Genomic DNA, 288,358 nt, shown 5'->3' with positions numbered 1-288,358 from the left:
GTATGCGCCCACTGCACCCTCACTGAGGAATTTATAAAGTGCAACCCCATTCTTTCTGTCATAAATGCCTGCTACAGCTGATGTCCAAGGAAAAGAAGGACACCGGGACAACTGAGGAATATATCCTAATTCTCTTCTGATTTGGTAAAGTCTAGGCAATGTTGACTGGGCATGCTCCATCTCAGCTACCATAGATAGATTTCAGCAAACACTGTAAAATCTGTATCTAGCAGAGGCCTCTTCAGCACTGGAAGCCTGAATCAATCATTCGGGTTCCCTTTCTATTTTAGGCAATGATCTCAACCTTTTAATGAAGTGATAAATATGACAATCCATTATAAATATAAAATATAGTAAGAATACAGACACGCTAATGCACACAATTAAAATTTGTTTGTTTTCTTTACAAGAAAAAAAGCATGGCTATAAAGCTAAAAGGTCAACTTCTTTTTATTCACAGCACCTGATACAACGTAAACTTTTCTTGCTTCAAGTATATCCTTGAGGAAGCTGCCAGAGCCTGTTACTTGTCAGATTAAGAGTGAAGCAAAGGAAATTATTACAGTTTCTCATTCTCTTTCTCTGCCATTTATCTATGGAGATTTTAAAAACTTCTTTCTTTCATGCCCTAACACAAAATGTCAGCTAAGTATAAAAGATGTCAATTTGGTACAGGCCTTACTTCATATTTATTAAATTAATGGAGCTATTTCACTAACACATGTTGTTAAATCAGGGTATCAACTAAGAACCTAAAAAAATTATGAATCCTAAAATTCAAGCTTATGTTACAATAATTACCATACATTTCTTATCACACTCTCAAGTTCACATTTCTATCGTGATAACAGCTACTTTATGCTAGTCTACTATTTATTTGAAACATCAGGTGAGATTAAAGCTCATTATAAAGTAAAATATAATCACATAGATAAGGCAAAAGTCAATCTGAGATAAAATTTACCTTTTTATTCTAGTATTTTAGGGATGTTTTGTATTTCATTAACAATTTGGTGTTAAATTTGCTCTGCTGAATAACACCATCATGTAATTCTAGCACAATTCTAGCACAAATTACCAAGTCTTAAGGGGGAAGAGGAGGTGGCATGTTTTCAAGCACTGTAAGATCAAAACAAATAATGAAGGTTTACACTTCATCAGTATTGACTTTCTGATGAAGAATACTATTCATTCATATGTGAATTTACATACACAAAATTCACGTTTTTACTCTAGACTAGAAAATGACTGGCCTTATATAATAACGAATCAGTAATCAGCTTGAGTGATTGATAGGAAATACACTCAAAGTTTCATGCAACTTTAATTTTATACTTTGGACTGTTGTGCAAAATGTCTGATAAGGAAATATGTAATATGCTTGACAAATGGATTAAAGTCAAGAAGATAAAACTTTTACTGAACAGGTTTAAATTAACAGTCCATAATGCTTTGAGAAAAATATTCAGACAGCAGTTGTTTTTTTGAAGATGCTTCACAAAGTCTGACCAATTATGAAAATGTGAATCACAGCAAAATAAAATATGAGAAAAGGAATCTAAAGATAGAGTTTAAAGGAAAAGAAAGATTTTTAAAGTACACTGGAAATAAGAAATATATCCATTACTACATTTGAGTGCACCCTTACCAAGTTTGCAGATGACACCAAGCTGAGTTGCAGTTGATACAAAAGGAGGGAAGGGATGCCATCCAGAGAGACCTTGACAGGATCAGGAGTGGGACCATATGAACCTCATGAAGTTCCACAAGGCCAAGTGCAACGTCCTGCACATGGGTTGGGGCAATCCCTGATGTCAATACAAACTAGGGGTTGAACTGATTCAGAGTGGCCCTGAGGAGAAGGACTTGGGGATACTGGTGGATGAAAAATTGGACATGAGCTGGCAATGTGTGTTTGCAGCCCAGAAAGCCAACCATATCCTGGGATGCATCAAAAGAAGCGTGACCAGCAGGTTGAGAGGGGTGATTCCCCCCCTCTACTCCACTCTCATGAGACCCCACCTGGAGTACTGCATTCAGCTCTGGGGCCCCCAACATAAGAAGGACATGGACCTGTTGGAGTGAGTCCAGAGGAGGGCCACGAAGACGATCAGAGGGCTGGAGCACCTCTCCTATGAGGACAGGCTGAGAGAGTTGGGGTTGTTCAGCCTGGAGAAGAAAAGGCTCCAAGGAGACCTTATATATATATGCCTTTCAACATATAAGGGGGCTTATAAGAAAGATGGAAAGACATTTTTTATCAAGGCCTGTAGTGACAAGACAAGCGGCAATGGTTTTAAACTGAAAGAGCATAGATTTAGATTGGACATAAGGAAAAATTTTTTAGTGATGTCAGTGGTGAGACACTGGAGCAGGTTGCCCAGAGAAGCTGTGGATGACCCATCATCAGAAATGTTAAAGGTCAGGTTGGACAGGACTTTAAGCAACAAGATATAGTGAAAGATGTTCCAACCCCCCGTGGCAGGGGGGTTGGACTAGAGGATCTTTGAAGGTCCCTTCCAACCCAAACCATTCCATGATTCTGATTTTCCATGGAGATAATAAAATAGTAAATAATATCACAGAAAGAATATTCAGATTCAACAGATACTAAGCAAGAAAATTGTTAAACACATACATTACGAATAGCCACTTTTTAATCAGCTGTTTTGTGTTATTTGCCTTAATGTTCTTCATAATTGTTCAAGGAGATGTCTGGACAGTACTAAAAATATGTTTTATTAAACCAATGTATTCTTGGAAAGCTAAAAAAAAAAAAGCCAACAAAATACCATCATCTCTGATGTTAAGGAAGAAACTGCTAATAGAAGAAGGTGAACAGGATGGCCTATGTAGGAAAGGACCAGTTATTGTTCTGCCAAGCCTAGCAACTTGATGGAAATCAGATTTAGAATCCAGCTGAAGGACAAAGATATCTCTAATGCCAGTCAGCATGATTTTACAGAAGAACGAACTTGTCAAGCAAAACTGATTTCATTCTTAAGTGCAGTTACAAGGTTGGTTCATAAATGTAGTTTTATGGAACATAATAGACTTTTAGAAAGTATTTGACTTCCTATATGCTATCCTGCTTTAAAAAACTAGCAGAATATTTACAGTATTGGTAAACACAATTTTATTAAAACATGGATTACATACATATTAAAAACTGTCACACTTCAAAAACTATTTGCAATGCTAAATTGAAAGGGAATAGAGAATTTTGTGGTAGAGCACAATATGGATTATATTTATCCAAATTCTATACAACATTTTCAGCAATTATTTTGAAATAAATCACTCCCAACTACATAACTAGGAAACACAAAGATGACTGGAATGATAATGATGAGGCCATGCACTCACACTTCCATGCACAATTGATTACTACTCACAAAGAATCTCAGTTCTCAGGCCCAAACAAATCTCACCAGTGCCATTTATCCATAGTATAAATTCAGTTCCATCTCAGAAGGTGGCAACAGGCTTCCCAAACTAGGAAGACCAGATTTAGGGACAGAATAAGAGTTGTCTTGCACCACTACAGGCAACACAGGTAAGATATTGAGGCAGATATTCACATCTAGGTTTTTTTCCTGGGTTACCTCTCTAGGCCCCACTTCTGTTCTCTAGAAAAGGTCTATGTATCATCTAAAGGCTTCCTTTTTCTGGGAAAAAAAAACCCTCAGAAACACAAGTCTTTTGCTAATCATGTCCCTGATCACAATTTTCTTTTAAAAAATACCAGTTGTGATTCCATTCAACTCAGTATAAAAAAAAGGGAGGGATGTGAAGCAGGTGGGAAGAGTTTGCAACATCTCTGGGACCATTGCCTGTACCTTCTTTCCTTAACTATTCATATTCTCCTCTTTTAATGGAGGAAAGAGAGGTTTAAAAAAATCAGTCCTTCCAGAAGGTAGTCAGATTGACTTTTACAGTCTCTGCACGCTCATTTATCGTCATTCTGTAAATGCAAGAAGCAAGACTATAGATACAAACCTTGCATAATCTTAGAATACTGAGTATATTCAGATTTTTTAAAATAGTTGTTTATAAGCCAGTCAAAAAACATGTTTACTTGAAATACAAGGCAACATATACTGGCAAACATCTCTGGCACTTTTCCTGGGACACACAAATCTAAAGTACATGGAAAAGATATTTGGACAATCCAATTTTTATGCCATCAGAACTTATCCTGAAGGAATTTCTAAACCAGAGTTTAAAGCAGTTTTGAAGGCTGTAATATTGAAAGAAACAGTGATTGTTATCCAATTAAAGACAGGAAAATAAGGCTAAGACTAACTTAGGGTAAACTTAATTCTGATTAGTATTGAAAAGGCAGGAAAAAACATTTTCAGCAAAAGATTCAGTAATATTTAGTTTTCAGAACTTTGCAGGCTGCTAGGCAAAAGAAGAGGGAGAGTTTAAAAAAAGAACAGGAAACTGATTCGTTTGATAAAGACTATCTTCATGTTGTAGGAAGTTGGACCGTAATATTTGAATTCCCCAATAATGCAATATGTGATCATTTAGGTCCTGCTGTGAGTGTTTTGAAATGTTACCCTTGGCAACACTACTAAAAAGGTCACTTCTATTTCTGGTTTGTTGTGGATCTATGCACTGCAGGTATATTCATCGTGACAGTAAGTATCTTGGTAGTAATCTTTCTATGGGTTCTGATTTTCTTAACCTTTAATGGAACATGACTGCAGATTGAGACCAATGATTTGTCCTTGACAGTTTTTGCTAACTTAATCAAAATAACTAAGAGGAATCTGGACTTCTGTATCAATAACATCATGTCCAAGCAAGGTGCCATGAAGTCCTCCCATCCACTAGGACACAACCCATAAAATAATTAGGTAATAGCATAGTGGCAAAGCTAAGAGGAGGAAGGTCAGATCCTGAAGAACGGTTTCAATGAATTTGCTGATTTACTTCATCTCAGGATATTTACACTAATCAGGACCAAATTAGTCCTTAGTGAATCTTGATGGTCCTCAGTCTTGTCGTTGACTATTATATTGCTAAATGAGATCTTCATCCATACAGCAACCAGTAAGTTCATAGCAAGCCAAATTTTATAACTGATTATGTCTGTAGGCTATGCTCAGAGATATCTTGAGGCTTATCTGCCTTTGAGAAAGAACACAGATTTTTGAAAGGAAAAAGCTTTTGAAGGCCTATGTTCTGCAGATCAAAGGGGCTTGTGGTTCAGTTGTTCGCAGTGAATATAGAGTTCTTTAATTACAACTGCTAGTTAATTGTGGTATTTTGTATGAACTTTTCCCATTTCACCTGCAATAAATATCTTCTTTTAGTCTTAAAAAACAATTATGCAAAGTGAATCTATATTTTTGTTAATGGTAATTGGAATACTGCGCAAGAAATCTGACTGTTAGAGACTACTGTCCTATGTCTTGACAATTTAGTTGTTAAAATTTGTTTCTTCGAGGGTATCAGAGTCTGCTGAACAGAGAAAACGGTTCAGGTCAGTCACTACTTCAACAGAGCTTTCAAAACTTGTAAACTGATAAGGACTTGGGGGTCTCTACAAGAATCTCTGATGAGAGCTGTCTTGCCTTGTCATGAAGACTTCTACTGTAACATCAGGCTTGTCTTCTTGACATCCAATATGGAACAATTAGAAAGACGAAACAGAGTACAGAATCTTTTCAAAACTCTTACAGCATGGGTAGATTTGAGGAGCCTACATAGAAGAAGCCGGTTTGCAACACATCAAGTTATGGCTCTTCACACCACAACTGTCCTACATTTTCATAAGCAGGAATGCACACAGATTATTATTACTCTTTCCATATTTAAATACAATATCCACTTCTACTTCTTTAGATATATACAATTAAGTCTTCAAGATAGTTACACACATTAGATGCTGCATATGTCAGATTTTATGAAGTAAATTTCAGCTAGCTATTTCAGCAAGCAATTAAAGTATTTAATATTATGCACAAGATAATTAGGGAAATCAACTACTAATGGATTAAAAAGGTAAACATCCTAAGTCAACACCACTCAGAATGTATATACTTTATTCTTGGTGCATTTTTTTAGCACTGCTAATACACAGTCAAATTAATCATGTCAGTAGATGCCCCCAGATCAGAAGTGATTAACCCATCTAATTGCTGTGGACTGCAAAGTTTTTCAGGAAAGATATAATTTATTATAAAATAGATGGAGGGCTCTCTTTCTCACAAGGTTCTCTTCTTTTATTTCTTTTTGTTTGTGTGCACATGCAAATGCTACATACTTAGTCTTTTTGAGTCATATTTCTCGTTAAAAATTGTTACATCGGTAGTTCTTATTTTCATGCTTCATGCGATCAGGTCACTATACTAAAATAAAAAACAGGGATATGAGTGAAATGGGTATTTTTCAAAATAACTTAAACCAAGAGAAATCATTAAAAGTTTATTGTAAAATAAATAAAATGTTAAAACTAGCTATCCACCTTTTTATGATCTTACCTACTTTGAAGTGCTTTTATAAGTGCTCTCTTTATTGATTTATTTGTCCCCAAGAAGAGACCAATAAAACTACCTGGCTGGTCTGAACATTTTAGCACCACAAAATATAAACCTATGTATCTCATAAGGACTCAGGCTTTTAAAATGTTGACATTTTTATTTGTTTCACCATTGGGGTTGTCTAATCTGAGACATGAACAAGCAAAATGGAAAATACTTGAGAAACAGAGTTTCTATAAATGGTGGTAGCCAAGAGGAAAAAGCCTTTACTGAACTACCGTTTTACATTATTTCCAAACTGTCGGGGTATGACTTTGCTCCCACTCAAACATAAAGAAGTGGTAAATCCAATGAAATTAATGAATTTAAGATGTACACTTCCATTTTTTTGCCTCAGTCTTCACTGGCGAGTGCTCCAGCCACACTGCCCAAGTCACAGAAGGCAAAGGCAGGGACTGGGAGAATGAAGAACTGCCCACTGTAGGAGAAGATCAGGTTCAAGACCATCTAATGAAGCTGAAGGTGCACAAGTCCATGGGACCTGATGAGATGTATCTGCGAGTCCTGTGGGAACTGGCGGATGAAGTGGCTAAAAAACTCTCCATCATACTTGAGAAGCTGTGGCAGTCCAGGGAAGTTCCCACTGACTGGAAAAGGGGAAACCTAACCCCCATTTTTAAAAAGTCATAAAAGGAAGAGCCGGGGATCTACAGGCCAGTCAGTCTCACCTCTGTGCCCGGCAAGATCATGGAGTGGATCCTCCTGGAAACTATGCTAGGGCACATGGAAAATAAGGAGGTGATTCATGACAGCCAATATGGCTTCACTAATGGCAAATTGTGCTTACCAAATCTGGTGGCCTTTTACGACAGGGTTACAGTGTTGGTGGATAAGGGAAGAGCAACTGATGTCATTTACATGGACTTGTACAAAGCATTTGACACTGTCCCGCACAACATCCTTGTCTCTAAATTGGAGAGACATGGATTTGACAGATGGACCACTCAGTGGATAAAGAACTGGCTGGATGGTCACACTCAAAAGAATTGCGGTCAACAGCTCAACATCCAAGTGGACACCAGTGATGAGTGGTGTTCCTCAGGGGTCGGTACTGGGACTGGTGCCATTTAACATCTTTGTTGGTGACATGGACAGTGGGATTGAGTGCACCCTCAGCAGGTTTGCCAACAACACCAAGCTGTGTGGTGCGGTCAACACGCTGGAGGGAAGGGATGCCATCCAGAGGGACCTGGACAGGCTTGAGAGGTGGGCCCGTGCGAACTTCATGAAGTTCAACAAGGCCAAGTGCAAGGTCCTGCACATGGGTCGGGGCAACCCCAAGCACAAATACAGGCTGGGTGATGAGTGGATTGAGAGCAGCCCTGTGGAGAAGGACTTGGGGGCGTTGGTTAACAACAAGCTCAGCATGACCTGGCAATGTGTGTTTGCAGCCCCGAAATCCAACCGTATCCTGGGTTGCATCAAAAGAAGTGTGACCAGCAGGATGAGGGAGGTGATTCTGCCCCTCTACTCCACTCTCATGAGACCCCACCTGGAGCACTACATTCAGCTCTGGGGGCCCCAACATAAGAAGGCCATGGACCTGTTGGAGTGAGTCCAGAGGAGGGCCACAAAGATGATCAGAGGGATGGAACAGCTCTCCTGTGAAGACAGGCTGAGAGAGTTGGGGTTGTCCAGCCTGGAGAAGAGAAGGCTCCAAGGAGACCTTATTGCAGCCTTCCAGCACCTAAAGGGGGCCTACAAGAAAGCTGGAGAGGGACTTTTTACAAGGGCATGTAGTGATAGAACAAGGGGTAATGTCTTTAAACTGAAAGAGGGTAGATTTAGATTAGCTGTAAGGAAGAAGTTCCTCACTGTGAGGGCGGTGAGACACTGGCACAGGTTGCTCAGAGAGGCTGTGGATGCCCCATCCCTGGCAGTGTTCAGGGCCAGGTTGGATGGGGCTTGGAGCAACCTGGTCTGGTGGAAGGTGTCCCTGCCCATGGCAGGGGGGTTGGAACTGGGTGATCTTTAAGGTCCCTTCCAACCCAAACCGTTCTATGATTCCATGATTTTAGGCCCCCTTTTTCTGGAGCTCCATCCAGGACCTTTCTGAGGTTCCCAATGCAATGTGTGGAATTAGAGAAACAAGTCTGTTAAGGGAAGAATTGTTAACTCTGTGCTAGACCAGATAATATCTACATGAGCTTGCTGGCACAAACATCTCATTATAACTCATATGCTCAAGAGAGGCCTGCCCCAGGTTACAGTGCTTACCATACAGATCCAGCATGTGAAATGGGACATTAAAGTTGGACAAATTGTTATATATTATATTTCATTCTGATTACTCAAAACCTTTCTGTTGATCTTCTTTCATCTGCATTTCATTTAAACATACTCAACTTTTTTTTCTCATAGAGCTTTTCAACAAATGCATAAATATGACATCATTAGGCACTAGAAGAGGTGCAACTTATATCAGAATGGAAGTTAAAGTCTTTATAACTCACTGTATTTGACAAGTTATTTGTTCTTTTAATCCTTCTTAAATATGCTGGCTGAAAAATATTAATTAGAAAGAGTATCCAAATATTCAGTTTAGTCAACAGTGAAAAAGTATCGTAGAATTATTAACATCTGCTTTATTATCAAACTGTGTCAGAATATAGACCCTCTCTACAGCACAGTTTGGAAATAATTTGTTTAAAAATTTTCCAGGCCTCAAGGATGAAACTTAGTATGGAATAGTAGATAATTTTAAAACATTCACTATAAACAAACTACTAGCTAATGCAACAATTTCATTTTTCCAAAAACTGCAAATTCAAGGTATCTGGCATCTAAAGTATTTATTTATATAGAACATCTTCACTTTTCTATCAATTCCTGCCTTTACAGCCTTTCCCTGTTAAATGAGATAATCATGCCAGATAACACTGGTAAGAGAAATGCCTGAGTTGGTGTGTTGGCTCAGGTGATTCAATGACCACAATCAGCCATACAAAAAATGCCGTGTTACAAAAAATAATGGACTTGTAAAGGTAATTATTTAACTAGCCACATATGAGAGTGTCCTGGTTTTGGCTGGGATAGAGTTAAATTTTTTTAGTAGCTGGTACAGTGTGTTTTTGGATTTAGTGTGAGAATAATGTTGATAACATGCTGATGTTCTAGTTGTTGCTAAGTAGCTCTTATCCTAAGTTAAGGATTTTTCAGTCACCCATGCTCTGCCAGCAAGCAGGTGTACAAGAAGCTGGGAGGGACCACAGCCAGGACAGCTGACCCAAACTGGCCAACGGTGTTTTCCATACCGTGTGACGTCACATCTAGTATAGGAACTGGGGGCAGTGGGGGTGGGGGATCGCTGCTCCAGGACTAGCTGGGTGTCGATCAGCGGGTGGTGAGTAATTGCCCTGCGCATCATTTGTACATTCCAATCCTTTTATTATTACTGTTGTCATTTTATTAGTGTTATCATTATTAGATTCTTCTTTTCTGTTCTACTAAACCCTTCTTATCTCAACCCATGAGTTTTACTGTTTTACGTCTTTTCCCAATTTTCTCCCCCATCCCACTGGGGGTTGGGGGGGGGGGAGCGGTGAGTAAGCGGCTGCGTGGTGCTTAGTTGCTGGCTGGGGTTAAACCACACCATCAGTATATAAACTGGGGGCAGCTGGCTGGGAGGTGTGGATCACTGCTCGGGCATCAGTCAGTGGGTGGTGAGCAAATGCATTGTGCATCACTTATATTTTCTTGGGGTTTATTTCTCTTGCACTTTTTTTTTTCTTTATTTTTAAACTGTTCTTATCTCAACCCACATGTTTTACTTCTTTTTTTCAATTCTCGTCCCCATCCCACTGGGAGGGAGGAGGAGTGAGCAAGCGGCTGTGTGGTGCTTAGTTGCTGGCTGGGGTTAAACCATGACAGAGGGCTATCAGATATAGACTGGCATTCATTCCCCCCAGTTGCTATGTAACAGAGTAGAAAAACAGAACCGTTACTTATTTCTGCAATTAATTTTTTTTTCTCACTGTAGTAGGAATTCCAGCAATAAGGAATTCTGAGAATGTATGGGACAAGTCTGAAGCAAAGAAGTCATGACTCCACTACTCAGTGGATAACAGCATGAAACGTAGAGCAGCTGAGCTAGACAACAAACAGGTACCTAGCTGGCACCAGGGCTGGGGAGCTGAGAAGGCAGTGCAGCTGCACTGGGCACTGATTTTGAAGATCAGTTCAGGACTTTAAGACATAAAATACAAATAAAATTACAAGATAGTAAAGAGTAGAAAAATAAGAAAAGAAAAAAATCATCATGATCTTTCAAAAATAATTCAAAATATAGTAGTGCATTTCTTCTCTGGACATACTGTGGTGGGAATCCTAATGACACTTTAAGTTTTGCCTGTAGGAGTTCTATCTTATGACAGGGCTGAACAGATCTTAAGGTAAAGTTAAAAATAATGCATTGGCCATCCAAATTGGTGTTGTGCTACAGGCCATATGTAAAAAAAAAAAAAAAAAAAAAAAGAAGAAGTTACAGGAATACAAGAAGGTATCCCTTAAAAATAATGCATACCAAGCAACCTACTCTTCTTGGCAAGCATTGCTGACTGGAATGCCAGGGCTCCAAATAGCTCTTTATTAAGATGTAACAAACTGTGAAAGTAGATTTCTGGAACAGCAACCATAACTGCAACAATACAATGCTGCTGCTAAAAGATCTGGATGAATGCAATTTTAAATCACTGTAATAAGCACCTGTCAATGGCCAGGAGAAGACAAAAAGCAATTTAAGAATAAAAACAGAGTCATAAAATATTCAAGGAGGCCAAAGGATTAGCACTCAAAGCAAGTAGCAATAATTATGTCTTCTAAAGCAGAAAAATTTGCTGATAGACCAAACGTCAATTAACAGCAATTGCTCTGGGCCAGGTTTTAAACACACTACATGAAAATGGTAATTATACAATGTTATACAGTAAGACACAACACAAGTTGAGATCAAAGGTTAATTCTACAATTGCCTGCAAACTTCAACTGACAAAATTCCCAAGAACATTAAGGCCAGCAATGAAGGACTTTTGTCAAGATAGATAAATATAAAGAGAAGGAAAAATGGGCACACATTTTCAAAATCAAAATTGTAGATTGCTAATGAAATTGTGGCTAGCACCAGGCTTACAGCTGGAAGAGCATTCTTTCCACACATTCACCCAAAAATAATCAGGAATCTCAAGAAAAGCGATATTGCTCTAGACACTCAAAGGAAACTTAAATCTGCTCCTCAGAACATCTGGAGGTGATGTTAATTAATGTGTAATATGATTAAAAATCTAACTCAAGAAAAATAAATTTTCTACTATAAGAGCTGATATAAAGCAAAAGCAATTTTCAAAGAAACTAAAGCATAATTCAGAGAGCTACAGCATTTGGATTCAAAAAAATGACCATTAACATAATATGGATTATTTTCTGCATAACATTATCATAGATTGCAACAATTGTAATAGTGTTCCCAACAAGAAGATCTAAAACTTGCATAAATAAGACAAGAGAAAAACTTGTCAAGCATCTTTTTTTTTTTCTTTTTACCTGGATTTTGAGAAATATAGGGAAATGAAAAACCTATAAAACCACTGTGATATAAGGATTCATCAATAAACAAGTTTAAGTCAAGGCTCAAAAACTCTTTTCACCAAAACTTTGAAAAGCTTTCTTCAACTCAGATAAAAAAGAATAAAGAGAACAGCAACTGCATAACTCTTAACAAGTGTTGGAAAGACCACAGTCACAAGAAAAAATGAAAATCATAAATGAATTACACAAGCATGACACTAGAATACCAGCATAATACAAAGTGACAGCATAGTTTCAAACCTAACACAAAGGATATTTGCAGATGAAAACAGGGTCACTGCATATGTAAGCATGACAAAACCCCTCTTAAAAAACATATTTTTCAATAAATTATGAAGGAAAAAGTTTGACTCAGTAATCAATAAAATACCATTTAAAAAAATAAATAAAAACAAACCAAACAGTAATAACTTAATAAACATTAGCAATGAGTTTGACTGATGAAGTGTACTGATGTTTTATCTTATTGAAATAACAAAGAGGTCAGGTTGAAGCTGCAGGAGCTGAAGTAGCAGGCAGTGTTCCTACCCAGAAGACCGTACGCTTACCAGATATCAGTCCTAAGCACAATTACCAAAGAGTGAAGCAAATTGCAAAAAACTCTTACCATAAATTTACTAGATTTTGAAAATGTGTGCCATTGCCTTCATTGTATTTCACTGCAGAACACAGTGACATATAATAATATGCCAATAAATAATTAACATCATTAGACTTTAAATCTTACACCCAGTTAAGATCGCACACTAGAACTAAGTCCAGGCTTAAGCAAATCTTTCAACATAATGTCAAGTGGTGTCAAGAACACATCTTTCTTGCTTGGCATTGCCACTCAGTTTTAAGAAAAATCCTACTTAGACACAACAGCAGCATTGTGTTGCTCCACAGGAGGAGCATGGAAGATGTAATTGTGGCTAATAAAATAGCTCCTGGAAGTAACAGCTTAACCAACAAGCAAGCAAGGAACAAAAATAGCAGATCATCCCAAAACAAAATTAAAACACATAAATAAAATGAGAACTTCTTCAAATCAAAATTCAACATAACCTTAGAAGACAAGGAACGTGAAAATTAAGCGAATTTACCTATTTTGGCTGTAACATGCAAGCACATGGGGACATCAACAAGGAAATTACATTAAATCTGCAGGATGGAATCTTAACAGGAGTTTTGCTTAAAAAAGTCTTCAACTTAAAGACCAAATTCCATATCATTAATTCAAATTTTATTTTTGCTCTTAGCATATAAATTTGAAAGCTGAAAAACTTTCAGAAGAATAGACAGGTGCCTAAAAGCCTCTGAAAGAAAACATCTGAGAAAATTTGTAGATATAAATCTAACAAGCGCAGAATTTTCCCCCACACCTCCACCTCATTCTAAAATTCAAAGAAGACATAAACATGGGAAGGTTGGCAGCAGGTAAAGCCAAATCACATTCTGTGACAGGTGCTGGGTAATACTAAAGTGCTGGAAATTTTAGGCAGAGTGACTTTAACAGCACAACCAACCACAAAGGTCGTCCAAGGACATTGAGTTTTCCTTGTGCCCATGTTACTTCTGGTGTTCTGGGACGAATTGTTTGTATGTTATTCTGAAGTAGTTAATGAAATACACAGATTTTTCTCTTTGCAGTTTATTAAATTCACCACGACTTTAACCTTTTCAGCATTGCTAATCCAGTATTTAATCTGATGCAATTTATTTATTAGCTAGCATGAGTTTGTTACACTGGTATTCTGCTGTTAACAAGGAGGCTGTACCTAAAGCTCCATTTGAAAATGGTTCAGAAGGGTTACTAATCATGAGCAACACTATTTTATGGACAGGTATAACACTGATATTTGGAGGTTTAAAGGCAGCTGTTAAACAGATGGCCTCACCAACATCATAGCGCCATGAATTAAAACAATCATTATGTATCTATCTATCGGTATTTATATGCTATTTATAAATAGAATCTTAAACCCGGAATATACTCTAAAGCATTTTACCTTTGGAAATGTCATCAAATAACTACCATTTCTACTTCTAGCTTCTATCACATAAATAGTAAACAAGGTCAGAAATGTTAAACTAGTCTTTCCTACATACACACCTGAAGCTATCCTGGCCACAGTATTTATATAACCTAACAAACAATTCCAGAATACAAAATTAGCCAGGTAAAACTGTATTTGGAGATTTTCCTCATGAAATTTCTCACACATCCAGTTTTGTTTGTGATAATTTTGACAGAAACATACATTTTCTTGTTCTGCATAAAAAGATTTAAAAGTCCAGATACCAAGATGTTAATGTTAAAGTTTAAAATAGGCTTTTAATGTAATATATCTATATTGCATATATATAAAAAAATCTCATTGGTTCATATTGTAGGCAGTATGTATTACCCACATCAAACTTTACAAAATATGTTGGAGACAAAGAGTGCCTCCTGAGGCTGCCAGCTGCTTACAGAGTATAGAAGACCAAAGTTTCCCTTTATGTCCTCCTTGGCCATAATAAATGGGAGATAATTTGTTCAGGAGGGAATCTCTATGACTAATATGCTTTAATCCTGTACAATTGGGAAGGAAGAGTGGATACAGAAGGCAGAAGGCTCTGTTTATCTCCTTCCCCTTCTGTATCTATTAAGACCCCAAGCTCTGTCATTGTGTCAACACCGCCTTGATTTCTAAATAGCTTGTGAACTCCACAGAAAGCTTCAACATCATACTCCTGCAGTGACAGGTAACGTGGAAAGAGATCCATTCACTCTGACTTGGAGGTTTAAATCTCAGCTAGTTGCTGCAGTCTCCTTCTGTGGGCCACAGAAAGAAATAGGCTCTTCCAGAGGGGGATTCACAACATAAGACACCTCTCTCCGGTCTCGACAGACGCTCTCTGGACGCACCTATTAGTTTCCACTGACTGCAAAGGCAACTAGGGTGACACACTCAGATTTAAACAACATCTTTCACATATTTAAAGCTGGCTGAGGTGAATCTCTACAGTGCTAGCACCGAAGCCTTCTAAGAATCATGATTACAACTGGCTGGTTGAATGGCGTTTTGATGCTGTCTCTCAACACAAATAGAGAAATTCAGATCAAGTCCAACTGAAGATGAACGATTTTTTTTTCTAAATGTAAGTAAAGAGAAAAAAAATACTTCTGGTCGTACAAATCTGAAGTTTAAATATATTGTGTGAGCTTACACTATTTTCATTCCTTTATTTCATATTTGATCTTGAACATGTTATCAATTCCTTTTCCCATAAAGCCAAGTATGAGCATAGAAGACTACTATATTCTAATATATTCTGTTCTTCACAGGCGTTTAGTCTGTTTTCAACCACATTTAGACTCATGCATGCTAAAAAGTATTCAGAAAAATCACTAGTATCAATTATGAAAGGCTTACTATTTCTGTCTTCTACCCAGGAAAAAGCTCTATAAGGCATGCATAGTTTCATTTTGGTGTGTTTTCTCATACTGCAGTGTAGCCTTATTACAATACAATTTAACAATTTGCTATGGGAAAAAAATGAAGAACTATCCAGTCCTATTTTGAGTATATAGAGTTTTCAGAAAGATCATTTATTGATCAGTGCTTAAATACATTATTAAAACTACTACAGAAATGCAAAGGAAAAACAATTTGCTTATGTGCTATATACAGAACAATGGGAAGAGAAATGAAAAAAATGTTCACTATGTCCACATCAAATACAGAGAAGTGTTTGGACTAGTTACCAGTGGTCTTCTTGTTCTCGTCGTTGCGTTTTTGGAGCACAATACAGAGCTCTACACAGAATACATAACAAGTTAATGTAATTTACTTGCAGTGGGTAGTGTGGAAAACAACAAAGCATTAATGCCCCCCACAGACCTCTTGCTTCTGCATGAGTGAAATGATGGAGAGAGGGAACATGATATGAATTAGTTCTATACAATGAAGAACAACATCTTGTGCATACAACAAATTTTAGATGAGAATTCACAGAACAGAACTAAGGGGGAACCTCACAGTACTAGACGGCCTGGTGAGAGGGTCTCATTGTAAGATAAACTGATTTTAGATAGATAGATATACACACTGGTCTGTGTTTTTATTAGAGAAGAAACAACTAATGAAATGTACTTTGCATAATTAAAGTGCATCTTCACAGTGGTCAGCCCACACTCTTTCTGAAATGGGAAGTGTTCATTGCACTATTACTTTTGCATTCTACTCCTTATTTCCTAAATATTCCATTAACTCTCCATTATATGTTCATATCCACTGTTTTTCATGAATTACTGTAATTTTACTTCCAATGTTTTGTTATCAGAGGTCAAAGAAGGAGCCTCCATTGCTGCAATTTTAAAATCCATGTAAAAAATGTAAATGCAATAATCAGCTCTAACTACATTTCATTCACCTCATTTTAGTTGCTTTCTCTGCCTGGTTCTTTCTCTTTTGCTTTTGAAATGTAAAATGCAGTAGTTGCATTCATGTCACAGGAGTTATACCAAAGTTGGTCAAACATAATGTGTTTTACCAGCTCTGTGATACCAATTTATTAGCAGTCTTTAACTTTACAAATCACCTTGTATTTGAATAAATGATTTAAGAACACTTACGGTTTATTTACCTAACAAATTGCTTGTGGACTCAACAAGGAATTCAAGCAGCTTCCCTGGGGTTTCCCATTTACAACCTGATTTATCCTATTATCCCTGAAACGGAGGAAAATAAAAGCCTCTTGAAGTTCAGAGGTATCAACACATCCTTACTCACTTTTAAAATATAACTTACTTAGTAAAACATCATTACGGAGTGGTGTAGTGGTCCTGACTGCTTGACCATTGCACGTGGCACGACCAGCACACCCCTCCGGCCTGTGCTGCCCAAATTTTGGCTGCAGGACAAACACAACCGGCTGATTTTAACAGAGGAGCCTGCAGGCAGCTCCCACTCGCTACCGGCAATTACACCGCCTGCCTGGCCTTGCTTTCATCTAACTGTGCAGCAACGAGTTCTCACGCGAACATCCCTCCTGCCTGACAGTAGAAATGACAAATAGAGCTGCTTCCTTGTAAGGAAACAAGAAGTAGCTCAAAGGACCAAAAGGGGATAACCTCTTCCATGGATGGGGTCTGCACGGCGTGCTGAGTGGGGGCCAGAGGCCCATTTGATGCTACACCACTTGGGGTTTCAAGCCTCTAAAGGGACATAAGATTACTTATACTATTCTCTTCTTGTAGTGTTAACTGTAATAAATAGCTTTTTAAATACCTTACAGAGCCTTTCTCCAGGGATCATAATGGACCAGCAAGCACCTCCAGGTAGAAAACAATTTCTGTCTTTTATCTTGTCTTTAATATATACTTCCTCATTTCCATGAAATGTATTTTGCTGATGCAAAGGTTAAAAATTCATACAGATGCCTCATTATCTAATTAAATGTCCATTGTGAAATTTCACCTTGAACTAAATAAAAAATGCATTAAACTGGGAATATTGGTAATTATTTCAAGACCAAAATTGAACACTTTTTTTCTTGTCTGTACTTGAAGAACTAAATAAAGAAGCATGCAATAGCAAGACTCAGAACCAATAGAAATGAAGGTGACGTATGTGGTCCTCCTAGAATTCCCGGTTTAATCCCAAGTTTATTTAAATTTATGCACTGAAATACAAGTCTTTAAAATTAATCTTTACTTCAAATGAAAATGGCATAATGTTCGGGTAAAGGGCAAAGTATATCCTTCCTGAACTTTGTGATGTGCAAGTCCTTGAGAGGTGAAAGCCTCTAAACCTACATCCACAAATTTCAAATCTACATCCATAAAATCGAAGAATTGTATGTTTCATCTTCAAAGGACTTGATTAGCATAAATTAGTCCCCAGATGACTGCAGCGAATTATAGGTGGAAAAAACCTATTGTTTCCCAGTTCTACAGTGAGCAAGGGAGAAACAATAAGATGACTCAAAAAGTTTCTGTTGACAATTTTATTTTATTTTTTACCTTTAAAGTGTTGGTACACTAACATTAGGAGACAATGCAAGTGGTCCACAGAAATGCTTCTGAACTTAGTTTTGGTAGAGGCAGTGTGTCCTTTTAGTAACCTGCTGTAGAGGAATGGATAACCTGGAGATCTACTTTGGTTTTCTTTTGCTGTTTGCATAGTGTGTAGAGTATCCCTTAGCAGAAGAAAGACTTGCCATTAGTTTTACAATTCAAGCAGGGGATATATTTCTAATGAAAGAATACCTTTGCAAACTGAAGATTATGAAGGGGAGAGTGGGACAATGCAAAGACATTCATTTTATCATTTTAAAATCTCCCGCTGTCTCCCTTTTCTAATCTACTACGGAAGACTTCTAGCTGAGGCTGGATGTACTTTCGGTGCAAAGAACCATGCAGAGGGAAGCAGAGAAAAGTTCATCTTTTCTGTTAAAATGAGTAATACAATTGTAACTAGTGGCTTATACTGGCTCAGCGCCCAGCATGATTAATGATGCTTTCAAACTGGTTTTAGAGGAGCACTTAAACTTGCCCTTATGAATCTCATGTCTGTCAGTTTTCCAGTGCTTTGCCTGTTTATTTGACTGCCCTGTTGCTCAGAGCAAAACAGCAGGCTAGGACTGAGGAATTTTCAATTTATAAACTTATATCTGTTAGATGGAAAAATTTCTACCAAAACTCATGTGAGAAGGGAAAAATATGAACTTTGTTCTATGAAATTAGTGTCACTAGAGTTAAAAAAAGTTTTATTGGGTATCTGATTATTAGATGCATTGATTGACATGTCCATGGTCCATACACAGGGTCTGTGATGGGTTGACCCTGGCTGGACGCCAGGTGCCCACCAAAGCCATTCTATCACTCCCCCATCCTCAGCTGGACAGGGGAGAGAAAATATAACAAAGAACTTGTGGGTCGAGATAAGGACAGGAGACATCACTCACCAATTACCGTCATGGGCAAAACAGACTCAGCTTGGGGAAAATTAATTCAATTTATTACAAATCAGCCAGACTAAGGTAATGAGAAATAAAACGAAATCTCAGAACACCTTCCCTCCACCCCTCCCTTCTTCCCGGGCACAACTTCACTCCCGGATTTCTCCACCAAGCCCCCCCAGCGGCAGAGGGGGATGGGGATGGGGTTTACGGTCATTTCATCACACATTATTTCTGCCGCTTCATCCTCCTCAGGGGGAGGGCTCATCACACTCTTCCCCTGCTCCAGCGTGGGGTCCCACCCATGCGAGACAGTCCTCCATGAACTCCTCCAACATGGGCCATTCCCACGGGCTGCAGTTCTTCACGAACTGCTCCAGCGTGGGTCCTTTCCACTGTGTGCAGTCCTTCAGGAGCACACTGCTCCAGCGTGGGTCCCCCGTGGGGCCACAGGTCCTGCCAGGAGCCTGGTCCAGCGCGGGCTTCCCACGGGGTCCCAGCCTCCTTCGGGCACCCCCCTGCTCCGGCGTGGGGTCCTCTCTCCCCGGGCTGCAGGTGGAGATCTGCTCCCCCGTGGAGCTCCCTGGGCTGCAGGGGGACAGCCTGCCTCACCAGGGTCTTCATCCCCACGGGCTGCAGGGGAATCTCTGCTCCGGCGCCTGGAGCATCTCCTCCCCTCCTGCTGCACTGACCTGGGGGGCTGCGGGGCTGGTGCTCTCACATCTTCTCGCTCCTCTCTCCAGTGGCTGTTTCTGTCCGTCCCAACTTTTTTCCCTTCTTAAAAACATTATCACAGAGGCGTTACCACTATCACTGATTGGCTCGGCCTTGGCCAGCAGCGCATCCGTCTCAGAGCCGGCTGGTATGGGCTCTCTCGAACACAGGGGAAGCTTCCAGCAGCTTCTTACAGAAGCCACCCCTGTAAACCCCCACCCCCCCGCCCCGCTACCAAAACCTTGCCACACAAAACCAAGTGAAACTTCCTCCTTGCTTCCCTCATGTACAGGAGGAATTGGAGATTGTGGAAAGGGGGGTAAGCCAGGAGTTAAGTCAGTGTATGTGCTTACGTTTCTCCCTCAATTGGTCCAAACTTTTAAAAAACAGACTGTAGTACTTGGTTTCATTCAAGTTCTTCTGTAACTGATACAATGCACTGTATTGACAGTCCCTACAATACTTACCATTTGAATTCACACAAATTATTTGAAATTATTAATTCTGCATATTAAGAGGAGGCAGATAAAAGCACACCATTGCTTTTAATTTACTTCTTTTAAAAGATAATTTGCCCTGTACCTAGGAGGACATTACCACCAGAGGAACTTTGGCTGAGTAAGCAATCATCTTTCACTTCTATCCATCCTCTCTCATAATACTGAGCACTGATTAACAGCTAGATACCCCAGAGTGCAAACCATTCTTTCTCTAAGTTTTTTTAGTCTCAGTGTATTGAAAATGCTCCCAAATCTGTTTGAAATGCACAAATTTGATTTTAAATTAAGAAGCAAGCTTGTTCTTGGACTGTATTTCCATAATTCGTAATCACCATAATAGCAACTTTCCTACCAGTTCTTTCAATTATATAGGAGAGAGACTTGATACATTCTTAATTATATCAAAGATTGAGACACAAAGATCATCAGTACAGCATGTTACACAACAAGTATCTTTCAATGATAAGGAAAAAAAAAAATAAAATCATTGCAATTATAGTTCTTCATAAAATCTTCCTTACTTTAGTTTGTTGAAATCATTTTCTAGCATTTACTGGACATCTCCACTTTTTGTTCTTACAAAATATTTCAAAATTTTCACTTCCAACTGAAAATTTTGATGTTTGTAAGACCCAGGTACATTGTTGAAAAAAGAGTTATTCCTGAAAATCTTCAACTAGCTTAGAGGCAATACGAGTACCATTCAGAAATGACATCGTTCAGGTTGAACAACTTGTTTCAGTGTTCCCGCTAAACTATCAAAGCAGAAGATATATATGCTGGCAGAGAAAATTCCTCACTTATTAAAAGCTAATTAGCAAATAGCTAATCCCTAATACTTAATCCTTTCATTTGCTCTCGTTCTACTGGGATATATCTGAAGTTTTTATATTGAAAAAAAAAAATCTTGTTTCACTGATTTATTTTGTATTCTGAAGTTTTTGAAAGCAATAACTTGCTGTTTCTGGAGGGAGGGAAAGAAAAAAAAAAGAAAAAGAGATGGTCTTCTCTAACTGACAGGGGAATATCCACTAATCTACCGACAGATTCATGGCAGATATTCCAGCATCAAAGAGAGCAAAACATCAACACTTGTCTCCCCAAACACTAAGAAAGAGAGTGGAACTAGAGAATCTTAGGCCAGCATTAAGCTCAGCCTTTTCTTAGCAAGTCGTTAAATAAAAATGAGGGCATAAATCAAGAAAACAAATAAAATCTTGACTTCACGGGAAAAAAAGAATGAAAAAGTTAATTTTGAAGACAAACTCAGTACTGATGATGGACCTGGGAAAAAAAAAAAAAAAAGTCAGAGAACTTTCAAATGTAAGGGCTTTCTTCAGGCATAAGAACTGAGAGGAAAAGTGCAGAAACAAACAAAAAGCAAAACAACATATCAAAGTATTGATCACTTGTACTTTCACTGAAAGGACAGAATTATTTCTCCTCAAACATCTTGGTTTGGGAGGAAAGTGTTCATTTTCTTTGCAACATGCAGGATCTTGAAAAAAAAGCACTATTTCTGAAAATGAGAATTTTGCAAGATGAATCCAAGAATACATTGTCTAAAAGAGGCAATGTCCATAAATTCACTACAAGCTGCACAGCTTATAAATCAAGTTGAAAATTAGCTGATTAGGTCTCCAAACTTGCAAAAGACAGACACAATAGAAGAACTATCTATTGCTTTTAGACCTCCACGGGAGATGTATATCCAAGGGAAGAACTAATTCTGATGAAAAAAGAGAAAACACTACCACGAACTTTTTATTAAATGTGCCACTTAAGGATGAGGCAGGATTCCGATGTATAAAGCAAAAGTATATAGATTATATGAAAAAAACCCAACAAACAAACAGAAAGGAAGACCATTCAAAAAAGAAATCAGTTGCCAGTAATAGATGAAAACCATCCAAGGAAAAAAAGAGGGCTTGCCTTTCCAGAGACAAACACTACTTCTGAAATAACAAGGAGGATTTCCTAACTTTACAGTTCTTGGGTTTTAAAGTTCAAATATGCAAAGAAAGTTGTTGAAAATATTAACAGATCTTTTTAAAAAAGGACAGAAGCTTGCAAAACAAGTCCATGCAGCAGACACTAATATGAGAGCTTTCACTTAAAGACAACCCATATAGAGAGTTTAAAAGGACAACAGCTATGGGCTGGAACTTTTCCTGTACTGCACAAGAGGCTGTTGCTATCACAGGGATTTTATGCATGAGAGTAAAGCATGTCTCCACAGTAAGGTATCTCCTGATGACATATCAACAGGGTAGTATTTTAGCAAAATCTGTTATTAAAATACAGAAGAGGTCCCAAAGTCGTCTAAGTATGGGGAAAGCATGCACAAGCACAGGGTAGTTCCTCTGTCGCTTTACCTGGATTGCTCATGCTGCAGGGAGTCATGGTAATGAAGATGAAGGGAGAATCTCCCTCTATTCCCCACAGCAAATCCAATCCTGCAGGACATCTGTTTTCTAGAATAGCCTCATTATTCATCTTCATTAAAATGCAGGTTACCAAAAGTAGAATTTATTTGATGAACTCGGGCTGTGAACAGTCTTGAATAAATACAAAAAAGAGAAAAGCAATATGAGATTCTTCTGCTTATATTTCAGGAATAAGAAGCCAATGGCAGTATCACTGAGAAAACTTAGAAACCACACTACAAAAGTAACAAAACTTCCTAGAGGTTGTTATTCCACATCTGGCACGACCTAAGACTAAAGATAAATTGGCAAACCGAAATAGACTGGGTAAGTGGATAGTGAGGTGGACTGAAAACTGGCTGAACTGCTGGACTCACAGGGTTATGACCAGCAGGGTGAAGTCCAGCTGGAGGCCAGTCAGTACTGGTGTGGCCCAGGGGTCAATACTGGGGCCAGTACTGTCTAACGTCTTCATCAGTGACCTGGACAATGAGACAGAATGCAGCCTCAGCATATTTGCAGATGATACAAAACTGGGAGGAGGGATTGATAGACCAGATGGGTGTGCTGCCATTCAGAGGGACCGCAAAAAGCTGGAGAAACGTGCTGAAAGAAAACTCAGTGAAGTTCAACATAGGGAAATGCCAAGTCCTCCCCTGGGGAGGAATAACCCCAGGCACCAGGGCTGACCAGCTGGAATGGAGCTTGGAAGAAAAAGACCTGGGGGTCCTGTAGGTGCCAAATTGACCGTGAGCCAGCAACGTGCCCTCATGGCAAAGGCACCACCAGCCTCCTGGGCTGCATTATGAAGAGCATTGCAGCAGGTCGAGGGTGGTGATCCTTCCCCACTGCTCAGCACTGGTGAGGCCACACCTGGAGTGTTATGTCCAGTTCTGGGCTCCCCAGCACAAGGGAGACATGGACATGCTGGAGAGAGCCTAGCAAAGGGCCACAAAGGTGATGAAGGGCTTGGAGCACCTGTCATACAAGGAGAGGCTGAGAGAGCTGGGACTGTTCAGCCTGGAGGAGAGAAGGCTCAAGGGAATCTTCTCAGTGTGTATAAATACCTGATTGGGGGAGAGTAAAGACGACAGATCCAAACTGTTCCCACTAGTGTTCTACGACAGCCTGTAATTATGTGGTGCTCTGATAACGGCATAGTCATGTCAGATTTGTTGTCTCAAAGGACAGTCCTTATTAATTTTAAAAAGTCACAAGCGGTGGAAATGAGTTTCTTTGCTTTTTGCCTTGTGACAGAAGCAAAGAAGCTATTTGTGCTATTAAATAAACTGTATAACAATGACAGCACAAATTTCATCTTAATCTCTCTCAGCAAAGCATTAGCAACTAAGAAACAAAAGAATAGTGGTATGTAATATATAGGACATGTTTCCATCAGGTTCATTATTGGAATCACTGTTGTAAAATATCCTTCCATAAGAGAAGTGGTGTCATGCTACATTGAGTATTTTCTTATTTTGCATACATTAAAGTAGATAAATTGGAGGAAATGTTTCATAGAAAGAAGATCAGCATACATTGTCTGCTGTACGTTTTCCTAATTTTCCATATTTCCACATGTATTGCTGACTTACAGCTATGCAAACACCAGCAAATTTTCCAAAACATTATTAACTTATCAGTCATTTTTTTCTGCATTAAAATAGGAAATTTAATAACAGGAGAAAGGCTTCGTACTCCATTTTCTATGGCTTCTAAACAGCTTCTGCCTAAATGGCAAAACAAACATTCTTCAAAGGAGAAATGTAGGAAAAAAATGATTAATAAAAAACTCAGATCCAGCATTGATCCCTATACCAAAGATTTCTGGAGCCCTTGATAAGGAAGGCTCCAAAACATTCTCCATTTCAAGTGAAAACAGTAATTTAACTGAACTTGGATAAAATACATATATATGAGAAGAGCTATGAAAAAAGTAATTTTACCACCATTAATGTAGGAGACAAAATGGTAAAATCAATTCTTTTCCACTAGGAAAAAAAGTCATTCTCAGTCTTATCATTATTTATGTGATGCATATGCTTCTGTCAGTGAAACCAGGAAATATTATCTTCATTAGAAATAGTATTTTGGAGGATAAAATAGTGGCACCTTCTTAGAACAACAGACATTGAAGAAGGATGACACAGCTCTTTATTAACATTTAGAAGGAATTTCAGTATTCCACTTCCTTTTAAGAAGATGCAAGTTATACTGCGTTTATGGCAAGGTTTTGGTAGCAGGGGAGCTGCAGATCTGGCTTCTCTGAGAAGACACCAGGAGCTGCCCACATGTCCAACAGAGCCAGTTCCAGCCAGCTCCAGGATGGTCTCGCCACTGCCTAAAGCTGAGCCCATCAGTGATGTTGGTGGTACCTCTGTGATAACATATTGAAGAAAGGGTGAAAAATGCCGTGCAACAGCTGGGATAAAGAGGAGTGAGAAGATGTGAGAGCACCAGCCCTGCAGCCCCCCAGGTCAGTGCAGAAGGAGGGGAGGAGATGCTCCAGGCACCGGAGCAGAGATTCCCCTGCAGCCCGTGGGGATGAAGACCCTGGTGAGGCAGGCTGTCCCCCTGCAGCCCAGGGAGCTCCACGGGGGAGCAGATCTCCACCTGCAGCCTATCGAGGACCTCACACCAGAGCAAGTGGAGATGCCCTGAAGGAAGATGCAGCCCGTGGACAGCCCATACGAGAGCAGGCTCCTGGCAGGAGCTGCAGCCTGTGGAATGGAGCCCACGCAGGAGCAAGTTTTCTGGCAGGACCTGTGGCCTGTGGGGGACCCACGCTGGAGCAGTCCACTCCTGAAGGACTGCACTCCATACAAGGGTCCCATGCTAGATCGGTTCTTGAAGAACTGCAGCCCATGCGAAGGACCCATGCTGGAGAAGTTAATGAAGGACTATATCCCATGGAACTGAGCCCACGCTGGAGCAGGGGAAGACTACGAGGAGGAAGGAGTGGCAGAGATGAAGTGTTATGGACTGAGCACAACCCTCATTCCCCATCCCCATGAGCTGCTCAGGAGGGAAGAGGTGGAAGAATCAGAAATGAAGTCAAGTTGAAGCTGGGAAGAAGGGACTCGTGAGGGGATGGTGGTTTTAGCTTTGTCTTTGTTTCTCACTAACCTACTTTATTTTTAATGGGCAATAAATTAAGTTAATTTCCCCTGATTTGAGTCTGTTTTACCTGTGGTGGTAATCAGTGAGCAATCTCCCTGTCTTTATCCTGACCTGTATGCTTTTCTCTCTCTTATTCTCCCCCTATCCACCTGAGGAGGGGAGTGATAGAGCGGCTTGGTAGGCACCAGGCAGCTAGCCAAGGTCAACCCACCTCACAGGGTATAAAATTTCCAAGTCTTATATGTAATCAGCAAGATGATATTAGATCTGATGACTAAAGCAGGAATGAGCAGCAAAGCAAAGGGTTTGCATTTCTATTCACACTTTTTAAAGATGAACGACAGATCTCCTGGCAGCCACTGTGATTTTCCTGCAAGTATCACAATATTAGATGTTTTCTAAATCTTGGTTATCAAGCTGAAAAGCACATTCTATATTCAGACTGGCTATAGGGGTTTTTTTAATTATTACTTAGAAGAGAACTGAATTCACTATCTTCCTGTCAAAACCCCAAATAATACTTATCAGTCCTTCCATGTGGAAGGACTTCTTAGTTTGCCAGTTCTTATTTTCTTATCAGAAGAAAAATATGGTCTTTATGATTTATATGGTAGACTGATGGACTAGTGTAAAAATTCTAATAGGAGACAAAAAAAACCCTTAAGCATTTAGAAACTGTTCCTGTCACATAAATTTGACGTGCACCTTTGCAACTTTCTTTTCTGCAGGTCATTCTGTTTCCAGCCACAAAATACCACTCGACACTTCAGGCACAGATGGTAGCAGAAAGAGAAACCAGAGACAGCAACATCTTCATTGCCTTACAAACATACCTCTGCCCTATATAACATGGATAGCTGATGGTACCAGTCAATAAATGAAGAGACAGCTTTACAAAATTGAATGCCACACACTCTTTACAGAGGGTACAGGTAGGTTCCTCCTCCTCCATTTTTCTCTCTATTTTGATAAACCAGAAAGATCAGGGACAACAGTGGCATGAGGAAAAGATTATGTGCAGGAAGGGCATTTGGGGAGAAAAGGGAGCATAGGGTATGATAGGGTGGAGCAGAAGAGGACATCAGCACAGAGACCAAACACGAGGAAAAGTTCTTGCGATAACTTTTGAAACAAAAAGATTTAACCATTAAGGTTTTGTAATCGAGATGTAAAGTTCAACCTTGAGGCTATTTGATCCCTTGAATGGCAAAATCCCCATTGTTATGATGGTATGCTAGGCCATTCAGAAACATATACAGGCAGCTTTCATTGAGAAAAGGACTGGACATGTTGTACAGGTCACTATTTTCCAGTGCTTGCCAAAAAATGAGGACTGTCAATTGTTCAAACATTGAGCAGACAAAAAGCAGGCTACTTTCAGCACCTATATCATCAGATAAAATAATCCTGCTGGCCAGAGGCAAAATGAAAACTTTGAAACTCCCTATTAGATTAAAAAAGGAAATATATATGCCCCTCTGTTCTTATTGCACACATCCAGTAAGAACTATGTATTGCCTAGCACATAACATTTACAAGATGGTGATCATATATTTCCTGAAATCTCAGTGCTATAAGACAGCTTCCTTGAATTATCAGAGACACCTTTTCCCTTGTAATAAGTAATTATTATAGCTTAACTCTTTTTTCCCACCCCCAAAATAAAGACATGAGTCTGTGACCTAATTAAAGTAGAACTAATTCGACTCAGGACCATAACAGCAAGAAAATGCACTAGAAGATGTTATCTGCAAATTTTTTGAGAGAGAAATACAATGAGGAGAGCTAAGGCAGCTACCAGTACAAACAAGGAAGCATTCTGAAATGAATAAACCCTTGATATTGCACATTAATAAGTAGAGTAATGGACCTGTGGCATGAGACCTGGGAACATAATGGAGTTGGGCAAGCCGTTAAGAAGTGGAGTTATGGTGTCCAAAAACTTGTGAAGATTCAGAAAATAACATAACAGAATGTGAGTATTTGCTCTGCAGGAATAGAAAGACCACTTCCCTGACAGCATTCAAGCAGTCTCTTAACATTTATAAAACTACAGAATGGTGGAATAGACAATGAAAACATCTTGAAAGCATGGCTTACTGAGGCAGTATGCAGAAGAGCATGTATGGCCTCATTCTTCATAAATGGGTAAGCTAAGTCACAGTAGTATTTGGGGCAGATTTTAGCAGATGAGGAGCTGACTCAAAGATCTCCCTTGTACAATACCAAGAATGAATCAGAAGCAGCTGAAAGATGCAGGCACCAATTTCATGAACGTTGAGTCTCACCAGCGTTCAGCTGTCGAGAGAGATTTCATCTCCTTCCTCGCCTGCTTTATAAAAACAATTTTTTTTCTTTTATTGTTCTAACATGAAGTAGCATATTGTAGCAAGCAAGATATCAAATGCTATTGTGTAACATGGTAGATTAGACAACCATATTTTTAAAGACAGATTTCAAAACTTAGGAAAAGGCAAGGATTTTGGACAGAAAGCTCTGCTACTTCCACAAAAGACCTAGCATATCAGCAGGTCTGGCCTGCTTAACGAGTATAACTCAGACTGTACTCTTTGTTCAGTTGTGCTGTTATTTCTCAATTAAGCTCCAGCACTTTACTGTGATTACGTTATGTGAAATAGCTTGAAGTTTTTAGATGGCAGTATCAAGATGTATTGCACAACTGAAGTTACACTAACGAAGTGTAATAATTCACTAAAATAAATTCTAACTTAATGTAGTTAAAATGCCTTTACTACTAATCAGTGTTTACCTGGACAAAAAAGAGTTTCTGACCCTAACATGGGTCAGAAGTCAGGAGTTAAAATTCTAAGAGTAGGTTATGTTACTGCATGCATGCATAGGGAAAACATGCATGTAATACATCTATGATTTCTAGCATATTTCCTATAAATCGTGAAGAATTAATAGCTCCAAAACATAGATTATCTATTTTCATGTATCCAAATGCCAAAGTCTGCATTGCTTTTTTCCCCATGAGAAAACTCCGTATTTAGACTCCAGAGGGAGAGGGGGAAAAAAAGGTTCCAAGTAAATATACAATAGTCCAGGACTTGTATCTGAAGATATTTGAGACGAGTTACTTGATTATAAAGGATGATAGTACAAATACCAACATTTCTTACAGAATCAGAATGTTGTTAAGAAGTTCAAGCAGATTTCACACACCAACTTACACAGATATACCAAAAAAAGTTCCAATGTTGATTAACACATTACAGAAATATAACACAGTAACATGTGGAGGCTTGTGTCCAATACTGACAGCACTGGACAAGGTTATCACAAACTGTGATCAGTGACAAGCTGACAGTATTAGATTACCAGTTCAATCACATCATAAGGACTTACAGTCGATGAAAATCTTTTTATAGCTGTCTACTCAAAGATAAACTCCGAGAAGGATAACTCCTAATTTACTTGCTTTCGTAAGTCTGAATTCTTTCTGATCTGTACCAGGCCAACATTTTAATGATGACTGGAAAAAATCCCAGTGTCTGGTTCTGACAAATACAAGAGTAGTGCAGCTACTATTGGCCTATGGAATGACAGAGTAACACAAACAATCTTTAAGTACATTATAAAGTGGGATATTTAAATAGACCAGCATGTTACGCGTTAAAAACTCTAGCCCTTATTTGTTATGGAAATATGTTTTACTTGTATTAACAATAATCAAATATTAAAGGAAGAATCTTAATGAGGTCTGTGATGCAAATGATGCATAGATAATCATGAGATTTCTGGAAAAGGGTGGAACATGTGCCTAAAGATTAGAGCATGTGACTAGAGAACTGCATTTGTTACCTTGTAAAAATAGCCTTGTTAATTTATACAAACATTTTAGAACTGCTTGCTGGTTATCTGTGCACTTACAGCCAGGGATAGACCAGATGGGTGCAAGCAAGGAGACAGCAATGATTTCATCTAACCCTACATCAGAAGCCTACAGTTGAAGCAGCATGACACATATCATTTTTATTTATTGCTGACAAAAAATTTAAGGCTTTGTAACACACATGGAGTGGGATGCCAGAAGGTGACAGGGACCCAAATAATGACTACTAGTCAGCTTCAGGTATAAGGATAGTCAAAAAGATTGTCCTACGACTATATAGCTCAAGAGGCTGTTGACGGCTTACGGGGACTGTCTAAGTTCAAAACCAATAAATAGTAAAAACAACAGTCCTACCAAGAGGCATCCCAAGACATCCAGGACTGTACAAAAAGCTGGAACAGCTACGTGTAGGTGACAGGCCACTAGCCAGCACTTGGGCACATGGATAGTTTGGAGTGAGCAGCCTGTTCCCCCACGTCCATGGCACCAGTCACCACTGGAACACAGGGGCAAGGACCTGTTATACCCAAACTGCTTAAATAAATTTTAGATTTTATGTCACTGAATGGTGTGGTCCTTCTGATTGATCCACTGTAAATTCACCCAAGATGGTTCTCTCTTTGGTCTCCAGACCACTGTATCCATCATTGCTCAAGTTTCCCTCTGAGAAGGAAGATTTTTATCGTCAATAAATTGAAAAATGCTGCTAAGCACTACTCAATTCATGGCCTTGGCTAGAGAATGATATTAAAGATGCACTATTCCTCCAGTTGGAGTTGTACTTTTCTTCTCCTTGTGCTTCTTTTCAGATTTTGGGAGGTTTGGTAAGGAGCCTTGCTTTGATTACCTGCATGGGAGAAGATGGGTAACTGTTGTAAGTGGGAGGTTAAAACATTAATACATATAACACAAATCTATACATCTAAAACGTCTAGAATATGTTAAGTAATTTCTTACTAGCATGGCCGTATAAATATACTGACAATCTTCTTTTTCTGGAACAATAATGGCATCCTGTGGATAGTAAATTAATTTTTATCTGTGAATATTTTATGAGAGAAGTCTAGACTATATTCGCTACCTATTCACAAAGTTTAAGAAACACAAACAACAAAAAAATTTGAGCCTGGCACACATCATTCGAGATTAAATTTTTACCGGCTTTCATTTTACTCACACACAGTTCTAAAATCAACCTAAAGGGTAATATGGTTTTGGAGACAATATAACAGTATTATCTCACAGATAATTAAAGTATCTTTTAAGCATAAATCATCCACATATTCAGATTTATGCCAAGGCAGATAAAATTAATAATTCAAATGCCCGCACTTTAGGATTTTGGAAGGATCTTTTGTGAAAGTTTACAAAACAGGCTCGAATTCTCTGTCTTAGTGTGGGAGTCAATGTGAGTAAAATAGGATACAGCATTATGAACATTGATGGAAACAGCATTCCAAATAGTTGTCTCTCTCTGCGTCCACACAAGCTACTGCAAGGATGCAGTTCCATGTTTAAAAGAAATACTTTGACTGACTGAAAAGACATAGAATACTGGTATTTTCACTTGTTCCTTCTGATTTTCTCTCTCCACATATACAAAGATTAGTCACCATTGCTGCCATATATGTCTGACAAAGCATAGTACTTTCTGTAGTGAAGAGTTAAGTGCCTCTGCCCAGCCATTTTTTCACCACTCTGAAAATTCCATGTTAGTATTCCTCTCTTCCCAACTTCACAAAGTAGTATTTCAGCACTCCTGAAGTTCTAACCCTATTGATTTCCTTCAAATTGAACCGTAAGAGAAGTACATATTCTTTCAAGAAAATACAAAGTGCAGTAGCCAATCAATAGTTTTGGATCCTAAAAGCTCTGGAGGTTCAGACAAGGCCAGTGTTTACACCTGAGTACAGAAACTTGTGCTATTGGTTGTCCACAGTAACAGAACTATAACTCAAGTCTCTTATGTTCCAGTGTTTATAGATGCTGTCAAATTTAAATGACAGCATTTATCCCTCAAAAAATGCCTAAACCACACAATAACTGTATTAGGAGCACACAATGGAGTGCCTGAGACTGGAATAAATCACTAGAATTGGTATGCTGGAAATGAGACTTAACGGGTGGACAGCTTAGTGTGAGAATGGAATACTACCCGATACAGCTATCTATTAGTTCTTTTAGATCCATAATTTCCACCATGTCATTAAGGGGCCTAAAAGATGTGGGTTCTGTCATCATGACCACTGTGTCACCATCCTCAATGATGAGTACCTTTGTGCCAAAAACAAACCCCAGAACAAAACACCAAGAGAGTTACTTGACACTGCCACAGTCAGAAGTTGAAACTAAATTGGTGCTACGCTGCAGTTCAAAGACCGCTTACAGTTCTACAGACATCAGTGAGGCTTACAAAACTGACATATAAAAAAGTCAGATGAAGTCATCACACAAACACACTTCCATGAATCAGAAATGTATCTAAAGGGAATATTTTAAAAATCTGATGATACCACAAATATTTCAGACTGCAGTACTGCTAAGTAGTGTCTATGCTTTCCCAGAGCCATGGTTGCCAGTATGAACAACAGAAATGGGAAATTTCCAAATAGGCTGTTCATCTGTTTAATTTTTTTGAATAATTTTGTTTTGTCCTAAAAGAAGCAGGATTTTACTCTAATAGTAAGAATTACCAAAGTATCTGTAGCCTGTGCCAATATTCTCTTTAACAAGGAAGGTTATAACCTTGTTCTGACTATCTATAAGACTATCAAAGAAAAAGATTCATGTATATATGTGTTCATATATTTTAAAAAGAAGGGCTTTGAGAAAATAAAAGCTGTAATATTTTACACTTCAAATATATCAATAACTTTCCATGTTTAAGACTTAAAAAAAGTTCAGAAAAATTTTAACATGACGTCTTTTCACACTACTAAGCCCTATATGATCACTGTATGCATACTCCAGAACCACACTTAACTGTCTATTGTATAGTGACATGATTGCATTAACATCTTTAACTCTCTGGGCCCATTACTTCATCAGTACAACACAAAGCAATTTAGATCTCCCCCTTCTACTTATACATTATAATCAGATTTGGAAAGGGGAGGCAACTCTGACAGATCAGCGAACACCAGTGGTGAAACTCTTTACTCTCCCCTAGTTTTGTTACATGTTTGGCTTCTCCTTCCTCCACAATTTTAGAATATCAATATGTTAGAACTTGCCTTTTTTTCCCAGCACACATACTAGCTTCAGCAACATAATGTTGTTTGTGTCCTGGGGGGGGGGGAGAGGGGGGGATTATGTCAACCAAAAGTTTTTTAATTCCAGTACAAGAAAATATATTTTTTCTTTAGAAACATCTTTAAGTATAACTAGCACTAGTTAATTTTTTCTCTTGTAAATTATTCCATATTACACAGTTGTAAAGTTTAATAAGGAATTCCTTCAAAATCCAGAAACTGTGCTGGGTGATGCAACTCATTATGAGATCAGTTTTCCCAACCTTAACTACTTTTGCTTTGCTGACTGCCTGCTGACTGTGACCAGTAGAGGGCATTTTAGGACCGAGTTATGTGACTACAAAATGAAAAGACTACCCTTTCTATCACAAACAATAGTTCGCTCACGTTGGAGGAGTGTATGTCTAAGAAAATAAATATTTGAGTATAGATTGTAGTGTTTTCAACAAATATCACATCCATAGTATTTAAATAAAATGTCATATTCAACACTTATTTTAAGAGCTATGTTTTCAAACTTGTTTATTGTGCATACACTGAGCTACTGTAAAAATTAGGTTTAGACAGTTAAATGCAAAAAAGCACATTAAAACTTTATATAGAATACACTTAAAAAGCAGGGGGCGAAATCTGCACAGAAGACAATGGCTGAAAGATTTGATTTGAAGAAGCAAAATGCATATTTCAGCAATATTAACCATTTATTTACATATTCTTTACTTAAATTGTGAGATTACATATCATGTCAAAACCGGTTTTACAAACTAGCTGATTAAAACTACAAAATAAGTTTATATTTTCTTAAATGATACAGTTCTTCAGTAAAACCTTGTGAGTTTCAGATGTGGTTCTTCAAAAATCACCTGAAAACCTGACCTGAATAAACATGATAATGTTTAATTCTCCAGTTCCTGCAAGTTAGCACAAATGGGAACAAGTGCTAAAAGTGCAGCCTTACTGGACGGTTTTAAAAAGGTGTACACCCAGATCTGCTTGCCTAACTACATGCCCAATTACACCAGCTGGGCTTTTCAAACGTGGATATTCAGTTACATGCCTTGATTTCAGCTTATAGTTCTACTGATGGTGCTTGTGCAACTTTATACAGTCTGTTTGGAGTCTCAAGCTACAGACTCAGCAGAGTCAGCCACAACTGTGCCCTAATTAACTGCTTCCTCAGGTTACAGAGTTTTAGTTTGTGAGGGTGAATGAATGACAGAGCTTCCACTGCAGTTTCCACAGGCTCAGGCTGAGGACAGAGGAGGGACTTCGCCAGTAAAGCGATATATATGCTCTCAGTGTACAAGGGTGTTGTCTACCAGGCCCTGGGACAAGGTTTAGTCATGGAAGAAGGTATTAATCGTATCCCTTCTTCAGCTGTCTAAGACATAGAAGTTGTAATATGGCCTACTTCTCTGTGGCTGTCATCTCCCACTGCATGACAAACCACCCTGTCTGAAGCACGTATTCAGGATCATTCGCAGTTTAAGCAATGGTACTAAACACTAATTCCCACACGCAAGTATTATTTTGGGGAAGAACAGAATTCAAGTTGCAAACATTCCTACTCCAATAAAACTGTTGGGTTCCCCCTCCCCCCCATCTACTTTTTGGAAGAGAAACAACAAAATATCTCAAGTTTTCATCATACTAGTAATCTAAACAACCATTCAGCATCAGATGCACAGCACCCCTCCAGGGAGATAAAAGGCTCTGGAACCATAACAACTGTATGCTGGCCACAGTCCTTGGTTGCACTGCTGGCTGGCAATTATTTGGTGGGGTGAAAGTAGCTATATTAAAAAAAAAAAAAAAAAAAAAAAAAAAAAAAGGAAAGTTTGTGACCTTGCTGAGTTTTCTGCAGAAAAGCACAGTTTTCCAATGTACATATTTCCATACAGTTTACCACCAAGAACCCGAAAAACCTGTTCTCATGTAAATCTGTCATGAAATAATACTACTTTTGGCACGGCACACTCCCGGGGGAAATTCCCAGTCAAATGAGCAGAGTGATACTGATCTAATGAAAACTATAAAAAATGACAGAGAAAAAAAAAAAAAAAAACAACAACAGAAAAAAGTCAGATGGCTACTCAAAGGTATGCATGCTTGACTTTGGGGGAGAGGTGAAAAGAGGGGGGGAAATAACACACACACACACACACCCCCCAACCAAACAATCAGGCTTTTCTCCCAGAGTGATCCGACTACATGAGGAACCTGCTTAAGGTCACCTCCAAACTCCACCTAAATATTTGCCAACATTTTCAAAGCTATGCCTACACAGTGCCCTTAAATCACCAGCACAGGAAACTCTATATGGATTTTCAGTCACTTCAAGTGACAAGAGACCATGAAGTTCAAAGCACTGGATGAAATACTGGTTTTCTCAAGCTAAACCCTAGAAAAGTGATTGTGGTGGGAGAAAGATCTCTCGGGCGTGAACTCACCTCACATCCAATGCAGCTTAACTCCGGGCGCCAGCAAGAGGGACTGTCCCCCTCTCCTGCCCGCACTGGCTGTGCTTCCTTCACATCTGGTCTGCAGACCGCGATGCCGGAGGGCGAGCGGCAGCCACCCCTCGCTGGCAGGGAGCCGCAAGAACGGGCTGCCTCATGAAGGAGGATAAGCAGAAGCCAAGGGTGACCATAGTACAGGCGGTGTCCTTACCAGCCAGGGCACAGTCCTGCAGCACCTGCATAGCCGTCCCGCACGCCGCATGGTCCATCCAGACAGCCCAGTCAGAAGCAGCAGAGACAGCACCAGAGTAGAGGCAAGACTAAAAGGTAGGTCTGCAGCCCATCCAGAAGACAGCACTGGAGACAATCAACTTCAAATATAAGTCTTAATCCACCCAGGAGACAAGGCCACTACCTACAACACAACTCAGAGAAGAACTGGCTCCCCAGGCATAAGCTTAAGATAAGCTCCTAGACCAATGGGCTGCAACTATGGGTGAAGGTCCCAGGTGAGGCTGGTCAGGGCAGTTAAGGCATGTTAGTTCGCTCAAGGAATAATCAAGTACCAAAGAAGGCTGTACAATCACTAGGATCACTTGCAATTATAAGGACAGGTTACTTGGCTCTAGTCTCTTCGGCGTATGCGCCAAATACACTTTTGATTTATAAATTAAAATACCATTTAAATTAAACGATGACCTTATCCTAGCCTCCTATTGCTGAAAACAGTAGCTAATATTGATACCCTGACTCCCTCCCATTCAGGTTTTAAGCAATGATACATTAGGGAAATAATGGCAATATGCACTGATTTACGTCCTCTTATCTGCTGGCAGATCTTGCCAACTGGAATTGTGCATTGGGGTCTCACATCAGTGGTTGGAAAACATGATGAGGCATTTACAGCTGTCCTTCACCCCATGGTTAGTAAAAGAATAACAGAGACTTGCTTTATTAAACCTGAAGAATATGAGACCGCTTGAGAGGACCTAAGTAATTGCCATAAAGGAAGTAGTTCAAACAAATGCAGGCAGAGGACTTTATAGAATAAAGCTTTTCTGGGAGGGTGCCTCTGTGTCAAGGGGAAGACAAGTTCTTCTAATTTGAGAAGGGAACAAACAACAGATGACTGGACTACAGTTAAGGTTTTTGGATATAAGTAAAATTTTTGAGGAAGACAGGCTAAAGGTAGAAGAATAGAGGGGTTTGGAAATTCATAGGCAGGCTAATGGGCTTACACTGCATTTTGCTGGTTCTTAATTTTCAGCCAAACTTCAGGAGGGAGACTAGGAACAATGAATCTCCAAGAAAAAAATGAGTCAAAGACAATTTCCAGAGGGATGAAGTAGGAGATCTAAAGAGTGCAAGGCCTGTCATGGACACAACTTTAACTTCACCTTCAAAGGACTTTGCTCTTGAAATGGCAGCCAGTGTTCTAGGTTCAATGTCTAACGCACTCCGTGTAATGGATAGGGCGTGCATAGGTTTTTGAAAGGCATTCACAGCAATCGGTATACTGCGTATGGCAGTGACTAAGCTAAGGATAGATACAAGAATTTGACTCAAGATCTCATTGCTTTTCCTCCAGCATTTTGCCATAGAGAGCAAGAACGACTGAGACTTGAGAATAAAGCAAGCAGGCACTTTGTGTCCCTGCTGGAGACTGGCACCTACCCAGCTCCTGAGTCTTCAACCACCAGATAGGCATCAGCAGTGTTGTAATTCTCTTTTCAAGTTGTGGAAACAGAGAGGTGCTGAGGTCACCGAGTCCTGCCAAATCACCTGATGCAACTCAGAATGCAACTGAGTTGTTAATATTGTTGATGTAAATGTTTTAATGTCAGGATGTACCAGTTCTGCCAGCAGGCATCTGCCTTCCTTGGTAATTTGGATCCTCACAAGTGCCTAGTCCTGGATAGACATTTTATCCAAACCTGCACAGGAATACAGGGACAGCACAGGTATCTACCCACAAAGCATGTCCTCAAGGAAATAAGACCATAATTTCCTGCCAGAAATCCAGCACAGCCTCCAGCTGGATGATACCACTTCCTTCACCTACCTCTGGATAGAAAAGATCAAGCTACTCCCATTTAGTTCACATCTGCATTTTGTTCCAAATAGCTCACTCCTCTAACAACGGGCCAACTTTCTTCACGGACTAGTTACTGGTGTCTGCGGTCCTCCTGGCAGTCAGGGTCATCCTTCCCGGCTTTGTAATTACAGACTGTTGGAGGACTTGGGCTTCATAGCAGCCTTCAGGGTGCTTTGGTGTGAGAGGAGAGGTATGTCTTCCCATCAGCTCAAAGGTCAGGGGATGTATGGAAGGTGGCAACCAGGCTCTTGCTTTAACTGTATGTAAGGAGGGGAAGCAGCCACTAGGGACATGTGGCAAGCAAAATCCGAGCTGGAGGTCTTAGATTCAGCAAGGCACAGGGCTGCCCAACTCTGCAAGGAGTGTTGGGAGATGTGGGATGAACGCTGGGCCTTACAGGGCTGCCAGGGCACTTTCGTGCAGTTGTGCCTCCAAATCCTTTGGGACCTGGACTGCAGAACATACTTAATTTCAAGGTAAAAATGTATCTAATAAAACAAAACACAATACAAAGGGAAAACTTAAAATCACGCAAGATGCCAAAAAACTCTATGTGAAGGCTGTGTCCCCTAAGAGGGTGCATTCAGATTAAACAATAAGATCCTATTTCTCAGGAATGACTAATAAAGGTTTCTTACCATAAGGCTCATAATTCTAACACTCAGCAGAGAATGCAGTCACCGTCTACTTCAAGGGGAAGTTCAAACCATCTTACTTTGATCGACCAACATTTCTCTCTACCATGCCAAGGAGGCAGAGAAACAAAGCAAATGAGGAATCTCCACTTGTTGCTTGTTGTGAGGAAATACATAAATTGGAAATAAAAACTGGAAAGTCTGAAGATATTGCAGTAATAGAGGCCGCAAAAAACACAAGCTAAAAAGTCTTGTGTTTCTTAAATGAGTCAGACTTCTTGGCAGCCTCCCATGTAAGTGGTGAGCCCAAGACTGTTTACCTCATAAGATAGCAAGCAGATAAGACTGCGTAGGTGGTGATTAAAGATATAAAATGCCCAACATGAGGTGGCAGCAAGGGACAGTCAAAAGCAGCCAGTCTCAGTGTAATGAAAATATAAGGCAAATAGCCCATGCAGACACTGAGTACACAGAGGTTCAAGGACTGAGAGGGTCACCAAGCTGGCAGTAGTACTTCAGGTCTGTATGAATACAAAGAACTCCAGGTGGGCTCTGTTTCTCTGTGTGTAGGAATACTTCTTTATATTAAACTTAGCATTGGGATACTAAAGAAAACAGAAAATGTTAAGCATGTAAACCAAACGCAGCAAAATCATGCCAGCACAGCAGCAATTTTATATACAATTACTGTAGCATATTACAGGTTTGGTAGCTGAATCAGCAGAGCTTTCAAAATGGAAACCCATGAAATGTAAATCTGCGTAAAGCTTATTTGCTATCCCACATCGCTGATTTTCTAGAGCTACAAAAATCAGTTAGTGAAGACCTCTGAAAGGCATCCTGTTAGACATAGGGTTTTGGTTTATGGTATGCTTTAATTTTATGGTTCTAACTTTTTGGTTTTCCATGGTAAAGATCACAAGAGCAGTACACTAAGAAAACTTCTTTCTTTGTTGTGGTGCTCCCTTTTTCCTGAATCATCTGATAATTTTCAGAAAAAGGGAAAAACATGTAATTTTCTGGTAGGTGGTGTACACCTCCATGGAAAAATCACATTGTTTATTAATATCCCAAGAAGGTGTGACATTCACTATATTAATGTAGCTCTTTTTGCAGGTAATATTACAAAAACATTTACAAATATCCATTAAAAAAAAACCTATAAATACTGTAATTTCTTCTTATAAAGACCAGAGAATGCTTACCAATAGACAGAGAAAAATTTTTTCCTCAGTGTAAACTATTACTTGTTCAGAAACTTTATCTGAATAAGCCAGAGAATACATGTTCAAACTAATTAACATTAAATTGCCAGTTTTTCATTAAAAAAAAATAAAAATAAGTCAATCAGAAACTAGAGATTCCAGCCCGAAATAAATTAAAACCAAACAAACAAAAAAACCCCCGAAGCACCAGAAAAACAAAACCCACACCTGAATCTAGCTATAGCTAAGCAGCTTCAGATGTTACGGGTTTGCATTCATACCAAAAGAAATAATATATCATTGCAGCTGATACATGTAAGGCTCAAACGAGCAAGGTTCCTTAATACAGCAGTAGAAGCAGTCGTGTTCTTAGTTAATCTTGCCCAAGGGTCATTTTTTATATTTCCTTGAGTCAAAAAATAATGATTTTCTTTCCAATTAGTGTGCACTGTTGTCTATATTCACCAGCTACCGTTTTTCTGCTGGTGATCACTGGTTTGATACATGCTGGCCAAGCTGATTCACCTTCAGAACTATCTCATTTAATTTAAGGAAGTGAGAAAATGCCAACAGCTGTAAGAAAGCGATTACCTGAAACACTGAATCTAATTTAACAGAATTGTTCCCCTTCCCCCCATCCCCGAATTTCACAGGTAACTGTCAAAATAGCAATGGCACTAAAACTAGTTTCAGGCACAGCAATTCTTTATAGTTATGCCTAATTGTTATGGCAAAAGAAGAAGCAAACTCCCCAGAGTTATAAAAATTACGTGATTCTTCAAGAGCAGCCTACAGTTTTTAGTAAAGCATTATTTTTTACATAACAGAAGCCAAAAGCAGCTTGACTTTGCTGTTCCATGTAATCTATCCTTTTTTCTACATAGCATATATTTGTCATCCTTTCCATGTTTTTTTTTTAAAAAAAACCCAACAACAAGCAATATAGTCTCTGACCTAAATTACATGGGTTTAGAACACATTAAATGAATTACAAACATTAAAACCATAAAGACTTTTTAAGTAAGCTTTCTTAAAACTGCCTGAAAAATTAGGGCAAACGATTGTGTGTGTTGTCACTACAATGAAAGGAGAGCTCACTACCCTAGCTTAATTTCCAGAAACTGCAAGTAGCAGGATAAAAATTGAGGTACCTATACATGCCATTTTAGGAAACCTAACCCAAAAGGTTAGATGATCCTCAATGCAGGAAGCACTTACATTTTGCCAGTGAAGTTCTCTATGGTCCTAAACCAGAAGACGCCCAACCCAGTATTTTGATGTACAAGTCCTATAACGCAGTCTTCAAAACTCTTGCCTAAAACACTGCCTAAGTTTCTTTCAGTAATATTTTCTGCATCTCTCTGGTTTGGTTTCTGCACATCCCCAGGCTGCCAGCTGGCATGGCATAGCAGGCCTATAGTTGCTTCTGTGCTAGCCCTGACAGAAATAATCAGTCATGTGTTTTTTAACAACACAGGTCGATGGTTCAGCGAGGCTAATGCATTAGAGTGGTCCGACTTTATTCGATTTCCCCCCATTTCCTGGCACTGGTAACATTTTTGTGGGGTTACTTCTGCGCTAGTGTGTCTCCCCTGATCCCCTGGGGTCAGACAAAGGTGAGGGCAAAGGAAAGGGCAGAATCATGCCGCCATGGGCAGGGAAGAGTGCTGAACTGCCCCTTGCCACGGAGCTAGCTGCGTTCAGCTTAGCTGCCACATTGACTGTGCTTGTGTATTGCACTGTAGACTTGCATAACAGATACAGACCAAACCAAGTGCTGTATCAACACAGTAAAACTAGTCTTTTCATAAGAGAAAATAAGAAAAGATTAATTTTTTTTTTTTTTTTTTTTTTTTTTGCATTTCTTAGGCAATGTCAGTTCAAACTGACAGAGTATTTTCTGAAAAGTAAGGGTATCCAGACTTCCGAGCCCTCCTCAACTTAAAAGAGCTTTAAACTTTTAACCCCCTCTCTCCCTAACGCTACTCTCTCATCTTCCTGAAGCTGTGTTACAACCCCACAGCGCGCACAGACATCCCGCACAAGGGGATTTGATTTTAACCTGTGCTCCATCGTGTTCTGTACATTGCTTTCAGGGCCACTGCAGCAATTTTTTTCTTGTATTTAACACAATGCATGAAGCATCCTGAAAAGCAGTCTGTAAAATTTATACAGGATGAATACTTCAATCGCTCTGCTGCTCGCTTTACCACAGGGAAGTCTGTTTTTTCTTCAGTATGAAAGCTTTAGAAAAGTGGGATGGGGACGTTTGTGTCCACTTACTACTCTTCAGATTTTTTATAGAAAATGCTAACCTGAACACAAGAAGGCATTTCTGAATTTTAAATGCTAGCTGCAGTTTGAATCAGCACAAAATTTATCCTTCATGGGATGAACACTAGCATGATTAAACCAATTCCAGGACAATGTGTTGCTTTGTAAATACACGATAAAGAAGATGAGTTAGATCCAGGGTTGTTGTTTGTTTGTATTCTTGTAGCGCTTACAACCATTCTCTTGTAATAAGCATCCCACACACATTCGCAAAAAGGAGATGATCCTTGACTGAAACAGTTTATAGCTGATGTTAAATTGGAGAAGTGAGAGAATAAAGAGATTATAAGCAAGTGACATAAACAGATATGGAAACAGAAGTCTATGTTGTTTAGTGTGCCTAAGGAGAGTCAAAGATCTACTCTGAACTAAAAGCAGATACCATCTTTCCAAATATTCTAGATCTGAACTAAAATACTGTTAAGGCATAAATCCACATGGTAAAAAAAAAAAAAAAAAAATTAAAAAAAAAAATCAACCAAAGCTAAAGATCCAGTTGTGAAATGAAATTAATAGTATAGAAGGCAGTGATGTATGAAGAAGTGGGATGAGAAAGGTAATAGCTAGAAAGCAAGAGATCTGCAGGTGTGTGAAGATACTGCTAACTCAGCATTCTGCTCCCCCACACTTAAGGCCTCCAATCCAGAGAGTGAATCCTAAGAAAACCTATGATATGATAGAGATCACACCTCAGGCAAAGATGTTTATGTATAATGAAAACAGCTGTTTGTGGGAGGGGAGGAAAAATATCCAACATGAAGTAACTTACCTTTCATGACTTTCCTGTTAAAGAGATAGATGATGTGACCTACTTCTGTCTACAAAGTTGCCCATCACATAGCACCAGAGACCAAGTCCAGGGCACTGCCTCACTGTTAGAACCCCCAGGCAGGCCTTCTCTTTGGACTAAGTGAGGAAGACAGCCTCTTAGCAGAAGGACTGCAGATTGGCATGTTTCCTTTTGATTTTTGGATGAGAAATACTGTTTCTCTGGCATATGTCCATCTCTGGTTGTGTTTGGACTCTGTCCTGTCTCTCTGTCTCAGCAATCTGAAGCCATAAGGCTACCCTTTCTTTTGAGAAGGCCTAAATTATGTGGTTGGAAGATTCTGCTACTGCCTGGAGGATGATGTTTCATCATGGGCATTGCTATTCCACTCAGACCTCAAACTGGTTTTCCATGTTTCTGTTATCACAATACTGTATGATTATGGTTCTTTTCGTCTGCTTTATGCAATCACGTTTTTCATAAAATAGAACCTGTTCTCCATTAAAAGGGAATTACATCAGTTTATTTAAGCAGATGAGTGAGAATTGTACAATTTATCCCTAATACTAATCTCTTAACACAGAATCATGTCCACACAATCCCTAACTCTACTAATCCCTAACTCTAGCTTCATCATGATCGTGAAGCTGTACCTCTAAACCTGCACTCAAAAGTTGTGAGTTAGCTCCATGCTCTGCCACAGGCTTCCAACGAGACCTTGAACAAGTCATTTAAGTCACTTGCCTCAGCTCTCTTTCAGAATGGTACCTTACTTTCTCACAGCACTGGTAAGGCAAATCTGTGTCTGTGTAGGCTGACTACCTACTACAGTCACTCTGCTTTTTTCTAATATCCTGTATGACAGATGTTATCAAAGCACAGCAGTCCGTCTTTCAAAATAAAGCCTCTAAAACTGTGTGATCCTCATAAAAGACATCTGAACTTATTACACAGTAGCTTCTAAGAGATTTCCAGACATGAGCCTAGGATAAAAGAGCCATTAAAAATATTTGTGTTGCGTAAGTCAAAGACACACTAGTAATTACACTAAAGGCTTGCAAGTGTACAGAATAAAAAATTAAATTATTAAAACTACTGAAAAACTTTACTGCTAGATACATGCACAATAGGGAAGAGTTCAGTTACATATGTGATGGTAGCTTTATAATTTCACAACCTTTCAAATACATAGATAATGGTAATGCTTCAAAATGTTTTCTTGAAAAGAAAGACATAATTTGCTATTGTGAAACTCCCTGGCTGCATGACATCCTACCACTCTTCTCATGAGCCATGAACACAACTCAAAGCTCAGCAGGATTTCTTCCAAATCAGGGTTCCCTCTCCCTTGCACCACATTGAGATGCAAAAAACGACTGAGAAAAACTGAACCGCATTTTTTCCAAGCACACTTAGTGAGACGTCTCTTTGAAGTGGCAACGGTGTAGGAAGAGGAAACATACTCGTTTGTTCTAGATTCATAAGGTTAACCACTCCGAGAAATCAGTGAAAACCTCTCTCTGCCACAGCAACCAACTGCCCTTACAGAGTTTCGGGCCACAGAAAATTTTTCATCTACAGCAACTTAAACACTCAGATGAAAGAGTTTGAGGTATTTTCTCAACAGAAACTGAAATGCTTGAAAGAAATATTGAAAAAATCTTACTATGTGGAGAAAATACACTTTTTCTTCCAGTAACCCAGTCACTTCAGCAAAAAAGGCCAAACCAAGTGATCTCTGGACAAAACCAGGTAATTCAATGAGTATTTGGGGTTAGAATGACAAGACCAAAGTAATAGATGTTTACAAAGCTAAAACGATTAGATTCAAAGCCCACTGAAAACAGTCAGAACTTCCCTTGATTTCAACAGGTTTTCAATTAGGCCCAATTAAGCTTACCCTTTGAAAAGACAAATAAAAATGTGGATGACCAAGACCTCACAGCATTGTAACGCAAATCTTAGGATTTCAATTATGTTTTCAGTTCTCATGGAATCTGATAAATTCCCCATGGCTAGGAGCTATCAGTAAGAGAGAAAACGGGACAATTCAGAAAGATGATGTAATCTAGAGATATCATAGCCTGAAAAACAGGGGATAGATAGGCAGAACTTTGAGAGATTTTCTACTTTACACACAACTGATATTACTTAGGAACAAGGATGGACTAGACAATTTTCTATGAAAAAAATGCAAGTGCTTTATTATTTATAGCTTTTAAGAATAAATGAGACTATTCCAACATTTAAGTATCCTTATAACTAGCCATTTTTCCTGGTCTAACCTGAATCTCTCATGCTGCAATTTAAACCAATTACCTTTTGTCTATCTAAACTGAACATGTAAAACAGATACTCCCTCTTCTTTGAAGTAGTCTTGTATCACCCCTCAGCATTCTCTCTGTATACAATGCAGGCTGCCTTCTTTCAACATTTCCCCTTGTTTCCTAGATCTCTGATCATTATCACTGCTCCCTGCTTATCCCTCTCCACCTAGTCCACATCCTTCTTGAAACACCATACCTGTAAAGAGGACAAAGTAGTCCAGCCCGGAGCTTATTGTTATAATGGAGCTGGTACAAAACGTGCCTTTTTGTAATGATATAACATTGTTAACTCAATTTCACCTTGTGAATCTGCTATAACCTCAAGATTTATGTAAAACTTCTATTTAAACAATTGGTCCTTATCCTGTATTTGCATATAAGTGTGGAACATTGCACTTACATTTATTGAATGAATAACTTTTTTCAGGCCTTTTTTTTTACTCAGGCCACTTCTTCACTGGAACTACAGACCAGTTCTCAATACACCTGCAGAACTTTGCACCTTGGTTTCATCCACAAATTTAATAGAAATATTTTTTGCTCAATAGGTTACTGAAAAAGTGGATTATTTTTGTAAACTGGATGGTAAACCTGTTAAGTCCTTTGAACATATAAAGAACAAATTTTATTTTAAAGAGTAGCTTATTCCTTCACAGCAGAATTTCTTTTAAATACGGTTCTGACTCCTGGGAAATAATACAGAACTATCTTTAGGGGTGACCATTAAAGGACAAATGTTATCATTCTAATGAAACAAAGATTGCAAAAGTAGTTGAATAGGGCAAGAGTCTTCAGAAAAGCAGATTTCAGCAAACAGGGAGATGGTAAGTAAAGTCATTTTCTGGAAGAATTTGAAGAAGAATGGAGTACAGGTAGGATTACTGAAAGATTATTTTGTAAACCCAACTATTCCACAGCAAAAGACAGATAGTAGGAGTAGAAGAGACCATTATGGCTGTATTGAGAGCTCTTCAATAACTTCAAACATTGAAGAATGAATCATACAAAAACTGAAAGCCAGGATGAACATAAAAGACCAAGGACATATTGATAAAAGCTAAGTTGTGAGGGCATGTAAAGTGGCATGAAGGATTGTATGAAAAAGTTTTAGAAGAAGAAGACAAAGGGAATAGTGATGACATTACTGAGAAACAGAAGATGCTGAGAAAGTGAAAATACCTAGAAGACGGAATACTAAACCACTGGCATGGATTTGTCAAACATGGAAAATATTCAGCTTGTTTAGTTTCTTCTTTCAACAGAGTAAGCGGACTACTAAGTAAAAAGGTGCAATAAACTTTGACAGTAGCTTAGTTTTAAAATGGTGGCCTGCACTGGCATCCTAAAGCACAAGGCTAATGAGTCTTAGCATAAAAAGGGTATACAAGCAGCTGGAAAAAATTCACTTTCAAACAAGTAGTTTTCAGTAGCTCCCTGTCACGCTGCGAGAACATTGCACAACTCCCAAAGAGATCTTTCCAAATTCCAATTTTCATTTATCAAAACCAGTCATGATGAGATGGAAAGTACTGTTGGTGAAAGGATTAGAATTTAAAATTATTTTGACAAATCAGTAAGATAACTAGCTTCATCTTACTGGGTTTGGACCAAATAAAAGAGCAAAATAATTTGCAACTGTGAGAAAATACAATACAGAATACACAAGACACAGAATGAGAAATATTTAGCTAGATGGTGGGAACAGAAATGGGCTAGGGTTACAGTGATTTATACAGTGATGTTCTTCCAAAGAGCCATCTCCTTCCAGGATGCAATAATGGGAAAGATAACTAATCCTACAAATTCAGCTTTGGTGAGTCCTCACGGGAAATTCTGTGTCCTGTTTAGGAACCGCACGTGTAGCAAGAAACTAGAGTGAATTCTGATTTTTTTTCTAAAAAGAGCAAGCATTTTTAAAAAGAAAATTAGTTGGTTTTTTAAAAAGAACAAAAAACAGTGAGTTTGTTTGGTCTAGAAAAGAAGATACAGAAGGCATGGTAAAAATGTCAGGAAAAAAAGACCGTAATCAATTGTTCTTCATGTCCAAGGGAGAAGAAAAACACAAAATACAACTGACAGCAAAGATTATGGTTGAAGAAGCATTTGAGCAGGGTGGTGAAACACCAGAAGATACTATCTGAAGGAACTAAGACAATATCCTTATTGAGAACATTAATAGGCAGTTGAGCTCTTTCTCAGGGATGGTTTAGGTACACTTGTTTGAGCCTTGGAGAGGAAATTCATACTGCATGCTCCCTTTGATCCTTTCTAGCCTCAAATTTCTGTATTTTCACAGGAAGACATACTGAATTAAAAATGTGGGGAAGAGGAGGAAAAGGGAGAGTCATTACAATAAACAAATTACACAATATTCCTTTTCCAATACTAGGAGGGGAGAGCAACAAAATACATAATCTTTATCAACATCTAATTTAATTTTAGAATTCCAGATTAGAAGCATCTGCTCTCCAAGGTAGCTGTCTTCAGCCAGTATCATTTGCATAATTACAATGCTAGACAAGGACCACATGCAAGTGACTCTACATTGAATAGCAAATAGACAAGCAGCAACTTCAGCTGCAGCTTAATTTCCCATGGCTCTGAGCAACATCAGATAGTTTTGTGGGCCATGTGTACAATAGGTAGAGGACATTTAAACAGGTATCTTCTCTCCCTCTTCTCCCAAATATGGGTTTATTATTGAGTAATGCTCCATTTTAAGTTACTGATATGAAAAATGAAATCTGGATTGGCTTACATAATAGCAAACTTAATTTCAATGCTTCCAAACTATTTTCCATTCTGAGTCGTTATTAGTTCCATGAAGAATTACCCAGGTTAGCTACAATAGCCTAATTTAATAGTTTTTTAGAAGTGCAACTTGTTTATTTTTAAATATATTTGTAATGTATCTGACATGACTATCAATACATTTCTGGTTATACAGTCTATGAAACTGCTACTAAGAAAAAGCAGTTACAACAAAAAATGTGTACTTTTTTTTTTTTTTTTTAAAAGAAATGCAAAACCAACAGGACTTTAACTCAAACAAAACCAGTTACCATGTAGATTATAGTACAAGGAAACATAGCTATTCCACTATCTACAGGAGGGCTACCCTGTTGTTCCCTTAATGTAATGAAAACATTATGAATTAAACAAAAAATGAAACACTGATGAGAAGAGGACAGAGTTCAAAGAAAGTCCACATTTCCCTTGTTCACGTGAAGATCTATTGTGCATTGATAGATAGAGCCATGAAAAACAGACTCCACTTATTATTTGATTTGGTTTTATACTAAACCAAGAAGCACTTTCCTACTTTTGGCAGTAAACACTTCAATATCTTGGAAATTATAATGTAACTCGCATATTTCAGAGGAAGAAGGGAAAAACACACGTCATAGCAGTTATCAATTATACAGTAAATGGAAAAAATGCTAAAAACAGAGTTCCCATATAAAGGAAGAATAAGAGTATGTTTAGCTAAAATATTCTTGGGGAGTTTAAAGTTGCACTATATATCTTTTATACATTTTGAGATCTACTGAAATAGTTATCCCTAATTTATTCTGGTATGATCATTTTGCTGTAAATCCTCAAGGGGACACTGTTATTCTGCAATAGGTATTTTAGTAAACTTCCAAGTGTAGCCAAGCTTATGGAAGTAACTTGCTTCTGGCCCATTAATCTGTCTCATTGTCCCTACCTGTAAGAAGAAAAATATATTTCACTGCATGAATTTTGTTCTAAACCCAATCCTAGACACCCAAAGTCATAGCCTGTGTCTTTCACCCTAGGACTGGTACTCAATGGCTTTCACATAAATTGCTTGACTAGTTTTTAGAAAAGAATGCGACTAGAACACATCCTTGTAGGCTTTAATCACTAGGCACAGAAATTATGTTGCCCTTAGATGCCATAAAGAATACCTTTTTCCTGGATTCAAGCAGAACTCATAAACTCAAAACTACTTAGCCCTATCAAGACCTATGCGCTTCCACACGTGCAAAAAAGCAGAGCTTTAGGTAACAGAGAGAGTTACAAAGGTATTCAGGTAAACAAATTATTGATTTAGTTTCTGGTTTACCTACCTCCATAAACACATATGGAGATCAATGAAAAAAATACTTAAAGATTTACTTCAAAATGGCATTTGTTAGGTATTCTCTTGAATTGCATTACTTTCTAAGTAAACTTTTCTGTAATTAAAGTTAGTTTTTAGGGGAGAGATCACTTTGGTAAACCAGTAGTTCATGTGTCATCCAACACTTCTATCACAGTGTTTAACTTGGCCAAGTCCAGATTTATCTTTTGGAACTGAATCCAGCCTTTTACTTGGCAAAATGCTTTCACTGCTTTATGACTGCCAAGAGCCTTGTAAGACTTGCCCTTTGGACGGGCATATCAACTGTGTTCTGTCCGCACAGGGAAGTATTAGCAATAGGCCTGCCCTGCTTGTTACAAGTGCCCACCGTCAAGAGTTGTTACTGGAGTCAGCTCGTTTCTCACACTTGCTCTGCTAGGGTGGACCTAGCAGATCTCAATGCTCCCAGAAAAAAAATAGATTACGCTGTATCATAAAAAGACTCCCTCATCTTTTTTTTTTTTTTTTTTCCAGTTATCTGCTCAGCCAATCTAAATGGAAATTACATACTAGAGAGTACTGAATGCTAAAGACCTAAATCTTCCAGTGAATGGAAACTAATGTGAAACATCCAAGAGCTGTTGGTCCTACTGACTTTTGTGTCATACCTTACTGACAGACATGGCAAGAATAAACTAGTCTGTTATTCCACTGAGTTAAACAGGATGCAAGCTACAATTACTACTTCAAATTTACAAATAGTGAGGTATGAAGGTTAGTCAGAAATTAATAAAGACCTTCCCCTTAAATATCTTACATACCTGCAAAGCATACTATAAAACTACTAGCTGGAGAAAATGATGCCATCTCACCGCCCTGTATTCGTAGATCTGGTTCTGCTTCTGAGAACCAAGAAGTCTAGCAAAGGCTTTTATGCATGATCCTCTACCAGTTGCCATCTCCTGATGTCTGTTACCACTACACAGTATGGCTGCAATTGCCAGCTATCTAGTTTCCATACAGTGGGGGGACACATGATAAAGAAGACAGCAGACATGTCTGTCCACTTTTCCTCTCTTGCTCAGCTTTCTGCTGCATCCCTTCTACCATAATCTTCCAAAGTGACCGAGCTTCCTTCAGATACCTTCTGTTATTCCTGGCTCTCAACGTCTATACAGTCTGCAGTAATCAGAGAAATCCACTTTGACCCAAACATTGTATAAAGATGTTAGCACAGGGCTGAGCAGAATATGCCCTGGCTTTTAGCTCATCTAGCACCACATAATCACCCAGTTCTTATCTGGTGCAAACTTGCAGCCAGCCCACTAAGGGCAGGACCAAAATTTGCTTACACCTGCCTATAGCCTCTTTCTTCTTTCATGTTCAAAGTGGTACAAGTGACAAGGCTAGTAAGGATGGCAACCACTTCTGGAAACAGATTCCGGATGTGAAAGAAGAATTTTGGATACCAGTGTTAAAACTGAGTTTCTTGCTTTTCACCTTGATGATGATTTTTAGAGCTCCATTGTTTACTTACTTATATTCAATAAACTACAGTAAATAAAGTATCTAAGTTACTTGCAGCATAATACAGGCAAGAGGCTATAACAGAATCCCAGCAAAGAATACATGAATCAAATTTCAGTTAAGATGTTACATCTACTACCTCTCAGATGCTTTGTTTCCAGCGTGAAAACTAAAGCATGGGGCTACTTCTCAGTAGTATACAGACACAGAGAGTGATCCAAAGAGTTTTCATGCGGAGTGGAGCTCCCTAAAGCTGTCAAGAAATGTGAGGCAAGGCACTGCCTGAAGGTTCACCCCTCTAGAGACAGACACTGTGAATCAAGACTGCAGGTACCTAACATCTAGCTTTCCCACTTTGTAGGCAAATGCTTTAGCTACTAAGATATACAAATGAAACTGGCAGTCCTCCTTACCTTGCTGAGATTTTTAAGATGCCACATCCACCGCTTCATGTAGAATGCTGAGCAGCCTTCATCTGCTCAGTCACTTGTACTGTATCAATCCCATCTGGGATTTGGGAGCTCCTCGTCTAAGTGTCTGTAACTCACATGGTTTTTAGGCACCTACTTCTTCAGGTAAATGGTATTTTGAGAATACCAGCAGGGAGAACCACAGCCAGTAAGGGAATATTCAGGTTCAGCAGAGAAGTACTCAGGAGGCTTAAGCAAACACAGCATAAGAGTTACTAAATATGATTTTTAATTTCAGCTTTGAACTTCCCTGTTTGGAGCTTCTCCAAACCACTTGGGGGTAGCTCAAATATTTAAAAGACTACAGTTCTTTTCAAGAAATATTATTGATCTGTAGTTATCAATTACAATCTGAAAAACTGATAGGAATGCACATGTGAGTAGACCTTTGTGCGCAGAGACCAATACCTCAGGATAACATGATCTGTACATACTAAATTACATGGTTTGGCTTCTAAACTATGATTTTGGCTAGCTATACTCCTCCTCTGACAATGTTAATTTGCAGTAAAAAAAGCCCAAAGCAATAAACCAAACAGAACCCATTGGCAGCTCTATCATTTCACAATCAGTTAACAACACAGAGATTGTATTCCAGACAGAGACAGTAGTATCATTTTCAGTTTATACATACAAGGAATTATGAAACTTAGACTTACTTCCCTGGTTCTTTTTTTTTTTTTTTTTTTTTTTTAATTTATCACTGCTTAGCATCTAGAATCTTAATTTAATAAGGAGAAACTGAAAACTTTTAATAGCATTTATCCTAGCAAGCTACTGGGAATCTTGACAATTCCCATGAAGAAACCAATGGGAAACTTAGATAATACAAGATATTTAGAGAAGCTAAAATGAATTAAAATACTCTATAAATAATTGCTTGAGTGGGGTTTTCTATGCAGTTAATATTGCCTATGTTATATAGGTACAGAGGTAATCTTGTACCCTTGAGCAGTTCAAGTGGACTTACAAGCATTAATGTGCTTGCATTCTTTTGTCTATAATCGCACACTCTCTCAAGGGAAAGCAGCAGTTTTCAGAAGACACAGCAATGCCACACAGCTCTATAAGTAATTTTCCCATAGTTGTGTACATTGAGGCAGAAGAAACAACAAGGGAAGTTGGCAGAGTCTCTGTTCTAAAATATTTCCCTCTAGATAAAGAGACACTCACGGTCCTTGTCTGCATTAACTGCTAAATTAACAGCATCTAACAGAGCTAGGTAGAGGCATAATGTTGAAGACTGACTGTGTAGCCATTTCCTCACTGTCCAGGTAGGGGACATACACTGCAGTAAGCATTACCAATACACACCTCTCCTTTCCTCTTCCAGGCAACCTAGCTAATAGGACCATGATAAGAATGTGCCCCAGGCATCCTCTAGAGTCAGAGTAGGGCCATTGATTGGGAATTATAGTTCAGTGTTTACATTCAGGATGAAAGAGAAATCTACAGTAATTGATCTGACCTCCCTAACATGTAAGGTTTTAGGATAAGCTTAGAATAACAAACGTAGAAGTGGCTGAAACAGGACAAAGCTCCCCAGGGTTCAGAAGAAAAAGTATCTCACTTTTCATTCATCTATTCACAGCTAGTGATAACATCAGGCTAACTCATTTACTACAGCCTTCTATTTAAGGGACTGGTGCTTCTACATACTTAGGTGTCTAAATGAGTTTTCATTCTGTATAGTTCCCCCATTTGTAGCGTACTATTAGTTTTCAAGACACTTTTTGGTACGTCTAGGCTTCTCCCCAGTTTCTCCCATCTTTTGAAGTCCTGAAACCTAGTGTTGCTACTAGGGCTCTGTACTAGAATCTTCTCTGGGAAAGAAGAGGAGGAAGAAGAAAAGACAAATACGGCTTATTCCTTCTCACTATAAAGCTTGGATCTTTTACACTTCCCAAATATACCTTCAAATACCTTGTTTTCTTTAGAAAGCAACAAATTACAGAGTTGCACCTAACTCCAACACAAAACACATGCTAAGACTTACCTTCTCATCAAGATTTTTTTTTTTTGTTAGTTAACCTCTCTGCAGGTGTGCCGAATCACTCATTTACCAGCTCCTCCTTCAGATGCAGCCATAAATACTCATTAAGCTCACAGGTTAGCTACAAACCTTTTCTCTACCAGTGAAAAAATAATGCAGGGTTGGGTGTACAGCTGACCACATATTGTTTTATGAAACAAAGATCATTCATAACAGATCTATTGCCTTAAAAATAAAAGCTTTTTCTGAAAAAACCGAGAACGGTAGTACCTGTGAACTAGTAGGATTTTTGCATGATATTTGATACACTGTATGCTGGGAAATACTCAGTTCAGCTAAGAAGGATGTGAGTTATTCTGAGAAATACACGGCACCAGTTAAATGGATAATGGTAAGTTACTTGGAGGGGGGATGTCAGGCTGGACGGAAGTTCTTAGTAAATGTTGCTGAGTACACTATTAGTATTGGTCTCATTAATATTTCCATTCATGATCCTGATACCAAAAGCAGCAATGTGGTTATGGAACTTCTGAAGAGGAGAACATTGCATAGTAAGAAATGATTCATCTTGATTACCAGAACAATTGCTCTGAACTAAAATGCTAAGTACACGTTTTTGGGACCAATGAATATTTCTGCTCTAACTTTGGAGTCTTCTGGTTGAATATAGAGGAAAAGAAACATGTAAGCGACTTAGTGAAGCAACAGAAATAATTTCACCATGAAATAGACAAATGCAATCTTCATGAGAGGTGTTTAGTGCAGTAGCCTAGTCATTAACATGGCTGAACAAGATCTTGTGTATAATTTCAGTAAACCATGATCAAGTAAGATGAAATCCAACTTAGAGATCTAGACAAGAACCATGAGAATAAGGAAGGAAATTAATATTTTATGACAGAAAGCTTTGGTTTATTTAGCTGTCATACAGAAGGCTTAGAGATGACACTATTGCATTCTAGAACTACATCAAAGTATAAACATGACAGAAGACAAAGAATCTTTTCAGCTACAGATGATGCTGAAGGAAGAACAAGTACACCTAAAATGACTCTGTGAATATATGTAGGCTGAAAAATAGGTTTTTAATAATCAGAAAATTTTTACTGGGAACATCCTTCCAGTAGTTCAACTGGATTCTAAATGAAGCTTATTAGTTTACAAGTGAGATTACATGCTACTGCCTGAAAAAGCAAGGAAATAAACTAGTTAACCCAACAGTCTTTTCCAGGCCTATTCTTCCTATTATCAGAAAATAAATTTGTCTCGGGCAACATGTTGATAAGCAGTTTTGTGATCACTGTGAATTAAAAGTCTTCAGTGGGTCCCTGAATATCAACATTGACAGCTAGCTCAGAGATTGTCCTGTGGGCAGGAACTCTCATCCTTGTAAAACCAGACAATTATTATTTTTTTCACTTCAACAAATTCCACAGGCCGCATGGTTAGAAATTGCAGCCCCTCTTCTGCATTTCTGACACTCACAAATATCTATTGTGAATACGAATAAGCAAGTTTTGACGAAGAGTTAGTAAGTGTGAAGAGCACAAATTGCATCGGGGAAGTACAACGTACAGCAGCTTTGAGCTTCCCCCACTTTCGCATTAAACTGTGTAAATAGGGAGACTGTGAATGATCTGGTAGGAGTGTGTGCACGGCTAACAGAGAAGCATGGTGGTCTTCTTGAAAGCTATTTTTGGCATGCAGTGGGCTGTCCTGAAATACAATTATTTTATGGCCAGTCTCGATGGTTGTTTCCCGTGGAGTTACTGCTGACTTGAAGGTGTGTTTACAGACAGCTCTCCTCAAACCCAGTACGTACATTTGTATACATACTTGCACACTGACACGGTATGTCTGGAGAAACCACTCCAGATAAACATACAGGAATCTTCCAAAGTGCTTGTGTTTACTGAGATGAGCCCACTCAACGTCCTTGGGAAAACACAACTTTGCCGCAGTAACCGGGCTTGCAGCTTCTTGACGCTCCTCGTTAGGACGGACTTGGGCCAGCCGTATCCCCTCACAGCAACCAGCTGCCACGGCAGAACACCGACCTTCCCCTCTCTTCTATTTCCTCGGCCTTCACCTCCCTCTCTCCTGCTCCCTGACGCTTCGCTGCTCTCTCCTCTCGCTATCCACCTCCCTCGGAGCACTGCCCTGGCACAGGCCCGCGCACGCAGCCAGGCAGGCCGACCCGGGCCACGCCGGGCTGCCACGGCAGATCCCCTGGCAGAGCAGGCGTGCTGGGGCCGGCTGCCCGAGGCCCAAGCACCCGCTGTTCCTCCAGCTGAGGCAGGAGACGCTTGGCTGGCAGCTGGCAAAGGCGGGCTGCTCTCCTCCGCACCAGCCTCCGACACGAACCCGCCTCCTGCCGGCGCCCCCAAGCCTGCCTCCCCCTTCCCTGCCTTCCCCTGGGCCTCCCACAGCCCCAGGCCATGGAGGAGGCGAGCGCTGCCCCTCACAGGGGCCGTGCGGGCCCGCCGCCGCGCCCCGAGCCGGGGCCGAGGCGAGGCCGGGGCCCGGGGCCGGGGCCGACCCGTCCGCGCCGCCGCTGGAGGGCAGAGCACGGCGGGGGCGGCGGCGAGCGAGCGAGGGGCGGGCGCTGCCGGGGCCGCGTCCCCGGCGTGTGAGCATGCCGCGCCGGGAGGAGGGCTTCCTCGGCCGGGCCGGGGGAGGTTCAGTCAGAAGTTAGGGCCGGGGAGAGAGGAAGAGGAGCGCTGCCGGAAGCGGCGGAGCGGCGGCGGCGCTGGGAGCCCGCGGTGCCCCCGCGGGCAGCATGTAGCTGGCTGACAGCGACCGGAGCGCGCCGCCTCCGCCGCCAACGGCCGTCTGCCTCGCCGCCGGCGCGGCGGGCGCTGAGGGGGCCGGCGCGGCGGGTCGGGAGCCCCTCCGGGGGGGGCGGCGGCAGCCCGCGCCTCGGCTCGCCTCTCCTCGTCCCCTCTCCGCCGCTTTCCCGCCTGCCCTCGGCGCCGTCTACTCGGCGCGGCCCTCCCTCAGCCGCCCGCCCCTTCGCTGCTCGGCCGGGGGGCTGCGGCCGCTGCCATGGGGCTGCCCACGCTGGAGTTCAGCGACTCCTACTTGGACAGCCCGGATTTCAGGGAGCGCCTGAAGTGTCACGAGATCGAGCTGGAGAGGACGAACAAGTTCATCAAGGAGCTGATCAAGGACGGCAGCCTCCTCATCGGGGCCCTGCGAAGTGAGTCGGGCGGCGGGGCCGGGGCGCGGGGGTGCCGGGGGCGGCGGGCAGGAGAAGGGGCTTCTTTTGTTTGAATGGGCGCCGGGAGCGGGCTCCCCTGCCGGCAGCCGCTGAGAAGCGCCTCGTCAACTTTCTCCCCCGCTCCCTCCCCGCCGCTTGCGCTTCGCCTCCCCTCGCCTGCGGCGGGGCTGGGTGGGTTTCCCGGGGGAGCGGGGGCGGCGCGGGGCCCTGCCCCGGCCCGCCGGCCCGGCCGCGCCCTCCCCCTCCCCGGCGGGGAGAGCGGGCAGCGCGGGGGGAGCGGGCCGGCCGGGGGGTGGGGGGGGCGGGGGGTCCCGCCGGGGAGCGGGCGAGAGCCCGGCGTCGGGCTTGGGGGCTGGAAGCTGGAAGCCGCGGCGTAGGTCGCTGGACGGGCCGGACCAGGCGCGTAGTGCTGCCGGGGGGAGGGGGGGAGGGGCGGGGGTCTCGTTCTGGGTCGCTGGCGGCTAATTGGGCATCTTTAGGTGAGGGAGGCGTCCGTGATAAACGGGCAAAGCAAGACGCTGAAGTGAATTTACGTGAAGAGAGTCCGTATCTCCTCATCTGCCCCCCTCTCCCCTGGCGTCTTCATGCGTTAGATTAAATTCTATGTATTCTGAAAGGTTCTGAAAGAAGAGATAAGGGCGAGCAGCCCCGTGCTTTTAGAGCTCCGTGGGTTGAGGCACTGACGGCTTCCCGGGGCGTGAAAACGGCCCTCACGCTTGGAAGAGCCTGAGGTGAAAACTAGGAATTGCCACGAGCGTTACTAGGCTCGGCTTGCCCTCCTCCCCTGTAACTCCTTGCCACCTACTTCTTGTCTTTAAGTCACTTTGCATCTCTCTTGCCTGTTGCCCAGAGCTTTCCTTCAGGTGGAGCAGAGAAGTAACTTAGAGCTTCTCGTGCGGCAACATGAGATGTTCAAGGAAAAGAATCACTTTAATCCTTAAAAATATCTGCCACATTGACACGGTCTGCTAGTTTTTGTGGGGTGAAGGGTAGCAGTATTGCGTTTTATGTGGATAGGGAACAGGTGTTACTGTGAGCTCCTTAGCTCATAAGAAACCTCGCTGATGCTAACCTGGAGTCTGCACCCAAAGTTTGTCTCTTTACCTGGGATAGGAGGTCAAACTGTGAAGATTTTCTTTGGCCAACAGTAGGACTGAATGTTAATTGTACTTGTTCATGCATCGACTGTACATAGATCATTTACAGCATTGCATTTACATAAAGCAGCTGCTGTCTTTTTGAGACCTTTTTCATATAAGTGCTTCTATTTCTGGACACAGCTCTGTTTTAGTGAGTAGCTGGATACAAACCTAGCATCTTACATGAATTTGTATTAAATTCAAAAATTCCTGTATCCATGCCCACAGAGTGTGAGATGATAGAATACATAGAAAATGTGCATATATGTGTACATATGTAGCTAAAACCTCAATGGTCCATTTTTGTTTTTTAGTTGTACTTTAAGTCCTTCTCTTTGCTAAAAAGCTTTCTCCGTAAAACAGTAAGTTTGAGCTTGTTTTAAGTAGTAAATATCTAAGTTGTTATTAAACTTAACTATTACAAACCTGGTCCTATAAGATGGGGTGCACAAATAGCAGTGACAGGTTAGGATACCACATGGGTTCTTTTTTGACCTGGACTAGCACTGGAAATTGACTGCTTCTTTTCCAGATCAAATATGAACAAATACAGCTTCTTAAGTTGTCAAAGACAGACTGCTGTGGAACGAATATCACTCTTGACAAGTAATTTAGACCTTGATTCTGAAGTGAGTAGTCCCACTACTTTTGTGAAGAATACTTGTGAGTCCTTGCTAGACTTAGACCCTATATCTACATGTTTAATAATTCTCTCCCTCTTCAAGGATAAGCAGTATTTCTATCTCAAGTAATGAGTACTTAACTTGCAAGTCGTCCTGACTTTTAAAACTTTTTAGTTCAAGTGTTGTGTTTGACACAATGTTTATTGTATCCCAGGCGCAACTTTAAAATGCTTTGTGCTATAGTGTCCTTTAGCCTTAGGCAGATAAGGTCTGGTCTGGTGTAGTAAGAAATGCTTCTCCTTTTGTTCATTTCAAATCCCTTAGTTTTGTGACCATGCCTTCCAGAGCATACTGCCTTAGTTCCTGTGTTAGGACAACTGGGGAATTGTCTGGATTTTTCTCAACAAAATAGAAATCCTGGCTTTATATTGTACAGACTCTGGTGTAGATCCTACTAGGACAGTGTACCTGTTACGGCAAATAGCAGTATTGTATGTTTCCTGGAGTAGAGAACTTTTGACCCATTAAAGCATACTAGCTACTGCTACTCAGCTTTAAAATCAGTGGAGTGTAAAATACTTGTGCAAGGCTTTTTTTTTTTTATATGCTTTTTTTTTAATTGTCTTTGAAAATCTAATCAAACAGTGTAGTAAATAGTTGATTTCAGTGATGAACTCTTATGATTTGATCTTTGAATATTTAATAACCTACAAGCCCTGGAGAACAAAGGCATTATTTACCATGTTTTATCTCTTTAGGTGATCTAGGATTTTTCATTTACATATCAGTTTGGAAGATCAGTTCAGTGGGGGGAAAAATCCAAAGTGCTGCAGAGCTTCTGTGGAAATGAGTTTTGGAACTGGTCCTTCCTGACCATGTTTAGAGAAGAGAACGTGAAGCTGGCTTAATCCAGTTAGAAAATACTATAAACTTTTAAAGTTGCCTAAATGTAAGATTTATGAAACTACAGTATGTGCACTATTTTTCAGGTGGAATTAAACTTCTATATCACAAAAGTTACAAACTACTAATTTGTGCAGAATCCAGTATCTAAGAAGTTACTGTAAAAATGCAATGTTTATAATTATGTGGCAGGAGATTCCACATACATTGAAGGTAGAACAAATATGTTTAATGTAGTGTGCAGACATTTTGCACTTTAATTGGAGTGGTCCCAAGATAAGGTCAGACTTCATTTTAATGTGGTTTTGGTACATTCATACTGAAGAGTGCTGTTTTCCAAAGTAGTATGCAGAGCTGTTACACTGTGCTCCATGAAGCCGCAGTTGACTATTGTGAATGCAGTGAGAGCTGATAATGCTAGGATTGATATCTAATCCTCAGCAGCATTTTCCTAGAGGTTTTATTTTGCACTATTTCCTTCTCTTTCTAAAAATGTAAGACTCTGGAAGTATCCCAGAAGAGCATAGGTTATATGATCCTCTTTAGTTTGGTGTTAGCATCACATTTGTATGGCCATCGTACCTACTTCAGTCTTGTCCTACAATTAGTATTTGTGGTGAGAGACTACATTTTCTTTTTCAAATCAACTGAGTTACTAAATACATTACTGTCTCTTGAAAGGCTTATTTTATGCATATAATAGGTGTTCTTATTACATTAAAAAGTTATCCTTTGACAGAGATTTCACTCTCTGTGTAGGCACAATTAAGTAGGAACATTTAGTTTTCTTTGCACCTGGAGTAGGGTTTCTTTGATGTTAAGTTATGAATTAAGGGGGGAAAAAAAGTTTTTAGAAAAAAATCTACTGCTACAACTGGCCTTCTTGATTATTAAGTGATTGTTGATTTCATAATAGGTCTTTCAGATGCATGTTTAAAAGGCATATGCTTAAATGCTTCACATAGTGGTGTCCGCCTGTAGCTGGACTCCTGAAGCAGAATTGAAATTTTTCCTTCTCATTGATTCCAGCTTGTTTTCAGTTAAAACATCGAGTCTATTTTTCCTGTACTTTTTGCTAGTAGTGTTGTATTGGGTTTGCATGGCAAGGTTTTGGTAGCAGGGGGGCTACAAGGGTGGCTTCTGTGAGAAGCTGCTGGAAGTTTCCCCCATGTCCCACAGAGCCAATGCCAGCCAGCTTCAAGACGGACCCGCCACTGGGCAAGGCTGAGCCCATCAGCAATGGTGGTAGTGCTTCTGGGAGAACAGAGTTAAGAAGGGAAAAACTGCACAATTGCAGCTGGGAGAGAAGCATGAGAACATGTGAGAGCGACAACCCTGCAGCCCCTCAGGTCAGTGCAGAAGGAGGGGAGGAGATGCTCCAGGCGCCGGCGCAGAGATTCCCTTGCAATCTGTGGGGAAGACCCTGGTGAGGCAGGCTGTCCCCCTGCAGCCCAGGGAGGTCCACGGGGGAGCAGATCTCCACCTGCAGCCCGGGGAGGACCCCACGCCGGAGCAGGTGGGTTCCCGAAGGAGGCTGGGACCCCATGGGAAGCCCGTGCTGGAGCAGGCTCCTGGCAGGACCCATGGAGAAAGGAGCCCATGCTGGTGCAGGTTTGCTGGCAGGACTTGTGACCCTGCAGGGGACCCATGCTGGAGCAGTCTGTGCCTGAAGGACTGCAGCCTTTGGAAGGGACCCATGCTGGAGTAGTTCCTGAAGAATTGTAGCCCACAGGAAAGGCTCAGATTGGAGAAGTTTGTGGAGGACTGTCTCCCATGGGAGGGACCCCACGCTGGAGCAGGGGAAGAGTGTGAGGAGGAAGGAGTGGCAGAGACAACATGTGATGAACTGACCACAACCCCCATGCTTCATCCCCCTGTACCACTCGGAGGGGGAACATGCAGAGAAAATTGGGAGTGACATTGTGCCCAGGAAGAAGGGAGGGGTGAGGGGAAGGTGTTTTAAGGTTTAGTTTTATTTCTCATTATCCTACTCTGACTTGATTGGTAATAAATTAGACTGATTTCCCCAAGTTGAGTCTGTGTTGCCTATGATGGTAATTGGTGAGTGATCTCTCCCAGTCCTTATCTTGACCCATGAGCCTTTTGTTTTATTTTCTCTCCCCTGTCCAGCTGAGGAGGGGAGGTGATAGAGCGGCTTTGGTGGGCACCTGGTATCCTGCCAGGGTCAACCCACTGCAAGTCTACTTTGTGATTTCTTTGTAGTTGCCTTGTGAAAAAGCAACCTAGTCTAGGGCGTTGCCATATAGATTATATAGGAAATTTCATTATAGAAATACTTGTATGCTTTTAATTTCCACAATAGGTCTACTGTTCTGGCAAAGTTAATGTATATTGTATTAAACAATCCAAAAAAGTAATATGCATTTTATACAGGTGACCTCATGGCCTATTGCTGTGCAGAAGCCTTCAGTTTTTCCCTCTAATTTTTGAGGCCTTCTCTCCATCTTAAGTCCTATTTTAGGAACAAGTTCACGTATTCAAAGATGAGAACTACATAAGTTTTGGGTTAAACGGTTGACAGTTCAGTGGATATGCAGCTGTTTCAAGTAATGCTGTACCTCTTAAAGTGTTTTAATATGATGCAAACAGTAATGCAGAGCTGTGGTGTAATATAAACAAGATTTAACAGATATCTTTAGGAATTTCTAACTTAGCAATCATTAGTAGTTTTATTTTACTACTTAACACATGGAGAAACAGAGAAACAGGCGCAAGATGGAAATCCCATCTTTTTTAGCGGGGTGTGAGGGGGTATTTTTAACCAGGGTTTTATAGAAATTTCACACAGAAAAGACTGTCTTGAAACTGTTTTGACATACAGTTTTTCAGGGGTGATTTTCTTCTCTCATAAAGCTAATTATAAAAATACAGTGATGAACCTGTCTTATGCATGGAAATTTTGGGTGTTAGCTGGCTGGAAAAAAATAAGGACAAAATTACAGCATAAGAACCTATGATCTTGTTATCTCTCTTGGGAATTTTTTTTTCATGTAAAAAAAAAAAAACCCTTTGTATCTTTCCGGAGAGATGCATTTTCCCAGATATCTTCGCCTCACATATTTTCATGAGATTATATCTTTACAATGTCTTTTCCAGATTCTAACTGGAGCAGGACTGAGTTCATTGAATAATAACGACTGAAGTTAGATAGCAATCATTCTCTTTTATTAATTTAGATTTTAAGTAAACTAAGTTACTCTTCATATTCCCTATGTGATACTATGGTGGCGAACATAGAATTATAAAAGTAGAGCTTACTAGTAAGAATTTCAGAAATAACTCACATTGCCTTTGAAAATGGATTGCTTTTAGTTGTTTTAGTCATATAATACAAAAGTGCATAACTTGCCTTTTGTGTTAGGGTTGGGTGAGAGGCAGGGCATTACAACAGGTTACACTTTAGTCTCTAAATACATGATTCACTTACCAATTGAAAAAAGTTTCCCACTAAAAGGAAGTTTAAACTCAGTAACTGGCATTAATATTTTGAAGTCATCTGCTTCCTCGCTGTTCTGTTACTTCTGATCAGCAACTTCTGCTGATGTCTGAGTTACCTATGGATTATGGATGCAACTTTCAAGAACAATTCCAACGGTGTTCAGCCTTTCATGCAGAGATACCAACGATAAGCTGGTTCATGGCCAGAGAAGGAGCTTAATTGCTTCCTCTAGTGATTACAGCAGCTGCAGTCTCTATCATGTTACCTTTAGCCAAATATATGGAGAAAACAAATGCTACTGTGTAACAGACTTACAGAGCACAGTATTTTCTGTCTCTCACATGTTCTTTAATTTTAAACCAAGACTCTCTGCAAGTGAATTCCCATGCTGTCAGTAATGACTACTGTGTCAATAAAGTCCTTGAATGACTCAGCATGTGTGTTCTTGTGCCTTAATATTGAAATAGGTATTCTTTAGAGAAATTTTGTAATTGGATTATGTCAGGTTACCAAAGGAGTGGGTTTGAGTTTCAAATGCCATATGAAATTATGTCTCTGCTTTAAGAAAATGTTGTGGATTTTTTAAAATTAGGATTTTCAGACTTTTAAACTGATTTCTGAAAAGGTCAAACTTAATCTGTTTCTTAATGGGCCAGTTGGCTTGTTGTCTACTACATGCTTCATTTGCTATGAATAAGATAAATGAATTCTATTAATAAGAGACCAGCTGCTTCATGAATATTGTCTTTACTACAATGGAAAATATGATGCTGTGGTCACTGAACTTGTACAGATCTCTTGGGTTTTCATGGGCAGAAGTGCTACAGCAATTTGCAGTTTCCTGTAATAGTAAATAACTTCATATTCATCCTCTGTGAAAAATACAGAGGACAATACAGTCCTTCTTTCTACTGAATGATATGTAAAACAGTGTTATGTCTTTGCCTTTCTATTTTTTCCTATAGTCTCAAAACTGTAATTATAAATAAATTTAGAATATAGGAGAATTGGGCATAATGGATTTTCTTTGTTAAATCCAATATCCTGCTAGTGTTATGTCGTGTAATCCCTACTTGTCAAACTCCATTTTAAAAAGTTTTTATCCTTATTGTTTCTGCTAGAAGGTTGTTCTAGAACCTTGTTAATCTGAGGGTTGAGTAACTCATTAAAAATAAATTTAATCTGGAAATTCAAACTTGTTTATGCTCATTTTCCTTTCACTCAACATTTCTGCACTGTTGTTTACTTGGATTTGCTTTGGGAATAATCACATCCTTTTGCTACATTGAACAATCTGTTCTCATCTTCTCTCCTAAGAGGTTCTCTGGTTTCTTGGTCATTTTAGTAGCTCTTTTCTAAGCCTTTTTGAATTTGCTTTTAAGTGTTCAGGAGATTAGAAGTAAAAGTAGGGGAAACAAAAGTAGTATAATAATGTTTACAGGTTTGATCTTTGCTTATTGTATTCTGTGAGAACATCAATCATTAAATGAAATCAATGTTTATGGTTGTCTTTTGACTATGTGGTGCTACAGATTCCTCAAGTGTATGATAAAAGGTGAAAAAGCCTTGGGATCTTACAAGCAGTAGTAATGAAGTAAATATTAAACTGAAGAAAAATAGCTTGACCTTCTTCCATATTAATATGAGATTGAAGTATTGTTGGGCAGTAATCTAACCTCCCACTGGCACCCTGTGAAGTGCAAATAACTTTCATTAGAAAGATAATATATTTCACAGCACGTTATGAACTCTGGTCTGTGTTACATGATAGTTTTTCAGATCAATTGGAAGTTATCAACTTAAATTGCTTCCCTGTCCTGAATTATGCAAACTTGTATTTCACAGGATACCGAAAGCTTAAACAACATGTTGTTGTCATGCTGATGTTTTGCTTAGTATAATTCAGGCATGGGAAAATAGTATGGAATTTCTGTATGTCTTCAGAAGTCTTATCTCCTTTTAGCTTAATATTCAAAGCAGGATTCAAGGTGCTGCAATGCCTAGGTCATATAGTTGGTTTTACTACTGATGTTACTTGATATTTTGTAGGTTGCTTAAAGAAGAGAGGTTTGCATGTCAGCTGTGCATTGTACTGTCTCTTTGGAAAGGTACCCTTGTTCACTGAAAGATATCATGTAAATGAAAGTAGGTATCACCAATAAGATTATTTTTCTTTAAAGAGCCTTTGAGTCAAATAAACATAATGAAAAATAAAACAGGTAACAATAAGAAGAATCAGTTTGTGATTTTTGCCGAGAAAGGTTGGACCAGATGATCCTTGAGGTCCCTTCCAACCCGCTATTCTATGATTTGATCCTGTAGAATTACAAGGACAAATAAACCTCTTATTTTAATTATTCTTCGCCTTTTGTGCTTTTGGAAAATCTTTCTTATTTCGGTTTCCTGTAGGTAAGGACACCTCAAACATACTTTTTTCTCCCCCCCTTGCCTCTTCTTTTCCCTCCTTTTCATAGATGAAAGTTCAGTGTTTTGTGTCAGTAATCCTCTCTGCTCTGTGGTAGCAGCCAAGCTCTCCCAAAGTCAGGGTGGAAATGTTAAATCAGATTGATATTATTACAGGACTGACCTTGAGACCAAACAATGACATTCGTCTTTTTGGGTGTTCACAGCAAAGACTTTTGCTAGTTGCTTCTTATCTATGTAACTTCTGTATAAGTTCTCATCTTCTCCACCGTAATTATTAAACTGCCATTGTAGCTCGGTATCGTGTGCTTTACTGGTGACTAATTGATTAGATTTATTGTAGTTTTGTGGTGGTTTTGTTTGGGTTTTTTAAAATAAATAAATCTCTCACCTTGTGTAAAAGAGGTATCCACTGATCTGATGCAGTTTACACTTGATAAGTCTGTGTTGTCTTTACCCTGTTTTCTATCTATTTCTAAGCTTTTAACTGTTCTTTCCTTCAAATAGTGTTCTAAATAATTGTGTGATTTTTAAGGTCAACCTAATGGAGCGTTTGTGTTGGATTATTATCTTTGTCTCTTAAATACAGGCATATATTTGCCATGTTATTAGATCAGACACCTTGATTTGATCAATTTAAAAATCTTGGGTACCAAGTCTTGTGTTTTCATATGTTTGAGTGTCAGTGTTAAATTGTATCTGTCCTAGCCCCTGTTTGAGTTTATGGAACTCTTATTTGTGTAATAGTGTGATAATTTGCATTTTTAATGTACTCACTCATATGAATTTCTCCTGCTGTTTTCCCACTAGTAACATTGTTGAAAATTGAGGTTGAATATTAATTTTAGTTTGGATCATACTTTAATCTTTAGGCTGTGCCTGTTTCTGTGTCATCTTTACTGTGCATTAGCCTTCCTTGCTCTTTGTTCCATCTTTGGCTCTTAGAGATTAAAAAGCCATTTGTCCTTATTTTCTAAATTCTACTTCGGTTTGTCTTTCAACTTCACAAAATGATAGTTTTCTAAGTATTAATATGTTTGTGAAAATATTCTGAACTATGCTGAAACTACCCAGTATCTGGTAAGAGTGCCTAGGCTTTACCTGCAGCTGTAGGAGTGTCATAGCACCACACTGGTAGCTGACTTATCTCTTGTGCTGTTGGAGTTCTAGTAGTTTCTGGAACCAAACCTGGTTATCTTAACTTCTTAAAATACATCAATATGTAGGTATAGTTGAATACTGATTCCACCCCCGATCACCTCCCGCCCAGTCCACAATCCTCTGTTTGCATCTCTGTATCATTTCTTCGGTTCTCCCTGATTTAATTGTGTTTTATGCAGTTGTTCTTCTTGCAACTAACTTGGAAATTCAAGGTAACTCTTGTTGTACCTTTGCAATTTCTCCATATACAGTCACATCTAAATTCAGGTGCCCTTAATTACTTAGATCTTGCTTTTCTGAAATGTGGAACTCTTGTTATAGGCTTCTTTCTTTCTCTTGTTCATCTGTTTAATTTTAAACTGAATGGGCATATGATTACTTAGGTTATTTTGTCAGACAGGTTTTTGTCAAGTTACATATTCATGAAACCACCGTCTAGGCCAGTCCCTTACTAAACAAACCCATGTAGGAAGGCAGGCTCATGGTGTATCAGGTGAATTGGGATGTGAATTTGCTTTTTTCTCCACCTCTACTTCAGAACTGTGGTCCTAGGTGTTGTCTACTGGGTGTCACGGTAATTGTGCAGTAATTTCAAATTTCTTGTGTCTTCCATTCTAGCACCTCTGTCTCTGCCCTCTCCAGTGAAGAGTGGTTCAGCTGTCCAGTAGTTCTCCCAGAATTTCTGACCAAAGAAGGTTACTGGAAAGCATCTGTCTGAAGCCCGATTTTGCTCTGCAGTTTTAAGCCAGCTCTACTGCTAAACAAACAGAAAACCTCCAGAGCCTGCGCCTTGCTTTTTTGCCCGCTTTCAGACCTTTTTTCCACTCCTTTCTGTCCTGTAAGTGGTATTAGCACTGCTATTTGCTCAGCTGTGTGCTCTACTGAATCAGGGAGCTAAACTAACTGCTAATCTTTGGTGAATAATTTTCCACGTGTCGCAGTTTCCTGATTTGGTTTGTTGTGCAGCTGTGGAAGTGCTTATCCTGGCAGAGCACAGGGAAACCTGGGAATGGAAGCAATTGTGGAAGTTGGTGGGTAGAAAGAAGAATAGGGACAGGACTTTAAATTATTGTTTGATGTCAGTGACAGGTTAATTGCACATCAGACTATAGCCAAAGTTAATGTACAAGTTTCCAATTACAGTTAAGTCACATTTGCCTTGTCTTCTGTAATAATCTTCTTCTTTGGGAACCACAGAGGAGTGACTTCTGAGCTGTGCTTTTGTGGTGGGTTGACCCTGGCTGTCTGCCAGGTGCCCACCCAGCCGCTCTCTCACTGCACCTCCTCAGCAGAACAGGGGAGAAAATAAGATTAAAAGCTTGTGAGTTGAAATAAAGACAGGGAAATCACTTCCCAATTACTGTCACAAGCAAAACAGACTAGACTTGGTGAAATTAATTTAATTTATTGCCAATTAATAACACAGTAGAATAATAAGAAGTAAAAACACAACTAAAACCACCTTCCTCCGCCCCCCCTCCCCCCCTTTCTTCCCAGGCTCAGCTTCACTCCTAACTCTTCTACCTTCTCCCCCTGAGCAGTGCAGCAGGGTGGGGAGTGGGGGTTGTTGGTCAGTCCATAACACTTAATCTCTGCTGCTCCTTCTTCTTCGTGCTCTTCCACTGCTCCAGTGTGGGGTCCCTCCCACAGGCTACGATCCTTCACTAAATGATCCAGCATGGGTCACTTCCACAGGGTACAGTCCTTCTGGAATAGACTGCTCCGCTGTGGGTTCCCCACACGCCACAGCTCCTGCCAGAAAACCTGCTTCTGCGTGTGCTTCTCTCCATAGGCTGCAGCTCCCGCCAGAAGCCTGCTCCTGCATGGACTCTCCACAGGCTGCAGCTTCCTACAGGACACATCCACATGCTGCGGTGTGGGGTCTTCCATGATCTGCAGTGTGGATATCTGCTCTAGCATAGTCCTCCACAGACTGCAGGTGAACAACCTGCTTCCCAATGTTCTTCTCCACAGGCTGCAGGGGAATCTATTTCAGCATCTGGACCACCTCCTCCCCTCCTCCTTCTCGGACCTTGGTGTCTGCAGGGCTCTTTCCTTCCTATATTCTCACCCCTCTCTCCTAGCTGCTGCATAGTGTTTTTTAACCTTTCTTAAATATGTTATCACAGAGAAGCCACCAGTTTCAATGATGGGATCAGCTTTGGGCAGTGACAGGTCTGAATTGGAGCCAGATGGAACTGTCTGTGTCCGACATGGGGTCAGCTCCTGGTGTCTTCTCACAGAAGACACCCTTACAGCCCTCCTCCCTGGTACCAAAACCTTGCCATGTAAACCCAATGCAGCTCTTCTCCAGGTACTTCCAGTACTTCTGTCTTTGGAAGACACCTTTTGGGTCCTCTTCTAACAGACAGCTGCCATCCAGGCATTTGATGACTGTTTGAGAATTTTTTTGTTGTTGATGGAAGATGGAATTTATGAAAGGAAAGGAACAGGGGAATGAATTATTTAAAAACTGCTAAGCCTTGCAACTCTTTTATAATAAATCTTACATGAGGTGGGCACTCAGGTGACTTGTTTACTATTCTATTAAGGATATAATTTTTTATGATGACCTTGTTCTGCTTTCTGCAAAAATACCAGGGCAAAAACTTGGTTGCAAGTCCTCCTGCATGCCTCCTGCAACTTATAAGTCATTTTAGCCTCTACACCTCTACAATATACATAGATTTAAAATAACAGTTTATACAAATAGTACATCCCAAGGAAGCCAAGTTCTTGCATTCTTCCTCCCTCCACTCCCCTTCATCATTTGTAAACAAAAGGTTAGAGGCAAATAAGGTAGGACAGAAAAGGGTGAGAAGATGCAAGGAATGGACTTGAAGTGAAATGTAAACTTCCTGAATGGTGCAGTTGCAACGTTCCTAAGGCCTTGATTGCACCAGTAATCTAGGAAGGCTTTTGAACACTAACATGCACCACCACAACATTGTAAATCTGTCTGTTTATTTAAATATCACCTGCATTTTCAAGAACTGATCCACACATGTTTACATTGACATTTGGCCACCTCTTGAAATGAATCAAACTATTAAAGAAGAAAAAAAAAAAGTTAAAATTCATCGTTATCCCTTCTTGTGCACTTTGAGTTAGCAATCAAAGAACTGAGTTGACTCAAAAAGAAAATGTCTTTATTATGAAACCCTACTCGATGTATTGCTTCTTTTACCAAGAATTTGTGCTCTTTTTGCATAGCAGTGAGAGAGGGGCAAGGGTGAGGACTTGGAGAGGAAGAATGAAGACTATTTTTATATTTGATAATTTTCAAAGCAGTAAGCTTTGAAAAAGATTGCTCCAAGCCAATAATTGTTCCCTTGAACCTTTTCATGTCTAGCACCCACTACTCTTTTAAAACAAGCTGTACACTGATACTTGAAGAAAAAATTGAGTTACCCTTCCTTGCCCCTCTTGTGAATTACTAGTTAGCCTACATACACGAGGAAGTTAGAGAGCTATGGAACTTACCTTCTGGGAAACTTTGAAATAAGTAAGACTTGATCTTTACTGTAGGTGAGGTAAAATCTCCTTATTCTGGGGCAAAGCAGAAATTGTGAGAATATTTGAGAGACTGCTACAGCTAAAAGCAACGTGGGTATGTAAAAATACATGCCTTCATTCATAAAGTATTGTAAAATATTTTACCTTCTAATATAAGCTGTACTAACTTGCATACCTCTTAGAGGTCTTTAGAGTCTGTTTTAGTATAGACAAAGAAAAATGATCTAATGGCTCCTTAGTAAAAATTATAGTTAGCTTATAATAAAGATTTTAGTTTGCTCTGTTTACCCAGAGATGCTTTTGTGAATCTTGTCTGGTGGTGTGTGTTATTCACATAAAAGGCTTATTCACAATTGTCAATCAATGCCTTCAAGAGTTGGGGATTGGCATTTCGCAGTATCTTATGGGTTGGATTCTCCATCTGAGTTGTGCTTTAAGGAGCCAGACAGTGGAGACCAGGCAGAGGTCCAATAGTTCAAAACAGACCTGAGGAAAAGAATTACTACCTTTCATTGGTAACAAGTCCAGATAAACAGGAGTCGTTTTAAGCCACAACAAAGTATGTGGGGTTAAAATAATCTTTAGGAGTAATGATTTTTGATTAACCACATGCACATACTTCTACTGAAATGTAACATGGATAGTACTACTTTTCCTGCTCCCCCCTCCCCTCCCCCTCAGTTTCAGCATATTATTGTCCGAGCCTGCTGGTAAAACTAAGAGAAAATAGTGTAATTTTGTAAGCATCCTGAATGCCTGAAGAGGTGGTTTTTGACTCGTAAATCTCCATCCAGGAATTACTAACTGGGTATATTGTACAGATTGGATATTAGGATATGTTACCTTAATTTCATGATTTTTTTGATGTAATTCAGTACAACTCAAGTAGCAAGGAAATGAATGTACTTGAGCTTCTCAGTGTAGTTTCTCTTTGACAACTGCCAGTGCTTTGCTCTAGTCTTTAGAGGGAATTCTCTTGCTGCTGCTTTTTGTTTTTAAAAAATACAGTGAGGCTTCTGTGTTGGAAAACTTGCTTTTCTTTTTTGAGAGTTGAAAATGAAATTGTTAGAATCACAGCAAACATCACTCTCTGTTGCCCTTGCATAACCAGTTTGGGGACATTTTCAACAAGTCAAGAAATAGCGAATGTGGCGTGTCTACAGGCCAGTTAACACTGACTGTGAAAAGTAGTTGGTTGGTGGAGGAGGAAGATGAGTACACTTAATAAGATGAACATGGGCTTCCAGACTGACAAATGCCAGAAATGTATGATCTCTGCAAGCGTAAGTTGAAGGGATTTATGGATATTGGCTGTATTTGTTGCATTTATGGGTGTTGAGTGTGGTCCTGCTGCTTGTTTTCAGGAGAATGCTGAAAGATTGTGAAGGATCAGAGAAGACCCTTTGAACATCTGAAGAGCATATGAAAATTGTTCAAGCCCCTTGGAAACCACAAAAACCATAAAGCATTTTGCAATTTTTTGCAATTGCTTAATCTGAAAGGAAAGTTAAAGATTTATTTATATCACAGAAAAGACTCTTGATGGAAAGTTTCTTTATCTAATAGACCAAGGCATATGAAGATCCAAGTGGTGGCAGAAGCTATACAAATTAAGATTAGAAATGTGCAACTGTTAAGTTAGTAAGATATTTCCTGAAGACTGTGATGGACTTTCCTTTGTGGAAACTCTTAAATTGTTTGGATTCTACCTCCCCCCAGGATGAAGTCTCATTCACTTATACCTGTCAGACTTGAGTATTAAGTCCTGAAACTCCCATTCAGCACTAGCTGGGCTTGTTGATCACATCGGTTCCTTCTCACCTTAAAAAGAAATGTTTGCAGTCTACTTTCATGTCTTCAGGTTTACGTTCCGTGAATGTACATGTCTATGTGGAACTTTGAAATCTAGAAAGAATACATCCTTGAGACATTCTATAGTTTAATATTTTGCCATGTTTTAAAATGCTTTCAAGTGAGGCCTCAGAGTGTTCTTCTGGTACTCTCCTTACTTTGGTGTCATCATTGTGATTTGAAATGGAGGTGTTCTGTTGTAATAACCAATCTTGGGTGGGTGTTTTTGTGTGTGGGGTTTTTTTTGTTTGTTTTGGTGGTGTTTGGGGTTTGTGTTTTTTTTGTTGTTGTTTGGTTTTTTTTTTGTTTTGTTTTTCTTCTTTTCCCCTCATTAGTTTTGAATATTAGACTGAATGGCTTATTTTAGTGTTTATACATGCATGTGCAAATACACATTGAAACAAAACCAAATAGTTGAAGATGGTAATACTACCTTCATTTCCATATATACAGAGACTAAATAAATACATTCAGTTCAAGTTGCTATGCTACAGGTATGTAAAGATAGCAAAACTAACATTTTTGAAAGATTCTTAATGTTAGGGAAGTGGGGTTATAAGCTTAGCTTTGTTAGAGTGTTGAGATATAGATTGTCTGAAGTACTTCAAACACCTTAAAAGTCTCATAGTTCTTGTACATACATTGTTTTGTAATATACTACCATTACTGGTTGAATCAGAAAGTAGACAGAGACACTGATTTGAAAACACAGAAGTGTGTCTACAAGCAAATTCTTGTAGGTGTAAATGTAAGGCTTGGCAATAGATTTAATGAAGTTTCCTCACAAATACAGTCGGTATGGTTGTCTTTTTGCTGTGTGAGCATAGAGCTGCGTTTTCATGCTGTTTGGGAGCTTAAGGTCAAATGAGAAATCCAAAATATTTCATTTTATGAAGAGGGGTGTAGGCACAGCAGTACACTTCCTGTTTGCATAGCCAAATCTTCTTTGTATGCTGAGAGATTTCCAGATAGACTCATGCAGGATTTTTGAGTTTGCACTCTCAGCTGTAACTTCTGTTGCTTAGTTCATTGAAGATGCCATCACCTGCACCCTAGCCAGTATGACACAACTCAATTTCCTGTGGAGAAAGGAACTGAGATGATGTTCATCTAAGTCTTACCACCTTTTATTAGGTGGCAGGATTTAAGATGAAAATGTTAAGGCCATGTTTAAGTCACTTGTTTAGCATTTCCTTGTTCACATTTCATTTGGAAGTGAAAAAATACAAGTTTTCTAACAGGTACAATTTCCTCGTTCTTTTTCCTCCATACTCCAAGAGGCAAATTGGTCTCTGGTCTAAGTAAATTTAACCCCCAAATTCACAGGGTCCACTCACTTCCTTTGGTTCCATACAAACTGAAGAACGTCTTTATATTCTTGTACAATATTGATAACTGTACATAATAATACTTTTTCTGTTTAGTGCCTTCTCTATGAAGTTGAAATACAGCAGGTTAAAAGTGTGGTTATTCTTATTTCATTTATGTTGCCACAGCACAGCAATGATGTAATTCTTTGTTTTGTTGATTCAGTTCTTTTGTCTCTTAATGCAACATATCCCAAATCTCCCCCGGGAGTGGCAATCATCTTAAATTTACAAAAATAACGTTGCAAATCACGTCTTTTTTTTTTTTTTTCCATCAGCTTTCTAACGGTTTCCAAATAAATTGTCAGTAAAATATGCATTATGCTAACTGTCACAGTTCCTTTTGTCATTGGCACTCCAGAGCCTCTTTCATTTGTCTTCTGTGAGAAGCTACAGTTTTCAATACACCTTGAGACTTTAAGACTATTTTACAATAAAAACTAACTTTCATGCCTACTTTTGTTACTTGTCTTGAGGAGTCGTTATGAAGCACTAAGTCCTGTGTCGCTGGATTAAGCATCAATCTTGCAATGTTTTCTTGAACGTTTAATGTACCCAAAGGAATTTCATGATATTTTGACAAACACTTGTCTTGTCCCTTTGTAAATTAAAACAGCACTTAAACAACAATATATTCGTACAAACGGAAGGAAATACAAGACAGCAGTGTTACTCTTACTAGTGAACACTAGTGGGTTGGGGGGTGATGTTTTAGTGGCTTGATTTTTTTGTTTGTTTTTTTATTTTTTAAACATATTAAGTGATTCAAATCTCAATTTTGTGTTTTCTTTTTTTTTTTCTTTCTTTTTCCCTTTGTGGAGTATGCGGGAGGGGCTGAGCGCAGTGAATAGGGACAGGGACTATGAGGTTCTGTACCAGTAGGAGTTGGAGTTTCTGCGTATGAAATCCCAAGTCTGGATTCTTGGCAGGTGTAAAAATTAGACCAGTTGAATGCCCAGTTCTTGCTTTCCTCTTGTCTCTTTTGTCCCACAGTAAAATAAGGCTTGTGGTTTTGGGGGATTTATCTTTTTTAAGTTCTGTCCATCTTTGTATAGATAGTAATTTTGTATGCCCTGTCTTTTAATGTATATATGCAGGTATTGAGTAATTTAAGCAGCAGTTAAGTATTATGTGGAATTTAACTTCTATCTCAGTTTCTATATATGGCTTTAGTTTAAAATAAAGAAACATTATCTATAAATGTGTTAAATACTGTTTTTAAAAAGTTGTTTGAATTTGTTTTATTTGGGTACTTAAAAAAAGAGGCATTTTTTAGTCTATGAGGGGGATCTTAAAACAGATGATAAGTACTTTTTTTAATAAAATAGCAAAGGAGGAGTTCAGCATTTTTTTTTCTGAGGCCAGATAGATTATTCAGATAATACTTATTAGTGCAGTAAAGCTTGTCATACTGCTGTATGTCATACTATCCAGTAGAAACCTTGTCATACAGTTTTGTTAAACTTCATTAGAAGTATGTTGGCTCTTTAAGTATGAAGTCTGATACTCCATTAACTCCTTATTCATTCCAATGTAAGGATTGTGTATGTGCCTCTCCAGAAATTTAGGAGGAGGGATTTATGGTGTTTTTACTATTTGAGAGATCCAGAGCTACTATGTGGAATTTGGTCTCTCCAAAAGCTGGTTTCTGCTTCTAAAAGGATGTCAAGTATACAGAAAGTTGTTTGTTTGTTTGTTTGTTTTTAAATAAACAAACAAAAAACCTTGAAGTGATAAGACACAACAGCTTTTCCACTTCTGCAAAACCTGTTTGCTTCCCCATGGAACAAATTATTGCAGTCAGTAATTAAGTCCTATTATTACTGAAATACAAGTTTCAGATTTAGTGAGGCTACTTTAGAGATGTGTCAGCATCTCTGCAGTCTCAGCAGAGCCGTGCACCATGCCTCCAGAATAAAACTGCCCAGTTGGTGACCCACGCAAAAGTACTTAGCTTCTGAAGTATGTCACACTAGGAGAACCTCTAAGTTGCAGTAGCCTTCTGCTAAAGTTCCTCCAAGTGTCCTCACATAACCCCTTTTCAGAAATGGCTTTGTCTAACCTGGGTGTAAATCCAGGTGTCCTGTTAGGCTCCACAGCAGTCTGTGACAGCAAGCAGGGAGTTTCATGATGTAAGTGTGCACTGCAGGGGCAAAAGTTCTTTCTTTGTCGTATGCCTGCTGCTTGGTTATTTTATGTGATGATGGCAGGTTTTGTTCTACAAGAAATAGTAACTTTTGCCTATACGCATCACCTGTCCTGTTCATGTGGGTTTGGATTTTTTTTTTTTTTCAGTGACCTTTCTTTTCTTTCCTCTTTCTTACAGGTTTTGTTCCCCAGCTACTCTGAAAAGTTCTAGTCTAGTTAGTTTCTGCTTTTAAATAATCAAATCTGTCCCTCTGCTTGTCCTTTGTCAGCTGCCTTTGTGTCTTCTTCATGGTAACTGCCTTTTCTGAGATGGATTGCAAGAAACTTCATGGAATATTCAAGGAGTGAATGCATGAAATAATGATATTTTCTGCTTTGTGCTTTCTTTCTCTAATAAACCTTAATATTTTTGACTGTTGCTGATCATTGAGCTCACATTGTAGAAGAACTGTCTACAGTGATTCCAAGATCTTTCCAGAGTATTAAAGCTAATGTAAATCCTATCACTATGTGGATGTAATTATTTTTTTATGTGCATTAGTGTGTGCTTCCTAAATTTCTTTTTTTTTTTTTTCTATCTTCTTACCTCCCTGACATTTAAGGTTGTGATATCCTTCTGCTGCTTTTCAAGAAAGGAAAAAATGAAAGCTGATTATAAACATCTATATCAGCAGCAAAATATGTTACTCGGTGTTAACACCCTTTTTCCAATCTGATCTCCAGATTTTTTGATGGCTCTGATAAATAGCAAGGCTCCTTTGAGATCCAGAAAAGAATTATTTGGCAGGAAAGAGAAATATCAATAGTGATAATACAGAAAATCTACTAAAGTTTGATTCCGTTATAAGAAACTGCAACCAAGTTAAGTACTTGTCTCTGCCTTCATGCACTGGCTGTTGCAAAACCAGTTTGGTAGGTCTATTCTGTGAGATTCCAGATCATTGATTATTTTACTGGCTTAAAGCCCACATTCTCTTGTGTTTCTTTCAGATGAATACTCTCACTGAGCGAGAGTATGCACTGTGCTGAGTTGAAGCTTTAAGAGGAAAGTCTTTGCTGCTACCCTCCCCACAGCTCTACTACTGCCCTACCTTGATCCTTAAATGAAAAGATTTGTTTGGATTGTAAAATATTATGAGGATTATGTAGGTTGCTAATGAAATTTTCAGGAGTATGGAGGAACAAGAGCTAAAAGTTCTTGAATTCTCACTGGAATGTGATTTTCAGAAATATGTGTCTCTTCACTCAGAAAGCTGTTGTGCAAGCAGTCCTTGGTATTTTTTTTTTTTTAAATCCAGGTGAGTTATGTTCATGTCAGGGAATAGTCTTCATTAATGGCTTAGTCATTTGACTGGTTCTGATATTGTTGGATTGTTTTGTTTTGGGTTTTTTTTGTCAATGAATAGAAACCCTGACAATACCAATTCCCATTTTTGAAGTATTTTAGAGGAAGTTGTGTGGGATCTTTTTGGAGCTGTTGTCAGCCCATCTCTTCTGCTGAATGGGCGTGTGAGAGAGCTCAAGGCAAGCCACCTTTCTCTTGTCATTATGTAGTATTGGTCAAAATGCTGTATTGAAACAAATATTTAACCCTCAAAACTGGTTTTGAGGCCCTTGGCTTTTGGACTCTCTCTTTTTCCTCCATTACACCCTCCCCAGAAAAATAATAACCCATAGATAGACTGCATCTTCCTCCCCACCCCTTCTCCCCCAAGTAGCTTTATAAAGCTTGAGAGTGTCTTGGTAGCCATTTGTAAGTATTTGAAAGGATAACATGAAGGGAGAAGTGATTTTGGAGTTGTTAGTCTGTGCTGTCTGAGGGAATCTTCCTATTTACAATTCACAATTCTGATGAATTTTTTTATTAAACTGAATGCTGCAGAAGGGGCAATCTACTCTCTCTAAATTATGCATTGAAATGAGGGCAATAAAAATGGTTACTGTGAATAGCCATTGTCCAAACAGGTAGTTTTTTTGGAAAGTAAGATGACCATAGCGTTGAAAACTAGTTTTGTCCCCTTGGTGCATTGGAGAGGTTTTTTACTAAAACAATGTTTCCCAGAAGTTGCAGAGAGACACTCAATGTTAGTGCTAGGGTTTGAAAATGGAGAAGTATTTGAAAAGCTGGTGTGGGAGGCGTTCAAGACAAAAGGAGAATCCTTGGGACTTCTAAACTAAGCAGACGACTTCAACTGTGTTCAGTCTTCAGGGTTCCAGACAAAGGGGAGAAGGAAAAACCATCTTGGATACTAGAGGTGGCCCAAATTCTGACAGTTTAGGAAATACTAATCATGACAGTGCAATGTGCACTGTTAGTAAATATCCATATTTCTTCTGTGCTTTCATCAAAAGGTTAGACTGGTTTTTTTCCCTCTCTTCCTGCTTCAGAATTCATTCTCGGGACTTGTTCTCCTTTTCAAGATACAGTCCTGAGGAAGAATTATATAAATTATGCCTTGCAGGGAAAAATCTGTTTTAGTAATTCCATACTTAAAAAGTATGTCAGACATCCTCCATACGCTTGGGAGTGAACACCCAGGAGAAGATGATGAATGATATCTAGTAAAATATTTCCCTATTATGGCCTTTAGGTGTACCATTAGGAATTTTTTTGAAAAAGTCAGAATCTTGTACTATTAGAAACTTAATAGCTCTACTCTTGTGTTTATCTTTTAAAATAAAAAATTCTGTAGCAAAAAGAGTGATCCTAGAACATTATGAAAACATGTTCTGCAAACAATGGAAGTATTTATCAAAGTTGATTTTCAACATAAATACAAGATTATATTATAAAAATGTTCTGTCACTTGTGCATACAGATTCCTGCAATGCTTAATTAAATGATCAAATGCTGCTTTTTAAAGGCCAGGTAATAAATAATTTTTCTGTCTATCTCTTTTTAATGCAGACTATATACTGTGTCTCTAGTATCTCTGAGTTTCTTACAACAATCTTTATTCTATGCGTTATTTCCAGTTAATGCTAGATCTATCATTCTGTTACTGTACAGTTCTTATTGATATAAAAAAGTGTATCTTGTATTTTTCAGGTTATCTTTTGTTACCTTGAATGTGGTCTGTGTTGCATAGCCTTCTGCATTTAATTTTAAAAAAACTTCTGTCAAAATAACTTTTATCAGGAAGAGTTCTACCAGACCCTGCTGCAGTCATGCAGACGATAGTGATAAGGAGATATTCAGGTAGCTGTACTGTTTTAGGCTACTGCAGTAAATGTACTCTTTAATTAATTTGTCTTGCAATAATCATTTACACATACACTTGAAAGTTATCAGAGCTTCAACCTGTAAGTCTTAAGCCAAAATTCTCTCAAGCCCTTCTGCTTTGCTTATCTGTTGGGAGATGATGAAAACCTGAGTCTGACTATTATTCGCGCCCAGAAACATGTTCTGGTTTTCTTCATTCAGTAGTACAAAAACATGAATTTTAACATCATTTTATTAAGTATATTTTGGGAAGCTATATACCAATTAGTAAAGTTAGCAGCTGCATAATCAACCACTGGAAAATTCCATTCAAGAAGACTTCTTAAGCTGAAAACTTTACCAAATTTTGCTGCTAAGGCAGACCTTTTGAGGGTTATTATTGGATTTTATTTTTCTGTGAGGGAAGAGAAATTTCATTTTTCATGTTAGAAATAGGAGGAGGAAGGAATGGGGGGGGGGGGGTGGGGGAAGGCGGCAACCTGAGTGTTATTACTGAGAAACTGGCACTGTAAGTCCTAGTTTTAGTTTGACTTAGTTGGTGTTCTTTTTCTTAGTAACTGTGTATGTATCTTGGTGGCCTCCAAAACCAATAGGAAAATAATGCTCAATGAGGCTATTTATGTCAAACTTCATATTAGTTCTCTCATCCATATTATTTATGATTACTGCTTCCCACACTAATTTTGAGCACAGTCTTTACCCAGTTTGTAATTAATATTCTTTTTTTATTTTCTCTTCAAGCCCTTAAGAAGAAGACAGTAGAACACAGAAAATTAATTTATATATTTAGCTTCAGAGTATGCTATCAAAGTTAAACTTATTAGCTCTTTGGCTGCTAACTAATAAGCGTGACAAGCGCGCATTGAGGTAGCTCCAATTGTATCAGTGTTCTGGGTTCTTGTCTGTGCAGGGTGGATCCTAGGAGTATTGTTTTGTATTGAAAGGTGCTTGTAAAAGGGTTTAGCAGATGTGTCTTTGTGAATAATTGGCTTGATAAGAAATGTTATGATACATTGTATGTTTAGGGAGCCAGCGAACCACAGTCCTTAATGGGTGAGCTATTACAACAGTCAGCAGGAGTCATTATGGTCTCCCCCCTTGACAATGTGTAGATTGGAGGTTCTTAATTCAGAAACAGTTAACAAAACAGAATTGACTCCTTTGGAGAAACTATGTATTGCCCTGCACGTTAGACCCAAAGATATCTGTAAAGCCATCTGCTTATTGGATGCTGCATTTTTAAATAAAAGAATTAAAAATAATTTTAAAAATAACCTATTTAGTGCTATGTTTTTCTCCTCTTGCAGCTGATATTTTAATGTGCTGTGTTTGTTTATGTCAAGGAAGCTAACATGAGGAAGAAGCTGTTTTACTTGGGTACTCATACAGTCTCTTGAGTAATTCAAAGATCATGGGCTGTTCATTGATTCATATTCACTTACGTGTTCAACTGGAGATAGAACAGGATTACAATCACTACACATGGAGCTCCGAAAGGACCATCCATTGCAGTTAAACATTTTACATGCTCACGAAAACAACAAAAAAATTATATTTGGAAGCAACATCCAAAATCCAGACTGCCATGTTTGTGCTCTGTTTGGTTCATATTGCTCATCATAAACAGCAAATGTTGCCTAGACTAACTGAAACTTTTTTCCCAACAGAGAATTCCAGTTCTGTTTTTTAAAAGAATTGATGATTTCAGAATTGCATCCAGTTACAGAACTTGTTTGGTTTTAATCTTGCTAAGATTTCCCATGTTTTTATGAAAAGTATAACTCCATGGAAATGTTCCCACTTGTATTAAGTGGAGGATAGAGAAGCCAATACATTAAGTGCTGCAGGACTTTTGAAATGGAATCTACAACTCCTTTAAGCTGCTTTTCATTGAGAAAGGGAGAGGAGGGTGTGCTGGAATGGAAATCCGGTCAGCCAACAAACTGTGAGCCATGCAAAGCTTGTGCTCCAAGTGCAACTTCTTATGGCATGCTGGAGGGAAAATGATGTTATGGTGATGTCAGGGACTTTCTGCAGATAAAAATACAGTCCTAGAGTTAAACACCAAATTTTGCTTTATGAATACCTTAATAAGAAATAACTGGTTCAGGCTTAGAGCATTTCTATTTTTTTTTCTTCATCCTCCCAGTGAATTACTGACTTTTCCACTGTGTATGGAAACAAGATGGGTGGATATTTTCCAAAAGCATTGTTATCAGCTATTCCAGTGTCATTTTGTATCTTTCAAGAAGGAATTTTTCCCATTTCTCTTGGAGAAAACCTGTCCAGGCTGCTTGTAGAGCTTGTATGCAGGCAAAGAAGCTCTTTATTTTGTGTCTCTCTTCAATATTCCCCTGAATTATTTCTTGGGATTGAGATGGGATGAGATTAGATTGAAATCTTAGTAGGAATTAATTTTAGTGGGAATTAATGTGATTTTTGCAAAAGAGAAATAAAATTCTGCAGCACCTGAAAACTAATGGAAACATTTCACATGCAAACCCCCCATATTAAAGTTATTCAAATGTAAACTGTTCCAATTATAAAACATCAGAGTTTAATTAAGCAAACCTTAATTGTTCTGTCCTGTTTTTGTTTCAGTCTTTTGTTTTTTTTTTTAAAGATGCTTGAACTAAAGTTTAGCAAGTGACTGTTAAGTAAGCAACCATGTTTGTGTGTGCTGTGTTCCTCATTTTTGTGGAGACTGACTTGAAACAGATATAGAGCACTAACTGCTGCAGCTGAAGAACTGGGCGTTCTGTAGGGGCTGCATTAAATGGATCGAAACAAGGTTGTGTTGCTTTTTTTTCTTTTTATTGAAATTAGGGTTTTCTTCTCTCCTTTTAATATAAAACTTTATTTTTTGAAATTATGCCCCCTTGCAAGAAAAAAGTTGCAGCTTTTGTGGGGACAGGGAAGTGTGAGGAGCTGCATTCTTTACAGCTCTGGTTAGCATCTCCTGGTCTGAAGGAATAGCATCTGAAATAATGGGCATGAAGCAGGGAACCACAAGGGTCTGCCTAATCACCAGTTCGGTGTGTGGCCTTAGGCAGTCTTGCTTTCAGCATCTCCGTCTGTCAATTAGCGTAATGGTGCTGCATATGACATAGAAATATCCTTTTACTGTCTTTCTAGACTTGGCTTGCATGAAGGCTGAGATAATTCTGTGTTCATTGCAAGACTTGGATGATATGCAGTAAGCAACAGTGGGAGGAGAAGAGGAGAGAGCAATACTGAACTCTGAGGAGAAAAACAAGTATTGAATAGTCATCCCCATAGTGACCACCCTCATGCTAAGAACTAAGTTAGGAAAAGTTTTGAAGGAAGAGGGTGAAGATAATACATGTGTGCAAGCACAGAGTGTGAAAAGAGTAAAGCTGTTTAATCAGTCTGTCTTGAAGCCATTTGGGCTTGGTAGCCCAAATCAGCTTTTGTCAGCTATTTATTTATTAATGCAGTTATTTTTACCATTAAAAGTTATGCTTAGTGTACCTCATAGCACAAATCACCGAACAAGTACTTGCTGGAAGAATTACAGCCTTGTAATATGACTAAAGGCATAGTGATCCACCTCCTCTGGCTCTGGAGCAGTTAAAGATGATACAGCTACCATCTACCCATCATCACTCATCGCCTGGAGAACATGTCCCATGGTTCAGCCAGCAAGATAGACCATCTGCACGATCTTTAGTTTTGCAGAATTAACTCAGCTCCTCCTCCTTTGTAGTTGCCTGTTGCTAAAATAGATGACCCTAGATAGGTGGCTACAGAGCACTTACCCGTGGTGGTGTATTGGCTCATCCTTGAAAGTGATAACCTTCTACTAGCAGATGGTGGTGATCAGCTAACCGTGTCTTGAGTCATTCAAGATATTGCAAAACATACGTGTCCAAACCTTTGTGCAAAGAGCATAAAAACGACTGCTGGGTCAGACCTGAGGTTTTTCTGATGTTATAGCCTGTCCCTAGATACAAGTGAGTGATGTCCTGTGAGCTGTGTTTTTCTCTCTCGTGCAGCACTGACTGCCTAGGGTAGAGAATAAGAATGTAGTGATGCTTCCGCTGCCTCCAGCAGTTTGGGGCTTGAAGATTTCCTGAGCAAGGGGTTATGTCTTTAATAGCTCTCAGTGGACTTTTCTCCTGTGAACTTGTCTAGTCCTTTCTTGAACCCACATAAATTTTTAATATCCACAGTATCCGGTGGCAGGGAGCTTCATGATTTAACTATGCATTTTAAGAAAAAACATCTTTCTTTGTTTTGAGCTTGCTTCTTGCTGTGTTAGATAGCCTTTTGTTTTCACTTTGAAAGAGACAGCCACCATTTCTGTACTGCTTGTGATTTTGTAGAACTCTTGGGCTCCCCAGTTGTCTTTTTCAGGCTGATGACTGTGTGTTACTTTAAACAAGATATTTTTACCGTTTTCTTAGCAGTTACCTTTGCCTCATTTCCCTGTACCTTACCCAGGTAAGACAAAATCTGAACATAATGTTTAAATACAGGTCTCTCATGGGTTGGTGGAATGGTGTTAATGATGTTTATGTTCCTTTTTCCCCAATTTCAAATAATTACTAATATTTAATTTGTTTCTTGACAGGGCCTGAGTGTAGAGTAATAAAACAACCCAGTTATTTTTCATCTGTTTTAATGACAAGGTCTCATTCATGAGTGATAATAGTTAGTTCAGAACTCATTATACATGCCATAATATAAACACTACTAGTACTAATGGATGGTAAGATTATTAATTAAAGGATATCACTCTGCCGGGAAGATAACAAGAGGATGTTGTCATATGTTCCTAAATCTTTTTGTGACAGGAAAGTAGAACAAAGTGCCAGAGACTTAAAAGTTGAAAAAAACCAGTAGATGAAATATGTAGAAGCCTATTTGGTCCTTCTTAGAAGGCATTTTACTTAAGAAAAACTAGGCAGACTTCAGCAGAAGATCATTAAAGTTCCTTATTTTTGTCTGAGAAGTTAATTAAGAGTCCAATGAAATGAATGTGAGGGATGTTTCTCTCTTTCCAGTAAAATATGAACAGCCTGTTCTTTGAAATAGTTTTATACATATAGAGAAACTTCATATGATTACTGTTTTTTACAGGCTGTATTTCTTTCCCTCTCTGGCTGAATGTAATAAACCTGGAAAGTATGTAGGATACAAAAACTGTCTCAGAACTGTTAAGTAAATAGTCACATGCAAATTGGAGTTAACTCCAAACTCCTTGGGAATGCTTGTTTCCTGAGCTGTACAAACAGGAGCTCACCTGGTAAAACAGATTTGTAGTTGTGCATTTCATTATTTAATGAAGCATATTTTGTTTGGCTGGTTTTTTTCTCCCATTATTAAAATGTAGGTATTTTGGTAACAGATTTTTGAGTTTGGGATACTGCAAATGATTTAATTTAAACCCTCAAAAATGTATGTATCTTTAAGGCTTTTAAGTGCTTTCATGGCTCTCATTTCTGCATTTTCTGAATTCTTTTCATATTTTAAAGGTAGAAGAGGGTTTAACTAGCATAATAAGCTTGTTTGCTATATGAAACTGATGTGTTTGGCATCCATTCTCCCTAAGTAGTGAGAAGCAGCTATGTGGTGAATTGGTCTATGGTAGACTGAGTGCAAGAAACTCCTTTAGGCCAAATTTGGTAAAGACATTTAGTGCCATTTCACGTCACTGGACAGAATCCTGCTCAATCTGGGGTCTCAGTTCTGTCCTCTGTGTCTGGAAATGCATATCTGACTCTAAACAAATGTTACTTACATCTGTTTGTGTGTGTGTGTGTCTGTGTTAGGAAAAAAACCCCACACAACCCTGTTATGTGCAATACCGAAGTTCATGTGACTGTGATACTAGTTTCTGATCAAAGGAATCTAATCAAGTGTTGTATTCCTGAGCTCTAAGAGCCTGGAAAAATTTCATATAGAAAGTGTTTCATTTCCTTTAAAGCAAAGTGGTAGTATTTTTTTTTTTAATGAGCTAAATATACACATTTTAATTTTTTTCCCTCTCCTCCTCCTTCTGTTCTTACAAAACATTTTACTTTGTTGCCCAAGTGAAGAAAACTTTGCCAGGAAGAAGGGTGAGCAAAGCTTCTGTTTCCCATGACCCTCAACTCTAATGTTGTTCCAAGAGCTCACTACTTACAAATGCTTTGATAACTGCTTTCATTCCTTTCATCCCTCCCCCGCTGTCCAGCACAGGCCAATGTGACCGATCCTCCTTTGAGCAGCTCTCTTCGCAGAATAGGGGAATCTACTTAATGTAAAAATCATGGCACATAAAAGCATTTAAAGATATATTGCAGAAATTTTTACAGCTAAAGATCTGCATAATAATTGTGGCAATGATCTATTCTTCGTTTTCCTGGAAGTGGTTTCTTAATAGCTCCCTATTCATACCAGAACTGACTAACCCTATTTTTTACTTTTTTTTCCCTGAATATGTATTTGGGTAGGGGCAGTAGTGGGGAAATGGCATCTCATTCTGCACATACGCATATGCAGCACAGAACTGGCAGAATTAATCTTGTCCAAATAGTCAGAACTGTGGCTCCTTAATGAATGCATTGCAACATAGGCTTGAATTATATTGTGAAATTATACTATTATATATTGCTTTGTGTTTCACTGTCTGTAAGTAGGCACATGCATTTTTACAATTTCTCTGGATGCATTGTAAGATTAAGAACAGACAGAGAGAACTGTATTTTAAAATACCACTAAAAGACTGTCCGATGCACCAATACCTTCTGTTGCACTAGAAATCTGGGAATTCCCATGTTTTTTCTGGCAATTCTTTGGTTGCCAGACAGGAAGCCACTCTCTGCTTTTTCAACCTCTGGCAGCATCTGCTATTAGTTTCTCTGTCCTTTTTTTGTGGTGCTTCTCTGCCTGCTCACTGCTTGCTCTCTGGGATGTGCCAGGAGGAGTGAGAAATGATGCAGCAAGCCTGATAAACCTCTTTCAATGAAAGAGACTGGGCTGTGGACCCAGCTCCTTGGAAAAGGCTGACACTGTTCTGGGAAATAAACATCCATAGGTGGGGGAAGAATGTGGAAGATCATGAAAGAGCATTTAAAACCCCCAGAAGGAGCAAAAGAAATTATGTTGAGGGTCAAAGCAAATTTGCAAGGAAGAAAGTTTAGGAACGTAGGATGGATAATGGAGTGGCAGAAAGCTATGCAGAAGTTAAAGTAAAATGATACAGAAGAAGAAGATATAGACAAACTAACAAAAAAAAAAAAGTGTGGGGGAGAAAAGTTAAAATTCTAGCTTTTTCCAGTCCTTTAGGATTTCTACGTAGTCTTACGCTAAGGCTGCTGCTTTAAGTTGGTTTTCATTCAAATGACTGTTGAAACAAACCCGAAAATAATAGTATTTGAAAAAGGGAGGAAAACTGGCATGTATGTAGTGTTTAATGTTGGCCAAACAGTTCCACGTGGCTGTGTGTGCTTGAATTGTATACCTTGGTGTGCCATCTACATTAGTACTACAGGCACCTGAAAGAGGTTGTACTAACATCTGAGATTTTAGAGCAGCCTTGAGTTAAAACCAACTTGAGATGTTGCACAAGGCTCTCACTAGTATTAATGTTAATATCTTTTTGTAGTGTGAGACTTACTGTGTGACAAAGACTACATGAACAAAACATTCATCATGTGGCTCAGCTACAACATCTTGTGTGCCACCATGACCCAGACTCTTTTGGTGTACATAGTAAGCTGGAGACCAGCAAACTGCATCTCTCTGGAAAGTGTAGTAAAATGTACTGAAAGGCAGTAGGATTAGGAAAAGAATGGGGTATACAGCCCTCAACTGAAGTTGAATGTCAGATAAATCTTAAAACAAGAAAAGATGAGAAGGGTAAGGAGTGATTGTTTACTGTATGTTTTACCAGATATAATCTTAGCTGCTTCTCAGGGATGTTTCATGTGCTTTATTGAGTGGTTAAAAAGTTAGGCTAAAGAGTTGAGATCTTCCTGATACATAACTGTGGAATAGTTTTATCAATGGACACAAAGAAAATATTGGAAGAGTGTGGATGAGTGAGTACTGAGTTTCAATTATTTGAGAATGGAAAAAAGCAGGGAAATGTGCTTGTTCTCAAAGATTTATTCTTTTCTAGCAGAGAAGAAATATTGGAATATTCCAGTATTGGAAATATTGGAATCCTTACTGTGGATCTTAGCCAAAAAGCTTACTGAATGAAAATAAGCATATTTGCAAAACTGGCATTGTGTATAGAAATGTTTTGGTTGAGTGTAATTTAGAAAAATATAATAATATGCTAGAAATAGTACTTAGTTATACCCTTCAGTCAATCTTTATAATTTCAAAAGTGAAAGGAAACTAAATGCTTCCTGAAAATTTTAGCCATATTTGTGGAAAATATTCAAAGAACTGCAGTTGGTAGCATTTTCTGTTCTGCTTTTAACCGTGTGATTACTCACTTGTAAAGGTTTTATTGTTGCATTAATTGTGTCACTATGGTTTGGTGATTGGAAGGCTTAGACCCTAGTAATTCCATGCATACTCAGTTTGTTTTCTGATCAAATGCAGCAGTATTGTTGAGCAGTCTTATAAACTAAAATATTGAGAAATAAAGGATTTTGTAGCAATGAGGTAATGAGAAATAAAATACAAGAATGTGGGAGTATTGAAACAAGATAAAATGACACCACTTAATATGGCAAAGAACTATGAAGTTATATATGTGCCTTAACTTCAGAGAAGGAGATGTTCAGTACGTACTGTATGGTGTCCTCCACATTGATGGTTATAGGGCATACATTTTTAGTTGCATTTTCATTCTTTCATGTATTATAACTATGCAAAGTCAAAGCGAGTTAGTCATTGTATAGACTTTACAGCTTTTGCATACTAAACTAAAATTTACTTCCTTCTGTTCTTCTAACTATGTGAATAAGATTAGGTTTCCACATCTACAGATGGAGTAAGTTGGGGTAAGGAGAGGAATACTGAAAAGAGGGATGGAGTATTACCAACATTGTCTTTCGACTGTACAACATTGGGTTCAACATTTATGTTTCTGGGAAGCTCAAGTATGATTTTATCAAGTAAGCATGCAAATATGGCCTAAAAAAATCCCCCTCTCATTAAACATAAATGTTCTGTTCTTGGGGTGTCGTCTTCAAGAATGTGTTGGATTTAGTGCTTAACCATAAATACTAAGATCCAAAGTACTGTACAAGTTTCTAACATAAGGAAGTTGGGACTTAAGGTGTTGCTATGAATAGCTATGAAGTTTGTAGAAGATACGGAATTTTCAGCAGCTCTTGCATCATAATGTGAAGAAAGTGGGGATTTTGTTGCATTTGATCAAGGGGATTTCTCAGTGCTTACTAGAATGAGAAAGTAAGTTGTGTGCTTTTCTCACAGAAATATTCATGAGTAAGAAAAAGACACTGAAAAATTTCAAACTGCTATAGTGCCTTATTTAACCCCAGAGGAATGCAGCAATGCATGGGCTACATGTTGACATATTCTGCTGATGTCCTTTCCCTGGACATTATGAGAAAGAAATTATCTTCCCTACAATGAAGAGAAAAACACTGAACCTTAGGTGGAAAAGTAATGTGGGATTGTTGGGGTAAGGAGTTGTTTAATTTAGTTGCTTATTATTGTTCCATGAATATCAAACTGGCAAAGAATATACACCAATGAAGCTAGCAAATAAAGGGGATAAAGAGTTCATTGATAGCAACAATGAAAGACTGTGTCAATACAGAGCAATGGCCCTTGTGCTGCAAAATCTTTGGCACTGGGCACTGGATTCTGTATTCCCTTGTGGTCTTTTCTTGTGGCTTCTTTAGAAGGCATTATGGGAAGTGGCCAGCATTAGCGGCATCTGCCCCTGCAGATAGCCTCTCCTCTGTGCCAGCTTGTCCTGTGTTTTGCCAAATTAAATTCTTCTGCAGAAATTCGGAAAAAATGTGATAACTCATAAGAGGAGAGAGTTTTGTTTTTTCTTTCTTTTTCTGTCTTCTGTTTTTTTCCTATGACAATCAGAAAAGTTAATTTGATCCACAAATTAATTCAGCCAAGAAATAAATAACAAGTGTGTGTGTATGCAAATAATTTCATCAAATAGGCTTCTAAAAATAGAAGTGCCATGGACGATATTCCATGCAATGGTTTAGGCTGTGAACCATGTGTGGTAGGAAAGAGTCTAGTATTGAAAGCTACTTGAAACTGAAGATGGCAGAAGCTGTATCAGCTGATTATACAACTTTGTGTGTGTGTTTAAAAGGCATGTTAACATACATTTTAAATTGCTGTCTGACTACAGGTGATATGGGCATGTGTTATGGTGGTGATCTTTTTATTAAGCTAGGGTTACCTGTTCTGGCAGCAAACCCCAGAATTCTTTTCATGTACAGTTGAGGGAATTAACTGCAGTACGGAGATATGTGCCAACAGCCCCATCCATGCTCAGCATTGCTGCTTTGGGCTAATTTGTAAGTCCTTTACAGGTCCCTTGTTTATGCTGACCTGATATCACATACGTTATGAAATTGTAAGATTTTCAGTATGTGACAGTTACCTACGGCTGTTGATTTTCATTTATTTTTCATTTTAAAGCAGTGGTGAGCGATGAAGAGTGGAAAGAGGTGAAAATTGTGAAGAAAATGCATTTTGGTGCTGTTTCCTGAATTAAGACCAACAACTGTGAAGCTGGGGTTTTTAATGAGAAAGCCCTTACGCCAGGAAGAAATTTGAAATATAGTAGTGATATACACAATCTTGTATGATCACTGCTTTCAACTGTTTAATCATTCATACTGCCTAAATATAATTGTACTGCCAGCTGCTGTGTTTACGGTCTATGATGTGGAAAAAGATGTCCCACTGTGACATGTTCTAGTTACAATCAAATTGACTGTAGCAAACACAGAAGCTGTTGAAGTTCAGTGCTTCTCAGTGGGGTATTCTTGTTCCTCCAGCTTATTTCTGGCTGTTGATATAGCTTGCCTCCATGAAGCTCATTCTTGTAGAAAATAACAAAACCAAGGCAGTTCCTGGTTCATCTTCACAGTAAAGCAGTGTGTCATGAAGTATTTAAGGAGATGTGTATCTCGCACGTATTTTTCTGGATAAATAATGTTTAATAGATTTGTATTTGTAATACTTAAAGGCCTTTTTTCACTTGTATGAATTTTTAAATGTTTCCTTGCTTCTGTCATTTGGTGCAGTAAGAATGCTGCAAATCACACTTATAGCTGCCGTTTCACAATAAAAATGTCTCCGTTTATAAAACTACTTTTTCAGGTGTTTAGATAACTTAGCCAGAAAAATTGTTTATAGGATGAGAGTTGCTTATGAAATAAATCAAGAAAATAAATTTATTTGCAAAGCAATTAAAAAAAAAAACCACCACCAACCCACAACAGTGACTCATCTTCAGGTATGGAGGAGTAGAAGTCAATGGACTAGGTAAATGGTTCTCTGCATTTTAGCATTCCCTTTTTGTCAAGTACTCTAGCAATATTGTTCAGTTTCTGCTGTGTTTTATTCAGATATTACAGCTCCTTAATGCTCGGTTTTGTTGAGTAGCTTTGGTTTTAATAAACTTATATGTCATTGTGCGACCAAATGAGATAGCTCATCAAGGATCGCACTGCAACTCATCTAGTCATATCTGGTAGTGGAATCAAACAGCCCAAAGGCTTGAAACATTGAACGTGACTGTATGTCATCTCCTTTCCAGTCTTCAACTATCCTGAAATTCAGTTGAGTGAAGAATTGCCTCTAATATCCTGCCAGCTCCGCCATTGCCCCTTTGCCGTCTTTGAAGCCATACGGTAATAACTAGCTTTGTGTCAGATCACCAGATATGTTGCTGTTATTATTTTAGCCACAGCGCCTGTTGTTTGAAGTCCCATTTACTGCATTCCAGCTGGCGCTCAGGAGTTCATTTAGGCATGTTTAATCTTCTCACTAGGTTTCAACTGCTGATTTTCTTTATTAACCTAGTGAATGATACCAAACTTTTCCAGGATGATTGACATCAGTCAGGAAGAGTGTTGGTTATTGGATCTCCATTTGCTAATGAAGTAATCTTTGTAAGTAAACAAGTGGAAAGACTTTAGCTTTGATGTATTTGCTGAGATCAGTTTTTTGCAGGCTGTTACTAGGGTAGGGATATAGGTGCTTTGTAAATGCATAAAGTTTCTGCTTTTGGAGCTTGTTTGACTGCTGTCAAAAGCTAGGGCTTTCTTCTGTTCTTCTAGCCATCAGATTGGCAAAACCAAACAACCTTCCCACCCCAACCAAAAAAATTCTTTGTGCTTACCAACTTGTAGCAATCTTGTCAAGTTTCCTTATCTGTATTATCTGTAGAACTTGATCCTTGTTGTGAAGGGCTGTGCCAAAACTAATAGACTCGTTCTTTCATCCTTCAGGTAATTGCATCCATCATTTCATCACTTTGTTGCAATGTATTGTTCTCCCTTCCTCCTCAAGGCTCTATATAAGAACTTATTTTATGATCCATTTAACAAATCTAGGACAAGAAAGTTGAAGAACAATTCTAGTAATACAAAGGGACTGCATCATAGTTTTATCATCGTATATCCAGCACATAAGGCCTTATCTGAAGCCTAAAATAAGTTAATATATTACAGTTCAAATTAAATCCTCCTTTCTGGCAATTTGAAACAAAGTGAATCTTAAATAAACCTGACTTGTAGGATAACACAGAGGGTTTTTTCCATATTTTTATTGAGTAAGTATGTGTTAAGTAGATTGATCAAAAATACAGAACTTCAGGAAAACGTACAAAAGAAAATGTTTCCTGATTCCTCTGTGACTTTCCTGAATGGATGATGGCTTTTATTATTCTTTCATTAACATTATGATACTGATGGTTGGTATTATATGTATCCATATTTAATACTGGTGTTATTACTTTCTTGTAGTTAAGCTGCAATTATCCTTTTATTGTTTCTGGTCACATTGTAGCATGCTTCTTTTAGTACTTCCTCTGCCAGAGCTCCACAAAAAAAAATCTTGCTGGCCAGTTGAGTTACTTCAGCCCTTACTAAAACAGGCAACTCTGTCTCCGTTATCTCCTTCCACTGACCATAAATAGCATGTAGGTGGCTTCTCTTGACTACACACCTCACTGCAAGACCAAACTGAATCCTCCTTCAGAATTGGGGAAAACAGGGAACAAACAGTGCAGGTTAGTACTGTCGGAAAATAAATGTTAAAAGAATTGATGGTTAGAAATTCAGTCCTGTGGGAACTGAGGGATAACAGGGTGCATTTTCACTCTTTCACTGGCACTCAGAGAGATTACTCTATTTAAGTGCCTTCAGAAGAGCAGGGGCAACAACATTTATGGTATCATTGAGACTTTTGAGCAGCCATTCTTCCCTGGGTGATAGACTTGTGCTGTCAGTCAATAAAGCTGGTAAGGTTTTTATAGTAACTTAGGAGATCAGTTGACTCTGCTCGAAAGAGAATTTCTGTCCTGGGCTAAGTAAAATATTCTAGTTCATGTGGACTCCACGAAAAGAGTGGGCTATGACTATCTAGATGTACATGTTAGAAGCTGGGTAAGAACAAGTCTTTTAATGCCATATAGCTTGCAGGTGATTGGTGTGGTGATTTACCTTCCTACATCTGGAAGGAGCAGGATGTATTGAGGGCTCTCAGTGACATTAAGACTCTGGGATATACAGTGATAAATGACATCTTGTAAAGCTGGACAAGGTCTCTGCTCCATCTCTCTGCTCTTTTCTGTTTGTTTTTTGTTGTTGTTGTTGTTTTTTTCCAGACAAGATAAGATGGTAGCCTCATCTTCATTTGCCTCTTCTTGATTCAAGAGGCAGTTGTTCTTAAATCTGATTTAATTCAGTTTTAAATCTTCATGTCTCTTAAAAGAGCCCTGCTTATTGCACAGCTGGTCCTTTCTGTGACTAGGTGAATTTTGTAATCGAGTAAAGTGATGATGTTCCTAAGAAAAAAATTGATAAATACAACTAATTGCATCGCTTGGTCCAATGTTGGTGGTTCAACTGCAATATTGAGCTTTGAGTTCTTACAGAGTAACTCTTATTACAATCTCTAGGAAGCTCTCCAAGTAAGCTCGAATTCTGTAGAGTAATATTTTTTTTTATATTTTCAGGTAAAATTAACTTTGTACAGAACCTGTAAATTAGTGTCACAGGAAATATCTGACCCTGGAACTTCCATTTTATTCCTTGCTACATGAATAGCTTTAACCTTAATACGGTATCTTTTAGTACTTTCAAGCTATTAGAATAGGTCTCATATAGAGGCAGAAATCTCCAAATGGTATCATTCTGGATGATTTTATCAAGTTATCTAATGAGCTGTGTAATTCTTATTACATTCTTCAGACCTACTGTTGCAGAGTTAGGTTAAACACATCGCCTTCAGGTTCAAAACATGTAAGCATTAACACTGTCTTGATTTGCTGACACAGTGAAAGAGAGATCGGCATCTATGTATGACTAATCCAGGATATAAAATGGAGACTCCACCTTGGATATTTTTATCATTTGTTTTCCTTTCCCTTGACATTTGTTCCACTGAGCCCTGGATGTGTGGAAGTGTGATAGGGCAGAGTCCATGCTCCCTCATTTCCTTTTGTGTTCACATAGATGCTGGTCATCGTGGGCAGCTATTAGATTGTCCAGAGGAAGTAAATCTGCATTCCTAATAGTGATAGTTAATTTTTACATTTCAGTGTACTTGCAATATAGAATCCTTTTCATTCAATCACCTTAAGACCATATTATTCCTTTTGGCATCAGTTGGTATGCAGCAATTTCATAGAAAGGTTTAGGACTCAGTGTAGTAACTTGGTGGAAGAGCCAACAATGGAACTGTTTCTTCTCTTTAAACTCAAAGCATCCTGCTGTGAACAAATTCAGGTTTAGGTCTTTCTAACGGCTGTAGAACAATCAGTTACTTGAATATCAAAGATGCTTTATTTGCATAAAACGGAGTGCTTCAGCTTATAAAGATCTATTTTGTTTTCATTTATACAAACAGTAGGAAATACTTTGTGTTTAGCATCTAATTTTTTAATACATTTAATAGTATAACCGTTGTGTACAGCACAGTAGGAAATGTTTAGCAAGAATGCAATAATTCTGGGGAGCATTCTTTCCTGTTCTCCATGTTTTTTATCAAAAAGATACAGACTTTGTTTATTTACCCAATTCTTTGCACTCTAGTTATTTATCAGATAAACATATGGAATTCCTTACTAATACAATAAAAAAATCTGTTCATGTCTATATTGTCTAAAGACTTATTGTTCTTTTGTTGGACTTATGTACTCTATAGCTGCATCTAAAAATGTGAAAGCAGCAGGCACTGAGAAAATAGAGGGGTAGAGCAAAATCCTGGTAGGGATTCTGTTGCTTGATAGTCGTTTCCTTTAATTAAAAACAATCCAAATTTCAGTCATGTTACTGTGTGGATTCTTATTTGGAGGTGTTTGAAAGATTTTCAACCCTTATTTCATTTAGGATAGTGGAATGTTCTTACTGTTGGAGATTGTTCAAATTTAAATGACACTTTTATCTTTTTGTGTGTGTGTGTGTCTTGGTTTAGGACATTAGGCCAATTTGTGTATTTATATGCTAGGTTTTATTCCTGCCAGGAAAAAGGTAAGCCTTCTAATTTTGTGCCCAGCATTGGGTAAATTAGTCTTTATGGCTTTACAATAACAGAGGGTTAAGAAAATCACAGAATCACAAAATGGCTGAGGTTAGAAGGGACCACTGGAGGTCATCTGATCCAACTCCCCTGCTCAAGCAGGGCTACCTAGAGCCAGTTGCCCAGGACCATGTCCAGATGGCTTTTGAACATCCCCAAGGATGGAGACACATACATGATGCTTCTGAAACAGAATTTATGACTTGGCTTTTGTCAATAACTTATCCTTACCGTGACTTTTGATTAGATGTAGCAGATACCAGAACCTTAACTGCCCATTTTCTTTGCTTTAAAAAACATACCAGAGATACATCCTGTAGGACACAGAGAATTGTTGCTGGTGTTCTGGGCTCATCTGGACTGGTAGAGTTTTTAAGTCTTGACTTAAAGACCGAGTTCATTCGGTATCACATTCATCTCTGCATTTGCCACTAGTACCTAAAAAAGAAAAGAATGGATTTACGTGGTTACATTGCTATTTTGTATTTACGATTTTGTTGTTGTTGGAGTGTGTACAATTCTAATGAAATTTTATGCTATGAAGTTTGGATTGCTTTGACATTTCTTTGGTCTGAAGGTCCAGTCTGTGTAGTTCAGTGAAAATAGTGCTCATAATCCTATTGATGAGGTTGATTGGCAAGCATTAATGGTTTAATTTTTTCCCTTTGATTTCTTTTTACAAATCTTTTACATAACACTATATAAGTTTTGGTGTATTAGAGTAGTTAAAATGTAATTCTTTTGATAAAGTTTATGAAAGAAATTGTCATAAGCTTTGTTTTAATCTGCAAACTAATCTTGCAGTATTTTAAACAAGTGATCTACTTGCATATGCAATTTACCACTAGACATTTATTTCTTAAACTAATTCCTTATTTTTCAAGAAGTATAACAGTTCTTCAGTTGTTAACATAATGCCTGTATTAACGTTTGAAATCTGGTATCAGTGTGTTTCGGAGGTTTCTGGAATGTCTCAGGTACTTTGATTTTGAAATGGTGTTGGGGTTTTTTGGATGAAGTTACTGTCCAAAAAAGATACTAGAAAGGGAACTTTGAAAACAGAAAAAATGTTTGATGCAGAAATGCTCCAGTGAAGTTGTAGTGGAGTAATTCTCTTTTTTTTTTTTTTTTTTCCCCCTTTTTCTTGAATTTTAGATTTATCCATAGCAGTGCAAAAATTTTCACAGTCTTTACAAGATTTCCAGTTTGAGTGTATTGGAGATGCTGAAACTGATGATGAAATTAATATTGGTAAGTACGTTCTGTGCTCTGGTTGCAGAAACATTTTATATTGTTTCTTATATATTTAATATGATATAACAAATATAGTGGGACAGTTCATAGTTTTGTTTTTATTTTAATGGAGCATGTAACAAGAATAGAAAAATGTCAGTAAGTAGAAATCATGCAAGACTAAAAATACATGTCAAAAAACTATGTCTTCGTAACAGCTTTGTTCATTGTAGACGAAAGTATTCGGCAGTACTTTGTCAGCTGTGAATCTTCTAAATTCTGCTGCTATTTTTAGTTTGTAGCCAGTTTTCACTGGGATACTAAAAGGTACACAAGTTTCCTGTGAAATAACATAGGTCTCCAAAAACCACTTAAGTGCCTTGTAAGACACAGGAAGTATTTAAGGGTCTAAAAACAGGAATATGTTCTTTACAACTTGTGCATTCCTAAGTATATAGCTGTCTGAACTTTTGCCAGTAAAATTTACTAGCTGCTTAATGTTCTGCCTCAGCACACACCCAGAACTTCTGCATTTGCAAAACTGAACAGCTCAGTTTGTCTTGAATGTAAGCCTCTTTAACATCATCAAAATATTCTTCCCGCAGCAGACTAATCCTGGAAACATTTCCAAGATTCAGAAATTCAGCCACTCTTTACTGCAAGGCATTGCTGCAGTTGCAGTGATGCATTTGGGCAGTAGTGCAGCAGCTGGAGTGCTCTAGCTCCTATTGGTGAGAAACTTGGATTATATTCCATCTTCAGAATGGCTAAATTCAGTGTCATGAGTCTTACATGCCACATGGCCCCTGTGTCTCTCCCAAAACATCTGAGAGGAAGGAAGATGGTGGTTAAAGTATAGTTGCTTCTAAAAATAAATAATTTGGCAGTACAAGAGGGAACGTAGGACTTGTCAGTATTTTTTAAAAAAGATCTATGTAGTGCACTGAGGAAACTCAGATTTAGTTTTTTCCAAACATATCTCTTACTAAAACCTATTTTCAATTCTCCTGTCACTTCAATATTTCCCTTTTCCTGACTGAGTTACTAATCATTGGACAAAAGGTCTGAGCTGCTTGCTCTCACTGGCAAGGTTTGCCTCATCCTCACCCTACAACACTGTGATAGATAGGAGACTGCCGACAAAGATGGCTGGTATTTGGTCACTGTCTTCCACTAACCTTTGGCAGGGGAGGTTTAATTTTACTGACATATCGTAGGGGAGTGAAGACACTGAGCTGCTTTATGTCTGAGTGAGACATAAAACTGCATACACTCTTCAGGTGTATCAAGCTTGGAAAGAGACAAAAAATGAATGGTGTGTATGCATTCTTTGGCATTCTACATATTATTTCTTGGCTGTTAAAGTCAGCTTGTACATATTTTATGTATTTAAAGTAAATCTACAGGATCTCAGTTGTATGTCTTAGATTTGGTCAATAACTTTTTTTAAAGACATAAGGTTTTGCATTTAAAAAGAGGTGACTGAGGACAAACACAGCTTCATTTTTCTGGTAACCTAAATATAGCAAAGAAAAGACATTTTATTGTTTGGACATTAAACAGGCATTTAAAACTATTTAGGAAAAAAACATAGTTCATGAAGCTTGACAGCTGATTTATTTCACTTGGAGCTTCAAAGAAGGGATTTCTAGCTTCTAAAGCACCCATTGCCTGATGGATTGTCATGTACATCAAAGCAGCTTATAAGAGTAAAAGGTAAACTGACAGGAATCAAATTCAAGTCTAACAGAGCTTGAATGATACTGTGTGCTTTTATAAGGAGGCTCAATTTTTGATCTCCCTAAAGCAGTGACCTAGAATTTATCCATATCTTTAACATGCCCCAACTAGCTAGATGTTTGCTTATCATCAAAGACGGCTTTGTATAGATGAATCCTGCTCTCTGTGCCTCCTTCTGCCTTCACCTCTTTTTTTTTTTTTAAGAATATCTACAACTATGCAGGCCACTGGGAAGTTTTACTTCAGTCTGCAGTGATACTCTGACTTGATAAGTTTTGTACAAAACCACCGTATACAAAGGGGCTTAATACAGGGACTACGTTCTGAAGATTTTAAGATACATTTCTCTTTCAATTAGGACTGGAAATTCACCCTAATCCACCCTAGCATTTGAAATTCACCCTCTGAATAAGGCATCTTCTGTCAGGATGTGATTATTTCTCTTATAAAAAAAAAAGTTTCAACTTTTTTCAAAATTGAAATATAAGTGATTTTTTTTTTTCTCTTTTTTTTTTTTTTTTCTCCTTCCTTACCAGTAATGAGTATTTGGAACTGAGTTGATAGCTCCATGAACTTTTTTTTTTTTTTTTTGGCGGCAATACTAGAGTTGAAGGTCTCTGTTTAGTAATTAAGAATTTTTTTTTCAACCTGAGCTCTAATAACAGCATTCAGTTTTACTTGCATTTCCCGTAACTGTGCCTTTTTAGATGCTTGCTTTATACAGCTTATCTATTCCAATAAGCTCATTACACAAAATACATGAGAAGTTGTTTCAGTTAAGCTCCATGACACACTCAATATTAACAGAATTATGACGGTGTTCTTCATATTTATTTTAATCCATCTATTGTTTAATCCAGTGATTTATTTAGGTTTTTTGTTTGCTTTTATTACCTCTCTTTCATTTCTAATTTTTTTGATTTCTTACTTCTTATTTAAAAATGTTTAATTCTTCCATAGAAGTGGTGGTGGTGTTTGACAAAAAATCTACATGTCTCTTTGTAGCTGTATAATGCATTTTAGGTAATCTTTCCATGTTGTTGCAAGTTACCCAGATTTATCTACGTAGCCACTTTCAGGTATAACATGCCCGGTTTAGAGTCAGACATCTTGTGCGTGGGTTGTAAGCTATTCCCCTGACTTTCTTAAATAAGCAGAGTGGCTTGTTCCTCAAACCATCTACAAATTCATATTTTTTTTTTAAACTGTGAACATCAAAGGATTCATGCTACAAAAAGCTTTTTCAGATTTTCAGATATTTGCCAGAAAATTGGGTTTGGGAAACAGTGCTCCCCAGCTTTACTAGCTTTTCTCATTAAAAAATAAACAGCTAGCAACAATTGCCAGTGTTGTCTCTTCCTCTGTTTTGAAGTGCATGTGGCAGCATGTGATCTGCAGCAACACAAGGGCCATAATATTTCATAAGGACCATACTAATTGATAATACAACATGGATATTAGCTCCTCTTCTGTTTGTGTTATCTGGATTGTGGCTGATACAGATGAAAATAATAAACATTATTATTTAACGCAATGGAATTCTGTCTCGTTTTTTTAACCAGTTCTTGTCTATTTTGTATTATGGCTAATTATAGATCAGTGAGATTTAATATCAGCAGTGTAAGACCATGTTCTTCAGAATTAAAAGAAACCAAGACTAATAAATACATTCTGATATTCTGGCATTTTACTTTAGTATCTGTTTTTTATTAGTGTGTGCTATTTAGGAAAAAGCACTGGAAGGCGTATGTATTTCACTCTGTCACTGCTGGTTTTGAATTTTTTTTTGCCCTGAAGAGAATTATATTATGACATGTGTCAGGTAACATCAAATGCTTGATTTAGGAATGTAATAGGATTATGATGGTCTATGAAATCATTATTAATTGAGCCATAAGGAATAGGTCAAAAGTTCTAAAATGTGGTAGTATCTTTCCTTGTGGGAACTGAATTCTGATCTTGCTGCTAGCAGTTGTGGCTCATGTGATCTTTGCTGACTCACACCTCAGGTCATTCATGGGATTATTAAAATTGCTAGCAACTAACCATCTACAGAACTGTTAACTCATACCAGGCAGTTATGTTGTATACAGCAGTTAGTTTCAAGTTGAACTTTGAAAAAAAGAACTAAAATGTAGTGGGGAGAAAAAACTTAAAAAAAACCCCCAAAACAACTTGAATAGTAGTTGTTTGTTAGAGTCCACTGTTGTGTTCTTAAGGCTCTCTTGTTTGAGTTGAGCAACAATGCTAGAAGGTCAGTCGTCTTTTTTGCTTGTACTGGGCATCCACATGCACAATGCTTTTGAGTTAGCAGCTGCTCTGCCCTCTTGGAGAGCCTGTCAGAGGACAAGCATCCTGTCATTGAAAGCAGCAAATAGATCTGTCTTGGGAAATTTGTGTATAAAACTACACAAATAAGAGAAAAAATCAGGAAGTTTCCCTCCCCCCATCTCTTACAAAGATGTAAAAAGTTAATTGGCATTAAGAGGTGCCAAATTCCATTTTTTAAATGGTACAAACTGTGCATGCAATGTTCTATTAAAATGAAAAGAAAAAAAAAAAAGAGGAGAATTTGTAGGAGCTTTATGCGTACCTAAAGTGTGTGGAGGCAAATCTTGACAAATCAATCTGTGGACATTGCAGTCTCCAAGTTAGGAGACTCTCTTTGGGAGCCACTTGGAGGGTAATGAGGAACCTTCAGAAGGTAGCTGTCAGGCTAATCACGATTTCAAGCCACTGTATCTCTATTGTTTGTGGTGTGCAATGGCTTCTTGAATTTGCCTGGCTGTTTTGGAATTATTTAATAAGTGCCATTGAGCCACCCACAGTCTGAATCACTTGGATATGTTACAGGTCATCTCCTTTATCACTTGAGGTTACCTCTGATGTTCAAGAAAGTTCTTTTTAGGGTTAATATTCTACCTAGTTTACTCTGAATTCCCATTCGTAACCAGGTTTCTGAGTGGAATTACTAAGTAAGTCTAAAATGAATCCCAGCAGTTCAGGTCTACTACTGCCTTATCCAAACCAAGGAAAGAGGAGGATCTTGGCACCACCTTGAAGGTAGAGTTCTGGGGTGGATTTTTTTAACATAGGCATCATCCCAGTAAGTTTTGTAGCGCTTGAGTTTGTTGACCTTGTGGAGCACATTAGAGACAAGCATATTTACAAAAGCCGTTTTTTTTTAGATGGGTGGGGAAGGTTTGAGTCCTGAATTAGTATAGAAAGCTATTTGCAAGTGAGAGTGAATTTGCATAGAAAGATTGTATGCTGTTTTTCTACAGTAATTACCTGCCTAGATTTGCCAGCTCTTTTTCCTCCAGTTGGAAGAATGATATTTAAGATTAACTTTTTAGGTGACCTTCAAAGCAACTTTGCATAAGCTACTTGTAAGATCTAAATCACAGGGCAGTGTTCTTTGGTACTCCTGTTGGACTATTTTTATCTACAGAAGTTAAACAGTAACAAATTATGGGAGGAACTCAGCACAATCAGGGTGTGAAATGCCTGAACTATTTGTTTAAAATCTGTTAAATCTCTTCCTACCATTATTTTTTTTTATTAATCCCATGTTGCATATTTAAACAAATGCCACCTGTTTCCGGAATGCTATTGTTTCTTGACTCCAAGAAATGAGTGATTTTATGCTAGTGCTAGGATCCATAGAGGCTTCAAAACAGCATCTGCACCAGAAAGAGTAGGTTGACATGCTGTTGGTCAAGCCCAGAGCTCTTGTCCTTGCTGTGGAAGGTCAAATGAGGCTGACAAAGCAGGAAATAAAATAATGTTGCAATAAGCCTTGATCTGTGCAGGAGGAAAAGGTACAATATCAACAACACAGGCCTTGTTTTTTCTTCTTCACCAAGACACATATCAGAAGGTTGTTAGAATTGGCATGCTCCATTCCCTGTTACCTTAAGGAGCATATTCAAATTAAAAAAATTAGAACGGGGTGGCTGATGCAGTTGCTGCCCTTCCTGTCTGTCTTACCCTTCTGTGGTGGGAGTAGCTGGATGTGAAGTAGATGTCCTGAGTCACTGCAGTTTACAGTGCTAAGGGAGTCTAAAATTCATGCTAGTTCATTTTATTATGTTGGACTGCAAACTGTGGTGTCTCAGACTGCCACTTGCCTTGGAGCTTATGCTGTTTACAGAAGGAGCTTGAGGCAGGCAATGTACACCAATAGCTTTGGTTGTCCTGGTGCATTCTGCTAAGGAGATTAAATGAGTCAACATTTGATCTGAACAGCTGAGAGGACAAGTAGACAAGTCCATGCCACTCGCAGATCAAGATGAAGTATATGTCGTGTCCCTCATTAATAGTTTGATCTTCTGGACTCTCATAGATGCATTCTACTTTATTGTCCCCATTCCATGCCTTCAACATACCTCTTCCTCCCTCCTTCATCAGTTAGTGTTGTTATTTCTAGAGTTGGGCATCCCAATGGAAGTATGAATGCCTGTGGGAAGATGGTGTGAGCACAAGAGAATTGCCTTACAGAGTTGGTTTGAAAATAACTGGTATGTACTGTTGCTGTATATAATAAACTTCTAGAAAAAGGCATAACACTTTAGAGTTGTCAAGCTAGTATAGCTCTTGAGCAACGGGCACTTGGTTTCAAAAACAGGTAGTGGTTTGATCAACTCATCTTTGAGATGCTCATCTTCAGGTTTGAGCAAATAAGATGAAGGATTTGTCATTTCTGAAATCAAAATCCTTAGTAGAGATTAGAGTTTTAAACACAGGAAATCCTTGATCTCTTTGTAGGCCTAAATTCAACAAAGCAATTATGGCAAGCCTAACATTTGTTGAAGTATTTGGTGATATTTTTCCTAATTAGTGTTTCATCATTAAGTAATAAGTGCACTAAATTTTACAAATCAGAAAAACAGTATTAATGATTCTCAGCTGCATTCTGAATACATTGCTTTTCCTTTTACTTCCCCTATTTCAGCACCCACAAAGAGCCACACACAAATAAGGTTTGTACAGCTGGAAAGATTGAAATACCAGGTTTTTTTCCCTTCATTTAAAGTGCGGATGTGCCTCTGAAGAATTGGGGATTGGCAAGCATGAAATGTAGTCATAATTACTTCTAACTCCTTTGTTTATGGAATGCTAGGATTCAGTATTACTTTCGCAGCTTAATATGTCGCCCAGTGGTATTTCCCACGTTGTCTTGTTATTCAGCTGCTCAAAAAACTTGAGCATGAAGTACCAATTGTTTTCTTAGAATGAAAGATTTGTATTCATAGTCAATTTATACCGCAATTCTTTCTAGTGGGATGGGGGGGAGGAGGAGGGGCAAAAGAAAGGAGAGGATTGAAAGAATCTCTGATTTAACCAGAATCCACCTTTCATCTTATCTATTTCTGACTATTCTGGGGTTTTTAAAGCTGTTCTTCCTCTGACAGGCTGTGGATATCAGTCAACTCTGGAGAAGTCTGATCTGTTCAAGTCAAAGGTTAATGGTTAATTTAAAGGTTAAGGTAAAGATTAATTGGATTAAATGGACTTTTATAGTACAGGAAGTTATGCTGTTAGTTTCAATGGACACCAATTCAAGCTGCTAGGGTTTCAAAGTAGGTCTCCAGAAGAACTTTAAGATCACTTCATACCTGTTGGAAAAAAGACAATGTATTGAATATTGTTCCTCACACCCTGCTGAGCTATGCAGCTATGGAGCTCTGCCCCAGGACTGCTGTGCATGTGGGTGCATCAGGTGGAAACAGAATCTGATTTCTCTTTGGCAGATACAATAATCTTAAGCCCTATTTTGTAGCAGTATAGAGATGCAGTATTTCTTAATGACCACTTGTGTAAAACTGTTATCTCTTTATTCTGTGAGAACATGGTGAAAATACAAGATTTGTTGTGGCTAGTCCCAAAAGCCTCCAGTTCTTTGCAGAAGTGTAGAAGAAAGGGGAGAGACAAGAAAAGTGATTTACTAATTTGTGGAAGGGTTTTGATATAGTGCCCTGTGAGAGCAAGTGGCTGCCTGGGAGATCCATTCAGTCCCATGTTCCTAAGAAAATGGAAGAAATTGCTTAGATGATTTAAAATGTTTCTGCTGTCACTTCAGAATGCCACATGTGGGGAGAGGTGCTATAGACTAATAGAGTCTAGAGTGGGCTTATTCTACCACAGCTCTGATACTGTTGTATTGAAAAATTGTTGTGTTCAAGAATTCGTGCTGCAGAAAGATATATTTCCAAATTGAATGATGTATTTTCAAAATATTTGCTGTTTTTATAATTGGTGTAGACCACTAACACAGGGTAGATAAATTGCAGCTGTTTTTTAAATAAAGTGTTAAAAGTGTGGTGGTGGTATTTGAGTAATTGTTTGGTGTGGATTTGTTTTGGTTTTGTTTTTACTCACATACTGTGGGATAGACAGACATTATAAACTTTAAAAAAATCTTTCAGGTCTCTGGGAAATGTTTTGCCCTTGTTTGATCCAGTTAGAATTTTTTACTTGTATTTGCTTAGTAAGGTTCTTCATGAATAGGGCATGGCAATTTACTGATATTAAGTCAAGTAATTGGATTTATTTAAATTGTGTAACATTGCATGTCTTAAGGTTATCTCTCCAAGTATTGTATTTGACAAGGGCTGACGGTGGATCTGGAAATTCTAGATAACCTGACTTTCTTGCAAGTCGTCTTAGTTTGTGTATAAACATGCAGCTTTTTTTGTAGACTTTTGTTGAAAAGGAGTGGAGTGGAAAGTGTAAATGTCTTGGCTCAAAGCATTGTTTTAACTTTTGTACAAGGCTTATATTTGTTTGAATATTTGTGACACAATAGCTACTTTTTATAGCAAAGAATTTTTGAGTATGATACTGTTTGTAACTGGATTTAGACAGTTATGCTGACAAAGGTTTGTTTCAATAAAATTTTGTAATAGGGAAAAGGATTTCTACTTCTAATAGCAGCCCTACGTTTTATGCTTTACATATGTCGAGGAAAAAACTTCATAAAATACTTTGCTATATTTGCTCATTAAGTTTTGCAAGAGGAAATACTTTTGAGTTAAAATTCCAGTTGCCTAATATGGTATATACATATTATATTGTACTTGCAAACACATCTTGCAAAGCTTTGGACTTTGATTAAGCTTAGATCTTGATTTGTTGCCTTATACAGTTCGCTTATTAGTCTGCACTTTTGAGGCACACATGTATTGTGCTCAGACAGGAGGTTCCATTCTTAACGTGGAGCTTGCTGGCCTCTTGTGCTGGTTTGTCTTGCCTTTATAGTGTGACAGAGCCCAGAAGACTGATCAGAGGAAAAGCTTGTGCCTGGTATATGGCCAGCAATGGAAGGGTTTTAAAGCATCTGTTCATGGGGAACACTCCCTAAAAACATACAGGGATTGAATGCCATAAACCAGGGGAGGTCAAGCAGGGAGACTGTTACTGACTCTGTGGTAGTTTCATTGCTGGTTTTGTCTTCATGGGGAATTTGGAGCACTTATTACCATTTCTCTGTCCTAATACTGCAAAGAACCAATATGCTCCACATTATGATGTAGAGGACAAAATAATACCACACTTACTCTGAGTTTACAGTGCTTTAACTCAAATGAAGTAGAGAAGAGCCTTGGGGTTTGTTTGTTTGTTTACTTTTAGTTACATGGATTTCACTACCTGTGCTCTGATAAAGTTCTCTGCTTGCTAGTATATAGTGGAAGATGTGATCATATTTGGAGAACAATATGTAGTCCTTGAAGCATAAATTTGGGTATAAAAGTCTTATTTTTGTCATTTTTCTTGCTTCCTCATTTGTGTAATTTCTTTCCAGAAGTTTTGAACCAGGCATTTTTCATCTCTGTCTCTCTTTGTCTCTTATCATACTTTTCCTTCCTGATGTATAATGGATTTGTTTGGCAAATTAGGATTTATTTTTGTAAGGTAGTGCACTTATTTTCAAGAACTGAAAAAATTTGGCAAAATACCTTTCCTCACAGTTCAGGGTGGGAATTGCTACAGGAAACAAAATTAACCCTGTAAGTTGTGTTCCCTGGGAGGATCTACCTCTCGCAGCAGTAGTTATTTTTCTTATGGACATGTCTGTGCTAAGTCAGGATAAACCATCCTTGAAATTGGATGGATTTTTTTAAATTTTATTTTATTTTTAGTTCATTAGAGTTGAAAGTTCAAAGTCTGGGTTAGGTAGAAATTGCTTCAAAATCTGAAAGATCTTGGTGCTAATTGATAAAAAAACATTGGATTAAGCCCTTGAAGAGTTTACTTACCAGATTAATTATGGATCAAATAGGAAGAATGTTCGTTTATTGAGTCTGAAATTGCTTCACTTTGTCTGCTCTAAGTATGCCTTGATTCTGGCACAAGAGCAGTACAGACCAGGCAGAGTTGCCTCTACCTTTGTGTACCTTCCCATGATGGAATTCTTCAAGGAAATTTGTGGTTATTGGGGCTGTGAATTTAAACCACTGTCTGCTGGCAGAATTTGCTGTCAATTTGAGGGTGTCTGTTGGGGTGCTTCCATGTAATATTAAAACCTGTACACTTGAACCTTTGCTTCAGCCCATGTCATTTACTACCAGAAGTACATTTCATTGTATTATAGGAAGGTACAAATAACTTTTTTCCCCTGTTCTTATGGAGGTTGTGGTAAAGGTAAACACAGACTAAAGGAATGCATGAGGTCCTTATTACAGATCCATAAAATCTGATACCCAGATTAGGGAAGTAAGAGAAACCAAATGGAGGATAAGCCAGCTCATCCAATATTAATTTTTCAAATTTAAATGAGACTGAAACCCCATGAAGAAATGAACCATTATCTTGCTATTCTAGCTTCTTTTTCTGCAATGGAATCTTCTAACATAATTTATCTTTTCACACCAATACTTAGCTTAAAGTTAAAGCACATCAGATGTGCTGTTAGCTTACAAACTGGAATTTGCATAAATACCTAAGTGGTATTACCTTAAACCTAAGCAAAAGAAAGCAGTTACTCTGTTTCCTCTAATATCTTGGGAATGAAACCCAGAAGAGAAAAAAATTGGTAAGAAAAACAGTGGTTTCAAATCCTTCACTCCTCTCCCCTTCTTTTGTCTTCTTTTCTGCTTTCCCAGTAAATATTACTTATGGTATTGAGCTCAGTCTTCCAAACTCAAGTTTCTCCAAAAATGTTGCCAGTTGGAAAGTGAGAGAAGCCAACCTAAGGTAGCAATGACAGAGGAAATGGCAGCAGCCAACAAAAAATGAAAACCTGAGCAATAATTGGGAAGATTAGCAGATGTGTACTTGTCCAAATATAGCTTTTCTGAAAATCTGGAAAAAAAGAAGAAAAAAACCCAGAACAACCAAAAAAACCCCTGTTTTTTGTAGGAATATGTTGCAGTTATACTACTATTTTTTTAACTATATTGCAGTGGTACTCAAGCCCAGTCAACATTGGTTATGAAATATTTATAAATTGCACAAATTATTCTTTATTTCAGTTTGCACAGTAAGGTGTTGATCCTGCAGCTTGTGCCCTTTGGGCTAAACTGTAATTCTATTTAAAGCTGTAGATAATTGTACACTTTTAATGTTTTATAGGCTTTATTCAGTAGAAAAACAAAAGAAGGAAAAAGAATTGTTAACAAATCAGTCCAGGTTGTGACAGTGGTAAAAGAAATCTGTGTAGTATAAGATAAGGTTATATCTAAATTCATAGGCAACATATTGAAAGACAAAGAGAATGGGAGGCTTTGGGAGCCTTATTTCAAGACACTCCTTCTTTGGATTTACATTTTGGTGTGTTGAAAACTTGCCATAGTGGCAACATTTTGAGACATCCAGTTTAGTTACCTTCAGATATACACTACAGATCCTATGTGGCTTTTATGACATCCACAATTCTTGTTAGGTAGAAAGTACTGAGAAGGCAAGTTACTGGCTCTTTATTCCAGATACTTGTGGTAGCCTGTCAGTGTTAATCTGAAATCTGTGATTTTTCTGTCTGATCAGGAAACCATCTGTTGCCCCTCTTGTCCTACTTCCCCTTCCCCCGCCCCCCGTACTTTTTCAGTATGGCTTGAAGCCACGGAAAGAAGGATGGAAATTTTATTTGATGTTATGGCTTTTTGAGAAACTGTTTGAAATAGCATTTGTGGCTGCAAATAATGCTAGTTGTTAAAAGCTCTGGAAATAGGTCTGTGAATTAGTCACTATTTAATAATATGTTTACTTTCATTTTAGAATTGGAAAAGAAAGTCTCTTCTCCCAGCCCTCCCAGCACTTATGGGTCTTAACATTTATTCTGCTTTGTCACTGAAGTCTAGTAAACGGGTGTTAATCCTTAGAAAATTTCCTTATGGGTCTTAGGTCCATCTTCAATTCTGATTCGGTAATGTATTACTTACTGGGAAAAACTCCTCTGGAGGCTTTAGTTTAAGTTCATGCTCAGTCATGAATTCAGAGCCTGCTATAGCTCGTCTATGCTAGATATGACCAGTTCTGGAGAGAGGATGTACTTGACTGACCTTTCTGCCAAAGTGTGTCGGGAGCAATGTACAGCACAGTCCTGGCATTTCCCCAGTCAGATCAGGAAGATATAAGGAAATCTCCAACAGGCTTGCATGTTTTTGCCTCTTATACAGCAAGATGTCGTAATAACAAATGACATATTTCTGTATGTATATTTTTTCCATGCTGGCATTCACGTATCTGAAGATAGTGGTGATAGCTGCTTAGACTACTATAAAATGTTGTTTAGTGTACTTTACAGTATTTAAAAATCACCTGTGCACTGTTTAAGACTGCATGCATAAGTATAAGTTCAACCAACAGTCCATTTCACAGAAAAGAACATTTTTAAAAATTCTGTTTTCCATGGTAACTTTCCATTCTGTCTTGGGTTGAACATTACCTTCCAAACTTGGCTTTGTGTCTTTGGATTCAGCATTGGTCATATAAAACTACTTCTAGGTTTCATACATGTTGCTTTCCTTTTCTCATGAAACATAGATGGCATCATACCTATTGTATGTAACATTTAGTAGTGCAGTATAACACTGTACTCTTTAGTATTAAGCTAGTTACTGATAGAGTAGCTTCAATACTGTCCATAGGCATGCTATTTGAAGGTGAATCATTCTCTACACAAGTATATAACAAAAACTTCATAAAGTTTATTAAGTACATGGGTTTTTTTCCTATGAACCGCTGGGTTGATTTTAATGCAGTAAATCAGAATTCTGGAGCATAAATGAGGCGTATTTTTAATAATACATTCAATAAATCCAGAGAAATTAATTTTTATCCTTTTCCATTTCTCCCTCATTCACTTAGTCCTGCACTAAGTTTCAGTTCCCTTTTGATTATGCAAGTATAGTTGTTTATGGAGCTGTACCGTATGTTTGAAATGATAGGGATAAAACCCCAAACGAAACCCATCTTTTGGAAAAAAGGACATTGTTGGAGCTACACCATTAAGGTTTAAGGTGTTGGTACTGTTAGTTTGCTTCCTTATGAAGCAAACTAAAAGGCTTTTCATTTGCAAATAAAGAGGCTGGTGCTTTTTGAAAATAATTAAAACCACCTTCGTATGTATTATAAGTTAGGTTACGTACTGTACTTTATATTATTGGTGTGTTTTCAGAATTTACTTCTTATCAGCACATTCCCATGACATTTCCTCTTGCAAAATACATAACTCTTCCTCCCCCCACCCTTGTTTGTATTTATAAATTTAACTTTAATTCTTCTGTGTCTGTTCCGATTAAAAAGAAGGGGAGAAAAAAAATAAAAATGTTGCAGCATTAGTAAGAAAAGATTGCGAGGCCTGCTTGTAATTCCCGAGCTTCCTGACGGACAGCAGTGGGCCACATCTGACACAAGTGGTTCTGATTTTTAAATCTCCTGGCTTTTAACTACGCAAAAGCACCTCAGATTATTACTGTCGAAATATTTGTTTGCTTCCTGTTGAGAGCTGGGAATGCAGAATTAGGTGCCTGTACCCTGTGCCTCGGGTTCCCGCTGAAATCCTGCGCGGGGGCCCGGCTGTGGAGGGGAATGGGCCCCTGCCCAGCTCCGGGGGCTGTCGGGCAGCGAGTCCCCGCGGTGAGCTCTGACGGCCCGCGGTGGTCCCCGTGCTGGGTATCCCTCCGTCTGCCCAGCCCAGTCCCCAGGCGAGGCGAAGCTGTCACCTGTCTGCAACCGGAGGGGGGCTGTGGGAGAAGAGGGGAGGACGAAGGGAAAAGGGCAGGCTGGAAAAAGAGGAGCGAGGGCTGCCTTGCCTTCCCTGTTTACCACCTCCTCTGCAGCTTCCAGCACAGATGAAGTTCTCCGGGGACAGACCCTGGCTTTTAATGAGGTCAGACTGAGTGGGAGTTGTATGGGAAGAAGGGTGTAATAACATGAAAAGTTCAGAAGCGCTGCAGTACTTATTGGTATTGTAGGAGAGCTGGCGGTGGTAAAGCCTTTTTTGGCGTTACGTGGTGCCATTGCAAGGGCAGAAGAACCAGTGGGGTCACCAGAGACATCCACGTTGCTGAGCTCTGCGTACTGGGCGTGCATCCTTCATTGTGGTCTGAATTGCACGATGGACTTGTTGTTCTCCCTGTGCACCTCCCGAGCTGGGAAAGGATGCTCCGTGGCTTTGTGGGCATTGACCGGTGCAAAAAGGATGGATGTGGGTGTTGGGCAGTGAACAGTGGAGGAGTAGTCGGTATTGATGCAAAGGTGTCTTCAGTGAAGGTTCCTCTAGGATCAGGGGAATGGTTTGTCTTAGTCCTGCTGAAGAATGTAGGTTCTGTGTTCTTAGTAAAACTTTGACCTTTATAATCCCCGCAAAGGTGAAGCAACGGGGAAGAAAAGATGGAGACAGCATCTCAATCTTTAGCTGAGGCGCACTGTATAGGTGACATATTAGTACCTTTATATTAGTGTTAAAGACTGAGGAAAATCTTGATTTGCACACTTGCAGAACACATTTTCATAGTTGTTTTTCTGTCTGCCCTGTCTGTATTTAAATTCTAAGCAAAAGTTTCGACTTTGAAACTAAAAACACCTTCCAGTTCTGCCTTGAAATTAGGAAGATGAATCAAAAGTTTCTCTTACGGGGTTGGTCTTTTTTCCTTCCTCCTCACACTTTCCAGTCATCCTTCTGCCCAGTTTCTGCTTCCTGTTCTTCTTCCTTTAGTATCTTTTTGCTCCTAAAATGCTGAATATTGCCTGACCAGAGAGGATATTTTTTTTTCTTCATAACTGTATTGCTTTTACTTGCTTGTCCCCCACCCTTTCTATTTGATTTAGATAAAGTCCTGCCCATACTTTGGGACTGGGAACTGGAAGTATTTGTGCTTGGCTGCTGAAAGGTGTAAAATGTTAACTTTCTCATTGCAGATGATGAAGAAAATAAAATTCATGAGCCTTTGTTTTATTAACAGGGTTTTAATGATGTGATCAGAAACTTAAGTGAAGAGTACCGTAAGGCTTGATGTGGTTAGGGAAAACTTAAATTTCAGTAGGTTCTGGATCTGCTGGCCTCACAAAGATACAGTGCTGGGTATGATAATTTCTCTTTGAAATAGTTCTGTCATTGTGAGTGGCTCCACAATAAAAAAGTGAAAAAAGGAGGGGGAATGGAGTTTCAGTGTGTGACTGCAGTAACACATCATCTTGCGGTTAAAAATGACCAATTATTTCACTGAAATAATCTGGAAACAATTTCTCTTGCTGGCTTTACTAGAAAGTCAGCTGTTTTTCTGAAGTGCATCCTAATTCCCTGAATAGGTAATAAAATTCAAACAATATGTTTATCTAGTTTATTTCAAAAGGTTAATTTTTTTTTAATGGTGGGTAAAAAAATCACTCTGCCACATGTGCAAGGGATTAACTAGTTCTGTCCTGCTTTCTACAGGCAGGGGTAGTTTCTTGTTAAATTTGGGGCAATATCAGTGTGAAAATAATAAATAGTTTGGCCATGTGTGTCTGGCTCATTGTTTATTTAGTTTTTAGGGTTTTGTAATGAGTACATAGATATTTTTGAATGTAACACTCAACAGATTTCTTATTAGGTAACTTAACCAGTCAGTTCATCATCTATTTCTTTACCTGGTTTTGGCAGATGGGTTATTATGAGCTGACTAAGAGATTAAGTTAATTCAGTGGATAGCAAACTAAGTTCTTGATATAAAGATGTAATTCTGATAAAGGCTGAGCTGGTAAGTAATTGAAAGGCTCAACTGGTAAGCCTGAGTCAAGGAGTTCAGGAGTTTGCACAGGAGGCCTAGAATTTCTTTTACTTAAAAGGTGGCAAAATTTTCTGGCGTTTGTGTTCTCAGGGCAAATTATTAGAGGAAAAGGCTCAAGACCCAGCGAGATGGACATTTAATTTACCATGTGTATTTGGACTAAACAAAGAACTCATGGCTAATAACAGGGAAAAAAGAATTTGTCAGCAAAGAATGACTTAGAGGGCAAGATATGCAGGTATAGCATTATTGCTGCAAAGAACAGACTATATAAGGTCTTGCAGAAGAAATTGGAACAAACAGCGAAGTGTTCTTCAGCTGTAAAAGTTAAAAGACAGCAAGAAGAATGCAAGGGTGATCTCTGCAAGGTCCAGATGGGATAAGGGATCAAAATTATTTGGGTGTGGTCCAAAAACTAAGTAGCAATTCGTGAATGCTGACAAGGCAGTTAAGGCAAGCTAGATACTGGTTCCCTCTTAGAAGGTACTGAAACACAGCAGATTATCTAGAAAATATTCTTATTTCTTTAAATCTTTCAGGGAGGTTGAGAGGGGATGAAGCCATATTATTGGAGACTAACATATTTTGTAAGAAGTTGGAAAAATAGCTAAGAGGACAAGAGTTCTGTTAGCATACCCTCAGCAGTGTATGTTGGTTAACTGTGAAGGCTTTTCCAAGCCTATTCTTTTCAGAAATTCTACAAGTTTTCTTTCTTCTTTAAAAGATTTAGATTGTCTCAAGTTTTTTTTGTGAGAACCTGTAGGATTTATGAATCTGCATTCTGAGATCAGAGCTTTAAACCATGAAATTTAGCATCCTGTCATTGGCATCAATTACTGCTAGATGCATCAGGAGAAAGTAAAAAGAGCTACTTAGCTCTCTTCACATGATTCTTCTCTGCCTTTTTGTCTGTGGAACTGTGATGCTGAATTCTGAATAACCCATATGCCCTTGGGAAAGTAATACAAATGGAAAGATAGATTTTTCCAGAGAGGTTTGCACCACTTGCTTACATGAGAATGAAGCCTTAAGAGTTTTTGGAACGTTTTCCCCTTTCTTCCCCTCTTTTATGGGTTAATACTTTTATTATGTTTCTGTTGACATCTGCTATAGCCCTTCGACTTATATTTGAAGGCAGTTTTGAGCAAAGACTCTCACAGTTGCAATACAATTCAGAGCTTGGTTATAAATCAGTCACCTGTTGTCGTCACGTGAGAGCTTGTCCTTGTAAAACATAAAGCCAAAGAGCTGCTAAACCTAAACAGTTGACATAAATAATGCAATTCTTCTAAAATGTTGACTTTCAAATTTTTACCTGAATATTTTTCATAGTTCTTGTAAATATTTGTTGCTGCACTTTAATAGGAGAAACACAACATTTTTCTTTGCAGTTTCTTTCTGCTTCTAGTGTGCTAAAGTAAATTTTGTGGCTGGTTGTAGAAGTTTTTGTTTTGAGACTGTTCTTTGCACGTTTCAGGAAAATCAGTTTGCCATATTCCATTTTAAAATTTGTTTTTTAAATACCCATGACTCTTAAGACTTGGGTTCTTTTCCTTTGGTTTTTTTTTTACCTGCTCTTGACCTGCTGCTCGCTTCAGTCTGTGCCTTATTTAATGACTACTGATTTCAGTGAAGTACTATATAAGAACAGTATCTGATCACCACAGCTTCAATCCAGATAATGGACTCATCTGGTTTGAAAATGTAATTTTGACCAGGATGTTCTTTTTCTTTGTTTTCTTTTCAGCCCAGTCACTGAAAGAGTTTGCTCGTCTCCTGATTGCTGTTGAAGAGGAGAGGAGACGACTGGTAAGTTTGTTGGCAATAATATGTTGCAGTGGGCCTCTTTTTAGATAAAATAGTACACTTTTTTCTCTTTCTCCTGAAGTGCTATTTTAATTTTTTTAACTCGTGTAATAGATGTTAAGTATTTCATAAGAATCACTTGAAATTCTGCAAAGGCAGAAATGTGCTAGCACAGACTGCAGCAATTTTTAATGGAGTGTTCAGTCAAATACTTTTGTATTGATTTAAAAACTGTTTTCTCACAATTTCTTCCCTTCTCACTCCCCACCCCAAAATAACCTTTGAATGCTGCTGTACCTTTCCTTCCCCCCATTTTCTGATTAGTCACAAGGCACAGCAATAAAGTAAACTGTAAACAAAGAGCTTATAGTGGAAATGTAGATTGGTATTTATATTTAATGAAATACTTTGAGCATTGTCCAGTGAATATATACTAGTAATCCAAGAATATGATAAATAATTGGTAAGAAGAGAAACCAGATTCATCACCCCTGATAAACTCTTGCAGAATACATTATTGATCAGACTTGTCAGATTTGTCCTTTGTTATGGTATCCTTATTCCCTTTGTTTCCATACTGATGAATCTACGCTATGCTTTCATTTATATTTCTATTCAGATGTTGCTTTCTTACAGAAGTTTAAGTGTGTTCTTGTACAAGTATTTTTTAAAAAATTCCACATAAGCAATGAAACTACTTTTTTTTCTTCCTTGGAAGTCAATTATGGATAAAGTAGTGAGGAAAGGATTAACCTCAGTAGGGGGATTTTTAAATATTGTGAAAGTTTAACTAGCTCAAATCCATCCAACGACTATGTTTGTCCTGGTTTTCCTTCTTCTTATGAGTACTTAGGGAGGTGAGGAAAAGGATTTTCTGACTCAGATTAGAGCAAATTTATTAATCCAAGAAGAGGCTTACCTAAAGTTCATTTATTCCTAGGAGTAAGTAACCATAGAATTGGTCTCCCACTATATCTGTTTACATAAATATTTTAAAGTGGCAAAATCATAAACACTTATATGGTATAGTTGCACAGTTAATATCAACTAAACCTATAAAATTGCAAAATTTTTGCTTCATGCTGAAAATTTTTTCCAGGGTAGACGGAATAGTGAGGTGACTGTTCAGTACTTACCACCTTAAAAGCTGTTTACCAGAATACTTGTTAATTACTTAGTTAATGTTTCAAATTAATAGCTCGCCAGTTTGGGTTAAAGATTATTTTAAGCTAACTATTAGAAAAAGGAAAAGCAATGAATAGGTGAAGGATTTTTTTTTTTTCCAAACTGGTTAGTCTTTCATGATATGTATATGTAATTTACCTTTATTTTATCTTTCTTTATTTTTCTTTTTTCTTCTTGGAGTGGTCACTCCTTTTTCACTTTTAGAAGTTTCTGGCCTTTCTATAGTTTAGAATTTGATCTTTTCATGTAACGTTTTACTTTGTATCTTGTAGGAAGGCCATTGGAGTAAGAGGGGGGAAAAAACCCCATTAATTTCATTAAGTGAAAAAAGACCAGTCAGATAGAAAGATGCTTTTTGTTCTATTTCAGTATGACTTCAGTGGGAATGCACAGATTGTATAGCTGAGCTGTTGGATCCCAATGCAGGGTCAGAGACTTGGGTGAGGTTTCAGTCTTACAGAAAAATATTTTACAAATCGCTGTAAGTTTAGTAGAATGCAATCATCAAAACATAGTACACAAAGTGGCAAATAGTAGTCATGTGTGGAGAAGCTGCTCTTGATGGGAAATCATTTGCATCCAGCTTTTTGCTGTGTTTGAAATAGACCCATTCTGTTTGTTCTTCAAACTGAATGCTCATCCTGAGAGCATCGAGGACACACAGTTATCATGGTATTGATACCACAATAAGAAAATTCAGCAAATTTGGAATTTCTCTGCTTTTAAAAAGTTTTATCTGCCTGTTGGTGGAATTTATTTAGTTATTATTGGAATTAAACTAATGAAGTATCACCTTTGTCAAAGATGCTTGGTTTTTATTTTCCAGTTCTCTTACTGCAGATTTCTGCATGCCATCATATAATCCAGAGGTCCCTGTGAGGATCAGTGTGCCATGCTATATGCTGAATAGATTGCTAGTAATAAGAGTTTTCTGCCTGACAAACTTGTGATTTAACTGTGAAATCTTCAAACCATTGTCTGCATGCACTTTGATTCCTCTGCTGGAAGCACTTCAAGCCAGCCAATTTACAAATTAGTGATGATTTTAGAAAAAGTTCTCTGCTGACTGGAAAACTTGAGACAGGGCATGCAGGTCTTCAAGAATTTGATTTCCTTTAGCTCTGCATAAAAAGAGAAAACTTGCATAAGTTTTGGGGTTGGTTTTTTTTTTGTTTTTGTTGTTTTTTTTTTTTTAAAAAAGCTTCTTGTTCTTGACATTTTTTAGAAGGCTTGGAGAAAAATAGCTAGTCATCATTGAGACTATGGATACACTTCATCATACCATTTACAACTTCCTTTTAATTCTTGAAGTGTGCGACAGCAAAAGACAATATTATATCAGCAAATGCTGGATGTACAGGAATATGGAATGACAGATGCTAATTTTACTTACCAGCTAATGATCTTATTTCCCTGCCTTGAATTTTGTATTATTAATTTATGAGCATGCGTATGAGTGCATGAATTGGATTTGAATATGGAAAGTATTTATTCATATCACCAATTTATTTCTTATCTGATGCCTATTAAATTCTTTGTATGTAAAATTATTTATTTGTTTTGGTGAATGCAGAGAGTGTTGGAGTGCTTGTCAACTGAATGTATAATTTAAGTGTTTCCAATGGTCAAGGAAATAGTTTGAGAGATGCTTAGTAAGTTTTCTGTCCTTGCATAAAGAACCAAAAGGAACTTGGTTTCATTTTCTTTAGAAGAAGCTAATGAAAGAAGATATGAACAGTATTACTGGGAAAAACACTGACGTATAAGGTTAAATAGAACTGTGTATCACATAAATAAAAACTCTGTTGTCTAAAGCTTTGCAGCTATTGTTATTGGCAGCAGTAATAATATGATGATTATTGTAAGTCAATTTTTTTAATCGTTGTCTTTTATTTCCTGATGCTAAAAAATTAACTAGTAGTCTTAGAAAAAATAGAGGTCATGCACCAAACATTTCCCCTTAAAAAGCAAATAAAGGAAAAAGTAACTCGTAAGACACCTTTTTTATGATATACAGCCTTATGTTTGATATCTGTCATTTCATGGTGGTGTTAATTTAATGGTGCTCTTGGTAAATGGTGCATTAAAAAAACCCCAACCAAACAGCTCTGACTCTTGGGTTTTACAAGTAGCATAAATAGGATAAAAAGTCAGATTAATCCCCACTGCCTTTCCAATGACTTCAGCAACAAGCCACCAGGGAATGTAAAATAATAACCTCTATTTCCCAGTGATTATTAGGGAACAATAGAAATGCTTTAATTTAATTTCATGTGGATATTTGGATCTATATCATGGGAATTTACTTAAAATAATTTCCTTCCGCTCTTGCTGAATTTACATTGTTTCTGTTAAATAAGTGATACACTTTAGAGATTCATGCATTATTTATGTTTCCTACTCATTTGATATTGTTAGTAAACGTTGTAACAAACAGAAATGGGAGTGGTATAAAATACTAATTCCTTTTCCTTTCATAGGATTATGCTGTGTTGACATAAGAATAGATGAGTTGATTCATGCTACTGATTTCCTCTTCCTTGAGATCCCCTATCAATTTGAAGCATTGAATGTGTTCTTTTGAGTGTTATATGATTTTGAATGTAAATCCCTGATTATTTTTGAACGTTTACTATATCCCGAACTGAAATGGGCCTCTTAACTGTTACATTCCTTGCATCATTAGTCAGTGAGATGTGTATGCTTACTCTGAATTCCTGACCAATATTAAATACTTCAGGGGACACTACAAAAATTCTGAAGTGGATAGTTGTGTACTATGCTCAATGAATATTTTTCTTTCTGACGTCTGTCTCTTTGTATCTCATAATCCTCATGCTTCAGAGAGTATTTTATTGTGAACTTTTTTGTATTAACTGGATGTTCTTATTGTGGATCTGTATTTGTCCTCACACAAGGGGTCTGATGCTATCTGCCTCCAGGGAAAGCATCAAAATATTCAGTTTCAAAAGCTGCACTTGAAGAAAAATAAGTGAATTGTTAAAAGCAGCTATCCATGGAATGGTACATAAAATCAGATACTGAAGGACACAGCATGTTGTTCAGCAGAATTAACCTTTTCCCTATAATTTGGAGTGGGTTACAGGTTCCATCAGAAGAATAAGCAGTCTTCTATCCATAGGTGCTGCTTATTACTCAGTTTATAAAGGGGAGAAATCATAAAATCACGTATACTAGCACCATGAGACTGCAGAACATACATCTAGTATTTTTTTTTCACGTGGGCTCTCTCTTAAAATGACAAAAAATAGTGTATGATAGTGTTTTGATATACTTGGTAACTGTTTTCAGGGCTGCTAGCAAGGAGACTGTCGGAAAGCTATTGCTACAAAGGAACACCACCACAAATACGAGGGTTTCTTCTCTATGCCATTAGGACTGGAGTTTTGTTTGTGTTTTTTTGTTTGTTTGTGTCCGTGTCGTGTCCCCCCCACCACCACCACCATTTTTGCCATTTTAAATTAATAAAAAAACACCTCAAAGCTGGTTTTGGGAGGTGTGTGGTTTTTTTCCTCACGCTTAAGACGGCCTGTACATATCCAATTTGAGCAATTAAGGTAACATGTACTGTGTTGCTAACCTAACTTCTTTGGAAAGACTTTGTGAATTTGTGCATCAGACTAGTAATTTGGAAATACCCATTTGCTCAGTAACTGAGCTTTCTAATGAACAAGAGCAGTAAATCAGCACAGAATTATTTTATTTTGTTATAAAAATTATTTTTACATTTATTTATTTATGATTTTCTTCCTCCTACCCCAGGTATAGTAGGCTACAAATTTGATGTTAATTGTAGCAGAAATCCAGGTCTTTGGTAAATGGAATTCTGCAAGATGGGAAAATACTTATTTGAACGGTTTTGAGGTTTTGGGGGGGGTTGGGGGTTTTTTTGGTTGTTTTTTTTTTGTTTTGTTTTGTTTTTTTAAGACCATCAGCTTACTGTCTACTGTCAGTCAAGCTAACTTTTAGAAATCATTGGGAAAATTATTGAAGATAAATCACATGCCTTCATAAACCTTTCTGGTGTAACCCCATTTTGAATACTTGCTATATGCATTTCTGGTCAGAAAGCATTATGTAGACTAGAAAAGGTACAGAAATAGGCAACAAGGAAGGCTAGACACCTGGAAACTCAGGATGAGAAGACAAGGAGGACTCTGAGTAGCTTTAGTTCAAATAAATTAGATCAATGTTATTTGGAGGCCTGGGATTCATTAATTGCAATGACATATCTCAGTACCCTTTAAAGTTTTTAGCAGATCAGGCCTACTAATCCTGAGCAACGGGTTAACACTTCAGCTCTTGAAATGAGATTTTTCTTTGTTATTTTTAAATGCTGATACAATTGTCAGTCTTACTTCCTAAGAACTAACCAGAACAAACATTTCAAGTCTTACTTCAAATATAACTAAACATTTCTGTCACTATAACCCTGATTGCTACCCAGTTCCCCCATTGCCTTTTATCAGAGACTCTTCCGCTCCACTTCCTGATCTGAGCCATTTGCAAATATTGTGAGAAATGAGTGAAAAAGACGGAAGAAAAACACCTTATCCTTTGTTCTCCTGTTATGAGTGCGTCACTAGGGAATTTATTCTGTATGCTGAGTAGAGGTATCAGTGTCAAATCTTTATGTCCCCAACAGCATAATTTTTTCTTGCCTGGAAGTGGACAGGAAAGGTCTGCAGAGTAGGGCAATGCATCAGCAGATTATGTCCTAGTTTTCTTTTACCTTCTAGGCAGGAGAAGTTGGGATCTAAAGGACTGGTTTGGGGAACCATCTACTTCTAAGAGCTCAAAAGGGTAGTTGCTTTGCTAGAAGAAAACCAAATCTGCATCATTTAAGGACAGCTGTGTCTCAGAGTGCAGAGAGTGTTGGTTGCTGCTTCATCCCTTTTTAGTGTAAGTTGCTCCTGGAAGTCTTTGGACAAGCCATGGATACTTCCTAGTATTGGAGAGTTTAGTAGAGTATCTTCGGCCTCACTGTCTTCCTGCTTCCTTTTCATCCTTCTGGAATTTGTCTCAGCTCCCGAACTGTGAGAAGAGTAAGTTTTGTCTATACAGGTGAAATTTGCCTAACATGGTTGCATGTATGCTGTAGCCATCTACACTTTTCGAGTCTAGACTCACATTATGGAGTCTGTGTGGAGAAATTGGAACTTTTCAGATACTGTCAACCTTAAGTAGATGCTTGAAATGTAATTTACTGACAGTGTGTGCATGTTTCTTTTCGGGATGTGTGTGAACTTTCACCTTCTAGATGGTTAATTTGTGTGAATATTCAGTTTTTGTGGTAGATGCTAACTTCTTCCATTCATTTCAGTTTATGGAATAATTTTTCCTTACATTTTTCATTTATCTCTTCTGGAGAAAAATACGGTTTGTCATGACCTTACATAATATAATATGAATTCTCATTTTTAAAATATGTAATACTTATTTTGTTGAGGCTTTTGCCTGTTAGCCTTGGAAATTATTGCAGAAGAGAGATGATCTGGTCAGTAGCAGTGTATGGTTTTGTGCTGTGTTTTAGCTCTGGAATGGTTGGAGGAACTCTGCTACAGAAAATTTTAACTAATAAGTGGTTTTCACAACAACCTTTCTGCCCCAATTCTGAGTCAGCTTTGTGTCCCAACTACTGTCAACGTAAAAATTGTGAGGTAACTCAAGTGGAGTTCACTGACACCTAGAAGAATGTTTTTGGATTCATATTAATCACATATTTGTAGAGTATTTCTTGGACCCTTTAAGAAAATGTCCTGTCTTCCCTGTTGTGTTGGTACGAGTGTTTGTGTGACTGTGTAGTGAACATAACTGAAGAAGTGATCCAGCTGGAAAAATAATTCCTTTGGCCCTGACTTTCTATCAGCTCCTTCCCCTCATTTCAGTGCATGCAAGGAAAATGATGACTTTCTGGGCCAGAATTACTATCAAGAAGATAGTAAGTTCTTTGGTATAATTGCTATCAAAAATATATTAAAACTATACCTTCACTTGCTACAGGTGTTATCTGTGGCCACTATAACTGATGAATTAAATCAAGAAGTGATAGGGATATTTCTCTTATGCAGGCTTCTTAGAGAGCAGATGTGCAACATGATCCTTTGGTGTGTTCTTGTTGAGGGAGAACTCGCAATGCAGCTTTCCCCCTTGCTGTGTCTTGGGCTAGAAGGAATCCTGTTTGCTATCTTTCTCTGCACCACTCAAGTACAAAAATATACGTGTTCAGTTAAGTTTCTTAACATTTGTACTCAATTAGAAAAAAAAAACCCAGAGTAATAAAAGTAAACAGCTCACGTTCTGTTATCATTAATGTACTTTAACATCTAACATCTGTATGTATGGATGGATGTTTCTGAACTTTCCCCAAATAAAAAATACATAGTAGGCCAGAAAATTTGGAGATAAAATTATGGGTGCTCTTAGTACAGAGCATTAGCTGGCTCTTTCAGGTGACACTGTATCAGCTTTCATAATTTTCTCAAATAATAATGTCTAGGAATGCATATGGACCTCTTAGTGTTACTTTTCAGTTTTACGCTTGGTACGTTCTTATTTGTTTAAAGTATAGTTCTAATTTCTCTAATAATTTTCATTCTTTAAAATCACTTGTTCCATTCTTTCTGTGGAATCGAAGAAGAAAACCAAAGTTATCTTGTGAGATTTGATTACGATAACTTTTAAAAGATCAAACTGATCTCACTAGAAACTAGTTGCAAGTAGTCCCTCTCATATCCATGTTACCGCCCACCTGTTGACATCTGGGATTGAAAAATACAGGTCCCTGTTTTCTTTCAACTTTGCAGAAAGTAGTTCTGGAATAATTTTGCTATGAAAGAGTAATGCCATGAATACAGAATTTGCTCAGAGTTTTATGAGGATGGTGAAGTCAACAGAGAACCCACTGTTCATGTTTTGCACTATATTTCTTAGCAGCTTTCTCTTCTTTTTTATTTTTCCTTTGAAAATGTGAACTGTTTCCTATTGATACAAATGTCCACAGTGAAGAACTGTAGCATATGCAAAGCCTTTTTGCACCCAGTCCTGCTCAGCTTCGTCCTAGATAATTTTGTTGTCTCATGAACCCGACCAATTGAGGAAGAAAGCAATCTATTTTTAGAGACAGTTTTTGCTATTTTCCAAGATAGTTGTCATAGAGTTGAATTGTGACATAGTTATTTTCTTGTAGTAACCATTTTTTATCAGAGGTGTGCAAGTGTAGGTCTGTCACATTGATCTCTGCTGTTTTGTGTTGGCTGGTTAGCTGGCATCAAACAGGGAGTGCTTGTCTGTCTCGATGGGGCCAAGAGACTGTGAGTAGGACCTGGGATGATTGTTCAAGACGAAAGGCAAGTGGAGACAAGGGGCTTCACTAGCTCTGGTCCTTGTTTACAATACTTCTTAACATTCACGTACCTGTAACTTCTTATACAAACACTATACAAAGCCTTATTAAGAAGGCTTTGATAGTTAGTGTCCTTATGGTATTTGCTTTTCAGTTTTCTGTAGAGAATGGCAACGAAGATGTTTTTGGGGTTGTGTGGCAGGGTTTTGGTAGCAGAGGAGGTGCTACAGGGGTGGCTCCTGTGGGAAGCTGCTAGAAGCTTTCCCAGCTCTGAGTCAGACCTGCCGCTGGCCAAGGCTGAGCCCATCAGCAATGGTGGTAGTGCCTCTGGGATAAAATATTTAAGAAGGGAAGCCTGCAGTGGAGGAGGGGAGTAGAATGGGAGAGGAACCCCTCTGTGGGTACCGAGGTCAGGGAGGAGGAGCGGGGGAGGACGGGATGCCCCCCCGGCCCATGGGGAGACCAGGCAGCAGGCCGTGTCCCCCCAGACCAGGGAGGGAGGGCAGCCCCCGGGGGAGCAGAGGCCCACCTGCAGCCCGGGGAGAGAGGAGCAGGGGGGTGGATGCCCCCCAAGATGGCCGGGACTCCAGGGGGAAGCCCGCGCTGGAGCAGGCTGTGCCTGAAGGACTGCAGCCCGTGGGAAGGACCTATGCCAGAGAAGTTTGTGAAGAACTACAGCCTGTGGGAAGGACCCACGTTGGAAATGTTCATGGAGGACCATCTCCTGTGGGAGGGACCCCACACTGGAGCAGGGGAGGAGTGAGGAGTCCTCCCCCTGAGGAGGATGAAGCGGCAGGGACAACGTGTGGTGAACTGACCCCAACCCCCATTCCCCTGCACTGTTCAGTGGGTAGGTAGAGAATTCGGAAGCAAAGCTGTGCCTGGGAAGAAGGGAGGGGTGGGGAGAAGGTGTTTTTAAGAATCAGTTTTACTTCCCATTATCCTTGTTTTGATTTCATTCATAGTAAATTAAACTGATCCCCAGCCCCCACCCCCCCAAGTCGAGTCTGTTTTGCCCATGACCATAAGTGGTGAGTGATCCCTCCCTGTCCTTGTCTCAACCCATAAGCCTTTCATTATGTTTTCTTCTCCCCATCCCACCAGAGGGGAGGAGTGAGCGAACAGCCTCATGGTGCTTTGTTGCTTGCTGGTCTTAAACCGCAACAGAAGAAAATCCATTTATTTTTAAATTGCAGTGTGTGTTGCAGTACTACTACACTGTAGATTAATGTAATTAATTCAGTTAATGAGTACAGTTTCTCCTGCTTTCTATATTTGGCGTACTTGTATTTTTATTTACCTCCCTATGGATATCTGACTAGGAAGGTGCTAGCATGATTGCTCCTTATTACAATACAAAATTATTACAGGGAGTCTTTAATCTTTGGTCTATGAAGCATTTTATTAAAAGATTTAACAGCTTGCTGTAAACAGTCCCATGATTTTCACAGTGTCCTGGTGAGCTGGCTTGGTGCCTTAGTAACATTCTTTGCAGTTCTTAATTGACTAATCAGCAGTGACTGCAATAAGCATAGGAAGTGATGATTGAAAACTAGTCAGTAAAACAGTAATGCATGGCCAAATTTCTGAAAATTTCTGGTTTACTTTGCAGCATTTTTCAGTTAGGAGAGAACATTCACAAAGTGAGATTCCTTGCCATTCCCAATTTTGAAAAGTATCATCAAGAGACAGAGAGATTAAATCCTCCTTTCAGTAAAAGTGCAAAATGGGGGCTTAGTTGGAAAGCCACTTGCTACTTCTCATTTTATAAATCTAACTTGTTCTTGATTTCATATACTCATTCCATGTTCCTTGTGTTTTCAATGCATGTAATCTTCCATTACAGGACAGCACCTTCTGAAAGTGTTTTGAGAGGTATTCACTGAGTAGCGTGGCTGGAAGGAGTTTATTTTAATGTCGTTTTAGTCTTCACAGAAATGCAGGTAGTTGCTATTTCAGCTTGTAGACACTTTGGCTTTCAACGCAATCACTAACTGAGTGTCTTCTCAGATGACTCTTGACAGAGAAAAGAGAAAGATATTTGTACTTATAAATTAGTATTTTAAAGGAACCTGAGTTTTTCTGGATCAGGCAACCTTGTAACCTTAAAGTTTTATGCATCTATTTTGTAACTCCAGAGGGAGGGAATGGAGTTTCTTGTTGCAGAGGGTATGTGCTGTACCCATTACTAGCTGGCAATAATGTCAGAACATGCTGTTACCTGACAATCTACCAATTTCTTAATTTTCTTTAATGGATTCTGAATTTATCTGCACTTCTCACAGTAGTATGAGAAAAGATGCTTCATTCCTACAAATGACTTATTTTCAAATTTTTCTTCATTTAGTCTGATCTCTGGAATAGTTTGAAACCCCTATATTTGTTGTTCTTATTCAGTGTCCTGGAAAATGTGATTAAAAATGGATAACAACACATGCATTTTATGTACCAAAGGATACGTAGAAAAAATGATGCCTTTATTTAAAACAAACACCCACCAACAAAAAAATTCTCCCAACTTTTCACAAGAAAGCAAGATATGCTCCCTTGGGGAACCTGTGTAATCTGCATGGGTCCATAGCTGTGTTATACACAGAGATGTTTTATTTGAAGTGTTCTTATTAGGATGTTGTCTTAAGGTTTGCAGAACACTTACATTGCTTTTATTATTCTTTTCAAATGTCTGTAGAAGCTCCAATTACTGTTACTTTGACAAACTTTCTTCAATACATCTCCCCTAGCAAGTACTTTTACTTTGAACTAAGATTGAAACAGATTAACAGTTTTGTCTAGTGTTTTGGCAGCAGTGCCAGTTTATTATATACACACTTCAGCAAACTGACCTGGCTAAAAGCAAAACAAAACAGACAGGATTTTTTTACTGGTTAGTTTTCAACCATGTTGCATTGCCACAGTCTGTTTCAGCATCACAACAGAGAGCAAAGGAGGAAGTCAAAGAGAGTATGAAGAAGCAATGCAAGATCAGCAAACTCTGCGTAAGCTAACATAATCACCAAAATAAATACCTGCGAATCTAGCTCTCGGTGCAATGTTTGCTACAGCCCTGCTGTTACAACTGGCTGTGGTCAAGGAAAGAGGTTATTTTTCTTGTGGTAAAAGCAAGTTATAGCCGAAATCTGGAAGCCATGTCACATGGTCCTGCAGAAAGTTTTGAATGATGGGTCCATGGATTCTGGTAGCCTTAAAGATTAAAACACTGTGAGAACTGCTTCTTTGGATACCTGTCCTTTAGTAAAGACTACCATTAAAGAAAGCATGCTAGACACTTCTCTCCCCCTAAGCTGGCTCTTACACTATGTTGAGATCTTTTTACAAGCTAAATAGCTTTCTAAATTGATCTATTTTGTTAGTCATATTTGCATGGCAGGAGAAAAAAGACTAAGAAACCTGTGTCTGATACTACTTCTAGGCCTTTTGCTGTAAATGCCTTGTCATGACACGTGCCATCCTGTGTCCCGCATTCCTTTCTTAGTTTTCTGTGCTGTTCCCAGTATGTTCATTTTGAACTTTCACCACTGGCAGTTGGTGGTGGTGAACCTTCTAAATTATAATTCTTCAGCATTTGAGGCTTAAATAACCTCTGAATGTTTTTCTGTGTGTCAGCTATCAGTAAAGCTTTGCATGTATGCGGCTATAAAATTGTATTTCAAAATATGAAATACATTAAAATTTTTCTGTATCTTCATATATTGTATTTTCATACTAGTTTTTTTACTGTTATGCGTGTTTTTTAAAGGAACATCATAACCTTTTCCTGTGGTTGTAAGGAATTAGCCTGAACAGCTACATTGCACGTTTCTAATTTACTCTTTAAATTTCGGCTGGGATATCGGAGCACTGTACACACAAAGAGTTAATGCTGTCAATAGCATGGACATATTGAAAAATTTTCTGTGTGTCCTATACCTATAAAAGTTCATTTATCTCTGAATAGTTAAAATCTATGGCTAACGTACCTTTCTTCAGAAAATGTCTTAAATTTTCATACACGTGCTTTTGTTTCCTGAAAGGATACATACTTCCAATCTCGGGAGTTAACAGTTCCTGGGCATAGTACCATTACAAACAGCTCAGCTGACTTTGGCTTTATGCCTGGACATGTTCATTCATGAAATAGTTGTTAAAACAAAATACAACTTCCAATTGCATTCATCTCTTTGAATAGCTAGTTTCCTCAGCACCACCTTTTTTTTGTTTTATTTTTTATTTTTTAACAATTATTTTGGGGGATTGGTTTTGTTGATACTGGAAAGATAATGAATAGCGGGTTGTTTGGATACTGCCATGGCTCTTGTATCAAGAACCAGATGTGGCACAGAAGCAAAGGATTTAACTATCAGACTGCCTTTCTCAGTGTTTTATTTCACAGCAGCTGCACAATATAATGCAAAGTGATTCCTAATAGTAATAGATAGTAGAGGTTAGTAGCTATTAACCCCACTTTTGCAGTTACTGGAATTGACCCATGGAGACCTGCAGCGTCTCTGAAGATGGAAATTCATTTTCATACTAGAAGGTAGCACAGGTTGGTCACAAATAATGACAGCAAGGTCAGCTGTACCACCAGCACAAACCTACCTGGCTGCTTAATCAATCTCAGCTTCACTAAGAGCAGCAGGCAGGTATTATGTGACTGCTAATAAACTGGTGCATACATAGTTGCTTAGTCCCCATAGCCACCACTTAGCTACTGATAAAGCGTTTTTACCTCCCACAGAAGTGATCGCATGGACTGCTACAAAAGTAAGTAGGTAGATCAATAGTTAAGATCGGACAAGAGCAAATGGCCTCAAGTTGTGCCAGGGGAGGTTTAGATTTGATATTAGAAAAAATTTCTTCACTGAAAGGGTTGTCAGGCATTGGAACAGGCTGCCCAGGAAGTGGTTGAGTCACCATCCCTGGAGGTGTTCAAAAAATGCATAGACGTGGCACTTCAGGACGTGGTTTAGTGGGCATGGTGGTGTTGAGTTGACGGTTGGACTCAGCGATCTTAAAGGTCTTTTTCCAACCTAAATGATTCTACGACTCTATCACTTCCAGTCTGGATTGTTCACCTTGCCTGTCAAGCTATCACGCTTTAATTTGAAACGGGGCTCAATGAATGGGAGTTGCAAAATAAATAAGAGGCAAAGGGGGGAAAATGATGAGGTAGTTGATGAGTTGATAGGTCTGCATAGCTTCGTGTTGTGCTCAGTTGTGTATGAGCCTTTCTTTGTAACATTCTAAAGCTTTTTACCTCACCACGTTCGGGAATCAATTTTGTAACCAGCACAGATTTCACATAAAGCACTGGTTATTTATTCAAACCATCTCTAAAGACGGAAGCCGCTTCTAACGTCTGAGCTCTGGACTGCTGTGGATTGGCATGTGTTTACCAAATATATATTCAGGTGCACCCATTTTGTATTTTAAGCAATACTAGTAGTAACTTTCTGTGTGATCCTGGTGAGACTTCCATTAAGGGAGACCTGCTAGTATGAAATGATTTTCATGGGCCTACATCAGATATTCATTTCCAAGGTGCTTGTTCCCAAAATGACAAACCAAGAATATACTTGTTATGAGAATGACTATCATGAAAGGGAACAGAGTTTCCAGATCTCTTTTTCTTTCTTTTTTTTTTTTTTTTTTTTTAATTTAAATAATTAAGGGTATTGTTGTCATGTCTTTAACATGGTAGCAAAAGTTACATTTGCAGTCCAGCTGGTAGAAGAAAATTTTAGTAAAGATTAGCCTAGCACAGTATTCTAAAAATGGCAAAAGCTGTTAGGGACCATCAATCCCAGGAATATAGTGTCTGTGCTGTGATAATGTAATTGTGCTATCTGCTGTAATTTGGAAGGTCCAATTTCCAAATCAGCTCATAAAACTGGTGGGGATAGTAGCTCCTAAAATCTAATACTGTTTTCCCTACTGTAATTATTAAATGGGTTTGCTGGGTGTACATATACTAGTAATGAAGTTTTAGTAGTTGATAACATTTATATTCAACAACAGTCATGACAAATGGCTGTGCATTTACACTGACTGTAATTTACACAAGCTATTAGTAGTATGTCAAAAGTATTTTCATAAAATGCAAGTAGTTTGTACATCCTTTACAAGCCTTTTCAGTGTTCTGATAAGCCAAACAAATCACAGTAGGTGAAATATATTAATACTTTAATGTTGGTAGCAGTTTAAAAGCAAAAAACATCTTTCTAAATTTTGACTCATAGATTCATAAAAACCCAAGATTTTTTTTTATATGTGTATAAAACATTAACAGAGTTTGAATAATTGTTCAAAAGATTGTAGATTCCTAAGCATATGTATAGATAATGTAAATATAACTTACCTGCTTCTGTGTTTGTGTATTTTTCCTCATGCTATTACTTAGGCATTTTCAGAACCTGCTGAGTTTAAAAGTAGTGAGCTGATGAAACGATGAGCTCAGGATCTGATACAGCTTTTTTCAGATGGTCTCATTTGCATTTTTTCTGCTTGAGTTCCTGAAAAGAGGAAATCTTAACTTATCCATTTGTACGTTATTAGCAGAACTGTTGTTTCTTGGTGTGGGAAGTGTGTATGCTCCTTACATCATCTAGTTAAGAAGAGGCAATCATCTGACAGGAAGAAATTGGGAGACAATTTAGGCTGAATGTCAGGAAAACTTCCTCACAATGGGCTACATTGTGAAATACTTTGCCAAGGAAAATAGAAGTGTCTAAGACACAAACTGAGATTGAGCCAAGTGTTGGAAAATGTAATATAGATTACTCAGGGACTGTGCATCCTTCTTAGCCTGAACCATGGTTAATCAGATTGTTGTTAACTATTGTTTAGCAACTTATTTCAAAGATGCCCATCATGATAATCGGTAAGAATACAGTGTGTTTCTCAAGAAGACTTCCACTCTCTCTTTTTGGAGGTAGGGATTATGGGGAGAAGGAGAAACAGCTGGAACTTGGACAACCTCTAACGAATATCTGCTTTTCCAGTTGAATTTAAGAGTAACTTCATTAGCCATGACGTTTTCCCAAGACCATTTTGTGTGAGGCTCTACATAGATTGATTTTAGTATTTAGGAGCACAAATTTCTATGGAGAGTTCTGTAGCTGGCCGTTTTTTTGTTTGTTTCTTTCTTTCTTTCTTTAAAGAAAATAAAAAAAAGGAACCACTCTATCAAATATAACCATTTCTGGCAATTTGGAAAATTTAAAACAAAATCCTATCTCTAGTAAACATTTCTGCCAACATCTTGGCTTCTTTTTTGGGTTATCCATTTGCTTTTTTTTATCCCTCACGGTTAAACAAAAACCCCTAAATGAAAGATTATTTCAGTTAAAATTTTGGTGTGTTTGTTCTTGCTTTGGACTCAGAAGTTGCTGATGACATTTGGGCACTCAAGCTCTTGATCTCTTTTAGAAGTCTGTCACTAAAGAACAGCTTGTCTATCTGCCTTAATGTCTCCAGCTTCTGTCTAGGAAGAAGGCACCCACACTCTGGCTTTCTGTTCTTTTTGAGGAAAGCATATTTAAAGTTAGTTTCAGGAATTCTGACAAATGAAGCTTTTTAAAATAAGTGCTGTGTTGAGTCTGACAGCTCAACATCCCTTAAGGGATAATGTTTGCTAATTAAAAAACATTGGTTTTACTTTTCATAGTAAGACAGAAAGTTCTTACTTTGATTAGTTAAGTGTTTATTTATTCTTTTATTGATTTCCAACTTTCCCTTTACATTGTGATGGACCTCACAAGGAGGCCTCTTCAGGGTGCATTCACTCCACTCTGGAGAAGTTTTGTTGACATCTGCACAGTGAGGGAAACAGGCCTGGCCGCAAAATTTACAGATCAGGATTTGGAAAAGCAGAGACACAAAGTAATAAACATACGGAACTGATTTGGGGTGACTCTTAAGTAGGTCTAACAGCCAGGGTGAATGTGTCTGGGAAGGTTTAAAATAGAGACTCTGTAAAGTAAATATTATTGCTTATTTTCTAAGATTTATCTTAATCAGATAATTTCTGTAACTGTTAATGTGTTGAATTTTAAAAGAAATAAAAAGAAAAAAGCCACACAAACTCTCCACCAAAACAGAGATTCCTTCACTTCTTAAATTAAAGATTCCCCCCCACCACCCCAGTACAAGAAGGTTTGGTTTTGGTGTGGTTACTTTTTCTTCATGGGAGAAAAATACTTTTCTTGTGATAAATGTTTAAGAAGTGAAAGATACTTGTAACATAGTAAAATATCTACACTTACCAGAGTATTCAATAGAACAATTTACCATTAAAAATGTTGTGAAGCTTAGGTATACTTGAATTCCAGATCTATTTTTTCTTAATTAGTTCTGTGCTCCAATTATGCTGTTTCCTGTGTTTATGTAGCCAATTCCCCCTTGATAATATGTAATGTAAACATTCAAGCTGAGGATTTTTTTTTTGTTTGTTTGGAAAGACATAAAGGGAGGAAAAACCAGAAAAGTTTTCTTCTTCTGGCTATCTGAAATGACATTCTCAAGTACTCTTTTTCTTTCATTATGATTTGAACTCCCAGCCTAGTCAAGAGACATGCACTGTTTGTATTAATGCTAGTGATAAAAAGATAAATGCCCAAACTTGTAAGTACACAACTGAACTGTTTTTCCTTCATTGTGGTTTTGCTTGTGATTACTTTATCTTTTATGGTTTTCACTGAGTTACAGTCCATGGAGTAAGCCATAAAAAGAAATGGCATCTCTTACCAGATGATTACCTACCTACCATGACCATAGCCATTGCTGATTTATGTCTGTCTTCTAAATATTTTCAGGGGTTTGCTAAAGAAAAAAGAAAAAAAAAAGCGAACTGAGTTTTTGGGGGTTTGTTTGTGTGTGTGTGTGTGTGTTTGTTTGTTTTTAACACAAGGTAGTTAATTTTCCTCAGGTGATATAAACAGTGCCCATATAGTGTAGATGGAATACACGCAGCAAAGGATTTCTCTAGTTAGACGTGTCCAAAGTGCTGTGTTCAAGTTGTCTTCTGTCATTCACCTCTGGATACAGGATAGTTACTTTTGAACAACACAATTTGGTGACAGACAGAAAATGATAATTTTGGTGAGAAACAGAAAACCAGTAAGAGGAAAAGGATGTAGCTCTTTTAGTTATGAAACCTACCAGCTTCAGTCATCTTTGCAATTCTTCATAGATCAGAAAAAGTTAAATGCATTAACACTTTATAAAATGGTCCCATCTTTGTAGAAAATAATTCTGCTGACACAACTAAGCAGCAAGACTCAGAGACAGGACAGACTAAGAGAGAAAGGGGGCAGAAGGGAGACACAGAGTTTTCAGCTCATGTTGTAAGTAACAGTAGCAACAAAACCCCTACTGAGCTCTTGCTCACTGAAGGGAAAACAGGAATACAGGATACAGAGAAATCAGAAGTTCTGTGGAGTGTGTCCTTGTGCAATGAAGAAGAAGGCGGCATGCATGGTCTTTGTTATTTGAAAGGATTTTTAGGGAAAACACTTAGCATATCCTGAAAAAAGGTGAATGAAAGCACAGGAGAATCAAAAATGGAGCCTCAGATGTGTGCACCAGCCTTGTCCCAGTATATTATCCTCTAGGGGGCTTTTATGGTCAATTACATAAGTCAGTTGGGTTTTTCCCCTTCCCTTTTTAACTTATTTGCTATTTGCTTCTGTTAATCTATTTAAAACTCCTATAAGGTTAAGGTGTGAATATTTTTCACACAAATGAAACGTGTTTGGAGGGTAACCTTACCTAACCTTGAATTTTACTTTACAATGATCAATGCATGTAGTGTTCAGGCGTTCATAAGCAACCAGGTTCTCTGTAGTGTCCACTTACTGCTCCTGCTCTGTCAGTGAAGTCTCTGGGTGTAAGCAAGCTCAGCACCACAGAGTCCTTCGCTGCCTGTTCAGGAAAATGTGTTCGGTAATGGTTAACATTGCATTACAGTAAGTCAATTAAAACCCCCAAATCAAGGAAGTAAGGGAAGAAGAACCAGTTCATGCCTTTTGGCTTCTGATTTCTGAGCACACTGAAGATAAGACACTTCAGTGCTTCACAAGACTTCTATTATCAGTATCTAGAACAGGAATTTTCTTAAACATGTTCACGTGAGAGTTTTCTAGTGGATCAACACATTTTAGAGTCTGACTGTAAATATATTTTACCTTCCTGTTGGCCAAGAACTGTTTTCAAGTGGTCTCTTCCTTCTGTGACTTATATGTAACAATATCAGAGTCCCTCCTTCCCATGAATCAGAGACAGATTTAAACATCTTGCCCTTCAGATTCCTGACATTAACTCTTTGTAGCTGAGCTGAAGGAGTGATCGCGAGTCCCTCTGTAGGCACTCCCCAGCCACATTTCGTATTTTCATAATGAGTTCACACGTCCTAAGTTCGGTATTATTTTTGAATGTTAGGAATCTTGAGTTCTGCTTTTTGCCTTTAGCACACAACAGTAGCTACGTTAGTTACAAGAAGGGTAGCCCGTGCTGTATGAGCCGTCTGGCTGTTAAAGATTACTGACTCATAGAGACAGGTTTGTAGCTTGTCCTGGTTGTTTAAAACTCAATTCTTAGAGCTGTGCTATAACGAAAATTTTCTAAAATGAGTCTAGGCACCCTATTTTAGATGTACAGCTGTGGCCTGAGAACCTGAATTAAAGATGGCTTAATAAAGGTACTGTTACAGGAACTTACTTTACAATTCTGTTGCTCCATAAGTTGCTTGAAGTAGATATGACATGCTTAATTTTCAGACTGGTTCAGTGGTGCTGTCAGTAGTAAAACATAAATATTTTATGCTGTCCCTAATGTAGTAGTCCTCTGAATACCAGCAGGGAGATTTCTGAGCAACCCTGAATAACTCTTAGACTCTTTCCTGCTCGTAACCACTCAAGAATCACGAACACCTTAAATTTTGCTCAAAAGCTGACAGGGAGCACTTAAAAAAGGTTTGAGCATTAATACTCATTGCATAATTCTATCAGCCTTCACATAGCATCTCCCAGAGCACGTTACAGAGCCTAGCTAGGAGTTGAGAAGGTGTGAATAGCCACTGAGAGCTCCACAATTGGTAGAGAAGGCTGGTATCCTAAGCTTTTGTATCAGTGTGTGGATGCTACAAGTTTATTCCTCTGTTGCTGTTTAAGAACCCAGGAGCAGCAGCTGACACAGTAGGACCAGCAGGCTAGGACTGGCTTGCACAGACACTGTTAGTAATTCAGCAAAGTGCTTTTCCTTGCACGTACTCCAGCAATGCAAAGTTCAAGGAGCACTTCCACCCTCCAAACTTTTATTGCTAATGAGAGCCCTTTATTCAAATCTGTTTCTTGGCAAGGCATACCGTGAGAGGAATGAAGTCAATTTTGTTAAAAGTTACAGTGGGAGGGCAGTAACAGCATTGTTAAAAGCTACGTCTGGACAATTCCCTTGATACCATTCTTTGCATCCTAATTTCCCCATGAAGCCTAATTAACAACATGCTAGTGTTTACATCTTTATTCAGTACTTGTAATACTTGGGATGGTGTTTGACATTTGGAATAGAGACTTGACACATGAGAAGAGCTGTGCAATTTTTTTTTATTTATTACTTTATTCAGGCTACCAAGGGGGAAGGGGAGAAATAAATGAAGATGCAGGAAAGAAGTTAAATTTTAAAATTAATCATTTTTGTATGCTACTAATTTTTGAATTTTTTTCCCCTACCACTTCAACTCCGTTATAAAACATAACCTATCTGAATTTGTTTGGGCCCCTTTTGTACACAGATGTTTCTTCTGGAAAGTATCTAATGTTTTAACAAACACAGGACTCCTTTGCCAGTTTGTATGCTGTGAGTGGGAGAGGAGAGAGAAGTTATGTGCTCACTCTGCAAACACTTTCAAGTCTAAGATCTGATTTCCTTCAGTTTAATACATGTAACTAGTGTGTGTTTATTAATGGTCATAAAACTAGCCATGCCCTTTAATAACTCAGCTGGATTTTTTTGTCTTAATAACAACCTCTGGCATTCAGTTTCTTGAGACCGTTATGCATTACTAACACAATCTCATTTTTATATCTTAGAATTCTTATCAGCTGTTGTTTTTCATTTATCCACTTCATTTCCTTGTTTATCTTGTAGGATGTATTGTGTTGCCTTTCTTGAAGGCTGTTTTCGTTTGTATTTGTATTATTTGTAGATGATAATAGCTGAAAGTATACATTTTGTTATGTAAACTCTTGTTTTAAAAGATATTTTAAGTGTAAATTTTTGGTATAATAATTTTACTAAAAAGTAAATATCTTTTAAAAGTCCATAGTAAGGACTTAAAGACTTTTATAAAGGTTAGCATCACGTGGTTTTCCTATTGTAATCTGAGTTTATAAAATGCTATTGAATATGATAGTAGCAGGAAAAGATATGGTTTGCCCTTATTTGGGTCAAATATTTGAAGTATTTAAGCTGTCTCTTCATGCAACTATCTAAAAAGAAAATTAAATCTAGCAGTCTTTTGAGATTTGCAGTAAAGAACTATGAGAAAATAAGAGAATATCTGACTTCATAGATATATGCATTTATACATATACATGTACATATGTATGGAACATGACTATTTTCAGTAATCCATTTTCTTAAGGCTTTGTTTTGTGCATCTTGAGGATGTAAACCAGAATTAACATAAGGTGTTTGTAGCAATTTCAGTTCAGCAGTTCGCAATGCTTGAAAGGCATATAATACTCCTCCGAGAACAAATCTGCTTTCTGTATGCAAATGGCATTGTATTATATGGTGTAAATAATTTTAAGGCTGTCCATAAAATCCTTTAGACATCTCATTGCCACTACATGTTATCAGAAGCAGTTTTTTCACTGGGTATGTGGCAGGTTTGTAGCCTCTGTCTTTACTGCTAGTTGGAGTGATTGATAATATGTGTCTGCTGTACTTTCTCAACTCAGCAGGACAGTTTGAGCATCAGCTATTAAAATGTCTTTAACAGTAAATTTGGTTTGTCAAACCAGACCATTTAGTAGAAGGTGATTATAATAAATGCAATTCTGTTCCACGTACAAACAGTGGGAATTGAGTAGCTGCTTCTTGGTGCTGTTTAAAGTTGTGCTTGAAGTATTAGTGATCTGACAATGCCCAAGAATCTTGTGTTTATGACCAAAACAGATTAGCATACAAACATTAAAACTCAACTACTGTAAAATAACAACAATTCTGGGATTTTAAATGTAATGATATTTTCTCTTTAAATATTTATAAGGCCACAAAGACATTTTAAGCTTACTGCAAATTCTCAAATGTGGAATTTAAAACAGATGGAATGAATATTTAGCTTTTCCCTCCAGAGACATCACAGGCAACAAATGCATTGAGTGAACAAGATAGTTAAAGGGAAATAGCATTAAAAAGAAGTATAAAATGAATATGTAGATAATATACTTTATCTGGGTATGCCAAACACCATTTTTCCATCTTTAAAAACTAATATATGGAAATTTTGTGGCTAACTTTACTCTCTTTTGCCTGCAATGATAAATTCAGCCAGAAATAATCTCCCTCATTATTGAGATGCTCATGAAACTTGCTGCCATAACTTCATGATACAAGTATTCTCATCTAAATGCCTTTTTTTCCTTCTCTATGTGTCTTGTCACTCACTGAGCAATGCCTAAAATCAGAGTCCAATCTTGTAGTCGTTAAGTATTGTCTGTTATACTTGCGGTTCATGAAGAGACAAACAACTTATTAAGAAAAATGGTCATAAGATGCTTGAAGTAATTTGTAAGACCTGTTACTTCCTATATAGTTCTGTTAAATATTTGTTCTGTTGGGAACTTGTCCTGTGCTTCTATAGGACCTCGCCATTAGGTAACATAATGATGTTCAGATGTCTCTGGAGCAGCGTTAAATGAATAGGGTCAGATGGTGGGAGCCTCTGATTTCTGAAGATCTCTTTTCTGTTGGTTTCCACACTCAGCTTCAGTGAGCTCCCTGGATGAGCCCTGTCTCTGTCAGACACCAGTTAGCTGCCATGTTCCAGAGTCAACTGGTGAATCTGGTGTCTTAATACCCATTAATGACAGAAAGCATGAGTAGTAGAGGCAGCATGCTGCCATGGGACTCCATGACATAAGGCAGAATGCTTATTTCTGAGACTGAATGAAGTCCCATCTTCAAGACAAGTGATACGCAATGGCAAGTTTGGATTTTAGCAGGCAAAACAGCCTAGATCGGACAAGCAGTTTTGAATGTACCTGCTTCAGCAGTCCACGTGTATATTGGTTGGTGATAACTGTAATAACTATGCTATAAATTAATTAAATAGGAAATCAAGAGGTATAAAAATATTATTTCATTTTGTGCATAAGAATAAGCCATATTCTGCATTACCTAATATAATAAAATTTACCTTATGTGTTCCCTATTTAGCCACTTTAGAGTTAAAATGTATTTGATGATTTTTTTCTTTTAAATTCTGAAGCAAGTAATTTGTTACACTGTTTCATTGGTTGCAGTACTTTGGTAATTCTTCATGATTTTGGGAGTATGACTGCATTTGTGGTTCAGGTGTTTGGTTACATATTAGGAGTGCTGTATACCTTTGTGAGTGTAATTTTGGACTGTGAAGTTAGCTTAACAGTAACCTGTAGTGAATCTTGTAATGTCTATAATGTTTATGCTGTCTCTGTTGAATCTAGCTGCCTTCTGCTGAGTGAGAAGTTTTGGGTTATCCCATAAAATGTTAAATGGGTTTGCAATATCCCTGAGTGAGAGCAGACTTCAGGCCCAGTGGCCCAGACATTCATTTGCTTTCTTTGGAAACATCTAAATAATATCGTATTTAGGCTTTATACATCTACTCAGAACTATCTTCACGGAAGCAGAATAGCAAACTTGAGTTTGACTGCAGAGAACCTGGCCATTTCATGATGTGATGCATCTTGTCTGAAAGGTGTCCGAATGGATCACAGGAATCGTGTGCTTATTTCTCCCCAATGATCGGGAAAGGTAGCTTATGTGGCTGTATCATGTGCAGAGACTGTAGATATCTACTAGTCTTCTCAAAAAAAAAAGTGAAAAAAACTATGAAAATGTGCAGGGTCTCTTTATATTGAAGAGCAGTATCATTACCCTGATGCGTGTGTAAGATGTGTTGTCTTGCAACATGCACAATAATAGAAATTTCTGCAATAGTTTGCTTGAACTGAAGCGTTTAGCAGAACTGAACCTCTGATTAAAAAAATAGCTTTTAAATCTTGATTTTCCCTTCTCCTTCAGTCTCTGGTTCAACAGCACACACCTCTTGGAATTTTCGCTTTTGTCTCTTTCCTTTTAAATTCCTGCAGTGTCACCACGGTTAAGCATCGAGTCACAGGAAGGGCAGCAGGTCAGATTCAATGCTTGGCTAATTGTTGTGGGATTTGAATATATCTGGCAAGTAAACTGTAGAGTTGGAGGTCTCCTGCTTGCATGGAATTCACAGTGTTCTGAAGGAGGAAAGCTGCATGGGCTGAGGGGAGGAATGAAGGCTGGCTGAGCGCAGGAGTGGCGAGCCAGTGCCGCCACCGAAGGAGTCCTGCATGGGTGGCATTAAGGCAAAACTGACTGTGGAGGTGGAGAGCTCTGATAGTGTTAGCATCACTCTCTCCTGCAGTCCCCACCTTAAGTTTTTCTGTGCCAGAAAGATTTGAGCTTTGCAGGAGAATCTGGTTTTGGTCAGGATATGGGATTGTCGAAATTCCATCAAAAGTATCCTAAACTGTCTCAGACCTTACAGTCTCACCAACAATCTCCTTTTCGAGATCAAGTTTAGTTCTCCATAAATGAGGTTGTGTGCTCTCTAGTAGCACTTGGCTCTGTCTCAGCATCACTCAAAAAACTGGGTACGCCACCAGTTTCTTTTCAGATGAACCTTAAAGAATATCACTTACCAGATGAAGGGGAAGTTCAGGATCTCCTTCTGGTTCATACAGAAGTGGATACAGCATCTGTACTTGTCTCTAACTTTGTCAATTTTTCATAGCCTGGAAATAGAAAGAGGCACTGATGGGAGCAGGAGGGGAGTTGCTATCCAAACATTAAAGTACTATGGCATCATTAGAGGACACAGAGATAAAAAGACAGACCATTCTTTCTGTAGGACATTTGTCTCTGAAATATGGATGCTTCCAACGAAACCCCTATCTTAATCTCTCTGAAAATCAGTATTTCTGGAATAGTAAACACTTCCGAAAGTGAAAAAACTAGGACAGAATCTGATCGTAAATACTTGGAAAGATAAAGCTTTCAAATCTACTTTATCCACTCATCCATAATTAGATGTTCTGAGGGAAAAATGTATCAGAAAGCCTTTATTTACCAAGACCCCTACCAATTAATTGCAAAGTCAAGATACACAAAACCTGAAATTATGATTGCAATGTTAAGTTTAAAATATTATGTGTACATACCATTTTTTTTCTGTGTTTATATACACCTCATATCAATCTGTACTTTTTAGAATAAAGATGTTTAGGTTTAAAAAGTTGATGGTAGAATCTGAAGCAGGAATATTCACAAAGACTGATTTTATCCAAGGGTAGCTGATTTTTCTTCTGCTTGCTCTGTAATCAGTAGGAAAGAAAAACTCCTTGAAGAGACCTAAAATCTGAAGTTCAGTTCCTCCTCTATATTATTCGTCAGAGGAGTGCTTCTTCCTCTAATGTTTCATGAGGACTCTGTAAGGAGACTGGTCTTTCTGTGCTGAAGGCAGCCTTTGTGCATATTCTCCTGTGTCATTTTTTGACTATTTCAGGAAACAGTCATTGCAGGTATGACACTATAATAATTTATTTTTAAATATAAGCTATGCAATATAGAAAATTAAAAAATAACATTCACTTGAAGAGAACTTAGAGAAAAATAATTTATTCAGCCATATATTACTACTCCCAACCTTGATTGACATGTGATTTATAAGCATCCCCTTGTGACAATGTATTAAGACCACTTGATACAACACTAGGGTTTTGCTAAGAAGTTGAATATTGCATTACCCTTTGTACATGGAAGTGTCCAACCTATGTTTTTACTAGTCCGTAGTTAAAACTTTGTAATCTCCTGAACCTGCTTTAACATCATCTGAATTTCAACCCTGCTTGAAATAACTGGCACTGGTAGAGATATTTTCAGAAAACTAACACAGGCTTGGATATTGGTTGATGTCATCTTTTTTTGTATATGTGAGAGGGATTAAGATAAACTTCAAGTATATTAATTTTTTTTTCTAAATGTGTTATTTGTCTGCGTAGAGCTTTCTCTACAAAGCTGTAAAAATATTTGTCCTACTAAGGTCAGGTAGTTACAGGCACTGAAATTCACATTTTTAACTTTATGTAATTTTTACACTTTTTAACTTTTAAAATAGGAACTGAGGACTTAAATCCATGACTAATGTTTTATCATTACATGTTTATATTCTTTGTAGCATGTAAACCTGATACATAACTATCTTACATAAATGTCTGGTTGAATGTATTTGGTCTCTGCTGTTGTATTGCAAGTTGTATTGATTAGGAGCTGTTGATACAGGCCACAGACTGTGTTTTTCTGACAGATCAGATGTTAGGAATTAGGTGAAGGATTTAAAATTAAATTATTTCTTTTTGTCTAGCAGACCAGTATGTTTCTACATTAGAAATGCATTACTATGAATATATTAGCTATGATATTTGTTGCCTTCTTTGAATGAATTTAATTGGTATTTTCTAGAAATCTTATACCAACATGAAGCAAATTAGTGTTTGTCAGCATTCAGAATTCATGAGTCATTCAGTATTTCAGGGAAACGAGTTTTATTTCCCATAGGCAGGTGTGATAATTCCGTGTTGCAGGGAAAAGTACTTGCAACAGATATGGAACAAAAAATGTCTTTCTTAGATACAATATATAAACCAAAAGTTTTTCATAGTTAAAGCATTTTACTAAAATGCAGATAAACTTGATTATATTCCTAATTCTGTCACTGCAAAAGTGCCTCACTTGATGATGTTGCCGTCATCTTCTGGCAATTGGGAATGCTGTTAACTTAATTCTGTCTGTGACTTACCTAGTTCTTAGCCCTACAAATAAAAATATAAAGCTCAAAAGGTGTTAACTGTTCTTGTTACTGCAATTCAACATTGTAGATTGCCAGGTGAAGCTCAAAGCTTTTAAAGTGCTTCAGGGCTTAAAATTTATGTGTCTATATTGTTAGTATTTAATAATGAATAAGCAGCTGCATCAATGTTTTAGTTAAATTTCTGTTTATATCCCCTGGTCTTACCTAAGTAAAATAAGTTGCAGAAGAATGATGCATGTACAGTCTGCATATCACACACTATCCCAAATTCAGGGTTAGAAAACTAATTAGAAAACTGATTCAAAAAATTAACATTGACTTAAATTTAAGAAAATCTAAAAATGGAAATGTTCAGATATGTTTGCAAAAATTTTATTCTTCCATTTCTAACACAGTGTAATAATTACAAATCTCATAAGGTTACGTTAGTTGATGCTGAATTTTTTTCTTCATTCTACTGATGAATGAAACTTTTAGTAAAAAAGAAAAGTTTAAAAATTGCTAGTCAAAAATGTCTCCCAATTATAGATGTGGAGTTTCTGTGACGTGCAAAACCCACAGTTTAATCTCATTATTGGTACATTAATTCAATTTCACAACTAACTTCCGGAAGGAAGGAGGGTGGGTTGGAAAGTTAGAAGATCATGAATCAGAAAAGACAATTTAAGGTGCTTTACCACGTTGGCTCAAAGGCTGTCACAGCGTATTGAATTGTTGCAGTTATGCAAACAGAGAATGACCTCATATCTTGTCAAAGCTGACTTAGAAAAAGTATTTTCAATTTTTAAATGTTTCTTTTTCAAGTATTTTTTACAAATTCCATGTGATTTTGGTGATACTTATTTTAATGGTATTTTTTTCAATAATGCTAAATAGAGTTATACATACCAAAGTTAAAAAGCTGATTAAGTTCTTTAGAAAAATGTGTTTCTTTTTTACTAGATCTAATATAGCTCTCTCAATTGTCAAAGTAATATGTTCCGATTATGTCTGCCTAATACTTGTGTAGCATCTTAATTAAAAAAAGACTGATGAGCTTGACACTAAGTTAAAACTGCGTGATTTTTTTATTTTTATTTTTTTTCTTCATTCTCTTTGTGGAGGAGGACCAGTGCTTTTGCCAAACAAGAGGAACAATCACATTATTTGATTGACTGCCACATATTAGCCATGCTGGGAGCTGGAACTGTGTAGCATTCAATAACTATTGGATCAAAAAAGTATAACTTCTGTAAAGGTGTGACTAATCTGAATAAGATTTTAAAGATAAGATCTGTATTTTAAAAACAGCATGGATTTCTGAAGTTGCTATTTACAGAAACTGTTACAGTCTTTTTGATATTGTTTGCCTGTTCCAAGTGTCTATGATTTCAACCTAGCACAATAACTGAGTAGGAGAGGGATTATCGTCTTGGCAGGAAGAAATGTACTCTATTAGGACCACACAGTGAAAATTTCAGATTACCTAAAGCAATCGGATTTCTACAGAAATGGTTGTGGGAGGATTAGATTCCTACTTTGGGGGGGAGGGGGGAGCTGTATGCCAATTTGTAACCATTAACAAGGACACTGTAATTGCGGTGATAGGAAGCAGCAATGAAAGGAAAGGAATAAATGCATATGTGAGGCAAAAATTCGTATTTCTCTCTAATTTTCAGTTTCCAAAAGCTAGGCAGAACCTGGCTGAAATCGACAGGAGTCTTTTCACAGCAGAGCATTCTGTGTCTTTTAATACTGGCTGTTGAAATGTGTCTGCCGGGATTCCCTCTGGTACTTTGCTGGCGTGTTCTCCCTCCCCAAAGCCAATACCAATTACTTGCCTAGCTCCTAATTTTGCTGGGAGGTGAATTGCCACATCGGGGCTCTTGTCAGTAGAAGATTTCAGTCCAGGGATGAGCTTGCAGCATGTTCCGTTGTTGTGGCTCAGCAGATCTATTCAGAGGCACAGACCCTGTCTAGATGAAGTACGTGACATCTCTTAATTAGCCTTCAGATACACGCTGTCCATTCCTAGTTGCATATGTAACGGTGGGAGTGAATAACATTGTGCTTCAGCCCAGCAAAGCCACTCGCTTCCCATATCCATATGACTCCTCTCAGTGCCATATGCTTCCTATGAATATGTTCGTACACAGTGTTTGAAGCAGGGTTCTTTTTTTCCAAGATATTTCGTTTGCTTCGCAGCAATGGAGTGAGACGGGTGGCTAGCTGAGTTTCAGTCACTTTAAGGCTGTCAAGGGCAATATATGAAGTGAGGTCTCCTGGTGTGGCGTGGAGGCTGCCTAAACATGATAGCGTTGAGTGAAGGGAAAAGCCATATTTAGCTCCGCGTGGAGTTAGTTTCACTGACAACAGCTAGTAACAGAACTAGCAACGACTGCTGGTATCAGTAGTAACTACTTCAATAATATGAAAGTCTCTTTTAATTGAACTGTGAGGTATTTAGAATACTGATGCTGTATATAGCAATGAATCTAAAAGGCAGAGATAAAACTTACTTTTGTACATGAAATAGAAAGAAAAGATGCATCCACGCTTCTGTACCAGTGACTCCAGCAAGCCTTTGTGATTTCTGTATGTGCCAAAAGCCGTGTACCTGCTCTGGGAGCTATGAAAACTTCCACCTGCTGCTTCCAGGTGTACGCACTGCAATTCTGCCTGACTGTGGGCAAGTCATTTCACAGTTTTGCAGCCCTGTTAATTTTAATCTGTCTTACTTGGTGATCCTTGGGATAGAGATTATCTTTTGTTAAGTGCATGCACTTTGCCTTGTAGAAAGTGTTGAGCCTTAGTTAGATTGCTAGATGTTGCCTAAAAATCTATATATTTTGGGGGAAATGTCCACCTGGAGAATAACACAGCTTTGTAATCTGTTCAGTCGAACTGATGGAGGATGTTGAATGCAGTGAAAGCTCAGTGAACGCAGTGAAAAAGCTCCTCCTCATCATCTCTGCCTGATTTTTATTTTTAAATGTAACACATTTTGATCACTGCATGATTGAGCATGCCAAGTGTTGCCTTTGCTGTCTTGGACTTTGTTACATTAGAATGTCAAAGAGAGTCTCAACTTTTCCTGAAACTTTGCCCTACTGAGAGATGTGGCGATTCTGTGGTCTTTGGAATTGTAATGTTAGGTTTGGGAGGAAAGAAAATGTGTTTGTGTTTCAATGGGTTTATTCTATATATTTATTATTACTGCCTTTTGGGAAGTTTTCGTGCTCAACTGACAATGTAACTTATCAATTATTGTTATGGAAGAGTCACAAGAGCTGTATTCATTCTCATTTGGCTTAGGTATATGTTAGCTTTGCCCAGACCTCCAAACCTGCCAAAGCCCAAATGCGGAATGTGATGAGTATGGTAAAGCTGGACTGGTGAGGAGAAAAAAAAAACTATTCATGCAGAAAAGAAAAACTAGAATTTTGCCTGTATAATAGAATATTGTAATGTGTTTTATTTTGCTTTCTTTCTGATGTGTTGGCAGTTTTTATTTGGTTATTCTGCCTGTCTCTAAAAGCCACGTGGTGAAATCATGCTGCCTTTTTTTGTTGAGTGGCACGATGGCATGGCTGGCATTTTTATGTGTGCATGTGTGTTTCCAGCCCAAATGACTAGGGACCACTTCAGGTTGTGTCTGCAGGGAATGGTCTTCAAAGAGGGGTTCCCAGGACTGGTTTTACACTACATATACAGAGGCCACGAGGGGAAAACTGATTCATTAGGAACACTGGTTTAGGTTAAAGTGATAAAAATAGCTCCAGGAAATCTTAAATTAGTTTAAAAACTAGACAAGTGAAGGAATCCAATCTAGATTTGTATTTTGTAAATTGTCCACTTTTCTGTCTAGAGTTCTCTGCCCTACTCTCCTCTGTTCCGTATAACTAGGTATATAATCCAAAGAGATAGGTGAAAAGATTCAGCTGTCAAAGGTTGATATTCTGTAAACACAGGCTTTTTTAGGCAGTGCTGTCAGTACTACTGTTTTTCGTCTCTGTTCTGCCAAAACATGTTCCTGGAAGTTTTTGTTTTCAATTCTGGTTTTAGGAAAGATGGAAGAAATGGAGTAAAATACCAGAAAACTTTTCTATATATTGCAGATAAACCTACTACATCATTTGTTACTATTGCTTTAGTTATTCATGGAAGTGTTCCATAATAGTCTAGTGAACATGTGTGTTGTATGTTTTATGTAAAGAAGACATAATTATTTGACTCCCATATGCTCTTACCAGAATGTTACAGACATGAATTTTTCAGTCTTGTACACTGACAGAGTTACAATGACTAATTTCTGCAAACACTCTGTATTAAAAAGATATGCTGTATGTTTAACTTTGCAGATCCAGAATGCTAATGATGTGCTAATAGCACCACTGGAGAAGTTTCGTAAAGAGCAAATAGGAGCAGCAAAAGTAAGTAGCTGTGGAAACAGTTCTTTTTCATTTCATGTTTATTTGAGTCTATCAGTGTATTTTGAAGGCTGGACTGAAAACAGGCATTTTGTATTCAAACATACTTGATGCCATCCTCGTTAATGTGTTAGTAAATTATTATTATTTGCTTCAAAGAAGGAGATGATTTAGAAATGGAGTTTAAAGACTGATTATATGCATAGGGCACAGCTCTTGCTACTGTTGCACATTCTTACCATCTGGTGTTGTGTTCGTCTTCTGATGTCTGCATTTACGTTACGTTGTGTCTTGGGTTAACCCAGAACCACACAGAGGGTTCAAACAGCTGCTGTGGGTGCAATGGCCCTCAAGTGGCTATTGTATAAAGAGCGAAAGAAGTCAGTGTGCTTTAGGCATACTCTGTCTCCATCTCTTCTTTCCCTCTCCGCTTTACGTGGCTGATGCAATGCAGTGATTCATACTCATTTTGCCAGATTATTCATCTTCATATTGCCCAGAGATTTTCCCATGGTGGAAGTGCTCCAGTTGGTGATTTAAGCCAGTTCTTCGGTGTTAAGTGTTACATCTGTGTTAGAGGAACAGTACGGGTTGTCTATAGCAGGGTTCAGTAGTCAGCCCAGGAAATCGGATATATTGGGGAAAAAGATGTTGGAATGAACTGTTAGTCTAGAAGAGCTATTTTCAGTCTGATCTTGGAGTCTTAAGTGGTTATCAGTGACTGCTTTGATCACAATCTCAGAGAGATGCATAAAGGCTGTGGTAGTCAATTAGAAGTATGGTTAGCAACAGTTCTTCTGTCTACATAAATATGATAATTCTGAAGCATTTTGCATCTTGTATTAGCGCTCATAAAATTTTCTGGGAAATTTTCCAATTGTAAGGTTAAACGGGTACATGAAACATCTCTCTTTGATGTTGTAGCTGAGGTTGCGCTTGTGCTCAACCAACCTCAGAACAGAGCCATTGGAAAGAGAGACTGAAGTTTTATGCTTTTTATAGTGCTGTTGTGAATGTGTAGCAAACAGATGAGACTGCTTCCGCACAGGAACTGAGTAAATGTTTGAGAAGAATTTTTGCTGTGAACTTGAGGTTAGATTTTTCTGAAGTTGATGTTCTTTACCCTCTTACTTGATATGTTTTTGTGTACAACTGCATTCTTCTCTTGTCCCACCCCTATGCTGCTGTGAGATGCAGGGCTGGGAGTTTATTTACCGTGCTACACAAATCGGAATTTAATCCCAGCACAAAATTATTTTTAGTTTTCAATAGGTTTTAGTTGCATTGTTCAGGTTTTTGTCTTACCATTTCATTTCATATTGCTATTGTTTAAGGGATGTCATTCTTCTCTGCAGAGGGCCCTGTCTGACAGCCTAACCTGCTGTACCATTGACTGTCCTGGTGGGTGGTATCAGAGAGATGATCCACAAGCGGTTCACAGAGCTCTCTGCAGAACTGTATAAGACACTCATGTCTCCTTTGAATATATCACTCAGTATGACTCCTTTGGTTTTTTGACTCAGCAAGTATTTAACATTAAATAAAGGGCACTGTAGGACAGGTTGAGTCCTCTCTGTTCAGTATATCGTAACAGCTGGTTTCTTTTCCGTATCCCTTCCAGATAAAATATGTATAATCTTATATAATTTGTGGTAACTGATCATTTTGACTTGTCTGTGGTCACACAACAGTGTACTAACTGAGTTCAGGAGAGAGCCTGTCTCAGCTAACTCTTATTCCAGTGTCTAATGCACTTATTATGCAACACTATGTGTGTTTTGGGCAGTCCAGGGTACTGACTTGACATATTGATACCATATAGAGAGTTCTCCCAGCTCATTGTTTTATTAAATGTCAAATAAACTTGTCTTTTCTTGCACTCCTCATGGAGTTCAACTGTCAAGCTCAAAAATGAGAGATTCAGACCTCCTGCGTAACCCAGATTGTGAAACATTCGCTCTGAATTGATTTTTATCAGCAGAAGCAACTACAGTTTGCCTTTAACTAGATGGGATCAACATAAAGAAGTGAGAGATTAATTACATTTAATACTGTTTTTCTAGTAATTACAAAACAGCAACGTGATCTAGGAATTATAAGACCAGTATGAAATAGAGTAGAAATTTGGGCTTTCTGAAACTCATTGTTAGTAAAGTAGAGAGCATGGTCAGATCGTTTACCTCCACTTCTGTTCACTGGTCTCAGTCCTTGAGCATTTATGAACTCTTACAAATATGGGATGAGTTGAGCTTCTAGTTATTTATCTGCCGTTAATGAAGGTTTTCACAAAGATTATTAGATAGTTGTGTTATCAATATACATAAAAGGAAATTATATTAGGTACTACTGTCGGATTTTGGTGATGGGAAGATTATGAGAGAGAGTGCTTAAAAACATTTACTGGGCTTTTTTTTTTTCTTTTCTAAAACACCAGATAAAATTCACCTGGAGGTAAAAACAAGCAATGCGCCCCACTGCACCACTACACACACGCAGGGGGAAAAAAAAAACCACACAACAAAAAACCAAAACCAAAACAACAGAAAATGTTATAAATTAATGATAGTTTTCACTATGGCAATCACCATTTTATTTTAATAATAAGTAACTCTGCAAGACTTTTACTACCATGATGAATTATGTAGGACTATCCTATTGTGTTTCATACAGAGAATGAGAATATTTTATTCTTCCTTCAAAACTATATCAAGTTTAAGCAAAAAATATGATCACAGAAATCAAAGAGAATATGGAGGATAAAATATATCCCGTTGATGTTACAAAGCTGTGTTTCAAATACGAGGACAGCATAAACCCAGAGTGCAGAGTGCAAGTGTTTTTGGAACGTCACAAGAATAACGTTAAAGACCAACTCTTCACATGCACTTCAAAAACCTGAAGGTACCCAACAAATTTGAGAAACATTCCTCATAAAACATTAGTGTTTGTAATCAAACCAGCAATACACAAATCTACATCACTTGCTCTTCTCAATTTATACTACTCACTCTTCTGTTTTTATTGCACATATTTCAGTTCTTCCTTTTCTGTACACACTCAGTTTAAATAAAGTTGAGTTCTCTCCAGAGACTACACAAACCCAGCTTTGCATTGGATAGCTTGTTGATTTACTCCATCTGAGTTTAAAAAAAATGACCTCTGCAATTATTGTAGAAACGCGAGCAAAAGCTGGGTGAGGTAACTGGGAAAAGATTTCAGGCACGAAGCATTTTGCCTTATTTGGTAAATGTGGTTTGCAAGTCCCCAGCTGGTAACTTTGGTGAGATCATTATGTGATGTGTTATGTACAATAAGGCCAAACTTTCATGTTTCTTTTTATCCATTGAGTACAGTGTTTAGCAATATTTGTTCCAATGTTCGTTGACATTTAGTACAACTTAAATCAGATCAAAGACAACAGAAGCAATTTTGTTTTTAAGACTTAAAAGGAGAGTTTTGTTTCCTCCTTACGATTCCATCTGTTTGTTTCATAAAATTATTTATTTTGGCCAGGAGGATTATTTTTTATTATTATTTACTCTCATTCATTCATTCGAAGCTGTGAATTCCTTTCTACTTGGGAAACAAAACCTTGTTCACTGCTGGGATTAATTTTCCTGCTTCTATGTTCACATCTATACTCACATGATGTAGGCATGCAGGAGCTGGCACGTTCTCTCTGTGTTATTTGGGTTGTCTGGAAGTTGAGGAGCATAAAACAAGCCCCAGAACCCACCATTTTTTAAAGGCTGTCAGGAAGGTGTCAAAGCAGAGTTTTAGACAGGTATCTAAGATCAGTTTGAAATGCCAGTACACCCATTTTGTGAACTGCTTTCCTTGGTATCTAATCAAATTATAGCACTTGTCCTTTAACTGAGAAAAATGAGTGACCTTGCTCTAGTAGGTATGGTGGAAGGTGTTTCATTATAAGCAGCATCTGTTACTCAAGGTTTGGTACTTGTGTCCACTTGTTTTGGGAAATTTTAATGTCAGTCTGAACCATAGAGGAGAGGGGGACAGGGGAAGGAAGCAGAAATAGAGGCCAGGCCAGCTTAATTGTTGGCTAAATGTTTTGATTTAAAATGCAACACAGTTTTCCTAAAAATGGTTGCTACCAGAGTTACCTGATATCTTTTTTCATAAGATAACTTAATCTGTAGGCAAGGAAATGCAGCGGATCAAACCTATTTCTATTTCAGCAAGGCCTTTAAAGCACTCTACATGGGGCATTAAATTTAATTTAGGTGGGGGTTAGTATAAGAAACACTAACTGTCTAAGGAACTGACTAATGGGGAAGGGGCAATGAGTTTTGTCTGTGGGAGAGACTGTCTGGTTAGAGAGATGTTGCTAATTAGAAGATCCCAAGGGGCAATTTGAGATCGGTCTGTTGTTTTATTTTCGGTAATGGCCAGGTAAAAAAACCTGGTGGTGCTGGCACAGCTTGGAGTTGCTGTAGGTTGGGGGTATTGCCAAGACAGGAGGAGGACTGGAGAATAGGGAAGAAAGTGTAAGATGAAATGGCTGGGTGTGGGGAACTGAGGCTGCTCAGTGGTCATGACACAGCTGCAAACCAAAAAATCTGCTGTACTGATAAAAAGCTCAAGTGGCAATCTTTAAATATTATAGGCTTTTTAGGGATCTATCACTGGTAGACAGAGAAATACGAATTTTCTTTAGGTTTTCTTACATAAATCCTCGAGTTCTGGATTAAGTTTGTGAACAGTGAAACAGTTGTAAATTGCATTTTTAAATACTTTAATTCCAAAGTGTTGGTCCTAGATCATTTTTATCTGATAAATAATTCAGAATATGTTTTCTACTTTGATATCTTATTTAAGCTAGTATTGACAGATGCAAGAACTAAGAAATTAGGAGACAAAGCTTTAAAAAAATACTGGTTTTACAATGGTAAATTTTATTTGTGACAGTTATAAGAAAAGTTGAAAATTTGAAAACTTCTTCAGATTAAATATTGTTAAAAATATTTGTTATGTCATCTTGATTTTTGCTGTTTCCCTTTGGATATCAGTGTCTGTGTATAGAGTCTTCTGTGAATTGACACAGATCCTAAAATTGGGAGTAGCTGGATTGTTGCTCTCTACTTTTCCCTTTGTAATTTGCATTCAATGAAAATGTATAGTATAAAAATGATTTTAAAAATAGATCAAATGTATTTTCACTTTAAAATATAGTTATTCAAATAAAATTATGAAAATAGGAAGCTGTGAAAGACGTGCATCAATTTGGTAATCTCTATTTTTAAATATTTAAAATATTAAATACTAATTTAATGTACTTGAATATAATATATAATTTAAATTATATAATATAATAGAATTTAAATATTAAAGGGGTTTTGGGGGGGTTGTTTGTTTTCTAAGTAGAAAATAATTGTGGTACCTATAGTATGGCTAGCCACTGCTTCTTTTACACTTCTGTATGTGAAATATTTGGGAAGTTTCAAAAACAGTGCTGAAGAGCCCAGCGTGCACACACTTCATCTTTTCAGGCAGTCTTGTTTTCTTTAGAAAGCCAAACCATTAAGCCGGGAGATATCTCTGGCTGAGCACCTGGACCCAGAGGTTTTTTGAAGCAGCTAATCTACTTGGGACAGCTCTTATCACTCTGCAAATGCAGCAAAATTATTTTCTCATTACACTTTACTTCAATAACTGTTCAGTTCAAAGTTGAGAAACTTTTAGGAAGTTAACAGAAAACAAAAAGACAACAATCCTAAAAGCATGTTTCACTTCTAGTCTATTCCTTTAAAAAACAAGAGCAAAACCTCAAATCTCATGACTGAAAGATTATGGACACGGTGATTAAAAACTGTCGGTTCAATCTATTAACTGCAGGTGTTTGTTAGTAAACCAGTTAATATTATGTGCAAAGTCTGTTTTGATAAATTCTGTTAAATGCATTCTTTCTGTTAAAAGTTAGTATGATTAACTGGCTGACTGACTAAAACCAGTTTCTGAAGCTGTGTTTTTTCTGCACTCTAATAAAATTCTAATTTGTATCCAAAAGAAAACAGATATAAATTAAGGGTAAGTCTTCTACAGTAAATAGGAAATGTAATTTACTGTGTTCTGCCATAACATTTAAGAATTAAGGCTCAGAATAAATGTGTTAATTGGTGGAATTGCTTAAGTGAGTATGCAGTGTATTTTGGTTGGCAAAAAAACCCATTTATTTTTTTAAAAATTTAATCTATGGTTAGTAAAACAAAAAAATAAAAACTTAGGTGGCAAGTAGCAGCCCTTCTACTGGAAACTAAAAAAAAAAGGACATAAAAATGCAAGAAAAAGTTCACTTTTTCTAATTAAATTAAGGTTTTTTTCTTGCTAGCCCGCTGTAATCTGTGTCACAGGAAGGGTTCAGGAAGGTTGCATCCTGACCCCGCACAGCTGCTAGAATCCTGCTGGACTCCTGAGCCATGATTAAAAGTATAAGCAAGGACATTCACCTCCAAACTTAATTTCCAGTTCACAGGGGAACTGAACTTCTCTTTGAGTGCTTTGAGGCACAGAGGATTTGGGAAATAATCTCAATTGAAAAAAAAAAAAAAAAAAAAAGTGCTTTTCTCAGTCTCAGTAGGATACAGTAGCTCTACTCATCCATTATGTCCTTTCTAGCCTTGCTCTCAGCCACAGCATGGAGAGGACTATGTTCCACACCTGAAAAACAGGTCTCAAGGTTGTTGATGAGACTCTTCAAGAATCTCAAGAAGGATTTCAGAGAAATATAGGAAGTGGCCAATTGCCTGTGGAACAGAGCAAGACCGGAGTTGGAGAAAGCAGAGAGTTCAGTGTTCTGCTGTCCCCCCATGCTCAAAATAAGACTCCACCCTGAATTTTGGCATCCTTTATCAAACCAAATTCATCATGTTTTCAGAAAGGCAGCTGCATTCTTTTACCCTACAGGGATTACTTCAGAGTTGTGCTCATGGATGTTGCATAGTGCCACAGCTGTACCAAACAATTAACACTTAAATCATGAGGCTTTTTACATGACTATAAGTTAATCTTATTCTGTTGTGTGTTGGGGTTTTCTTCAGCAGTCTGGGGAAAACGAAAATCTCTTTCTCCATTGCTTCCTTTTCTTCAGTTGTGTATTTCAGATAACAGCATAAAAATAAATCTATTATGTTTGGACATTAGTCAAGATGATGTTGAGTCTATGGGTCTTTATTCCACACCTATGGCAGAGTTGCATTTTCTGTTCTAAATAGAAAATAATTTGATTGGGACACTTGGCTGTATTGCCATAGGTTTCCTTTTGTCCAGTATCATCTTGTATTTATGCAGCAGGTTCTGCAGGAGCCTGGGAATACACAAACTTGCACTCTCCTCTTACCATTGTAGCAATTTTGCTTTTGGCAAAGCGAGAATAAAATAGCTCTATTCCAAAGAGTAGCAGGTGATAGTAGCTGGAAAGTATCACTTCTGTACTCTAGCAAAAGATGGGCATCATTACTTGAAACTTTAATGTGTCTTGGTGTGGGTACAGGAGCACCAAGAGCTCCATCTTTCTGCCAAATGAACCCGCTTCAATTTTTTCAGGATCTTTCAGGCTACAGTAGCCACCACAGAACCGTTTGTTCCTGTGGAGCTTGCCAAGAAGGGGTGGTCTCAGCTGGTTGTTTTGATGAGAAGATCATGCCTCCCTAAGAAGTAAACCGAGAGCCCTGGTTGAGCTTAACACCACCACTGGGGAGGCATGACACTTCACCCCAAAGTGAGATAGTTTGTGTTCCCTTATCAGTGTTGTAAGAGGGACTCTGAAAACAGATGCTTTCAAAACAGAACAAAATCACTTCTGACATTAACCCCCGACTGTTTCTTTTTTTTTCTATCTGTAAACAGTACAGCTTCCAGTTGTGTGTATTAATCTAAAAACTTTCTCAGAGCACGCCTCCAGTTCTTCCTCAGATCAGCATTGCGGTCCCCTTGCGATGACGTGGAGGGTAGCGTGGGACCGTGAGCTGTGCTGAACGTGCTGCTGGCACGCTGAAATCAGCGATGTCGGCTGATTGGTTGGCATAGATGGGAGAGAGATTCCCAAAGAGCGTTTTTAAAAAGAAATTACTACTTAAGAAAGAGATATTTTTATCTTATGCTTTTAAAATAAAACAGTGAGTATGTGACGTTATAAGTTAGTCTGTCGGAATTGCTTCATTTGAATGGCATTATGTTCTTTGCAGCTTTTTTTGCATTTTCTTTGCTTTAAATACACAAAGGAAGGAAGATAGTTGCTAACTTCGCAGACGAAATGGCCTCTTCATACACATTTTAGTTTACTGGCGTATCGGGACATTCCTGAAATACACTTCATTTCTGAGGGAATCTAGCACAGGAAGGGAGGCACGGACAACGTGAAATGGCAGTGTGTCTCCATGGGGAGGAAGGAAAGCCGGTGCTGATGGGAGGAACGCGGGTGAGGAGAGCAGCAATATCGGGTGTGGGATGCCAACAAAGCATCTGTTCAGGGAATGGGTGATGGCCACTGAGGTTGATGGAGGAACAAAGAGAAGCAGCGATGGCAGGGAAGGGACAGTGGTGGAGACCAAGGGAAGTTGTTGACTAGTGCAGTGCGGTTTTAAAATTTGGGTGATCTTTTTGTAGTTGAGAATTTTACTGCTCTGACTGTTACGATGAAAGCAAGCCTTACTGTGAAGTGCAGAGCATGCTACAGAAGCTGTTGTGCCTGTATCAGCCTTGCACTGTGCTTACACTCCACATAGCTGGGTACTGTATCTTTAGCATTTCTGTACACTTATGTTAGTAACTGCAGAGCCAAGTCTATCTTCTCTGTCCTAAGTATGAAAACTAAACAGTCAAGAAAAACAAACTTTTCTCACTGTTGGCGCAGCATTGGATAACAGGTTGGTATGACTACTGAACTTGAAAGGCCAACGTCTAGCCATCTAAACATGGGTAAAGCTGAGAGATTTGCCCCTGCTTAGTCCAGATGCTGATGTGGAAGATCAGGCAAAAATTGGAGCTGCCTGTTCCTCATGAGTAAGACCGGTCCACTTCAGTATGATCCATTGTAAATGTTGCTTTTCTTCTGTCCATGCAGTCCACGTTGTGGCACTGTTTGCATCAAAGAGTCAACTACAACCCACCAGACCTATGCAATGGTGTTATGTTTGTCTTTTCTTGTAAACCTTCTTTTCTTTCTGTTTGCCCCACTTTGTCATCTGAACTGAGCTGTATTTGGCACATATGGAAGTGAAGCAGAAACCATAAAAGCCACTGTAATTTTCTTCTTTTTTTCTTAATGAAATTTAGGAAGCTCTGTAAGCTCGTACAAGAACTAGATAATGAGAAAAAAAAATACAACTACTTTCTACTCACGTAGAGAGGGTCTCCTCTCTGGTCTGATTTTGTAAGCGTTAATGTTAACAGGTTTCCATGGATGGTGTTGCCATCTCAGTGACCTAAGTGTTTTGAATATTCTAAATCATGACATGTGTGATTTATAGCCTGATTGACTTTTATTATTGAAAAATAGCATGCCCCAAATCTGAGTTGGCTTCTTTCCTTTTATCATGTAAGTGATCACTTAGTATTGGGTTGTGTCCTCTGTCGTCATTTACTTTCTACTCAGCCTATATAACTAGATTGATTTCTAACAAATATCTGCATTTCTTATGACATTCTGTATGACTTTTGATGAAGTATACAGAGTTAATTCAGGCTTCTTTCTGAATTCCTAAAAACCATAGGTAACTTTCTTTTTTAAATCATTTAAAGTCACAGGCTTTTGTACAGGAACAGGAGACCCTCTTGCTGTTATGATAAAACATTTGCAACTTTAGAAAACTATCCTAAACCTGCTTCAGAGAAGAGTTTAAAAAGTCAGGCCCTGCTTTTCTAGGGATCTTCTTCATATAATTTAAGCAGTAACGTGCTAATATCCCAAGTAAGATATTCCAGCAAAAATACTTCATATTTAGTAGACAGTTAAAAACAATAAAACTAGATTACGTGAGAAGACTTACCAGTCCTGCTGTTTGGGCAGGGATTTAACAGATTCCCAGACATCTAGCAGCTACTCCTGGAATCGACAAATGCCAAATAAACTCGAGACAGCTCTGCAGCTGAATAACAGGGAGTCTAATGTGTCCTGCTTTGTGACCTGCCAGTATTGGCAGATTTGCATGTCTTTCACAGCAGTGCTAGGAACTTTAATATTCTTTTCTATTTCAAGAGAGAATTTTTTTGGAGAGAAACAAATGACATCCTACAAACACATTTGTTCATTTAATAGTAACTACTTCTTAATTTGAACAGAATTTTAGATCTCATAGAAATAGTGAAACTTTTATGTTTTTTTTTTTTGGTCTCCACTGCTAAGTATCTTCTGTCTGCACACAGCTGATGGAATTATATAGGGAAGTATTAGGAAATGGCTATAGGATTCTCATCTTCCAGGAAACACTTTTAAAAGTACCTGATATTTGAATCTCTCAAGGCATTACAGAGGGAAAAGAAAATTTTCTTCAGAAGTTTATGAATCTGAAATTAAATTATGTCTTGCAGGGTTATTCAGTATTTTACACAGATGTGAACTCCATCCTAAACTTAAATTAGTTTGGACTTGTTTAAAGTATGTTTTAGTTTTATGCATGTCTTTCTTGATTTTAATTGAGGTTATTTTTTAAACTGCCAGTTTTTAATATCTGTCTTCATAGCTGTAATGCTGCTAAACACTCTTGTATTCCTGGTTTATTGCCTTGTTATACTTCACAGTTGCAATATGTTCTTTTTATTATAATTATTTCTTTCTTACACCATATTCTTTTCTGGATGTTCATGGTTTGCATATGGTTGTTCTTTTTTAGTAAAGAATTTATTTAAAGATTTATAGTTGTTAGGACATTTAATTTTCTACATGATGTATTCAGCTTCAATTTGGAAGTGTTTTCATTAGCAGTTATGAGTAACATAAGTCATAATTTATGACTGGTTTAACCCTATTTTATATTAAGCAGCAATCATTTCTTTATAAACTATGATATATCTTTGTTCCACTTCATATTATTTGCCAACAGTACATAAACGATGCCCTTTAACCTCCTAGCTTTCTCACAGATTTGGAGTAAACCTATATAGCCTCAGAATACATTAAATTCTGAATGGGAGGAGGAAGGAAGGAGGTTTATATCCACTTTTCACTTTTTCTTTTGGAAAATCTCTTTTGGCCTTATCTTGAACTGTGAGCATTCACATAACAAATCAAAATCTCTACCGAAAAGAAATCCCCCCATCCAGACATCTATCAAAATGCAGTCTGTGGTCTAAAATGCCTATGATAATTTCAATTTTATTAAAACCAAACAAAAACCACCACCCCCAGAACCCACCAACCATCTCCATGAGAATTCTAAGCAAAACCTCAGGCAAAATAAAATGGAAGGTGAATTTATTTCTTTTCCCCTCAGAAGAAAAGTTGTGAGACTCTAAGATCTCACATTTTTTCTAGGAAATCCATAGGATATGAGCTCAAATCAATCTTTGCAAGACTAAGTTTAGATTACGTTTTAGTCTACAGTTCTACTTTACCTTGTCCTACAACTCCAAACAAAATTCCAGTAACTTTGTAGAAACACATTTTGAATTTTTGTTTGGAAGGTAATGAAAAAGGTAGCTTTGAAAAATATATTTGAAGTCTATATTTCCAGCCATGAATCATCTGCAGTGTGTTGTTATATCAACATTTTTGCAGTTGTTGTCAAAGAGAAAGAAAGGGGGGTGTGGTTTTATTGATCTCAGCAGAGTTCACCATTGCCTTTAGTTTCTTCCACTGACAAATGCGTCTGACTTGATCTATATTCGAGTCTTACTATTGCATTTCTATGCCAGTTTCTACAGTTTCTGCATCTCAGCTTGAGTTGGTGAGAAAAATATGTATTAATTTTGGGTGGGGGAAAAAAAGAAATCATCACAGCCATGTTTCACAATGTTCACTTGTTTCCTAATTAAGTAAGGGATTCTCATTGAAATTTTTTCTCCACAGAGTTTCTTTGCAATGTTTTCTATTTTCATTTCCTTTCTTGATCCTTTTAAAATCACCTCTTACAAAACATGTTTATTTTATGATTGTGCAAGGATATTGTTAGTGAAAATGAATCTGAAATAAATGTGCAGGGTTTTTTTTGTTTTAAAGATTAACATGTTGCAGTTCAAATATGATTTCTGGGACAAAGAGTAAAAATATTCTATTTAGGAACAGATGTACAATTTAGCTAAGATATGCTGATAGATAAGTATAGGACCAAAAGTCATTGCAACTACAAAAAAATGGAAAGAAATGAGAAAGGATGCCAAAGGCTCTTTTTGAAAAATAAAGAATAATAATTTGTATAATAATTCTGAAGATACATATAACAACTTTGATGTAAAATACTGCACAGAAAGTAGTGGCAAACTTAGACCATTAAAAAAAAGAATCTGATTTCTTGGCATTCCCACTAGAAAAGAGAAGTCAGCTTCAAAATGTAAGTCTTTCTCCTTTACATCCAAAAATACAACTAGTGGTTAAAAATTGTGGGAATCATGCCAGCAATTTGTTGCATGCATATGATTAGTTACAGCATGAAATCAAAATCTTTCTGAACCGGAAAAAAACTACCTGACTCAATTGAGTTGCCATTTTAATAATTGATGTCTGATCTTTTCACAGCCTTAGATATCTGTAAAACAAGAGCGATAGGAGAACAACTTTTGAGTTAAACTTCTAACTGGCATGTCTATAGTGGTATCTAGAGCAAAATTTATTTCTGAAAAGATAATTTTCTCTATTTGGAGATTATCTAATCAGTTTTGAAATAAAACTATAGTGGAAAACTAAGCAGAGAGAACAAAACCAGGAATTAAACCTGGATCCAGTATTACCTGACTTGACTCTGTCAAGCAGGTACTGGAAGTTAGTAAGACTCCATTAAATGCTAGAAGCTGAACGTTTGGTTAAGGGCTTTCCTAATGGGGTTGCCTGAAGTTTGAAGCATTTAAAACTGTAAATATTTTTAAATTGATTTAAGGCTTAGTGACCTGATGCACCTGAGAACAGTTAAACAACGATAGAGAGACATTTACAATGTTTAGACTCTGCAAAACTTGGTCTATACAAAAGTTATTGATGACTTATACATCGGTGTAAAATAAGTCGGGGATTAGTATTTTGTAATTTCTTTTTTTTCTGTGTTTATGTTTTTTATTGCACCCGCTTAATTTTCTCACATTTCTTATATGTTCTAGCTGATATTTTGACAGAAATTATTGGTACGTTTCCAGGACAAAGAGAAAGGATGAGGATTACTTGCAGGAAGGATGAGAAGGAAAGAAAGGTAGCTGGAGGCTGAAGGGAGTGAGAGACCTAGTGCAGAGGTCAGCAATAGCATCTTCCTACTGGCCACGTACCTTCTGCTTTGCGTCATGGCTGGTGCTATCTGTTCTGGTAACAGTATAGCACGAGCTTTCTTACCCAACCGCATCTCTTTTCTCCTTGGGGTTTGATCCAATGTGGAATCTAGAGGCAGAAGCAATCCTGTCTCCTAAGCTTTGAGGAGATAGTTTCACATGGAAACTTTGTAAAACCTCCTGGCGTGTGGAAAAACAGCATTCTCAGTCTCATGGGTACAGATTACTGGGACCAGGATTCAGATGATTAATTTGGGCAGCAGCTGTGTATAGGAGAGGGCTTTGAGGGTTGCAGAAGAAAAAGCTAAAGCTGGAATGAGGTAAGTCTGTGACTCCACTTCGGATGTGCCTGTGTGCTGTGAGTCACTGGCTGAGTGTGCGAGGTGAGAGTTATCTTGGCATAAACTGAAGTGTCTCTTCTCTTCCAGAAAATGAATCACCTGCTTCTGAGTGTATCTCTTTTTGTTAATTTTTATGAAGTAAACAGTTTTCAGAGGCTTCAGTACATTCAAATATGTGGTTTTTACTGGCACAGCAGAGGACCTTTCAAGTGAAGGGAACTCACTCACCTGTTGGGGCCAGTATTTTTTAGACTTTTCCCAGAAACATGTCTGAGTGATCAGTACAGTGCCAGAAACGCTGTCCTGCTGGCACTGCAGCTTTATTCCCAGAAGTATTACTGAGTAGAGACACTGATGCAGTCAAAACTGCCAAGTGATCTTTATCCTCAGTCTACTTCTGTTTATTCTCCTTACTTTGTCTGCTCTTACCTTTGAAGTGAGAAATTTTTTTGTGTTAAAATCTGGAAAAAAAGGAAGGCGTTAATAGGATATGCTGACCCTGGAAACGCTGCGCTTGGGCCAGAGGTTGTCCTGGTATTACGGAAGCTCCAATTTGTTAGTTTTCTCTTTAACTTAACTGGTGTAAGGTGGTGGTTGAGAGGGTCTGTTACAGCAGAGGGGTGCAGTCCAGGAGGGGGCCAGCAGTACTGGCAGAAGGCCAAAAGAGCCTTCGGATTCTGCTTGTCCTCGCAGACGGTGCCATGGAGTTCTTCGTGAAGCTTCACATATATCACAAATCTGTTAGGGAAGGAATTGGTGCTGACCCGGCTGGGCTGGGTGATTCGCAGTCTGGCACAGGTAGTCCCGCGGGAGCTCTGCCCGAGGCTCCGCATCTCATTCCTTCGGTCCGGCCTCTGAGGCAGCAAAGGCAAGCCCAGCGTCGAGCCAGATGTGCAGCATATGTCATCGGCACCCAGGCCTCGTTGTCAAAGGCCATGGCAAGTTACCCCCTGAAGCAGATGGTCTCCTGGACAGGGTAACCACCATTGAACTCCAGCAGCTTGTGACCGAAGGCTTCAATATTGTGATCAGGCAGACTCCTCTCCCAACTTTCAGTGGCGTGGGAAAAAAAAATATTTAAAAGTAATTCTCTTTGCATTTTTCATTGCATCAGCTGAGTTTGCCCTTGACTTGGGGATTTTCTCAAGATGGTGACTTTGCCACCTGTGTCACTTGGATTTGAAAATAATCTAATTCATTTTTTTATTCCAGCACCTTAACATCATTGTCTCGGAAAGCAAGACAGTATGCAACTAACTGCACCTTTTATTCAAAAGATACCTATCTGCGGTGTGTGATCAACTGAGCTGATTTTCTGTTTGTGACCGAAGGAGATGTGCAGATACTCAGGTTGCTCTTGCTTGATCACAAAGACCTGGCACTTGAGTATTCCCCAATGAAACTGTGGCTGTGGAACCAACCTGTGATTTCCGTCCCACAAAAGCTGAATTCTTGGCTAATCAGTCATTTGGCCAGTCCTGCCTTCTGCCTTCTCTCTTTCTTTTAAGAATGTGTTTGGGAAAGATTTTGGAAGATAATTCATATAGCTTCTTTTCTCTTGCTAGGCAAAATATAAGCTTTTCTTTTTTTTCTTTTTTTTTTTTTTTCCCTTTTTGCCTTTTTTTCCTCATATCTTTATAGCTGCAATTAAATATAGAAGGCATTGGGAATTTTTATGTATTGTTAATTAATATTTTGTTGGGTCAAGTGCCTTCTTTTCCTTATGATGTCTTTTGAAGATATTTCTATTGTGAGTTAATGAGAGCATTAAATTGTGCATATTTTTCTTAATAAATATATTTGAACTTTTTGCAGGATATAAAATATATGATGTGTTTTATAATCTAGTATAATTACCATTCTGAACTTTAGTCATTGGAGCTAATCAGTAAGTGGTTTGTTGTTACAGCTGGTTGATAAGTTTTCATTCATGGTGTTAAATTCTTCCTTCTATTTCTTATTTTTCTGACTGACCTGACTTTCCTATGATATGCCAAAGCAAAACAGGGCGGCGCTACAATGCAGGCTAGTTATTTGGGTTTGTATATAACAATTTCTATGGAGAAAGGCGTCAGGAAAAGAATCACTACAGTTCTGAAGATGACCTGATGTTACTGCATTATGTCCAGTAATTAGTTTTTCCACCTTTAATAGCTTTTGCACATGTGTAAGTAGGGCTGGTCATCTTGAGTTTTCTTTGTTTTCTCAACATATTCAACTTGTTAATAATTAGGATTATTAATTAATTAAGTTCTATATTATTTTATAATTAAAATTATATTTTTATCTTTAATAATACTGTGATGGGGTATTTACTCTAATTCATTTTCGCATTTCCAGGAATTTCGCACTTCTTGAAAGACGGAAAAGCTTTTGAGAAAGCTGTCTTTTTCTTAAGTTTCAGATTTAAATTTCAAAATAGCCAATTTAAAAAATTTTGAAGTATAAATTCTAAATTAGATTACAGAAAATAAGATGTTTCTTAATTTACTCATAGCAGTAGCTTTCTTTTGTATTATCATGTATTAAAGTAGTCTTACAGTAGAAATGTGAGGATTGTCTGCACATGATGGGAAAAACTTAAGAGGAGTGGGAAAGGAAAAAGCCAGGATAACTCTTTTAAATGAGAAAAGCTTAAATATTCAGACACATCAGAACATTATTGGAAACAGACTTTTGGACCAATTTCTTTTTGCAACCACGTATGTTCTTTTCCATCATCCTCATATTTTACGAGTGTGGGTGGAAAATAAGCATATTAGTCTTAAATGCAAAAGATAGGCCTATATCATCATCGTGTTTGTTATACTCACCTACCTCTTCCACAATGTTTTTATTCAGCAAAGACAGTGTGACAGGTAGGTACATTTATAAAATTTAGGGAAAATTATTTTGCATTAAATGTCTGCTTAGCAAGATACCGCCTACGTAAAACCTCATGTATATTTATTATGGGAAACTATACGAGTCTGTTGTATAGGTTTGTTATCTATAGGAAAAATCCTGCTTAATATTGTGTTTAATAATTGAATCAGTCCTCCTAGTATCTTCAGGCCCAATTTAGGATTAAACCCTAAAAACATCAGAACCAACAAAAATGGCTTTATAACCAGGCATATTTTGGCACCTATACTTTCTTCTAATTTAAGGTAGCTGTGATATTTAGTCAAATACTTTACTTGCCAATGTTTTGTTTTTCAGGATGGGAAGAAGAAGTTTGACAAGGAAAGTGAGAAATACTATTCCATCCTAGAGAAGCACTTAAATTTATCAGCAAAAAAGAAAGAATCTCATTTGCAAGATGTAAGCACTAAACATGCTCTTACCCACTTTCACATTTGCATATGGATCATGATAACAAACTGGTTCTTTTCAAGACATGCTGTATTTTCTAATGTGAAATTTTGGTGATTTCTTATAGTCACGCTTGTTGTGAGTATAAATTCCTGAGTGGGATTAATATGACCCTAATAAGAGTTAAATATTTTAACAAGGCAATGTTCTACATGTCCAACTTTGTGTACTTCAAGTACAGCTAATGTTTATTGGTTGCAACAACAGAATTATGTTACTACAATAAAAATGTGACTTTTATAAGGTGTATGTGGAATATTTGAAAGTCAAATAATTAATTGCTTTTTTTTGCTATGGTAATTTATTACTCAATGAAATTACACTTCTGTTTCACATAAATTATAATCTGAGAGACTGAACTGAGATCACTTTAATGATGTTTTTTTATGCTTCTTTTTTCTTCTTTTTCACCTTATTCTGAGATTGCAGCATCATGCCCTGAAATTGCATCCACAACTTAAGCTTTGAAGAGGCTGTATGGCTAATTCTTTTCTGGTAAAAAAACACCACCAAACCATGAAGACTTCTAGTTTAGCAGGAGGATTCCAGGGCTTTTCAGTATGCTGGTAGAAATAATTATCATTTTTCTTTGAGGCAAATTACAGTAAAACCAGCAATTTGATATCAATGACACTTTGGGATTTGTGCCAAAAGCAGTTAAAAATTGTTTTGATGGGATTACTCTTGTCATGGTGACTGATAAATCATGGGGATTTGTTTGCAGATGGAGTTTTCACAGAAGATGTGACCATCGCTGAGCCACAAATTGTAGGATATTTTTTTTTCATGTTTACCAATAATACTATGATTCGAGTTATATGAGGCTCAGCAATTCAAAATTTTTAATAATGTTTATACTGCTGAATTGCCATTGCTGTCTATATAATAATCAGTCTAGGCAAGATATTAGTTATGTAGGATTGGTTAATTTTTCCACTTGTATGTCAGTTTTTTATGTACAGCTTTCACTTCTAAATATTCCTGTGTATTGACGAAGAAGCAGTTCTGTTAGAGAGTAAGCACCAGCTGAGAAAAAAAAAATTAATTTCTTACCAAAATGTGGAAAAGTGAACTTAAGCACCAATTTACTCTAGAATAGAAATAAAATAAAATAAATAAAATAAAATATTTTACTCTTGAGACATAAGAATAATTACAGTCTAAAAACAGCAACTGAAGTGAAAAGTAACAACTGTGAATCTAATAAACTGCGGTAGAATAACAAAGGATTTGGCTCAGGTCTATAACTAATGGAAAACCAGAATAAATTTTTCCACTGTGTCCTTAAGTGACATCTCTGGATTTAAAAATCTTGTAACTGAGGCTGAGTTTTTTTGCTTTTCTGGATGCCCCGCTTGTAAAGCATCTGCGGCGTAACTTGTCATTTCTGTCTTCCCCAGTTTTACACAGCTACGGGTGTGCTGAATCAGCAACATAGACCCACCACAAGTAGAAGGTACAACAGCAAATCAGTACCAAAAATGTTAATCGGGGAGACTTGTGGCCGGTATCTGAGTGGTAAATAAAAGGAGGCCAAGCACCAATTCCTGGCCCGAAATCCAAGCGGTAGCTGTCGACTCCCATGCAGAGTGGTTTGGGTGAGCCCCGTTTATAGCCCCTGCGTCCAGAACAGAGTGTGCTGGAGCAGCCCGCAGCGGAGCCAGGGCACGGGCAGAGAACCGAGCGGTGCTGGCAGCTGGGGCTTTAGTGCTCGGTGCAAGTGAAGGGAGGTCACTCCCTCGGGCTGGCATCATGCGTTTAGTGAGATGGGAATACTGGTTTTTGGCGGCTGCTGTCACACTGAAAAAGACTTCCTCCTTTGAACTGTTGAGGTTTCATCACATTGTATGAGTTAAAGAGTACCGGGATGGGCAAGGAGTAGTTCTCATACTGTTTTGGGCTGTTTTACATATCTCACTTGAGTGCAATTGAGAGCACCGTAATTAGGCATCTAAAGTTTGATGGTCTGAACATATTCTATAGAGAGTGGTTTGCATATATTCATCTACTTGAAATGTGTTGGTATTTTAAGAGCCTGCCAGACTGCTTATGCTGTTTACATAGATGACTATACTTTTTTTTCCTTTAGCATCAAAAAAGAAACTTCATAATACTGTTTTCACTGCCTACAGAAGTCCACAGTGGAACAGATAATAGTCAGAATTGAGAGATGTGAAGAAGTTAATAAACTCCTGATTTTATTTCTCTGAAATCTGTTCCAGAATCAGGCATAAATATAGAGCAAAGGCTTCAATCCCCAAGCTTATGTGAAGTTCTGGTGTACGTTTTAGTGTTATCCTACATCAATGAAAATAGTACTCACTATAACTAGATATCATACAAGTAGAGACTCAAAATCATATCCATCACATCTCTTTAGTTTTTACGTGCAGTTTGAAGTCATAGAAAAACGTTTGAAAATCCTTTCAGCTTTTGAAACTTTAAAATCACTTTCAAAGTGGTTCTTACAAATCTGGATCCTCAGTGTTCACGCAAATTCATAAGCTTCTACAGAAGATATATTTTGGAAATTCTGATTTAGTCCCTGTATACTAGTGGTGATTATGGCCTTAATTTAGGAACCCATCCGTATTTGAGATGGCACTTGGTTGTTCTACGTATCAGTACAACTACAGTCTGCTTAAATACTGTTCGGAATAGAGATGGATTTAATTGGGTGTTTAAATACTTCTTCTGAGTTGAAACCTGAAAGAGTTAATTTCTAAAACTAAATTCTATTATTTGCTTACAGTTAAATATGAGAGCCGAGGTCTATCTCAAGTGCTTATTGACAGCACTTCTGTGAGCAAGGGTTTGCTGGATCATATCCCACAGTGGTGGCACCTGGTTCTGTTCAGCTGTGTAGCATTGCCTTTGTGATATATTTTTTGTGAAATAAAGCTATTAACAGAGTATCAGAGAAAACAGTAGCCAAATGCACTATATGAATGGCACATGGCAGAGTTAATTCTGTGGTAAAGCACTTGATTGTTGGAATTTTGAGTGCTTGATTTCTGCTTCATAGTGTTAGATTGCATACTTAATTTCCTGATTAGTTTTTTATAGGCATGGGAAGGAAATGCTAGTACTGATTCATTTGAAACGTATCATTGAGGCCTATGCTTTGAAGTAGTGTTAGAGCACTGTGCTAGGGAAGTGGATCAATATTGTTAAGAGTCTGTGCAGCTAAATCACAACAGTAGCGTGTGCTTGGCTGAAAAAAAGCAATGTTAATTATATATGGTGCTATTGATGACCAAGTCCTGCCCGAAGGAAAACACTGACTTTTTTCATTTTTACTCTTAAAAGTACTAAACCTCTTTTATGATGTATTTGCTGGTTTAATGTTTGCTTGTCAAGGGAAGACAAGGTCTAGCTTTCCCAGTTTTCCCATATTTGTTATTTTTAATGCCAGAATTGAACTAGAGAATATACAGTAGTATACTGCTATATTTTAACTGGCATACATCAAAAATAGCTGAACTGGTTTTATTCATATTACTGATAAAATTTCTTTTTGGCCTAAGATGAAAACCTAACTAATGCAGCCCAAAATGGATTTGCTTGAGAAGATTATTTGTTACAAAGAAGGATAGATTAAAATGGAATCTGCATCTCTTCTTTAAGCATTATCCACATACTATGCTGCTTGTCTGTTAGGTCCCTCTCCCATGGCTTGTTTAAATTGAGGATAAAAGCCTATTACTCTTTATCAGCTGATAAGAGTTAATTCTTTAGCTGTTTAGGCTGAAGACACTGTTTTGGTACTGGATCTTCATGTCGGGTGGTATTATTCAGGCACTTCTGACAAGTATTGCCTTGTAGCTCTGGCATTTGAAAATAAAAATGTGAAAATAATTTATTTATGAGGTTAAGGACTTAAATATGTTTATATTCCAAGTGCATGTGACTCATACTATGAAATAATAAGTTGCAAGATGTCATTGTTAAAGACAGCCTATTTAAGAAAGAAAATACCTTCTTGGGAAGGTATTTGAAGCTGAGAAACAGATAAGATTTCAGTGCATGTGTTACTGAAACATTTCAATAGAAATAACTATTTTTTTGTCTCTCCTTAATTCCTATCCTACTCACTTCTATTTGTTTTTCTAAACTTGCCATACACCAGAACAGAGTTCCTCCTGCCACCTTTCTTTGTTTCCCTCCAGGCTCTCTTGAAAACTAGAATATTAAAGTGCAAAAAGGAAGAGGAAACCAAAAAGGAGTGGGGAAAAGTCACAAAGCTAAAATATGTAACATTAGCTTCTTAAACTTGCATTTAGCTATTTTAAGTTGGTATTTTAATTTTCAGGAAGAAGACTGAACACCATGAAGCTTGTATAGTAATCTTATGGAAGATCTGTTTGTTAATGACAAAATCTGCTTTTAAAGCAATCACGAGATCAAATTAATGGTGTCTATATTTCATTTTGTCTTCTAGGCAGATACACAGATTGACAGAGAACATCAAAACTTTTATGAAGCATCATTAGAATATGTTTTTAAAATTCAAGAAGTACAAGAGAAAAAGAAATTTGAATTTGTAGAACCTGTAAGTTTTATGTTTTATTTTCTGTAGAATGCATGCATTTAAAGCTGAAAATTGAATTTAAAATATCTATTTTTTTTGCTCCCTTTTTAAATTGTGATTGCAGGTTGTTTGTATATAGACAGACATTAAGATCTTGGCTTTGGTACTTCCCATGTTTATTAAAGGATTATGTAAGAGTATCATATCTACTGTGAAGTGAAATGTCTGATGACTTGAAGAGCGCATAACATTTTAATTGGGACAACATGTAATGTTGTGTCTGTGTAACACATAATGGATGTTTCCTAATACCATGGTTTCACGGCTGAAATTTTGAGCCGGTTTTTGGATTTAAATATTCCATGTAGGCAGTGTTTCTGAGTTATACATGAAATAAAGTGACAGATCAGTTTTACTGTAGGATAGGCAAGTTTATTTTTTTTTGTTCTGGAGTCATTTGTCTTTAGTTTACTTTGCATGTAAAAGAAAGCATACGTTGACACTCCATAAAAAGAATACAAAGTTGTGTTGCAAAGTCAATGTTTAGATCTGGGATCTTCTCCTGGACTGTGTTTTCACACCCCACCCACAGCTATCTTCTGGGTCAGTCAATACCAAAAGCTGCTTGAATAGAATGTGCTAGCATATTTCTGTGGGATATTAGTAGTATTACTACTGTTCATGTCATACAGGACTAGCTTGCCGATTGCCTTAGTTAGAACCTGTAGCCCTTGACAGAGAACTTCCAATGTCACTGTCCCTTTCCATTAAGCCTACTGAGCACAGCAGAGCATCCATGGTGAAAGAGGAACATGACAAGTATAACTTTTTCTCTCTCTCCACACCATCTTCCAGCTTCCTTGTAACTAACTGAAGAAGCACTCTTGACTGTGAAACAGGTTGAATTACATTTCTAACACCCAATGTCACCAAGAAGAGCTTCTCAGATGCCTCCTTTCCATGAGATGAGAATGTATTGTATAGTGAATGTTTGACATTGATACAAACTAACGAACCTGGATTCAGCAAGCAGTACTTACAGAAATCCTATCTTTATGGCATACAGCTGCCAAATCTTAGACACGAAAACTTTGCTCGGATTCCTAAATAAGAACGTTTTTCTACCTGCCACAGATTAATCCTGAGTGTGTCTCTCTGTCTACTTCTGCAAAACTCTCACATCCTGGAAAAATCTAGCAATCTTGACCTAGCTCTGACCCTGGTATAGGAGACTTTATGCTCTTTTAAAGTAATAGAAACTTTTTGTATTGGGAAGACTCTGTACATCGGGAAATATTATTGTGCAATTGCGTATAGTTAAATTAGGGCATATTTCATCCTATGTGCTAGACAGAGAGGAAAAATAAATTTGATTTTATATATATTAGCTGGAGATGCTGAGCCTTATCCTTTTGACCAGGAGCTGCCCCACACTATGTCAGCCATCACAGCAGCAGGTATGAATTACCAAAATGAAAGAGCAATTTATCAATTCATCAGTGCTGATACTGAGCAAACAAGTAGGGAAGGTTACTGGTGAACTCAGTCTTGTGGACCTGGGTATTTCTGTCACCAGGTGTATGCATCCAGTAGGTAAAATTTACTTTTGAGTGAATCAGTTGCCATCCTGTTAGCCCGGTATGTGGATTGTTGCACACAGGTTATGACTTGATGTACCAGAGGACGGTACGGGAAACACTGTGGTGACTGAGTAATGATAGCCCTTGCAGGCAGTGTCTTCTGACTCCAGGTGTGAAATTTTTATAATCGGTCTGAATATAAATGGACCTTAAATTATAACATCAGTTATAAAATTTTGAACCTTGAAAATTCTTAGGTTTTGTTTCTAGTCTGTTGCAAACAACATGCTGGAACAAAAAAATTTACTAAAACCCATAAGGCAAAGTATGCCAAGTAAATTATAATACACATCAGCAATACCATGAGACAAATTAAAAACAAAGGTCTTCAAAATAGGCTTTCTAAAAATGCATAGTTTATGTAAGTGATGTTGGAAGTATGAGCATGTGCTCCTAGATGCAAGTAGATAAGGACAAAGCCTAACACTTTAAAATCATATATCAAAAGAATTGCCATATTATTCATTTTCATCTGTATGCTCTCCAGATGTTCGGATGCTAGAAGATGCCTGGTGGTGTGTCTATATAGACATTCCTCCTCAGGACCTCAGCTGGTTGCAGGGCATTCTAGTGCATGTGCTGCTTATGTCTCTGATTTATCAGCTCAGTGTCACATCTCCATCTAATTCTCTGTCTGACGTGTTACTAATAGACCCTTTGAAGGAGAGTTTAACAAAATAAAAGAAGCTGTTAGTGCAGTGAAGGAGGAAATTGTGATGCCCGTGTGGAAGAAGGGTAAGTTCATGACATGGGAATAGAACTTCAAAAGCAAATGATCTGCTGGAGCTCCTTCCAAGATCGTCAGTTTGTCTATGCCAAAAGATAAGGATGGTCTGGGAAACAGTGGGAGAAGTAGCCTAGCAAAAATTGCTAGGTACATTACACCTAGGACAGTAGGACAGTGGGAGTTGGTAAGGGTGGAGTATGTTCCTTCCTGGAGGAGAGTGGAGAGAGATTTTACAGTACAAAATGCTAACGACTCATACTCTGAACAGAGGATTATAATATTTAGAGTAGACTTTTGCAGCTGTTCCTCAGGCCCTGGATTTCTCTGCTGTTCTCTGCATCTTGTTTGCAGGAGTCGCTAATGTGTACTAATGTGAGTGACTGACAGCTGCCTATTTGTGATCCTCCTAGATCTTGATTTTTTCCAAGGGAAAAAAAAAATCCTAAAGCTTTTCATACAGGTCATGAATTTAAACTTTTTCAAGGACAAAGTAGTGTTAAAATTTACTTTACAGCAAGTTAAACAACAAAGCAAAGTAAGTGACAATAATCTCTCGTCCTAGTTTTGCCCTTGTGGGCCCAGAGAAGCTAGTCCAAAGCAACGCTGCTTTCTGAGGATGTTACACTTGTTAAGAGAAATACACACGCTTTCCTAGAGCTCCACTTTGTCCCTCAGCGATGCTAGGACTTCCTTGGCCTGTAGAAATCAGGGCACAGAGTTCATAAGCAGTAAACTATGTGAAAAGTGAGGGGTGGTCCATTAAATGTCACAAAATCCCAGAAGTGTTTATTTAAAGAAAAACAAACAAACAACAAACTCTGCCTGTAATTGCGTGCAGTTCCATGAGACTTCACTGTGGACATTAAATTCAATTTCCTTTTTCTTGGATTTTCTACATTATTAACTACATTCACTTTACTCTGATGAATAAGTGCTATCTACTTTTAAATAAAATGAAACCAGGGAGACAGGGACTTCTGGCTGATGTGCTGCAGGCCAAAGGTTAAATTCCTCCCCTATCCAAAACCTAAGTACAGTCGTCTTCCTGTGAGAATGAAATGACCAGGCAGTCTTAAGGTCACCAGCTCTACATAAAAGTAAATAAAGTCTCAAGAAGTAGTTGGATTTTGTTTCAGGTTCTGTGTTGAAATCCTCGTGGTGCTGGGGTAGTGAGTAGCATTGTATTACGGAGTTCAGACCTTGCTCTTTATTGATGTGACTGATTAGATACTCAGAGTGAGGTAACTGTAAGGGAATCGCTGAAAGGAAAAATTGTTGATATGAACACATCAGGCATTGTATATGATGTTTGGTGAAACAAATCACCTTTTCTTCACATGTGAAGACTACCTTGAAATACATTCTGAAAATCTTTTTTGAAAGAAAAAAGGGCTGTTTTTCTTTTCTTTATTATTTAAGATAAATCTCTTTAAAATTATGAGCCTGCCTTTAGCAGTAGTGCCACTTCTAACACCAGCAACAAGAAAACCCCACTGTGAGCATAAGCCTAGGGCAAAAGTCCTTGGCTTTTAGATCTCTTCCATGCAATGCTATGGTTATATCTGTCCTGATGGAAGTGGTTATGAAGATGCCTTAACAGCACAGGCCCATTGGGTACAGGACATTTTCTGATCCCTGTTCTTCCACCACTAGTGACATGTACTTAGAAGCAAATACCATCCTCAGTGTCAGTTGTTTCAAACAACTTGAGTAAGCTGGTCTAGGACTTGCATAAAATAAGCATATTTTTACTTTTCTTTCATTCTTCTTTTTCTAAGTGCTCAGAGTATTTGACCAAGAGAACCCCAAGGCCAGATCCTCTGCAACGCATAACTGCCAGAATACCTGAGGAGTACTTTAAAATGCTTTCAGATTTTTCTCAGCGTTTTTGTGCTGCTATTTTTTTGCTTTCTGATAAATTCAGCTTTGCTGCCACCTTGTGTTAAACGTTTTCCTCCTCAGTATTTCTTTGTGAACTCTGTAAAAGCGTTTTTGTATGGTGGAAAAGGGTTTTCTTCAATTATTGAAGCTGAAATTTAAACAGTTTGTAGTACATTCTCCTGAAGTGCCCTTTAAACTGGTCTTTAAAATTCAGGCATAAGCTGACATACTGAAACTTTCTCCCACTATTTCTTTTATAGTAATTTTGATGTGCTCTAACATTCTGGTCTGGCTGCAGTTTTGCTGAGTGCTCATATTACTCCTGCAGTGCTTCTTTAGCTGAAAAGGGTGGCTTTAGCAGTAGGCTCCTACTTACAGGTTAAATTAATCCACATCCTTTTGACTGAAACAAGTCATAGTAAGCACAGAAGTAGTTATGCTGCTGTATCTGAAGGAGCTGTAGTTGGGGATGCTGATGAGTAACTGGATCTAGACTGTGGGCATGGGCTTTGCACAGCTGGAGCCAGAGCAGAGCCTTAGTTATAATTTACTTACTTATTTTGCACTTTATTCATAAAAAAGGAAGATTAGTTTTCTTTCTTTTCTTTTATGTAATTCTTTCTAGAATTACATTATAAACCTTAAAATTATAGAACTCTTTCTAACTATTTACGTAACGAGCTTTTTAAGATAAATTGCTGTATTTGGACCTTCCTCAGAACCACTTGAATAACCAGTAAAAGACTTTCAGGGCCAGGTCCTTAGTTGAGATAATGATTTCAGCTGAACAGATGATCATGTAAAGCTGAGACAGTTTACACAAGCTGTGGAGCCCTTCACTTGAATGTGTGTTGCCTTCATTGTTTGTTTTGGTGGTGGAATGTGGTTCAGGAATTCACACCCATTGTAGAGGCCCCACAAAAAGTGGCTTTTATTCCCAAGGATCTTCCCACTTACTGGACAGCCATGGACTTTCACCACCTCTGCCTGAGGCCAGGGCTTCATCTGATCCTGCAATATCAGTAAAAACCAAGGGTGAAGTCCTTCTCCCAGCCATGCCTTCACACTTCTATTTGTGCCAGCACTGATGGTCTATTAACCTCGAACTGCTTAACTTACTAATGCAGGAAAACAGCAGGCTTCCCGAGCAGAGATGCTCATTGAAGGGCTCAGTGATGCCAGAGCTGGCACCAGGATGTGCAGGATGCTTGACAAAGCTGAATGGGGAAAGAGAGGAGGAACGGGAAGGGGAGAGCATGACTTCGGTCTGGTAGCAGCAAGTCATCATGTTAAGCTCCTCTGCCCAGCATGCTGTGTCCTTGATGTCTCATCTGTCAAGCTGTGGAATTTTGCTCGTTAAAGAGTGTAGAATGTCTTGCGATGCCGGAATGGATGGGGTTCTAAAATTGAAAAATATTATTTTAGCTATTTCCCTGAAATATATGTGTTACCTTAGTACAGCAGTCTTTTAGTGAGCAAAAGGAAAGAGGGAGGCAGAACAATTTAACTACATTTCTTCAAGTAGGGCTGAGCGTAAATTTAAAGAAAATATAAACACAGTAAAAGCTACATTTTTAAGCTGTTTCACTTACAATAATCTATGGTACTGGTAACACAAAGAAAAGTGCATTAAATATGAATCATGGCATTTTTGTTGACTGAGTCTAGGCTACTTCAATAGTCGATGGAGAGAGATAAATGTTTCCATTGGATCATTCATCCCATCCTGAGAGAGGTGTCTGAAAAAGGAAAAAGAATTATGCTCTTGAATACCTGTGGTTTTTTACTGAGTTAGGAGGCAGTCTGGACAAGCCAGTTACTTTGCCTAGATGATTACCTTTTCAATGGCTGTATTGTACTAAGATAAATCTGTCCTGTTGTTATAGCTTTTGTTATTGTACATCCAAGTTAATATCTCTTTTTTGTGTGTGTTTTCTTTACTTGCTGTTTGGTAAGCTGTTATATATAAAAAGAAAACAGTCCATAATAAAAAAAAAATAAATGCTTGTTATTTAATAGCATGTAAGATGACTTATGACAATGTCAAAACATTATTTAAATTTAGAACAGAGTAAGTTAGAAGGCTTTAAAAACTAATAGGTGGTAGGAATGCATTAATTCAACAGCTAAAATCTAGTTGCACTTTTTACTACTTAAATAATATTTTAAAGCAAACTTTAAAAAGAATTTTCAAGTGGATATGTACAGACTTCAACTGTTCTGTTGGAGTCAGTCACAGACATACCAGATAGAGTTTGCGTTTTGTTCAGAGCAGGAAGAAATAGTCTGGATTTCTTACGTTGTATTAAGCTGTCCAAAACATACTTTCAAGAGCCTCATTTGTGGAAAATAGGTCATAGCACAGCCCAAGCAATTACTATTAAGAAAGTGAAAAAATATTATGAAGAAAAAAACCCTTAAACTCTGAAAGTATGAACTTGGAAAATGTACACCATCAAAGACTCCAGCTGAAATACTGGATAAAATGACTAGGACAGTGAATTAAATTATTATGGGAACAACTTCATGACACAAAAGCCTAACACCTCTCTTTCTTAAGGTTTGACCATGATTCCTTGCTCAGCAAAGCTTTGCTATTGCAAGTAATGAAAGCTTAGAGTGTTCCAGGAGCTAAGACACAAAATGTTTTTTGCTGATGGTTTGCCGTATTTTGCTGCTGAAAACTAATAGAAAATCAACTGTCCTTAGTTTTTGCTTCCTAATATTCACCTGAATAGAAAAAGTGTGTAGTTGTTGCTAAGAACTACTTTTTCACTCTCTCAGGCAATACCTATTCCTTATAAGTTAGTGTATGTTCTGTTATCACTGTGTTATATAACATTAAAAGCGCATGTTAAAAATATATAATGCTTCTCAATTTTACCTTTTCAGCTCTTGGCCTTTCTTCAAGGATTATTTACATTTTACCATGAAGGATATGAACTGGCTCAGGAGTTTGCACCATACAAGCAGCAACTGCAGTTCAATTTGCAGAACGTAAGGATGATTTGTATTTACAACATTTTGTTTGCTAATTTAATTTCAGGATATTAAAGTAGACTCATAGCACTTTATTGGAACTCTAAATCTTGCAATGTTTTAGTAAGCTGAAATCAAATTAATATGTGAATAGGTAAAAGTTATTTTTTGTAAAGTTAATGTACATAAGATTCCTGTCAACAAATAACTTCGGAAAAATTTATCTTCAGATAGTTAATTTGTGATTTCCAGGTCAAAATTTTGGAGGCGAGAACCAGAAAAGCAGGACAACAGTAAAGTTTTGATTAGAAAACACAGTAGTCCAGATAGGTTTAAACATGTGCAAATGCTTTTTTGAGAGTGGGGCCTGTCTTCTGGAATAAGTGGATGCCCCAAAAATGCTCCAACTGGTAAAGAATGATGCAGTTTGTTTCTTTAAAATCACAGATTGCCACAAAAAGCTTTTGCTGCTGTCTGCTAGCTTTCCACTGTATATCAAGCATACTTGGGAAGCCATTCTGTGGCTGTTCTCTGGAGCATCAGAGAACTGGTGGAGCCTTCCTCCATGGTGAGCAGCTGTCACGAGTGTTAAGTTCCACCAGAAAAAAGGATCTGTTATTTTTGTAAAGAGTTACTCTCAATTGAGAAGGTGGATCTTTTGCTGTAGATTGGTCTGAATTTGGTAGTAAGAGCCATACATGACTGTGCCCAAAAATTCCATAGCTTTCAGAAATAACAAAAATGCATTTGAGCAACATACTTTTCCACTCATCATAACTGCTGTACACAAGTGTATATTTACTTCACTGTGTAACTCAGATGTTACGCTTCCAAGGACATACAAGTAACTAGATACAAAACATCTTTATGCCTGATTTGCATTAGAACCACTATCATTTGCTTTTAAGGCAAAAAGTGAAGTTCAGCATGTTAATATTGGGCCAGCCTTACATTTTTCATGACAAGTAAAGTCAAAGTACAGAACAAATTAAAAAAAAAAAAAAAAAGTGAAGGAATTCTATCATTCCATCATTTGCTCCAAATGCTGTATCTTTGGGGTGATTCCATTTCTTTTCCATTTCATTCTTTCAAGAAAAGATACTAGCCCAACAGAAATTTTTGTAGCTCCATTAGAGTCAAAGAAGCTACAACAATTTAGAAGATCTGATATCAGGTTTTTGGGGATAGTGCCTTGGCCACTGAACTTAGGGAATATGAAACAGGTCTGGGAGTACAAGAACACCTTTCTGTGCTCAATTGCTATTCCCTGTGGGTTATTGGAAAATAAACCACTGACATTATCCCTGTAGCATCTTGCTATTAGAGAGGGATATGTTGTCTCAAAGTTGGAAGATGGCATTGCCTTAACACTGTTAATGTAGATCTGCATTCTTAGGAGTACTGCAGTCTTCCAGGTTTTGCTGCAATTAAACATGTGTAGCACACCTCCATAGCCCTCTCCCCTTTTACGTCTGTTGTTCTTATATAGGTAGAGATCCCATTTAAAAGGCTGCTTGGGGAAATAAGGGAAAACCCTCTAGATGATTAACCTTTTGCTTTTGGATCGAAATGCAAATGTTCTCTGTCTGTAGAGCATCTCAGGCACCTGTCTATTCAAATTATGTATTTGCTACTCTTAGTTTGCTACTAAGACTCTTTCAGATAAAGGCACAAGGGGTCAGTGTTGTTGCACAGCACAGTTTCAGTGAAAGGGTAAAAAATGCGCTTCAGTCCAGAGATTTATTTACTTTAATATGGCAAGTTCTGAGAGGAGCATGAGCCCACAGCATAGACCAAAACTGGCATTGTAAGTCAGAATATGTTGGTATCTTCTATGCGCATTTCTATAGAAACAGAATTACTAAAGGTTTTTTTCAATTTCAATGTTAATTAAGAAATAGTTAAACATAATCTCTTCTTAAATATTATATCAGTACAACCTGAAGTTGTAAATAGACTGCAGAGGCAGAGGAAGAAGTAAAGTTAGGCAGAAGGAACAATGTATTATGATATTATTTTTTAATTACTATATCTATACACCAGAGAAACCTATACATGAAGATATAGTGGGATGCAGCACATCATTCACTGCTGTTACACAGAAGTTCAAATTCTGGCTCCAAATCTAGCCCCACAGCTTCCTTTTGCCAGCTGGGCTGTCTGCTGGCTTGTCACTCAGAGCATCCCTGAACCTCAGATTGAAGTGAAATAATTTATGTAGGGAAAGACAAACTGAGGACAGTGTTCACAGAAAATTTTGTTTAGCCTGTCTATTGTAGCTGTCAAAAGTACTCCTCTCTAATGCATTGTGTGTTAAGGTCTTGGAGAATAGTTGATCTGAACTGCTGCTTCTATTCTTAAAATTGTCCTAGAGGTTAGAGCAGGAGCAGTAACAGCTGTAGGAGTAGCAGAGTAGAGGCAGACCAACAGCTCTTAATGGGTCACCTTGTCCTAACACGACCTGTTGCACTTTCACTGTTTCAGCTGGCCAGTGCCGTACTTGGTATGTCCATTTGGCTTTGTTTTCTATAATTTGATTTGAAGTCCTGGCTGCTTAAAAGTAGTAATTAAAAACTTAATAGACAGAGATAAGCTCTGAAAATGGGTACATTCCTCCCTTGAATGGCATGTTGCTCTTGAAGGTCTCACAATGAACTCTGTTAAGTTTGGTCTGAACTGATACTTCACCCTAAGGATATAATCTGAAAAGTTCAAAGAATTTTACCTCCCTCTCTAATAATAATGTTTGTCTTCAAGAAGAAGATTTAATATGTCTATTATTATACTACCATGTAACTCCATGAATGGCCCACAAAAAGGGGAAAGTATTCACCAGTGTATAAAGTCCTCAGAGTATCTTTCTGACTAGTCAGGATTAGAGTCCATAAGATGACTTTGCAGAAACATTACAAAAATCTTTATTCTTTTCTATTACCTATAGGAGCAAAGTGTTCAACATCTGGTATATTAGTAGCAACCTATCAAACCCCTTGCACCTCATAGTAATTCTCCTCTACTATACTGTGCTTGGTGTATGGAGGGAAACTCTGGTCTCACTGAATTCAATAGGAGAAAATGTCCATTTACATGCATACAGATGTTAGCAAATAAGCAAATATGAATAACCCACCTTTGTACCTAATTGTTCACTTGGTGAGATACCTGGCTACACACATGATATTTAGGACAGACACAGTACTTCCATGCTTTTGGCAGAGTTCTGCCAGTTGTGACCTGTTTCTCACCTAGTATATTTATGCTATACTTAACTGTGGCGTTTGCATAGTCCTATCAAAAAATGTTCATGACAGTGCCAGTAACCTGACTATTCTGAGTATCAGCAGCTGCGGTATTACTGCAGATTCAGATACGCAGAGAACATTTGTCTCTTCCACATGTGGAGAGACCACAGCTGTCTGGAGACATTAGCCTGGCATTAACCCAAAGTAGTGTTTTCTGCACTGTACTTGAAGTGGTTCAGTGGGACTTACTGCTTCAGGTTTGGGGCTATGCTATCAGCAGCTTCTAGTTTCTCACAGAGAGAAAGCCTGCATCTGTCTGCAAAATACTGGGTAAGTGTACCTAAAGATATGAATGACCTCCTTTCTGAGGTTAGTGACCTGCAGAAAGAGGAATGTTACTGTTCTCAACTATGTTTCCTTTACAGTTGTGTGCTTAAGTTGAATTTTTTGTTACTATGTTATTCCTAGGCTTCTAGAGCAATTAAGACTATTATTCTTTATTGCCTTTTTTTTATTATTTTCTTTTTTTTGTCTCTGGCAAATGCTTCTGTTGGTCTCCAGTACAGTCTCCTCGGCATTATTGGTAATTAGTTCTTCGTTGTTGTTTTACTACATGCGTGAGATAACGTGGGTTTTTGTTTGTTTCCTTTTCCGGGTATTAGACCCGGAATAATTTCGAAAGCACTAGGCAGGAAGTGGAGAGGCTCATGCAAAGAATGAAATCAGCCAACCAGGATTACAGACCACCAAGTCAATGGACAATGGAAGGCTATCTCTACGTGCAGGAGAAACGTGAGTAAAACAGATGTACCTTTTAATTCGATTTGAAAGGCACAGCAACAAATGCAAGGATAAGAAAATGGTTTAGTTAGCAGGACAGCAAAACAGCTCTGTGTTCGAATGTCTGCAGACTTCTGCTATGGTTGCTTTCCAAATGATTGAGAGGTTCAAAAGAAAAATAAGTGTTTGACTTTTCAAAAAGCACTTAGAGTAGCTATGGTCAGATGGAATCATGATCAAAACACTTACAAGCAACTCAAGTCCTGCCCCCTGGGTCCTTGTGGGTAGGTCCTTGCTATTGGCCACCCCAGTGGCTGACTGGTAGCAAACTCTGCTCTGGCTGGCTGCCCTGTGCCTTGCTGCAGAAGCTGCAAGCTCCCAGCACTCTGCTTTGGCTCTACCTGCCAAACCCTGCTGTCTCCTGTACTTTCTCTGCCTGAACAGGGCCCATAGTTCACCCAGCAGGAGCAACTTCCACCTTGTTATCAGGGATCTCCACCGATCCAGCCACCTTAAGAGTAAATGAACATGCACATAATGGGAAACAAAAGTGTAAATACAGTCTGTCAGCTTCAACATTCCTGCAAATCTATACATATGTTTTATTCACTTCATGAGTATCCTGGTTTCAGCTGGGATAGAGTTAACTGTCTTCCTAGTAGCTGGTACAGTGCTATGTTTTGAGTTCAGTATGCGAAGAATGTTGATAACACTGATGTTTTCAGTTGTTGCTCAGTAGTGTTTAGACTAAAGTCAAAGATATTTCAGCTTCTCATGGCCAGCCAGGGCACAAGAAGTTGGCACAGGACACAACCAGGGCACCTGACCCAAACTGGCCAAAGGTGTATTCCATACCATGGGACGTCCCATCTAGTTTAGGAACTGGGAAGTGGGGGGGGGGGGGGCAGGGAATCACTGCTCGGGGACTGGTGGGGTGTCGGTCGGCGGGTGGTGAGCTATTGCCCTGTGCATCATTTGTACATTCCAATCCTTTTATTACTACCGTTGTCATTTTATTAGTGTTATCATTATCATTATTAGTTTCTTCTTTTCTGTTCTATTAAACCGTTCTTATCTCAACCCAGGAGTTTTACTTTTTTTTTCCCGATTTTTCTCCCCCATCCCACTGGATGGGGGGAGTGAGTGAGCGGCTGCGTGGTGCTTAGTTGCTGGCTGGGGTTAAACCACGACAATAAGACATGAGAATGAAGTGATGAACTAAATGAAGAAATAGATCTAAAGTTGTTTTAAGTGTCTGAAACTACTTGGAAGAGCCTAGCAATACATCATGTTACGAATGAAAACGGAACCAGGAAATATGTGAAAAGTCAAATGAGGGAATTCAAAACTATACGTCACCTGAAGTATCAGCTGCCACTGGTTTACATTCTAACCAGTATAGAAAACGAAGCCAAACTAGCTGTGCTAGGCAGGATCACGCAAAATCCTCAGTAAAATAGTTTTCGTTGCATGGGGTACCCAGATTTATAGATTTATTTATTCATTTTTCTATTTGCTGTGGAATCAGCCTGACACTAGAAAAGTATATAGCAGTGTTTTGGGATAGTGTGTATATGCTTGTACAAGTTTGAAGTTTGTGCAAAAATTATTAAATACAACTTTGTACCTGATTTCTCAATATAAAAATAAATAGAAGGCATCTGGATATAGAATTCCCATGTCAGACTTCAGCTGACTTGACCTCAGTTTTGAGGAGAAGTTCTTTACTGCTCCCCTTTTAGATGATACCTGAAGAGACTACATGGAGTTACAGATAATTGATTTTCCAAATAACATCATTAAATTAATCTTTATTCCACATGTGAGCTAAAAGAAAGAAAACTCAGTGCTTATCATAGTTAACCTCAACCACTTTTACTATCAGTAGCACTGAAAGTTTTAAGAAGACTCTCCATGTTTTAATTGAGTAATTAATGATAAAAGAGACCTGTGTTGAGTGGAAATTACACTGAGCCCTGCTAATGGGGGAGGGAGAAAAGGAGTGAAGCATTGGGCACATGCTGTGCTTCATTAAATAGTGAGAGGCCAACTTGACATCCTCTTACAGAAAAGAAATTTGTTCATTAGTTTATTCTGGAGTAAGAGTAATAAGGTCTGTAATCTCTGTGCCAGTGGCTGTTCCTTGTCATGCGGGTTTACTTTCCTACAACCATCATCCCATAGGCTCTTGTCAAATTATGTGCAACTGGGTTAAATGTTTGCTAGTCTTGAGAGTAAATCCTGTATATATTTATTACTGATATGCATGGTGGTAAATATGTTTTGGTTTCGGGGTTTTTTTAAATGGCAGTAGACCATAAATTGTTTTCATTCAGATGGATGGTCATGAGTAACAGACTTAAAGTTGCAATGTAGGTGTCTGGCTACAATTTTTTAATGAGAAACAGGTGACTTCTAAACTCCTCTAAAACTGCTTTGAGAGTGCTCATCTGTATATATGCCAAAAGAGTTAATGAAATGACATCAGAGGAAAAATTGATTTAGATAATTATAGATTTTGTTTTGCTAAGTGAAAACAAGTTAAAATATAGGAACAGAAAAGCTAACTTCTGAGGGTGGGTAACCAGTTGACTTTTCAATTCATGACGTTGCTTTCCTGCAAAATGCAAGCAATGGGAGAACTTCTTCCGAATCGGCATAACAGACTGTGTAAATTTCCACATCTACAGTTCTGGATTGCCAGACATCCGACTGACATGACTGATGCAATCTCTTGTATATATACCACCTTTGTGGCAGGCTACATTTAGAAGGCAAAGCCACTGTATCTATAGCAAAACTACTAGGTTTCTTTTTAACACCTTCCATTTTTATTTAACTGTTTACATTTAAAAAACCAACCCAAACACAAAACCCTTAAAATACTTCTTTTTTTTTAAACTCAGAGCTCTTTCATTCTAAAAAGAATTAAAAGGTCTGGGTACACTGTACTTCGAAAAAATCAGTATCATATTTTTCCCATGAGTAACTGCCATTGAAATGAATTGGAAAATCACATGTGAGTTGAAAGTATCATCTAGTCATTTCCTATTCTGAATTTACACAGTAGTTACAATATCACATTATGTCTGTATAGATAGATAGATGTATTTGGCACCTACATTTGTGATGGCTCTGCAGAGAGTTTGAATGCCAGACTCTGAAGCATAATGCTGTCCGAGAGGAAAGGAATGCTTTTCCTTCTTGGTACCTCTTCACACAGCCATTGGTCTCTGCAGCTGAGTACCCAGAAGCTGTGTCACTGCTAGTAAAATAAATGGGGCTCTACTCTGCCACTGAGACAAGCTTGCACAGAATATCCCACCCTCTGTGCTAAATTTCCTATCCTAAAAAATTAAAAAGGTTGTTCCAAGTTACCTATTGACTATGTGTTACCTAGTCATTGTGAATGCTGCCAGCACTGCCTATTAACCAGTGCAGTTATAGCCATAATGTTGTGGCCCAAGGGGGAGCAGTCACACTGCAAAAAACCTGAATTATCCTTTCCTCTGCAGTGCACCACCCATCTTAGCTGTACTTGTAGGACGTGGAGAGAATCAGGGAAATGGTGGGAGGATTTACTCCATGCCTGCCCTCACAGCAAAGAACACATTATAAGTGTCTGTATCCAAGCTAGGCTAGCAGATGAAGTTTAAAATACCATTGAGCTTAAGCTCAAGGGGGTTTTGTGTTTAGAATCACTAAACGTTCACAGCAATGCCTGAGCAAAGCTCTGGGTAATCCAGGAGTGAGAACATCTTCTGCATCAGAGATCCTATACTTTGCACTAGGATTAAGGAGTAGTGTGGTGTGACCTCTCCGGGATAGGGCATACATCCACTTACTTGGGGATTGCTGTAGATTTCATGTATGGCTATCTAAATCAAAGGCTAGTGAATCCCTAAGGATATTATGTTTTGGTATTGTGAGTGTGTGCACTTGTCAGTTTGTGGACACAGTCAGTGGTGTGCCACTGTTACAGCTACCTCTTCCCCAGCAGGACCCATTCCAAGGCATAAAAGGCCAATGTTTCCTGCTGAAGGTGCCAGCCAGCATTTTATCCCCCATCTCTACACCACTACTGTTTTAGAGTGCACTGTTCCTTTCCTTTCATGTAGTGAAATCACCCGTAAGTGTTCAACTACGTAAGATTTAAATCTATCTCTAAGCCTATGCCATTTTACCCACTCCCTTAAGGTAACAGACAGAAGAATAGCCTTTCTATGATACTACCAACAGCATTTGTTACCTTTGACAAGAACTCTGAGAGTAAAGGGAAATGCACTCTGACTTCATGACTTTGTCCAATTTTCTGGATCTAATACCAGACTTCAAGGTTTCCCTCAGAGAAAGGATGTAATACTGAATCCTTGTGCTTCACTTGGGTTGATAAAATCTTCACCTGTATTTCCTAGGCAGAAAAATCCTCTGGATCTTGTCTGTCTCCTGCCTGTTTACCCTAGTAAAATGCTGTTACCCATCCAGTGGCCAAAGAAAATCAGTCTGCTGGAACTTTGTTGGGCAACTTTATCAAGCAGCAATATTCGAAAATTATACCTGAACAACATGTTCAAATTAAAAAAATTAGGAGAGTTTTTTATTTTGTAGGCTACCTGTGGATGCTCTTTTGTTTCATTTCTCTGTTCTATCTAACTCCTACTAAAATAGTGGTAAAAAGCCAAAATTATTATTTTTAATACTATCTCTTTTTAATCTAGGACCGCTTGGATTTACATGGGTAAAACATTACTGCACTTACGATAAAGGAACAAAAACATTTACAATGAGTATAGCTGAAACAAAATCTGGTGGAAAAGTGGTGAGTTGCACATACATGGATGCATATGTGAACTGTATATCTCATCTTTTATATTAAGCATTCAGAAACTGTAAAAAAAATGTGGTGAACAAAGCATAAGGCTGTTTTTATACATGAAACAGTGCATGTCTTGCGTAGCATAGATGAATATTTAAAGAAAAATATTTCTTTTAAAACATATAACAACCACATATTTAATACCTTCTCTAATGCGGCGGTTCCAAATTCATAGGAAATCAATCACATTTGCACAGAGTCATAGAATGGATGAGGTTTGCAAGGGAACTCTGTAGATCTTCTAGTTTAATCTCAACACAGGATCAACTAGAGCAGGTTAGCAAGGCCTGTATCCAGTCAGGTTTTAGATATCACCAAGGGTGGAGACCCCACAACTTCTGGGCAATCTGTTTCAGTGTTTGACCACCATAAAAAAGCTTTTTTTTTAAGTTCAGATGGAATTACCTGTATTTCAGTTTATGCCCACTGCCTCTTGCCATTTCACCGGGCACCACTGAGAAGACTCTGACTCATCTTCTTTACTGCTTTGCATCAAGTATCTATAGATAAATCACTGATATGATCCCCCTTCTCCAGACTGAACAGTCCCAGCTCTCTCAACCTCTCCTTATATGACAGATACGTCGAGTCCTTAATCACCTTGGTAGCCTTTAGCTGGACTTGCTGTAGTACATCACTGTCTTGTACTGGGGAGCCCAATACTGGACACAGCATTCCAGATGTGTCTCACCACGGCTGAACAGAGAGGGTGAGGATCATGTCCCTTGACCTGCTGGCAATGCCTTGCCTGATGGCAGCCCAGCAGGCTTGTTGGCCGCCTTTGCTGCAAGAGCACGTTGCTGGCCCATGGTCAACTTGTTGCCCACCAGGACCTGCAGGTCCTTTTCTGCCAAGCTGCTTTCCACCCTGTCAGGCCCATCTTCTTCTGGTGTCTGGGGTTATTCCTATTCGTCCTAAACAGTGATGGCCTCAGTATGATTCCTTGGGCGTACCACTAGTGACCGGCTGCAGCTGGACTTCCACTGTAAGCTCAGCAGTTCAGCCAGTTTTCAGTCCACCTCACTGTCTGTTCATCTATCCTGTACTTCACCAGTTTGTCTATGAGGATGTAGTGTTGAAAGCCTGGCTAAAGTTGAGATAAACAATATTCTTTGTTCTTCCATCATCCACTGAGCCATCCATCACATTGTAGAGGGCTATCAAGTTGATCCTGCATGATTTCCCCTTCATTAAATCCATGCTGCCTACTTCCAGTCACCTTTCTATCCTTAATATGTTTGGAAATGCTTTCCAGGATTATTCAGTTCATCACCTTCCCAGGGACCAAGGTGATGCGAACTGGCTGGTAGTTCCCCACATGACAAGGTGAAATGGCTTCATTTTGCACCAGGGGAGGTTTAGATTGGATATTGGGAAAAATTTCTTCACCAAAAGGGTTGTCAAGCATTGGAACAGGCTGCCCTGGGAAGTGGTGGAGTCACCGTCCCTGGAGGGATTTAAAAGACATGTAGACATGGCACTTAGGAACATGGTTTAGTGGTGGACTTGGCAGTGTTACGTTTGCTGTTGGACTCAATCCTAAAGGTCTTTCTCAACCTGAATGATTCTATGATTCTATATCTTCTTCCTTTCTCTTGAAGGCAGGAGTGACATTTGCTTTCTCTCATTCCTTAGAAACTCCCCTGTGATTGCATCAGCCTTTCCAACATCATAGAGTTTGGCCTCACGATGGTGGCCAGAACTAGGAGTTAGTCAGCTTTATTCTTTAGAAATCTTTTTATCTGCATGTGAGACTTGACAATTATATGATAGTCATTCTAACATGTAACATATAAGCATGTTACATATGCAGATGTTTGTAAACCTTTGAATTTAGGGAGTTTTCTGAAATATAATGATTAAATAACACATATGTGACAGAAAGCTATTAACTGTAATTTTACTTTATATACAGAGAAATTATTGTATATGTTCCTAAATAATTTTAATCCCTATCTTAAGACATGTTCTTTGGACTGTTCATACAGTTAAATTTAAGATGTTGAGCCAAGGTATATCAGCGTATTGCCTGTGCTAATTTTGTTTTGTTTTGTGTTATAGAATGGCCTTGTCACAAGCTCACCAGAAATATTCAAGCTAAAATCTTGCATCAGGAGAAAGACAGATTCAATTGACAAACGTTTCTGTTTCGATATTGAAGTATTTGAGAGGTTTGAATTTTTTTCATTATGTTAACAAATTGGAAATAATTAAAAATAGAAGCACTTGCAACCAATGTATTTCTTAATATGCTTGTATCCAGACAAACTAGGCTTTCAAGAAATAGTACTTACTTGTTCACACCTATTTTTTGAACATATGTGTTGTCTTAACTACATTATGTTTGCATACAGATAGAAGATGGATTCTTACAGAACCTGAAGCACAACTGACTACCCTCTTTTAGGAACAGATCATAAATATTTTTTAAATTACTTATTAATAAGCACATTATGTACCAATCTCTATTTCTTTCAGAAAAGTATGATAGCATGTCATTTTTCTTTTTTGAAAATTACTTCTACAATTATTTTTTTTTACTTATTCATGGATATTATAATTATATAAGATAGATGAAAACAGAAAAACTGCATTTCAAGTGTACATACACAGTATTTTGTAAAAGTTTTTTATTTAAGCTTCAGAATAAAAAGAAATATTGAATTAATTTTTCCCTTAAAATATGATAAATAGACTGACTTTTGTAGTCGTTCTTTTAATAAATATTTTATGACTGTTACTGTCATTTTAAATTCCATTCAAAACTTTATAATTTAAATTACAATTTTGAGGGTACTTTGGTACTTTCTAATATAATACATTATTTTTGTCTAATAGATTTCTGAGTGAGTTCAAGTTTAAGAAATAGAAATTTGATATGAACAAATGTTGACACTAATTGGTCTCTTGAAAGCTCCTAAGCTTGAATTGACAGGTTGAGTTTGAAATTGGTGTTGTTTCTAAGTAGAATTGCATTTATTAGACACATCCGTGGCAGTACCGTTGTAACATATTCACAAGTGAGTGTTGTCCCTTTTCTCTCCCTTAGTCTACTCGAATGTCCATAGTTCAACAAAATTGCACAGAACAATTAGTTCCATCTGCAGTTCTTCAAGATCTCATCAAAGAGAGACTTATAGGCACTTTCTACATAGCATTTATTCCTTTGGGGCATTTTGATTGATTACAAATGTGCATGGCCTATAAGATAAAGGCATTCTGGAAACTTGGACAGAAGATTGAAAGGGGAGTGAAATACACAGTTGCTTGGTCATTGTTGTAATGATCTAACTTTCACAGGGTGATAAAAAGTTCACTTTTCCAATTGATTTGGTATTCAGCAGGGAAGTAGTGAATTTTCATACAAGTTAGCAGAGGAGATAAATAGACAATGAAATACCTAGAAATATTTGGTGGCAGTTCATATACAAGGGTAACATTAATCTCTTCTGAATGACGTGTTGGCAAAACTTGGGTTTCTCCTAAGAAGGAGAAAATGCAGTGGCTGTTACTGATGTCTGTAACGACTAAGAATGTGAGTTCATATAAATATAAACACAGTACTGGAATACTGAGGATTCAAAAAGACTGTGATAATGATTACATTTGAACTAAATTTAAATTCAAAACTTAATAATGTTTACTTGCAGTATAATGTTGGACATCACCTACAAAATACAGAAAAACTTTAAAAGTAATTGACACTAGTAAAAGATAAGTTTCCTTAGTAACGTGAGGGTGTGGGGTATGACTTTTCATCATGAAAGACCTCTTTTTAAAAATGTGCAGCTACACCAGTCTTCAAAATTTTGTTGTGAGATTTTATGGGTAACTTCTGTCTCCAAACACCTTATCCCACAGAGCTAATTCTCTCCTTGCATTATTATATGCAACATTGTATGAAAAGTTATATAAAATATTATTTTATTAAAACATCAGAAAACCATGCAGACTGATGAGCACATCTCATTTCATGGAAGAACCATGTTAACTGAAAGAAACCCTTGCGAACAACTAATGGGGAACACACTGTGAGCCCTTCCAATTGACATAATTAATTTAAAATTTACTTAGGTGTTTTTCACACCTCCATTCAGCCCAGACTTCTTGTAAAAACTATTCTAGAGGTTACACCATCTTATTTGTACTGGAGCTATATAAAAAGGTAACATCAAAAAGTGTGTTTCACCTTGAATGTAATTTTAATGTCTGAGAAATTACCAACTATTTCAGTAACTAGAGATGAAGTTAGTTCAAAAAGTATTGGAGTTGATTTGGGTTGGGGGTTTTGTTTGTTTGTTTGTTTGTTTGGGGGTTTTTTTAGGAAACTAATATACAGGGATTATAGTCTTAGATATTTCAGTGTTAAAACATGCTATACAATGACTGCAAACTTGGCCAACAGATTAAATCAGAAACTCAGAGCTAAAAGCATGTATCTCTAAGCCTGAAGTAAAATGGCACTCAGAAATTTCTGTTCTTTCTGTACATGCTGACCAAGGAACTATAAGTATAAATGGAATATCAAGCAGTAGTCACAATAGAAAGAAGAAAAAACCAATCAGTTTCTGTTTCTAAAATGCTTTTGAGAGGAAAATTCCTAAATAAGAATCTGTGGGTAGGTAGCAAGATGGAATATTAAAATGGAAATAAACTTAGATTTTAAGAAAATAGAAAAACAATTATACATCTTAACCTGGATTAACTGTATCTTTTTACTTTTGTGGTAATAGATAGCAAACAAAATATTCTGCTTGGCATCTTTATGTATAAAGGCAGGGCTTACTCCTCCTTGAATGGTTTGGTGTATGTGCATGAACACACATTTTGATATTTTATATTGTCCAGATGCTTTCTTGAATGCTTTTTAAATACAAGGTGACAGCGTAGGTCTTCTGGAGATGTGGGCAAGGGTGGTGGTTGTTTGATTATTTATTTCTATGGTGGAAGATAAATACCTAGTAAAGAATGTAGTGTCCTTTATTTGTGAACCTACCATAGAAAAATCAGTTTTGGACAGTCTGCTGAAAGTTTTGAGCAGTTACATGTTACACTGGTGTAGCAGAAGGACTTTTTAAATGGACTGTCATGGGCATTCTGTGTTGGCAAATCAGCGAATTAATTGCAAAGCATTTCTTAAAGAACTCATTTGCCCATGATCACAAATAGAGACTAATTCTTTGTATTTACACATCTGTTCATATAATTATTCCAGGAACAAATATAGAAATTGGTTCCCTTATCCCTTCACTGGTTCCCATGACTCTTTTTCTAAGCAATGTCAAAGCTTCATCAACAGAGAGGATATGCCACTTTTTAAACTTCTTTCATAGTGGTTAAAGCACAGCCAGTAGAAAGAACTGATTTTTTTGAGTCCTCTCAAATAAAAAAAATCCTGCACCATGACAGTACTCAGCTCAATTGGCTTTATATCTTCGGACTTGAGATACTATCTCAAAGCACTCTTTTTAGGCAACCGTTTTAGGGCACATTTCTTTTGACTGACTTTAGATGTCTATTTTGGGATATGACTTTCAGATTAAAAGTACCTACTTCATTTGCTATTAAAAGAATGTAGATAACTAGCTCAGGCATGGACATATTTAGTCAAATTGAGCTGATCTATCTTGCCCTTAAGTTTTCCACCCTAAGCATCTCCCCACTGAAAAATGGATTGTATGGGATCCCATTTGCAGGTGTATAACTCATCTTGCAATATGGACGTGCCTAATACCTATTGGAGGCTTAGAGCACTTAGGACTTGGCATCTAAAATTACATGTTGCCATACCAAACTTTTAAAAAACAAACCTGTTTTTAAATCTAGCTCGAAGTTACTGTGTTATGACAGAAGCTTTCAATTTTCATTAACTTCTCTCTGTCTTTTATGTATTCACTTTGTGTCAATATACAATTGGATTCTGACTTTGGATACTGTTTGAGAAAAAGAAATTAGTAACTTCAGTGTATGTGTATGTTTTTGACAGACCTGGAATCATCACACTGCAAGCTTTTTCAGAATCCAACCGAAAACTTTGGCTTGAAGCTATGGATGGCAAGGAACCAGTAAGGATATTTTTTCATTTTCTTTTCTTTTTACAGTTTTATGGCACACATATTAAAGAAAGAACCTAGTATGCATTTCAGATACTCAGTTACAGTACAGGCAAATACATCTCTGTTCTTTGTGAGACACTATCACAAGTACACAGTTGAAGTTAGGTACAAAGTAGAAAAGCAGAACTATTAGTGAATTTAAGCCTTTATTTATATATTATTATTTTATGTTAAGTTATTTGATGTTTAAGTAATATGATAGTGTATTGTCTAATAGGATTCATGGTTCGGATAACATTTGTGAAGTGGTAGTTTCTGCACTGGTAAAGACTAACCATCTTTTGAGCAGTGTCATGGAGTAAACAATTAGCACCACCTTGAAAGGCACTGCAGAGAGCATAAAAATGTGTTGAAAGCTACTAAGAGACAGGCTTGTCTGAGATTTCTTCCCACTATTAACCTGCTCTTAAAATAGTCACTGAATGAAGTGACAGACCTGTATCCAAGCGGAAAAAAATGGTTTTATGAGATAAATGAGTGTTTTTACAAGCTTCTTGTTTGACTGAAACAGTACAGAAATTAGAACAGTAGTTGTATTGAAATTTAACCCATTTGGAGTCTGCAAATCTGACTTCTAACAAATTTTAGTTGTCTATCCTACCATAGGGCTGTTAACTTGGGTGAGTGCTGTGGGGGTAAACGTCAAGCTGAAAGGCAAGGTTGGCTTTCACCTAGCAGCAAGCTAATACACAGCATGTTGCAACTACCAACAAACCTGGCAATAAAGAATTTAAAGCACAAACATTGACCTGTGTTGGTTTTTTTTACAGATCTACACACTGCCAGCCATTATTAGCAAGAAGGAAGAAAGTAAGCTCTTCATTTATGTAGTTATCAAATATTGCTAGATTTCTGTAGTGTCCTGGTTTCTAGATGTGTGTGTGAGGGAGAAATTAATTATTTTACATTGTCTTTCTATTGCTATGAAATAACTGTTGGATAACATGATCGGGCCACACAAAAGCACATCCTAAGCTATGTAAACTGTGAGAAAGCCTTCAACTTTTGTATTACTATCAAACACAAATAGGAAGAAAATTTGATTGGCTCCAAAGCTACATTATATTTAACAAATCTGTAAAAATTTCAGTAGTCTGTAAACCTAAATGTAGATACATGACAGTGTGTTGAGATAATATCCCTATATAGAATCACAGAATCATTTAGGTTGGAAAAGACCCTTAAGATCATCGAGTCCAACCATTAGCCTAATACTGCCAAGTCCACCACTAAACCATGTCCCTAAGTGCCACATCTACACGTCTTTTAAATCCCTCCAGGGATGGTGACTCAACCACTTCTCTGGGCAGCCCGTTCCAATGCTTCATAACCCCTTCAGTGAAGAATTTTCTCCTAATATCCAACCTAAACCGCCCCGGTGCAATTTGAGGCCATCTCCTCTTGTCCTATTGCTTGATACTTGGGAGAAGAGACCAACCCCCACCTCACTACAACCCCCTTTCAGGTAGTTGTAGAGAGCGATAAGGTCTCCCCTCAGCCTCCTTTTCTCCAGGCTAAACAATCCCAGTTCCCTCAGCTGCTCCTCATAAGACTTGCTCTCCAGAGTAAATATCAGTCATAATCTTGTGGATAAATGTGTATCAGTCCTTTTTGACTAACGTGAATGTAGCTAAACACAGAGATTTTGTGTATTGATAAGTTAGGAAACAATTACCTTTTTTGTCTTCTTTTTATAGTGTTCTTAAATGAAGCAGGTTTCAACTTTGTCAGGAAATGTATTCATGCTGTAGAAACAAGAGGTGTGTATTAAATCACAAATTATGTATTAGATTATTATGAGTATTTTTTCTTGAATATTACTTTGATTAATTCTACATGTTTTACAGCTGTGCTTTGGAGTGTGTCCATCATTTGGTTTGTACTTTTCACATTTTATCTGTCTGCTTTACACTTAAAACTGTTACCACAAGTTCCAACAACAGTTCTTAATGTATCATTTAAGTTGTTTTTTTAAACATTTTCTGCAATTTCATGTTGTTTAGACAGCTTAATACACAGTTGCACACTTTTTTAGTCTTTAATTTGTGGGGACCGAATTATGCTTTATCGTGGTAAAACTGGGGGGAGTCTCAGCTCCCAGCTTTGGTTTCTGGTGTGAAACCTGAAGACCGAAAAGTGGCATGAATACTCTCTGCTGGAACAACTTTTTTGCAGAGCATAACTCCTGTAATTTTATTCACTCATTTTGCACATGGTTTATCAATTTTTTAAATGTTTAGAAACTCATTTTTGGTAGTGGGAGTGTACAAAAAGAAAATAATAATCGCTCTACTGATGAGGTAATATCTTGCAACTCACAGCAAATTTTTAATTATCCACTTCTAAATGAAGGAGTATGGCTGTATCACCTTCCATAGAAAGAGGTAACCTTTTCTTGTCCATGCACTGAACTGTCAGCATGCAACTCTTCTAATCCAAAAGCTGTGTGGTCTCTGTGCAACATTGGGCTCAACATGAATTCAGTTTCTTAGGTAACAATGCTATGTAGCTTTTGAATCACCGCTGACTCAGAGCTTGCATTTTTTTTCGGGGCGGGGTGGGGGGGAGTTTCAAAACAAAACACCTAGGTTACCTTAAGTGAGATCAGACTTTGGAAAGTTGTTTTCAAAGGAAAAGTGGACAATTTTTAAATGGTAAGACCTGAAGTGGGGAGAAGGGAAGACTTTTAAGTCCTGCTGATTTTAAAAGGCAGTTAAAAACAATAAAATTATCATCACTGGCATACTGAAATACTGTGTTGTGAATGTCTCACTTTAAACATTATTTGTAATTAGTATCTGTGCTATTAAAAAAACCCCAACAATTGAATCTTATGGGTAAATTGGGACTTGACTGTCTCTATTTTGCATGGGGATCCATGCATAACATATAAATTCTCAACTGCAGTGTTTCAACAGTATGCAGTACATGATTTTATTTTGGGTACAATAATTTCTCCTATAAATGTCAATCAAATCTTAATTGGAAGGGAAGATGTTCTCAGCAAATACAGATGCATAGTAATTCTACTGAAGTCTAGGTAAGATAAACTTGTTAACATGTAATGTGTTTTATGACTGCTTTGGGGTCTTATTTTTCACCTTTCCCAGCCATCTCCTCATTGGTTGCTAATATGGGTCACTTCTATGCAAAAGGGTTCTCTTAATGTAAAATTATGATTAGTGTATAGTATGGTATGGATTCAGTGGAATGCAGTTGTTAACATCCCAGAAGAGAATTCAGTAGGGTAAAGCAGTACTCAGGAATGTAATTGTACAATTTTCCATAAACACATTTAGGTGTTTTGAAAACATACACAAAGGATGCATAAGCATATATTGAAATAACCATATTTTCATTATTTTCATTGTGTTTGTTTTCCGAATGTAGGTATTACAATCCTGGGGCTGTACAGAATAGGTGGTGTAAACTCCAAGGTGCAAAAGCTGATGAATACCATATTTTGTAAGTATCTGAAGTGAACCTTTGTCAGTGTGCAGTGTGTGCGCTGTGCTCCCTTTTGGCTTAACTGCTGTGCTCAGAAGATTTTGTCATAATATTTCCAGTTTTGTATGTGCACTTACTGCCGCTAAATTGAGTTTGCAGTCTTAAAATGAGTGATCTATCTAACTAGTTTCTTCTGTGCATTAGTATTCAATTTCTGCATGTAATCATTGATATGAGCAAATTACGGATAAAATGCATGTCTTCTTTTAGCTTTAAAGTTCTATTTATTGGTATCTGTTTGGCATATTTCAGAAGTGGTCCAAAGGTTAGTTCTGTAACACAACATAACTCAGTTTAAGAGAGAGTTGTTCTAGTCTTTCACTATTCTTGCTAATTTGGCTCTCTGATGCCTGTGTTTGAATGTCTAAGCCAAATACATTAGTAATTCTCTGTTGACTTGGGCTTACTTTCCACTTTAATACAGTGCATATAGTTAATGTTTACAGGTACTAAATATGAGTGCTAAATTCATTTTTCTTAATACTTTGGCAGAGATTAAAAGATTCAGATTGATCAGATTGGTAGTTAATCTGGCTAATAAGTAATCACAAACTAAATGACTAATCTATTAGCTTCTCTTTTGCTGCTTTTCTAGTTAGTGTGTTAGTCAAACTGTTAACACAATCATAATTCAAATTTCTACCAGCCCCTAAATCTCCTCCTGATATGGACATTGATATGGAACTTTGGGACAATAAAACAATAACAAGCGGACTAAAAAACTACCTCAGGTAAGTATGATGCTACACAAATCTCAGTGTTCATTTTCTGGCCCATTAATCTTTTGCTTATTAATATCATATTATATTTCATGTATCCATTAGCATGGTAAAAATTGAGTATATTATTATCTTGCCTAATATCCCTGTGATTATGTGTAACAATAAATCTAAAATTTGTCACACACTTTCTGCCTTATTAAAATAGTCATGCCTTATATAGCCCTAAATTTGGCAGAATTTAATTAATTGCATGTTCTTGCTTAAAATTTTTTACCTTAACCACATAACATGTTGTACTCAGTCTTTCTTTTCTGAATCCCTTAACCTGTGTACCATGAGGTTTCATGGCATCATTGTTGGAGCAGAATAAAAATCTCAGCAAAACCATAGGTTTTTATCCTATGCTGTTGGTGTCTTCACAAATACAATATCCCTCCCACACTATCATTTTCTCTTAAAAGTTTTGTTAATAAGAGACAAAATTTTCAAGAACTATGGCACTTCTGAGGTAACTCTTTTTTGGGTCTCAATATATAACATTCAAAAGAAATGTAATAAAAAGCATCAAATCCAGATGGTGGGTGTTCTATGACTTCTAAAAATCTAGATTTCCTAAACTGGTCACCTCACAAAGGGCAGCATCAGAAATCCCTATTCACTTTGGAAAATAGGCCTAGGATTTATAGTGGAATGCTCATGTACGCTTTATTGAAAAGACAGGCTTTGGTTGAAGAAATTCATAATACAGCTTCAGAAGCACAAATCATTGTAAATACTGTGTTTGTGAAATTAGAACATGAGCTAGCAGTAGCTCTGTGTTTGTGTCTGTAAGGCAATTCACAGTCTGCCTTTCAGAGGATGACTCTTCTAGCATCTCCCAGATCAGAATTTCAGTCTCAAATTTCATCATGTTTTTGCCTTTCTTGGGCAACAGATTGCTTTTGCAGTCCACTGTACCACGTTCTGCATCTGTATTTATTCCTGTTCTACAGTATGGAAGCCAGAAAACAGCAAGTCTCTGTGCTGTAGTCAGTGACGGTGGTATTTCCCTTACTAACTTAAATGGTGACACCAGATTCAACTTAAAGAGATTTTCAGACTGTGTACGTGACTGAGTTGTATACGACTTGTAATCAGAATCACTCATCACTGAATTGGGTTTCCTAGGACATACCAATGTACATTGTGCAGATGTTGAGGGCTATCATAATCACACCCATAAAACTTAAAAAGACTTTGAGTAACGCTTTTCTTTAAATTTCCTTTTAATATATTTTTTTTACAACCAGGTGTCTTTCAGAACCACTGATGACTTTCAAGCTGCACAAAGATTTCATTGTTGCCGTTAGTAAGTAAAGTAATAAATACACTTTCATGAAAGTAATATTGTTTCTAGCGCTTAATCTCCCCCGTTACTATCCTTACTTTTCTCCTTGGTCTATTATTCAGTGATCCAGCCATGGATCCAAGTTCTTCCATGTCACTGTACGTGACAGCACAGTGCCACATGAAAGCCCTCAAAACAGAGAAGTTACACTAGATGAAGCTGTTCATCGGTTTGTTCTGATCTTTTTAGATATTCTGTGTGACTGCCTTCTGCATGAAATTCTGAACCTTGATTTATATGTTTGTTTGTTTTATATGGGCTGATAATTCATTTGTAGCATTCATCCCTCTCATCCAGGGAACTTTATTTTCCCAGCTTGCCTTGAGAAATTGGAGGCGGTGATAATTATGTCCTTTTCACAAATGGAGTAATTAGATACAAAGATAGTAAGATTGTTTTTCTAATGACCTCAGTCTATAACTTGAAGTTATTTCCCCATTTCCTCTTGCCTTGATAAGAATAAAAGACACTCAAGAATTTTAGATATTTTTAATATCAAGGAGTAAAATCTTGGATTTCACTGAAGTGACACATCAGGTCAACATTGCCACTAATTTTTTTTGTTCCTGTAACAGTGGTTTTGGCAAGTTACTTGAAATACAGATTTCAGAATGTCGTAATAAATAAAACCAAATTGCCCTCATCATTTTAAAGGCTAGTTGTGTTTGGCTTCTTTTAATGCATGTGTTATTTATGCTTGTATTAGTGTACATACATTGGTGCCCTTTATAGTCACATCTTGGCACGTTCTAATTTATCAACAATATTTGTTTTCTGTTTAATAGAGTCAGATGATCAGAACTACAGAGTTGAGGCAGTGCATGCACTTGTGCATAAGTTACCAGAGAAGAACAGAGAGATGCTGGACATCCTTATCAAGCACTTGGTCAAGTAATTCTTTTTGATTTTTCTCTCTGGTATTATTGTAAGATGTGGTTATTTCTGCTTTAAATTTGTCAGTGTTGCTTAATCCATTCTCTGTGTTGAAACTATGCCACTTGAAATTACTTTTAATTCTAAAATGCTGTTCTAAATGTAGCTGACGAGCACTCACTGTAGAAACAAAATAAAAAATAACACCATAAAGAGTCACCAAGATGACCAACTATGTTCATAAAATAAATCCACTCAATGTTTTTGTTCACGTTCCTACTTACTACAGAAATTGCCATAATTAAATTTAAGAAACGTCTAAAACTATGCTAAGGTTGGTAGCAAACACTGGTTTGAATCTGACTCGAGGTCCCACGCTGTTTCAGAAATGAAGAGTACACAAATGTGATAATACTTGTCCTTCATCTTTGATCTTATTTTTCTCTCTACTAACTCTGAAGTGTAATATCATTTGAAAACACTAATTTGAAGTAGTATTATTTGTGGGTTTGATATCTATATAAATGTCCAAACCCACTTTTGAATCTGCCTTGTTTCATCAGCTTCTCTAAGTATTAATTAAATGTCAGATGGAAAAGATTTTGCATTTCTTTGAACTGATGACCTTTTGTCTTCACTGAATTAAACTTAGCATGTGCTGTGAGACAAAAAAGACAAGTTTTTATTCTCTTATGTCTTTCTGTATCACTATCTATGATTACATACCATTATTACATTATAATTGATCCTGTTTCTGCATCAAATGTTATTCATGTAAATTTTAGTAAATCTTTGGTCAGTTTTCACTGGTATTTGCTGAATACTTTTTAATATGTATTATTCTTTCTGATTTAGCATTCTGTATACTTTTTAGTACTTTTATCAATGATCTGGGAATGTGAATACTGAAACAGCAGTTGTTCAGATAAGGCCCACATGACTGAGAAATGTAGAAGACGTAAGAGAGGAGTCCATATTGTTTTCATTCTGTTCATTACATCCCAGCTATTTTGCCTTGTTGATCATAGCTTGAGCCACAGCCTGCAGTAAGCTGTCTACAGTGGAGCATAATGCAGTTTTGCTTCCTCTTACAGATGTGAGAACTTTGAAAATTTCTTTGATAGGAAATTATTTAGCCCTAATAAATTATTTTTAGCCTTTTATGTCATTAGCCCCTTAAGAACTAACATGATAGCAAGCTGCTGTGAATGTTTCCATTGCAAAAACTGATTAGGCAGACCTTGCATCTTGTTATACGTGGGTTAACCCAGAGAACAAGATGAAAGCAAGTTTCTTAAGTTTCCTTACTCGCAGAGTTGTTTGATTAGCTAGAAAAACATAATATCTACTGTTTTCTAACCCTCTAAAAAGTTAAAGCATTTAATGAGGGATTAATGATTCTGTGAAAGCTGCTAGTCTGGAAGCCCCCAAATTAGAAATATATATGCATAGGAACTGACTTATTTGTAGGCAGAATTAGTTATAGGCAAGCATTTCTTCCTTGACCTCTTTTCCTGGCCTCTTTATTCTCAGTGTGACCTCAAATGCATTTCCAAAGAAAAGCATGCCTGCAGTATTCCCTTCTTTAACTGTTCTCTTTAACTTTTGCCTATCTCATCTTTGATGTGATTCTCATTTCTGATAAATGTAATCTTACAATTTTATACTGAAAACTTTCAGTTCTTTTCTTTCCAACATTCAGTTCACCCCTTCTAATTTCTCATATAATTTGCCAGCTGTTGTTTATGCTAGCAGTTCTAATGAGACTGAATTCAAAATTAGTCTCTTGCGTATATTAGTTATCTTCCTTCCTCATCTTTTTCCTACCACTCTGTGAAGACTTTTCAAGGAAAAAATGGCAGATACAGTGCCTAATTTTATGAAAATGGGAAAATATGAAAAAAAGAAAAAAGCAACTTCCTGTTTCTTCATTCTTTTGTTTGAAATCCAATTTCAAAATGTACATCCTTTCCCTATATTTTTTTTAGCTGTTCAGTTCCTTTATGTATGCTTTTCTGTCTAGGTGAAAATACTATACCTTTAACTATGAGTTATAAAATAAGGATAATATTATTTTTTCTTGGGTTAAGTCTTAAGGTCTTTACATGTCTGCCTACCGTGACTTTTGTGTCACAATGCAGAATTAAATATGAACTAGATGTTGTGGGATGTAGATCATACTAAACACAAACAAACAAATCCAGCAAATCCTGAAAAGCACCCTGCAGAGAGGTGATACTGCATGAGTATATACTCAGTCAACAGCTAGGCAAACATGGGAAGTTTGGTGTTATTTTCACATAGGTAATTCATTTTTTGTTTTTAAACCTTCCTAGTCAAATTACCTCTCTACTTTAAAGAATAAATCATTCTTTGGTTTGATTTAATAACACCATACTTTTCTAAGGTAGATAGTTGGGAGTCTGCAATCTGTCAGTATCAAAAATTTACTAGTGATATATCAAAAAAAGAAATTTTGAGGAGAAAGCAACTGCACCTTAATGAATGTCTTACAGCTACCTGAAATGCATGATTACCTTGGCCTGTATCTATTCAGTAGCTCAGCAACAGTAGGACTAGGTCAGAGGAAATTGGCTATCAAAATGATCCATTTACAGGCCTGGGTTTTTCCTCTTCTGCAAGAAATTGAGCCTTTGAAATGCTTTGTAGAAAGTCCTTTCTGGTTACAGTGTTATTAAATTCACCATTCCTTTTATTAGCAAAGCTACCAAATTTGTAACCAAGGAAACCCAAACACAGGACAAACACTACTTTCTCTCTTAAGCTATAAGACTATAGTGTTTTTGTAAGAGACTTTAACAGTTACTGTGCAGCCCAAAGCATAGTAACATTGCAAAGGGTTATTTTTTTTAGGTTTTTCTAACAAACCTAGAGCTGAATAATTCAAAATTCCATTTTCATTAGAATACTAGCGGACTTCCCAAAGACACCTTAGTCACCTAAGCCAAACATAAGATCTGTTACAGAGAAAATTAGATTAAGATAATTGGCTAAAAATATGCTTTAACAAGGTAGTCATTTTCATTATATGGCTTCCAAATAATGATCTCTGCCAGTGTGTCTGTCTGAAATAAAACTCTGGAAAGTTTTTTTGACATAACTTGGTGAAGCAACATAGGAAATGTGTAAGAAGAGAGATATTTATTTTCCTGCAGTTTATAATTATGTTCTCTCTAATACAAACCCCTTTCCCATATTTCTCCCGCTTCTCAATGTAAATGGAATGCTAAAGCATTACTGTTCAAATATGAGGAGAGTATTACTTCATTATAGAAGTAATTGTACAGTCTATCTCACCTCTATACCAAGATAATTCTACTATTCTACTCATTCTGTGTACCATTAGTGCCTACTCAACAGGGAGAATAAGAGAAAGGTAATGTGTCAGTCCAGACATGGGTTTGATCCTGATTCTGACAAAATACCCCAGTAGCCTTGGGAAAACCTGTCAGGGAAGACCTGACAGTCGTCTTGTCACTGCCTTTCTAATCTTTGTAAGGGAATAGTATTTGTGTTATTTGCTACCAAACTCTGACATCAGATAGGTAATATTGCTAATGTTTATACAACATTTTAAGAACAAATCAAGCTATCTGAGAATATTATTGGAAGGAAAACATAGCAGATGTCTCCATAAATCTGATTAATGAAGGCTATCAGAGTAAAACAGAAGATAAAGTTTGTTCCTACCTGCTAGTCTTCCAGTATTTTATAGATTTCACTGTTTCTTAATTTTTAAAGTTACAACAGTTATTTTAATTATGTAGGAAGTGACTAAAAATGCTCAGCTTGGCAATGGTAGCAGATAGCAGTGAGAAGGAAGAGGAAAACATGAACAAGTGCCTCAATAACTGATTCTATTTCGTAGTACATTCAGTAAAATTAAGCATTAAGGCAATTATAAAATCTTTACGTGGCATGATATTTCTCAGACACGAGGCAATAGGGCAGCTGTGACTGGGGAATCACTGGCAGTTATTTCAAAGGATTTATGATTATACGGGTTTTATTTGGCAAATCTTATTCGTAAGGAGAGAAAAGGGGCATTGAGGATTACTGATTGATGGTTTTCATTTTGCTATCTGATAACTTACGGGAAAAACTAGGTTTCTAAATTCTACATTAAGAAGAAAAATGACAGAAAAGGTACAGTAAGCAATAACAATATACAAAAGTAAAAGATTAATATATTTTAAAGCCAGAAGATGTCATTATGATCATCTAGTGTTATCTATACAACAGAAACAACGATTTTGCTGACCCTATTGATCCCATGTTTTCAACATATTAATAAAGAGATCCTATTGCAATTTAAGTGTTTTCAGTAACTAAGTTTCTTTCCTTTACATGAAAGCTAATGTATATGGTTGACCTCCATTATCACTTAGTATTTTCATTCACTCCAACATCAAATATTTAAGTTCCTGTAAAATCATTAGAGAGAGATAGGTGCTTATCCTAAACTTTAGATGGTCTGCATCTCTCTGTGGAGACCTTCAAAGACAGTTGCTTTTCCCTGTCAATTATGTCAGGAATTTAAATACTTCCTCTAGGAAGACATGCTTGTTATCCATTAAGTTATTTCAGGATGGGAGCCTGGATGGAAATATAGTAGTTGTACTACACTGTATTTTGACTCTAGTAAAAGTGAAAGTTTTAAAAGTGGTTTTAAAAGGGTGGCATGAACTCGGGATCTTGTTAAAGAAGTAGTCTTAACAGGTTTTTTGCCTGTTGGAATTGTAGTTTAGCACAACAATTTAATTGCATATTGTTTGTGTTCATTTAAAGGGTATCATTACACAGTCAACAAAATCTAATGACTGTATCCAACCTTGGTGTTATCTTTGGACCAACTCTGATGAGAGCCCAAGAAGAAACCGTGGCTGCTATGATGAACATTAAGTTTCAAAATATCGTCGTTGAAATTCTGATAGAGCATTATGAAAAGGTAGAAAGACATTATCTGACTGTTTTGTGATGAAGTGGAACTAAGATCTCATTTTCATTAAGTTCTTAAGAATAAGAAATCCAGCATTTGTAGGAGATCGTTGATAGAAAGAATACCTTCTTCTCACCCCATGCTATGGATCTGTATTCCTAGCAAGTCTTTTGTGGCTGTGCAAGGTACAGATCCAAGGCATAATCTCCCATGCTTTGAAGGAGTTGCTCTGAATCTTCAGTTGCTTTCTGAAGATTGCTGTGTCCTTCTTATATCTAGAAACAGAAGGAGGTCATCACTTTGCTCCCAGCTCCTCCATCTCTCTCATGCTATCTGTGTATGAAGGTTCCCTCTGGTTGAATGCATGGATTCTCCTCTGAGTGCATCAAGTCAGAGTCTTTCTGGACATTGCTGTCCTTTGAGGATACACCGGCTGCACAGTGGAGATCTAGTCCCTCCTAACATCATGAAACCCCAACTATCCTTCAGTTCCTCTTTTCACAAGCAGTATCAATGTGGATCCCCAGCAGAATCCCCCATTTCTGTGCAGTGTGTCATTTTTCATTTGTGTAGATACTAGACGAAAAGTAAAAAAGCAAATGGAAAAAATACCGTATCTTAGATGAGGTTTTATTCCTAGTTACATGTTTGAAGCCCATCATGTCTTTGTGATTTAAAATTTCTTGAATACTCTGGAACATACAAACTTCTCTAGGTACTTTGGCTTTGAAGAAAGGCATGTCTGTGACTGCCTGGTTTATTTTGGTTTTCCCAAAGAGACCAGTGACAGCAAAGGTCCGTCTCAAACTCTTTCCTGGAACATTGAATAAGAACTGTTTAAGGGCTTGAGAAGGAAAATCCATGAAATCTTGAATACTTACTTTCAGTCACTACCATTGCAGATATCAGCTTCACTGAAAAGCCTCCTCAGATTTTATTTTACTTTAAACTATTTCATTTCAGAACTCAGCAGAACAGTCAAGATCTCCTTTACTTGGTCATCTAAAGAAATTTTATTTTGGGGATCTTTTGTTGATGTATATATCACCTTCTCTGATGACTAACAAAACAAAGTGAAAAAACTTTGGGTTTCTTCCATTTCACGTTACTCAGCTAAGGGGCTGTTCCCGGTCAGTACCAGGATCCCCTGCACTGGTTGGTCAGTAAGTACTGACAGTACTGTTTGGTATCATCAGTTATATTTCACAGGGACTCCTCAGAATTGGTATGATACTGATAGCCTCCTTGGCTATAACTCCAAAACATATATATTACATGTTTCCAACACTGAATTTCCCCTTGAGAAAATTACAAGCTCATTCAATGCAAAGATCATGGCTGCACAACCAAAATCACCCTTGCTCCATTTCTCTGTCTACAGACATGTTTTTGTATTGATGTGCTACTCACTAATGCCTAATACAGTATTAATGTACTTCTAGACCATCTCATTTTTTCCACATCTGTGAATGGCATGGAGGTATCTTTTCATTGTTCACTTCATCCTCTTCTGGGAGTGCCCTATAGACAGAGGGTCCAGAAATCCTTGCAGAGACATATTTTTGCATTGCATGGTATTTAACCTGCAACACTTGGACCTAGGGAGGTTGGACACTTCTGATTCCTTTAGTAGCTTATTTCAGGCAATCTTTCTCTATAAAACCTCTTCTCCATTCCACAGAACTAATTCCACTTCCTTCCACAGAATCCCATAAAAGGTACTCAGAGTTTACAGTCTTACGCTAGGAGGAGTAAGTGAGAAAGAAGATCTGGAATTAAAACCTGCAAATCTTTTGGTTATATTTTTTGCTTTGGTCATCCTCCAAGGCAATTATCATTTTTACTAGAAGTATCCAAGAAGGTTTTTAGGGTCTTTCAAGACCTCTGCTGCATGTGTCTTGGATATTGCAGAACAAGTGATACAAAAGAAAGTCAACGAAATTACGGGACCTTCTGCATTGTTCTTGCTGGCAGGCTTGCCAAACTTATCAGCAGAGAGTTCTTTAAAAACTTTATGTGGACCTGTGTCAGATTGCAGTAGTCAGATACTCGTAAAAATTTGAGTATTTTCTGCAGAAATGAGGTGCAAAATTGACCAGTGGTAGCAGTGGTATGTAAAAAATAAAAACCAGGAGATGCTTCTAACATAAAGATGTTCCTCATCAAACTTGAATTGTTAGGTAAAATAAAGTGGCTTTCTGAAATACAAACTGGATTGTAATAAGTTACGACTATGACACATTTTTATGACACACAAAAGCTTTCACAGGAACACAGAGAAAAAATTCAATCTTTTCATAATATTTAAAAAAAAAAAAATATTAGTTCTTGGGCAGGAGGTAGTAGTAAGCACCTAATGGAAGTTTTACAATTAAGACTGTTAAGTACTTCTAATATAAAACTATTTAAACAAAAATTTTTATATAATTACTATAATTTTTAAGTACAACTAAGTAATGTTGTTCTTGGATTGTAAAATCAGTTTAGAGCAAAGCTTGTGTTCTGTGAGTTTACTCTTTTGTGATGTGTGAGACTATTAACAGGATTAATTTCAGGGATAGTGGTGAGGAAAACAAGTGGATTAATAATTGAAGTGTAAGAGTACCTCTATTGTTTATATCTTATTTTTCCTTTTTTTTTTTTTTTTTTTTCGTTTAATCATGCAGATATTTCACACCGCACCAGATCCCAATATTCCTCTTCCCCAACCTCAGTCCCGATCAGGTTCAAGAAGGACAAGAGCAATTTGTCTCTCCACGGGTTCACGTAAACCCAAAGGAAGATATACACCATGTCTAGCAGATCCTGACAGTGAGTTTGTCCTTGTTGACTGGTTATCTTCCTTTTTATATCTTGTCTTTTAACTTTCCCAAAAAATATCCAAAAGGTATTGTATTCCAATAATTATAAGCATAACAGATAGCGTTTCATCAGCTTTTTAATCTCTGTGAGCCACAGCCACATTGTTAAATGACTTCATTCCTTGCTTCTCTCAGGTGAGAAAGGATGTTTGGTTTTAGGCAAGTCTTGTATTGCATACAGTGTTCAAAAATGATTTAGAGTAGACTTTATATTCTAATCTAAATGTAGTCTGCTTTGAAACTCAGAAGTTCATTATATGAAGTTCATCTCATTTGCTTGCAAGATAATTAAAGGTTGGGAAACTAAATAGAATCTTTCATCTCCTCCTCTAATAAATGTAATTCAGTCAAGGTCAAGAGATCAAAACCATTACTTGGCTTTTTTTCACATGCATGAAACTATGGTCATTGGTTCAAAGTCAGCCACTGCCCAAGTTGCCAAAACCACTGAAACTTTGTTAGTTTTTCTGGAATACAAACAAACTCTAATATTTTGGGGAGAAACAGTATACTTATACCGCTTATTGTTTAACAGCAGGGAGTTATGGTTATAATTAATTGCTGCTTAGAATGCTTATTCATTTTCATGTAGATGTGACTATTAAAAGTTTCCCTTCATTCATTTTCATTTAGTGGGCCATCACTTTTTTTACTTACTGACTATGCCAGTATTGAAATGTTAGCAAAGATTATGTTAACAGTTCTGCTACTGCAACAGAATTCCAAAAGAACTTCTGTGTCCCTTGGTTCCTCAAGGAGATTTACGTGAAACTGGTACAGTAAATTAATCCGCAGTTAAAGGTGCATCTGTTCCTGAGGATCTGTAGTAATTCTTAAGCCTGTAATGTTAGGAAATGTATCCTCAGCGTACTCTTGCATAGGTGCTGCATTTTCCATAGGTTTATGTTACATGATTCCTGCCAGTGACAGTTTAAATACTAAATGAGAGCAATAGCTGCCTACACATCAATTGCCAGTGTGAATGGCATGGGATCCCGAGCAAGAAGTTACAGAGGAACCTTCAGTTACATTCACCAGAGGATAAACTGGGCAAGTTTCAACTGCTTTTTACTGTGTAACTGCAATGAATGAATGTCAGCTTAAAAAAGGGGCATTTCTGTGCAAGTATTTTGCAGAGCATGTGCAAGCTCATGCTTCTTCATTCAGACACAGGTCTTGTGCTGACGGCTTGATTGGAACTAGGTCTGACCCAAGAGCTCTCCACTTGTGCTTTGCTTATTAGCTCAAGTTCAGCACTTGCTTACACAAGTTCCAGTTAAGATCTCACTTGTGCCTGGAAGGCCGAGGCAGAAGCAGATGTATTCTCCTTGCCAAATATCTCTAAGTATAGCCAGAGACAGGCAAGAGAGAGCCTTGGCTTCTGGGAATAGCAATTTCTGAAGTACTAGATGGTTTTAAGTCATCATTTAAATGAAGCACGGACACTTAACTATTATTACAGGAAATTAAGGAATTCTGTATGGCGTGAGAAAATGGGATACAGGTTTCAAACAGTAGAAAATTGTAGAAAATGCATCTGACAAATCTAGGCTTCAGCCAATCTTGCAATTTTCAAGGGACTAATGGTCTGTAAAGGGGCAAGATGGGTGGCAATCTAATCTGGAATACCAGAATTCTGGCCACAAGTGGACAGAATATTTCACACTACTGTACTAGTGGCACTACTGTTGTCAGATCCACGCACTGTGCAAGGCACTGGTATTTGTGACCTTATCTGTAGTATTTGTGTGTGGTTATGGTCACTTGTTGCCAAGGGTATTGAAACATTGGGAGGCAAAAGCAGCTGTATCATGTCGATATCTTGTAAATACTGTGTGGTTGAAGAATATACATTCTCTACTTGTGAATTTTGTGAATTATAACTCCTAGCTTTTGGGGGGAAAAAAAAACAAACTAGAAACCAATGTATGACTCTAGTTAGACTGAATCCAGTCTTCAGAATAACTCAGTCCTCCCTGTATTATAGGCCAGAGCTTCCTCAGTTCCGATGAGCGTTTCTACCTTTATATCATCAGCAAATTTCTTTAGGATATTCCTACTTCTTGTTGCAAAAAGATTATTAGAAACACAATCAGTACAAAGATTTTTGTGTAGATAGGTAAATTTCTCTAATAGCAGTCTTATTACAGAAATTCATAAAATGTTCAACATTCAAGTTGTAAATAAAGGAATGAGTTGTTGCCCTTCTGTGGGATAGATATTTCATGAAAGGTATGATGACTCAGAAAATAGGATATCTATAGATAGACTTATGGACTAGTCTTGCAAAGACTGTAAAGATCCTCAGCAGCTTGGTAACCAAAATAAAAATTCTAGTGCCTGCTGGCAATGAAGTCATGTGTTTAAGAACATAAGTGTGACAAGCACCACAACATTTGCCTTATCCTGGAAATCTAGCAAGATACTCACCACAAAGACATTGCAACTTTGTAATTGTTAAATTTCCTAAGGATTATTTGTATTGCAGGCAGTTCTTTTAAAATGCAAACTTCTATGTGAAATAAGTTAGCCTGTAGCCCATTATGTTTGTCAGCTCTAAAGAAATAGCCATGAAAAGCAGGTCTTCCAGGTTAAAGATAGGAATATGTGTGAAACTCAGTAAATAAACAGGTATTTTGTCTTAAGAATCATTGCCTCTGAAAACACAGATCAATGAATTTGATGACAAGTAAGGTACAAGGGACTAAAGGTGGAATGAAAGAAATGCACATGATTAGAAAATGTGATTATTTTTTTTCTCTGTCTCCCCACACTCCTCCCTAGGTGATTCATACAGCAGTAGCCCAGACAGCACTCCCATGGGCAGCATTGAATCTCTCTCTTCTCACTCCTCTGAGCAGAACAGCACCACCAAATGCGTGCCTTCGCAGCCCAGGGAAAAATCAGGAGGGATTCCGTGGATTGCCTCTCCCCCTTCTTCTAATGGCCAGAAGAGTTCAGGCCTCTGGACTACAAGTCCAGAATCCTCATCAAAGGAGGATGCAACCAAAACAGATGTGGAGTCAGACTGCCAAAGCGTAGCTTCTGTCACTGGACCAGAGAATGCCTCTCCACCAACAGACCTGACCAAAAAGAGTTCTTACACTCTGTCTGGGCTGAAAAGGTCTTCAGCATCTTCCCTTAGATCAATCCCGTCAGCTGAAGGTAATTTCTAAAGTCTTTCAGGACATCAGTGTTTATTGTGACACCTCAGAAGACAAGAGCTGCATCTGAAAGCTAGTGATACTCATTAATCTTTTTTGTTTATTTCTTTAATTTTTGTGGTATGTTCTTTCAGTTTTCAAACTGCTTTTGACAGAATTCCATTGTTTGTTACCTGTACAGTTCACACAGCTTAAAAGAGGTCAGTGTTTCTCAGAATTTAGAGTATTCTCTATCCTGCTATGCCTCATCTAGACCACTGACTTGTAAGAAGATTGCTGGTTTATAGGAAGTGTTGGTAGCTATGGTTTATCACCGTGTCAAAGGAATGAATCCTTGCAACATGATTGATACTGATCAAAGTTAACATTTAAAAAGCACTAGGCTTAACATCTAGTAAGTAACAGGTTTGTCACTTCTTGTCAGTGTGCCTGCTTGCTTTTTTTTTTTTTTTTTTTGACAATTGCATCTCTTAAATTGGCTGACATAGGAGACTGAAGGAGAAGTGGTTTGGTTTTATTTTGTTTTTTTTTAGTTATGGTTTTTACTGTCAATGCCTTTAGCTGAGATAGGACTGGACAAATGGGATAAAAAGGTAATCCCTGACATGAAATGTATGTCTGAAACCCTACTGATGGAACAGCTGCTTCATTCTGCCCTACTTGCACGGTTTGTCATCCAGTGCTGCAAGTAGATTAGCTTGAACACAAGATTATGTCTGAATGGTCCTGTATATGGACAAGAACAACCACAGGTTTGCAAACCCAACTTTAGGAATCTAATTTCAGGGCATAAGTTAGGACACCAGTCTTCCTTTTCAGTTGAAGAAGGATGCTGCTTCAAAGAACACCATCAGAGCACCTGAGCTGAGCCCAAGTCTCCAAATAATCCTGGACAGGGCTCCTTACAAGACAGAGAAGCTTAAAAACATAGCTTCTTAATTTATACAGTTCTGCTAAATGCTAAGTTAGCTGGAATGCCTGTGAACTCTTGCTCTACCTTTGTGAGTACATGAGGTGATACTGCACTATATTGACAGCTATGTGGTAATTAGTTTAGAAGAAACACTTTCTTGAAATAACTGTATTTGCTGTGGTTTGGATTATGAAGATTAACAGTCAGCACTGAAACAACGAGATCCAGTGGACTGAGTGTGAGTGCTGAGTTTGCCACTGAGCTGTCAATAGTATAAGTAATGTAAGTACAGGTAGGCTAAAAATGTGGGTATGTGCAGAGTCCTAAAAGTTTAAGAAAGGTCTCTTCCCTCTGCCCTCCATGGAGTGTACAAGCTTTTTCCTAAGACTTCCAGATATGAATTAGTGTTATATTAACAGTATTAATAATGTAGAATAATAATTATCATTAACAATAACTTAAAACATAGAATAATACTATAGAATAACAATATTGATAATATAGGTATTGATTTTATGTTTTGGGATGTCTTCCTATTATGACAGCTTTGAAAGAATTATTATTAAGAATCTGTAGTTCTTGGGAGTAAAGAAACACAGAAGTAGATGCAGCTTTTGTCTTGCAGAACATATATGCAAACAAGGCAGAAGTCCAGATAGGTCAGCTTAAAGGACACATGTGGCCATACCTTGTATTCAATAAAAGGACTTTTTTTTTGTATGCAATACAGTCCGTACAGCTATAAATTTGTTTTATCAAGTTATAGTAGCAAATGTTTTAGGCAAATCGTGATCGTTAATCCCTAAGTATTTTTTTTAAATTGCATAAGTTTTTGTGGACATTAAAATATTAATTCTTACAAATTAATGTGGTCTGATTTCATAGTGGATGCTGTTTGAGCAGGATTTGAACCAGATGACTTCCTGAGATCCTTTCCAACATGATTTTTTTCTACAATTCTATGCAGTGTACTACTTTGTAAATATTGTTTTTATTGTCACTTTTTAGTGAATGTACTAAGTAGGCCTTTAAGTGCAATGTAATTTATTAGCCTTCACAATTTTAACATTATTTCTTCATTCTTGCTGTTGGCCCTTTTCTCCTGGCTTTCTGCCTGAAAGGCTGTTTCTTCTCTCTCTTAGTAAGTACTTTCTCTACCTATTTTGCCTCTTAAAAACAAACAAACAAAAAAAACAAACAAGAAGACAAAACACAACAACTTTGCTTTGCATGTTACACATGTTGTGCAACAACTTCAAATTAACTTTAATATTCCGTATAATTTGGTTGTTTTCTTTAGGTAACAAAAGCTGTAGTGGATCTATACAGAGCTTATCTTCAACAGATACCAAAGATACACCAAAGGCTCCACCAAACCCTGATTTGCCTCCCAAAATGTGCAGGAGATTAAGATTAGATACTGCATCAAGTAATGGCTATCAAAGACCAGGATCTGTGTAAGTCATCAAGGCCCTTTGGAGATTTGTGTTGTTACAGTTTGTCTACTATAAAGTGATCCCAGAGAAGTACATAAGCAAGTTCTCCAGAAACTGCAGGACTCCACTTTTTAAACTGGAAGGGATCACTGTAGTCAGTTCACAGACTGTTGTGTCTTACTTGGAGAATGCTGCACAGCTCAGAGTTCCAGCATGACAGCGACAGACTGGCAGTAAAAGCATTTCCAATATATCTATTGGCCATCCATGAATATAATTTTAAATATAAGGTGTTCAGATTTCCCTTGCTGACTCAGCAAGGCACTAGAGCATGTAGAAGTCAGTGGCACCAGTTAGGTTATGCCCTTAAGAATGCTGCTGAATAGGGACTTAAATACAGCTTTTGAATTTCCTGTTTCTCTAAGTGAATAATTAAAACAATTTTTAAAAAATGTGTCCATGTCTTTAGATGGTTAAAAGTGAAACTACTCTGTGTATTTAATTAATGGGCAAAGTATAAAGCAAGGTGGTGCTTTTATTTTCAGAGTGGCTGCAAGAGCGCAGTTGTTTGAAAGTGCTGGTTCACTTAAACAAGTTTCTTCAGGACGGTAAGTGCTTCATACTGTTTAACAATTTGTAAAATTCTTTCTGGTTAGCTGGCTTCAAAGATTGAAATAGAAATGTTAGAGCTTTGTTCTGTGTCTTTTGGACAGCATCATGTAGCATGTGAAATTTTATTTACTTATTCCATACAGCTCTTTGTATATACAGGCTTTCAGCAGAGTAGCAAACATTCTAACATTCTAGTTTATGGTAATTTGCTCACAAAGACAGTTATTGAATCAACAGCTGCTTTAGAAAGTTCAGGATTAATTTGATCAGTATTTCTATCTTTACCATCACATCTTCCATGCCTCAGTATCTGTCTGGAGAAACTGTTGCCCTTTCTTCTTGATAGGGTGCAGCAGGAATTATTTACATTTTCTTTACAATTGTTTGCATTTATTTGGTGGATTTGATTCATTCTTATATTAAATGAATTTAGAATGTTCTGGTAAGTGTTCATCTGGGAAGCAGTATCTTCCATAGATTACTAGCCCCCTTACAGTTAATAGACTAAAGCAGATAATCAGATAAATGGATGTGGGAAAAAGTCTGTCTCTTTTTGCTGTCCCTGCATTTCAAGTTCTTTGAGACAGAACATACGTTTTTGTCCATCGGTTTACTCACTGATACCAGGATCTTACTGGAACTGTTGAGCCATGTTTAAAAAAAAGTCAATCTGTGAATCCAATAGTAATCTAAAGTATCACAGCTGTAAAGGAAGATGCCAACATATGCTGAGATGTGTGGCAGTGCAGTATGGCTGTACTCTCTGACAGATCTAGCAGAGGAAAGAAGGAGAAAGCTGACCTGCAAAGGCCCACTGTTTTTGTTCAAGAGCAGCAGCTTACAGGAATCAGGGCTGTTCTTGTGTTGTGTAGTACATTAACTGTAAGGTGACCAAAAAAGAGGCTGGTAGGGGAGGAAAGGGGTATGAAAAGAGCAGGGCAATAACTTAAGGAAGAAAAGTATAAATGAAGAGACTGGAATGTTCTTAATCTAGTGCCCTGAGCCAAGAGCGATGACTGCTTTACCAGTCCTGCATCATTTCACCTCCAACACTGTTCCTTCTCTTATTTTGTATTACTCCCTCCTTGTAAACTCTCCCCTGTTGTTCCCTCAGAGCCTGTGCCACCTGTTATAAAAAGCACATAAGAAGCAAAAAATGACAAAGGAAAAATGTAGCAGTTTGATAATGGATATGGAGAGCAGATAACAAAGCCGAAAACGCTGAAAGGCTTAATAGCTCCTCTACTTCAGCCTTCCTAAGAAGGAAGCAAGAGTAACAAGGAGAATGGAAAATGAGAGGTCGGCAGGCAAAATGAGGAAGAAATAAGAAGTAGCTCAGCTCTTCTTACAGTGCTGCTTAAGTCTGAGTACGATTTTGCAATTCAGAGCCAACTTTTATTTACCTCTGATACATGCTATGAACACAAAGGCTGATTTAAAAACTTAGGGTAGTCTTTGTTTTGCTCTGAAGTATGTAGAAATCATGGTAATTACATGTTGATCCACCCGGTAGAAAGGGCTTCTGTGTTCGTAACTCTACTGTCTAATGAGTATATGCAGGACAGAGTGTAAGACAGAGAAACTATTTTTCTGGTTTGATGCTAGAAATACTGAAGTCAAGACAGTGTTGAACTCTGTTCAGGGGTAATTTACCCTGTGAAAATAACTAGGTTTGACATTTTAAGCTGCTGCTTACCTACGCATTATAGTATCTGAGTAGCTGCATTCCTGCTTGAAGCATCTGTTGCCTGTTGTAGTCATTTGTACAGTAGACAGATAAAAAATACCTATATGACTTTGTAGTCTCACATTGTTTTCTGTATTCCAGCAGATAATTTTGCACTTGATACTTTACCACCACAGTGGCCTGATCTTACTCAATTCCTTCTTCCAAGTGGACTTTGCAACCCTGTGTTCTGACTCTGTATAATGCGATATCTCTATTATGAGTGTATGTCCTCACTTTTTCGTTTTTAATGCTGGGACATTATTTGACCTGGCTGTTTTCTCTCCTTGTGTATATGAGTACGTGCCCCCGTAGTGCTACCAGTTTGAACAGATGTCTTTTAGACTGAAAGAGAATGATAGGCCACAGTACATGTTTTAGGATTGGGCAGGGAAGACCAAAATGTTATGCCCTATCGAGACTGTGCTTTCTTTTTCCAATTCCGGAGTTACTTTGACTTCTCAGTCTTCCCATTGCACTGGGGTATTAAGCTACCATTTACACTAAGACCAATCCCTGTGGCTAATCTAGTATGCACTTGAAAGAGGTGAAGGAGTTTTCTTACCACTTACACAAATACTGCAGTTACATAAAAGTCTTAGTAAGGCCTGTGGTCTCTTTATTGCAGCTTCTGTACAAAAATGCACCAACACATAATCCCTGACTCTACATTTTCTTGACTTTGGTTTAGAGGTACACAGAAAGTCATGTCTCTTGAAGTAAGAAACTGGATTATAAGAAGAAGGATTTCCATTAGAAAAGAATACCTAGAAAAATGGGAAGGAGGTGGTGACAGCAAACAGCTCTAGCTTGGCAGCGGGATGTCTAGGTGCCAGGCTGGGACTTTAATAGGAGTAGGCTGACAGTATGAAGCCCTCTAACCCCATGCTCGTCTCCCAACCATATGATTAAATATCCTTTCTCAGTCATTCTTCTGTTTTTATTTTCATGCTATATTTTGCATTTTCTTAAACACCTGGAACACCTTGCCCAGCCCAGCCCAGTGTTTTCTACTCAGTCAAGGTTGTCTGTAACTATGCCATTTCTAGCGGTCTATAAACCTTTCTTCTTCCAGTAGGATAATATTAACCGATGAGTCATCTGAGAGAGATTTATGTGTTTTCCCTCATTCATTCCTCTTCTGGCTTCTGTCTTTGTCTTGCTAAACTGAAAACTCATTAGGGCAGGAGCATAGTTTTATAGCTTATTTCTAACTTTAAAAATTATTGTTGTTGTTGTTGTTGTTATTATTATTAAAAGGGCCTCAGGTGTTGTTGACTGCGTGTAGTCAAGCAAAGTAATTTATGATCTGATGAGTACTGACCATTTGACTGCTAGTATAAGTTTATCATTATGGGCTCAAAACAAACGTAATAAAAAGTAGGGAAAGCAAAAATGCATTTTTCTCATCTGGAGTCTATCCAGTAAAGCCATGGAAAGAAGGAACTTCTAGGAAATGTGGGTACCATTTTCTGAAGTTGGGGTTTTTTTCCTCTGCACTAAACAACATGAATCACACTCTTCTCAGGTTATTAGCATCATCTTAAGAGAACCATAATAGATGGTGGTGATGTTATCACATGCTTTTTAACAAACAGCCTTGTTTGTAGGGAGGGACAGCATTAACACCATAAGGAAGAATGTCCATTTTCATAATCACACATGCAAAAAAAAAAAGCCCAAGAACCTGCATGACCTTTTCATGGTTAATGCTCCTAGCTGGATAGGATTGAAGTGAGTAATAACTAATATAAAAACCTAGGTAATCAAATCGAGTGTGGAGGCAATAACCATGGGCTTGAAAATTGCTCCAGAATTATAAGTAAATATTCCTAGAATCTGTCTCTCATTATACCATCACACACAGTTTGTAGATAACATAGGGATGTAATTACTCTGTGTCAGGAGCAAGGTAGTGGGAAGAATCCTGTAATTTATGAGATTTTTAGAAACTGACTTCTTTGTACCTTGTGTTTGTGTATCTGTCTGAATGTCAAATGCTGGGAAGCTTTCTCTTTCCAGAACTGAGCAAGTCAGAGTCCATGTTTTCTTATCTTTTTACTTTCAAGGTAAACATACTTGGATCAGGTAAAATTGGAAGCTGAAAACAGAATAGTTTAGTAGACATAAGAGAATATAGGAGAAAATTGCATTTGTTTTCTTAACATTTTCTAAGGGCACTAAAAAAAAAGATGCCATTTTTTCAAGAAGAACTTAAATATTTCTGCCTCACATTTAAAAATTGCTGTTCTGTTTTATTATTGCCTTAAATGTCTTTTGTCACAGTATTACTCAGATGTCACATTCTTAACATGGGAAAATGGCTTGATAGTCATGCCGCTAAGTAACGAGGTGCTACATATTAATCAGGTGCAAAATCCTCCATGTGCTTTAGTAAATTCATTACCAATAACCTTATATACATTGCGACTATAGTCATTATTAACAGTTACGCCACTGTTTTATATGTGTAAAATCCATGATTATGCCACACAGGTGTATTGGGTTTGTGTAGCGGGGGAGCTACATGGGTAGCTTCTGTGAGAAGCTGCTAGAAGCTTCCCCCATGTCCAATACATCCAATGCCAGCCGGCTCCAAGACGGACCCAATGCTGGCCAAAGCTGAGCCCATCAGTGACAGTGGTAGCATCTCTGGGATAACATACTTAAGAAGGGGAAAAAGAAAACTGCGCTACTGCAGCCAGAAAGAGGAGTGAGAAGATGTGAGAGCACCAGCCCTGCAGCCCCCCAGGTCAGTGCAGAAGGAGGGGAGGAGATGCTCCAGGCGCCGGAGCAGAGATTCCCCTGCAACCCGTGGGGAACACCATGGTGAGGCAGGCTGTCCCCCTGCAGCCCAGGGAGGTCCACGGGGGAGCAGGTCTCCACCTGCAGCCCAGGAAGGACCCCACGCTGGAGCAGGTGGGTGCCCAAAGGAGGCTATGACCCCGTGCGAAGCCCACGCTGGAGCAGGCTCCTGGCAGGACCTGTGGCCCCGTGGAGAGAGAAGCCCATGCTGGAGCAGGTTTTCTGGCAGGACTTGTGACCCCACGGGGGACCCACGCTGGAGCAGTCTGTGCCTGAAGGACTGCAGCCCGGGGAAGGGACCCACCCTGGAGCAGTTCGTGAAGAACTGCAGCCCATGGGAAGAACTCACATTGGAGAAGTTCATGAAGGACTGTCTCCCAGGGGAGGAACCCCATGCTGGAGCAGGGGAAGAGTGAGGAGTCCTGGCCCTGAGGAGGAAGGAACGGCAAAGACAACGTGTCATGAACTGACCCCAACCCCCATTCCCCATCCCCCTGCACTGCTCAGAGGGAGGAGGTAGAGAAAATTGGGAGTAAAGTTAAGCCCAGCAAGAAAGGAGGGGTAGGGGGAAAGTGTTTTAAGTTTTGGTTTTAGTTCTCATTACCCTACTTTGATTTGATTGGTAATAAATTAAACTAATTTCCCCAGGTTGAGTCTGTTTTGCCTGTGACTGTAATTGCGGAGTGATCTCCCTGTCCTTATCTCAACCCACAAGCTTTTTGTTACATTTTTCTCTCCACTGTCCAGCTGAGGAGGAAAATGATAGAGCAACTTCAGTGGGCACCTGATGTCCACAGCCAGGGTCAACCCACCAAAATAGGTAATAGCTGTTTTGTCAGACTGTTACCAGTCTGGGTCAGTATAATTAGAATATCTGTAGGGCTCTTTGTTGTATTGACTTTGAGGAAAAATGATGCTTTTTCTTCAGAGGGAGAAATCATTTCTGGAAAGCTCATACATACAAAATTTGGAATATATCTATCCACTGTCATACACTTTTAAAGATTCAGATGAATGATGGTGTGCTAGTACTGATTGGCACAAGGGTATGAGGTCAGGGTAGAGGGATACTCTCTGCTCCCTTTAGGAAATCCATCCCTGCTTAACCTCCCCAGGGAGGCATGGAACTCAAAGATGAAGTGCCATGGCTCCATCAGTGGTACACAAAATAAAACAGACTTCTTATGCTAATGCTTATGATGTGGCACTGTTATTAATCTAACTTAGGACTCTGTTATCTCACTATTTTGGGAGGAAAGACAAGATAGATTACATGTCACTTGGATATACACACTCTCCAAAAGTATGCAAAAAATGTATCACCAAAGGTCCCATACTGGGTCATTGAGATAAATCCTGGCTAGAAGGAAAGCTGAATCAGTAACTCCTCATCACATCATACAAAGGTGAAATAATCAACAAGTTCATCTTCACTTGGTATAATGTGGGTTTCCAATAAATTTAAAGAAACTCAGAAAAACTGATGGATCATATAAAAATTGCTTTGAGTGTATAAATTAAAGTCAAGGTATTAGGTAACGTGCAGGAATCTAGAGAAAACTCCTAATTTCCTTCTTCATGTTCAATCCCTCATTTTGTACTTTGCAGAATCATAATGCTAGAAGCCATATCAAGAGGTGACCTAATCTCTCCTCCTTCTCTGTGATTGAATTATTAGATATCTAACTTTTACAGATATCTGTGTAGTGCCTTTTCTTAATTTGGGGGTTTTTAAATGAATTTTTAGTAATAGGATATCTTCAACTCGGGCATTGTCCAATCCTTGGCACTTCCAGTGCTTCAGTGTTCTAACCAGTAGAAGGGTCTTCCAGGTATAGATTAAGAGACATAAACTTAGCTGTCTACATGTAGGTGTCTTCATGTCAGCTATTATTTAAGGAAGTGTTTCGCTGAAGGTTTCGCCATGGGCAGTGGAACCTGGCGAGCCATTCGTTGCACTCTCAAGTAGGTGTCTACCATAGCAGAAGCCAGGCCTGGTCCAGCCAGGTCTGCGAAGCCAGCCACATAGGTTACTTTATAGACATCTAAATTTAGGTGGCTGAAGCTGAAAGCCACCCAAGACGCTTAATTTAAATGTCCCTTGCTGCAATTTAAATCCAAGTCCTTTTTGCAGTCAGCCTGGAGAACAGATTACTCCTTTTTTCCTTATACTTACCTTCTATGTATTATTTTCTTCCGTAGACTGATCAACTATATTTTATTCACATCTTTTGAGACCTTTAATGACTGGATGATGGCTTTTGAATTGTCTCCAGGCAGTCCATCAGTTGGTTCAAGCAATGTGCTCAGTTCAGTACCCATTTGAATGACAACTTAAAGTAGAATGAACGAATCAGTTTAAAAGTTATAAATTCTATTCCTGTTTAAACCTCTAAGTAGGATGTTGGTCTCTTTTCCTCAATAACATGCTTGTTAACTCCAGTAAGCTTTGAGTTATTATCTGCTATAATTCTGCTCCTCTGAACTGCTGTGTAACTAGTCATTACCATCCTGCATTTGTGCAACTGATTATTCCTACACTTCCCAGGTTTTAATTTCACTTCTTTATACGCTTCTCCTTGTTATCTCACTTATTGCAAGCCTGTATTTTTTTTCTTTCAGACAAGCAAAAGCCATGTATTCCTGTAAGGCTGAGCATAGTCATGAACTGTCTTTCCCACAGGGGGCAATATTTTCTAATGGTAAGATATGTTTTACATTGTCTTTCTATATAAGAAAATAAATAGAAAACTCAACTGTATCCACAAAATGAGAGCGTAATTCCATTTTCAGCTCTCAGTTCTTGCTGTGACTTTTCAATTGCTCATGAATAAATACTATCTAAATAAATATATGAACCGTGTATAGGATCTTTTAGCAGTGTTCATTAATTCTAAATTTTATTTTTTTTTTGTCTGGCTGTTTTTTTGCAGTGTATCCATCAGTGGAACCAGGCTGGTTAAAAGCAACTTATGAAGGCAAAACAGGACTCGTTCCTGAGAATTATGTTGTCTTCCTCTAGTAATCTTTAGTGGACAGCAATATCTTCATGGTATCCATGGTAACAAATAATAAGCACTATGATTTTTATCTGACACAGATATGGGATCAGCCCGTTAGCTGAGTGGTAGATTTCCTTCAGATACTGCAGCTGCAGGTTACACAGCTCCCTATCAACGGAACAGAATGTAATGAAACAGTTAACAGTTTCTGTACTGAAGATGGTACTCTGTTTAAATAACTTCCATTGTTTGCAAAAGGTTGTTCTGTTCTTCTTTTATGGCTAAGGAACACTAGAGCAATAAAATCAAAAAAGTTGCTATTTAGCTGCAGACTTTCAGGTCCTAGGATGTTGTTCACAGAAGTGTGAAATTTAGAGCCAAAGCACTCTATGACATTTCTTGCAATCTGTGATTTTTAAAATGGAAAATTGTAATTTTTTTCATAATGTAAGTAATACTTCTATCGTGATCTGAATTCTCTCTTAGAAAACTTGATTATAAAATTAGTCCTAATAATTTCAAATAAGAAATGAGTTTTCCGTAAGCCAGAAGTTTGAACTTGTTAGTCATTGAGATTACAATATGGTATAGAATTTATGCAACTGATAATAAAATCAGTTTATACACTGCCTGAGCAGTAAGTGCTCATTGAAAATGTGATATGTTTAATGAATGTTTCATTCAAATACTTCTTAGATTTATTTCCTTCTTTCTGTATCAGTATAGGTAATATTAACAGCTTTTATTTCTATGACACCCTTCATCTGGAAGATATTCTCGGTGTATTTCAGATCAACATCTGTAGAAAACAAGGAGATGCTGCATCTGGAATGATTGGTAGTCATATGAAGTGAGCAGTGAAAAACAGCAGTATGTTTTGAAACCCGAGGTAAATTGTAACTGAGTCCTTTTCCAACTTTTTCCATTGTGAGTAAGACAAATGGCCTGTGAAGTAGCTAATTTTATAAGCTATGAATGCTGAAAGCTCCATGTAGCAAAAAGTATTTAGTATTATTTCTCCTGAATTCTGCTGAACTATTTGACAAAGATTTCTCCCCTTCTGCAGAATAAAAACCCCTTACTTTTCAAAGGTTTTGGAAAGACCCTTTGATTGCTCCTGGTAGGACTGAAAAAAAAAAAAAACAAAAACAAAAGAAAAAAAAAAACAACAAACCAACCCTAAAAAAAAAAGCCCCAAACCATAAGCAGCTTTCTCCATCTGAGCATCTTTCTTGTACACCTTGAGGGAAAACATGTACTACTTGCTTGGCTACTTACCATGCCTGACTGAAAACCAAGATATTTAAGCTCCATATTAGTAATTCTTCAGCATAGGTGCTACAGAAAGGATTCACTGTTTCATAGACGTCTCAAGGCTTAGTTCTTTCTTCAGTAACAGAAGTCAATACATAAATCTTCTGTTGATTTCTAAGTTGTACGCTGCTTCCAGAAAGTTTAGGGAATAACTTCTGTTAGGACTAAAAATGTCAGTAATCTTTTAATTGCTTCTTTTTTCTTTCCATAGCCTTTTTTTGTTTAAATTAGAAAATAAGATTTACTACCAACATAAAGAAGCACATCAGAAACTTCTTTACTTGTATGTAGTGCATGATTTCTGCACAGCAATTTGTGTTGGAATTCAGGCTGGTGGCAAAAGCCTGCAGGATCCTTCTCACTCATGAAAGTATCAAGTGGTGATCAGGGAAGGAGAGAGGCTGGAAGAGCATTCTCCCCAAAATGGTCTAGCTTTTCAGAGGGGGAGCCTGGGTACGACTGACTGCAGGCAGTTGAGAACAGACCCCTTGATTTAGTGACTGGGCAATCTGGGTTCTTTCTTCACTCTAAACAGTTTCATTAAGTCCCAAATCATGTTTCACTTCACCTTAAGACCAGACTGTGTTCAGTGCATTGTGATGAAGGGTTGTTCCAGACATTGTCACAGGCAGTGTGTGCTCATCTAATTTGCCCAGAGCACATGTGAAAGGAAGTGAAGAGAACGTCTTTTCTCACCAGATTGAGCCTTTCTTAGTTTTAAGACAAGCCAAGTTTTCTTATTGTAAGCTATGCCTGAAACTGCCATTGCCCTAAGATCAACATGGTTCTGGTTGTGTTTTTGCTGTATTTCACAATGCAAAAATTGCAGGCTGTCAAAAGGCTCACCTCTGGTGACCTTCCCAGGAGAAGTCCCGTTGCAGGCAAAAAGAAGCAGAAAGGGAGGCAAAGCTTTGAGCAGAGGCTGGAGGCCTCACCCAGGCAGAGAAATGCAGTGGTCTGGGGAAAACCCCCAACTTCTATCTATTGCACTGGAGTCAGCGGCAACTGTTCAACTGTGTTGAACATCCTTTGGTGACCTCTTACACCTCTTAGGAGCAATTTAATTGTTGTGAAATTCTTGAGGAATGGTAAAATAGAAAATGCTTGCTCTTACTTGCTTTGCTTTAGGCTGGTTGGAAAGGTAGGGGAAAAAAGCTATCCTTAGGTAGTCTCACAGCCTGTGTATATGTCTGGCTATTTTCCAATATCATGCTTTGAAACCAGCTGATCTGAGTGCAAGCTAGAGGACTCAAAAGATGCCAAGTTCATTGAAAATTTTGTAAAAATGCAACGTTCAGTTACAGATTAAGTAAGTAGAGCCTGTAAGTGTTGAGGGAAAGGTTGTAGAAAGACCTGGAGGAATCCCTGTGGAGGAGGGTATTTTGCCTGTTCCCATGCATTCATCTCCCATTAGACACAAAATTGAGTTGCAGGAGACAACTTCACAAAAACTGGATCCTATTCATTCTGCTGCTCACAAAACAAATCTGTATTTTCCTCTATAAGACTGCACTTTTTCTGGCCCTTCTTGTGAACCAACCATGATGATCACATAAATAATTTTAAAGTAGCTTAGCTTTAAAATGGCATTTTCGTCTGAAAAAGGTTATGCCCATTCTTAATTACAGTTAACCACTCTCAATGAGTAGGGTTTTTCATTTTTTGAAATATTTTATGGTTTTTCTTTTCCACTCTTCTGCAGTACATACCAAGCACTTTCTGTATAACCTCACTGCTGGGTTGTGAATGCCCCAGCTCTTCCCTGACTTTCCAAGAAGGAGTTTTATCTCCATAAGAAGCTGTACAATGAACTAGAAAGTTAAGTAACTAGGTTTTCAAAGACTGAAATGGGGGAGAGGGCAGCACCAAAGCTTGTCTAGTGATGATAGTCTCAGGCCTGACCAAAAATCCCTTGTGATAATTGCAAAGGATCAGAAATCCATATAACATTTACATGAAGATACACTATCTTGATAGTCCCTTACCAGAAAACTAGGCAAGCAGAACTAAATTAGTTCATAGTATTGATTTACTGTTTTTTATGAAAGTCAGATTCACTCTACGAGCAAAGTTTGCGCAATTTTTTTATTATAATTATTATTATGCTTCCTAAAAGGATGCAGCAGTTTTCTTCAAAATATCACTGTAGAACTCAAGGTAGATGACACATTGTGATTGCTGTTTATCTTGTGGAAATAATGTCTGTACCCACAACTTATGTAATTAGCCATGTTTTTTGTTAAACCTTTTGATACATGTTGCAGCACAACATGAATCAAATTAATAGTGTGAAGGACTGATATATTGTATGATAAATATGTAAAGTATATTAATATTTTATATTCACACTTTTTATTAATGATGATAAAGATGAAAAATTATTTTTTGTGTAATTCCTATGAGTTCAGTATTAAAATGTCCTTGCCATATTTTGGCATTTAGAGTTATATGTAACAAAACTCTTAAATTAAACCATAGCTATCACTTATGTCCCTAACTAATCTATGAAGTTCATTGTTTGATTATTTCTGGAAAAAAAAAGATGCACAGATTTGCTGATGACCAGTGCCATTCTATGATAGTAATAGTAACTTATTTACCTTTTATATATTTTCTGGTGCTAATCTCTATTCTTTGCCTGTAATTGGATTGAATTGTATTGTGCCTTTAGGAAAGACACATTAGGAGAGGAAAAGTTGCAAAATTCAGCATTTTAGAATAATAATTACAACAACAAAAAAACCCAGTAATTGGATGGTTTTTGTTACATTTCTCCACTGGTCTATTTTCTACTTAATAAGATTGCATCAGAATAAATAATGAAACTAAAAAGCATATTGTTCTTCATACTCTTTTCCTAAGGCAGCAGTTTATGCAATTTTGGATTGAGCAGCAAGAAGAGAAATCCCAGTAGGGGAGCACATCCTCCAGACTGGGGTAGATCTTCTCCACTGATGGAAACTCTCAAAGCTCTGCTGAAGTCACAAACAGACCTCTATTGTGAGGGTTTGCTGGCCAGAAGCCCCCAGAAAGTAAATGGAATATTTTGTTAATGGGGTAATATATGATATGGCTTGGCATTATCCTTTCTTTCAGCAGAGTGCCCTATATGAATCATTCAATTACCAGAGATCAAGCTATAAGAAATGTTCAATCTCGCTCTCTGTGGTCACACAGCCCTGACAGCTTCTGCTGCCATGGCCCTTCCAGTTATTGCTCATGCGAAAGTCAGACTGTTGATCAGGCTGTTTCAGAACAAGTTGGGTGGTAGTCTCTTTTTTTTGGCTAAGATACTGCATGGGCTTTGGGAGTTTGCTTTGTTTTGTTTTAATAAGGTGCTTGGTATTCAAACAGCTACTAATTCAATGTTGTAATTCAGTCACTGAAGATCATAGCATTGTTTTCCTTGTCCTGTATGTGGCAGTATTTAATAAGCCATTGGATTATCCTGGTTATTTTAAGTATAGAGAATGGTGCTTCAGCCCTTGGATGTCTTAGCTGAAAGCTATTCTGCACCTGAGCTTTTTGCAAGTGTTTTATTGGGAATTGTCATTAAAGTTCTGGCACTAAAGATAGCGCCATGATTTCAGCACTACAAGAGTTTCTGTTACAGCAAAGGGCAAAGCAGCTGAACAGGGCACATGGATAGTTTCAATTTTCAATCGTATTTATAACAATTTCGGAGGTATTAGAGTTTATAGAGGTTACTTTAGATACTATATGGTATTTTAATAGGAAAGTATATACAATCAATAACTATATATATTTAATAAAGTCCTACTAAATTATCTTATTGAACTCTCTGTTTATTTTGTAGTGTGGTTTCAATAATTATCTGCACTCTGTATATATCTACATGTAAATAACTGGCATGACATGCATAAGCTGACTTGCAGACATAATTCTATGTTGTACTTTACACTGTATTTCAAAAATTTGAAAAAATGTTTTTCAAAATAAAAAGCCTTTCTACACAAACTGGTTTCTTTACTATTTTTAAATTTGGGCTCTGGTTCAGCCTTTTCTTTTTTACCAGGTAATAACACTTTTGTGCTACTTCCATCCGTACCTGCATTTTTGAGTGACATTTCACCAATGAGGATGCTCTACGTAGAGGACGTTGCTCCAAACGTTGAGCAATGGGCATGTGTATGAATACTAGGCAATAGTATGTCACCTGCTGTCCTGGTCTCGTGGAAGTCTCTGAGGATGTGGCTTTTGAGGAAACGAAAATGACAGCTTTGGATGCTGGGTAACAAGAAGCACCACCCTGGTATAACAAAACATCATAGGTGAGGTCTTTGCCTCTGAAAATTAGCGGGTGGGCAGCTCGACAGGAGGGGGTAGGTGACCCGGTTCCAGCAGCTCTGCCCGCGAGCGAAGTAATGCGAGCAGAGTGGTTTCTGCAAGTTTCCTTGCGTCCCCTTCCCAGCAGTTTTCCAGGGCTTTTCGCCTCGGGCACCTGCAGCTTTTCTAAGCCCTCGGGAGGGAGTTATTTCCATCGACAACTATGCCCGAGGCAAGGGGAGCTGTGAGGTGGCCTGCCTCGCCTTTCTCCTGAAGGAGAAACCCCTGAAACAATCGGGCTTTATTACGATACTCACTAAAAATGACTACGTTTCTTAAACGAGGAAGGTCAGACCGGCCAGCTGACGGACTCTTTCCCCGTGCACGGTGTGCTCAGGCTTCAGTAGTGCAGAAAACTGCCGCATCAGACCCGGGGAAGGGGCATCCTGCTGCGGCAGGCCCTGCCGCCTGCCCTGGGCACGCAGGGGCTGCCGCTGGCTCCCGCCGGCCTCCCCTCGGGCCTGCAGGCCCGGGCCGCCCCCAGCCTCCCCGGGCGGCCTGCCACCCCCAGGGGACGCCTGGCTGGGGCTCGGGGGCTGCGCCTGCGGGGCTGCTCAGGGGAGCTGCCCAGGCAGAACGGAAAACACAACATAAATGCCACGGCCGTAGATAAAAATGAGGGTCGGAGCAGCGAAACAACGCAGAGCAGGCAGAGGAACAGTCTTTCCCTCACGTTGCTTTCTAACAACTGCTCCTAGGTGGAACTACTCAGGCTTCACAGCTCTCTCCCGCCTGAAGATTTTGGAGATAAGGAGCCTGCTTCCAGCAATCAAGAAGTCACCTGCGCCTCGCTGAGGTCCTAGCATCCCGCGCAGTACGGGGCCGGGAGAAGGAAAGATTCCCCTTCCCGGGGACCGAGGGACGCAACGGGGCTGGCGAAGCTGCTCCTGGCTGTGTTGGCTCTGCCAGAAAAGCCTGAGAGGGGCTGCGACAAGGGGGGGTAGAGCTGAGCTGTAACTTACTGCCCTTACTTAAAGCTTACTGAACTACCCCTGAGGTGGGGCGCAACAATTACGATATAAGCTGTCACCCATGGGAAACAGCTGTGACTGACCCTGCCACCACCACTCAGTCCCTGGAAGGCTCCCCGGCACCACAGGGACTTTCGGAAAGAAGGTAAGTGCGGGGCCAGCAGCACAGCTGAGTGCAGGTGCCGGGAGGTGCCCGACCTGCCCTGCCACTCTCTTGTGCCCGGCAGGTTGGGAGTAGATCCGTCAGCCCGCACCCATACCCGTATTGGCCGGCGCTGTGACAGCTCGGTCTGGGGCCAGCACTTACAGCTTGATCCACCTCTGCTCCTGCCGAGGACCATGAAAGCACACATGGTAAGAGCTGCTGCAGATGCCCAGCTCTGCACTCTGAGTAGGCATAAGAGGAAACAAAGAATACATGTGTTTTGATAGTTCGCCAAAATGATAGCTCATCACTGGTTTTGTGTTAAAAATCTGAAATAAAATGGTTGGTTTTTTCTGTTGGTTAGAGTTTTCTGCCCTTTCCCATGGGGATGCAGGCTCCTTGGCTTTCAGATCCTCTAATCTGCAGGAGTGAACACAAACCACAGCCTAGTTTGGGGTCAAGACTAAGCCCTAAAATAGAGCTCATCACTCATTTTCCCAGTGTCTATAGGGCCATTTTACTTGGCGTCATGGAATAACTAAGATTTTTCTCTATTTCTGGGAAACAAATGTTCTGGCTTGCTATATTTTGACATTTCAGTGAGTATTTAAATGCAAAAAAGACAAATTCCTGTTAAAATTAACACATCACTACGTTGCCACCAAATTGAAAACTTCCAAGCAATGAGACACCTGTGTTTCTTACCAGAAAGAGTTAAGAGAGATTTCATTATTTGGTTGCATTAAGGCATCTTACAGCACATGATTCTCATGTGTTTGGAAAAATGGACCCCCTGCTCTGCAGGCTTTATTGCTTGGTAAGCCTACAATGTGGACTATCAAGTGACTTGTGGAATAATTATGGTATAAAATGGGTGCTCGTGTGAGCCACGGCAGCAGGGAGTCCCTGCAGCTCTCGGCCAAGGGGAGGTGGGACGCAAGTGGGGGGTCTGCAGCCGTGCTGGCTGTGCCTCCTGTGGAGCCACATCTGCCATAGCCCCCCCCCCGTGCTCATAAACAGGAGAAATTCCAGTGATCCAAGGAAATGGTGTAGGTGTAGACTGAGCAGGCTGCAAAGTCAGTTTAGGTTCCAGTTGTGAATGTTTTCTCATTAATTGGGCCTGATTCATTCCTTCAAAACCTACCTGCCTTTCTAACACAAACACTATGCTTATTAAACATGGTAAATAAGGTATTTGCACTTTCTTCTTTTAAAATTTTCACATTTGTAAAGCTTTTCCTGTGTAATTTGGATTAATCACTGATACGGAAAGAAAGTATTGAAAGGTATTCTTGGCTTTTTTTGCAACGGTTGGCTGCTTTTCTATTGTATTTATGGCAACAAGCTCAAAAGCTGAACTAACCTAGAGCGAGAGCCTTTGCCAAAGATCATGGTGTGCTTTTTTAATGTAAACATGCAGGGATTCATGGGAACATTGAGTGACCTCCACAGCCAGTACAGAAAGGAGTCTTAATTCACTTGAAAGTACTTTGGTAATTGGAATACATCTTTCTGCCAGTATAATTGAGGACCTGATTAGTTAGACTTAGCATGAGTGTATTTCATTTAAAATTACTGTTAATGGCTCTCGGGTGCCCTTAGAAGGGATTAGAGTCCCATCTGAATGAAAAACATCAGCGATTTATTTTTGTTGATGGTTGCTTTTGTCTTCCTACAAAAAAACCACATTCAAAGGAAAACATGCAGCTTATCTGCATTTGGGGTATTTTCAAACCACGCTTTGAAATGGCACACTTTGTGCTATGACAGCCACGAGCTCCATCTCCCCCAGCAGGCGAGGGGGCTGAGAGGGGTGGTGGGCTCAGCCCCTGGTGGACTTGGGGGGGCTGGATGGAGGCCGTGCAGTGTGTCCAGCACAGCACAGCTCAGAGTGGGAGCCACAGGTTCCAACTAAGTTCATTTGGGGGCTCTATAGTCCAGACGTGACGCTATGCCCACAGCATTGCTGGGGAAATGTCAGCATGCTCCGCAAGCAGGTGAGATAACTGCACGGTGGGAAGCCCCATGAGAAACCTTTCAGAGGACAATTCACAGACCTGGGCGGAAGAAAGATAAGAAACCTGAGCTTGATCAATCTATAGAGTGTTCCTCCAAATAAATTAAGTGGTGTACAGGATACAACTCGTTCCTAGAATGAAACAAATCTTGTTTGCGAGGGCCTCACAAGAAGATAACAAAGATTAGGGTTTCAGTGTGTGTGAGCTGGGAAGCTGAGCGCAAAGCACTGGAAACGGTGGCTGTGAAAGCAGTGATGACCGAGAGTCCTGAATTACCACAAAACAAGCAGGATGCCTATCAGCAGAGAAAATCCACAAAAAATCCTGCATCTGGGGGATCAGGCCGCACCCTCCAGGGACATCTGAAAGAAGCAGGTAGATAGCAGAAGACCTCAGAGAGATTTAGGTGCAAACAAATTGTGTTAGGCAGTGGTGATGCAAATATATCCTTACATAAAGCCACAGCTTAAATAGTCATATTGAGTTTGTTATTTCCTGCTGTTGCTGTTGGTTGAGGCATGCTTGTGTCTGGTCCTCAAAAGTACCGTTTCTTTTCTGTAATTATGACAACTTATGCCTGCCTTGGATGGGAAAAATGGTCATTTTGCACAATGATGTCCTGCCTCCTCTGTTACAGGCTCAGTATAAGGTATCTCCCCAGGCCCTTCCTTGAGAAATGTGCAGTGAATGCCATGTAAGTGTTTCACCCAGCTTCCAGATGTGATTTGTAACATTTTGTTTTGGAATAGGTCCTCCTCTCTGCCCTTCCAGTTCAGACGATGCAAAATAAACAAGCAAAATTAATTTTACCTTCAGAGCAACCAAGTTGTACAAAGAAGTTCAGGTTCTGCCACTCCAGAAGCCTTTCCTTAATAATTTTTTCTCATCTTTCTTTAAATGATCCCTTGAAACATTTCCTGACTAAATGAACTGGGAAGCCAAATGTCCAGATAGCTCTAAGTGCATCAGCATGAGAAACTCAGGTGAATATTGTTGTGGCTTTTTAACTAATGCAATTAGCTTTGCTGGATAGTTGTTATGCTGAGGGAAAATCAAGAAAGAATGTTTCTTTATCACGATGTTATTTGTGTGTACCTGTCATAAACAGCTCCTCTCCTGAATACAGCAGGAACAAACACAGCTCTTCGCTTTTCACAATTTTCAAGGCACTCGTTTGGGTCAGCCTTCCCCTGTAGCATGCATGACATTTGAGTAAAACAGTGGTAACACAAAACCCATCACAGCACAGTGGGTGATTTAGCACAGTGGACCTCCTCTTCACATTACCTTAGCCTTGGCTCACGTTGGTGCCTTCTCCAGTGCTGCAGCATCTTCATTATTGACACAGATGAAAGGAAATAATGGTTTCATCTGACTTACTGCATGGCAGGATCTCTGACACCGCTAATTTCTTCCACTTAGCTAATCACAAAATAGCAGGGCTGTCTTCCCTGTGAGCAGCAGATGATTATTGCATGAACTCATTAGTATGTTGAAGTGGAAGTTCACCTGCACTGTGCAGAGATGAGTAAGTCTCCGTAGCATCTGTATCATTACGGAGTCTGAGATGTTACAATGAAAAAATACCTCATTTAGGCAGACTGCTACTAGCTAATGGTTAAAGCAAAAATTTCTACCTCAAAGAGCTTAAACATCTCATTTCAAATAATGCATAACCTTATTTTACTCTTTATACCCTTCCATTACCATGTCTGTTAAAAAAAACAAAACCATTTTTGAGCAAGAGGTATGCATTGAGACTGAATTTGGACATAGCATAAATATACAAAGTCATTCCACTCAATCCAGAGGAACACCATTGCATAAGTAAATAATTGGGGACTAAATAAAGGCACCAGTGCAGGTGTGCTCAACTGAATGCATATTATTTAAGTAGGCGCAGTCTTAAACTTTGATACCTTGTAGTTCTTCAGTGTCTCAAAAACTCTTTCTTTTCTTCTGTGTGCTAGCTGCTAATAGAACTTCTACTTTAAAGAAATCCATGTATTTTATTGACCAAATGCCTGCCACTATAGTTTAATATTGCATGGAGTGTTTTACAACTAAATTAATTTGGAAAAAATCATCTATGTGGTAAATCCCGGCCCTGTCAAACTGTTCATGATGTATGCATGGAGTACTGATAATGCCAAGAGATCAATTCACAAGAACGAGGACATTCAGAAATGAACCTGAAACATCATTTTCAAGATGTCCTGTATTCTGTGGAAAAGCATTGCTGTTGTTGGCACAGTTAATGCTTCTCTGAGAGCACATTAACATTACAGTGCATCCTCAGCAAGGGGTGACATCCAAACCATGGGGCCAGACCTGAATTACTATTGCTTCCTTAAACTGGGAGGGGAGAGAGGTGGTCTCTCCCGTGGCAGGAGAACACATCGTGCCGTCCTGCCTGGTGCCTGTGTCCCTCGCCAGGGCGCGAGTCCCGCTCCTTGCCCATTGCACACCACATCAGAAGGCAGCGGGGTGGGAAGCGGGATGTGTTAAGGATGTGGAAAGGATCACCTGAGTGCTGGAGTCTGTTCCTCAAAAGCCAGAGGTGATGTGCCCTGTTGGTGCAGCTAAAAAAGGTTTGCACGAGGCCAGTCAATGACTCCTCTGTGCCCTGGCAACAGGGAAAGAGCCTTTGCCCCTGTGACTGGAGACTGCAGCGTGGGCGGCATCCATCCTACAGCGCGCTGCATCTTACACCTGATGCAGGAGTCAGATCTGGCAGCGTCCGCTTCTGGCAGAGGAGAACTTTAGTTCTCGGCACAGACACGGCAGTGAGCTCACGGACAGCCTCTGTAAGGTCTAGGGACAATTTACTCTCAAAACCTGGCTATAAAATATATGTAAATAAATCATTACCCAGTGTGTAGGCTGCTGTGCTAGTTGGGTCTCTACTCAGATATATTTTTTCTGACATGGAGAGGCAGCACAGTGCCACGGCCTCTGCTCCCACATCAGCACCTGCGGCTAGTGCTGCTGTGCATGCACCTACTGCAATGCAGGTTATACTTTTCAGTATAATTTTCCTTTGTGTGTATTTTTGCCAAAAGATCAGGAATGCACTGTAACTTATTCTTCTGTTTTTATATACTAGTAGTTTGACAGTTCATAGTTTTTATTAAAACCACTACCTTCCACATAAGTAAAAAAGGAGAAAATATTGTCTCCCATTTTTTCATTCAGCCCTGTAGAGGGTTTGAATTGGAAGCAAAATGGAAAATAATTCCCCCCCACCGCCATAGGTTTAAATTCAATATATAAGCAGTGTGTGTTGCCTCTAACCTGGAGCTGCTGAAGTAATCAAACTGCAATTAGCCTCCTGGCTGCTGCTCTGTAGGACTGCAAGCACAAGTGGCTCCACCAGCCCAGTACTGGTGACTGCAGATCCATGTCCAGTTACAGCACGGTGCTGTTCTGTAGCCTTACTTTCCATTTAGTGGTAACAGAAGACTTAAACACTTCTCATACTACTGCAAAGTAAGCACATCTCCAATTTATTGGGCATGACACAATGTAGCCAGACAACACCTTTACAAAAATACTTGAAAGCTATTATTTCAGATGTACAAATATATAGATGCAAGTTCCTCTTCACAAAAGGAAAATACAGATATCTTATACAAGTCTCTTCTTTTTCAAAAAAATAAAAATAGCAACAAACCGTAAATTATATCCATCATGATCTTCAATGTTAAATACAGAAATACTAACATCAGTCCAAAAATGTCTCAAAGTTAAGGATTATTTGGCTTTCTACAGAATTTTCCATCGAGGATTACAAAGCCTCAACAAAGTGCTAATGCATTACACATCCAAGTAATCCCTGGGAAAGAAAGTGTGTTGAAGGCAGGGGAGGGAGGGGAGAACAAACATTTTACAAATAAGGGAACTGGGATGCAGAGGTTGTGTGAAATTCAGAAACTGCAAGAGATCATGTATTCCAAGAGTCCCCAGCCTGGTTTTTAACCCTTAGGTTGTGCTTTTCTCGGTCATGTAATTTTTCTTAAAATTAATGGCTATCTTCAGGGAACGCTTTAAGGATACTTTAAATGAGCAGACAAATAGACACATGAGCTGTATTACGAAGCTTGAGAAAGAGTAGCCATTTCCGTCTCCCAGTAAAATATAAGCTGGCTGTAGCCATCACTATAAACCACATATAACAGCAAATCCAATGCAGCTGCTTTTGTGTAAAATTATTGTAAGAAGTGAATTGGCCAGTGCACAATATGACTCTATTTTAAGCTGAGCTTTGGGATACAAAACTTCCAATTAAATTTTTAAGTGAAAAGCCTTGTCATCCTCAGCTGGCCAGCCCGTGATGTGCAGTGATGACAGTCCCAGAAGATGATATCCTTATCCCTTGTGTGTAATGCCATCGTGATAGACCCCGTGGGGCCACGGCTGCCACACGCCGACTCCTTGGGCATTTCAAGTAATCTGAAACTTTATCAGATTCTGCTGTCACATTTCTTCTGTTTAATAGTGTATCTTTTCTGTCAAGTGTGTTGTACTTTGTCTATAAAAGAATATGTTTACACGGACCAGCAAAATCCACCTTTTACTGTTACAATGGTGCTGGGATCTGGGAAAACAGTTGGGAACACATTAATTGCTCTATGGACATCCTTGTCACTATTCTGGAAAGAAATACCACATTTCAGATGATACAACATCTCCAAGTATTTCTAACAAAAGGAAGGTTTCTACCTGTAACAGACAGCCACCCTGACATTTCAGTTCCTTCACTGAATGTTTAAGTTGCAATCCTAACTTTCTCTGAGCTACAGGTGAAAACTCATTCCACTCAAACTGCTTTTGATTCATGATGATGCCTGAAGTGAATTATGATGCTATTTTTATAAATGCATTTATACAAATACTAAGCTGTCCATGTGCGTGCACACACACACACTGGCTCGAGTTGGACGCAGGGTGCTAGTGTAACAGCATCTGCCTGTGTTTCCGTGTGTGTGACCTTAAACTAAGCATTTCGGCTACGCATGCACGGTGTTCCTTAGCTGTCAGAAGTACTGTGTGAAACACTACTATTGGTAGTGATGGCTTTAACTTTACATTTAGATATGTTTGGTAATAGCTGCAATCAACTGCCTTTTAAATAGATGTGTCTCCATTTGGGGGCATTTATAAAGTTTATGGATTTATGGTTTTCAAAGATTATATAAGACTCCTTGGAGCTTCCTCCTTTTGGAAATGAATTAGAGATCCTACTAAACTTTAGTATACAATCAGCCTTATTCAGGCACTATATAATATAATCATATACTCCTTTGAAACAAAATTTACTTTTAAAACTGCTCAGTGATTGCAGATCTCTGTTTCTTTTTCAAGTACTCTAAGTAAAAGCATTTACACACCTTTCTGAACGCACGCTGCCATGTATATGTCTGTTTGGTGTTTTCATAATTCATGCTCCATATAGCCACAATGGACCTGCCAGAATAAATCAGTTTTTTTGAACAGCACTACGATGAAAACATTGTTCTCAACTGGAAGTATTGCAGCTTAGAGTCTCAGACTGGACATAAACCAACAATACAGGGTATGAATTGTAAAAGTATTACTCTTGTTTTTATCTAGTACATGAAAAATAGGCATATGTGAAAACTGTACATCCAAGATGGAATGAGCAACTTATAGTGATGTTCATGTAAGTCTCACCTGTGTAACACAAAGGTCTCTGCACTGGTCTGTCGAGTTACTTCTGACTTGATGGCAAAAATATTTATTATGTCCGCAGTTGTGGAGTTCGCTGATGCAGAGTTCTGGACTCCTGTCAATTATATGTTTCTTTTTCCTCAACAGAGCAAAAAGAGATTTTAGTACTAAACTGGCTGGGTGGGTATTTAAATTGAGCTGTGGGAAAATGCAATAGAGTGAGACTATTTAAATGACACTGCGAGAACTTCCTCACTGAAATGCCTGAATGCTAAATTGGTGGAACTATTGTACCTGCAGAGGTGAAAGGGTAATTTAGTTTTCATGGTCAGAAAAACATGATCTATGACTAAAAGACTTGTGATAGTATTTTTACAATAAGCACACCCCACACTGGCAAGAAACTGAAACGTTGCCAGTTTTAAATGATAAACTAGTATTAAATGAAAGCTCACCCCTCCTGGATATCCTTTATATACTTTAAATACCTTGTACAGAGCACTGTGAGCCCAACCCAGGAAAAAAAAAGCGAGAAAAAAAATACATCAAAGAAGCAGCACTGCTCGTGTATTTGAAGTTATGCAACTGCTGCATTAGTTCCAGAAGCACTGAAGGATTATTTTCTGAAGACTATATTCTCTGAGGTAAACAGCCAGCTAAATTTTAACTTAGTTATTATTATTCATGCAGTCACCTTTTACTGCATGTTTCTGTCCAAGCATCTGAGAAGCTACAGTACCATTCTGCATGCAGATAACGTCAATCTAATAAATTAATAGCATTCATTGAAAAAGAAAACCCTCATAAATTCTAAAACAAAAAAATCTTAAAATATGTCTTTTTTCTTTTTTTTTCATCTTCCAAGGGGGAAAAGAGAACTAAATTAAAAACAAACCCTCTGTTCAAGTCAGGTCACCATGACACAAAGCAGTACAAACCAGTAAATCCAGCAATGCTGACAGTCTAGCCTGGCAGTATGCACACAGGCTTTTGAGCCATGGAAAGCTGGGAGGGCTTTGGATATTGGCTCTGCGGCTGCAAACTGACTTATCGGAAGGAAAGAAAGGTCAGCCTGCCACAAACAGTGTCAGGCAAGAAATGTGTGCTTGGAGCTGCACTGCTGCACGGGTGGAGCGCAGCCCCATCCTCTCCTGCTCTAGGGATAAACTAACCTTAAGTTTTTCTCTAGTATAGAAATAACAAGAAAACATAAATGCGGTGCAGCTCAAGGAACAGCTGGAGCTGAAAACCACCTAAGCTTCAGTTTATTATGCACACATATGACCAGACTATTCCAAAGCGCCATGAAATCGATGGAAAGCTGCTCAGACTACATTTCCCCCTGTCACAGATTAGGTGTTAATGAACCCACATTCCCTCTTCCCTAAAGGCTGGTCAAAACTGTTGATCCAGCTAAGATCTTTGAAAACATAAGCCAAGTGTTTGACCTTTTGTATGTCTTCAAGCACAGCAGGTACAACTGTGAAGCAACTTGGTGGGAAAGAGTAGGACAGCTTGCCAGGACTAGAGGACTCTTCTCCACGTTGCATTGTCACAGCTCTCCAAGCACAGCTGGGCTGCCACAGCCAGGCACTTCAACCTCCAAAACAGCCTTTAAAAATTATAAATGTGATGCCTCCACAAAGCTGAATAATGACAGTAGAGCTCAACGGAAATGATTGACTTCATGGGTTGGTTGGTTTGCTTCACTGACGTACTAGCAGAAGGCAATGCTAAAGGCCTTGGGTCAAAAATACCTAAACTGTACAGAATAGCAGAGGCTTAGCTTCAGGCATAGATTGCATTATTTAGTGTAAGATGAACTTACAGTGATAGCTCAGACAAAAAGTTATATCTGCAATCTGCAGAAGATGGCAAGCCTTCTAATTAGTGCCATAGGTCTCATACCTTTCATATGTAATCAGGCCCATCATAAATGTCAAAATCCAAAAAAGTCCATCTACTGAAACCTCTTATTTCTAGTGTGCAAAATGCAACATAAGATCCAGCATTGTTATGCCTTGTTCAGTATACTGAGAAGCACTACGAGATGTTTTAGTTTAACCTATTTGTAAAGCTCAGGTCAAAAAAACCCCTTAATCTTTAAACAAATATTAATGCAGAGAAATACAGACAACTAAAAAGCCTCATGCTCTCTAAAATACTGAAAGAAAAAACTAGTTTGGTGATGGCTCTCTGGACATTGCCACAGTGCTGAAAAGTCACAGTACATGAGACTTCTATAGGGAAGGAAACAATTTTGTGTTTTGATCAGTGTTCATGGTTCTGGGATTTTTTTCTATGAGTTAGAGATCTTTAAGAAATACAATTTGAAAATGTTTTTAATCTTTGTTATCTATTCCCTATTTTTGATTATGCCTTTGAGACAAATATAGAGCATTTCAGACTAATCTGCCATATTTATGGGACATGGTGACATAGCAGCCACTTGGAACCAATTTTAGAGATTGAGTAGAAGGCAGATGTAGGCTGATCCGGGGCATTCCTAAAGCAAACGTACTGCCTGCTCCTTTTTCTAATTTCAGAATTAGGGTGTTGAGGAATAATTTTTAGTGTGGGCAGTTTCTGTTAACAGTTTAAACTGTAACATAGACAGTGTGTTTATTCAATGGTAAATCACATGGAAATACTTAAATTCCCAAAGAATGCATGAAAATGTTGTTACACAAAAATGGAATGGTTGTAATGGACTTTTTTACTAAGCCCCACTACTACTGAATGCAAATACAAAGAAAAATAAAGAAAACAAAACAATATGTAGAAATAATGAATTCTGTGTTATTTATTAAAACATAATTGCTTTAAGGATCACAGGTAAAAGTCAGATTGTATTGAATATGAAAGAAATTGCTTGCCTCTGGGCACTTAGGCATGACAGACCTAGTCATCTAACACAGAAGTCTGCTTATACCATTTTATCCAGGGCTGCATCTTTGCAGCAACTGTAGTGGGTTTTGTACTACTATGTGGGAATCTCAGAAAAAGGTTTTTAACCCCAGTCGTAATGTAACAACTTCTTGACTTGCTTTAGGAAATGATAAATAGTAAGGATACTTTTAGATCTACCTTTAGTTGTTAGTTGTCCATTTTTTCAAGAATCAGGTCATAGCTTTTATGAACAAGTAATGTCACTTATACTTTTAATGAGGGGCACCCTGATTTAATCAGGAATACTGAACTTACGTCCCATAGGGCTTTGTTCACATGACAAGGACATATCTGTACAGACCAAGCTACACCCCATTAACAGTACACTATCACAGGATGGATGCAGCCAGCATGTAATGGGGAAGAGCAAAAGCAAGTACCCAAGTAAGACTCACCATTTCCTACATTGTTAGAGAATTTGAGTATCATTTTTAGTGACTGGCAAAATTTGTCATATTTTAATAAACTCATAAATTCTTCTTGGGCTTTATCCATTTCTCTGTTGTTTGAATATATCAACAGTTTACTGCCTTAAATGCATGAGTTGCTTCATATCCATATCAAAGGAACAAACACCATCACATTATAATTTTTCAGTCAAATATTCATTTCCATGGTAGAACATGACATTTTTTTGAACGTATAAAGCTAATTTAGTCCAATTCCTCTTTTACAGTTACCCCAATTATCATGGCATGCCTTTAAAATATAAAATATGTAGCTCCACTAAATATTACTGAAATGAGCCTGATGTGTATCAAAATGTTTGTAGTCATATTTTCCATTACTTTTTGCATTTAATCTTGCTGCAATTTGTTGTTAATGGCTGTTTGAGTATTCAGCATTGGAATCCAAAACATTAAGATTATTAAGAGTTGTAGTCAGTGAAAACATCTCTATTTAAAGCTTCTGAAATACAGAAATTTGAAGTTGATTAATTTAAGATTATCACTAAGTGATTTAGCTTTAATAAGAGCCAAACTCTTAAGGAAAGTTGCACAAACCAAAGCTTAGTGGATTTGCATACACATTACTTCTGGTGTAATATACACTGAAATTGTCCTAGGCTTTCCGATTCTGAAGGAGAGCTGCACAGAATGGTGCAAAAACAGGTTTGCTGAACTCAAGAGTTTCAATGCAGTATGAGCACAGACAAGAGTATGAATGTATACTTTACTTTGTGCCTAGCATTTTAGTTACTCATGAAGGTATTGCAGCGATGTCTACTTAATCCAGGACAGTTGACTTTGAAAGGATGTTTCTGTGAGGCAGGTTAGTTAATAAAATGTGAAATATCCATGAGAAAATGTGGGCAATATTTATTTTAATTCCTCCAAAATCTTGTCTTACGCACATGCCCACAAGGTACTAAAGTAAGAAGTTTACACCATGTCAGAAATTTGAGAGTGTGTAATATGTAAGAAAAACGTATAAGATAACTGTTCTTAGAAATCTGAAAAGTCTATTGTCATTCTTATGCATATCTAAAAAGCAACTAGCCAAGTTTACAAAACATTTCTTATGACTGTTGTGATTTTTGCAGTTAAGGAATCAGGAATTCACAATATGTACATCAAGCTTAAATGGCTTGTGTATGTTACAAGTATAAAGCAGTAGGCAGGGTAAGTATGACAAATATACTGAAGTCCTGACATTGCAAAATCTTGACCAAAATAAACAAACAAAAAATGACCCGGAAATCATCTCTATGATAAGAGAAAAGACAATTCACTTTTTGTGAAAGAGAAGAGGTTTCACCATCCCTGCCAGAATCTTGGGTAGCTGGGCCGCAATCACCTCTGACATCATCTCGGGGAATTCAACACTCAGTGCACGGGACTGGAGAAATGTGTTCAGACAGAAGAGATGGAGCTGTTTCACTAGCTGTATTTAATAAAATACAAACATGATAAATCAGGCTAGCAGTAACGCAGCCAGATAAACATGCTGTCAATCACTTATCTCATACATCCATCAGCTGACACCATTATATACCTTCCTCTGTCATTCCCTGAATCAATAACGAGGGCACTTGCCACTCCCTATTAAAATATACTCCCATGGCAAAAATCATAAATATAGCTAAATGGCATGTTATATAAAAACAGTGCTCCACTAATATTATAAAGTAGTATCATCCTCACTCGTGACATGCACCATGAACAATGGCAATCACTATACAAGAATTGAATCTTTCATTTTATTCTCATGTTCAACCCATGTCTCAATGCCTTGTTCACTATATGCTATTCAAACCCTGCTCTGAGGGATGGCATTTACTATTTACTTCTGAGCTTTTCCATGGTACTGATGATGATCATATCTGGGTATGCTGCAAACGTTAAAATCCATAGGCTCTCATCCCTTGAAAGCAACTGCTCAATATATATGACTGTTTCACCTCTTCTATCTTTTCTGAGAAGTTCCAATTTTACAGAAGTTTTTCTTTAAGACCAGTGACCTTCATGTCGTCAGATATCATATTATTTCTGCTACCCTAGGCTTTAACGACACGCAGCCTCTCCAGTGTGATGATCTAGCTTTTCCTTCTATCTCCCATCACTGTATCAGCCTGAGCTGAAACAGGGACTTGAATGAAGATACTCTACAGACCAAAAATTACCCTAACCATCACTTTGCTGGGTATTTTGCAGCAAGTCTCACTCACTCATTTTAGTATTACTTTAAGTATTTGAAATGGAGAAATTGACTCTACAGCCCAGTACTCAAAAGTTTTCCTCTGGATGCTTTGACACTCAGATTGCAAGTTGTTACTCCAGGTTACACAGGAAGACCTTTTATCCCAAGCAAGACTGATCCATAGAGGTTCCTTGAGCACAGGCCTACTGTGAAGTAGCTGGTATACTGGTCAGGACTTTTTGCAAGTAAAAGGTGACTGATTGAACTCGAGGGAAAGGTTTAGCACTGACAGTCCCAAGTGACAACTGCAGCCTGACTACCAGTAAATACTTAAAGTTAAGCTCCATATCCTCCCTTCAGAATTTGCTATTGGCTACCTTCACCAGTAAGGATGCTTTTTGTACTTGTCTCATTCTCATTTTGCTGGTATCTGAGATGATGTAATAGCTAAATGGTGAATGTAAGTTCTGTAGATAGCAAAAGCTGATGGAGAGGTTTGTGCAGTCAAAAGTGAAGTCAAAAGACTTCAGACCACCTGGTGAACCACTTAATTATCAATATTATTACCTCTCTTAACTCCCATAAATGCGATCCTTGAAGGGTATTTTTTCCCAAACAGAAGGGGGAATTAGTGACAATGAAAGGCTTTAGATGAATAAATTAATTTATTCATGAACAATTAAAATAAAATGCATATTTGCTGAGTGCAGAATAAAAACGTGCACAGACCCCCATCCTTCCCTGAACTCCCTGCGAGCCTCTCACAACCAGCACCGAACTCAAAAGTGCTCTTCCTACACTATCTTAGTGCCACTTCCCCAGCACTTGCTAAAACGATCAGGTATGGCCCTGTACCTCTGCTTTTTGCCTCTCTTGTGGAGATACACAAGCCATTAGAAAACAATGTTCACATGGGCAAAGGTTTATACAAAACATCGTTCCTCAGTTTTAATGGATGTTAAGCCAAGAGGGTACATGCCGGATTCTCAGAGATGTGGAAAGGAATCAGCTGCATCTTTTAACATGCTTATGAATCTCTATGTTATCAGCACTAGAGTTCTCAAAGACTACTCAATTCCCAAATATAGACAGATACTGAAAAAATGGCATAGAATATATACATAAAACTAGCTGAATTAAGGTTGCAAAACCAATCTTGGTTGTCTTTCTCTAATTCTTAGTAGCCTGACTTTGCAACTTGAATGGCCTATTCTTTGCATAATTTAGATATTTTCATGAACATGTATACAGATGCACACACACATACACGCCACCCCCTACCAAAACCCAGAACTGTACTAGTTACCTTGCAGAAATAATGAAACAAAATTGTAGTATTCAAATGCATGTTTCTCAAATACTTAAATCTTGTATACCATGTAATATATAAACAACATATACTGACGCTGAATGTATAGCTATTTACACAAATATACACACTAAAGGACAAATGTAGGGGTTTTTCTTTTGTTGTTTTGAAATGTTGACTAGCCAGTTTCCATAAAATTACTTTTAAGAAATACTAGTTCCTTCACACATAAAAAGCAAAACACACTAACAAGTAAACTTACATCATGCATGGAATCCATCAGTTTTGTAAGTTGATAGAAACGTTGTGAGTTGGCCACAACGCCTTTCTGGCGCAAACCAATTGCCTTCACCAGTTCTCTAATGTAACTTGTTCTCATCTCATCAAATTGGCTTTGACTTCTTAGACCTTCCAAAGGAACTAAAAAGAAAGTAACACTTGTGTTGCAATTTATTTTGAAGGCAATGAGAGAAATTTAAAGTACAGAAACACTTTATACTATTTCATGCTGTGCAGTGCAATTAATTATTATACACCAGGTACTTCTTCCAGTTCAACAGTTACTCCAGAAACAGTGATACAATTAGTTAAAAGGATATACTGGCAATAATCAGTCAATTCTCTTACTTGCTGATGTCTAGAAATAGCTTTAAGCTTCAGCTACACCTGTCTGCTGAAAATAAGATGGCCAAAAGAACCACTCCTGTCCTTGAGGAAAGGTGTTATGGACTGGCTCATGTTTACACTGCTGAGGGTCAGCCCTCTTCACAGCAGATTTATGTTAGAGAGGTCTAGCTGGAGTGCTTCAAAATGGAGTCAAGGAATGGACTAACAACTCTTAAGTAGTGTAGACAATAAAGCATCCAGGGCTCAGGCCTCCTGTTTGGACCTCTTTCACTTAACAGAATGGATGGACTACCAGTCTTAAATGTGAACAGCTTTTTAGAGAAATTAGCAAGGAGGACCAAATAGTTGAACTCACTCTTCTCTTAATGGTTGTCCGTGAGGACCAAAATGAGGACATGGAGAGAACATTCAGAAATGAACCTGTTCGTGACTGCTAGTGATAAGACCGTATTTGATCAATGATGGTAAGTGTTGGTAGCATTGTAAGGAAACAGGTGTAAGCTCTAGACTCTACCTTCCTTGACATGGCAGAGGGTAATACACTAGTCTTATAATTTATGTTGTCAAAGGCAACTAAGAAATTAAAAACTTGAAGAAATGAAAGTCGAAAAAATATTCCCATCTGGCAAACAAATCTAAATCCTTGCTTCACTATAATAATCATACATTAAAACATAGTCTTGTTTCAAGCATACTGTTTTTGAAAGAGCTGTTAAATTTCTTCCCCTTCTTCCCCCTTCCTTTCTCTCTTGCCAATGACATTTCACACTGCAATGTCACATTTAACATTTCGTATTCTGACAGCAAGCAGGAGGAGAAGGATTCATTTCACCAAACTTTAGACATTTTACAGTATAGGGACTCCATCTAGGGTGGGGAAAAATCAGGCAAGTCTTGGGCACAAGGCATGTTCACTGTTTTAGAAGTATCCTTAGAAAGAAATTAATAATTCTGTAGAGATGCTTATTTTTGTCCATGGATGCTAAAAGAATGTCATGGGGACTAGCTCACATAGTTTAAAAAATCACCTGCTAGTTACCTAGGTATCTAGTACATCTTCACTACGGTATCAGACCATGACTAATATCAGGCCACAACAGATTTCATTTGAATCTCTTTAAAAAAAAATAAAATTGAAGCTTGATTCATAATGACATTGACTTACTCAATATGGTAACACATAACTTTCAGGTGATTTGTCACTTTCTGGCATTAAAACAGAAATAAATGTGTGTACTTACTCTGTACAATGCACTAGACACCTAGGAAGGGAATTCTTAAAAGAGAAGCCAGCCAAAAAGGAGATGGCTGCACAGAGGTTGGACCTAAACCCACCCCCTGAAAGAGAATTCAGTAGCAAACCCTGCACTGACAGCAGCACTGCTTTCCACTCAGAAATCATAACCCTGTTCTGAAATCAGTTGTCTAAGTCATGTCTGGTTCCTCAGAAAAATGTAAGGGGAAAGGAGAAACTTCAGGCAAACATATTAAGATTGCCTCACCTTGAGCCCAGAGAGAGCTGACAAGGCAGAAGTTCAAATCTCTATTCTACCTGAGTTAAGCAGAAGTCTCTTATTTTGTAGGAGACTGCCCAAGAGAGGAAATGATCCCATTTGCTGAGGTTGTCTCTTGCTCAGTGTCTCCTCAGACAAATGAATGTCTGGGGTAAGAAGGGAGACACACATGCAGAAAATAGAAAGTTTACTTTAAAGATAAGTGTCTAAACACTGAGCTGGGCTATGGAAGTCAGGGTCTGATTCCTAACTAAAACAAAATTCAAACAAAAATAAAAATAGAGAATAGAAGTTGTGACTGCTTCCACAGAAAGTACATTTATAACACCGTAACTAATAATAATCCAGCTTTTAGGGATGCCATGTTAACTTTCGTTTACCAGCTGATGGAGATGAAATGCTGGATGAGGTGGGCCTTTGGTTTGACTCAGTATGGCCTCTCAAGTCCAGACAGACAAAGGAGGCATCTGATAGCGTGCTTGTCACACCTACGTCAAGGGTCTGAATGGAGGGGACAAGTACTGGTTTGTGGAGAATGCAATGTGCTTAGGAGTAATGCAAGGAGGAATACTCACAGTGGGGAAAAGTGATGTCATGGAAAAAGAACAGCTTTATTTTCAAAACCTGGATGGTTCTGGGTAGCAGATATACAGACTGTGAAATCTTCTTCATATAAAGTCACATTCTGATGGAATTTAGGATTAGGTGGATGCTATCCTTGACTTACGTCTCTAAAACAGCAATTAAGTCCTTACATTTCCCTTGTGAATTAAGTTTAAAAATCTCTTCCAGCAATGAATGGCCTGTTTCCCCAGAATTCTGCAAAAGCACAGTCACATTCCCGTCTAATCACAAAAAGTTCCACTAAGCTATTTTTTTGAGTGAAGAATTACAATGTCTTACATGCACAAATGCAACTTAAGCACAGGTAGCTCAAATGTTCCTTCCCCCTGAACATATGTAAAGAATGCGGATGCTTTTATTCAGTGAGAAGAACCCAGCCAAAATCTTATGCAATAAGATTTTGCAATTACTCTAAATCAAAAGTCTGGAAAGTGTTAGAGCTAGAACTGAACTTGCTATATGCTTACTTTTCTCTTTTTTGGCATATCTCTACATTCTTAAATCATAGTCTTTTTGAACTATTCATAGTATTAGTTCCTAGATGGATATGGCCTCTACAAGATGGAGCCCTATTTAGAACTAACGGAGCACTACTACAACACAGCTTGTTACATACAGTAAATAAGGACCTGTAAAATGGAAACAATTGCAGAACAGAAAAAATGTTCGTCCACTTTTTGCAAAGACTAATTCTGCTTTCAAGACAGCTTTAAAACTGTCACACGTATAATATAAAGAAAACATCTAAGCCACAGCAAACTTAATGGAACAACTGTAAAATCAAAAATAATATTAAAACTTAGGCTGGGGGGTCCATTCAGAATTAAAAATGTATCAAGACTGACATTTAGTTACGTTTAATACAAATTACTGTTTTTTCAAAATTATATAAAAAGTAAAAATCAGTTTATCTAAACAATAAATCAAACAGAAGAAAGAATGAGAGACTAAAAGTTCAGGCTTGATTTAATGTTAGGATATGAAAGCTTGAAATGGCCATACTTTCACATTTGAAGAGGATTAAGGTGAATACCACGACTAAAATAAAAGTAGTCTTTAAAACCACTTTATAGCAACAATGAGTTTATATGGTTTCTTGAAAATAGTTTTGTGGAATTATATTTATACAGTACCAAATGTTTACTAAATGTCTCAGCAACAACGGTTAGGTGTGTTCCTTTTCCCAAAGATCTGACAAATTGTTTTTTCCTACAGGACAACAAGTGCAGGACAGAACGAAAAGCAAAACTCATCAGCACAGGTAGAAATACTTTCTTTTTTTTAAAAAAACCACCTCATTTCTTGCATATATATAAACATTTCACCTTAAAAATGAGTTTGAGCACAACGCAGTTGATAAAGAATGGTAGGTTGAATATTGTTAAATTAATGCACTCATAAATGAGAGGGATTGGACCACTATAATGGTTTTTTGAATTTGATTTGAACTTTCTGGGACAGAAAAGGATAGCTGGAATATCACAAATATATCTAAATTTCACTGAAATTTAACACTTACCTCTAAGGTTCAGGTAATAGACAAGGGAGTTAATTTGCGATGATAACAAGGTAGAAAACATTTAAAATAGGAATATATTCAGATTCCAACAAAGCAACTGGAGTTATATCAGAGAGGGACTGTTGTCCACATTATTTTTATTGCTTTAGCAGAGTATATAGTATTTTACTATTATTTTAGTAATTTTTATGTTCATATGAGCTAAATTTAATCTTTACTGCTTATGCTCTGCTGACACCAAGGTTTTTTTAAGCAAGAGCTTATGCAAATACCAGCGAAGTACAGCTTAAGAGGGAATAAATTTTAGTTCCTTATCTTTTACTAAACTTTGTACAACCAACAAGCAGGTTATGCAGGATTTGCACATCTCTCCTCTGACTCCGTAAGTGTGTAGAAAACCAAACTTCAACATTCGTCCAATTATATTTCTCAGAGATGCTTATTCTCATTTCTAATAGCACCTGTACCATTTTAAAACTTTCTATTTGGGGATTCATAACTAACAATTAGGGCCACAGCAGATGTGCATTTTAGTATTTTAGAAAAGGTTTTGGAAGATAACTTCATCAACTACCACACTTCCCATTTAAAGTGGAATGCAGCTGTATACTGGATTCCTTAACAGATGTGTATGATTAAAAGTGACCATGGATTTTGTTATAGAGAAACAAACCAAAGAAAAACATTTCCATTTGTTTATGTCTGTGCTAAACTTGACCTATTTATAACTATAAAAAGTTGAATAAATGTTAGTATTGTGTGCCATGTCCACCTCCCTAATTCCTTTGAATAAGCATGTTTTAAGTTCTTGGCCAAGATAAAGCCCCCAGTCCTGACAATTTATAAAATATTTTTAAATAACATTTCTAATGCTTGTAACATTTTTTTGTCTGTGTAGAGTCATTTAAGCTGAAGAGCTTCCAGGCAGAAACACTGCACACTTGATTTGAAAATGTGTAATATAGTATAGCCATCTATCAAAAGGGATCCAACATTCCCTCAGTGTCTTTATACAGAATAAAATCAACAATGCATCACAAATTACTTGTTCCTTATAAACACTAGAAAAAATATTTTTAGGTGTTGGAATACTAACATTCCTCCTAAAGAAGTTTCCATTTGTTAAGCCAGATAGCTTAGCAATTGTCAAGTTAAACAACATGGTTCAAAACTCTTTTACTAGTGATATGTTTCAAAGAAATAAAAGTACCTACTTGTGTTGAGAAGTAACAGTGCTTTCATACACAGGAACTCTTCTTGGCTAACTTGAAGTCTGACAAATTCCTGTGGGAGTTGCCACATGGATAGGCACAGGGAATAGAACGACGATTCTTTCATCCTCTGTCTTACACCCAGAAAAGGTAAAAAAAAAAACCCAAAAAACATGAAAATAAAGAAAAGGAAGGGCTCCAGTACTAATTGTTTGAAGGAAGTGCCTTGTTAGCAGTTTAATTACCACATAACAGAAATTAAAGAAAGCGGTTACACTCAGAAACAATTTTCTGACTATTTTGTACCTACACTAGTTTTTTAATCGTAATGAATGTGCTATTATTTTGGATGTTTAATCTGTTACTGCTGCCCAGAAAAAAAAACCACCTTGGAGACTTTCAAAGCTGAATGCTAACCACCAAAAAAGGAGTTAAAAACACCCTAATGATTAATGTGAAGCATTTTTTTTCTTTTAGAGTTTGACAGATTTTTATAGTCTCTGAAAATATTTCAAAGCATAAAATTGAAGATAAACTTGAAAGTTTATAGAAAACTATTTATTAGGTTTTGCAAAAATGTCTGCATCAAAATACTTTGTTGCATGTCTAACATTGTTCTGCTAAAAGCAATGATATAATTTTGTAGCATTTTATGCTGTTAAACAGTTAAAAATGTTACATGTAAATATATACAAAAAGTTTTTAAGTAAACTTAGACATTAATATAGCCTTATCTAAACTCCTGCAGAAGTAAATGGGACAAATCACACAAGGAAATACATAAAACTGTTTAGTTTTTTGCAGCACTTCGATCTTGCTTTTCTTGTTGAGATTTTGGAACACAGAGTATATTTTATAGTAAATATTTATTAGGAAGGCAGTTTTCAACTGAAATGACTGCAACAATAGCACTACAAAGTTTGTAATCTAGACTAAATTCATTGTACATTAACCTGAAGATCCAGTAACTTGGGCTAATTTTACAAAAGTTGCATCCCAATCCAAATGAATTAGGTAAATAACAACAAGATTAAATTTTGTCCCCCCTGCCCCTCACAAAGTTCAGATCAGCATTCCAACCTGACTGAAGATAATACCCTCAACAATGAAAACAGAGTATATTTTCCATGAATAAAAGACTTTTCTCAATGCATTGAAGTTTTTCCTTGCTATTTAAAGTGTTGCTGTTATCTTAAATGAAAATTATTTCAGCTTTGTTCAACATCTGGTATCTCATACCAGCTCTTAAATGACTTAAACACAGAAATTTAATCTGTTAGATCTGAATGGACTGGTTACTTCTATATCTACTTTAAAACTCCCTTCCTAGTCCTTTCTGGTAGTCTCTATTCCTAATTATTATCTATGAAGAGTGATAGCAGCTTTCAGGGTATGCTTAAATGCTGTTCTTATTCATGTTTTCAGACACTGTGAAGTGTAAGTAACAGTAAACCCTTGTAGGGTTTTAATACTAATTTATAGAATCTTTGTCAGACTAACACTCCTGGCTTTCTTGGTCTGAAACTGATGCTACCAAACAAGACATTTCCAAGGAGCACTACAACTCAGTTTGTTAAATGACAGATGGGCTGTGAAACAATCTTTGGGTTGTGGTTTCATGGTCATTTTGAAACAACTCAAGTGTGTGTTGCCCCTGTAGAAGGAATTTCCATTATCTCTTCCCAGCTCTAGGTGTGCACTCCTGCTATTCTGGCATTAGTGCCTGCACTCCCACGTGGTGAGTCAGGTCAGGGATCACCTCCACCTGGTAATTAATGGCTTTTTCTGGGGTATTTCTCAAGCATACAATTTCCTTATCTGTTTGACAGTGCAGCCAGACAGTGTTTGATCCAGCTTCAGTGAAATCATGGGGATGCATGACTGGGGCAGGGAGGCAGGTGGAGTTAACTTTTTCGGCAATGTTCACCAGTTACTTCTGCGTAAAGCGATCGTGAAAGTACAATCTTAGACATCATCATAGACAAGGAAGTTGCTTACATTTTACTGATCAAAAAGCTAACTTATTTGCCAATAAATAGTTGCAGCTATGATTTAGTGTGCCAGTTACTTTTCATGTCTAACTCTTTGTTTATACCATTTCTAATATGACCTTGATGAGAAGTTCTACAACCAAGAGAAGGGTATGTTGTCAGTTCACCTCCTTCTCAATGTAGGTGGTCTTGAGATGCAAATAAACTGCTTCTAAGGGATTATAATCAGGGTTCATAAATCTCTACCCTGGTCTGGAAGAAGGTACTTAAGTTGTCTTCACAAGGTGGGAGCAGTGGTCCACATGCAGGGTAATACCCCAAGATATGCCATTACTGCCTAAAGCCACCTCACTGTGTTACTTCTGGATGTAACCATGAGATATATCACAGACTATGCTGGGACAGAATACAGTCAGAAGTTCTCTCAGTCTCATGCCTTCAAAGTATTTCAATTTGTACAGCATAATTAATACACATGGGAGAGGAAAGAATTCATTACTCTACAACCTCACAGTGATTTACAGTCATCTGGAAGAGAAAAGGTCAGGAGCTACAGGGCCTGCTCCACTGAGTATTTTCTACAAAGAGCTTCACTGGCAAGAACTTGCAGGTCTACAGATTTTAAATTCAGGTGCCTAGATCTTCTGCAAATCCACCTCTTAATCCTTAAACAGATATGTCTTACAAGAAAACCTCTTTAACTTTCATCTCACTTCATAGTAGTTCTTTTAGCATTTTAAGAAAAGATAACTGAGAAAAATGTATTACAGAAAAATAAATAGGGAGATTAAATTACATTTTACTGTTCCTGGAAACTTCCTATGTACTATAACCAAAGTAACTAAAATTACAGCTTTGACCATATTTATTTGCAGAGCTGAAAAACTGACAAAGGCTGAAATGAAGATTATCAGAATTAATCAGCATAGTGAAGGAAAATGTAAGCCAACAACCCCCCCCTCAAGCCAGAAAGGAGAAGTCTCACTTAACTTTATCCTTGATATTAAAAATCCTTCTTGCTCAATTATTGCAATTTTCTAACAAGAAATGTACTTAAGAAAAGCAGAGTTTTACCAGAAAGTGTCAAAACTGACTATTTACTATTTCCAAAAACCACCCAAACGACGACCAAAGAAAATCCCACTTAGTTCCATTTATTAAACATTAACTCACGTCTTATTCAGATGAATTCAGCTAAATCTTCTGACAGCATCATTTTTTTTTTCATTTTTCTCTTAGATAATTAAAATACTGTTTGAACACCTTTTGTTTGGCCATGTCAACAGAATATTTGGGATTCCCACAAAACCCTTCCCAAAGTTACTGAACTTCAATAAGATCAGAGGACTTTCCTCTACTGTTAATTTTGAAACAGAACAAGCAATGAATTAAATCTTGGCCTCCATGAAGTCACATTCTCATTGACACAGATAAGTTCAAAATGTCATTCATATTATGCAAATGCAGAGTCTACTTACTCATTTAGAATCAGATCTGGTGCAAAATATAACATTTGACCACTGACATGTTTGTATGATCTCCATCCCATTGCAAAAACCATTAGACTCATCCAGGAATACTGGATGAGGGTTATCTGATCATCGATATGTAAATTCCGAAATCCTGGAAATTAAATTAGAAGTTAAAATACTTTATAATTTTCATTTAAACAACAGCTGAGTAGGTGTTCTGAGATTAAAACTTTGAGCTATAAAACTGAGAACACCTACAAAGACAAGTGCTTTTGGGGACATAGGTCTCAGAAGTTTATATAATAACTGGTTATCTCACTTTGATAGGTAACCTCTTGTCTTTTTGTTCTGATCCAATATTTTGAAATGAACAAACCAAAATTAACGTTAGCAGTCAAAAGTGACTATTTCAGGGAATAGGAATGCATCTCATTTTCCTTTGGTAAAAATATGACAGTTTGTAACATGATGACTGTAACCAACTCTTATTTAATATAGATAGCTTGGACTTCAGCGTTCTTAACAAGAAATACAGTTGTAATACAATAAACATCCACATATGAATATCTTTCTTGCATTTAACCAAAGAGAAGCACATTGTTGCATGTTTGCCTTTGATAACTTTCACTCTTTGATAACTTTAAGGATTGGTATGAATTATCTGAGTCAATCTAACAGCTTCCTGCCACTGAAAGCAGTGGTCCTGTTCTTCATTACCTGGTCCTGTTACCTCCTTCAAGCAAGTTTTTGGCATTCATGCTACCCCTCAGTGAACTGGTTCAGGTCATGAAGCCATCAGAAAACTACAGAGGGCAAAAAAAAAATAATGTTTGTTTTCTTCTCACTTAATGAGATGAATCAGTTCAACCAAGAGTTCTGACAAGCGCAAGCTGCAATGGGAAATAGCAGTGATAGGCACTACCCTTTCCCGCAGCAGTTTAGTGTCACACTGAGGCCACATGAAACTGTATTTTCCAGGCTTTCTACTCAATATATTGTTTTTTATATATCACAGGATCAGGCCCCTATGACCATACAACACACGTACGTACATAACATGGATATTTTTTGGAATCTTCATGAATTCAGTTACTTCTCATTACCAGTCTATTTGTGAGCTGCTTAGTCCTAACTGGAACTATTTATTACAATTTTTCTCCGTTGCTTTCAAAAATTCATTTTAATAAGAGTAAGAATAAAGAATATGCATAAATCTAAACAATTTTTAATACCAAAAGAATTAACAGAGTAGGAGGATTTGGGATGGAAAGGCTGCTGTAACAATCACAGACAGGAACTCTTTTAGGCTTCTGCTGTGTTTTCGAGTGAGTCTAAATATTTAGATGCATTTCTTCAAAAGTACCCTCCTATTAAAATGTATTTGATCAGATATATTAACTTATGAAGTGGAAGCTTAATCATTTTAGAATTTGTTAAGAATTAATTAACAGGCAGACAATACTATTCTCTTTTGACTGCTCATCCTATGACGTATTTGCTTAACTAGAATTTACGACATATAAGAAGTGCCATTACCTGGTAGCAATTTAGACCATTTGACTACACAAAGAAGTTGCCTCTCACAAAGATGATTTAGACTGGTCAGCAAGGAACTTGGTGTTTCAGGTTTTGTATTGTCGTAACCAGCATAGACAACTTCTGGCTCAATGCCTCGTAGAACACTTATCATTGGAGGAACAAACTGTATTTCTTGATTTGGAGAAAAGGACAGCCTTTGGGTTAGAGACTGGCTTTCATCTTGAAGGGCTGCTGGCTGCTGGAGTGCGACATCTAATGTTCTCACAACCTTAATTTTGTTAAACTTTTTAAATTTTCGACCTGAAAAAGAAAATTGTTGATCTTTTAAAAAGAATTAACCAGAAACATTAAATTTTTTCCAGTAGTGCTGGATTACACTTTTAATCTATACAAGGAAACTATAGCTGTCTTCGGAATAAGTTTTTTATTTTTTGACTATTTATATAATTAAGAAACAATCATGGAAAATTCTTAAGAGTTTCTCCCTCCATATCCTCCTCCCTTCACTAAGAGATGAACAGCACCCACCCATTAAAATTATTGCCATGAATTCTAGGTTACAGTAACCTCGTAAAGTGTTTTCTGGTTCAGTTCCCACTGTTCTATCATATGCTGACAGTTGAGCCAGCTGGCTCTATAATACAGTTTCTATTCAATGTTAATTAAGGATACTGTTTCTTTTTTCTAATACTCCGAAACAAAAATGCTAGTAATTAATTACTACACACAGAAATTCCTTTTTCCAGTTCCATAAAGGCATTTCAGTCTCATTGCTAAATTCTATTTTGACAATCTCTAATGTAATATTTTCCTCCTGTTTACCAGAAAGAAAACAGAATTCAGGGAATGAGTGAAATGCTAACAAATACTGTAAAACCACATGTCAACACTTGCAAAACTCTTCACTTTCTAAAAAAATAATTCCTCTTTCTCAGTATTTGAAATTCTTATTTCCATACTGCAGTGGTCTGAAGAACACTAACTGAAAAAAAATAAATAGCTGAACTGCTTTCCCAAAGTAAGCACAGATACTGCATCTGGCATGGCTACGGAAATATACAGATCTCTAGGTAGCAACTATTCAAATTTCTCTCATGGAAACAGTCTGGCAGTGCACCATATAGACACAGAAAATCAAACCTTCAGGGGTTCAAAGACAATAACTCTCAAAGACAATAAATTACCATATTACAAGTTTCAATAAAAAGACAAATCCACGTAGAGGTGGCTGCATGGAACACATTTGCTTTAAATAGATCCTCAAAGGTGATGAAAACCCTGTTAGATCATTAGTTCTGCCAAACAAGTTTGGCTTTGTGAAAAAAGGGATAAAAAAATGCAATAAAGATACTGATACTTATGGTCTGATTTAAATGATGGTGGAACAGTAAGATGCAGGGTGATGGAAAAAAAAATGGTAAATCACTCTGCTAACAAAGAAAAAGAAAAAGTTTACATGTTTCAACCTTAAAGAAAATAATGAGGGAGAAGGGTTTGCTCCAAAAACCATCCAGAAATCACATGGATATTTTCACTTGTAGAGGTGTTGCATACTTTAACGATAGAAAAAGAGATGCACCAAATTTCACTGGATGAAAAGAAAATCCATGCCTATCAGACTGCTGAACCACTGAGAAACTGCATTACAAAATGGCAATATGCAAAAACCACTCTAAAAGTAGAGGAGGTGGAAGGTAATAGAAGCTTAACAGCATGCATCTATTTGTTTGAGTTAAAATCCAGTTCATAACATGCATATCAAATTGTCTCTTGAAAAATGGTATTTTTATTTACAAGTGAAAGATTAGACATGGGAACTTATCACATCCTAAAGGACGGGGACAAAGACTTCGCCTCTTACTGCCTTCTTTTTTAGTTAAAAGTAGTGCTGCCCTGTCAGAATGCAACCAGTACACCAAAGAGGCCCTAGGACACAGGAGCAGGGAAGCACACCTAAACTTTGGCACATGCTCTGAATCCATTCTGAACTGCTTATGGAAGGAATTGAGAGATGCTAGCATAGTCCTCTTTGGAAACTCCCAGTATTCCAAACTACACACTAAAACAGAAAGCTTTGACAAAAATGGTTTTACTTAGGAACATGTCTATTCCATTTTCTTCAGGTGCTCTCATATCATAGAAGATAGCAAATTTTATGAAAATCCAGTGTCTCCATTTTGGAAGACCTAGGATGTACACTTCAGAGAATTAAAATGACCTTTTCAAAACATTCATTAGTACACAGGTAGTATAACTTCAAGCAAGATTAATACATGAAACATGGGAAGATTCTTATGTCATTTCTAAACATTTTACATAGAAAAAATTCTATTACTTTAATGACTCTTGATATACACTGGCATAACTGGAGGCAGAATCAATCTTCCTGTTTGTGAACCAGACAGGATTGAGCAGATGAACACAATCTAAAAAGCTAAAGTCTGCTTTTTTAAAAAAATAATTTTGTGTTATCCCATCATAAATATGCATGTTTACGCATTTCACATACAAAAAAGTTGTACACAGAAGTGCAAGTCTTCAATTTAAATTAAGACAGTATTTAAAATCCAAAGGGTGTATACTGAACAAAGTTTCAACAAACACACCTTATTGATAGTATAAATATGAGCGATGGGCTCTTCCGTAACATTCATCATCCAATGAAGTCAGGGGTCATACTCCCACTAACTTAACTGTGAGTTTAATTAGCTTAGTATCAAGTGCCCCAACAATGTTATGTGGTCATTTTATCATTTCTGGTAAGTATACAAATATTTCTGATTAGCGACTCCTTAGTAAAGAACCAAACATAAACTTAGACCTTATGTTACAGCTGAACCAAAAGAATAGACAATATATTACAACAATAGACCTAAGGCCAATTTCTGTCATAAAAAGCTATACATAGTCCTAAACATGCTGGGAATTTCCCACTAACTATTGTTTAGGCATGAAGGAAACAGAAAGAACAATGTATTTGATAGTTCATAAATAATGATTTCAGGTGTTTTCTGAAATAATGGCTTCAGATACTTTTACAGTTCAGAGAACAAGTAAAGAAAGAAACCAAACAGAGTGCTTATGACATGGAAATGTTAGTAGTTAATAAGTGCCCATGTTTCCAAGTGATTACATGTATCAGAATTAATGTCACACTGTTTTGCAGAATTGCTTATGTGTTTATTTCTAATTATGTTGCTTAACAGCCACCAGTAAAGCAACTCCACTTGCTACCTATCTACTGGAGAGGTGACTACTAACAACTCACAGTAAATTTTCCCATCTACCACAAGGAAACTATGTCAAATTAACGCAAACTCTTGAAGACATAAAGAAAAAAACAGAGATTTGACAATAGCTTAGTTTTTCAATTGCTGCTTACAAAAATATCCAGAGAAGTTCCTGCTGTAAGATAAAAAAATGTCTCTATTTAGTCCTAAAATGTGTAAAGAATACTAATCCATTCTGGCAACTATTCATCTTAATACTAAAACCTGTCTGTGCATATTTAGATAGCACATGTTTTCTTTGTAACATTTTCATTACTTTAAGATAGCCAACCACTCAAGCAGTTCCCTTACCCTCACTTACTATAAATAACATGTGTATAGTGTTTGTGTACTACATGTACCTAAAAACATCAAGAAATTAAAAAAATAAAATGTACTTAATCTCATCATCAAATATATTATGATTTTCTCCTTAATTCATAATTCTATATTTTAATATTCTTTAAACTAGGTATACAGAACCAATCAGACATTACTGATAGTAGACTTCTATTAAAATGGCTGGGTTTCTAGTAAAAAACTAACATCTCACTATCCTTCTCCATACCCTGTTATCAGGTGAAAAATGTCAATAATTTATTATACTTGACAGAACACTATGGCTCTGACTTTAAGGTCACTATGCTCTTGAGTTCTGTGTAGGAGAACAAGCTGTGTACACCTTAAGAGGGTGTATACAAAACAAAGGAACAAAGCAGCAAAGCAGAATTAATACATCTTGTTTTTAATAAACCCTTTGATGCTACCTTAGAAAATATTACCTGGAAAATTAATACAAATTTGCCTGCATGTAATCACTGCAATGCAGACTGAAAGGTAACTGAAACAATGAAGAAAGTGATAATTTAGCAATACAGCTGAACAAGGAATCTGTGATAGTCAGCCTGGGAAAATTACAGATTCACTGATAGGAAATAAAAAAACTGGGTATTTGTTTATTCCATGACCTGACCCAGCTACCTGCTATCCTATTAGGTAGAAGATTAGAAAGAGGACAGATTAACATGTCCAGTTACGAGATTGTAAAACTCAAAACCAATTAACACTCCCATAGAGAATGACAATTAAGGAATTATGAAATATATGCTTTCATTGATATTTTCCTTCCATATATTAAGAAAGAAGAAACAGTCCATATGGTGAAATCGGTAACTAAAGCTATTTGTTGCTATTCTATAGTTTACTTACAACTGACTACACTTTATTTTAGAACAATTCAGGTTCATTTTATCGCTTTGAAATTAGGGTCGGAAAATGGAACTGTTGTCAATGTAATACAGTATTATTCTCCATCCATATGGTTGCCATTCAGTAATACTCAGTGGAAGATACATATACTTCTCCCAGCAGGAAGTGTAATTTAATTAATGTAATAAGAATGTTCAGAATCTTGTAGTTAACATCCTGTAAACTCTTAGTCTTTCTCACCTTGATTAAGTATTACTGGAGGTCTGCGTTTAGTAACGAAAGGCTAGCTTTAAGAAAATAAGCAGCAGGAATAAACGAACAAAAGTGTATCTATCTAAGTTGTGAATGGAAGAAATCAGAAAATGCACAAAAAATCTTAAACTATATTAGGCTGTAAGCACAAGAAAAGATTTAAATATTGACAATTCTGATTCCTTTAAAATAATCAAGGATGTATCTAAGTATGTAATTTGTTCCATGAATTGGAAATTTGCTTGTGGACACTTACATCCTGGGGAAAATTATCTAAGCCCCGTAGTACCCCATATATAAATCACACTGTGTTGATCAGCACAGCAAGTCACGAGGAGAAAGTATTGCTCATGTGATACAATAAAGAAAGTACAAGAAATGGCAGAAAAGCAAAAGCAAGAAAGATGACAGTAACAGTAGAAAGAGCATTATGTTTAAACAGTCCATCTTGAGATTTTTTTATTGCTTTGGATTTTAAATGCTCATTTACAAATAACACAATCTCACTCCAGTTTTCCTCATTTTTTTGCCTACATTTGTCTTCTCTTCTCCTTTCAGTATTTAGCACTCCATTTCAACCTGCATAGAATAATTAGCTTCCTAATCCCCCCAGAACTGTTGACATCACTAAGAGAACCTGAAATACTACACTCAACCTGATACAGCTGAGAAAAAACTAGAGATGCCAGAGTCCTGGCTCCATTCATATTATCTTTTCTCCATTGCCCCACTGTTCTCTTCTACTTACTATTTGCTGCCAGATCACTTCTTTCCAGAAGATTGGGCAGGTGGGGATATCAGGGCAGAGATCTGATGAGATGCTATGCCCCTCCAAGAACTAGAGGAACTAGACTGGAACAGTCTCCTCAAAAAATGGAAGACGGCTTTGATTAGGTATGTTTAAAAAAAGGCAAAACAACACAACAAACTGGCTAGATAAAACAACCTCACACTAAATACAAATAAACTATTCACACTTGCTTAGTAATAGCTGAGAAGAAAAGTTGATCCAAGGAGAAAGAGGAAGTTTTTATTCTCCTCATACATGATAATAAAGAACTAACAGTCAGACCACCTTTAACCTCAGGTTTGGGTTTCAAGACACACTAATGATGACATACCATCTCATCAATATTGCTAGCAAAAGTGTCCAACTTTTTCCATTTTAGGTACCTACACCCAGAGCAAAATGTATATATTAAAAAACACTGGGAAAACTAGCATCCAGAAACACATGCAAAATATAGAATGAAGTCAAACCTTCTGGCTACTTTTCCTATGTAGAATTACTATGCGAACAATGCTAGAGCAAAAGGACTAGATGATGATAGCGAGTCACACACTCTTCTGCATGTTGAAACAGTGTTGCCTGTGATGTTAAAATACTTGGGGCTTAGTTATTGCTATTATCCAGGCTATCATACACGAAAATTCAGGTTAGATCATCGTCAAACTCTTGGCTGTGCAAAACTCACAGCCAGGAATGAATTTTTACCTGTTTTAATTTACAGCAGTTAGAATCATAGAATGGTTTGGGTTGAAAGGAACCTTTAAAGATCATCCAGTCTAACCCCTGCCATGGGCATGGACCTCTTTTATAGATCAAGTTGCTCAAACCTTACAAGACAACCATACAAGTTGCCCCAAACCTTAAAAGACAGGCATTATATCTGCTACATCCTCCTTTCCTGAGTCTCCATTCTTACCACATATTTTCCACAGCCCACTCTGGACCCTTGCTTCCTTGGCTTTCTCCTCTTCCAAACCTGGGCAAACAATGCTTCAGGTTTGGCCTTTGTAGTAATACTGTTTCTCTACTGCACTGCTCGCAGCTCTAAAGCACCACTTCTCTCTGAGAAGGGTCCAGAGGACATGTTCTTTTCCTTTTGTCCCTCTTCCCCGAGTCCAGTGCCACCATCATGCTTGTCAGCTCCATTTTTTTTACTGAGAGGTGGCACTGACTGACAGAGGCGTGGGAAGGAGGGAGAGACACTAACATCAATTAGATTGATGGCTCTCATTACTCTGTCTCCAGTGCTGTGGGGTGAGAGGGATGCAATTTGGAGAAGATGCCTTGAAGGAGCAGCAGCACTGAAGGTCTGGGGAGGTTCAGGGTTACAACACAGAATAGAGTCCATTCCACAGTACCGCCTCCCCCTCCTCTCATCCCACTGGCTCTTCCCTGGAGCTGCAGTAGTCGCTTACAGAAGATGAAGTACCAAGAGCTAGCAACAGCTGCTCACTGTTTGGGAACTACTGATTCACATCACCAGTAAAAGTATAAAATGTAAGAATGGCACAATGGCCATGTGTGCAGACTACTCTACCTCCATATGGCAGTACAGGAGCTAAAAGCATACAGCTGTGCCATCAAAGTATCAGTCTGAAAACTACATACACGTTTTAATTTATGAATGAACACAGATTAGCAAGATAATGAAATTACACACAGTATATAATGCCACTTCTTCCTTCAGGGATAAAAAATAATACATAAAATGCAGAGAGAGGAAGAGAAATGTTTGATGCACTAAAATAAATTATATTAGAAAGAAATCAGGTTTTTGTTCTTCCTTTTTTTAATTCCCCTTGAGAACATATTCTATCATCCTTATATAGCCATTTTCTTACAGTCTTAGCCATGTATTTTCAAGCTTTATGCTGATCCAAAACTTTATATAGCTAAAGTTCTCATGAAAAATATGAAAAAAATACAGGAAAAATATGCATCATTCCTGCATGTTAGCACAGCAAAACTTGCCACAGGACTACCTGATCCTACACCATTTTCTCCCTGTAGGTTTTCAAAGGCATAGTGCTCAGTTTTTATTAATGTTACATAAAGAATGCAGATCTGTTACAGCAAGACTAATACAAAGATGGGAATTCCCAGCATCTAGTATGCGAAGTCTGTAGTGTTGGTGCAACCACTGCCTGGCCCTCTTCGTTGGAACAGGATATAATTTTGTCTACATGTACTCGAAGCAATGATGGAGAGCACAACAGAAAAGAGAAGGGGATAGTAGTGATTCCTGATTTTAGTGTTGATCTCAATTTACTTCTTTTTACCTAAATCAAATCTTCTGATCAAAAATTATTAATAAATACACACCAAAGACATAATTCCTGCCCCCTTGCAAGAAAATGAGTATAAGGGTACACATTAGGAGAGAGAGATTCCTACAGAAAGGTATTTTTGTTTCGGGATTTCCAGATTCATTAAATAAAAATTATAAGGAATTTTAAAACATCAGGTAATTCTTCCAAAAATAACATTTTAATGTGGTTCTTTCCTTTACAGTATCAAAGTACTGTTGTTTAAACTTGACAGATTGAAGGTAGTGTTCTTAACTGCCTATTTTTCTGAACGAGATTTGAAAAGCAGCTTACCTCCCAGGACCATACCAGCTTGACAGCACTTCCTCAAGCGACATGCTGGACAGTTCTTCCTACGAATTTTATCAACTATGCAGTCATTTCTTCCAGCACATAAATAGTTGTGCTGCCCTGTAGGCAAGAGAAAAACAGGATTAATACTATGTTTTCTAACATGACAAAATTATTTCTGTGTATAAATGTTGCAAAAATAACAAAGGATTCAAAAATAAATAAATACTTGAACCATTAAAGGACTCCTTCATTTTATGCTAACTTTCAAATAATCATGTGTTACTATTTAAATATAACAATTTATCTGGCCTGTTGAAGAGTCAAACTGCCCATCTACAAAATTCCAAAATAATTAGCAGACAGTGTGAACTGCTTACATTATTATACTATCAATATTTCTTAAGTAAATCAATCATGAGAACAGACCGACTTGTTTCTTTCAAACTTATTTTTAAGTTATTGTTAAGTTATTGTTCCTGATTTAAAGACCTTAAGTAAGTTTTGCTTGGATTGATGTGGACTTTCGAACAGGAAACTGAATGAAGAAGTTGGACCAGTGCAAAAAAGAGCCCTTTAAGCAGAGTAAATTATCTCTGATGGAGAAGCAGTTTTGTACTAGACCTGCTGAAATACCAGCTGAACAGATGCAGCCAAGACAGCCAAAAAGGACAAACAGAAGGCGGCTGTAACTTTTTGGTTTAGGTTAGCTCTTAATTTACTGTTTAATTCTGAAGGACTCAGAAAGGAAGAGCCTGTCATTACTGTATTAAAATGGAATCTGCTTCCAACAGAGAAAAAAATCAAATTCAGCTGATAGCCTGCCATTCTTTTGAACACAAATTTCAATGATACTTCCAAATTTCACTTGAAGAGAATGAAGAAAAGTATACTTCTATGCTTTAGTATAATATTGATAATTTCTGTGATTGATTTTAATTTTGCATAAGTAAACAAAGCTAAGTAAGTACATAAGTAAGAATAAATCAAAGCTGATTTTCACATGTCCTTTCAAATGAACTCCAGGTTTACCCTATAAGGTTTTACTTTAAAATCCTGCCTGTTTGTGCACACTATCCTCTACTCATTCTGTATTTCCAGTTTCTTACCAGTACCTAGCATGACAGCATGAAAACAAAAAAAAAGTATTTTGAGAGCAACAGAATGGATCAAAAAAGTATGGACAAACTACAGAAGTACCAATATCATGGACACTTCCTTCATGAACTATTGTAGATGTGGACCTTCAAATATAACAGACATCAATACCAAACCTTTTAAATTTTCGCTAATTCCTAGATCAGTATTACTCTGAGTTAGCCATCTGATGTCACCAGTAGCAAACAAATCTGAGATGACTATTCTACTCAGATGCTGTTATTCAGCCTTCTTTATAACACTCGTCTGTCCTTTCTCCGCACATGGTGAAATGAGCAACTGTTCACCAATAACTTTTCTCCACAGAAAAAAGACAAACTGAAACTGAATCCTCTGATGAAAATGCAGGAGAAAGAAGAATTCTAACAAAAGGAAAGAGCTAGTGCTAAACCACGTGAAACAATGTATTTGTTTCTGTGCTAACATGTATTTAGATCATTAATTTACTTCTTACCCACACTTTTAAGAACAACTTGTTTCGTTTTAGTGAAAGAAACCTAATTGCCTGAAATTCATTTTTATAACAATTTCTTTTTTTTTAGAAAACAACAGGTGAATAAAAACAGTTGCCTCACACATTGCCTGGCATTTAAAAAGTATTTAGCAATGCAGTAAATCAGAAGAAATTCTCATTTACTTTCTCCCATCAATTCTAATCCTGGATTCCTTCTTACAGGAAACACTACCAAAAGTAACCAAATGAATAAAAATCTGTCTTGCTTTTGGCAGCAGATCAGGAAGCAAAACACTGATTTTGAACACATCTTCCTTGGGATTATTTGCAATATTTTTTTGTCATGCTTTGCCTTTACTAGCCACAAAGGCATTCAGTCTTTTGATAAGCAACAACAGTTTTAAAACTCCGTTTAACTAAAATCTATGAAGCATCAGATTATCTCTACTCTGGAGCATTCTGATGCTTTAATGTAATTCACAAAGAAACACTTAAGCATAGGTTAAGTTTTGTTTGTTGGTATCTTGGTTTAGGGGGTTTTCTTTGGTGCCCTCAAAGGTATCTCTTCTGGACCTCTTTTCTAGGGAATCCTTTGAGTCTACACAACATGGTTGGAGTCCATATAACTCATGTCCATTGCAAGACCAAAAAATGGACTATGTATTTCCAGTATGGCTGGAAATGCTCACAAGCAGCTCACAATGCTATAGGCATTCAAGTTGTACTTTTCCCCCTATAATGACATAGAAAAATGTTGATCTACGAAACGGAATACCGTGTGAAATATTACTCTTCAGGCACTCAGGGAACACTATTTATACGTTCTAGAATTATGTCAGTATTTAGAATTCTTCTTGATGTCAGTATGTGATTTGCGTACTCAACACCCAAGTGCGTGCTCTAACTGCTGAAAGAGGCTACGGAGTTTGGGTAGAAGCAGCAATTGCAACACTGTTCCTGCTGGAACAGGAAATTACCTGGAAAAACAAAAGTTAATAGCTTGATTTATACTGATACACATTTAAATAGCCTGTATTGTTTATATAACAGTGTTTAAATATTAGGCACCTAAGATTAAGCATCACAAATCAAATTGTAAAATTTTCAATTTACAGTTACACATTTAAGTTTAGCTACAGCTCTTAAAAACTCTCTGCATCACTTAGGGGTTATCGGTAGATCCTACTTTCACTTCAATTGAAAATGCATGAATTACTTCATCATTACGTAACAACTCACAAACTCCTTATTATAAATCCAAGACTGAACAACTTTTTTCACTTTTTCAAAAGAAATTGTAAATGAATCACAATTATCAAAACTACTCTTCGATGTTCGTATGTTCTAGAGTTTAAGATTAGACAGGATTAAATATTTGCTCTGTCCAGTACACACCATGGAAGAAATTAAGTCTGTTATTGGAATTTAGGCACAGTAAGAATTTGCTTTGATCTTCAAAAAGAGAATATTATTTCATTCCTATTTATTTCATAAATTGTATTTAAAAATCTAATAATGACCAATGATGTAATTCTTATTATGTCTTCACCTAGTTTATTGCTTCCATAAAGCCTCCATGATAATAGCATATAAAGAAGAAGCAAAAAAAAGCCAAAACCCTGCCAACCCAACTCTCCCATGACATTATGGTGATAAAAGCTCAGGCCCTTCTTGGTTTTTACTGTCAACCACTTCCTTGTTTTCAAGACTACAAAAAAAGCCACGGTCATACCCTGAGCTTGAATTACACCTTCATGTGAGTTTTCCACTCTGCTCGCCTCTATCCAATCTCTCCACAACACCTCCCATCACGAAGTGTATTCCATTCATTCTGATTCAGCTGCAACTTATTTGGAAAACACATAAGGATCAATTATATAGTATTTTTCATAGTCTTATCTGTCAGGCATTTTTTTATTATCTCAGTCATCTCGTTGGATCTCATATCTATAGATAAACCTGAGTAAATGTTCTCATATGAAACCACTTCTACCATTGTGCAGAGCTGGGTTCTGAGAAACTGCTCCTTGCTTGACATTAAGGGGCAGCAACCATCTGAAGGACAGATTGTGTAAGAAATGGGAAACATGCCAGATATTTGGTTAATTTAAAAATTATGAGACAATATTTTGCTAGATGAAGCTGTTTGGAATGTTTTCATGGGATGCCAAAACATTTATTTGAAAATACATTTTCTGTATCTCAGTCTTTAGGATCACCTATATTTTAAATGATTGGCTTCAATATGTGAGCATTGCAGTTATATTAAACACATGCACTACCGAAGTATCCAAAGACTCCCGTCAAGATAAAATTCCTGTTCAGTTGGTAGCCTGTCATTCAGTATCTTTTCTAGAACTACCATCACTATAACCACGCAAAAAAACCCAGAAAAAACAGGATAGTAGTCTAATCACTAGAGCACAGGTCAGAAAGTAAAGATTGGTATTTGTGTTTCTTATAAAAATATTAATCTGGCAACTGCCACTTTCTTAGAGGTCTCCACTTAACATTACGTTTCCTACACGTTTACTTTTCACCTCTTTTTGAAAGTGCATGTTGTAGCTCTCTCAACAGATCAAGATATCAGCTTGTGACCTAGATTTGATTGAGAATATGGGCAAAATACAGAGACAATTTCATCTATTACTCATATGTTCCAGATTCTTGTAGGATAGCATTTTTCTTAACCTCCATCAAAGTCTATTCATGTTAGCAAAGGCGGAAGTCCCAATGCAAACCGGCAAATACAATTTTAAGTACTGTAATGACTACTGCTATACTGGCAGGTTTATATGAGAAAGTGGTCAAAATGCCAACGCACACACAAACACAATCACATGTTTTGCTATGAGTAAAGCTGCACAGATCATACTCCAGCACTGAGACATTTTAATCCAAATACTGCTGGAAGTAGCACATACAGTGTCTTTAAAAACTGCACTATTAACTTAGCTCACTTGACATGCTGTAAGTCACTTAATATCACTCCAGTAAACTAATGAGTTGCAGAGACTTTGCAGATGTGCAAAGTATGGAAAATACAAGGCTTTATCTACACCCAGGGTATCAGATGCAAACAATCAGTTATTTGGGTAAGTGCATCTGTGCTGAACTGCTGCCACCCTGCACAGAAGCAAACCACTTGTTTGCAAACTCTTGAGTTCCTCCTATCTGCAAATAAAAGTACTTTTTCAAATCTTTTTTCCTCTCCCATACGTGATTCTGCCTCCCTGTATCACTCTTAACTGGCAATGCTTTCATATAATATCATCCTATCCCCACCATTGGGGACTGTTCTTTGCAAAACATATCAGTGTTTTATTTAGTCTAGTTTTAGATTTCTGTCTAAAAACTGCAGATACCTATTGCATCTCTTTGTAAATTATTTTATTGCCAAATATCTCCCAATGTCGGCTTTTTGCTTCCTGAGAGCTAGCCTCCAGGTTTTGCTCAGTAATTTACTATGAATGTGCTTTACCTCTTACAATATTTCTCAAAAGTACCAAGTAAATCAATACGTTTAAAAAAACAGAGCAATTACTCTTTTAACATAACTGAATTTGGAATTCCTCGTCAGGGATTCTTGTGGAAGCTGACAAAATGGAAAACAAGTTCACCTGTATACCTATACTAAACATAAAGGTGTAGATGTAGCTTTTAAGTAAAACTTTGACTTCTGGAAGCTAAGATAATATACCGGGGTAAGGATTACTCTGTACTTGCTCTGAGAGTCAGGTTTTCCACAACTAAGCAAACAGTCTAGCCTAGTTCATCATCAGTAATGGGAAACACAGCTAACTTGACCTTTGCTCTTATCTAAATCTAACACTCATCTATTTACACTGTTTCAATGTGCAAAACAGCAAATGTGGGTTGAGTTTACTTCTCACTATGTGGGTTTACATGAGCTTCAGTCTTAGAGAACCAGGAATCTATACTACACAGTTTGTAATACTGAAAATACACTTTGTGTCCCTGTGTGCCATTACAGGCGATTACAGTCTTCAAGATTCCACACATCTCAAATAATGTTTTTTAATCATGTAATACCAATTTCATTTCTGTGCTAACATTTTCTCTAAAAATAAGAGTCCCTGAAGTGAGACTTAAGACTTCAACAACTTAACAAAAAACACATCCCCCACTGACCTTACCATGCATAATCTTTTGTTAAAAAGTGCAGTAGTTAGTGGGGGACTTGCTTTCAATTTCCCTCCTTGCCCATTGAAATAAAATTCGTATTTCTCAACTCTTAAGCAGGTGTCCTGACCACTACTCTGTAGTCTATACTAGTATAAAGACCTGCTACTGATGCAAATCTGCTTCACAGCAAAGAATTTAGGATTCAATGGACCAAAGAGGGCAAAGAGTAGATAGCAGAATGACTTGTGAATATGTTCCATCCTGGAATTTTCTTTTAGCCGAAATAATGTGGAATTCCTTTCTTCACAATAATATAGTTCAAAGTGAAAACAATAAAGAACAATTGCATCCCAAGTCACCCAACAGCTTGGCGGTCAGGGCTGCAAGGAGAGAAAGGTGTGTTTGACTCCCTTCAGGCATAGGAGATAACGAACATAGCTCTCATATCCCATGTGACTGCCTTACGTACTCAGTGATGGGGTTTGTGATTATAAGAGGTGCTAGTAATTCCTTCATCTTTGTGAAGCTAGTCTTTCATTCCTTTGCCCTAATCTCATGTCAAGAAAAAAGAGGGTTGAGTAAAAATGTTTTGTTCAAAAAGAATGTAAAACCATAAAATGTTCATTCCTAAGTCAAACCTAGTATTTTTTTAGAGTGTATTTTGCTTTGGTGAACAGATTTACAAGTAAATTTTGAGGTAATTCTACTTAGAACAAACTTTCAGTATTCTTCTACTCCATTGTCTGCTGGTTTTAAGCATGTAGTCTTACAGTCCTCTGTCAGTTTTTTCTTTTGCTAAATGGATCAAACAAAATTGGTTTCTCTAGAAGTGAAGCACCATTTTCAAACCACCATGTATCTTGCACTGCTTTCCTTCACTTCAACAAACCACTTCCAACGTTTGCAACATCCTTGACTCTTTCCTTCTCTTGTATCCTAATCTCAAAATCTTCCTGCCTTTTGCTGTGAATCCTGCAACACCATTGTCTTTTTCCTTCCAAAATCACTTCTCCAGACAGCAACCTGAGCACACTGTTTTTATGATATCTACAAAACAGAACAATTAAATGTAGCTATCCTGTATTCATTCATTCCTGAACAGAGGTACAATCCTGTTTTTTAATCTTTCTAATTTCCCTGTCTGTTCTACCATTTCCAACAAGAACAAAACACAGAAAAACAAAATGAAGCAAAATTAAGACCTATTCCACAGAAAATATCTGAACTGCAAAATGAGGATTACTGTTTCATATTGATTTTCAGTGGGTTTGCCTGGATTGTTTACCACTGCAACATCTTGATAGACATAAAGTCTTTGAGTCTAAATAAGGGAACGGACAACAGTAAAAAAATTTTCACAGCTAATACCTTTCAGAATGAGATGCTGGCTTCTACAAGTCAGTATTTCCAATTCTTGTTATGGCACTGTGTCACAATTGCTCCTTGGTCACCGTTTTTAAGTAATTAACTGCATCAGTGGTATAAATATGTAAAATGATGGAATTGTCAGCTTTTTTGTCAGTAAGGGGTCTATTTCCTATAAATATAGAACATGGGATTTGAACAGAAAACCTACTTTAAAAACACTCCAACTATTTTAGAGGTATACATCATTAAAGTACCATTTGTTCTTCTGATCCCCGAGTGTTATATTCTTCTACCAACATAAGAAGGATTATATTTGTATTTCAGTCATCTCATCATCACAATTTCAGTGAAAGTATCACAGCACTTTGCCATAGTAAGTTTTTTCATATGTATTTTCCTCTTATTCCTTGACTTGTCCTACAACTGAACCAGTGGAACAGGGTCACTCGCTCTAAGAGTAATAAAGGTAGAAAAAACCCCCAACATTAGTAGCAGAAAAAGACAATGTGCAAAAAAACAGATAGTGCTGCCTGTTGATCTAAACAGCCAATGGACAATAAACCGCTGAAAAACAGTAAAGAGAGGATTCATTTGATTAATTAGATTCTGAAGTGTAGATATCCATCAAAACAAGTAGCATACACTCCGTTCTTGGGCACGAGAGAAAAACAGGCACTTTAGGATGTAATTTATCTTGAGTAGATGTCTAAATTTTGGTTCTTTAATAGCCTATTGCTCTCCAAAGGACATTTAAAGTGTTTAGCCCAAATACAGATGTCCACGTTGTAAATGCCTACCGCTTGGTGAAACAAATCTCCCATAAAATATTGTCTTTGAGGATAAGGGAAGATGGTATCATAACAACAGGACAAGAATAGGGTAATATTCTCCTGGATCTCAATGTCTGCATGTAATTCTTTCTGTGTTTTAACTGCAGAAGATTCCAGCTTGTTGAAATGTGCTCAGATGTTAACTGATATTAAGCAACAGCCACTTGTGAAGATGCAGGAGTTGTGACTGGGTATAACCGGGAAACCTCTAAAGTCCAGCCATGTATTGCTACACATAACAGCAGATTGTAACATAGCATTTGTTAAGTCTTTCCACTCAGTAGTTTATAAAGAACCACCTCTTACTAGTACATCATCAGTACTGTGGAACAGACACACAGCTTAAGGAGATGGACACCGTCAAACCTAAATCTATTTTTAGCAGATAACAGTTTGACTATAAATACTTACATTTTATATACTTACATAATTTATAAGTATTTTAATATTTAACATATTATTTTATATCTAAAATAATAGTGTATTTTAGATATAAAATAATACAGTAATAATATATAACACTTTGTATAGATAATACTTTATAATACTTAAAAATAAGTAAGATGAAGTATTTCATATATTTATTTTATATACTACAGAAATGTATTGGCTACCTGTGTGATATGGGTGGGATTCGTATCACCAAATACAGTGTACATCCTCACCTGACACTCCTTTATACTCAGGGCTGAGAAACAGTTACTCTTAGAGTAATGGTATTTTCATCCCACATAGATATTTTTAAAAAGTCAGTGAATTACTTCCTAAAATTTCCTGTTTCTCTCCCCTCACTGTAAAGTGAACTTAAGATAAGCAGCTCAGGTTACTCACATCATGCACATGTGAAGTTAGAACAGAGGACTATCAGCAACACTGAGCAGTCAGTTGCTGCTGCTCTTGAAAGCATGCAGTTTTACACTACATGAAATAGCTTTTATTTCAGCTGAAAAGATGTTTAACGGAATATTCAATTCTGTTTCTAAAATTCTACATAAAGTTAAGTAATTTTAGTAATTCACATTTCTGCAGCTCATTATGTTCTAAGCCATGCCTGTCAGGAAACCAGTAATAAGTCACAATGAGAGCAGTAGGAAGCCCAGCATTAGCACAATAGCCAAAGTACTAGAATGAATGCAATCTTAGCTCACTCAGTTGTTGTGCCTCACGACACGACACGAATCAATTCATCAAATAAATGTTTGTCAAATGGCTGGACAATAAATACTTTTAAAGTCAGAAGTACGATGAAAATAATTATGTATCAATACAGATTTTCTGCTTTCTCTTTTCACGATGCAAATTCTTTGTTTTCACAAAAGTGACATTTGCTACTTGAATTTTAGGACCCTCAGTGAAGTAACTTTGTATATTTGAATTCGGAAATACACCTGGCTTACTGTACATTAACACATTTTGGTCATGTGCAAAATAAAAGAGCTTTAATAATACTACATCTGTTATATTAAGTTATTTTAATCTCTCAACTTGCCATATGTATGCTTTGTATGTTTGTATGTTTTCTACTTCTTGAAACTTTCATCACTATCAGGTTTACAGTACCAAGTTCTGATCCCAAGATCCAGCCTGGAAAGTTGGATTAAAAATTAGAAATCCCTGCGAAGTCAGGAGAAAAAGGAACTTCCTACATCCACCTCATCAATTTCACAGCCAAAAGGGTCACTATAGTATTGCATTTCACACCGTTTTCAAAGAGGATTTTCTATTAGTGGTTGGCATTTTCAAAAATATTTGGCATGCTGTGCCATTTTACATTCTTACGCTGCAGAAAAGCACAACTGTTTAGACCAACAATTTTCCTTATGCATAGTATTTCACTGTTTACATAGTGAACCACACTGTCATCACAAAACTGCCTATACGTAACACAAGTCAGATAAACCTTATGACAAAGTTTGGTTGAAGTCATGGTCAGCCTTCTTACTGTGTAGATGTAGCTCATCTTTAATTCCTCCACGGTACCTCTCCATATACAGACAGTGAAAACTCTTGTGGAAACCCTATTTTCTGTCAGGTAGAGTTTGCCAAATTCAGGTCTCAGAGAGAAGAAAAGTTCACCCTTTGTCAGTTAAATGTTATCTACTACATATGGCTGAGCTTGTTCCCTGATGCTATTATCTGCACAGAGCTGTTACCGTGAGCCTGAAGCACTTATTAGAACTACACAAATCTTCTATATGATCAATCAATTGATCAATTTTGTCATAGGGTCCCAGTTATTTAAACAAATCAAGAGTTAGTTTCTAACCCATCTGCTGTAGCATCATGTATTTATGTTGGCCTCAAACTCTTCAGGTTTGGGCAACTACTTTTCATTAGATGTCAATAATATAAACAAAGTGCATACATAAATACAGAACAAAAATAAGAAGTGGGGCTTTCTATAGGAAACACAGCACTTGGAATTTTTTTCAGGATTTAGTAATTTTAATTTTTCATTAGTAAAACTACTCCAAAGGAGGCACTTTCAACAAAAAGGCAAGAATGCAGGCCACCAGGAAACCACCTGTTAGCAACAGTGTAACTCCAGAACCCAAAACTCCACACCCTGAGTTCCTGTTCAGGATAGAAATTTACCATGGTGTTACACAAGCATTTTGATCATGGTTGCCCTGCATCGTTTTACATGAAGATACATCACTAATGACCATTTGACTATTTAGTGCTAAAAAAGTATGAGTTCATTTCTTAATCTTCATTCTCCTAAAGCCTCATTAGAAATATTATACCTTATTTCTGTTACCATGAACGAGATATATCAGTAGCACTTAAATAATGCCTGATCATCAACAGCAAATTACTTTGCAAATGTAGTAATTCACATATCTGAAAGCATTTTAAATATTATTTCTGAATTTTTTCTGATTGCTAACTCCAAACTGCTTGTCACTCTAAGCTCACTGAAAGGAACGGCACTACCCCATCAGCTTACTGAATCCGATTTTGTCTCTTCAAATTTCTTAACTGAATATAAATAACAGTAATTTTTGTTATTTTCATTATACCCAAATGAGATCTTTAAAGCATTTTTAAAAAGCCTTGTAATTTGTTTGTACATTAAATGAATCAACTGACTAGCAAATCAGTTCTTTGTAAGGCAGCAACAGAAAATGTACAACCTCTAAATGCAACTAAATGTTTCCTAAAACAAAACAGTATCTTTCTCCCTTTTCTCCTCCCCACTTCCAGCACCAACTTCTTTTGTACCTGCTATACTACAGTTTCCCCAAAAAAGGACTTGCATTTTTGTTTAACCTACTTCAAGACTCTGCTTAGAGGAAAATATGCTTATTGAATTAACACTATCCTTTTCTTTGCATATATAGCCACGTATGGGGAGCCAAGAACCCAAAAGACAGAAAACATTTACCAAATCATATATACTCAAGAATTCATTGCCAACAAACATTCTAAATAACTGAATTCTAAATCTACACTTTCATCTTAGTGTTCCTCACACAGTTCTGACCCCCTATCAAGCTGTATGTGTATCTACCAGTTATACTCAATCATAGTACAGAAACATTTCTAGGTTTGCCTATATGGTTTTAAATGATTCTTCGCTCTGAGTTAATTTAAATAAGCTCTGGGGTTTCTTCAAAACGATTAGAGATGGAAAATGGAGTTTTCTGGATAAGGTAACAGTCCATTTTATCCCAAAGGAAGCATTTAACTAACACACTATTTTCCACACACTAAGGGAGAGTAAAATAAATGGTGTATGAATAGGACAATTTCTGTGAAAAAAATTACAGAGGCTATTAGACTTGAAACAGCAACATACATGAGATTACAGAAATAATTAAAATAGAATATCGACCTTTTCCGACAAATTTAATACCACTATATTATGTACCATATCATCTAAGCACTTGAAAACCTCGTACGTACTAAAAAGATCTCGAAATATAGAAAATCCATGAACTTGCAAAAGCCATTTATTTCCAGTCATGTTTTAATTTCTCACAGTGATCAGTACTTTATGGAAAGTATATGAAAAGTAGAGTTTTGATTGTGAATTTCCACTTATAAAATTTAACATATTATTTGCATGAATTATTATTAAAAAAAACCCACGTCTGTAGCAGTACTAAAAATTCAAAAAGGTAAATAATGCAGTCCCACTCAAAGAAATGATGGCCAGGGTGACATTTTACATAAGAAAAATGTCTCACATTTATACAATTGCCACCGTGAATTTTTCTATCTCTATTTTCTATTGCGTTTCCAATACAAATATTCTCCTGCTTCTTAGAGAAGAGTAATTTGTCACCTTTATTTCTGATAAGAAATAAACAAAAAAGTACTTTAAGTCTAAATGAAATCAAGTATCTATCCATACATGGGATTATTTCAATGCTAGTAATTATATCCTATGCTTCCACTAAAATAAGAAGTCTATCTCTTCAAGGAACTCTCTGTAGACTTGCACTTTCTACACAAAACCAGGTAACTGTATTTGTTCATCTTGCTCATGCTTGTCATTCCTTCCCATAAGACGCAATAACCTGTATTTTTTCTTATTGTATTCAGGTTTCTGACATAGTTGTCCATTCTTTGAATATTCTTACTAAAAAACCCAGACACATTTCCTCACCATACTCTCAGTTTTTGGAATAATTTAAAAATTGAAAGTATGGCGTTGCTATGTAAAACATAAGCCTTTTGTTTGTGTAACTGTATTGACCTCTCACTTCTCTGTATGTCCATATTCTTGATCTGGTAAGATTCTGCAAATACAGAGATTGATGAAATAATCAGTCAAAACAACTTTAAGATGTTCCTACTACCAATTTATATGGCTTCTTCATATTTATCACAAAAATATTTATGATGAACAGTAATAAGATCTGGTTTTGAGCAGGTTCACCTACTGTACAAACACAACTGGACACTAGTTCAGGAAAAGCAATGAAATTCAAAAATGATAGAATCAAATTCAAATAAAACACTAAAATATTACTGTTTAGGTGAAAAGCAAATAAAAAAACTTATTTTAAAATATAGCACTCATAAATTACATTACACTCATTCTTAAAACTTCAGCTCCCTGACTTTTTCTTTAAAAGTGTATGGCTGATTTACCAAAAGAAACACAGCCAAAAATGTGAAGCCAAACCAGGAGACCCGGTAGCACAGCCAGTGAAACTTAAATGCATTCCTGTAAGTGACTTAAGAGCCAAGAGTTTTCCTTGCAGCCTAACACGTGTGTTTCTAATGGCTTTCTTGTGAATCCCATTAAACGTATTAGAGAAAACACAGCACTAGCTCAAAAGTTCATCTAGCCCATCTAGTCTACTGTTATCACTTTGCATGTATCTAGTATGATAAAGGAAGAACACAAGCATATGCTTAACGTAGAAAGTAATAGGATACTGAAACAAAAATTCTAACTACATTACTTTGCTAAGCTTTTAATTTTCCAATATTCCCCTTTTCATTTGAAGAAATAAACCCTATAAAGTTGAATAAACTATGTATCACAACAAGAAAATACATGATGCAATTTTTTTATTTTAAGGAATCCTATACATTGTAACAATGGTTTTGTTAAGTATATGGAGCAGAAATTTGAATATCCTAGTTCTGACAGGATCAGATAAAAATCAGAAAAGGAGACAAAGCATAAAATGTAGAAGGATTTGTTTCACTGCTTCATCAGTCGAACCATATAAAGCAATCTGCTCTTGTATTCATATTTAAAATCTCAGTGGACAAGGCATATAATATAATCCAAAAAGAAAAAGATAAACATAGGTATTGCTACTGATTTATTAAACCTGCAGCTTGACTTTGTAATTTAATGGCTATTTGGAGCAAAAGTCAAACCCATTTATTAGTATTATGACTTGAAATACTTCCATAATTCTCAGGAAGCCGAATTCTGCATCTTGGAAGCAAGAAAAATTCCACGACTTCAAAAAGAGAATGAAGCCAAAATAAATTCGTATCAGCCTGTCATTAGTTCATACCCACAAAAATCTTCCTTTGAATGGCATTTACACTTTTTAAAACAAATTGTGTAATACACAAGGTTTTTATGAAACTCTGCCTACTCGGAAAGACTAACTGATAAACAGTAAATAATAAATAGCAAATAATTAAAGTAAAACAAATAACACTAGCAAAATCAATTAAGAAATAATTTAGTCAGTATTCACTGTAATATTTAAACAGTTGCCGAAACAAAAAACACGACTACAGTGATGATATTTTAAAAGATCAGCAATAAATAAACAGTATGTCCTTAGCAGTGCCTAGAAAGATATATTTCAGATAATTAGGAACAATGGCATCATATAGTACCTTCCATTGCCCTTTTAAAGAAGACTTTACAACTCCCACAGGTAAGTACTCCATAGTGGCAACCAGAAGCCTCATCACCGCAGATGAGACAAATCTTCTGGGGTAGCGATTCAAAACTGTACTGAGAACTTTGGCTGGTTTCTGTATCTGGCCTTCAAAAGAAAAAAGAATTAAGAGATATTAAACGTCTATTTTTTGCAACAGTTAACTACTTAGCTGTATTAATCAGTTTTCTATTAAAAGCTTCCTTTTTAAATTTGCAATCAAGCTACAGGAGGACATGAACAAAACCAAAGTACGACTGCCTTTCTGCTTAAGCGTTTGTCTCTACTAGGGTAAAAGGCACATTTGTAACATCTGGCTAGTCATTAAACAAGCAAGCAGTGGGCAAAAAGCACAGGTGCATTGAAATCCGTTTTAGCTAAAAAAGGTACAATCCAGAAACATTTTGTTAAAACGTTCATCTTCCTCAGATCAACAGCACTTGTGAGTGAAGTCATACTGACTGATACCCTTTTTTTCCCCCTGTACATCGAATGGTACAGCGACAGAATCAGATAGAAGTCAGCTGAATAATTTCAAAAGCCTCTTTCACATGGGAAAGTTTCATGGCAGCGAGAAAAGTCTTCAATATTTGTTGCTTCCCATTCAGCTGCAGCAGTCACATCAACAGCTAACTATGGTGGGCACTCTGAAGAAAGTGAAAAGTACTTCTGAATTTCTCTCCAAGAAAATAAACAGACTAACCTACTTAATCATTATGTTTACAAACCCAGAGGATTTCCTCTGAAACTGAAGCACTGCATATACGTATTTTTGCATCTATTTCTAGGTAACGCACGGCGTCTTGGCATGATAGTAAGCTATTTCATTCTAGCACATCAATATGCAAGTGCTTCAGTTTTCTTTTCTTGTGTGAAATTAACTCCCCCCCCCCCCCCCCCCCCCCCCCCCAAGTCGGGAACACTACTTCGGAGAACATTTGGGTATTCATGCATATCGGCCCGCTGTCAGTCGGGACAGCCTGGACAACGCTCCGCTCCCCCCCTCTGCAGCCGGTCCCTTGCTCCCACATCAGCCGGCACCGAACCATCGCGGCGATACAAACGCACCGTCCCCCGCAGCCTCGTCCTGCCGAAAAGATGGGGAGCGGTGCCAGCCGGCAAGTGACCGTTGTGCCGGTCTCACACGGCCCCGGGACACCCGCCGACAACACAGCAAAACGCGGAAAGGCGGCTGCGCTCGCTTACCGCCGAAGAACCTCAGAAAGGGGCTTCGACGAGTAAAAACGTCGCCCGCCTTTGCCTCGGCACCTTCCGAGAGACCCCTCGCCCCCGCGGCAGGGCCGCCCTTCCCGCGCAAAAGGCGCGAACACCCCCACCCCACCCCCCGCCGAGGAGGCCGGCCGCGGCCCCTCGGCCCGTCGCCTCAGCGAGGGCACCCGCGCCACAGGGCCCGCCGCCGCCGCCCGCCTTACCGAACGTAGCCGAGGTAGGGCGGGCACAGCTGGGGCAAGCTCTCCTTCAGCACCGCCGCCGGGAAGCCCAGGGGCTGGTGCCCGTTGAGACCCAGCGGCGGGTAGAGGCCCGGCGGGGCGGCCGAGGTGGAGGGCAGGCTGTCGGCGGTCGGCGGCCCGTAGGCCCCGGCCGGGAGGGTGGGCTCCGTCTTGTAGAGGACGCACTCCAGCGGGGGCTCCTGCCCTCCGGCCCGCGGCGGCTGCGGGTAGTCGGCGCAGCCCGCCGCGGGGGTGGCCCTGCCGCCCGGGTACGGGGCGGGGAGGCCGAGACCCTCCTCCTTGATCTTCAGAGCGGGCTGGAAGTCGCCGTAGGCGAAGCGCCCCTCCTTGCCGTCCGCCGGCGGGTAGAGGTAGCCCGCCGCCAGGTCCGGGCCAGGGGGCGAGGGGCGCGGACCCGCCCCGCCGCCGCCGCCGCCCTCGTCCTCCGCCACGTCCAGCAGCTGCCGCGTGCGCGAGGCCAGGAAGGCCGAGTTGAGCGGCAGCAGCGGCACGTGCAGGTACTCCTGCCCCGGCACCCCTCCCGCCGGGCGGACCCCGACGCCGACGCCGCCGCCGGGCAGCGCCGGCAGCCCGGGCGCCTCGGCCTTGGGGGCCGCGGCGGGACCCTCCGCCCCCGCCGGCCGCGGTTTAGCGGCGGCGGCCGGTGCGTCGCCGGCCGGCCAGAGCGGGGCGGGCCGCGGCGGGGGCTGCGAGGGGCCGGGCGCCCCCGGGGCGGCTTCGCCCGCCTTCTGCGGGGGGCCGCGGCTCAGCGGGGCGCCGGGCGGCTCCGCGGTCTCCGCCCCGAAGAAGGGCCAGGGCGGCGCGGCCAGGGCGGGGCCGGCGTGGGCCGCGGGCGCCAGGAGGGTGTCCAGGACGGTGTCCAGGGAGTCCTTGTCCGAGAGGGAGCCGCTCCCCGGCCGGTACGAGAGGGGGTCCCGGTCCCGGTCCTCCTCCTCCTTCTCCCCGGGCTGCGGCTGCGCCTCCTCCTCCGCCTCCTCGTCCTCGTCCTCCTCCTCGTCGCTGCTCCTGGGGTAGAGCAGCCCGTGCAGGGCGATGTCGATGGCCTCCGCTTCCCTGCGGAAGGGGTCTCGGCCGGGCTGGCCCTGCAGCAGGACCGCCCCGTCTCTGGCGGGCGGAGGCGCTCGGGGCTCCTTGGCCTTCACCTCGGTCATGCTGGCCCGGGGCAGGGCTGGGCGTCGGTGACTCGCTGGCCAGGGGCAGGGCTGGGCGCCGGTGACTCCTCGGCCCGGGGGGGCGGCCGGGCGGCGGCGGGCTGCGGGCGGCTCCTCACATCCCGGACGCGCCCGCTGAGGCGGCGGCGCGGGTCCCGCTCACATGGCGCTGCCTTCGGAGGGGCGGCTCAGCCCCGGCCCCCGACGCCGGCAGGGGGGTGAAAGGGAGCGGCGGGCGGTGCAGCCTGGAGGGGGGGGAAAACGACCGGAGCGTGGGCGGGAGGCGGGAGGAGCGGCGGGCGGGACGGCGGGGTCCCCGCCACGCTCCGGCGGCGGCGGGCGAGCGGGCTGCCGCTCGCTGCCCCCCGAATCCGCTTTTCCTTCGACTGCTTCCCGCCGTCCCCGCTCGGCCCGGGCGGGCGGGCTCCACGCCGGCTCCACGCCCCCTCCCTCGCCCGTCCCTCCCGCCCCTCCCCGCCGCCTGCCCGCGCTCTTACCGAGGGGCTGCGCTGCCGCTGCGGGGCACGGGCTCGCCCCTCCCGGGCCTGCCGCCGCTCCGCTCCGCTCCGCTCTGCCTGCGCGGGGCGGCCGGTCCCGGGCTCCGCGGCTCCGACAGCGGCTTTTCCACCGGCTCCTCCTCCGCTCCGCCTGTCCCGGCCCGGCCCGCCCTCCCTCCCGTGGCTCGCCGTGCCCCGCCGTGCCCCGCCGTGCCCGCATCCCTCTCCCTCCGCGTCCGTCTCCCCGTGCCTCGGGTCTGCTCTTTCTGCCCTCTCCCCGCCGCCTGGCTCTCTCCCTGCCTCCTCATCCTCTCCCCCCCCCCCCCCCCCCCCCAGCCCTGGTGCGGGTGCCCCCTCCTCACGCCTCACCGTCCCGAGAAGTGCGGGGCCGGGCCGGGCACGGGCTACGGGCAGACTGGGTCGGTCGCTGTTTTGGAGAGCAGAGAGCAAGACGGGCTTTGCTTGTTTGCACTGACGACGGTATAGTCTTCCTTTTGTCTGTTTTTCACCGTCCCCTTCAGACGTTCACTGTCATTTTTCAGGATTAAGCTCCGGCCCAGTTCCTCCCCTGATACGGCATCCATTTTCCAGAGGCAAAGAAACCAAGACATTGTAAAGTGCTTTAAATTACATTCAGGGACCTCAAAGTATCCTCTACACCAAGAAAGTGCGACATTTCTTTCTACAAAATGTTGGGAAAATGGGGCATTCTATGCTTCCGATATTTCCCTTGAATTACTTTGTCTGGATGAATGAGAGGACATTTAAAATGGACCTGGTTTACAGGGGCTGGTTGGCCAGCCTGCGTATAGCAAGTTACAATCCAGCTCAAGTTAGTTCTGACCAAGAAGCTATCACCAGCTAATTGCTGCCTGGCATTTTGTGGAAAATGCTGGCTTTGTGGCAGAACCCGTTCAGCTCAGTAAGACAATTACTGATTGAAAGAAAAACCTCAACCCTTCGTATAATTTGTGTTATATAGCAGTCTCAGAAAAGAAACTTGTGTTGAAAGATACAAAGAATGAATTAGCATAGGAGTAGTCCTCATGACTTTGAGTAGAAACAGTGTGTTTTGGATTCGTAGAGAAATGTGTGCTGTTATGTGCTTGTTTATGCTCTGTAAGTATAACACGGTTTTCCGAAAAGACGCCTTTTTTCAAAAACCCTGATCACCGCGAAATAGTTGCTTTTGTTATTTTACTTTCAGTATATTTTCAGACTCAAAAGGACAGCTTCCTGGGGAGAAAACCACAGTTTTTTGAAATTATTTCAGTGTTCTGAAAGCTAACATCAGAAATCATACAGGTCAAGTTTATAGAAGCAATGGCTTCACATAAATCGTATTCAATGTGGTCTGTACTTTCTACATTATTCTTGGCAAAATACTACTGGCTGATAGACTGCTTTGGGAGTCTGCTTTTTATTCCTTTAAGAAGTAGGAGAAAATATTTCTGGTTTCTTTTTTTGTGAAAGAATTATGGCATTGTGATAATAACTAACACTTTAAAACTTTGATGGCATATATACATTCAGGAGGTTCAACAGAACGATACACATCAAAGTATACTTGTTATGTATAGGAATATTTCTTGAACAGCAGTGTCTCACACTGATGATATTGCAGGGGAGAGCAGGGGAGAGAACTGTTTGACCAGCAAGTGGCAAGAATTGAAGATGCCTCTGTAAAACCTATCCGTGGAACCACCATTAAAAGAATGCTTTCAAAAGGCGCTATCCAGTTCTGTTATGACATGACATTAAAACAAATAATTTGAAGTGCTTCTCTGGTTACTGAGTTTCTGGGGTTTATGATACGGTTTTTCTCCCTGCTCCCAGGCCTTCCTTTTCTCAGAAGAGACAGAAGTTCATCTCCAGCACTGTTCATCTGCGTGCTCATTTTGGTTTTCCCCGATGTTTTCATGCTTAGTCAGCTAGTTGTCATGCCTGTTTATTGCCACTGTCTTGCTTTCTCATTTCCACTTCCCCAAATGCATGCAGCATTCATGGCCTGCATCTTTACAGAAATATGCTTCAAAGACTTGTTTCCTTACAGTGACTTCCCTCCTTACTACTTCTTCAGGACTAGGAGAGGTAAAGAGCTACAGATTGCAGGAATAGAGGGGGTCCTGAAAGGAAAGCAGCACCGAGCAATTTCCTTCCACAAGACCAAATTGCTGCTGCTCATGACTTGTCTGCTAAAATTCTACACTAACAAGGCCATATAACTATAAATACCTGTAAATTCACCAGAAATACATTTACTACTTGCATTATTTGTCTAAATGTTAGCAGTTAAATATTGTCCAGGTTTTCTGTTGTCCTTCCTAACTTCATTTTTATGACCTGCCAAATATACTCAGTTCTTTAATGATAACAGTAATTACGCTGAATTGTCATTGTTTAAGGAAAACATTTGGCGTCCTTTAGGACATTTATTGGACTTTGATTCGCATCAGCTTCACATGATTTCTATGAACTTTCACTGGAAACTTGCTATTTTCTTCATATTATTCTGTCCATAACCTTCACGCCCCATCCCTGTTCAAGGCCAGGTTGGATGGGGCTTTGAGCAACCTGGTCTAGCGGAAGGTGTCCCTGCCCATGGCAGGGGGGTTGGACTAGATGACCTTTAAAGATCCTTTCCAACCCAAACCGTTCTATGATTCTGCGATTCATTTGTTTCCTTTTTTGTCAGATTTTCTCACATCATTTGGATACTTGCTCTGATATTGCTATGGTATCACAAGTTTTTTAAGTAAGAACATTTCAAAGTATGCCCTATCAAATTTATTGACATTCTAGTGATGTCATTTATTAATTTTGATTTATTCATTCTGTTGTTGTGGCAATCACCATTACAGAAAAACAGGTTTTCTCATGGTATTTTCCCAGCTAGTTTTCACTTACAAGCCATTAAAATTGAAACTGACATTTTCAATTCAGATCTGAAAATGACATTTTTTTATATTCAGTAAGCTTTTCTTGGATATCAAAATTTCAAAAAGCAAACAGTATGAATAGATTTATTCTTCGGAATAGACCTATTTTGAACCAAACAATAAAACATTGGAGGGTTTGATTGACACTATTGCATTTTTTAAAATTCAACCAGAACTTGCAAATATAATATTTGAGAGCTCAAATTATTTTTGTGACTATTACCTTGCTCTGTTCAAAAACTGTGGATGAGTAAAAGCTGCACTTAACGCAACTTCTCAGCTGTCTTGCTTTGCACCACTATTCCTGTATAAAATGTTGACAGGAATAGTAATACAGTTGTACTGAGAACTCTCTTTGTAATGCTGTAGGCTTGCATTTAATTTTTTAAGTAGTGCCTGAGCATGTGTTTGACCATTCAAACATTCAACTGTACACTTTTAAGCAGTAAAAATTTTTTATAGACCCTTCAAAATATTTCTAATGTTGATGGTTTAAATAAAAAGAAAAAATGCTGTATGAGAAACAAAGACAAGTACACAGTCTCCTCAAACACTACAAATAGGAAAATCGCAAACCTTTTCTATGACCACCTTTTCTTAAAATAATCTTGAAGCATGGCCTGAAGGTCGACAAAATCAAAGTTTCATTTCTCAGACTAAAGTGTTCCATTTGTGTGTCAAGAGCGCTCCATATGAACAGCACCATAAAGTTAGTGACTTAATATTTAAATCTGGGAAAGGACAGATTGATTACCCTAGAAAACCTGAACTAGTGTCTCAGTCCATACAGTTATAGTGACCACAACAGTGTTCTGCACAGGGTCTTTGAGAACAGAGCTTAGAAGTTAAAAATAACGTGGTTTTTTTTCACAGTTAATCAATGCCTGGCAATTTTGTACTATTATTGTTTAGGATATGATACAACCAAAAATGTGATTCACTTTTTATATACAAAGAGGAAGAAAGACTATACGCTTCAAAGAGCTTCTGAGCTCATGGTCAAAAAAAAAAAAAAAAAAAAAAGCGGCTTGTATAAGGAGAGTCTTAGAGGCTATAGGAGAGGCTCAGAGGCTTTTGCTTCTATCACAGAAATAACATTTTTGTAAAAAAAAAATTAGACCTCTGTAACTGCATGTTGCAATTCCAACACTACAGAAACCCCCCACGTTGTCAGCGTGTAGTATAGAGGATAAAAAAAAATAGTGGTGTCACGCAAATAACAGCACATTCTTGGTGTGTTACAGTTCCTGGAGATATGTACTTCTGTGGTAGCATCCCTAGTCTGTAAATATTTAGACCCATAGTTAGCATGCTGTATTTCACTTAAATTAGGATGCCAGCAGACATTAAATATGCACTTCTCAGAGATCATAATGTTGAAGTACCAGCTAAGTCATGGAAGCTCTTAACTTAAGGGGATGAGGTCTGATCGTAAATGTTCACATCTGAGCCAGGTGATTAGGCTTCTCTAGTCAGGTAAGAGTCATAGGTATCTGTGGGGACAGTTCAATTAATCTTCTGGAGCTCTTCAGAGACACTTAATGTCTTCTTATTAAAGATGGAAAGGAATTCTGTGATCTGAAGCACTCTGATTAAGAGCCATGATTTTTTGGCAGTGCAATGTCTAAGATCAATGCCTAACGTAAGAGGTCTGAACAAAGTCCTAAATCCTTAAAATGCAGTTATCAATGTGCTCTACTACAACGATTAAAAATATTATTGGAATCATAGTTTTGGAAACTGCACTGTAAGCATACTTTTTTTCCCCCTAAGCAAGGGCATGCCACAATGTAATTACTTGCTGTGATCTGTTATCAGGCAGTTTATAGCTTAAGCTAAATGATTAGATTAAAAAAATCTATCAAAATTGTTGGCTTAATAAATACAAGGGTGTCTTGAAACAAACATAAATGCAAAAGGCATCTGCAAACAGCAAGGTATGCAGCAAAGAAAGTAAGCAATAGAGTTATAAAAGGAGATGAAGGGAAGGAAGCTAATCACAGTGCACACGACATTATTTCTTGCTCTCAGGTACTGAAGTTGCCACAGGGATAATACTGATACAGGGGGTGAAGTGGGCTCCGAGACACATTTATCTTTGTAAATTGTCCAAAGCAGGGAAATAGATGGGTATTAACTTATGTTCACGAAAGTAATAGCTGCTGCTGGGACAGAGGTCATATATTTTACTTATTGTTCTTTGCCTGTTTATACTTTGGCTAATGCTCCCTGAACTGCAGAACAGAATACACTTGTAGCTGAGAAAATAAGTAGGAGCATGAGAAGTGAGAAGTGCAATGCTTTTTGGTTTTATGCACTACAGAGAATGTCCTTGCTTTCTAGATGACATCCTCAAAAACTTTCTCGAATATTTTGTCCTGTGGCTTTCAATGAATGCATCACCTCAAGGTGTCAAAGGATGCTGTGCATCCCTCAAGGCCTAGCTAGGAGAACTTTACTCAAACCCATCATCTTCCTCAAAGTGGCTTTGTTGCTATATTGACTACCCTCAGGACAAAGAAATAAAGGATGCTTTATGTAAAATGTGGTATTCAATTACCTGTATATATGAAATAATACATTTTTTCATCTAAACATGTAAAGTGGCTGTATACAGACAGTTGAACCCGGTGCTGCTAGGTGGAATGACTCCCAGCAGCTTAGCATTCATGATAGTCAATGGATTGCAACAAGTCTTGTTTGCTGGCTGGAGACTAGGAAGTTGCAACCAGTGCTACTAAACAGATGTTAGCATCTCTGACATTCAGAAAGAAGTAGTTGATAATTCTTCAGAAGTATTAAAAATAATGTCCTGATTCAATTGTGAGTCCTAAATAATCATAGAAAAGAAGATGAAAACTAGAGAGAACCTCAGGAATTTACAAGTAAATTTGGAGATCCACATTGATGTGAAAGTGCTGTTCAACACAAAGATAAAACGAGGCTTGAACCTAACTATGACACTTTCTTAAGAGTTCACAAGCTGGATGAAGTAGAGCTGACCTTGGAGTTGAGCTGCACCGTAAGTGGAAGCAGGCATGATTTTCTTTTACATTTGTGTAGCCTTTGCTGCCACCTTTAATTTTATGAGACAACCTTCCTATGCAAATTCAAATTGTCTTAGCAAGGGTTAATCTTGTGTCTACTTATTATATTCCCAAGTTTTTCCTCCTGTTTCTACTCACAGTCTATTTTCCCAGCAGGCACTTGGTTGTCCCGTGAAGTCTCAAAGTTGACTCTTCAGCCTTAGCATATTCACAAACTCCTCTGAATTATCAGTTTCTTTTCATAACCTCAGGTTAAAGGCATATATTCATTTTTATATGAAATACAGTATTAATCCATTGCATCATAATTAGCTATTCCAAAATTAATTGGAAATGGCTAAATGGCATCATATCAAGCATGTAAAAAATAATCTGAGTTTCTTATTTTACTGTGTCCCATCACTGCTAGATAAAGATTAAACATTGCTTAAAACTCCATCCACTGTATAACAAATTTCCAGAGAGTTTTGGTTCTTATGGAATTCCGGGTAATTTTATTTACTCTCTCTCTCATCCTACGTGTTGTTCTAGGTCCAGCTCTGTCCACCTCTGCCTGATAAACCACGCAGCTTTCCACAGATGTACTCTAGGAAACCAGAGACGCCCAATGTACCTGCACCTAGCTGCATGCTTCTTGCACAAGCGTTTGTGCAACAGGAGGTAGGGAACAGTAAACTTTCTGTCTCAAAACAGTGGCACAGGCAGGGTTAGGTTATAGTCCAGAGCAGGCTGGTCAAAGCACTTGCAGAGACGTGAGTGCCAACATTTGCCTGATTCAGCCTTAGCTGGAATTTAAGTGGTCTGGGTGCCCAGGTGTGGGCATGTTGTTTTTTCACATTTCTGTAGATGAACTGACCTCAATTAGATTACTCTTGGGTGGCAAAAGAGGGATCGAACCCAAAAGCTCTGTTAAACTTTTCTATTAGAAAAATCATGTGAAGTCAATAACCATAATACTACTTAGAGCAAAAAAGGGCTTTGCACTGATGTCACCTGAGATCTAAATCTTCCTTTTTTTCTCTTCTTTTGTTTGAATCAGAAGATTCTTGGATTCTTCCTTTAATTATATCCTTTATAATTTTATTTCCTATTTAGAACCCAGCAATAGAAGTATTCAAAGCTTCCAAAATATAAATTTACTTTTCCAAAATACATATGCCCCTTTGACATGGTGTAACCTAAATAATCAATGTAATAGCATAAATCTCAAAAATTGTTCTAGCATTCTGCAAAATCCAATTTTGTAATAATAGTCTGCCATATCATTCAGGAAAGAGAAAAGCACAAATATGTCTTTCAAGGCATTCTTCGTGTATTAAGTTACACCATATTATACCTCTGCTGTGAAACTTTGTTGCATTCGATGTGAGCCTACTTAGTCTCCTAAATGAGAGAAAGGTTCTATACGAATATGTAAATTTTAAAATGACACAAATATTTTCCATGTCTGCTCACCTTCAACAGCTTCTATATCAAAATCGCTTAATTTAAAAAATTAGGGTTTTTTGTTGGCCATCCTGCGTACCTACAGGTTAGACCAAGCTACCTTCTGTACATGAATGAGCTGTGTTAATAAAACTACTGCTGCGAGAACATGGGGCTACATTGCCAACAGGAATTTGGCTCTGGACTCTGCATTGAGTCTGTCATACTGGTTGTATAAATAGGGTCTCCTTAGCACACATCAGATCTCGATAAGATACTTTAATTTAAACTTCCTCACCAATCTCCATTTGGCTTTTATTTGCTCTTTCTAGGACATACTGTTATCTTAAATTTGAGCCCAGAATGTAAGGACTAATTATTATTAAGGTCTTAATTATTTGTCATCATTAAATTCCTTACACCCAGAAATTATCCAGTTCTTCTTCATGGCTCCTTCACAAACAGATGCTGATTTTTCACAGTATTTTCTTTGATGAATTCACCAATTTACTTGGTTAAAATACACTGAGTTAAACAACAGCTAAATCAAATTGTGCTGTAGTTACTCATTACTATGAGAACTTAAATTTGTTAAGACAGAATATAAGGAATTTGTATTGCCTAATAGTTAATATCTACGCATGAATGATTTTCTTGTTGAAAACAGGTATGTCTGTGAAAAGTCCATTTTCCTAAAAATTTATTAAAATCTGCATGTGCAAATATGGAACTTCTTGTGGGTGGATAGTAATTTTCTAGTTTCAACCAGATATATAACTTTACATTGCTACCAAGCTTTCATCTAAACATCCTTTTGGTCTTTTTGTGTCATCATAAAATACAGTACTATAGCAAAATAGTTCTTCAAGTTTTTGTCAGTTTTGAAACAACTCTCATCTTTCCCTCTGCTGTGTGTTGACATTCTTGGCTGGGCTTTGCAGATCATGTCTTACAGTGTTCTCTGTCTTTATATTTAATGGATCCAATTTTCTCACTGGATAAGATAATTTTAAATAATAGCTTTTGATTTATACAATGCCATTTGAGGAAAACAGCTATCAAGAGGAAGATTTACTTTGCCTGTTTTCTGATTTTAAGAGTTTGGGGGAAAACAGTGTTTATGTCTTCAATTAATATTTCCAGAAATTAAATTAGTTTATTAATTGTTAAACCCTCCTCAATCTTCATCGCTGGGTGTGTGGTATAAGGGGAATGTAAGGAGGAGACAGGAGGCCTGCATTATTGCTGCACAGCAGAGTGAAAGCGTCCTGTTGAAAATGGCTGAGTTAGTTACCTGATTAAATTAAAACCAAATTATTATCCCATGGTGTGGCAAAGTAGTGTTTTTCCATAATTTACAGAGAACAAGACAGATAAGCACGTGTGTGACAAATTTAGCTGCGTGGTAAAAAAAATAGTATCGTGTGTGTGGATTAGCTGTGAGGGGTCCATGAGCTAGGCAGTTCTGCAGTAGAAATGCTAAGGCGTGAAGAAAGATGCCCTGCGATGGTAAAAGCAAAGACCAAGGTAGAATCCTCCACCTTTTGAAAGGTGCAGTTCTATCCAGATGATGTATGACAGTAAAATCTACTCCGAGTATTGCCGGTTGTTTCTGAATTGACCGAGCATTATAGAACTGAAATATTAGACTCTGCGTTTTGTATGAGATACTCGAATGCCATAGATCAGCACGGCTGCATTAGATCCAGTGAAGTTATTCAACTGAAAAGCTGTCAAGGGACGAATATTCTTTCTTTCTCCCAGTTCTAAAGACCCCTTAAAGCATGTCATTTAAGGATAATAAATGCCAGGTCATTGTTTCCCAAGAAGCCCAGAAGACACTCATATTTGTACCTTTGGGTCTGGATACTTGTCTTAGTAGTAAACTGCTTTCAAGGTGTCAGATGAAGCCAGTGTTTCACAGTTGGCTGATCAAAAAGGGCTAAGTTACACCAAATTCTCCCGAAAGGAACTATGACCCCATATTGAGAGCAACAAAAAGATGGTCAAGGAACCCAGAAGTCGAGATTTGCCATGCAAACATGCAATTTAAACCTCAGCAGATTTTAATTTATTACTCACTATTCGATAAAGAAAAGGCCAGAGTGAAGCCACAAGCCTGCTAGGCACTGATTTGGACATGGGATATTAAACAACAGAAAGTGAAGGGAAGATATACCCCTGAGACCTGATGGCTGCTCAGCTTCTTAAGTGAATCAGACCAAATTAAATTTCATCACTGAAATTTAACTTTACTACATGCCCTTTATAAATGGAATAAATAGTGAAACTTGTATGGAATATGAAAAATAAGAGGTCACCACTTTAATTAAAGTGGATTTTCTAAAAGATGAGAAGGCCATCTAAACTAAACTGGTACAAATTCTGGGCTGTTTAACAGATTGAGAAAACATTATTTACTACAGACCGAAACCTTCAAGTTACACAAACTGTTTTTATGTTCACCTAAAATGACAATTTGAAGATGAGTCCCTTAACTAGACATGGAAAGATATAAAAGACCTGGTTCCTTGTGTTTTATACTAACTCCAAAGAAGCAAGTTTATTCATGTCGGTAAAGAGCACAGACTTTCTAGTCCTTGATTCTGAGAAACTCTGGCTAAAATATTCCTTTGCCAAACAGCCTCATTAGTTCTGTTATCAGTTGTAGTTGCTGGTGTTGTATTCATCCCTAGAGGTGTCTGTCATTGATCTGAGCCCCCAGTTCTATGTTAGGTATTTAACAGAACAAAAAGTATCCTGAAAGCCTCTCACAGAAAAAGAGATTCAGTTAATCTCATATAAAACAAAAGATAAATGTTAAGATGATGGTGTAGTTTGTTGTGTACAGAAATATAGATACATGTGAGGAAGATGTTCATTTAATCACAACGCCAGAAGCCTGCTACAGCTGTTAATCACTCTGCCCTAAAATTAATCTCCAGATATGCTGGCTTTGAAATTCCGGCCCTAAAGCATCTTTGCACAGATATGGTAGGGTGTCATTTTCTCATGACCTCTTCTGCCATCCTTAGGCTAAAAAATAATAGCTACATTTTCACTTTGAGGGGCCAGTGCACTCACAGGGAAATGTAATGACAAAAAATTTGCATACTGAGGTGCTATCTGTAGTGCTGTTTGCCATAAAATTAAAAAAAAAAAAAAAATTATCACTGGTCATGGAAAAACAGATAAATGAGGTAGGAACTAGGTTATCAGAGGTATCCCCAGAGTGGTGGCAGCAGGTGGCAGGAGGGATGAAGGAAGCGATGAACAGAAAGGAGAAGGCCTGGCAGTGACACCAATGCCATGAGTACATTTGGGGCACCCGTGGGAGCCTCCGCTGCAGAGACAGAAGCCTGGCTGGCTTCGCTTTTTTGTAGCCTGTTCGTCCTATTCTTCTTCATCACTTATTCACCACAAATCTCACCTTAAGCCAGAACTGCTTGATTTCTGCAACATTTCCAATAAATAGACCACCAAAAATCTGCTAACACTAGCATACAAATCTGAATAAACAGATTAGATGCAAATTCTGTCTGAGATAGGGTGTAAGCTTGATTCCTAGTAGAATACAATCGATAAATGAATAGGACACTTGTTCTAAGCTGTTGGAAGTCACCGGAAAAAAGTGGAGGGGGATGTATTATTTTAATAGTAAAATATTCTTAAATTTTATCTTTTTTATAAATTATACTATATAAACATCTCTCATATAATTTATGTACCATTTTATATAAATAGATTAAACCTCCCTAAATTATTACTTGGGATTTGAGGAATGTTACTACTACCCTGACTCTACCCGATGATGTCCAAACTGTATCATTCCTCTCTGAGCTAGGAGAAAATTTCCCTCCTATTGCCAAGTCCCAAATTCAGAATACATGAGCAATACATACCAATTGAGTATGTTAAAATCTGCTAGCAAAACAGGGAACATTTAAGGTTAAAAAATATAAACCAAGCTTTTCTTATTTGGCTTCATATCTGTTCTTATATTTGTACATCTTTCTTATCAGTAAATGGCATCTTTTCCTTTAGTCTTTAACCCTAGGCTATATTGCATGACCATTCTGCCATGAGTTATATTTGCTCTATCTTTTTAGCATGCTTCGTTTCTGAGCTCACTCGTCTTTTGCTGGTCTTTCAAAACACAATGTTCAGTCCTGATTTTTAAGTAACGAAAAGTGATCAACAGTGTATTTGTGTGAAGGTGCTCTATCACAATGGACTGAAAATAAGAAACTGATGCATTTAATATGACATTTATCTAAAAGTCATCTATATTCTGGAAAATGAAGTGCTGTGATTCCCAGGACAATATATGAAGTTGTTTACAAAATGCTTCTAATTGTCATGTGCCTAGTTATGTTCACCCTTTTACAAGCAAATGGGGAAAATGAACATGACCAAAGCCACCATGTGTGATCCCAAAGGAAATCTGAATTGGAGGCACAGCTCTGTGCTTTGGGCATCATTATGAAATCAAAGGGAAAGCAGTTTTTGAGTAAGCAAAGCATAAATACAAAATGAATCTTAAACCAGAAAATTATACTGTTACATTTAGATGCCTCTTGTAGACTGATACATTTAACATGCTTTCTGTTACTAATGCAGGATTTTGCTCATCAGAAGAGGTTTCTATCTCTGGTATAAACCTCAGTCAGTAAATGTTCCAAAGTGTTAGCAGTTGTTCAGAAAAGATATGAAGTATGTTCTGTTTCACCAGAACATTAAAAATCTTTCAAATAATACAGAATGCAATTACCCAAATAAGAACCAGGTCACAGCACTAGAACTGCTGTCCTGACCCATGCAAAAGCAGCAGTTGTTTCTTTTTTTAAATTGTGACTGATATTAAAGATGTGACGTAGTGACTCAGTAGGTGTGTACACTGTGCAGGAGGGAGCTGGACAGGAGAATCAAAAGTCATTTTTAAGGAGAAAATTAAAAATGTGAATTAAGGCTTGCAGTTGTTTTTTATATATTTATCACTCTCTGGACATGTACTATCAAGAATGGAAGAATTATGAGGACAAGGAGCAAGTAATCAAGAGGTAATTTAGTCTATCATAACAGCAAGGAAATGCAACAGAGAGCAGACTTGAAGTTTTTCCTTGTTTTCCTTTCAGTCTAGTGGTGGCTCAGCATAGACCATGACCAAAACCCAAACTGAGTTTTGAATTTGTGAGTTTGTGACGATAGTTTTTTTTTAGACTGACCTTGTTATTTTAAAAAGACAAGAAATTAATCTCACTAGAAAGTGCACTTTCTTATCAAAGGTGATTGTCTCAAAGTTGGTCTGAACAAAACCACATAAACTTTGTTGAAGGCTATAATTTCCTTTTGATTTTAAATGTTTCATGGTGTAAAGCTTTTGTTACAGCTCACCCACTTTGAGACGTGGGAAAGCAGCCTGCTGGTTATGGAAACTCATAGACCAGTGATGGTGTGCCAGAGGTCACCATACATGTTGAAAAAATACGTGTACTGTAATGGAAATTATTTTTCTTCCTTTTTGAGTGATTGTCTGAGTGGATTATTCTAATCTTAAAGATTCCTATATGTTTTATTCATCAGGAGGAAAAAAGAGAAGAAAAAAAAAAAGAAAAAGGAGATCTGCCCAAACTGGTAGCAGGTCTGAAATCTTTTAACAAAACGTGCTGGGAGTTGAGGGTGTAGACTAAGGTCCAGGAAATAGCTGCACAAATCACAGAACCAGGAATATTCATTAAGTAAGATCTATTTGTTGAAATAATCAATAGAAATATATTCTCTTTGACTGCCAAAGTCCTGAACAAACTGGAAAATTTTCTAAATGTCTTTGCTCTGTTCATACTAAAGGATGAATGCCCCATCAGAACTCATGTACAATTTCATTTCACCTGGACTGGGATAAATATTTGGTAAAAAAATAGGAAGATGCATTGATTAATTAAAACCAAAACCAAGGCTCAAAAAAACCACAAATGACATTGTTCTCATGGGAGGTATTGCCCTTGAAGGAAAGGCGGCCAACATCATCTTGGGCTGTATGAGAGCGTAGCCAGCAGGTATAGGGAAGTGATCCTTCCCCTTGCCCTGGTGAGACACATCTGGAGTGCTGCGTCCAGTCCTGGCCCCCCCAGTACCAGTAAGACATGGATGTGCTAGTGGAGTCCACCAAACTGGTCAGGGGACTGGAGCACAGAACGTACAAGAAGAACCCGAGCAAGCCAAGTTTGTTCAGTGTGGAAGAGAGAAAGCAAAGGGGAAATCTTATTGCTGTCTACAATTACCTGATCAGAGGATATCAAAAAGACGGAGTTAGACTCTTCTTGGAGGTGCACAGCAGTAGGAAGAGAGGCTACAGGCGCAAACTAGAACATGAAGAATTCCGGTTTGTCTTTTTATTTTTTAAATACCAGAACAGTTTGCTCTGAGAGGCTGTAGGTTTTCCATCCTTGGAGGTGTTCAAAACTCAGCTGGACAAGTTGAGGGGCTTGGATTAGGTGGCCTCCATATGTGCCTTCCAACCTAAATTATTCTGTGATTCTGTGATTCTGTGACTGCCCTAGCACCTGACCAGTGGGGTTGAATACTAGATACTCTTAAATGGAGATAAATGAAAGCTTGTATTTCTTTAAAGAAGTTACATTGTGTGTATATATAGCATATTTAGACAGCTTATATATAGGAACATATAATACATATATTTAGGCCACATATACAGATATATATATTCTAGGATAGGTAGAATTGCAATACATTACAAAAGCAATTGCCACAGTATCACTCTGATGGAGAATTTCTTGCAAAATGGGTCTCATACCAACAGATTTCTGTTATTTTAGCTGAAGTGTTTCTGTGTCAAGTCCACAACATAAAGAATAGCATCCAGGTTATCAGATAGAGGGAAATGTATCAGGCTATGGTGAAAGGTTGATCAGGTGATCGGGCAAGATACACCTAACATGTGGGGTCCAGAATAATCCTCCAGGCTGCTCACTAAATACATCCTGAGTTCATGTCAGGATGAGACTGTGTACCATGACTCATCTGTACCCTTTCTTCTACTGGAAAGAATCAGGAATGTGGGCAGAGAGGGAGCCACGGCATGATTCGGAAACTAGGACTGGGAGGCATACCATGGCACAGGGATCATGAGTACAAGTGCCAGAAATGCCAGGTCTAAATTGGCACTAATAGACTTTTCTGACTAAAGTCATGGCTGGGCTTCCTGGTGATTTGGGTACTTAAGGAAATTGTGAGAAGATGTAAAATAACCCCTGGAACTTTATTTCACTTCAAAGTTTTATTAGGGTGCTTACGTTAGGTTTAATAATGGGGCAGAGTTTTAATGTAGAAATCTATTCCCAATATTTTCACCTTAGTATCTGCTGGTCCAGCCTCATTATTGTCATTCTGTATGTCCTGAATTAGCCTCATTGAATCTATACTCAATGATTCTCACCTATATATCTCTCCAAAATGTGCCATGGCATTTATGTACATTTGTACAACCTAAATTATTACTTGCTTCTGTGTCTTTGAAGCTAGCCAGTGGCTATAGGAGCTTTTGACTGCTCCTTTGATTCTCTCATCCCTGAAAAAGTATGAAATAGAGTGCTTCTTTTGATTTTAAAAACATCTCCAAGTAAAAGAATGAATTAGAAATCCATTTTCAGCAATACATGTTGATAGGGTTTGCTAGAAAAAGCAGTATTCTATTTTCTGTCCAGAAACAAAATGTAAGTGTAGAGGTATAGCTAATAGAGGAACACAAAGGAGAGGGAAGTTAGAACTCAAGATGTCAAAGGGAAACAGATCTATCCATGCAAACCAAAAGATCCTGTTCTTTCTGACATTGCAATGAATGGTACTCAGTTAAATTCTGCTGGCTGTGTCTGGTTATTCAGGTGAGACCCAGTGGTCTGGTTTCAGTCTGTATTGTTCAGAATCTGTGAGCCATCCAGACGCTGAAGATCCTTGTTCTGGGAGAATTAAGC

At 38.2% G+C, this 288,358-nt stretch overlaps 2 protein-coding genes across 3 annotated transcripts; one reads left to right on the top strand and one right to left on the bottom strand.

Moving 5' to 3' along the window:
• The first annotated feature begins 55,771 nt into the window (after positions 1 to 55,771).
• ARHGAP42 (Rho GTPase activating protein 42) lies at positions 55,772 to 220,785 on the top strand. Of its 2 annotated transcripts, XM_049823141.1 has the most exons (25): positions 55,772 to 56,034; positions 94,746 to 94,841; positions 112,524 to 112,585; positions 143,583 to 143,654; positions 160,622 to 160,723; positions 165,216 to 165,326; positions 172,446 to 172,550; positions 176,437 to 176,566; positions 181,273 to 181,373; positions 183,492 to 183,601; positions 187,417 to 187,495; positions 188,317 to 188,356; positions 189,244 to 189,306; positions 190,937 to 191,011; positions 191,700 to 191,784; positions 193,065 to 193,123; positions 193,948 to 194,053; positions 198,845 to 199,004; positions 201,662 to 201,806; positions 204,641 to 205,021; positions 207,234 to 207,390; positions 207,915 to 207,977; positions 215,135 to 215,214; positions 215,446 to 215,573; positions 216,236 to 220,785. In XM_049823141.1, the coding sequence occupies exons 1-24, from the start codon at positions 55,881 to 55,883 to the stop codon at positions 215,532 to 215,534; spliced, it is 2,625 nt and encodes an 874-aa protein (XP_049679098.1). In that variant the 5' UTR covers positions 55,772 to 55,880; the 3' UTR covers positions 215,535 to 215,573; positions 216,236 to 220,785. The 2 variants fall into 2 exon arrangements, with proteins under 2 accessions (XP_049679098.1, XP_049679097.1); XM_049823140.1 differs by having other exon boundaries at positions 215,446 to 220,785.
• A 13,523-nt stretch (positions 220,786 to 234,308) lies between these two features.
• PGR (progesterone receptor) lies at positions 234,309 to 272,515 on the bottom strand. The gene is made up of 8 exons (XM_049823142.1): positions 271,270 to 272,515; positions 269,793 to 269,944; positions 255,516 to 255,632; positions 247,393 to 247,695; positions 245,863 to 246,007; positions 242,397 to 242,527; positions 237,161 to 237,318; positions 234,309 to 234,833 (listed from the first exon to the last, which is right to left on the bottom strand). Exons 1-8 carry the CDS (start codon positions 272,457 to 272,459, stop codon positions 234,678 to 234,680), a joined length of 2,352 nt encoding a protein of 783 aa, XP_049679099.1. The 5' UTR covers positions 272,460 to 272,515; the 3' UTR covers positions 234,309 to 234,677.
• Positions 272,516 to 288,358: the final 15,843 nt, after the last annotated feature.

This window comes from Accipiter gentilis, chromosome 19, assembly GCF_929443795.1.
Source record: "Accipiter gentilis chromosome 19, bAccGen1.1, whole genome shotgun sequence".
NCBI lineage: Eukaryota > Metazoa > Chordata > Aves > Accipitriformes > Accipitridae > Astur > Astur gentilis.
The sequence above is the reverse complement of the archived record's forward strand: the minus strand, read 5'-3'. Positions and strand labels throughout refer to the sequence as shown.

What these genes read in the sequence shown, in the direction of transcription:
- ARHGAP42 (XM_049823141.1), top strand. Translation starts at nt 55,881, where the DNA reads ATGGGGCTGCCCACGCTGGAGTTCAGCGACTCCTACTTGGACAGCCCG. An exon ending in AGATTTCATTGTTGCCGTTA is followed by an intron (nt 193,124 to 193,947) that starts GTAAGTAAAGTA and finishes TCTGTTTAATAG; the next exon opens with AGTCAGATGATCAGAACTAC. An exon ending in ATCAATCCCGTCAGCTGAAG is followed by an intron (nt 205,022 to 207,233) that starts GTAATTTCTAAA and finishes TGTTTTCTTTAG; the next exon opens with GTAACAAAAGCTGTAGTGGA.
- PGR (XM_049823142.1), bottom strand. Translation starts at nt 272,459, where the DNA reads ATGACCGAGGTGAAGGCCAAGGAGCCCCGAGCGCCTCCGCCCGCCAGA. An exon ending in CCCTACCTCGGCTACGTTCG is followed by an intron (nt 269,945 to 271,269) that starts GTAAGGCGGGCG and finishes TTTCTTTTGAAG; the next exon opens with GCCAGATACAGAAACCAGCC. An exon ending in TGATGGATTCCATGCATGAT is followed by an intron (nt 234,834 to 237,160) that starts GTAAGTTTACTT and finishes TATTAAATACAG; the next exon opens with CTAGTGAAACAGCTCCATCT.